The sequence below is a fragment of the Myiozetetes cayanensis genome, unplaced genomic scaffold (assembly GCF_022539395.1).
Source record: "Myiozetetes cayanensis isolate MyiCay16 unplaced genomic scaffold, myiCay2020 scf4, whole genome shotgun sequence".
In the NCBI taxonomy this organism is placed as follows: domain Eukaryota; kingdom Metazoa; phylum Chordata; class Aves; order Passeriformes; family Tyrannidae; genus Myiozetetes; species Myiozetetes cayanensis.
This window is the reverse complement of record NW_026087631.1, coordinates 6,102,270-6,350,782: the sequence shown is the minus strand read 5'-3', so window position 1 is coordinate 6,350,782 and position 248,513 is coordinate 6,102,270. Positions and strand designations below refer to the sequence as shown.

The 248,513-nt window shown below is 42.2% G+C and overlaps 9 protein-coding genes across 15 annotated transcripts in view; 5 read left to right on the top strand and 4 right to left on the bottom strand.

The window, feature by feature from the left end:
* Nucleotides 1-21,564: 21,564 nt before the first annotated feature.
* GAK (cyclin G associated kinase) lies at nt 21,565-89,604 on the bottom strand. Of its 2 annotated transcripts, none has more exons than XM_050328959.1 (28): nt 89,345-89,604; nt 79,098-79,159; nt 77,616-77,675; nt 75,717-75,831; nt 75,134-75,276; nt 72,650-72,775; nt 70,694-70,783; nt 66,402-66,537; nt 65,655-65,767; nt 64,982-65,093; nt 63,437-63,560; nt 58,651-58,700; nt 58,416-58,564; nt 54,885-55,007; nt 53,069-53,202; nt 51,668-51,862; nt 51,002-51,119; nt 48,613-48,692; nt 47,765-47,958; nt 46,055-46,213; nt 44,130-44,597; nt 41,945-42,115; nt 35,545-35,679; nt 35,093-35,212; nt 32,431-32,643; nt 30,857-31,005; nt 28,770-28,946; nt 21,565-27,117 (listed from the first exon to the last, which is right to left on the bottom strand). In XM_050328959.1, the coding sequence occupies exons 1-28, from the start codon at nt 89,484-89,486 to the stop codon at nt 27,016-27,018; spliced, it is 3,960 nt and encodes a 1,319-aa protein (XP_050184916.1). In that variant the 5' UTR covers nt 89,487-89,604; the 3' UTR covers nt 21,565-27,015. The 2 variants fall into 2 exon arrangements, with proteins under 2 accessions (XP_050184916.1, XP_050184917.1); XM_050328960.1 differs by having other exon boundaries at nt 51,668-51,757; nt 89,345-89,545.
* A 3,421-nt stretch (nt 89,605-93,025) lies between these two features.
* On the bottom strand, nt 93,026-109,921 carry LOC126647387 (S-adenosylmethionine synthase-like). The gene is made up of 9 exons (XM_050329588.1): nt 109,805-109,921; nt 106,966-107,043; nt 105,253-105,375; nt 104,614-104,726; nt 103,860-104,003; nt 102,557-102,775; nt 100,958-101,140; nt 99,315-99,448; nt 93,026-96,845 (listed from the first exon to the last, which is right to left on the bottom strand). Exons 1-9 carry the CDS (start codon nt 109,875-109,877, stop codon nt 96,743-96,745), a joined length of 1,170 nt encoding a protein of 389 aa, XP_050185545.1. The 5' UTR covers nt 109,878-109,921; the 3' UTR covers nt 93,026-96,742.
* Nucleotides 109,922-113,919: 3,998 nt separating this feature from the next.
* Nucleotides 113,920-125,934, top strand: TMEM175 (transmembrane protein 175). Its single transcript, XM_050329175.1, has 10 exons — nt 113,920-114,101; nt 114,460-114,498; nt 116,981-117,078; nt 118,213-118,264; nt 119,112-119,147; nt 120,513-120,596; nt 121,239-121,403; nt 122,296-122,374; nt 124,074-124,215; nt 124,761-125,934. Exons 1-10 carry the CDS (start codon nt 113,961-113,963, stop codon nt 125,422-125,424), a joined length of 1,500 nt encoding a protein of 499 aa, XP_050185132.1. The 5' UTR covers nt 113,920-113,960; the 3' UTR covers nt 125,425-125,934.
* Nucleotides 125,935-128,153: 2,219 nt separating this feature from the next.
* On the top strand, nt 128,154-130,480 carry ATP5ME (ATP synthase membrane subunit e). Its single transcript, XM_050329176.1, has 4 exons — nt 128,154-128,310; nt 128,466-128,520; nt 128,763-128,861; nt 130,341-130,480. Exons 1-4 carry the CDS (start codon nt 128,275-128,277, stop codon nt 130,364-130,366), a joined length of 216 nt encoding a protein of 71 aa, XP_050185133.1. The 5' UTR covers nt 128,154-128,274; the 3' UTR covers nt 130,367-130,480.
* A 3,871-nt stretch (nt 130,481-134,351) lies between these two features.
* Nucleotides 134,352-155,293, bottom strand: PDE6B (phosphodiesterase 6B). Its single transcript, XM_050328914.1, has 22 exons — nt 154,725-155,293; nt 152,243-152,395; nt 151,818-151,907; nt 149,348-149,488; nt 148,256-148,330; nt 148,102-148,166; nt 147,095-147,161; nt 146,902-146,949; nt 146,544-146,693; nt 145,404-145,547; nt 144,753-144,818; nt 144,039-144,185; nt 142,496-142,603; nt 141,413-141,522; nt 140,329-140,416; nt 139,634-139,734; nt 138,115-138,222; nt 137,327-137,390; nt 136,916-136,990; nt 135,923-136,006; nt 135,484-135,640; nt 134,352-134,410 (listed from the first exon to the last, which is right to left on the bottom strand). Exons 1-22 carry the CDS (start codon nt 155,133-155,135, stop codon nt 134,352-134,354), a joined length of 2,511 nt encoding a protein of 836 aa, XP_050184871.1. The 5' UTR covers nt 155,136-155,293.
* Nucleotides 155,294-166,774: 11,481 nt separating this feature from the next.
* Nucleotides 166,775-173,407, top strand: LOC126647060 (purpurin). Of its 2 annotated transcripts, XM_050328919.1 has the most exons (6): nt 166,775-166,824; nt 167,617-167,734; nt 169,111-169,247; nt 170,627-170,739; nt 171,854-172,066; nt 173,204-173,407. In XM_050328919.1, the coding sequence occupies exons 2-6, from the start codon at nt 167,618-167,620 to the stop codon at nt 173,212-173,214; spliced, it is 591 nt and encodes a 196-aa protein (XP_050184876.1). In that variant the 5' UTR covers nt 166,775-166,824; nt 167,617; the 3' UTR covers nt 173,215-173,407. The 2 variants fall into 2 exon arrangements, with proteins under 2 accessions (XP_050184876.1, XP_050184875.1); XM_050328918.1 differs by lacking the exon at nt 173,204-173,407 and having other exon boundaries at nt 171,854-172,080.
* Nucleotides 173,408-176,065: 2,658 nt separating this feature from the next.
* Nucleotides 176,066-219,180, bottom strand: IDUA (alpha-L-iduronidase). Its single transcript, XM_050328936.1, has 14 exons — nt 219,020-219,180; nt 216,224-216,364; nt 190,209-190,291; nt 189,477-189,584; nt 188,750-188,845; nt 188,074-188,276; nt 187,463-187,642; nt 185,597-185,813; nt 184,801-185,016; nt 184,082-184,203; nt 182,698-182,823; nt 182,025-182,101; nt 181,145-181,245; nt 176,066-179,048 (listed from the first exon to the last, which is right to left on the bottom strand). The coding sequence occupies exons 1-14, from the start codon at nt 219,142-219,144 to the stop codon at nt 178,948-178,950; spliced, it is 1,896 nt and encodes a 631-aa protein (XP_050184893.1). The 5' UTR covers nt 219,145-219,180; the 3' UTR covers nt 176,066-178,947.
* Nucleotides 178,994-213,930, top strand: SLC26A1 (solute carrier family 26 member 1). Of its 5 annotated transcripts, XM_050328931.1 has the most exons (7): nt 178,994-179,141; nt 179,427-179,530; nt 180,442-180,550; nt 198,642-198,724; nt 201,117-201,275; nt 206,998-207,646; nt 209,005-213,930. In XM_050328931.1, the coding sequence occupies exons 6-7, from the start codon at nt 207,026-207,028 to the stop codon at nt 210,523-210,525; spliced, it is 2,142 nt and encodes a 713-aa protein (XP_050184888.1). In that variant the 5' UTR covers nt 178,994-179,141; nt 179,427-179,530; nt 180,442-180,550; nt 198,642-198,724; nt 201,117-201,275; nt 206,998-207,025; the 3' UTR covers nt 210,526-213,930. The 5 variants fall into 5 exon arrangements, with proteins under 5 accessions (XP_050184888.1, XP_050184891.1, XP_050184889.1 ...); XM_050328934.1 differs by lacking the exon at nt 180,442-180,550; XM_050328932.1 differs by lacking the exon at nt 201,117-201,275.
* Nucleotides 219,181-238,735: 19,555 nt separating the features above from the next.
* The window catches only part of CHRNA6 (cholinergic receptor nicotinic alpha 6 subunit), a 13,036-nt gene continuing 3,258 nt past the window's right edge, over nt 238,736-248,513 (top strand). The window contains exons 1-5 of the mRNA XM_050328954.1: nt 238,736-238,969; nt 241,228-241,367; nt 243,158-243,202; nt 243,952-244,061; nt 244,190-245,168. Of these exons, the coding sequence (XP_050184911.1) occupies nt 238,891-238,969; nt 241,228-241,367; nt 243,158-243,202; nt 243,952-244,061; nt 244,190-245,168 (1,353 nt within the window). The 5' untranslated portion in view covers nt 238,736-238,890. The remainder of the gene's footprint in view (nt 238,970-241,227; nt 241,368-243,157; nt 243,203-243,951; nt 244,062-244,189; nt 245,169-248,513) is intronic.

The following is a 248,513-nucleotide window of genomic DNA, read 5'->3' as shown; positions in this document are numbered from 1 at the left end:
TTGCAGCCCTCGGCTGTGTGTGTGGATGTGGCACTGCAAGCGACTCCAGAGCGTTTTTCCTGCTGGGCCTTTCGCCTCAGCACAAAGTGTTACCTGCTTCGTGTGAAGGCAGGCCAAGTACATTGTACCATGCTTTTGAAAAGTGTTTTCTGACTTGAGTTTGTCGGTCTGGGGTTTCACTGCCAGCTTTTGCTGGCCAGCTCTCCACACTTTGCAACAGCTGTGGCAGGGCAAAATTGTCCTGATGGGAGAGGCATGTGTGAGTGGGTTTGGGATAAAAGCCTTCTGAAAGTTTGTATTCCTTTTGGCCTTTCCGAGGGCCTCCAAGCACAGAGAGAAAAATCAGGGATCCTCGTGCCCTGTGGGTTCATTCTCTTTAAATGGAAGATTGGTAATAGATCCCTGAGCACTGTGATACCTTCAGGCTTCCTAAGTGCTTTTTCTGGTCACTCTTTACGCATTATGCTCCTACTCAGACTGTTTCTAAAGTTTTAATTTCCTAAGAAGGTCCAAAGCCATTGTGTTAAGAAGAAAATGCATTTTTGCAGATGCCGTTCACTTGTTTCTTTCCAGAAGCGTGACTCTCAAGGCCCGTGAAAGTTACTATTCAGTATTTAACTGCAGCTCACTATGGGCAGTGCAGAGAAATTCAGAGAGAACATGCAAGGCTTTGGATCAGTGGGAAAGTAAAACAGCAGACTTTTGGCCATTGTGTTCAAGCTTAAAAAATGGCTTTAGGTAACGTTACATTATTTGTTCAGAAAAGCTGTATTTGTTGCTTTTCATGGGCATTTTCTGCTCTCCTTTAAACCTTGAACTAATGAGTGAGACTCTTCGAGCAGAAAATAAGAAAGATTCACTAACAAATATAAAGCACCCTATCTTAGGCAGTGTTTATAAATCACAAAACAGCATTTAAGAAACATCTGTCTTTTGCTTTCATGGACAAATATTAGCTTCCCTTTCAGGAATAAGGTGGATATTCCCCCAAGCACTGCATCTTTCTCCATCATTCACACCTTCAAATTCCCCCATAAGAGCATAATTTCTGTGTTCAGGCAAAAGGTTCTCCCCACAGACATAGATACACCAGCTGCCATGTGGTTCACACCCCCCAAGAGTGCACATCTGGGCATTTATTGACTACCAGCATCATTTGGCACGTTCCTGCAGCAACGTGCTTTCAAGTCCATTGCTATTGCACTTAGCTGCAGGGATCAAATATAGGGAAAATCCTGAGTGCTGCACAAGACTTTAAATCTGACTGAGTCTATGAGCTTGTCACAGCACAGTATACTCACAGTCACTGCCATGCAGTCCTGGGGCCATTTTACAAGTGTTTGGGTATAACCTCCTCTGTTGTGCATAACACATTTCTGCCCTGTGAGAGCTGGTGATTTCATGAGAATTCAGAGGAAGCCTTTGTGGGCTCCCCGGGTTGTAGGCTCACAAACGGTGTTGTGTGCATCAATTTATGTCAAGGGGCACTGACTGACTTAAATAGCCTTTAAAAGGTTAAAGGTCCATGCCAGAGTGTCAGGAAAGCGCAGTAAAGTGCAATTCATGTGATTCCAGAGACTGTAGTGTCATCGGAGCCAGCAAGCGTTTTAGAACAGAGTGCAACTCATCCATATGGGAGATGAATTTGCATCACTCCTTGCAGGAGCAGCATATTGCTACTGCTGCTGTTGTGAGGATCCACTCAGGCAAACTTACCTCTATGTGTCTTGAGGAAGAAGATGGAATTTAAGGTCCTGTGCAGAGCCCTCGCTAGAGACATTGCTCAAACTCTGGTGAGAAATCAGCTGACAGAAAGCCAACCAAGCCTTGTCTTCACCAGGTGTACCTAACACTGGTTCCACTAAAACACTAGGACACGTTTTGGGGAGTTTCTTTGCAACCCACATTTAAAGCAGCCAGGTGATATTGTTAATCTCTCTGGCATACTGCAGGGCTTTTCCTTACCAAGGCAACAAGTAAAAAGCAGATAAGGCAAAAATTTGATGTGTCCCCTGAGAGAGGAGCACACCACCTTCCAATAGTCAGTGTGACCTCGGCCAGCACTTAATGAAATACCACCCTTTAGTCAGCATTCAGCATGTCTGCTTCCCCAACTCCTTTTCTCCTGGTTCTTTGACTTCTTATGTTTCACAATTTATCTGGGATAAAAGGCCAAATCTTCATTTTCTCCTCTAGTTTCAAGCACAGCCAATATGCAGCCAGTTTCCTAGGTATCTATTTCTCCTTTCCCCTTCTCTTACTTAACCTTATTTTGACTGATTCCCTTGTAGTTTTGCTCTCAGGTCTCTCTACCTGCTGCTAATAACTTCTCGGGATCTGCAGCTTACCACCTTGGTCTTCGAACTGCCTCAGGTATTCTCCCTCTCGGGGCCTAATGAAACAGGATTTCACATCTGAGTGTGTGTGTTTATGTGAAACCTCCACATTTCTTCTGACCTTGCCAAGGTCAGATATGCGAGCATCTCATGCCAGTGGTTTAAAGAAGCATCCTTTTGTGTAATCAGAGTGATACCTCTTAACCTTGTTCCTAATACATTCAATAGGGTATTGGGGAACACATAGGGCAACAGGGACAGTGGCAAAATTGACATGCATAAGTAAAAGCCACCATTTTTACACATATCAGTTAAGTGAAACAGGAAAAAAAACAACAAAACCTACTTCACAAGGTGATCTTAAACAACAAAAGCACTACTACATAGTTTGAAATCTAGAAGGACACACAGAAATTTTTTTCCTGCTATCATTTAATTTCTCCATTCTTCAATACATGGCAATTTGAATGTATGTCAGGTCTCTGCTGTATTAAGCCACGGTAAAACATCAAAAAAGGTTAGCAAAGACTGCCTGCTGAAGTGTGACTCTCCATCCTGGTGCACTGCAAAGTCTCCAGAGGTTTGTAGTTGCTGAGCAAAAAACAATGCAGAAGCACTGTCATTGTAAACCTGCTTCTCAAATCTTAGGCTGAATAGGAACCTCTGCACATAGAGGAGAATTGAACAGAAAAAAAAAATCAATGGTTTTATCCACATTAAATAATTGATTGTCTGTCTTTACAGACACACATGTGCATGCACACGCACAGAGGATGCCTTCAGGTTTAGCTACTTTGGAAACTATGCTTGCAGAGCTTATGGGATTTGAGATTGAGGCGACCAGGGATCACTGAAGGAGATAGCCTCTGATAACCCCTGAGGTGGTGAGCTGTGGGGAAACCAAGGTCTGGTTTGTTTCTGTAGACTGCAGACTTGCTGCTTTCCTGCAGTGTGAAATTACTTGATTTTGAAGGGGAAGCAAAGCTGCAGAGCAAGAACTAATTGAAGTTAGAGGCTGCTTGTTAGTTTCCCCCAGAGCCCTGCACTCAGAGCTTACACAGCTTAGTAGCAATATCTGTATCCCCCTGTCTCTGCCCAGGGTTGCACAGAGATGTAAATGGTCATTCTTGCTTAAGAAAGCCCTGGCTTTAGAGCTGCATTTAGAGTGCTCACCCAGGCAGGCTCTCTCAGAGCTGCAACCATACACTGGGGTCACTGAGCATGAACCCCACGCGTGCTGCTGGTTAGAACAGATCACGGGATGCTGGGACCCACTGTTCATTTTTTGTTTGGTCTAAATGGGCTGGATAAAACATAAACAAAGAGGAGTAAAACCTCAAGGAAAGTTCCAAAACCACTTAAGTAAATGGACTGATTCTGGTAGAAGAAATGTCTGAAGCCCCTGTGAAATGCCAGCAGGCTCCACCAATCATCTAACCTTCAGGGCAGGCACTGCGAGAAGGAGCTAAATTGGGGCCCAGCTAAAGCAACTGCTTTTCATTACGTGTGAAAACTAACCATAATCTCTCCTCCCTAAAATTTTACCCCCTTATCTTGCTGTCTCCTCTTTTAATCCCATTTTCTTTCCTAATCTGCTTCTTTTTCCTAAGGCAAAATCTTTTGCAGCCGTGCTCTGTGTTTGACAGTCTCTCTCCTGCTCTTCCTGATAGACTTAGCTCACTTTTAGAGAGGCAGTGAGCAGGGGTCATGGTGATACGAGGTTCTTCCAGGTTTAATGAGAACCTGGAAAGAGCAAACAGACTCTGTCAGTGCCTCAAGAAAACTGACCTCTTATTAGGTGCCAAAGAATCCACAGGACAGCGGGAGAAAAGGAACATGACAAGGAACATCCTGTCCAGAATAACCACATAACATGGAATAACCACATTTGCATCTTGGTTACCAGGGAATCCAACAACTGCATCCTGCAACTGCAAGAAACAGGACTGCTCCTTTTCCTGCTTAGCTGCTGCTTCTCCATGGCATTAGTAAATTGTCCCCTGCATGCAGGTGGTGGCTTCAGCTCCCTCTGGCCCTCATTATTTGCCAGATCTGCCTCGTGCTATAGTGCTTTCTTTATTCACATGGTCTCTGTCCCACTGAGAATTTCTCATGGTACAGAAATCCTCTTTTCCTGGGTCCCTATGACCAATGGTGATAAACAATTATAATACTGAAGTAAGAAATGTAGTTACATTCTTCCATGGCATATGAGTTTGCCGAAATAACCTTCCTAAGAAATCCTAGTAAAGATTCTTTTTCTATCTTTATAGCCTTCTTGCTTCACATCTCTCCCTTCTCTGAGACTAAGTCTTCTTTTTTAAGTGAGCTAACTTCAAAATTCACCTGCAGGTGCCAGATGTTCAGTAACACTGCTTTAAACCTTTTTTTATTGACTTTAAACCCAGATATTTTTTTAAAAGCTAAACACCACGTTGCGTTACAAAAATACCGGGTGCGTAACAGAAGCACTTCTTGTTTGTAAACCAGCTTCTTCTCCCACGCTTCTTACTGCACTTGTTTACAGGAAAGAGGTCTTTATGGGTTGCTTTTCACTGCTGGGAATTGCTGTGCTCTACCAAGCTTAGCATCGTAAGCCTGCTCATCTTAGCGCTCAGGCACTATCCAATAGTCTGAGTTATGAAAGAAGAGAGTGAGAAGGGCTAGCAGGCATTAATGGTGCGGGTTGTTGGTGCATTTGTTAACAAAGTGTGCACTTTGTCAAATTTTCATGCTGAATAGCAAATCCATCGCCAAGGGAGAAGCTGAACCTCTACAAGGAGCCTTAATAAGAGGTGTCAGTGGCTGTAGGGAGGTCAGGGGAACAAGAACCGGTCCATGGTTAAGTTATCCAAAGCGAAAGTGTTTGTGAGGGAGGAAGAAACAGTAACCCATCTCTCTTTACTCACCTAAGGTAACTAATCAGCACCATTAAACTAAGGTATCAGTAGATTCTCGAAGAGGTTTTCAAGTGCTTATATTTTCAGGATAAATCTCTTCCACTGAGCTGTAGCTAGAACTTCTTGCTCTGACAGCTTTGTCACCAATTAACAGCCTGCCGGGAAGATGTGCCCACTTACTCCCCTGTGGGGAAAGGCTAGCTGCTCCTGTGAGGGCCATTGTCATCCTGCAGCATGCCTGGGCCCTCTCTCCTCCAAGCCCTGAGTCAGCTAGCTCTGCAAGACCATTGCCCTGGGGGTTTTTCTCAGCTTGCTTCTGCAATGGCGGAGTCCTCTGTTTTCCGTGAGGGGAATTTGTCAGCTGTTGCATGCCCTGTGAAGGAGCATAAAGTATCAGAGGGAACTAAGCCTACCTGGATGGTCTTGGCAGGGAGCCAAGCCTGGTGCAGTGTCACCCCTCAGAAGCTGGTCCCTGAAAACAGACTGTCTGCTTTACCAGCAGTGCCAAAAAAGTGGTGGTTTGCCAGGCAGAAAACCAAAAGCTTTTAGATTTCCTACAGTTTCATTTCTTAGGGTGGCTGGACCTCTTGCTTTCCTTGCCATTGAGGCAATTATGAAGTCCCCTGGATTGCTGAGGTCTACGAACAGAAGTTTTCTTTCCTGCTGCTGTTGTACCCAATAGGGTCTCGTTACCTGTTGTGCAACACCAGCTCACACACCCAGGCGAGGTGTTTCGGTTTTTTCGTTCTGATTTGCACAAAGCAGGGAGCTGGGTGGTAACCCACAAAAGGCTGGCTCCTTGATCATCGAACCCTTACACTATTTATACATTTTAACGAGTAAAGGCATCATCAGCAATCATTGCTTACAGACTACATGACTTTTTCATTCATTATTACTCAAACCCCAATTGGCTCATTGTATCTTTCACTTCTCGTGCCAATTAGTCAGCTTGCACCGTTCTTCCCTCCATTTGAGCCTGGGGTCTGTTGTGAGTAGGTGGTCATTGAGCTGGTGGTCACAATCTCCCACTGCCAGGTTTGCCTTTTCCCCAGTTACTGCTCAGCCCCGGTGACTTCACTCCTGGCAGGTCTCATCCAGACAGCCCATTGTCCATGCAGACAATCCAAAAGGATTGTCTACCCTTTTCCTTAAAACAGAAGATCAGCCAAGCATACAACCCTGGCAGTCCAATTGCTTAGTTATAATTGTCTAGCTCCATCTACCAATTAACAGCCAAAAAAATTGCAAAGTTTGATTCAGATCTTGAGGGGCTCAAATCTTGAAGGGCTCGATATCACTTGCAGCCTTTCATAGGTCCTCCCCACTTTACTCAGCCACCTGTTTCCTCAAGTCATGCAGCATTGCTGCTCTATGCCGTGTTTCTTTGTACTTAATAAGGGGAATAAAATGTTAAGATGGACTGCCACTGACATATAGAGACACTATAAGCTTGTAAGTCCTGTTTCTAGAGGCAGTCAGTCAAGAAGTCCTTCCATCTTATTGCAGTCTGCTAACCTTTGCTGCACTAGTAAACTGAAAAAAATTCCTTATCTGAGCTTTGTTTTCATTTCCAAAACAGTTTCTGGCATATCCATCAACTGAAGCAATCCTTACACAAAATTTCTCTCTTACTTAGGCTGTACTCAGTGCCTATTCTCTCAAAATGTAGATGGAGAGTGAGACTTGGATCACAGCAACACTGAAACTGGATGATCTTTTGGAAGATTTTCAGAGATCACCAGTGTTCCTGACAGCAGAACAAGGAAAAAAAAAAAAAACAACAACAAACAAACAAACAAACCAAAACAAACTATTTTGTGTCCATTTTAATGAATTTTGAAAGCTTTTAATGAGCACAACAATTACTGTAACTAAGAATCAAAAACTGTCAAGAAGATGAGATTTCTGTATAACCCTTAGTGAGAATGGTTTTCCATTCCTTGAATGTCTGTACTATTAGGACGGGCATCTGAGTACCCTCTTCTATTGAAGCAGAAATATTCCATTACCCACTAAATTATCAACATATGCAGAACACCAAAACAACACAGTATAACAGCTGTAAAGGGAGGTCAAGATTTTTTTAGTTTGTTTTTCCCTCTGTTTTGTTTTTTGGGGTTTGTTTCTGGTTTTCACTCAGTCACAAAAACTCTTCAAGGAAGAACAAACTGGCAAATCACATCTCTTTTTTTCAAGAAAAATGGCACAGAGAAGCAGGTGAAGAGGGCACCCCTCAGACACTGACACCATCCCTTTCCATCATCTTACATACTGTCTTCCTCAAACCTGTCACACTCCATCTTGCAGTTATTTGGGCTTCTTGGGTTGCTGTTCCAAGAAGATGAGCTGCAGTTGCTAGAAAGCTGCAAATTTCCACTCTCAGCATTTTGGTGATCTGTTGTTTATGTGCCAGATCTGCATGTCACTCAGCTTAGCTCCTCTCACTCCCAGCAGGTTTTTCATCCTGGGGACTTTGTAGAGGACCCTGTCATTGCACTTTGGCCCCTTTTGGCTGTGCTGCTCTTGCCAAGATTATAGTTTGTCACACTGGGCCTCATTTCAGTATTGCAGGTGACCAGTGCTGCACAGAGTGTTCTGAAGTCCTCAGTAGGTCCTGAGTGACCCTGAGAGTCTCTGTCCTCTCTGCTGGCAATGGCCATGACATATGGGAACAGAACTCCTCCACAGTGTCCCACCAGTACTCCCATCATTTTGTAATTTGCGTGCTGCCATGTGTTTTGTTTGTCCTGCACTGCCTCTCACGTATTTCCAGATGAGAACAAAGATTCTGGCTGCTGATTCTCAAGACCATAATCTTACTGTGTTAGGTTACTGAAACTCATGCTCCTGAAACTCTCATCTCCTTAAATAATTCAGTTCTACTTCTTTTGTCAAAAACTATTAGTAAAAACGTAAACAAGTTCCCCTCCATGGACATGGCAGATCAGTCCTGTCTCTATATGGGCTACTGCAGTCAGCACCTACCACCTTTGACCTTGCTTCTCGTAACCAGCTGTTCCTCAGCATCTCAAGCTGAGCAACAATATGTTTGCCTTCCTCACAGTGTTGTTTTAACATGACTTTACGGGACAGACATTTTCTTGCTTTCAAACCTCATCATTTCCCTTAGTAGATGAGAAACTACTAGGTTTCACTGCCACTGTACCCCTCTCCCTGAACCTCTCTCTCCATCGTGTTACCCTGTTTTTATCTGGTTCTCCGTCTGCTCCCTGAGTACTGAATGCAACAAAAATAAGTTATTTTTTGTCTTTTCCTTAAACTATAACAGTAACAATCTTAGTAGCTTAGAAGTCCCTTATTAGCTTGCGACTCTACCTGGACAAAAACATATCAACATCACATTTTCTTTTAAATAGTTAAGTGTGACTTAACAGTGGAATCAGTAACAAAAAAGACATTAAAAAACAAACAAATGAACAAACAAACAAAAAAACCACTCTTGACAGAATAAGTATGGAAATCTAGAGCTGCAAAGAAAGCAGGTTGTGAATATGATGCTTCAGGATATACCACCTAAACAGGCATAGCAGTGCCTTGCTATCATTTTCTTGCTGCCTGCAATACTTGAAGAATATTAAAGGTGACAGAGAAGAAGATCTGTCATAAGAGGAAGGGGCTTGGGGAGAGCAGAGAATTGAGAAACACTGACGTTCAGAAAGAATGAAGCTACTTCTGTGGGGGAGACTCTAAAAACACAAAGAAATAATCAGTCCTATCATCAAGCCATGGTTCCTAGGAAGTATCCCCTTCCTTCTATATGGAAGAAATGTATAGCATTTCTTGAAAGACTGTACATTGCCTCTGAACTTAAAATAAAAAAAAGGAAAAAAAAAGGGAAAAAAAAAAGGAAAAAAAAAATCACATAAAATGGCCAAACAGTGCCATCTGGGGACAGTTGTTGTAAGAATAGGATGAGAAAAAGCCAGTAAAGTTAATCAAGGACCTGCTTTTCCCACTGAGAATGAACAGAACTTTATTCTGTGGGGAAGTTTTGGTTGTTTGCATAGGGCCAGTCTCGGGGTCAGGCATGGACTGGTGCACTGCATGTCATTAACAGTCAGGAGTGTTCCAGGAAATGAACACCAACACACCTCTAAATTCAAGAGCTGGAGTCAAGCAGCAGCTTTGTTATATTTTCTTGATACAAAGAATTTCCTCATTTGAAGCTTGTAGAAAACAGGAGACTACAAAGCCTCCAGAGCACAGTGTTCACCCATTTAAACCAAGTATATTCAAGTGAGTGCCTGAGGCATTGTTCAAGGACTGCAGTGAAATCATAGAATGGTTTGGGCTGAAAGAGACCTTCAAGATCATCCAGCTCTAACCCTACTGCAGTCAGCTGGGAACTACCCACTAGACCAGGTTGCTCAAAGCCCTGTCCAACCCCTGACCTTGAACATGTCCAGGCATGAGGCATCCACAACTTCTCCGGGCAACCTGTGCCCTCACCACCCTCACAGTAAAGCATTTTTTCCTCATATACAATCTAAACCTACTTTCTTTCAGTTTGAAACCATTCTCCCTGGTCCTGTCACTAGATACTCTTCTGAATCGTCCCTCCCCTGTCTTCCTGTGAGCCCCTTTAAGCACTGGAAGGCTGCTATAAGCTCTCCCTGGAGCCTTCTCTGCTCCCACTGGCAGCAGCTGACAGGCACCTTTACTGGTGCAGTAAGACTCAGCTTGAAGTCCTGTCTGTGCTGGGAGTCACTGCAGTGAAGGTGGTTCACTTCTGAGACAAGGCACAGATGTTTGCACTGGTGTCACACACTACCCAGAGGTGTGACACAGTGAGCACCATGTAGCTGTTTATACAGGCAGTGGGAATATGCCTGTTTTCCCAGTTGGTGCAGCTGACAGGGATGGAAAAACAGCTGTGTTGTTTCAGAGCTGGCACGGGGCAAAGGAGGCTGCAGGGGCAAAGCACCTAGTTCTTCTTTCAGGTAGGCAGATTCAGTCTGAGCTCCTGCAGGAATGCAAGCTTGATGGCTGTCTGGAGAACACAGACAAGGTTTGCAGACTTTTCAGCAGCATATAGAAAACCCAGAGATGGACCAGACCTGCTGATTTGGGTGTTGTGCAAACAAAAACAAAGACTAGCTGCTTTTATCCCAAAGTTGCATGAACAACAAAGAAGTAGGAAAGTAACAAAGGCAATAAATTTTTGCATTTTTTTCAGCAGTCTTAGATTAATTTGAAGGATTATGAGTATTTTGTTAAGAACTTCAGTTTAAGCTGGATCAAAGAAGTAAGAGGAACCAGAGAACGTGGTCTTCAGTAAGAAGCTATGGAAGTAATACAGATGTTTCTGGTTTTTTCACTCTCAAACCATATACAAGCCAGGCTGGTTCTTGTAAAACCAAAGTAACAAAACTGGGTTACATCAGAAGTCTGTGCAATGTTTATCTACCCATCTGTGGTATTTTAACATGTTCAAGATTTCAGAATGTTTGGTACACAAGTGTTCCCTTCTGTTATATTTAAAGGATTTAGATCACATGCTATTCATTCTATTTAATATTTACAGCGCGTTGATTTCAATTCACCTGCTGCACTACACAGTTCTTTTTCAATACATTACTTCTAGTTTCAGTTCCTTTGCAAAGTCTGCCTTCTGCTGGGCTAACCCCTGGAACCCAGTTCTTATCTAGAGACCAGAGCACAGGAAATCTGCTAAAACAGCTGCACATGCTCTGCATCCTCATGAAACTGCCTGACATCTAGGGTCACTACTGAGCTGATGTTATACCTGCTGAGATTGGAGTGACAGTACTGGGTACCAACCTCTTTCCCTCTTACCTATGAAATAGCAGCAGAACAAGTCATCCCACCGTTATTGCTGGAGTGACATCCACTTTTCCACCTTCCTATTCAGTCTGGACAAACCTAAGCAATGTTTTGGCCACCTCTCAGTTGTGGCTACACTCGTCATGGTGCAGCCCTAAAGAGACCATGAACCTTCCTGAGGACAGATTTTTGTCAGAACAGGCACTAGACAACCTGCTGTTGAAGAAACTCATCATCAGATGAAGAGAAATAAAGGCATAGTAGGTGGATTCCCTCCAGCTCACAGCACTTTTGAGGCAGGGTAGGTAGTTTCTGACAGGCACAACGTGTCCTCCCAGCACTCAGTAAACTCGCTGCAGCTGCAGCCAGAAGTCCCAGAGGTCCTTGGAGAAGTTCCTCTCAGCTGTGGGTCTGTTCACAGGGGCTCTTTAGCCCATTCTTGAGCTCTCTTGCACTCTCCATTGCTCTTGCTTCTTGCACCCAGCTCCCTGGGCAGTTTGACATCCCTCCCCACCAGCATGTTTGGCTGTTGCAACATTGATGCTGCATCCTCTGTTCTCACAAAACAGTGTTCTCTAAAAGGTGCGTTGCCACAGACAAGACAGATGCTTGGCAAAAGATGGCTTTTACTGATAGACCTTCTTTTGCTTGCTTGGAGTTGCAAAGTAGCTGCAGTGCAGGTGTACCAGAGGAATTAGACTAACAAGAAAGTTTTGAGTTAGCCCCAACACAAAGTGCCAAAAAAAAAGTCACCATTTCTTTTATTCAGTTCTTTAGACACAAAAGAAATATGTATTCAGCTCCTTTAGGAATTAAACCATTGACCTTTCTGAATGCCAGAGCCTAGAAGTAGGACAGGAGGAGAATGATTATCATATCATTAAAACAGAAGAACTCCCAAATCTACTTAGTGTGAGACCTGACACTACCTGGGGAAAAAGGAGGAAGACAGGATGCTGTTGTTAGAGCAGGATCTGCTGGGGGGTGGTTGCACGGAGAATCCAGGCTGACACACAGGTTTCTCTGATGCTTTGGGAGACATCTGACTTACTTCTGCATGACACCAGCAACAAGTCACATCCTTGCTATGGTTGTTTGCAAAATACCAGAAGCAACATTGACCCAAGTCAGGGGGGGTTTCTCCTTGGGAGAACCCTTAGAAATGTGTTTCTGGGGGAAGTGCTCAGGCATATTTTCTCCTGGACACTGTAAGTCCCCCTGGTGGGGGGATGCCACATATGCTGCTGCCAGAGGGCTTGCTCTCAAGGACACACCTCAGCTCCAGGGCAGACAGTTTAGGTCTGGAGGTGCCTGGTTTCTGTGCAGCATGTAGCACTTGCACCTGGGGGAAGAGAAGCGGGTTTGATGTTCAAATATACAGGGGGCTCAAACTCTTCAGAAACTTTGTTCCCCTGGACAGCCAATGGATTACCACAAGGCAGCTGCTGCAGTGGAGGGAAATGTGGGAAATGTGGAGAAGGCAGCGCTATCGAGAGCCCATTGCTTAGGTAACTGCATGTTCATGCCAGTAACTCCATGCACTAGGCCCTGCATGGGAGGATTACGCTTGAAATACAAGCAGACACCTCTGAGCCACCTGTGGAGTCCAGGCTGTATCAGAAGGAACAGGTTCTTCCAGTCTGCAGCTGAGTCTGCCTGCCTGACTCACCAATGCATTGGGAGCAGCCAGGGCAAGGCAGGTGCCAGGAGCAGCAAACAGCTCCAGCTGTGGCATTCTGCAGAATGCAGTGGCAGACCAGGGTGTAGCCACTTGCGGAGATGAGGACCCCTACCATTTTCATTGTGAGAGTATCCCACAAGTGTCCTCCCAGGACTGAATCAGAGCCATTATGGGGAGCCATCTCAACTGCAGTGACAAGGCAGGCATTTCCTTTCACAGGACAAGAGCTCGTCACCATTTATTGTATTGATGGTAACAAGATAACATTTATAAAAGTGACCCAACCCTTGTGTTTTGTTTGGTTTGGTTTTTTTTAAAGTTTCATTCTGCCTTTACTGACACCTGGCCCATGTGAGAACGCATGTCCTGGACTGACTGTGAGGTAGCAAAGATCATCTATTTTCACAGGAAGATGTGACCATTGTACAACTCATAACAAACTAAAATGATTTTGGAAATTAAGGACTGCTAAAGACTTTTTGTTTATAAAAAACCAAAAACAACAACAACAACAACACAAAAACAAACAAACAAACAAAAACCCCAACCAATCACCAATCAACCAAAAAAACCAAACCAAACCAAAACAAAAAAACCCTGTGTTTATAACCAGTGTGGTAACCAGATTCCTTTACCAACAGTGGTGAGATATATATATCTATATATAGATATATCTATATAGATATATATAGATATATTTGGAAGGGACTAGAATGTAGAAGTGGTGACAGATATCTGCCAGATCCCTGCCAATTTCTGTGCTTCCAGGAAGCAGAGTGCAATTTCTCTAGCATAGGAAAAGCTGCTTCCCAGGGTTTCTGTGAACACAACTCCCAGTCCAAGCTGACATGGCAGCAGATGGGTGTTCACAATAGGGAGCTGTTGTGAACACCCCTCAAAGGGGCAGAGCTAAGGCTGAATAAATATTCAGACTCCCCTGCTTTAGCAACTGACTTTTGCTTTGAAAGAAGTTCTCTGAAATACAAGATCCCTCAGAGGAGTCTCTCCAGCTGAAAGCTGCTGAATGCAAGGGTTCAAAACGCCTGAATCCCCTGTGTCCACATTCATTGTCAAGCAGCTCCTCTTTTTTTGAAAGTTACTGTGATTCGAGTTTGGTGATTCTTGCAGCATCTCATACTGCTCAAATACCAACACAAACCAGAGATACATGAACAGCTTTTGCACTCCTACAACGGTTTCTGTGAATCTGCTGAGGAACTGCTGTGTCTCACAGCACTGCAGTTTATCTCATCTTCTCACTGCCCTGTATTTCTGAGGGGAAAAAAACCCCACAAAACAAAACAACAAACAGAAAAACTCACAAAAAGAGCTTGTGGTGCAGTCCCAAGGGAGAGGCTGTCCAGATCATCAGTAATGGTGCATTTGGATTGCCAAAGCTGAGGGAACAACCCAGTGTGCATGCAAAAAGCACTCTCCATCTGGGAGTTCGTGGTTCATGCACTTCTGTGCATTGTGACAGATGTACTTAAGGAAGGATTAGGAGGTCAGTTTCCTAAATGAGTGTCTGTCACTTCTGACTCCAGTGGTAGCGATAACTGCAGGTAACCAGCTACCAAGGTGTATTTCGAGGCAGGTTTATGTTTCTGCACAGCTATACTGCCTGAGGATGCACAGGGAGTCTTTGCATCCCCCTCCCTCCCAGCTGCTGTTTGCTTGCTGATGTGCTCTCCCTTGCAGCTGGATGCAGCATGGGAGAGTGTTGTGTAGGGTACTGCTTCCCACACCAAGGTCAGTCCAGGAACTCACATAATTTCTGTTTCTGCACAACTAAGTCCTACCCAGAAACCTACTGAAAAGGGGGAAAAAAACAAAGCCTCCTTTTTCCCATCATCAGAAATGAGATTTTGTAAGCTGCTAGGTAACAGGTGCAGGGGGGTGGTGAGGAGTTACTATGATAATAAGATTTTTTTTTTTTTTTTTAAAACAGCTGTGTGGCTTATAGTGTTGCTTGAAACAATTGAATGTGTATAAGCTCTGCCCCCTGGGGCTCTCAGTGACTAATCCACATACAGGGATCCAGAGCACACCTGAAGCTTTGACTAACAACTTTAAGCTTTTCTTGTGTGGTGAATATATAAGGCAGTTCACCTCAGGGACTACTGTGCTATCATGGAGCTCTAGACCATTTGAGACCTGCAAACAGGTCTCCACAGAAAGAATCAGAACACCATCTGGCCACAGTGCTGAACGGAAGCTCAGACAAAAGCTCCCAGGCTGAAGATGAGCAACCCTCTGCAGAAATGTGTGTTGGTCCTCACTGTCCAGCTCTCTACTGCTCTGCTTTGGTGAGTCCCTTCCCAGAAAGAACCTGGTTGTGTTTGATGGATGCAGCAGCTTCTCATGCCTCCAGGACCACCTCAAACACTGTGTTTGTGCTGATCCCCCGCCAATCTGCAACAGCATTTTGGGCATGCGCTGAGAAACGTGGTGCCCTGGGTTAGCCATGGGAAAGCAGGCTCCTTTTTGGCTGTAAAGCAAATCCAAATCCCTGGGAAAAACACCTTCAAGTAGGGAAGAGAAGGAAGCAATAGGTTTCACTGGAAGTTTTTGCTCCACCAGCCTGGGGATAAACTCTCTAGCAGGAACTAGTTTCCAACAGTGGAGAAGTTGGGTTATGTGCACCTGAGAGAGAAACACCTCTCTGCCATGTTAATATGAACCCTGGACAGGCAGATCAAGCATCCCCATGCTCAGACCCATTCCACACCTGATGGCCCCAGCATCTTCCTAACACCAACTAGGTACCAAATGCTATAGTCTTAAACCTCCATTTTCTCATGTGGGCACGTCTGCGTAGGATTGCAGATGTGCTTACCACCTCCTCACACACACATAATCCCTTGACAGCTTCAAATGCAAGTGCAGGGAAGAAGGGAAACCTTTACAGTGTGGGACACTCTTCCAAGATATCTGGTTAGGCTGATCATGTCAAATGTTGCAGTGATATAAAACCATTTCACTCAGGTGCCACTTCAAACTGGAACTCTAAAAACAGATCAGAAGAAAACCACTTTGCTGTTATCAAACTCATCCAGAAAGCCAAAACACAGAGAGAAGAGGTTTGCTTGCATTAGCCAGGAACAGAAAGAGCAGATGACCAAAAGGAAACCTGGAGCCAAAGCCAGGTGATGAGAGAGGAGACTGATTATAAAGTGTGTCTTGAATCAAAATGCAAACTAAAGTGTAAGAGCAGTAAGCACCTCTTTAAGTCAGCCATGAAATGTCCCTATTTCCATAGACAATTAGCCTCACTAGAGCACTAAGAGCTGCCTCAAGTCTCCTTGATGTAATCATTGCTTGTGGAAAATTTCCTCTTGCATCTTTGTTACAGTTTCTACCACAACATATCTCCCTGAATAGGTGATCATTTCAGTCAGAGAGTGTGAGGAGACATCTGGGCCCATCTGGCTCAATTACAGTGCCTTGTTCCAAAAGCATAACCCATCATTTTCTGTTCATTTTGTTGTATTTTCACTTTTGTCTGAAATTAGGACACGCTCGGAAACGCTAATTATTTTATGAATCATCTAACATCAGACTTGATACATCTTTTTCTGTTGTTGTTGTTATGTAAAATCCTTACTTTCGATTCTTTTGTCCACTGATACCAACATAACACTGTCTGGCTTATCTTATTTCACAGGCACTAAAAAAAAAAGCCTTTTCCAGCAGTAAAACTGGCCATGCATATGGCAACGTGCTCTGAATCCCCAACATGTCTGTTTGCTGGCAAATTAAGTCTCTGTGCCCTCTGGCACACAGAGGGAGAGAGAGGAGGAGACAGATCCAGATCGTGCTGTGCAGGCAGCAGAAAGGTGATGCTGTCAGCCCCTTCCAACCCAGGGCTCTGCATCATTTGCAGCCCAACAACCCTTTCACCCAGACACGCAGCAGGGCCCCGAAGAACAAATGTAAGACCTGTTCTAGGGACAAAGCACACTCAGTGCCTGGCCCAAACCCTGCAATATCCTCGGGTACAGGGTGGGAAGCTCTAAAAGGTGGTGTGCCCTGCAACTCAGTGCAATTGTCAGGTGCAGGGGAGCAGGAGGGAAGCCTATGGGAAGTGCCTGTCCCTTTGTGGTACCAAGGGAGAACCAGGCTGAAAAGCAGGGCCTCTTGCACTGCTGTATTCTGCAGAGATGTGTCTGTTGCACAAGGACACATAGAAGGCAACGAGTGCAACTTTGGACCATAAGGAGAAGTTTGAGTCCCATGCTTTTTAGCTGCTGTGACAGGAAGAGGAGCAGGGCCAGGCCTCTTCAAGACATTTCATACAGGATTTACAGGACACATAGCAATAGGCTGGTTCCTCTGCTCTCCTTTCCAAATACAAGGTATGTCAGGGGGAAACAGCAGGAGACCATGTCCCCAGAGAGCTGGTGGAAGGCACCCAATTCCTTTTATTCCTTTTGTTGTCCCATGGCACAAAAGGGTACGTTGCCATGACATGAGACACTGGAGAAGGGCACATCCCTTCTGAACTCTTAGACCTGCGTTTGCATGGTCAGCTGTTCCAGTGCTTCAGGCTCACAGCACCACAGACAGTGTATCAATCTTTCCAGAAACCCCAGGGTCTGATCAGCCCTGGAGTCACAAAAGCAAACTCACCGAGACTCTCTTCCAGGGGCCCAGATCACACAAGACAGGTGGGTCTAGGACAGGGTCCCAGGGGCAGCACCGTGCAGATTCCCAGCTATCACGTGCCATGTTTCCAAAAGGTTTGCTTTGAAATCAGAGGTCCAAGACCACAGCAGGTACCCAGAACCACGGAGCTGCTCTGCTTCCTGCAGCAGCCTCTGCAAGCCCTAGAGGAAGCTTCTACAAACAGTCCCTTCTGCAGCGATGCAGAGTCAGCCTCCTTGTCAGCTTTTGGTGTTGAGTCTGCAGCAGCAGCAGCAGGAGAATCAATTCTGCCTAGAGAGGTATTTCTGCCAGCCAGCACAAACCCAGTCACCAGGCTGTGCAGCTGCAGGCTGCTCATGCAAAGCCTCATGGTTCAGTTGGCCAGCAGCGGCTCCCACTGCACAGTGTGCTCCTGATCCTGGTGGCTGTGCAAACCACGCCATTGCAAGCAGGGAGGTGGGAAACAGCTTGTGCCACCTCATCCTCCACATCCCCAGGGCTGAAAGGTCTTTATTGAAAGCAGGAAAAATCCTAAGTAGGTGTGTTATTTGCTAGGGATCAGTTACAGATCAGTGTAAACAGCTGATCTCCCACTGAATTCACTTCTTTATTATACGATTTATTAGAGGATTATTCAGACAGCTCAGCTGGATCTGACTAGCACATCAATATTTATTCTGCCCTTTAGCAAGATGCAGAACTACAAAGCGTGATTTTCTTATTAAACTCTCCTGGCAAGGCAGCACCTTGCTAATGCCACAGAAACCCTCTCTCTCCTCCGTGAAAGCTTATGGCCCAGCCCAGGAGCTCATGAAACACAGGCACCACAGTGCCCATGTGTCACAAAGGAGGCTCATCTGCCCAAGCCAGGCTCGTCTCCACTGCAGAAACCTGATGTGTAGCTAAAAAGCTAAGGGGAGACATGACTGCAGTTACATTTAATGCCAAGAGAGCCACTTCAGATTTCCAGGAATGCCATAGAGAGAAAAATAGATAAATCAGATGATTTTCAGATGACTCCGGCACTGGAGTCACAGAGATCAATAAGCAGAAAATTCTGAGAAAGCCACATATCTGAAAACAAGGCTCTGCCTCAGCACACAGTTGCCTAGAGTGCCAGACTGCTTTCTTGTTCGTGCTCATTGCTCCAAAAATAAATTGCTTCAGCATCTATAACTGGATGTGTAAAACAAGGGCAAACATTATCTCAGACACAGACACATCAGAAAATAGGAAATACATGAGGCCTGTAGGGCCTGTACTAAAGGTACAAAACCTTAAATTTTTTAGAAGCTATCAAAGTTATTACAAGTATTGACCTCTCATTGCAGAGTCCTTGGTGCTGTAGGCTGTTTGAAGGACTTCATTTCTTGGAAATTCCTTGCAGAGGAAAGTGGGTGTTTGTTTGCCACAAACATTGGCACAATAGAATTTCTGAAACTTCAGCTCTTAAGAGGCCTTGGACTTGCCTTCTCTTACCTTGAAATTGTAACCTTGCAGCTCAGCCACACTGTCATAACAGACTTGAGCTTCCTAACATTGTTTTATTAGACCTCAGGTTGTGTCACGCCTTAAATCTACCTTGGCTTGATTTTAGCCATCTCTGCAAGATCTGTTAAGATGCATCACCTGCAATTTACCTTAGGATTAGACACATTCTGCCTAGCTTGTCTCAGCTACAACAGCAGATGTGTCTCATGGCCAGTGCCTGTTCTTGTCCTATGGTTTTGAGCTTTATTTTTTTGAGCTGTCACCTAAGTCTTTTAGTGTAAGTTTTGCTCAGCCTGTGCAATTGTGTAGTTCTTCCTGCCTAAGAAATCGTGTCTTATACAAAGAAACACCAAACCTGAATAATCGTGGTTTAATTAACCCTATGGACCTGCAGGAGGCAAGATAATATAACCTACTAGTACATGTGATGTTGAAATATACAAAGGTCACCCTAAATATACCCAAGAACGAGAGGAAAAATATTATCCTCTATCAACGGAGCATTTTACTGGAAACAGGGCATGGCATGCCAATGAGCAATGCACAGGGAGGGCTAAGGCAAGATATTGATGAAGTAACTAGTGCTAGAAGGATCAACTTTTTACTCTTTGCCTTTCCTTATGTTGGAGGAGCCAGCTCAGATGCAAAGCTGTGCCCACAGATGAAGCCAGGACGTGTCCAGGTCCTTGGGTTCCAAGAAAACTCTGGCTACTTGCCCTGTCATTACATGCCTTCGAAAAAGGTCCCTTTTCTCTCCTTTTTGTAAGCCCCCTTCAGGTTCTGCAAGGCCACAATGAGGTCACCTTGGAGCCTTCTCTTCTCCAGGCTGAACAAGCCTTGCTCCCTTGGCCTGTCTGCACGGGAGAGGTGCTCCAGCCCTCTGCTCATCTTCATGGCCTCCTTGGAAGGAGGTCTACAGCCTTATGCTGGGGGCTTCAGACGTGGACACAGTACCTCAGGGGGGCTCTCACAAGAGCAAAGTAGAGAGGGAAAACTGGTAAAACTCAAGCCATTTCTGAAAGGAGGGGATTTAAAAAAAACACTTGGTTTTCTTCACCTTGAAATCCAGTGACTTCCTGGGAGAAAATGCAGGGGTGGGTCTGGCAGGAGGACACAGGTAGGATGTGAGCCGTATCCTGTGCTTTGTCCAGGTGGGGATCATTGAAACTGATGCAGCCCCTGTCCTGTTAAGGGATACAAAGCTACTCCAGTTTCTGCAGAACTGGAGCTTCATTTCACAGTTCTGGATAAATGCATGGTTTTCTGACATCGCCTCCCTTGTTTGCTTCTGCAGAGCTGCAAATACTTGTGCTAGGAGAAGTGTCTTTGGGAAATGCACTTGCATTTCAGACTATCTGTGGAAAAGGATACAAAAGAATTAAATGTCACCATGGATCACAGCAATAGATCTTCCAGTCTATGCTAAAGATCTGCTGAAAGATTCAGCAGATTCTGATCTTCCAGAATTTGGAGTCATCTTCTAATACTATTTGCATAGTACTGAAATTAAAGAACTGTGTTTATAATTTCTCAGTTGAAGCAGACACATCACATTTGACAGCAACAGAATTAAAAGTTGAAGCTCATCTGATTTCATTTACCTTACACAAAATGCTTGATCATATTAAAGATGCAGTTTCCAACCATTCCTCCAGGTAGAATTCTAACTTTGCTTTTAAGGTCTTGCTGGTATCATCTCCTTGTGAATTGCTGTCATTTAGGCTGAATTTCATATCTTCCTGCATGGGGGTAAATAAATGCCCATCAATTTCTATTTGAAGCTGTTAGCATTTTTTTTTTTTTTCAGACCGGGAACTTGCCAGGACAGAACTTGATTCATCACCAGAGTTTAAGTATTTAACAAGCTGACCAGATGAATTTTGTGGCATTCATGGTGGGGCACAGGAACACTGGTGAGAGATCAGCCTTTTCTACGAGAGCACTTGTTAAGGATGAGACTTGTGCTGGACAGCACAGACAGGCACCCTTTGGAGCCACCCAGGAACCTCACACCCAGCCACCTCAGCAGCCTCAGCACGGGTGAAGCAGCCTGGGCTGAACAGTCGGTACAGCCTCAGTTCCTGGGAGCTGCTGCACAGCACAGTCCCCAGCAGAGCTTTGGGAGAGAAGTTGGGTCCCCCCGCTGCTCTTCCAGCTCCAGAGAGCTTTGAGCTCTGCCTCAGGCATTGTCAGCCTGTGAGTTCAGACACTGAAAGGCAGCCCTTTTCTGCATTCAAAATGGTTAGTGTGGCTCAGGCTTGGTTCAGTGAACCTGTGTGAAATGATGAACACGCCGTTCTGCCAGCAGATGGCAATCAAAACAAAGAAACAGGATTATTGATGACAAATAATTCCATGTGCAGTCAGGTGCCTTTTATTCAAGGGAGCAATGCAGCTGCCACCCACTGTGAGGGTGTACATGGCGGAAGGGTGGTGGGTCCAAGAATGGCACCACATCAGGTTCCGTGCAAGAACCCCAAAACCCAACACAGGCAGCCTAGAAAACTGAGCTGCCGAATCCCAGAGCACGCTGCAGGGACACCCCTCTAACAGAAGAGACACTTCTGAAGAGCCACTTGGTTCCTAACACGTTCAGCCAGCTTGAACATGCTGATGAGAACCATTTCTCTAATATATTTTTCTGAAAGGGGCAGTGGAAATGCCTTGGGTGTTCTCCCTTGCTGAAGAAGGAAACATACGCAAGTCATGTTTTGCTTGTTTTAATTGATCACTGGTTAGGTTGTAATACATTTCAAAGCAAAATATTCTGTTCAAGGACATTGTAACCAAACATTAAATCTACTTTTAAACAAGGCTTAATTTTACTATATTACCTTTATATACATACAGGTATAATTTTCATTTCACTAGTAGCAAAATTACACAATACATTGCATTTTCTGAAAGACAGCAAAAGAAAAAGGACTTGAGCGTCTGTTCTGTCCTTCCACACACCCCAAACCAGAAAAAACCACAAGTATAGAAAGTACAATCACAACTACAGATAAATACAATAAGGACCTCAGAGATGACAATCACTTCTAGAAGTCTACGTTGCAAATATACAGTACATTCCACTAAAGAGTTCTGGGAGTTCTCATGATGCCTCTTAATCCCCTTTTGGTAATAAAAGCTTCTATGACAACATGTTTCCTTCATAAAAATAACTGAATTTGTATTTTTGGAGCGTATGTTGGAAGCTTAATGCAGTCTAAACTGCAGACTACAGCAAGCTCACCCAAACAGAGAGCAAGCAGGCATTGCAAGACTGATCGAGGTGAGAACCACAGCTCAGCTCCCTGTCACTGGGCACCTGGTAGCTTGAGCTGCTCTGCACCAGGGACAGGCTCGGAGGGTGGGAAATGATACATTCCTTTTACAGCTTCGCAGGCCAATCACCTGGAAGTTCCTGACAGAAAATGTCAACTGACTCATACAAGGTTAATTTGAACTTCTTTACAAAGCAGTTGTTACATTGCAATTGTTAAGACAATTAAGGACACAGCTAAGGGGCAACAAAATTCCCACATTTATCCTCTCCCTGAAATAATCCTGTGAACAGCAGAGAATGCAGCGGCCAACAACTATGCAAACACACTGCCACTGCTGGGGAAACTGGCCTGGCCTGGGAGGTGGGATGGTGCACCTAACCCAGCAGTCCCAGAGGGGAGATGAGATCTCAGCAGCACTCAAACTCTGCCTTGGTTTGTGCAGAATACTCTTCTTGTGCAATGCAAGCTTTGAGACGTAGCCTGCATTCAGAGAGGAACTATTGCTCGGCAAGACATTGGAGGAACTCTCTAGAATTATCAAGAAAATGGAGGTAAACAAGGCATTTTTCATGAGCACTAGCTACCCTCACAAGTGCAACACCAAGGACTTTGCCATTGTTCCAAGGAAATGTACTTCCTCGGCACTGTTGTAGGGTTTCCATTCTCTATTTGCTGAAGGAGATCACCCTTGACTAGCAAAATATCTGAACTTGACCCAGCTAAGTGCAGAGGAACTTTTCCTTCCAGGCTTTATGTCTAACTAACCACTAACACTCTTCACTGCTCTTAAGGAACTCTGACAGCACTAGGAAACACCAAACAGGCATGCCAAGGTTGAAGACACGAAATGACGTCCTCCAACACCGTCAAAACACATCACTCATCTCCATTAGGAAGGTTCCAGTCACACACACACTCTAAACACCAATTCTTCTTCACAGATCTCTATTTTAAAAGTTATGCCTGACCCTCCAGATCTAACAGCAATGTAACAAACAATTTAATTTAAAAAAGAACTAACTGCCTAACTAGCTAACCTGCCCTATTATTTTATAAACGCTGCTTTATAGAATCCTCTGAGGAAACAGCAACAAAAAAAAAAAAAATAAAAAGGAAAGCCAGACTTGGTACTGCCACCTGCTACAGTCAGTCAGCAGCACTCTGAAAGGGCTGGAAAAGCAGGCTACAAACCAGGTTTTCTCTACTAGTCTAGCCCTGTCTTTAGCAGAGGTAGGTGGGAGCAGGTCAATGAAGAGAGAATTACAAAACGTTATTTCAGATGTAGTTTAGAGCCTGGGTGTTCTTCTCTACTCTTCCTTTAATCTGTGTTGCTTTGTTTCCTTTCTCTGTTGCCATAACCACGTCAACCTACTTATTTTTAAAAACTGGACCCTGGTAGGCCGCAAAAAGATGCACGGCATTAGTCAGTGGTTGCTACCAGAGAGAGGAATGACCAGCGTGGGTGAGAAGGCACCAAAATTTGCTGCAAGAGCCAAGGAGGTTTCTTCACCACAGAATTCCAAGTACGGCGTGCGAAGCCTGGCAGGCTCAGGTACCACCCTACCGGCAGAACCCAGTTACCTCAGTCTCAAACTCTGCTGTTGGCAGATGCAGATATAAAAAAGTCCAGCTTTCAGGGCACAGCTTCAACGCTTCAAAACTTAACTGTGCGATGAACAGTAAGCACGAATTGAAAATACACATTTTAAGCAAAGAGAGAATCCAGTCAAGTCTCTGACGAGTCTTTTTTTTGGTAGCCTGTTCTAAAAGCCTTTCAGCTTGAGGACACTAAGAATATGGCCCCAGTGAAATGTGTGTGTAATCGTTTGAGTACAGTCCTATTCCCTACAGCACAGACAATTAACAACAAAGTACAGAGTATGCAAAAGGTTGAAAAGCCCTTATTCCCATATTTTCTACGATTTTTTATTACTGTTTTAAGATTAATTCAAAGAGAACTGCTAGACTTTTCTTCCAAATGACCCTCTCCTTTAAAAGCAACATTAAGACTCAATATGTGTTTATATGAAATTTACTCTAATTTCCCTTTTCCAGGTTCTCATAACAAAAAAATTTAATATACAAGCCTAACACTCAGAAATACCTTTAGTGGTCCTCATGCTGCTTTGTGTTCCACAGAAAACAAAACTTCAGTTTATTGTGTTCATAGTCATCATTTGAATTTTTATTTTTTTTTAATTTTCAAATTATAGTTTGCTTACAGAGCCTTACTGAAATCCCCATTTTTTTTTGCATTCTTGTATGCAACACAGCTAAACGACACAGTCACCTAATAAAAGAAAAAAAAGAAAACCAACCCCTACCTGAAATAGTTTCAAGATTCAAAGGTTTACCAAACGGAGCCTCTGCCAGAATCTTAGCAGCAAAATTCAACTACATAGAAAGAAGTAGGACAGAGCAAATCAGCCAGGTCCCCCACTGAGAATCAGAGATGACTAAGCCATCTTAGTTGAGTTGAGCTCAGTAAGTTGAGCTGTTCTGTCAACCCAACCAAAATTTCAGTAATTATCAAACAGCTCCTGCAAGAACCCACAGCCAAACTTCACGATTTTCCATAATTTTAAAAAGAGAGGCTCAAACTCAAGGTATCTTCAATTACAGATAAAACACCTGCATTCCTGTTTCCCTGCTCACTTAAAATCACATCTAAGGTTCTTCTCTGATGAAACTTTTGCAAGCAAGGGCAGAGAAATAAAAGCAGATTTATGCAGACATCATCCAGAAAATGCTACCAAATACACAAAGCAGAGGAAGGAATTTTCCTCCCAATTCTCAGGTTTTAACTTTTTAAATACATATTTCAAGAAAAGAGCAATTAAAAATGTGTGCCACAAAATTAGGTCTCCTGTATGTGCAAACATGGGTTTTTGAAATAGTTCTTCTTACTCAAAGCTTTCTTTCTCAGCTGCATTTGGGACTGCAGTCAAAGTCAATTTGTATATGTCTTTTTAAACCCATTACTAGACAGCATTTGCCCTAGAACTGTGAAGAGCCGTGTAGGTCTCCCACAGACCTATCCTATCAGCAGAAGCCCTTAATTTCCACAGATGCAAAACACATACACAAAGAGTTAATGAATTGTCCCAAGGAAAAAAGATTAACTCTTACTTTTTAAATCAGACAGCAAGTTACATACTTCTATGAAGAAATCTACTGAGACTTAAAACTGCTTCAAAGCAGGAACTGAAATACAACTGCAGCTATGAATAATATATAAACTTTCTGATCCATAACTGATCCTAGCTTCATCTTTTAAAAAAAAATCAAAAAAAAAAATCACAGCAGCTGAATATATATGCAAATATACACAAAACCTTTGAACAGAGGTTAATAAGTAACTGTGTTGGATCAGAGCTTAGAGACTATAAATTGCAACCTGCGTTCACAGGTCTCTAACCCATCAGCTCTTGGGCTGGTGTGGCAGTGGAAAATCTCATCCAACACCCTGTTTAGGTGGCATTAGAATCTCGAGTTTTCTGTTCAGACGCTGCTACTCAGCAGAACAGTTACCTCTGATAATGATACAGCCTCCCTCTCTTATAAAAAGGCAAGATGATCAAAATATCCCCTTGAATGCCCAACTGTACTGAATCAAGAGACTGCTGCCACAGACTTAATGCTCCAACACTAATGTTCAGTATTTTCAAACTTGATATGAAAATTGCATTTTTTATTACACAGAGTATAACAGTCATTGGTCATTTGCATTCACCCACCCCAGCACTAGTGAAGAAGTGCCTTCCAAACAGGGATGAGAAAACATGGCAAGTTTTGTTATCGAGTTGTGTCTCCACTAATCTTGCACTGGGCAGTGCAGGGAAGGTAGGTGAGCAGAAATGCAACAAATACACCCCATGTTTTCACATACACGGATGCCATGCACAGCTCAAAAACACAGAACTTCAGACATGCAGCAAAATGTGTTAAAGCACTTTAAATGCTCTCCAGGTGATAACGGGTAATGTAATACTCACTCAGACAAATCAAAGCACAGTAAAACATTTGTGCTTACACTTCAAGTTTCAGAATAACATTATGTCTATCAGAGTATCTGAAGTGCAATGGAAGGAACGTTTCACTGAAATCAGAAGCAAGAGACACCATTTAAAGAAGCAGGAAAATACGCACAGGTCAGATTACTGCCTTATAATAAATAACAAAACAGTAGGAACATGCAGACCTTAAAGTTAAGATTTGTTTCTAGATTCATGATATGTAAAAAAAAAAAAAAAGTAAAGATCAAGAACAACCCTGTCTGATTTCCCCTCATCTGGGGCCTTTTTGGCTAGACAACTGTTACTTTATTGTAAGGAACACAGGTATTGCCAGAAAACATTATTTACAGAATGATTATCAGATTGATTACATAAAATAGAGATGAAAATATACACCCTCAGGTTTGAGATAAGCCAAGCAAATTCACTGCTGCTAACTACAGCACTTTGAAGAAGGCGACAGGCACCAAATATCAAAGTTGAATCACAAAACTACTTGAAGTAACAGACAAATTTGGGAAGGTAGAGGTACAGCAAAGATCAATGAAGTTGGAATGGTTTATAAGTCATACTACTATACCAGAAATTATTTAGCTTCATTAAAACTCTATTTCTCATATATAAAACTGAAGAGAAATCTTCACTCCAGACTGTGATTTCTACAGGTACTGAGCAGCTTTTTTTTCTTAATGGATCTATGTAATGCTTTGTACTCTACATCTTACAAAATACATCCCCACGTTTAAGTGCATGACCAGAAACTGCGCTGAAATCATGGAAAAAAGCGCTTCATAAATCACAGGTGCCGTAAAGTCACAACAATGCTCAGCTCCAGTTTCTGGAAGCAGTTCTGTGAGAGGTGAAGTTCTAGAAAAGGGACTTCGATCCCTGGTTTTCGAACTCTGACCACGCGTCGTTCAATTCCATGAAGATCATTTTGGCATATTGCTCATAAGGCTGTCCCGTGGCCTGAAAACAAACAGAACACATCATAGGCATAAAAATATCAGGAATTAGGTGACTTAGAAAAGATCTCACTCCTTTTATATTTGCCCTCTTATTCAACAACTTTAGACTGACTTGTGAATGTAATTTTGCAGACACAGAACTCTCTCCAGCCTTATCCAAAGCTTGCCACAAGTATTTTTTGCAAAGCCAAGCTCTTGGATTCCTTACATTATCTTCAAGATTGCAGTGAAATTCACGAATAACTGACACTTAACTAAAAACAGTTTTCAAAGCTGTTTCCATAAAGAAGTTTTAGTTATTATTACTTAAAGGATCAAATAAGTAACTTCTGCATTGGCTTCCTGAGACAGCTTGCAGTAGTGCACAAGGATAAAATTTGAGTACGTTTTAAGACAACTCCTTGAGGATGGGATTTTCTGGAGAAAAACCTGTTGCTGATTGTCACTGATGTTAAGATTCAACATGAATCACATAGCACTTCCTGTGCATTTGCTTCCACACTCAAGGACAGCATGCTCACAATTCCCTGCCTATTTCACAGCAGCCCCGACTCTGGGCCAAGCCAACCCAACCCTCGTGGTTGATAGAGACCCAGTCCCAGAAGAGGAATTTTTTTACCAGGTTCTTTCCAGCACAAAAAGGAAGCCTCAGAGCCCTTTCCAGTATCCTTCCCCTTCTCCTCCTGCTTAGCTCTTGCCAGCTGCAGTACTTTATCAGCTCTTTTAGAGGGTGCTTTAATGGATAAGAGGCAGAAAAAATAAACAAGAAAGAAGACTGTGTCTCAAAGAGAGCTGTGTTCTGACAGTGATGCACTGAGGGGCCTACAGAAAACACCAAAAAAAACACCACCAAGGTGAAAGAAGCCACATAGCCAAGAACACTGAAAGATGGGGGGAGAAAAAAAACCAAAGAATGTGTTGGTTTTTTTCTGTTACGGACACATGACGACTCAGGATTGAGACTACTGCTCACTGAACCACCAGTGATGGCAAGCCTGAAAATTCAAAACAGGTGTATTCAGTGCTTATCTTTGTATCTAAAATACAGCTCAGTGCAATAGCTTAGGACAAGAAGTTACCTTCATACACTGGAAGGCTAACAAACCATGGAATGCATTAAATATTTTAAAAAGACGACTGGAATATCACACCACACACTTTTCATCTGATCATTGGTTTACTCTATTAAAGTTTACTTTTTCTAGTAAAAAGTGTTTAGTAAACAAGGTTCAGCAGGTTTTTCCTAATGGTTTTGCTATGGCAGCCTCTGAGTCTCCATTTACAGGTGCACAGTCCTAGAAGACCTGAAATATCAGCTGACAGATACACAGCAGACTCCACTAAGCAGCACTAAACCTGCCTGCAGTCAGAATCCAGCACAGCCGACTTGGTGCTCAGTGCATCTTTCACAGGATGTTCCATTTATTCATGCTTACCCACCGAATCCTGTCCTGTGTCAGGACAACAAGAAAAATCCTGTACTGCCAGAATGCAGCAGGACACCACTGAAGACATTCAGAAGACAATGGAAGCAAAGTGAAGAGCACCTAGGGTGCTGATCAAGAAGCAAGGCATTTTCCAGTGACTAGTATGGTTTGGTAAAAGCAGTTTGTACTCCCTCTAAGGTGAAGAAGATCAGAGGGACACACTCACCTTATCTGGATGAACTACAAGGACTGCTTTCCTGTAGTACTTCTTTACTTGTTCAGGAGTTACTAAATCTGCCATGCTGACTGGTTTCCACTTAGTTTCACCTTCCCAAAGTACTGTATGAAGAGTGGATATTAATGCTCTGATATTTCTCTCCTTTCCTTCAATCCATTCAAGAATCTGGAAAAAAATCAGAATATACAGAGCTGAATGCTGTAAGGATTCTCAGCCTATCTACAGACATAATCCTCATTCTGTGCATGACTACAATTTTGAGACTCAAGTACAGTTCTCTTACTGCACTCACTCCCCAAGTTCAACTGCCTTAGCCACCTAAAAGTGAAATTTTGCATCTACCACTCAGGAGTAGTTAACTGTCTTTAGTTTATTGCAGAAATTCAGTCATTGCAAGGGAAACTACTGAGGTAGCTACATATTACAAACCTCTGTAAAAATAATGACAAGGGAATTGTCAGGAGTAATTAAAAACGTCTGTTAGAATTAGATACTACATTCAAATTATGTTAAGCTTGTCCTGGCAGGGCGCAAGATCATTTACTAAAATTTTTACTTGATTTGTAAAAATTCATAACTGCACAAGCATTGCACAGAAGATCATGTATATTAATAGTCAATGTTTACTTAAGCAACCTGCAGAGGAGCACAAACTAAAGTGTTCTTTGAGATATCCCCGTCAAAATTATTCTGGTAACTGGCCATTTCTGACTGTGACAGCAATATTCAAGCCACTGGTACAGCGACAGTGTTTTCATTGAATGCTTATGTAATATGACAATCTCTGCCATCTATCAACAAAGAGTAAGGTAAATAAAAATCTGTCCTAATTGCCACTTGCAGTGATTTGTGTTAAAAGGTAACCACACAAGCTGTGCTCCCCCCTCAAAGTTCTTTTACAAGCTTTTCTAAAACACCCTAAAGGCTACGAAACTGAAAGTATATTATTACGTAATGTCATCCATGTGTAATGCAGTAAAATAATCTGAACAGCTGATCAGGTAACACCTCTCAAATTGGTTATATAGCTTACTTCCAAAATTGCACCTCCAAGTGATTTCTTAGGGCAGCAGTAGCACTTGTTAACCAGTTAAATGCAAGTACGTGGTCACCCTGAAGACAGCTATTCTCACCTCCCTGCTTTTTAAAGCATAGTTTTGTATTATCAGCTAAACCCATCTTGTCCAAGGACGCCTATAGGAACACTAAAGAGCAGTTCTAGCTTGAAGAAATGGGAGTTTGACAAGAAAACTCCTTCCCTAATTCTCCAGATTTAGTTGAAGGAAGTAGAAATTTGCATTCCATCCATACATTTTGGTGCTATTATCACTGCTACTTCATTGCCAGCTGACGCTCGTTCATGCTAATTATTCTACAGCCATATGATTTAAATAAAGATAAAATTTCATTCTGTTTTATCAGAATGGGATAGAGCTAATTTTCTCCCTAGTAGCTGGTGCTGTGTTTTGGCTTGGTTTTGACAGCAGCAACTAAAACATTAGTGTTATGTGGTGCTTCCCCTGCGCCAACGGCTTTTCAGTTTTCCATGTTCTACGAGTGAGCAGATGCAGAAGAAGCTGGGAGGGAGCTCAGCCAGGAGAGCTGACCGGAACAGGCCAGAGAGATATTCCATATCATACCCAGCACATCATTCCCAGTACATGAACTGGGGGGATTTATCTGCAGGCTGCCCAATGCTGCTCAGGGACAGGCTCGGCACTGATCAGCAGGTGGTGAGGAATTGCACTGTGCATCTCTAGTGTCTCTTGGGCTTTATTCCTCTCTTTCTCTCTCCTTTAAATTATTGTTACTATTGTTATTATTCCAACCCAGTGCAGTCTATTATTCTATTCTACTTTTTTACTGTTTCTCAATTATCAAACCATTTTCATCTCAACACGTGAGTTTTACCATTTCCATCGATTCTCCTCCCTGCCCCACATCAGTGAGTGGAGGCCGAGTGTCTGCATTTAACCATCTGGGGTTAAGCCACGGCTGTTACTTTCTCTGCTAGTCATTGTATCCTTCTGCTAAAACCAGATTTGCACTTAAATCAAAACCACTGTTAAACAAACCTTGAGCTTCAAGGGGTCCATATCTTTAGACATTTCTTGTTTTCTCATCTCAGCAATGGTCTTTGGTCCCTTTTTATCAGATTTCGCTGAAAATCCTTGATTGGATAAGAGATCCTCAAAGTCATTTTCTGAAACTTTTGGCTTTTGACCTAAGAAAGGAGAAGAACATTAAATAAAAAGTTACATAGGAGAATACATTAATGGGAGAAACATATGGCACTCAGATACACACGCCTGGCATGTACCACTGCCATGACAAATACTCTTCATTGACTTGATAAACTCCACAAGACTAATAGAGGGAGAGGAATAAAAGACATCACTGACACGCTTTCAGTCCAACAGAACAGAAGCTCGTGTGCATCCATCTGACTGAACACTTGCATGTCCTCTTTTTTTTAAAAATGGGAGTAGACTTGGGGGAGCACACATCCATCTATTCATGATTTTGGAAATGGTTCCATTTTTCCCCCGTAAGTTAATTCCAATTGCTATGCAGCAGTTTTTGAAGTGACCATATACTCAACACTAGTTACAAGTACGTAGTCAACATCTAAAATGTTGAAACTTATACAGAACAATGAAGAGATACAATATCAACAGGAATATTCATTATAGAACCAACACATTTCAGACAACTACAGAATAACTAAATTCTGAAGAGGCCTCTGGATGTTATCCAGTCCAATTTCCCTCAAAACAGGGACAACTAGGTTCATTTCTCAGATCTCTGACCAGGTGAGATCCATCTCTTTTCAAGGGAGAGGGACTACAACATAACATTTCAACATTTCATCATACTAATTCATTTTTTTGCCTTGTTTTACAGACTTCCACATGCTGCAACTTGTGCCCTCTGCCTCTCCATCCTGTCTCTTCTTTCCAGACACAGACCAACAGAATCATTTCAAAGTAAAGTATCTGCTGTTCATTTGTATGCCAGTTAAAGGGAGGCATAATCCTAACACCAACACACCAGGAAAATAAAATTTTCCAAGAAAGTTGATGTAGAAGAGGCCATGCCCATCCCTATAACTCTAGGTTTGCCTATTCAGTTGGAGCATCTTAAAGGACTACTTCCAAGTATGATTCCATCTGGTCCTGCCTCCATATCTGTTTGAAACCCAAGAATTCCCAGTAAGTTTACCCTCAATCTTTCTCAACAGTAAGTACTATTTTTTGGCTCCAAATAATGTTGCCTCCCTTTCCCTGTGTATCACAAATGGACTAACACAAAACATTATCAACATTATCTCTCCCCAGATAGATCAAATTTACCTTTCTAAACCCAGTGGTACAAAACCACTGCTCATGTGGGTGAGTAAATGCAGAGTTGAGACTTTATGCCCAAACTTGCACATATTTGGGGCATCATCACCTTGTCTCTGTTATACACCAGGACAGCTTTGCAAAAGGAGGATACCAGATTTGCCAAGAACTCCTGTTTTTCTGTTTTCTACTAGATACAATCTAAATTTAGATAAAAATACAGAGGTACAAGAGCTTCTGCAGGTAACAGTGCACCCGACTAACTTCAAATGGGCCATTATAAGTAACAGATTCACAAAACTTACCGAAACTTGGGGTTCTGACTCCTCTTTCTTCTCGTCCTCCAATAACACTGAAGTTCACTGTGTAGTTGGGCTTAGCTGCTGTGCTGGCTTTAATCTGAGAGGGCCATGAAGTACTTGGTGGTTTGGGGGATTTCTGCCACTGATTTCCCAGCTTCTGAGATGGAGCAGTCTTCTGACTGAATCCACTACCCAAGAGTCCACCACTGGAGGAACCTAAAAATAAATACTAAGTTAGTTGTTCAGTTTGGTGTCTGTCACCTGTTTAATACAAGTAAAACAGTTTAGTCTTGACATATAACCACATAGTTCACAGTGATACCACGGTACATGAGAAAACGTAACAGAAATTGTGAGTAAAATGAAGTTAAAAGAGTCTCATTAACAAGTAACTTGGATAGCAGGAACTAGGGACTGAAAGTCTTCCAGCCTCTTACAACTCAAGGTCTCAACTGCCAGTTTCAGCAGAAGCATCCACTCTTGTCTGATGGGTCAGGCATGTGTCAGACCAGAAGAAAATTTGGCTGTGACAGTAGTTGTGCCTCCCAATGTTTGTTAATATGCAGAGGACAATGAGTAACTAATCACATGATCAAAGAAAGCAAGCATATTGAGAATATTTTCACATTAATGCTCTCAAAGTCTCCAGTATTTCTTGCTCTACTTTTTAAGAAAGATTCACAGGGAATATCACACAGGAGTCAAAAAATCACTGCAGGAGATGCTGCTGTAATCATCCCAGTGTGGTACAGGCCAAGCTCCTCTGGGTATTCACAGCAATGTAAACTCAGTTTGCTCTTTCAAAACTGTTTCCTTGAACTTCAGCTCCCTTGATAGCTCTCTTTTGTAGCTGCTGCTTATAGCTATAACTTGCACAAGGGAATGTCTTCCCCAGGGCCATGTATGAGATTCTTTACTATAGCTTTAAATACCACACCTGATAAAATCTAGTATTCAATACGACATCTGATATAATCTAGGAATTTACTGTTTGTTTTTTTTTTTCAGGAAAGCACGCAATTGCAGTCACTTATAACTTGTGAAATTCACCAAAAAAATCTTTATTATTCAGAGCACATGACACTGCACTCTGAAAAGTTCTCCTTCTACTACTCTTTCAAAGCATTCTACATTCATTATTCCAGTCTTCAAGGGTACCAAATTCTTCCTGCAGGGCAAGTCAGTGCCTCACTATTCACAGAAACCTTTCAACCACACTCCTGCTTCCTTATACAAGACTATTCCTAGAAAAGAAGAGCGTGATGAGAACTGCTATCCTGCCACTACCCTAATACACTGCTTTTAACTACCTTTAGCTATTGACTCTTTTGTTTTTATATAGCATTCACATTTAAGCAGCTTGCACTCTCATAAATTCTCTTCCAGAATAACGACTTGTATGTGGAGTCCAAAAAACTCCTATGAAAGAAATAAGTCTGGATTCCAGTTCTTATAATGCCTTGAAAATTAATTTCAAGCCTAAGAAGATTAACCAGGACAGTGACATTTGGTTACTTTTTAATGCAGTCCTTTTTCCTACTGAAAGTTAACTGAAAGACTAATTCTGGATTCAGTGTGTGCTACACCTGCATCCTCAAGTCAAAGAAAAATTGATTTTTTTTTTTTTATTGTCACACTATCTGTAGATTTAACAAGTTTGTATTAACCTGAATTATTAAACTTGAAAATTTTTGTAAATTCGTTACTGCCAACCAGCCTCTGCTTTAACACCAGACTTTTGCAAGTGATTATGCACAAGCAACATAAACAAGTCAAACACTGCCTGTTACCTTGTGCTTCTAGGGGATAATTTCACTGGCACTCAAGTCAATAACTTGCTAACTGCCAGGCCAGCAGAGTAAAACCTCCCATCAGCAACAAGCTAAGGGAAAAACATGTTTCTGAAATTCAGCAACTCTAGGCTGTTCTGAATCCTTCCTTGTACTCTTGGCAGCTGGTCACATTTATGGTAGTGTGGGTACTGAAACGAAAGGACCTCAGTTCCTTTCACTGCCCTTCATTTTCCCACTGTTTGAGAATGCTGCAGAGCTAATTCCTGAATTTCAGGTGAGTATAACATCCTGGAAAAAGTGTAACTCTGTGTTGTGTCTCATCCTCCATAACACCTTGTGCCCACCACTGCAACTGGCACCTGTGTACATGTATAGGTGTGATTTGTGCTCATCTTACAAACCTGACAGAGGTGAGCAGCAGAGCCTGAATTCAAAGAAAAGTACATCATTAACAGGAAAACAACTGTCACTTCGGAACTAACAAATTTAACTAGTTTAATCCAGCTTTCATTTCATATCCTTCAAGCACAGTGCTAATCAGTGCTAGACAAGAAACCTCAGGTTCAGTTACTGAATTAGCACCCTCTGTTTTCTCTTACCATCTCAACTAGATTCTGAAGCATTAAGTATTTTTACTGCTTCTAGATCACAGCTGCGGTTTCTTCTGAAATATTATTCTGGAAGTTGCACACAGTATCTGTAAAATTCAGTCTTTTCTGCTTACTTATCAGGTCTCAGCAGTTACCTCAAGCTGGTTGTTAACAATTAAAAGGAAACACTTTTCTTATAGGTTATCAGTAACATTTGTTAGTACAAGAAGCAAATAAAAAAGTAGGGTCGTTAAGTACAGTCCCTCAAAAGTAAGACCTTACCTGGAAGACCAGATCCAAGATTGGCAAGATCAGCGAAAGGATCTAAGTTCTGAGATTTCGCCTGGCTGAAAGACAGACCTGAAGACACACCGGACTGGCTCCCTGTGGTAAAAGCTTGTCCTGTATAATAAGAAGATGTATGATGTACGTGGTCTAATTGGAAATTCAGAGAATGAATAAAAGCCCTATTTCCAGAATACCTCGTGCAAACTTCCTCTACATTCTGCTTCATCACCATGACAAGAATCACCATTACTATATAGAATCGAAACTATTTGTTTCCTCTGTCTTGAACTTAAATTTGAAGAACTACTCAAGTGCCTTATTAAAGCATCATTTAAGCAACAAAGCAAAAATGCGTGAAGACGTGTTCAGCAGTGTCAAGTGACTAAAATGACCAAGTCTGGAGTATTCCTTATTCCCTCTAATGGAAAAATTTAATTCTACAGTACCTTCACTAACAGGCTTCAGCTGTGGTGACGCTACATTACTGGTTGTTGAGGAATCTGCCCAAGAATCCCATCCGCTCAGGAGATCTGGGTGGCTCGTAGAAGATGATATTTTAGGTGGCTCTGGTGCCAAACTCCCTACAGAAGAAAAATGAAATTTTTTTTTTTAAGAAAACCATAACAATCACGGATATTTTGCTAATACCAACAGAATGGGTACCACACTGTCTACTACAATGGTCAGTTACACAGCTTGCTCAAATGTCTTGTTAACACAGTTATGCAGTCAAACAGGACTCAGAAGGGTTTTATCATTGGAATTCCTTCATTTATATTTAAATCATCCCCCACATTTCATAGATAAGGTATTTTCATGCACAGGCAATGCCATGAATTTAACAGCTTAGGTCTCCTGTGCAAAAGGCTAAGGCCAGAAGGCAGCAGTGCTTCATGAATGGTGTTCTTTATCGCTCTGCACACCCTGGGTCCTACATAGGTGGAGCCAGGTCACTTTGAACTGCCCTCTCAGGTGCAATACATGAATGAACCCACACAATTAATAAGGGGAAGACAGATCTCTCCTGGGAGAAGATTGAGAACCTCCAGTTCCATGGTTAAAACCCACTTTTCTATATGCAAAACCACCATGCCATCTAAATACAGGCAACAAAAGTCCTACTCAAAAGGAGGCAAGGGTGCTTCCACTAACTCCTGGGAAGTGTGGCATCCAACAGGAGGTTAAAACTGCCATCTCTGGCATTTGCAAACGATTCCCCACTTGCTCGCTCACACACAGTATGTGGTGAACAATCCTCGGAGTGGGAGGCCCTGGGTGTGGAACACTCAAAGCTGCATTCCTCATCAGCTCTGAGCATTCAGCTCGTGCAGACTCACAATGAAGCAGGACAGCTCTCAAATGTAACCTCTGTTTCAATGCTACGACAACAGTCAGTGCTACAAGAACTGGCTGTATTTCAGTAAGACCAAAACATTCAGCAGTGTTGTAAGACACTTCAAAGACATAGCAAGTGGAAAGTTAGCCCAGCCATCCTTACAAAAACAGTGACGTTTTGAGGCTTTGAATGTTCTGGCGACTACATCACAGCCTTTCACTTCTCTTAGCTTCTCAACTTTGTATTCTGAACATTGATAATAAATCCTCCTAATTGAGGAAATAATTACAAGCAAATTAAATATCCCCTCTAGTACCTCAATCCACTGTATTACTATATATTACTAAATACTATTTATACTTCGATCTTACAGCTGTAAATACACCAAATACTCTGCAACAAATATCTACCAAGAGCCTGTATTTCATCAGTACTCTCTGATGCATGGGAAGGAAAACCTCAGAATAAAACACAAGAAGTACTTGCCCTGTCCAGCCCTTTCTCCAGGGCTTCAATTTCACCTCCCTGCCTCTGAAACTATGGGAGAAACAGTACCCAGGACCCCAGCTATCTGCTAAAACAGCAGTGTCACCAGCTATAAACCTCAGAGTATCCAGCACCATCTATTCATCTAGTTTAGAAATTTGTTCTATTATATGCCCCTCCCAGGGGCCATGTAAGCAGCCTTGAATTATTATAAGTATAAACGTTTAGGCTAGAAATTGTTTTGGCTTACAACCTCTGCTATCAGAAGTTTTCTTACAGGGGCATTAGAAAATTAACAACCACATACGAAATTAACTGTTACAAAACCAACTTGAGAGAAATAAGAATAAAAGTAAACTATGGTTGAAACTACTTTTGAAAGATTGAGAACACACCACGGGAATCAGCTGTTTTATAACTGCTGGCTTAAGAGCAGTCAAGTTGATCGCCTCCCCCACTCTGAACTAAGCAGGAAGTAGCCTACTGCTGTGTACAGCAGTAAATTCACTATTAATAGTAAGAGCTCACATACATCCACTACACTTTCATCAGAAAAACACTGAATAGTTAACATATTACTCCTGAAACTGTTCATTCTTGTGCTATGTTCTTTTTAGCTGTACGACTTGGGCATCACATCAGGTTTTTAACATCAAGGTCAGGGCAAAGAACTATTTCTTTATTAACGCTGCTCAAGCCAAGCTAAGATGTAAAAATAAGTTGGTGGTAATCAGATCACACTTTCCAGCTTTCCAAAATAAGAGACCTGCATTTTACTATATCCTGCACACAACTTCACACAAGGTTTTCTTTATTTAACTTGTCATCTCCACAGGAAATCCTTTAATCACAGAAGACAACGGGATTTTCTGTGAATCGAGAGGCTGGTTTAGTGTGATGCAGGGTTTTTTTAACCTTGTCTAAAGCCTGTCTGAGACCACAAGTTGTCACAGAAACGAACTTCTGCTTGGGAGAAGACTACACTGGTCACTTGGGTTTCTTTTGATCACCTTCCACATCTCCTGCTACCTTTTGATCAAATTAGTTCATTCCCACAGAGGGAAATACATTCCTGACTTGACCTGCATTGAAGATGACCTACTACTTGAGAACCCAAACAAAATGAAATTACCTTGTTTATATGTGGCTGTTTAGCAGCAACTGTGCAACAGGTTCCTATTACAGGTCAGAATGCCTTACCAGACCAGATATTCTCTAAGAATTGTCTTTCATTTTAAAAGTTCTACAATTTTAAATTTCAAGCCACGTTTGACAAATACAAGGCTAAAATTCTAATTCTTGAACTTGTGTTCACTGAAACACTATAGGTATCTATAGAGGTTTAGTAATAGTTTACTGCCAATGAAATACATCACTAAAATCTGATTCTAGACACTTATTACTGCTACAACAGTAGATTCAACAAATCTAATTACTGCAGCTTACTTTGAATGGTCACTGGCATTACTACTTATTTATTTTTAGTGAGTTTAAAATTGTTTCCCACTTTAATGACCTCATGTTTGCACTTTCTTTTACTCACTTAACACAGTTCTCTCATTTGTCCCTTCTTTTCAAGTTACTAGTGATCATGTCTTTTCACTCCCACATTCATTTTAAAAGCAATATAACTATTAATATTCCTAACTTCCTTGATAAAATTGATACCTGTAACTGGATGGAAAGCTAAAGGCTCAAATACATACTTCATTTCAGCTAAACACATAGAAAAGCTGCCATTTGAAAGATAAACGTAAAGCAGTATGAAGTGTTAAGCCAATTCCTCCACTTCCATAAAGATTGCATAGCCACAGAGAAATACTGGGAAATCACCGTGTAACAGACTGAAAAGAAAATCAGCACTTTTTCTTTTTCCCTATGTTGACAGAAATCTCCAAAAGTCACATTAAAACAGCAGGTAACCTAATGCATTTACCAGGGTGCAAGCTATCAACCAAAATCTGAAAGAGTAAGCATAAAAAGTAAGCACTAAAGTCAGATGTAAAAATATTCCTCCTTTTTCATCTGTACTTGCTCAAATGTTACTAACAGCTGAATAGTGATGGTGGTCTCCTTAAGGCTGAAGGTAAACATTTAGAGAGCAGAAATTCACTTTTTTTCTTTTTTTTTTTTTTTACTTTTCCAACTTCAATTTAATAGATATAAGGGTTCTCTGTCTCCTCTCTGATACGAGGACAAGCTGAGGGTACTGGTATTGTTTAACTTCAGGAAAAGAAGAACTACGGGCAACCTTATCAATGTGTGAAAGTATTTAATATGAAGAAACAAAAAAGACTGAGTCAGACTCTTCTCAGTGCTGCCCAATGGAAGGACAAGACCCAGTGGGCACATTTTTTTTCTGTAAGATCAGTCCCACACTGGTACAGGTTGCCCAGCTCTAGAGTCTTCATCCTTGGAAATACTAAAAATCAGCAAGGACATGGTGCTGAACAGCCTGCTCTACCTGACCCTGTTTTGAGCAGGTCAGGTACATAATTTCCAGAGGTCTATAGTGAGTTAGAGGCTGAGATCATAGAATCATAGAACATCCTGAGCTGGAAGGGAACCACAAGGATCATGCATTCCAACTCAGCCCTGCACAGGACACCCCAAGAGTCACACCCTGTGCCTGAGAGTGTTGTCCAAATGCTTCTTGAACACCATCAGGCCTGGTGCTGTGACCACTGCCCTGGGGAGTCTGTTCCAGTGCCCACCTCCTTTCTGGGTGATGAATTTTTTTTGTAATATCCAGCTTAAACCTCCCCTGACACAACTTCATGCAGTTCCCTTGGATCCTGCCACTGGTCACCAGAGAGGAGATTGGTACTTGCCCCTCTGCTTCCCCTCACAAGGAATTTGTAACTGCAATGAGGTCTCCCCTCAGTCTCCTCTTCACCAAGGTCCCTCAGCTACTCCTCACATGGTTTCCCCTCAAAGCCCTTCACCATCTTCATGGCCCTCCTTTGGACACTCTCTAACAGCTTCCTATCTTTCTTACATCGTGATGCCCCAAACTGCACACAATATTCCAGGTGAGGCCACCCCAGTGCAGAGCAGAGTGGGACAATCCCCTCCCTGGACCAGCTGGTGATGCTTTGCCTGATGCCCCCAGGACAGGGTTGGCCCTCCTGGCTGCCAGGGCACTGCTGACTCACATTCAACCTGCCATCCACCAGGACCCCCAGGGCCCTTTCCATGGCACTGCTTTCCAGCATCTCACTCCCCAGTCTGTGCAAACACTGGGGGTTGCCCCATCCAAGGTTCAGAACCTGGAAGAGATGTTGCTCCATGGGTCCATATTGATCAGATCTTCTACCGAGCAGAAAAACAATCTATCATCTGTTTGGTAGCCTCATGCAGTGACAATAACAGTGGCATAAAGCTGGCAACTGTACAAGTATACAACTGAAACACAGAGCTTTTAACTGTCCACGGGACAGACAAAAGCATTGCAAAGGTAGCAGCAAACAGGATCTTCTCAGCAGAGTCAGCTGGAATATAATGCTTAACCACATGGCAGGAGAGGGCAATCAGCTGGGTACCTTTTATTTCAAGGAGGAAGCCCTCACCTCAGTCAGACAAACCCTGCATTTTTTTCTGCCCAGTTTGTCTGTAGCTAATGCTCAGACTGCATCTCTCGGGGGCAGGGTCAACTGAACCAACTGCTAAACGAGGAGGGGCAAGTCAGAGCCACAGGCAATAAGCTCTGGGAAGAAAACACTCTGGATTCAGGATAAGGAATGTGATACCACCGTTCCTAACTACCTGCAGGTTTTAAGTGGCAGGCAGTGTGAGGAGAGGCCAGGGTTTCTCTGTGTTGGACACAGCCAGTTCCAAAAGAGCCACCACAGAACACAAATGAGCCCACAGATGATGGTGTCTTTGGGAAAAAGACTTTTTAGAAAGGATAAAAAATGCTGCACAGTAGCTGTGAGAGAAGCAAGAGAAGTGTGACAGAAACAGCCCTGCAAATAGCCAGGTCAGTGGTGAAGGAAAGGGAGGAGGAACTCCAGGAGCTGGAGAAGAGATTCCCCTGCAACATGCAAGGAAGACCACAGTAGGACAAATATCCACACTGCAGCCTGGACAGCACCTTACAGAGGTGGACCTGTCCCGGATGGAGCCGCAGCCCCTGGGAGACCTGTGTCCCTGTGACAGTCTCTTCCTAAAGGACTGTAGCCTACAGAGCCCCATGCTCTTCAAAGACTGCATCCTGTAGGAAGGATCTACAAAGGAGTATGGGAACAGTGTGGGGATGAGAGAGCAGCAGAGAAGAGCTCTAGACTGACCACAACTCCTACCCCTGTGGAGAGAACTCACACTTTTCTTTCATAGTCAGACTCTAAAAATCTGTAACACAAGTGGCTCTACCACTCCACCATTTTTGCTAGTGTTATATTTTTCTTCAAAGAATGACAGGAACACCAAACATATCACAAAGATTTTTGTTTAAAGATTAATAGATTTTAAAATAAATGCACAAGGAAAAGGCTTCGCCAAGAATACCTCAGAGAAATGAAACAAATAAGATTAAAGCATTACATAATGTGCTTTGTAAGTATATTACCAGAATGCATTCAGGTCAAGAAGGTGCAAGCTAGCCTCAGCTTGCATTTTAAGAACTAGTTATGCTATAACTTGATTCACTCATTTCTTTTCCAAGGTTTCCAGAAAATCTTTAAAATCCGAATACAATCAACATAGCATTCTGTCAGCTGTAAAGTAAGTTTTGAGGTGTTTGTGTACCCTCTGTTCTAAGATCATTGAGAGGAAACTCCAGCTCCTACCAGAAGGTTAGAAATGCTAGAAATCCTCTCACATCATAAACAATAGCATGACATTATACAGGACCCCCTTGCTTCTTGGTGCATTTGTATCTGCATTCCCAGAACAGAGAGCTAATTAAAAACAGCAATCACAACAAGTGGGTCTATTAAGACACTAATCCACCTTGACTAAGCTGAAAGACAAACACACAGAGCAGCAGAAACTGTTGAGAAACAGAACACCAGAAGCACACTTACCTAAATTTAAGAAATCTGAGCTGGAAGAAGGTGGAAGCGAACTTTGTGTGGAAGGAATTGTATTTGCTGTAGATGTTGAGGTTGGATTAAGGAAGTCCCCAAAGAGGTCTGGACCAGACAGGGTTTGATTCTCTGAACTTGATGACATTGTGAATGGATCAAAAGGATCAGCTAAAAGAGAAGCAGAAAACAAAAGTTATCTTATGACAAATTTTAGAATAAACGAAGTTGAAAAAGCCTTACTCCTGCGGGGGTACAGACAAAAAGCAAAGTTCACATTAGTAACCACAGCAGCCTTCTGCAAATTCTTCATGGCAGAGTCCCACCTCTCCCTTCCTCTAGCCAAATGTACTTTAATGTTGGTACAAAAAGTATCTCAATATGAAAAGCTATGTCTTCAAACATAAGTCCTCAGCAAGACTGCATAAAATTCAACAACACTGTTAATTTCATCCATTTAAGACATACCTTAAATTTGAGTGACCATCAGCATACAAACAGAAGAATTACATTTGTTAAATGCTCTACAATGTCAAACCACCAACAAATTTAAAGCAAATGGATTATTATTCTACTAAAAAGAGTATCAAGTAAAACATTCATACTACCATTTAGACTCGAAGGCATTGGCGATTCTGGGGCAGAAAGCACGTCAACCCAGGAACGAAAACCAACAGAAGTAAGACTTCAACAGGTCCCTAGTGCTCACAATGAAGAAAAACTAACTGGAAGAGTATTTATAGTCAACATGGAGTAACATGTGACAGTCAGCTGGAATCATGGCTTGAGATCTTCCTGTTTCTGCTGCCCTCTAGGGTCAAAACCCTCAGGAGCCCGGGGACTCAGAAGCTGAAGAGAAGGAATAATCCTGCCACAGCACCCCAGCACATCCTGAGGTAATGACCACATTGTACAGGACTCACACTTCAAACACAAATTCTGGATTGTCACCCAGCAAACCTACTATAGCACCACACATACACAAAACCTCAAGTATAACTTTGATGTGCAAACTGAAATATAACGTTGACCAAATATTCTCACTTCTGCAACTATCTTACACAGTTCAATGAAATACATTGAAAGAGAATGAATATAAGAATGAGATACACACATAACTACTGCTCAGGTGTTTCACATAGTAGATTATGGTGAGAGAAATCTCGTGGCTAGAGAAAGATAAAAGTAATAAAGCCTCTCTTTTATAGACCTCTACATGTGAAAATAGTAAATTAAAAGGATTCCTCACTGACAACAGTAATGAAATTCAACAGTTAATTGCCTCAAAATAAAGAAATATTTTAAGTCATCTAAGTGCTCTACAAGAAAAACACTTTGCATTTGTCTGTATATTAAAGCTTTTAGTCCCTGTGAATTATCTTTCCACAAACAAGCTAAGCCTTATAATAGTTCCCCAGATTATGTTCCCTGAAACCTTACTGTTAACTTCACACAGAAAATTGCTATCCCCAAAACTTTAGTAATGTGGCAAAGAGATGATTATCCACTAGTAAGAGGAACAGAACTCCTAAACTAAAACACCTTGTTCAAATACCAAATAGACAAGCAGCATGTAGCATTCTCTTTCTGGACATCGACCTGCCAGCAACATCAGTAAAACCAGCAAGAAAACATCTTTTAGCAGCGCCATTATCCTTCTGGTTTAAACAATAATCTACAGGATTTCCAGTTGCCTAGCAGTCTTATGTGATTAACATTTAAAAGTCCCACGCAGACATCTGACCTAAGCAGCACAGCTCTGTACAATTAATGACATGGCTTTACGTAAAGTTCAAGAAAGCAGCAAGTTATGACAATTCTGTGCCCTAGCAAGGGAAATTATTTACATGTGGATTTAGAAAAGGATCCAGCATGTAATGGTTTTATGGGAAAGCTTCAGATTCTCTAAGAATTTCCTTTAAATTCAAAATTTTATTACTTTTCTCTTTACATGTCTTAAAGCTAAGAGGATATCGGCAACATAACTAAATGCCTGGATAATGTATAGGAATTTCTCTCCTTCATGCAGAAATAACAAGTATTCTGTGCAGAGTCTTGCTATAGACCAACATGCCTTCACTGTCTGTGATGGTATGAGTACATGATTCTCATTTTCTGAGCACAATGCAAGCAGCAGTTTTCATTTGTTGCCTGGGTGAAGAGTACTGATGTTAAATTCACGTACCTGAAGACACAGCTGCTGCTGAAGATGTACCCTGAGTAGCAGTTGGACGCTGACTGCTGAAGAAGAAATCTGTTCCTTGTCCAAGGAGATCTCCAGTGCGCTCTTCTGAAACCTGTGATGCACTACTCACAAAGAGATTGTTCAACAAGTCTGCATTACTTGATGAAGAGTTTATTTCTGAGATAGGTTGTTTCTGTTCTGGTGATATATCAGACTCTAGTCCCAGCAAGTCCACACTCTCTTCAGCAGATTTTTGTAACGGTACAGATGGAGCTTGAAAACTGGCTTCAAAAAGCAACTCTCCTTCTGGAGTAGAGTCTTTTTCATCAACAATTACTGTGCTTTCTTCACCTGGAAATGTAGGGAACTCCTCATCTGAAGGATCACTCTCCTCCCTGTCATCAGATAGTTGAACACGATCATTTTTAGATGAACTGTCCTCTATTCCACTTTCTGGAGTTTTTCCTTCTGGAAGAGACAAAAAAACAACAACAGCTTTAGATAACCAGTATTATTCTGCTGACTAGGATGAGACAGACCTTCATGGCGAGATCATATGAAACCAATCCCTAACTAATCAGAGCTCACAAAAAAAACTGATGAAAAAGAAACTAAATGTTGCCTACCACCTCTTTGGACAGGGCAGGCGAAGCAGCAGCTCACTACCATATCTGCCACACTCTGTAATGCAGGTGTTAGGAATTTTTTCAAAAGGAGGTTGACTTGGACATTCACCTCGGATCACTGTGCTTTTTACAGCTCAGAAGGTCTCTCAGTACCTGCTGCTCCACTCAGTGAAAGCCTAAGCAGCTGCTGACATTTTTGCCAAGAATATCAGTGCCGCTGAAATCTGGGAAATAAACTCTCCAATCGGTATGCTAGATTAGAAAGCTGACATTACTTTATTAGCAGCGCTGGATCCATAGGGATTATTCCTCAAAGCATGCCTGAGCAGCAACCTAACAGACCAGGTTATACTCATGAAATTAATACACATCCACCACATTTCATGAATACATGCATACATGCTAATTATTTCCGTGAACTTATTTGTGTCTGAGTAGAGGTCTTTTCAGGGTCTTGGGTGGTTGTTTGGGAACATCTCATTTCCCAAAATTCCCTTTTATGGTCCCAGATCTTATGATGACTTGTCTTTCCTTGAAAATATCTCAAATATGTGGTCAGGTCACGAGGCGCTTCTCTTACCATTCTTTATTCTGACACTATCTATGTTCTCAAAACTAAGACATCTATTAGTACATATTAGTCACTAATATAAGTAAATAAGGAAGCATTAACTGGCACAAGACTTATTAGTCACAGATGCAGGGAGCTAACAAAAGGCCACACTGATCTCTGATATTTGCACTAAACAGTAGATAGTACAAAACTAAGCATTAACCAAGAATATAGGGACTATACACTATTATGCTAAAGTTAAAAGAATTTTCCAACATCTTCACCCACTGCTTCACAGACTCCTTCTTAAAGGAATCTAACTTGTTTGGTAACAGCAGCATCCAGTAAAAGGGGTTACACATGTACTACAAAGTTCCTTTTCCACCATCTATAAATACTAATCTGGACCCCACTGGCTAGTCTACCTTCTTTCCTCTGCTCCAGGCTCAGTAGGGCTGTGGGAATGCAGAGCTTCCTTGCAGACCTTCATGGCTAAAATTTTTACAAGGAAAAGAAAACTTCAGCTCAGCATTTAAGTTGTGCTCAACACCAAAAACTATTACTTGGTGTTTATCCAAATAAAGCAGAATGACCGCTGGTTAGTCTGCAGAGCTCACTCTTTAAATAGCTTTTCCTCATGGTCTGGTGAATTAGAGACTTTTGCTGCATAAGAAGGCTTAAGCACTTATTGGAAGGTATACAAGACAAATATAAACCCAGCAGTTGCCTCAGAGGGAAACCTGTACCTTTCCAGTCCAGAGAGTGAAAGAAGTTATTTGCATCAGTACTACTGCTGTGAGGGGATTCTGTATCAGTAGGTGCACTTTCTGATGACTGCTCCAGCTGGGATGCTTCTGCTTCGTATTGTGCAGTTGAACCTGGTTGTCTAGGCAGCTCTGGTTTCCCTATAAGACAGAGTTTAAGCCAGAACCCTTAGAGAGAAACTTCTCAATCCTCATCATAGCAGCTGATACTTGGCTTGCAGACTGACCGCTGTCTGCAAGTATCACTCTGCAAAGGCAAATTCCTGCCCACACTCTCGCCCTTGAAATTAGCATTATTAAATTTGTTTCACCTGAAAAAACTGGTAAAGGCCTTGTTTTCAACTAGGACATTAAATAAGACTCGTGGCAAAACACTCAAGCATTCTATTTACATTTGAAAGAAAACGTAACTAACACTTCACTTGTACCAACCATTCCCTAAGACATGCAGAAACTTGAATAGTATCTGCAATAAGAGACAAAACAACAGAAAATAAGCAAATGCAGCTGTAGAAAAAAACTCAGAGTATAAAGCCAGAGAATAAAATGGAGTTGTCAAGAAATAGCACAAAGGGGTTAAGTATTACATTTGTGTGCTGCTATTAAATGCTTCTTATATATCTTACGTTACTGAGATCAGATATTAAGTAACTCTTCTGTAGGATTGAGTCAGGCAGAGTTACTGCTAAATGATCTCTCAAAAATGAGGTTTTCTTAAGGCAAATTGAGAAGACTCCCTAAATAAATCAGTATTCATCCACTCTTTGAAAAGAATGGATGAATGCTTAGGAGAAAGCTTCTGGTCTAAATCTGAATACAAAACTAGTAGAGCACTTTTTCACCCTCCTTCCTCATTCTCAGTTGTAGTTTAGAGATGCTGAAAAAAAAGTTTGCCTCAAAAAACATAAATGAAAAACTAATGAAGTAAATTCAGTTTTAATAAGGCAAGTTTATAAAACCAGTTCACAGCACTTGCTTTTACGTTATTTCCTTCCCATCAACTTTAAGAAATTCTTTCAGTGTAACTTGAAATGCTTACATTCTATTTATCCATCCAGAAAATGGAAGTGAATTAAGAAAATAAGAGGAATTTTTACAGATCCTCATGATCAATGAAACACTCTAACTTCACTGGGAGTTGTGTTTACAGTAGGATTAAACTAAGTTAAATAGAAGTAATGCAGGCACCTGCAGATGAAGCACTGAATATGTAGTATTAAAATAAAAAGTCCACTGGAACATATTAGGAAAAGTTGAGGAACTGAATTACATTACTTGGCTATGCCAATGCTGATAAAAACATTTTTATAGTTAAGAACATTTGTGAGGAATGCACAGATAATTTTAAGTGAAATTATACTGGTGCCATTTTAGCCAAATAAAGCTCTTTCAAGAGATCTTGCCTAGAAATCCTGAGTACCACAATTTCATTGCTAAAATCCTGCAAATTGCATATTCATAGCTTTAAAGCAAGCAAATGTAGCCACAGTAGAAGGAAGAATAATTATAACCCATTACTAGAGGATAATTTAAGCTTCTTCACACAACGTGCACTTTCAATGATACTAACCAAAAAAAAACCCTTCTAAATTTATTTCACTTTATGGAACATCAGAAACTAAGCAAAACCCTCAAACACTGGAAACACTGGAAACTTCATCACGTTCTCTAGTTTTTCAAGGCATTCATTACCAAATTTTGATAAAATCTCTTGTTGTTCCTCTCGGGTGGAGAAGAGGATCTTGGGATTCAGTCCCTTTATATTCATATTCTCCCATGGTGGCTGTTCACAGCTAGGCCTGTCTCTGGGCTCCACCTCTACTTCCAGATTGACTTGAAATAAATCAGGATACTTTTCTTGTATGTCACAGGCATCCAGATCATACCTGTAAAGACACATAAAAGTAGATGCGTGATGCTGACGGCAAACTGGATTAGATCTACTGCAGTACAAAACAGAAGTTCAAAGCAATTAGTAATAATAATAATAATGGCCAGTCTTCGCGAGCGAAGATCCGGGGAAGGTCTTTACACCTTCCAGCCTGCGCATTGGATTTTTTAGGTGAGACACAGTGTGCGCGGAACTGAGCCCACCCTTTAATCCTAAGGTTCATCTGCCGGGGCCAAGCGAGCTTGGACGGTGACAGCGAGGTCCTTAGGACGTAGGTGGGTTGCCTTTAAGGGCTAACGAGCCCCACCTGCCCGGGAGTGGCCCTGACCGGGAATCGAACCCGGGTCTCGGCGGTGATAGCGCCGCGCCTTTACCACTAGACTTAGTATTAGACTTAAAACATGCTGTATTTGTTTACTTTTCCCATACATGTTAAACATGTGGTATTTTTGTACACGATTTTTGTTGTAACATGAACAAAACCTTTAGTTTTCTTGAGGTGAGAAGATAAAAGAATCTTATTGCAATCAAAGTCATCTACTTCCTACATTGACTGTATTTCTTCCCCCTCCTATATGTTGATTTTTAGCAGCTTAGACAGTTTCAAAGAAAACTTCCTTTAGTCTCCTACAAAAAGGTATCAACATACTTGGCAAATTTCACTGTAGTGGCATTTCGAGGCACAAAACCAGTGTGGAACTGAATCTGAAACATCTTCATTGAAGCCATCTGTTGAAAACAAGAAATATAGGAAAATGGTATAAACCCAAGTACAGTACAGTGTTCTGCCTTGAATATAATGCAAAGTATTTTCAGCATTAAAATATTTTAAAGTGTTTGCTTTGCTACAAATTCCATTTAATTCCATGTCTACTCATTGTTTGAGATGACCATAAGTAGATCTATTACTAACACTAACAAATCAAAACACCTTCAGTCAGATACACCCCATCACTAACCTCAAAACAGACTATCAATGTTTTGTGTATTTACAGATCCTGTACTGGAGGCTGAAACAGCATGACCTTTGGTACTTTTCTGAATAACATATACTCAGAAAAACCCACTTTGTGATACACTAATTAAGAAATACATGTCACATAAAAAGTCGTTGACTTAAAACAGTTTTAATGTAGCACATTTAAAAGAACACTTCATAAGGCATGCAAACATATCTTCTCTGCAAGATCTCAAGTCAGCCCTTATTCCAGACAGAGTTTTAGGCCTTTTCTGAGCTGACTTATTTTAACCACTTAACTTTCTCAACTCTTTCTTCTGTTGACAGAAAAACTACTTTCCCATCAGAATGTGAGCATCCAGAAAATGTTACTACAGAAGATTCATGCAGCTCCTGGTCTTGCACAAATCCGAATTACAGCTCACTGAAAAATCCAGAACATATTTGTTCCCTAGTTTTAGTTTCAACACACGTGAAATAGTCTTGCCAGTCCTTACAAAGAAGTCATAGAGTAATAGTCCAGAAAATGGAATTATGAAAGCTTTTATTGTAAATGAGCATTTACTGAACATCATAATCAGAAAGCAAGTAATAGGCAAAGCACTGAAAGAAGGCTGAAGGAGGTGATCTTTCCCCTCTATTCAGCACCAGTAATTTGTAGTCCTGTGTTCAGTGCTAAGGTCCTCAGTAAAGAGAGACATGGACATACTGGAGAGACCTTCTTTGATCCATCCATGCCTACCCTGAATGACATATGATGACCTGAACATCCTATTAAATACATTTTCTTAATCCCTTGCTGTGCAAGACATTTCCTACAAGACAAAATAAACCCTCTCCAAAATTGTCTGTGAGGAAGTAGAAGACATTCACAATGCCCAGCTCTAGACACTTAAAATGCAATCTTGAAATGCAGTGGTTGACCTCTGTAAGAGTTCCGCAGAGAGCTTCAGGTGGCAATTTAGAGCATGCAAAACTAAGGACACACTGCATATTGTTCCATCAAATCTCACAACACTGTTGATGTGCCACATGTTAAATCAGATGGAAGAGACAATTCTAGTCTTTTCCTATCAGTGAATAAATGCCAGAGAAACCCCATGAAACAAAGCCAGTCATCAATGAAAGTGAGTCTACCCAACCTTAGCCGAATTTTGTCAGTTATCAGCCTTTTTCCTGATGACCTTGAACCATACCATAGTTATGGTATGCATTAATGAATCATTTCACTTGGGTCTTCAGTTCTAACGTGTTCTGGAGGACCTGGTTTAACCTCTGCAACGTGACAAGACTTGATACTCACCTTCCTGTTCCCAAAGTAGAAAAAACATGGGGAAAACAATCTATTTCAGTAGTAGCAGATTATGTATGAATATGCATGTTTGTCCCATATGTATAGAAACTGTCTGAAGAATTGTCTGGCTAAATTTCCAAGCTTAATTTGGGCTACTTATCTGGAGAAAAAAGAACATGCCTCTTTTTTAAAAAAATTTGAAGACAGGCCTCATTAGCAAGTTTTTTGTGATCTTGCAATACATTTGCATCCATAGTTGAATTAAAGAAGGAAATATGCATTCTCTCTATTAGAACAAAGACAAGTAAGAAAATCAGATATAAAAACTGAACCTGGCTTTAGAAATAGGGCACAAAACCACACTGGTTTTTCTGGCCTATTTTTTACAGGCAGTCCCTGGAGCTCCAATTTCCTACTGAGTGATATTTTTCCTTTATTTGCACTTTGTGTGCACAGAGTTGAAAGGCTCTGGTTTGTTGTGCAACTTGGGAGATAACAGTCACAGCCTCAAAAAAAAAAAATGGCTAGAGGCTTTCCATGCAAATAGACTAATTATCACTACTGAAGTAACTTCCAGAAAGGCTCAAAGTATCTACATGTACAGCATTAAGAATGGACATACTCAGAAGACTTGAAAAGCTGAATTCACAAGTGTATGAAAGCCTCATGTGTTTCTCTGAACAAAGAAGAGCAAATAAAGTGAGGTACTTAGTAGATTATTAGCAGGATACAAAACTACAAAAAAAAGAAGAAAGTCGTCATGTAGGCTCTTAAATTTTTCATTACCTTGGCTTGTAGTCGCCCTCCTAGAGTTGACCTGGCATGATAGATCACAATGAGAACATCTCCTTGGACTGTTATACCTAGTGGAATTACTGCTTTCCCATCTTCAATTTTAAACTCCCTAAAGAAAAAAAACCACGTAACAGTTAATTTAGTTTAAAAAAACCTTAAAAAAGAATGTATTACCTTACGCTTAGTCTACTTTCTCAAAAGGCCTTCAGTAGCTAGAAAGTTAGAAGGACTTGGGTATTCTGTCTCTTTTCCTGTCTTTGATTACCTACACCTGGCATTGCCAGTACCATTTGCAATTCCCATCCAGACACCAGAGCTGTACAGGGGCTAAGAAGCAGTCACCTTACAGCTACCACGCCTGGGGAATCGTTACAGTATCCATGACCGAGACATGATTCTCTGTTCAGTGCATGTACCTGTACCTCAGGGATCAATGTTCCTAGTTTTACATCACATGGAGAAGAGAGCCTTGCTCTCTTCTGCCTTGCAGTGTCCACTGTGCCACTCCACCACCACCCCTGCTGTCCTGCAAGACCAGATCCAAGCTGCTACAACAACAACATTCTCTTCCCCACGATTTACCTTTCAAGATGAGCTAAAATGGAGTCTAGAAAAAAATAACATGCTGTTTCAGTGCAAGTTATAACCTATACTTACTTCATTTTGTCATACTCCTGGGAGGTAGTGGTTACTCTCTCATCTCCCACGTAAACTTCACAAAAAGGTCTGCAGCCATTACGCTGCTTACTGAAAAGAGGAACAGGAGTCATGACAATTGATCTGATGAGGATGGGCTTGCTGTGAGGAATAATGGGTTCTTCAGCCATCATGTCACACATGTATTCAATGTATCTAATAAAAGCAGAAGGTACTCGTTTAGTCAGAGAACAAAATTCTATAAAATGGGTGAACACATATTGAGGTGAGTTATTCCTGTTCTTATACAGCCACTAAGTAGTGATGAGTGTTAACAGTAAAATACTGGAAACACTTAACACCACTTCCAGGAAACACATTTTCAAATCTGTTACAGAGTGTCACAAAAGAAAAATTAAATAGAAACACAGAGAAATATTTATCAACCATGGCCAGCCTCTCACTTTAGGGACAGCAACACAGTTTCTGTACAGAAGCCTGATGGCTGCGTCACAAAAGAAAAATATACTGCCCAGCCTTGTACATGAACTCATCTGCACCTGTGTCCCACATTTCAGACAGCTCCAGTCACTGCTTTAGGTCTGTAGCTTTACATCTACTCACTTGTAAAACAAACTAGCCACTCTTTCCAAAGGTCTTAAACACTAAAGTGCAAGAACTACTTATTTCATATATTGCACATTATGGATCACTCAAATCTTCCTAAAGGCCTTAAATTTGTCCTCATTAATATAAATTAGCTTGTAGAGAGCCCTTTAAATACACTTAAAGTAAATCTGTACAACAGCACAATCTGTCATTTATACTGAATTAATACTTTACTTCTCACCCTTCAAAATCTAATGCTTCTGGTAGGAAATACCCTTACTACCAGTGTTATTTCCTACTGAGATTTTACTGTTATAAGGTCTATCAAATTAAATCAAACAATTAGTTGAAAACATTTGTCAAAGTATATCCAAGTCACCTCTGCAGGCATTCCTTTAAAAAGCACTAGGCATTCTTACCCAATTAACAGAAATAATTCTTGGTATTGCCACAGAACTTCAGTGCTCTGATGCAATAAAACCTGTTGTAATAAACTAGGCAACATGGAATAAGTCACACGTGGTAGAGGATTTATACTCAAGAAAGCATTCAAAACTCTGCATACCCTTGTTTTCATTCCTAACACTTCTTCACTACCAGTCACACTTGAACCACTTCTGATAAGAACATCATGAGTAACTTACAGGATCACAAAACTAGGATTCGGAATTTCTCCATTCATGATACAGCAAAATACTTGGAAAAACACATGTTCAAACAGAGACCTTATTGAAATAATTTATCTTTCTAAAAAGCATCCTGTACCACATTAAAAACTGAGTAACCTCTGGCTTCAACAGTACCTGACAGTACCTTTTATGAGAAGGCCAAATGCCAGGTGGACAGCGTTTCATACTGAACATATAAACTGCAGCTTCAGCAGTAGTGAAGAGACGACAGAAGCACAGAAAGGAACAAACTACAACAGCAGACGCTGCTCTTCCATCCTAAAAAAAAAAAAGAGTTACTTTGTTATTAAACCTAGTGGAAAAAGCATTATCCAAGTTACTGAAGAACATGCTGTCTCCTTATATAACATTATGGAGTCCAATGTCTAGGGCCATCACCAGATTTGAAGTTTGTATCTGGATGTGAAAGGTTTTCATTTAATTTCCACACAATGCTAAAGGTACTACATATTATCTGCTTGCTGAAATATGAAAAATTACTTTAGCATAACACTATCTTACTGTCAGTAACACCCTTTTTTACAGTTTGCTTCCTGGCTGCTGTCTGAAACCCCAGTTCAGTGCCACTTTTGGCTGACAACCATGGACTTCTACTATAAGAGAAGTACAAAAATGCAGAACTAAATTACACTAAACTCTGGTCTTCTGTCTAAAACAGACAGAGATTAATAGCTCGCCACGAAACTAAGAGAAGGAGGCTAAAACACTGAACCTCTTTCTGCTGGAATCACGTCTACGTACATATCCCAGATTCATCCCTGTATTAAAAGAGACAAAAGATTTGAAAGAGGTAAGGGCTGACAGAACAGGACTTCAAGGTTTTTTTTGCTGGCAGCATGGAACAGAACTTTTATCATTCGTTTCTGGTGTATGCTTTTCACATCACGTCTGTGTCATGCAGCCAACGAATATGCAAGTGTTTCCCTCAGAACTGAGGAAAAGGAATGAGTTAGGTACCTTAAACAAAACACCTGATCGGAAAGATGTTACAAAAACTGGTGTCAATTCATTACATCTGCTTCTTACCCACTAGACCACCAATCATGTGATTCTAAGCAACCAGAAGTATCACATTAAAACAGAATTAGAAGCCTAACCTCACTGAAAGTTACATCGGTTTTCAGTAGCTGACATTAACTGATTTTTTTCCTTGCAAAACACACAAGTATGGTTCATCAGATTAACAAATTCTCTTTTTGACTCCAATAGTGATATTCCCTATGGACTGCTGTATTGTATCAAAGGACAGGTTCTGAGGGCTTTCCAGCAGCATTGCAAGCATTGTCACAATGCTCATGTCTCTGTTTTTTACTGCAAAATTAAGAATGTCAAAATTTCGCGTGCAATTCCTTCACGCAAACATCAGAGTAACCTCGTATTCTCAAATTTTGAGCAGAGTAATTCTTCTTTAAATTTATTCCTCCCATCCCCATGTTTGACACAATATGGCTCTATAGAGGGTTTTATTGCTTTTTTGGGTTATACCAAGGTTAACAATACTTTAGAGACCAGTGCCTTATGGAGCAATCTGCTGCCAGCAGAAGCAAGTTAACCAAATATCTCACAGTCACCTCCTGAAATTCTGTGGTTACAGATTACATTCTAAATGGACAGTAGAGGGAAATGCAGTGTACATCCATCTGGCACTTGCAAGTCAAAAAAACCCACTGAAACAGTAGAGCAGGTTTTTTTTTTCCAAAAGTTTGCTTTGCCTTAATGCCTCCTGTACACTACATGCAAGTAAGTAAGGGCTACATTACCCTACTCATCTCCCTAAGGAGAAAATTGATGCAAGTAACTTTCCTAGAGACGTAGCAGGAAGGAATTGCCCCCAGTAGAGAAAGCCAGTAAGAGTCACAGACTAAACAGATACTAGCACTCTTAATCACAATTTAAAGCTCTATTGAACAAAACATCTCAGACTTAATCCAATTCCTTACAAGGCAGTGCACAATGCAAACATTTTTCTGGTCTTGTTTCAGCCACAAGTGCATGTTCTTGCATATGCTATAAAGATTCTGAAGATTTGGTGCTCGTCTTGCTGGCCAGCCACATTCAGAAACCTGCAATGAGAGAGAAGAGAGAGACAGTAGATGTGAGAAACGAGATCACAGTCTCTACATTTGCATAGCATAAGTTGTGTACATAAGAGGCAATTTTACACTTTAATGCCACCTTCACGTTGAAATGAAGCAAGGTGCTCAAGAAAAGTAGTCTCACACAGTGTAAACACCACTTTATAGGATGAAGTGCAATAAAACTCCAGTCCTGTCCACAAATCTGCTGCACTAGAAGTATCAACAATTCAAATTACTATCTGAAATATTCTTAGAGCAAGGAATCAAGCAAAACAGCTTTCAACTGTTGTACACATACACTTAGGCAAAACGTATTTTTGCACATAGGCAAAAAAAACCCCAAAAAAATTCCAACTATAAAAAGACAAGCCTTATTTTTATATTTGTCCTTTATTCAAAGATCTCCAGTGGTTAAGTAATATTCCTTCTGTAATTAGTGCTACAAAACATTATCAAATAATCAGCTTCACAACTAAGACCCTAAACCCTTAAAATCAACTGTCCACTAAGGATGCAGTATATGAAAGCTGGTCCTTGGTGCACTTGCAACACTTAACGAGCAGATACATTCAGGACCAAGGCAGCAACTTACAAAGCAAGATTTTCCTATTTGTTTTTAATCTCAACTGCAATTGCCTTGTGTCAAAGACCAAGTTTTCCTATCAGCAAGATGTTTTCCTACCCAGATAAAGAGTCCGAGGGTTACTCTGAGATGAATTACCTGACCTGATTATCACAAAATACTGGTTTCGTACCAAGCACAGGAAAAAAGGCTGACACACAAGTCTTCTACAACACTTCACTGTACTCTAGTATTTCAATTTCAAAAAAAAGGCAGTTTCAGAAAGCATCGCTTTGCAAGAGATTTAAATAGAACGTTCCTTTGTTAATGAAAGTTTATGCAAAGTTGCCAATGAACAAATAAAAGCTAAGACAAGAAGGCCTTTATATCCCTGCTCACCACAGGACTCAGTACATCTCAAATGTGGGCTTCACTACATCCCAAATATTACAATGGCAGTGTGCTGGTTTTTTTTTTTTGTAGTAACTAAATGAGGCTAAAACACTAATGTGTTTTAGCTTTGTGCTAGAAACAGTACTGGTAACACAGGGATGTTTTTGTTACTGCTGGGCCATGTTTATGCAGTCAAGGCCTTTTCTGCCCCTCACATCACCTCACCAGCGAGCAGCTGGGGGTGCACAAGAAGCTGGGAGGCAACACAGCCAGGACAGCTGGCCCCAACTGACCAAAGGAATATTCCATGCCATAGGACATCATGCTCAGCATATAAAGCCGGGGCAGAAAAAAGGAAAGGGGGAACATTCGGAGTGATAGAGTTTGTCTTCCCAAGTAACCAAGCCCTGCTTTCCTAGAGATGGCTGAGCACCTGCCTGCCCATGGGAAGTGGTGAATGAATTCCTTGTTTTGCTTTGCTTGCATCTGCAGTTTTTGCTTTATCTGTTAAACTGTATCTCAGCCCAGGGGTTTTGACTCTCATGCTTCTGATTCTCTCTCCCATCCTACCAGTGAGGAGTGAGCAAGCAGCCTCATGGGGCTTGTTTGCTGGCTGGGGTTTAACCATGACACAGTGAAAGAACCACACTGTGCACTGCACTTCAAACCAGAACACAGCCTAGAAAAGCATGTGTATTCAAAAAAGTAAAAAGTAATGTCTTTTCTAGGGGATTTACCATTTACTTTCTACTCAAAGACTAGTTTTATTACAAGATGTAAAAAGATGTAACAAAACTACATTACCTTCTGTTTCTTTGGCTGTATTTTAAGCTCAAAGTGTCCTGACAATTAGCAGAGTGACAGACAGTGCACAATCTCTGAGCAACCTATTCCTAGCAGGACTCAAAACTAGCTGAGGAAACTTCAAAACTACCATTGCTTTTAACCAAGATTAAAGAAATTTGTGCAGATAGCATACAGTAAGAAGCCAAGAATACGTAATTTCATCAATGCATTATAAGCAAAGTGTCAGAATTTAAAATGTCAAAAAGATAAACCTGGACAAGAACAGTTTCAGATCACTAGTAGATTTAACTGTGCTTATATTACCATTCATAGCACTGACACATCAGAAACATCAGTGTACAGACACCTCAGAACTTGCATAACCTAAAAACCATTTTCAGCATAAACTAATTCCCAGCCACAGAATTTATCGTTCCATAAACAGAGATTAACAGTATGAGGAATAAGTCAGTTCACTACATCAGCCTCAGAAGACTTTTCAGCAATTTAGTGCTGAAATGCATTGCTGAACATTTTGCTTTGAGGTACCTGCTACAAATAATCATGTAGGAGGTTTCCTGCATGATTAAGTTTTGCCTTCCATCTTAAACAGCCTCTGCCTGAACCTCATACTGAACCAGATGCAGATAAAGCAGCTGATGGCATCAATCCAAAGAGGCAGTAATGACTTCTTTCAGCTGTGACAATACTCTTGTAGACAAGTTTACAATGAAACAAAAGGAAAGAAGTGATAGGACAAATACACTAAGTGTACCTCAGCCAGACATGTTAAACCCACTGTGATAGCTGAAGCAATGCCAAGGATGGCCCTGCAGAACAAGGCCCAAAAGGAGGTTCCTGTAAAAAATGAAAGAGTTCTAGACTCTCTTCCAGGCAGATAGTATTGTGAGAAAGGGGTATGATCAGTACAGACTGTTTAGGTGCAGTCTAATGTGGCCAGTGACACAACCCACCACACAGTGAAAGTCTCCACTGTTGAGCCTCTTACAGGACAGTTGAGGTTTACTTGGGAACAGACAATGAAGTCCAGTATTTAAGCAGCTAATAAGCTGTGCTCGCTGCCTTGTTACTGAATTAGGCAAAGGTCTTCATTTTAGTATCAGAGAAATTTCCAGAAAGGCCAACGGAGTGTCAGCTAAGCTACCACAATACTAAAGACAGTACCAACATCAGTCATCTGAGCCACACGGGAGTCAAACGGTGTGTAGTGGGAGAAAGTCCAGTGAACAGGTTATGCAAATCAGTCACCATGGCCTTGACAAAGGAAAATATAGGATAAAGATAAAGAATATAGAAGAGGTTGAAATTTTAGTAAGACTTGAACTACATGAAGTATTCCCCATTTAAATTTGAAACATGTAAGGTATCTGGACATGTTTTCAAAGATATCACTAGCCTAGTAAAAGTGGACTTCAGTAAGAGAAAAAGATTAGTCTGTAAGCGGTTAAGTCTGGATTTAAAGCAAAGATAAGCAGAATATAAGTTAACTCTTTGACCTTGTGTTTACACTTATTCTTTCGTTGCGTTTTTGATTAGCCTCCTTGAACATATTTCACAATAAAAAGCTGAAGGCATAATCAAGACATTTTGTTGCAAGATCTTTTACAGAAATACACAAAAACTATACACACCCTATTATGGAATCTTGAAGCCCTGTATGTTCTTGGAGAGAGATTGTACACAGCGTAGTGGCCAGGATGTTTAGAGTCCAGACATAACCGCACATCTTCTATGTTATTTTTGATGGCAGATTCTACACCTTCAGCTGGAAAGGACATCACTAAAGGCAGAACAAACAGCAGGTGACATTTCTCATATTATAAGAACAATGAGAAGTTATGCTTAAGAAAGACATAGCTATCATACCAGCAATTCTGGAAGTGATGTATGATATATCCAAGTCTCCTTTTGCATAACTGAAACAGAACACATTGGAGTTAGTATTGGGAAATATAATAATTCAAGCCATAATTTTAAAAACCAGGTCTCTCAAGACACATTCATGACCACAGAGATGACATTTGTAGAGAAGCCTTTAATGTTTAACTAACTCCTCTAGCCCCTGCTCTTAGTGATAAAAATTCACTATAGGGTATCAATTTGAAAGCCTAATGAGGAAGCATTAACATTTAATGAAGAATATCACAATGCTTAAACAAAGACTACTAGTTGAAGCTTCGAAGTTTAAAACTACTTAACTCTGGCATGTTACTATCTGGCACAGATGGCCATGCTATCCAATATTTGGATTCCATATGAACAGTGTTAGGGAAACTTTCCTGTCTGACCATTCAGGAGCACTCTGACAGTCACAATCCCACCACCAAACTATCCCTGCCCCTTCACAGTGGGTGGCTCAGTGAGCCTATGGGTGCCCTGCTTGACTCCCCATACACCCCACACTCACACAGTCAGACAGGTTTCCTCACTGGATCAACCCCAGGTTTCCCACAGCAGAGTCTCAGACTTAAATTAAGTAATTTAATCATGGTGCAGCAACAGACTCACAGCTCGAGCTGGTGCCTTTGAGGATAGACCCTGAACAAAGGAACTCCTGGGCTTTAAGACCCTCACAGTCTATGCACGTGAAAGTCTGGGGGGTCAGCAGCTTCTGCTGTGTCTCAGTGACTGACAACTCCCTGTGCCCTTGTCATGCAAAGGTCAACAATTCCTGGTCTCTTGCCTTGAGCTCCTACCCAGAGCTCAGCCTGCAGCTTCCACTGCAGCTGCACACTGAGCCTCCTGCACCCTTTATGTGTTCCTCAACATTGAGGGTACCTGAATCTCTTTCCTCATTTGAATCATTTCTCAAAAAATTCACTTCTGAAACTCCCACAGTGAACCAGGCATTAGTCATTACTCACCTCTTTCACAGAATCACAGAATCAATAGGTTGGAAAAGACCTCTGAGATCATCAAGTCCTATCTTTGACCTAACACTATCTTGCCTACCAGACCACAGAACTAAGTGTCCCATCCAGTCTCTTCTTAAATACTTCCAGGGACAGTGAATCCAACTCCTCCCTGGGCAGCCCATTCCCATGTCTTTACACTCTCTGTAAAGAATTTCTTCCTAATGTCTAATCTAAACTTCCCCTGCCACAGCTTGGCACGGCTTAAGACTGTGCCCTCTTGTCCTATTGTTGGTTGTCTGGGAGAAGAGACTGACCCCCACCTTGCTCCAATTTCCTTTCAGGTAGTTGTAGAGAGCAATAAGGTCTCCCCTGAGCCTCCTCTTCTCCAGACTAAACAACCCCAGCTCCCTCAGCCTCTCCTCACAGGACTTGTGCTCAAGTCCCTTCACCAGCCTGGTTGCTCTTCTCTGGACCTGCTCCAGCCCCTCCATGTCCTTCCTGAACTGAGGGGCCCAGAGCTGAACACAGCACTCCAGGTGTGGCCTCACCAGTGCTGAGTACAGGGCAAGGATCACTGCCCTGCTCCTGCTGCCACACTGTTCCTGATCCAGGCCAGGATGCCATTGGCCTTCTTGGCCACCTGGGCACACTCTGGCTCAAGTTCAGCCTCCTGTCAATTAGAACCCCCAGATCCCTTTCCATCTGGCTGCTCTCCAGCCACTCTGTGCCCAGCCTGTAGTGCTGCAGGGGGTTGTTGTGGTCAAAGTGTAGGACCCAAAACTTGACCTTGTTGAACCTCATCCCGTTGGAATCAGCCCAAGTGCCCAGTCTGTCCAGGTCCCTCTGCGGAGCCCTCCTATACTCCAGCAGACTGACACTCCCCCACAACTTGGTATCATCTGTGAATTTCCTAAAGGTACACTCAATTTGCTTTAAACATTTAGCTATGTTTTTTTGGCAGGGCATTTGTAAACTGAGTGGATGCAGACCTCAATGAGCATCAAAGCTCGTTAAGGGCACAGAAGCTTCACAAGAAAGAAACACACAAGTGTAATAAAGTCTGTCTGCAGACAAAGGAAGTAACTCCACTATTCATAAAAGCAATCATCAGCAGGAAGGAGAGCCCCTACCTAACGAGACGGTAGACTCCGATACAAGGAGTGCCTAAGCCTGGTGGTAAAGATGCGTGACAAGGAAGAGACATTTTAATTGGTGCAGAATATCTGCTACTTGTGTTGGCTGAAGAGTTTTGGAAAGGCAGTCAAGCACTGCAACAGTAGAAGAGGTATTCTCACATCACTGATTGTATCAGCTGTAGCCACAAGACAAGCTTGTAAAACAGAGAATGACCATGACAGAAAGAGACACGCCCTGCAGTAGATGCAAACAAAGCATTAACAATTCTGCTTGATTGATACATAGTTTAAGAATGCACAAGCCCAATCCTGGAACTTTCAGCAGCAGAGTAAGTATTGAATGCTAAAGGGCTTGACTCTACCTTATATCCTACAGAACATTAAGCATTGGTCATGTTAATTCATGTTTTGCCATTTCAGTTAATGTTAATATGTTAATGTTAAATGCAGTTAGGATTAAAAACACATGACAGGCTTATCAAGGAATGAAAATTACAGAACTAGGGCCTGCTAAAGAATATTGGCAGATTACAAGTGGGGAGAGTTCCTTTTTTCAGTACTGATTAAATATTAGCTGGAAAGTAAGTATTGAAGTAATTGGTTCTCACTAGCATAACGACATACTTGGCATATTCCTTCCTTTTTTTCTCCATTCCTCAACCCAATCACTAACTTCACTTAGATAACGCAGCAAACCAGAAATGTAGTTGTATGAAGACAGAGGGTCCTACACAAAAAAGATAGTGGAGAACTTAAAAGACTCTGACAGTCCCACATGTTCTGTCAGATGTTCAAGAATCACTTCAGTATAAACCCTCCTACTCTTCCTAGTCAACCAACCTAGCCCAAAACACCTGTGAGGGACTGATCTCCTCATGATGAATCTTGGAACATAAAATCCTGTCTGACAATCCTCTGTCAATCCACCACAGCCCATGCCAAGTGCTCTATCCCCCATTAGCTGGAAAAGGTCTGTGGTCATTGATCTCATTTGGATATGACAGTACTCCCCGCCCATTAAGTGCCACCAACCAAAACAAGGTCAAACAGTTACATTTGCAATATACTCAATTCTAGAAAATACCCACACATGACTTTCTGCAATTAGAAAAAGCAAGGGATAAAAGTAGTGAGTTTTTCTTTGACTAATACTTAGTAATTTCCACCTGCCATGCACTAAGCTAGTCTGCTCACACACAGAACACTAATCAGCAACTGACAAGCAGCACTCTAACTTTAAAAGTAAGACAGTTAAAAGACTTATTTTGGGCAGTCACCATAACCTAAACAACTGTACAGAAGAGCACAAGAACTGAACAGAATCTTTCCAGACAGCAAGCACTCACTGTCCAATACTTCATAAGTTGCTAGATGAGCTCTGCAGATGTGGGTGGATACACAGCTACTGTTTTCTTCCTTGCACGCTACACTTACTATGGAAACAAAGCAAAAAACTCCACACATCTGCTAGGTAACATAAATAAAAATAAGGTGTAGGCACAGCATAAGCCATTCCATATTGAGAAGACAAGTTGACACAGTCCTAATCCACCATTAGAAAAGGGGAAATCGGCACAACACCAAGTTCAAAAAAATTATTAAATTTCCAGTAGCCTTTAAGGAAGAAATCACTTGCAAGAGCAGGAAGAGGAAACTTCTTCAAACATAACTAAGTGATGGAGGTCCAACAACCCAGAAAGTCATGTGGAGACAAGAGCACAAGGCACTGACTATTGCTTGCCGTGTGGGTTTTTTCAGTTTCTGTGTGGAACTTGTGTAAGCAAGCAATAGACTTCACAAGCAGTATCCCAGTTAGTAACCCAGTTAAAGGGGCACAAAGCCTACAGTGAGGAACAAGGTTCAGTATTTCTTATGAAGCTCTACTTCAGACCTAGTATTCAGTAGTGACTCACCTGTTCCTTCTGGAACTAAGAAAACCCTTTAACGCTGCATTAAGTTTTATCATGAGAAAAATGTATAAATCATACAGATTGATTAATATTGATCATAGATCTAGAAACATTTGAAGTGGGGCTGAAAATCTGATTAAAAAAAATAATCACACACTAGGAATCTGAAAACATACACATCTAAACAGGAGAGCATCCATCCAGGCACTGCAGGGCAAAGGAGACAAACAGTGCAGATTTCCTCACACCGCCCTGAAGGCACAGGATTCTACCTGAAAACTGAACTGCTTATTTACTATTCCCCTGCAGGTTTTCTTCCCCCTCAGATCCACTCCCTTGATTTGTAGCTTTCACCATTCCATCTTTCTCTCTTCCTCTCTTACTAACAAAAGGCACTAAGTCCATTCATTCATTCTGAATCATGATAGTCCTATTCCATACCTCTCTGCCATGCTCCAGCACCCACTTGCTTCTCTCTCACAAGCTTTCAGGATTTAAAAATAGGGCAAGTAGGGTAAGCAGTACTTACAGACAGGCTTTTACTGCAACATTCTCAATTCAAGTATATGACTGCTAAAGTAACTTTTGTTTAAATATCATTCATAAAATCTCAGGGGCTGGCTACCAGATATTCAAGCTCAAACTTGGAAAAGTATGCTGAATTTATCATTTCTGAAGTAAGCTCCTGAGCCTTCAGTTAGAACTCTTACCAGAACAGTTTTTAAATTTTTATTTATTTTTTTTTACTCACTTGGCCACAGACTGGATAACTTTAGAAGATGTATCCTTAATATTAGTGAAAAATCGCTCTGTTCCACCCCTCAGAATATCAAAGAACCCTCCATAAGTCTGGTCACATTCCGCAACGGTCAGGCCTAGAGTAGTCGAATAAAAATAATTGTACTTCATTATGGGGCCCATTCCAGGATAAGACTTAAAGTACGTTGCCCATAAAGCTGCAAGTGAATACACATATATAGGCTATATAGGCTAAACCTTCCTGTAAGGCTCACAGTTCTAAAGTTCTCCTTCACTATGACCTATGCAGACAGGAAGTGCTTAAGACATTGTTTAATCTGCTGTTTGTATTTATTAGAAAACAAAATAAAAAATTTCTGAAAGTAAGGCATCCGTTTCATATTGTCAATGCAGGAAAATATTGCCTTTTTTTTAGTATCAGTTTCTTAGAGTGCAGCTTATTATTAGCAGATCTACTCAATCATCTCCAGTAGATGCATTTTAATGCAGGGCTTCAAAAGCAGGTAGCATTTACATTACTTTTTAAGCACAGCATCCCAGATAGCACAGCACTGCAGCACAGTATCCCTTTTAATACAAATGTATGCAACAAACAGTAGCCATTCTTGCACAAAACAGATGACCAGACTGACTTTTGATTACAATTACATTTAGAAGCTAGATTCTTCCACAGAAATTAACATACACTACTACTACATCACATTACTACAATAAATATTATCCAATTTTAAAATTTCCCCTGTAAAATTAATAAATTTTGTCTCACTGACAGTTCAGCATAATTAATATCATGGAAGAAATATCAAACTAGAAGAAAATTTGAATACAGTATGAAATATTCCCTTGATACCGTCTACATTAATTGGAGTGTTCCCTATTTATATATGATAGTTAATATGGGTGCAGAAAGAACAATAAGAACTTAGATGTAAATAAGCCTGTCAAGCTTCTTGTTTCTTTACTATTTAAGCATTTTCAACTGCATGTACTCTGGAATACCCATTTTTACAGAATGGGTATGTAAGCTTTTAACTGTGTCATTTTGGAGATGTGTTTTGGTTGATTTAATTTAGCTTTGTTAGTCCAACCTATGTGCTATCTCAGATGGAACTACAACAACTCCTCCTCCACACACTGATGTCCTGTGGTGCAACTTCAGGTGTCCTGAAGTCCTTTCTGCACAGTGCTCCCACAATTAGCTGAGCTCGTGGCAGTACCAGCTATGGCTATTTCTGAAAATGCCGACTGGATAACCAACAAACTGGATTTAGGCTGCTGCTTTTTCCCTTTGAGGCAGTCAGACACGAATTTTTTGGAAGTGACAAAACTAAACATCTTTAGACTACGATCACTGTCAGATACACTTCAAAATACCACAGGGGGTCAAAAGTCTTTTCTGGGCATGAGAGAAAAGGAGATTGATGGCAGAGTACCAGGGCAAGGCATCTCAAACCCACAAATGATTTTTTTTTTTTTCTCCTATATGGAAGATATGCACCTGTCTTCACACTAAGATGACGCCTCCTTCTGCACATACCTGCATTGTACATGTTGTTGAGCTGTCCTGCGGGCTTGGAGCTCTGTGAAACAGAGGTCACAGATGTCCGAGGCTGAGCGTTGTTTCCATAGCCTCCGTTTTGTTCCAGCAGCTGAGGAGATTAATGCTCACTGTGAGTATTTTCTTGCTAATTTGGCCAGCTTGTAATGACTTGTAAATTACTTTTTACTTGGTGAGAACAAGCCAACTGAACCTCAGGAGAAAGCCAGGAGGTTAAGGCACGCTAACTGACTCACTTCCAGTGTTGTGCAAATTATGCACTGGGCAGGAGACATCTAAGTGGGTTTCAAGTTAGTATAGGCAGAGCCTTCACATACCAGATTTATCTGTGCAATTTAATTATGATTAAACACAGCAAGTCAAACAGCACTAGCATAACTAAAGAATAAACCAAGAGGATGAAAAGTTTTTCAATAATAAGAATGACAACTGGTTTCCTTTAATGTCTCTGTGCTTTAAAAGCCACACTTTCAAAGATCCTGCAAGTGGTACAGATCAATTCAACTGAATTTCAAATGAAATTAGTGTGAATTTTTCAAAAGACTAAGGAACAGGGGACCTGCTCTGAAATCTGTTAATAAATGCACATTCACTGGAGAAGAGAGGGCAGAAAGGAAACCTAATCAATAATATTCCTATGAGACATCTTTACCTCTGTGATGGGGGATTTAGGATTGACATTCCTAGCTGCTGCAATCTCCTGCAGCTGGTTCACAAGTTCAGTGATTGACAGCCTCTCCTCTGGGTTCACCTTCAAAGTGGAGCCTACAAAAGGAGATTCAGACAATGCAGTAAGTTCTTCAGGGCCTTTCTCCCAGTTGATATTAATTTCTTCAGTGCATAACAGTGCAAGAAGCAACCATGTGAACAGGATGGAGCAACTGCTAAATCCATGTCTAAATATCATTCTTATAACAGATATCCATGAGAAACCAACAACACTCCTTAGGATTAATAATATTTCAAAGAATACACTACAGCATCAGTTAATGAAGAACCACAAAAGTAACTTTGTGTCTAATACTATTGGATTTGGGCACATTTCTGGAACTGTAACTAAAGTTTCCAGTAAAGTATTTGAAATTTAAAGAAAAGAGAATTTTTTAAAGCAAGTTCAAAGAAACCAAACCAAAACACTAATTGTTCCTATGCATTAATTCAGATCCTAAGAAGAGAGGCAACAGAACTAAAAAAGCAAGTTTCACATCCTTATGTTTTTGATAATGGATTAAAATTATTACGACAACAAGAACTTGTTGCAGTTCACCTTTGTCACCATCACGTGAATAACATTCAACCATCAGTAATACAACACTGTCAGTAATAACATAAAGACACCAAATTAATATATCCATTAATATCCATAAAGACACCAAATTAAATAACATTGTGAACTTACGGATGAGATCATGAAACACAGAATAGCGGGTGTCATTTTGTGGGATCACATATTTCCCATTGACTATGCGAAGTTTAGCTCCATCTTCGAACGGGTGTTGCCTAAAGCACAGCAAGTACAGGACACAGCCCAGAGCCTACCGAGATAAACACAGAAATACCGCATGGAATGATGGAGTCATTTAAGCTGGAAAAGACCTTTATGGTCGTCGAGTTCAAACATTAACTCAGCACTGCCTGTCCACCACTAAACCATGTCCCTCAGTGCCACACATCTTACAAATACCTCCAGGGACGACGACTCAACCAGTTCCCTAGACAGCCTGTTCCAAAGCCTCAAAACTCTTCCAGTGAAGAAATTTTTCCTAACATCCAATCTAAAGGCCCCCCTCACACAACTTGAGGTCATCTCCTCTTGTCCTATCATTTGCTACTTGGGAAAAGTATTCCTGCCTTTTTTTTAAAAATCAGCTAAAAGTCATTACAAGAAATCCATTTTATGAATTTCACAGTATACAAATTAAGTAGTCTTGCAACAATGAACATGTTCAAGAACAAGACTTCTCTTACAAAAAAGTTCAGAAGTTTTATTTCATATCTTCATCTTGTGCTGAAAGCAGACACCTAATGAGGGTAGAATTTGGTCTTTTTTATTTTTAACTCAGATACATGCTGTTATGCAGTACAACAGCTAGGGGAGCATTTAAGTGTCAAGCAATTTGTTTAAATGACATTAGGGAGACAAAACAGCATCCCTAAAATGCATCTTTGGTAAAGGTTTGAAAAAAAGAAGCCCAAAATGACAGTTCCTTTATTCCATACAGTGAGATGACTATTCAACTCCTGTAACAAATAAAATTTAAAGATCATTTTTGGACAAGTTCATTCAAGACTCAAAAATAAAAAAACAACCAAACCCACAAAAACAAACAAACAAAACCACACACACACAAAGAAAACAAAGAAAATCAAATCAAATAACAAACACAAAAACCCCACACACACATAAAAAAAAAAAAAGAAAAAAAAAAGAAAAAAAAAAAAGGAAAAAAAAAGAAAAACCACCACAACAGGACTATCACATTCCGGGAACTCTGAAGTTCCTCCATGTATATCCAGTTTGAGACTTGTGCAACTCAGAAAGGGAACAACCTACACAGGTAGAATTCAGTTTTGAATTCTCATCTCTGAATAATGCAGGTGTTATGAATTAGCTGGGATAACTGCATTTGTTACTGAAGTAAATCAAAGCTGACATAAATTCTTTCAAATAAGTTATTAAATACACTTGCAGTTACACTATTGTAATAGAAACATGTTCCATTCTCACCTATAAAAGTTTGATAATTAAACATCCAATACCTCCAAGCAACTGTTTGCACAATAGTTTGGAAAACTCCTCTTCAGAGTTTCTTCTGAACGCTAGTTTGGTTGTTTAAGCACATGGGCCTTTACAGTAGCCCCCACAAATAAAACAAGCCAGTGAAGATGTTACCTAAGAGAACTGCTCACTCTCTCCTGTCCTCTGTGTGCACCATCTCCAACTGTCCTTGGCTGTCAATTTATCCCAAGAACAGCTTCAAACATCTGAAGTTACTGGAGTATCAAAGGTTTGAGATTTAGTTACTCCAAGACACACACTGAGTCTCTCAGTCCAGGGCCAGAAACAGAGTACATACGTTACTTATATATATTCTTGCACATTTTTGTCAGTGTGCTGAAAAAAAAAGCTCTCTAATGTATACACTGAGGCATCACAAAGTATACACTAATTAATCCAGAAAGGGAATACAGGAAGTACCATCTACTAACCCAAAGAAACACCTGTTTGCAAAGAAGGAAGGCAGATCATCATTCCGGAATGAAACTACTCCCTGTGTAGTCCAAGAATACCCTGCACATCAGAAGGCAGGAGGGGAGAAAAGGCCATCAGCTGGTGCTGGTTTCCTCTACACACAGGAAACGTAGAGGCCCCTAAGATTTGATCTTTGCTTTAACTGCTAGAGAATGTTTTTCATTTCCTCTCTGTTATCTGTAACTTAGGATTGTAACTGTGATAGATTTTGGATATTTTAACCACCAACTGCCATTCAATTTGGCTAAAAGGCAGCTTCAGTTGCAGCCACCATCCACACAGCATCAGCACTGGTGCACTTAACAGAAGGGCTCACTTCCCCACGATGCTGTCCCAAAGCTGCATAGTCCCTCCAGAAAAGTTGCCTGGGTCAGTCTGAGCACTCACATACCAAAAGGCAAAAAAGCAGCATCACAAAGTGACCAAAAATAACTGGCAATAACTTTTGACCTGATATTGGGCCTTTATCAGTAGCTTTTTTAAAGCTTTCCTTAAAAACAGTGGGGCTTTTAGATGGTTGATTTGTTTGGAACAAATGAAAATACTGTTATTTTTCCCCTCACCAGCTTCAGGCAACAAGTAGCACACTTTAAAAGTTCTACAGTACAGACGCAGGATGACACAGGTATGACACCAAAATACTTTCTGAGTTGAATTAACCTACATGAATTCTAAAGGGATTGTTCAGATCACATAGAATTAAAACGTGCAAGATGTCTTACACTGACTACAAGGCTTTTTTACTAGATATCAGTACAAGAACCCAACTTTGAAATTTTGCTTCTTAACAAACATTTCCAAAGCTATTTTGCTTTTTCAGAAATCTTCAAGAGTGAGTGGGTATGAAGAGCCTTCCAAGCCAAAGGACCGTTTCAATGGAGAAAAATCTTCATGACAATGTAAAACCTGTTACTTGAGTTGAATTTCAGTTCAGGAAATCACACTAGTTTTGAAAATATGTAACTAAAGGTATCTGGATTTAGTGTTTATTTTCTGAAGACCTCTAAACTTAGGTAGGAAATACAGAGAAAGCAGTTGGCCAAGTCTAAAGAAGCTCTGGTCTTATAATCAATAACTAATCACACTCCCATTGTGAAGTCAATGTGGTTGGTAACTATCTTTCATCTGTGTTGCTGTTCTAAGGAAGACATTACCTCCTTCAAGAGTTCGAGATCACACAGTGACAAGCACATAGACTTCAGTCATGAGCGTTATTCACTTGCTTTCTTTGGAAAACTGATTTGTTTATCCTAACCACAAACTACAAATCATTTATGCTTCCTGAGACAGGGCCATATTCTAATGCCAAATACTTTGCATACTTTCACTGAAACCAAAGCATAAAGAGAAAACACAGAACATGTTCCAACGAAGGCATGGTAAACGAAATACATCTTCCAAAAAAACCAAGAGAGACAATCACCATATTAATACTAACAGATACAGAATTATTCTAGTCAAAAAAAAACAAATTGCAATTGCCCTTTTCAGTGAGGCTGTTTTTTAGGTAAGTTTCTAGCTTTTTGTTTAACTGAACGTAATCCTGTCTCAGACTGCCAGTTTTTCATGCATGTGAAGTGACCAAATGGTCAGAAAAATGTATTTGGCTTGGTGTTTCTTCACATGCCACAAGAAAATCACCAACCGCTGTAGAAGCTGAATAAGAGTTTCCTCAATGTCTTGTAACTAATTCAAGAAACTGAATGAAGTTATGAAAGCACCAGTACTACATTTTCTCAGTTTGTCTTTTGACATACTGCAAACACAGGTAACAACTGAACAACTGAACATCTGCCTCCATAAAAAACATCCAATAAACTAAATCCCTAAGTACCATCTCACTGGGGAGCACCTTAGTGCTGCAGTATTATGCAACTGGAAAAGGTACAACTGAGGATTTAACAGTTACCTTTAATTCTGGCTACAAATTTTTCAGTGAATGTTAACAGTTTATCACATATCTTATGCAAAGCATGAATGATCTCTGCATAGTTCTCATCCTCGCTATCTGTCAGTATTTTACCTAGATGCAATACCTAGACACAACCATTTTGAACTTGCCAATAGGCTGTCCCAGGATTACATGCATGGCACAGCACAAAAGGCAGAATTTGAATCTGAGGACTCTTAAGTACTACGGGTTTCTGGTTGCAAGCTCCAACTAGGCAACAGTTCTAACGAATACTAAAGAAGCTCAGCATTGCCTCTCACAGTGGAAGTCAGGTTAGATCTGTGAGAAAACCTTGAATACTACATCTTGTTCTTTTAATGTTTAGATACAGAGTCCACACTATGTAAGTTTGTTTTGATATAACACACTTCTACAACATTTATTTTGGTCCTTTTATTTATTTAATCAAGAAACTAATGACAAGCCTGCAAAACCAGTTCCACTGTGACATAAGCAGCTATGACACAGCAAGAGAAAAAGTTCTTACCCAAATGTCCTGTTTTTCACCAATTGGAAAATTTGAATACAAGTCTATCATTTCTGGTGTCCTGTACATTGGCGTTGTATTCCTTGTGATCTGCAGAAGACAGAATTTATTGAAACAGAATCTTAAATAATAAGCTCCAACAGCATATAACCAAGGAAACAGCTCTCCGTGTAAAACGGATAGGATTCTCACTTTGAAAATTAATTTCAGAAAGACCTTGACAAATTAGAGGACTGGGCAATCACCAACCATATGAAACTCCACGAGGGGAAGTGCCAAATTCTGCACCTGGGATGGGGCAACCCCAGATGTTTGTACAGACTGGGGAATGAGATGCTGGAAAGCAGTGCCATGGAAAGGGTCCTGGGGGTCCTGGTGGATGGCAGGTTGAATGTGAGTCAGCAGTGCCCTGGCAGCCAGGAGGGCCAACCCTGTACTGGGGGGCATCAGGGAAAGCATCGCCAGCTGGTCCAGGGAGGGGACTGTCCTGCTCTGCTCTGACCTGGGGCAGCCTCACCTTGAATATTGTGTGCAGTTTGGGGCATCACAATGTAAGAAAGATATGAAGCTGTTACAGAGTGTCCAAAGGAGAGCCATGAAGATGGTGAAGGGCCTTGAGGGGAAGCCGTGTGAGGAGTGTCTGAGGGCACTTGGTCTGTTCAACTGGAGAAGAGGAGGCTGAGGGGAAACCTCATTGCAGTTACAACTTCCTTGTGAGGGGAAGAGGAGGTGATCTCTGCTCTGTGGTGATCAGGGACAGGATCTAAGAGAATGGCCTGAAGTTGTCAGGGAAGATTTAGGTTGGATTTTAGAGAAAGGTTCTTTCCCCAGAGAGTGGTTGGGCACTGAACAGGCTCCCCAGGGCAGTGGTCACAGCACCAAGCCTGACAGTGTTCAAGAAGAGTTTGAAAGATACTCTCAGGCACATGGTGTGACTCTTGGGGATGGTCCTGTGCAGGGCCAGGAGTTGGACTTGATCCTTGTGGATCCCTTTCATTTTGGCATATTCTGCAAAATACTTGTCAAGGCAAAAGACACCAACTGAATCCTGAAATAGTCACAACAGCTTGGATATAAGGTCAGATAAAGACAGTAGTAGTGAACTATTGTCACAACAGTCCTTTCAAACTGCAAAGCACATGAAGAGACTATTCTACTTGAGGCAAAAAGGGATAAGGACGCCAACTCCAAAAATCAACAATAAACAAAGAAGTGAATTCACACTGCTGTGTGTATATCTCATTGTTTCATCTCACAGACAGTGCAAACACATCCAACCAGTTAAGTTATGGATCCCTGAAGAGAATTTTTCTACATTCTTTTTGCATTGACTATAGCAGACAGTGGTACAACCTCATCATTTCTCCAGAAACCAGCAGATTGTTCTCCAGGGATGCCAGATTCCAAAACAGAGGAGTTCACAGGACTCACAATATCAGAAGTTGCATACATGAATTTGAAGTGTCACTGTATTTCTCCTGTTGATGTATTACATTAGATTTACCAGCATTACTCTCAACTCAGCACAAATGCAGCCCTCGAGGCACTGCAATACTCCCTATTCATATTATGCTGAGGAGACATGCCACTTCTTTACGTATCATTCAACTGAGAAAAACAGATGGAAAGGTGAGAGTCACTCAGGCACAACCAATTTCTGACTTCTGGTCAGGAATGTGATTGCAAGAAGCCTTGGTAATGACTTCTCTTCACACCACACTGCAGAATGGACACAGACCATGTTGAAGCAGTGCTTGTATATGCAGCTACAAAACACAAGCTGTGACTGCAACTGTAGAGAGTGTTTCAACTCCGGCAACAAACATACAAAACCAAAACTCTATAAATAATACCACAAGTGAAACAATCTTCAGAAGTCCTGTGAATCAATATCAGATTAATACTAACACTTAATACACTGCTGATATTAAGATTAATCCCATTAAAATATCTCACCTCTTCTTCAACCAGCGATCTCTTCTGTGCAGACCAGTTGTAGTCAGGATAGTAAGCTATAGTTGTAGCACTACCAAAGTCACAAAGTTTAATTGTCCCTTGGTTACTAATCAGCAAGTTTTCCACCTTCAAAAAGAGATAGGATAATAGATTAAAGATGTTTTCTTTCTGTACACTAACACATGTGCTTTTACACATCAGCTTACTTGTATAAATAAAAACTACTCACTTTAGGTCAAAAGTTGTTTACAGGAGCAGAGATTTCAGACAGTACTGTAGTTTTATAGCAATATAGCCAACTTTCAAAAGGAAGCAAACATACCATGAGCAGGAAACATTAAAGAGAACGAGAAATAAACCCCAGGAAAAAAAAAAAAAAAAAAAAAAACACAGATTTCCTTAGAGCCTAAGAAAAAGTCAGTTTTTCAGAGGAACACCTGTAGAAGCAATGTCTTGGAATCTAAATGTTTTCATTCCTAAAACTAAACACTTAGCTTGTCTGCAGTGGAGTGGAGGTTAGGACTAGACACAAAAAAGGAAGAGAGTAGAGAAGCAGTCTGTTAGGAAACACCCAGAAAGAGGCAGCCATGACCCTCTGCAGAGACAGAAACCAGCTATTTGTGGACCACGTGCTGCCTGAATAGTTCATCATCATCCCTGCCTTTTTCTACTTCATAAATTCCAACTTTCCCATATTGTTAAGTGAAATGGGGAAGAAACTTAAGGTAAGGTTAAAAGTAAGTAAGTACTGTGGAGTCAATCATAAAAGGGATGAAAAATAAAATGTGTATCTCTGGGCAAAGTTGGGAAAAGGTGTAAAAGTTAAGAGGCATATTGTAATATTAGAACTCCACACTTCACATAACTAAGTTTGTCTTCCCTTTCCCTTTGAAGCCAAATCATCTCCAGACTAACTTCAGTTTACAGAACATCCTATCAGCTCTCCTTACACATGTCCCTTCCAACTTCTTCCATCATAAAATGAATTTTGACTGCCCTGCAGGAAGACACAAGCAATGTTAATGACGTGGTTAGAGCATCAATCTCAATAAGCAAACTGAATTCCCTTCTCTGTTGGATTACCTTTGCTTACCTCTATGTACAACAAGAAGGGTTGGCATTCAACATCAAATTAAATTTATACAATAAAAATGGTCACATTATGACCAGAGATCAAGCCTCTATGCAGGTATGTTCTGGGTTTTGTGCTTTGATAAAGGCTGCTAATAACAAAGCATTCCAGCTGATTATTGAGAGTTTAACAGGTTCTATGACTTGTGTTTTGCAGACTAGTTGTGCACTACATGACAAATCCTGAACAGATGAAATTCAGACAATTAAAGTTTCAGAAGAGAATTGATATTTTACAAATCACTCTCTAACTAGCTTTGAATTTTTATAGCTCAGTAACGAGCTAGGTTCTTTCAGTGGTGAACACATGCATTTTAAGTGCAAGTCTTGTCCAAAGATCTCAGGAACAAAGAATGGACCGCACTGAAATGCGCGAGAAGGAAACCACAGGAAGACAGAAAAGGCCACCAGCAGAAAGGTAAACTTGTTTTTAAGCTGCACTATAGAAGTTCATGAAACCTCATATTTTTAGTCAAACTAATTGAGAGAAATCTGTTAGAACTCCACCCTACCCCACCCCTCCCCCAAAAGTACACATTTGAGGTCAGCTCAAAACTCTGACCTATGGTTTTCTACAGAGCTGGCCTTAATTCAGCCTTCTGGAAAGGGTGGCACAGTTAAAAGACCTCTGTTTGGCTCCTGACTGCAGTAAGGCCTCTCTGACTGCTGCCACACAATTATCATCTTGCTTTACAGCCCCTGTAAATGTGAAACCAACAATTCCAAATTCCTGCCTTTTTCCGTGTTTTATCTCTGCCTGGGGCTTACATTACTTAAGAAAAAACAGTTATTGAACTACAGTTACTTCTATGGTGTTGGCTATGAGAGAAATTGCATATTTATTTGTAAGCAGTTTTTTTACCTCTTCTTTTAAGAAAAGAAATGCCTCTTTTCTACAAGTAGGGACTGGTATGGAAATTTCAGTGACGAATACAAGATTTTATTCTAAAAAGTAACACCAAGAAAGTTCAATCCAGACTTGGTTAACATGTCTTTGAAACGACGTAGAACTCTCTTCAGTGGTACCAGAGAAAAAAAAAGGAAAAGAAAAAAAGCTTTATCATAAAAAAATCTATGTTCTTGTTAATGGGCTATACTAGTGTCTAACAAACCTTTCAACAATGTTAAAAGCACTTAACACACGTTTACTTTTAAAAAGTGGTTTCATTTTCCTTTCCCTAAAGTGATTGAGTACATGCTTACTTAAGGAGGAATAGATTTTCCTTTTCTTATGTTCAGCTGAAATCACATCGACACGTGTGAAATTCAGACACTGCTTCAGGAACATGAAGAGGTGAACCCCACCTCTTCAAAAATACAAAATTCAGCCTTTTTTTGAACATTGTAACACACCTTTAAATCTCTATGGATAATAGGAGGTTTCTGCTTATGCATGTGCTGCACTGCTCTGCAGGTCTGGTAGAAGATCTTCAAAACCGTGTCACAGGAGATAGGTCCTTTGGATTCTGCTTTCTTTAAGAATTCCACCAGCTGTCCTGCAGGAGATCAGAGAAATTCACATAAACACAGAGAGAACACTGCAAATTCTGAAAGCTTGGCACAAATACGACAAACGCTCCACTTGTCAAGAAAGATTTACAGTCTTGACTTCCACTAAATAGATATTCTGAAAATGGCAAATCCACACTGACTGCAGGGACAAAAGAAATAGTGCTCTAAGGAACTACTCCTCCTCTTTTTTTCTCTGACTAGTCTCAAACACAAAAAACTTAATAATTACCTCATATTTAAGACAAGGTTGAACTATAGTCTAAAAACACCATGATCTTTATCCTGAAAGAGCTAAGGTTTAACTCTAGCTTCACTGAACCATGCTACCTTCAAGAGGCTTTCACAGCTTCTAAGTTATGAAGCAACCTGTGCAAAACAGCTGCCAGAAGCAATGTGCATTGCTGGGAAAAGAAATAAAATTTACCTTTACACAGCTCTGTAAGCAGAAGAAACTCTCCCTGCCCTGTGTCTGATTCTTCTTTTCCTATAGATGCTGCAGAGCAGAACTGGACAATGTTGGGATGACCTGAAAGTTTTTTCTGGAGGTAACATGTTTAAGGAAAATGACTGACAAGTTTATTGATACTGCTGCATCCAGCAGTTCACTTGAAATGCTAGCTTAAAGCCACAGAAAGCATAACAGCTGCAATTAATGTACTAAGTAAAACAAGGAAATCCATGCCTCAGCCGTAAAAAAACTGAGAAAATCACCCAAGCTAATGTAACAAAAAGTCAAAATAAAATGTTTAAAAATCCTTGTGATTAAGGCTCTGAGGAAATTGGACTTCATAATAGGTCTAGCTACTTCTTTTTGTCTTTGACAATGACTGCAAAATATTATAGAAGTAGCAAAGAAACCTGCTAATTATCAGTTGCTTCTCTAGATGGTTGATCAAGAAGAAAGGGCTATTGTCTCCTCACCTATCTTTCCAAAGCAAGTATTAAGTATGCTGTGTTTCAGTTTTAAGTACCTAAAGCAAAGTTCAAAAGAAGCAGAGGTCTAAAAGAGCATGGAACTTATCCTCTCATCATCAGTAACAATTCTTCACGGTAAAACCGTTGTCACGCTTCACTTCCAGTTCAAAAATTCAAGGTATCATTTTTGAACTTTGTAAAGGCAAGTACCATGTAAGTGGTCCCAGTTCCTGACAGTGAAAGTCACGCTATGCTTGTCTGTGCATCACCCTGCTCATACACTGACTCACGCCTGTGAGACAAGCACACACTATTGACAAGATGCATTCACCGAGTCGGAAGAGAAAAGAGCAAAAATGTTGTAAGTGCAACAAAGCTACTAAAAATGGGCAAGCTGGATCCACCAAATTAGAGTTAAGTCCAACCTTATGCATCTCTTCACAACCTTCTATTCAGAGCTGCTGGAATTATTTCCATTTCACAGTTTTATCTTGGAAAGTTAGCAGCAATTAATCCTTGCTCATGTTGTGCATACACTTTAGTGACTCTGAGATGTGAAAAACATCCAAAAAACATGCAGTTCTTTGCTCTTGGCAAGACAAAGAGTAGTTAGAAAATATATGATGCTGTGGTAGTCCATTCTTGCAAGTGTATTTCTAGTAAATGGTGTTTAGGGTAAGATTCTGCCAAACACATCAGCAATTATAAAAAGAAATGTTTGAATAGCTTAAGATCAGTGGGCTTGCCTGGTAATTCAAAACGAAGCTGAATACTTAGAGGGGAACACATCAGCATACCACAGCTACTCAGTGACTCATGAAACAAACTGAGGGTCTAATAGGCGATGCTGGGGAGTAAACACTGAATTTACCAAAGTCGAGGATTGAAAACTCTCTGAGATTACATTATACTCCCTACTGTCTAACATCATTGAAGACAAAATGGACAGCAACAACACTGAAAAATGTCTGCTTCTTGTTTCTGATGCATGTAGTCTACTGAAATTCCTTCCTTAATACTCAGCATTAAAGCCAGATGCATTCAAATTAATAGACACTAAAAGCAAAGAGCAATAAATGCAGTGAACAAGAGGGAATTCCACTTAAGTATCATCCGAACAGTCAAAGAGTCTCTTGGCCTCATTCACTGGACTGCAAGAAAGCCCAAGTAGGAATTTCACTTCTTGCTAGAAGTACATGGCAAAGTCTACAACAACTACAAAAATTTTCTGCACGTGTTATATTGCAGTAATTTTGGAAGAACTTACCTTGTTTCAAAATAAACCATGAACCAAGCCTCCCTCAGAATGTCAGCCCACTTAGGGCATGGAACGAACAGAATCTGTACAGTCTTTACTTTTTTTTCCTCAGAAATGTCTAATATCAGGCAATGTTAGAGAAAAGGATACCATAAAACAAACTTCCTGAATGATGGCTTTGTTCTTTTCTTCTTCATTAGACAACAATCGCTGTCAAAAAACAGAATAATTGAGAAGATACAGTTACTAAAACGTACAGAATAACAGTGCCTAGATTTTTTTTTTTTCCACAGAATACAAAGGATAAGCTGTAATCAAAAGCCTAAGGCATTGTAATTGGGAAGTAAACAAAGCTGGCTTATTGTACATTTTGACATCCTGCCATAAATAACACCCAGTATTCCTGCACTATTCAGGTTTGGTGATGATTGAGCAGTTGTAACTTCTGACACTTTTAAAAGTAACTGCTCTGACAGTTCTCTGTTGTCAAAAAACACTAAAGTCTCCTGGCTACAGCATTGTGGACTAACGAGGAAAGATTCATCTTCTGCCTGAAATCTTCAGTAACAACCTTCAACCCACTCTACACAAAACTCCTTCCAATTATGCAGCCCAGCTTTTTCAATGGTTCTTGACTAATCAGCAGTAAAGTAAAGCATTATTCTTACTAAAATCATTTGGATTTGGAATCAACATTGGGCTATAATCAGCCTGAGCATTTGCTACAAAAGTGCAAGTTTCACAGAACAGAGGAAGTACAGTAATAGTTCACCTTTTATCTGTTATTTTTTAATGGGGCTACTTTTGGAAGACACTTTGAACATATATAGTACACAGGTTTGGTCACATGTTTTGTTATTGTAGGATGTGGTATGAAATGATAAAAATCAGGCAAGTAATTACTGATGGCATAATGCCATCTTACCTCTTCAACACCTCATACTGCCATCCTTTTCACTCTCTCCCCAGGAGAGGTCTGCATACTGATACATCCACAAAATACCCCAAAAGTGAAGCCTTTTTTGTGGTGAACATAACTGACATGATTTATTTTTCAGCAAAATACGACTAAGTAAATGACTTCACTTTATTCCCCTTTTCAAAATACCTCAATATTTCAGTTGTTTACAGCTGTTTATTATAAGCCTTTAGAAAACAAGTATCCAGAGAAGTGTCCCTTAAAAGTACTAGGCTGAGTGTTTAATCAATGACTCAAAGTGTGGAGTACTATTTTTAACACTCAGAAAACTGACTCTGAAAGTACAAAGGTAGGCTAAATCTGGTCCTGAGAAGCAAAAAGTATTCCTGTACTCCACTCCAGGTAACTAGGAAATATTCTTTTTGCCCATGCAACAAAATGCCTGGGACAAGGTCATGCATTTCTGGACCAAATGAAGACACAAGCAGCAGCAGCACCTAACAGATGAATTCCCATGTTTTGCCATCTAAGTATAAAGTGTAGGTTCCTAAGAGAAATTACCATTCTAAACAGCATGCTACAAACACCACAATTATTTCAGATTTCTCAAAATTAATTATTCCTTGATGTATGCCACTAAACAACTGTCACACTAAAGCATCAAGCTAAAAACAGAGACCTTATAAACCTGCAGTGAAGCAAGTTAATATTACCTTTAAAGCATAATCTTTGCCACTTCCAAGATCTTGAGCTTCATAGACAAAAGCAAAACCCCCTGCAAGAAGAAGGTACATTTAGTCAGTTTTAATTTCAGAATTCAGGTACATTACTCTTCATAGTCTAACAGAATTAATACATGAATTTATATATTTTTAGAAATGTAACAAGGACACATATTTTTCAGCGGCTTGCCAGGAGTGCTGGTTACCTACATCCAAGATTTAAAATATTTCATTCCTTTCTTTTACATACACCAACAGCACATTGTCTTTGTTAGCTTCCCACGTCTTTTTAAGTCTGCATATGCAGATTTCCTAGGAAGCAACTTTTTTTTTCAAAGGTCCTTGTAAAACCAAGACTCAGTACAGACAGTATTACCCAATGACTTCAATTAAACTTCTTGGTATTACACTCTTAGGCTTCCTATAAAAAAAAAAACAAAAACAAAAACAAAACAACAACAACAAAACAAAACAAAACACAAACAAACAAACAAAAAACACACACAAAAACAACAACAACAAAAACAAAAAACACCACAAACCAGTAATAACCAAGGGAGATAAAATGTTAATACACAACTCCTGCTTTTAAGGTAATTGTCATGTTTAAGGCTTTGTGTTAAAAACAGAAAGCGTTTTCAAGCACTGAAGCACAAATTTCCAGTGAGGATGATATTGTTACTAAATTGCAATTTGTTATTCCATACAACATTATTTTCCTTCCAACTCCTTTTGTCAAAGCATTTATTTTCTCAAACACTTCCACTTTGCTCAAGAACTCTGCCCAAACTTCTGCAGAGGGAAACACTGAGAAAGAGCTACAGGTCTGCAAAGTTTCCTCATTGGCCACCCATGTTAATCTAACTCTGTCAAAAGAACATCCTTATACAATTCTAATCCATTTTTAAAACTTGAGTGGATCACTTCCATTTCTTCTGGGAACATCATCCTTGTGGTTACGTCAACAGTATCCTGTCTACAACAGAGTATCTTTAGTAGAGTAAAAGCCAAAGTGACAAACTTCAATTATTTTCCTTTCTACTCCTCTAGTACAAAATCTGTTTTCACTGAACTATATAGCAATGTTCTCCCTCTAGGAACAATTTGGAGAACAAGCACAGGAGACGCCAGGAGAACTACAGAATTTTACCAGTCAAAAAGAGAGAGAATAGGACAACAATCAACCACCACAGAGAAGAAACGAGCTCAAAAGGCACTTTTTCAAAAAGACGCAGAAATCAGTACAGTCACATTAGCACCCCATACCTTCTCTGTAGATGAGAAATATTAACACGAAGCTGAAGTGAACACAGTATTTTCTTGTGCCATTTAATCAAACACAAGTCCTTCCAAGTAGTAATCACAAAAATTTTACATGGCCATTGACCATGGCCAGTGTTCTCCAGGACTCCTGATTGGTTCTGCCCATATATTTCCTTAACATCCCAGGAGCATCCACAGCGCGAAACAAATAAATGACAGGCTCCTGGATACTGTCTTTGCTTTTGGGGTTGCAGTTCAGTAGTGTCATACATTACCCACAAGTGCATTGTGCTTATCCATTTACCATGACTCATTCTGCAACATCAGGTTTGGCACCTCCCACATTAGGAAGTTCCCCTAACTTTTCCAAAGCCTCTAGTCCAAACTTTCTGACCAGCAATTCCAACCAGCATTTTGGGCATGGATGGGACAGGGGCTGGAAGCAGAATAAAGTTCACTGTTACCAGCATCTCAGAGCATTACCTGAAGAAACTTTGCTCCTTATTCCCACCCAGAGGCATTCCCCAGGTTTCAGTTTGCTGTCCCAGTGAGTTGCAAGCCCCTGCACGAGTGTACACGAGTCAGTTCACCACAGAGCTACTGTCTCTGTGTCTTCATCCCACACAGATCCCACAGACCTGCTACACAGTCAAAGTACTGCTGGCCCTGCAGAAGAGAAGCCTTTACATTCATGCTAATAAACATTTCAGTTATTTTATTCTAATAACTCTGCAAGCGGCATCTTGAAACTATATGCTTAAATATACAAAAATTAGAGCCTTCAGGTCAGCATGAATTTCTAACACAAAATTACTTCATAGTTAGCTTTCTGGAAGGCATTCAAGGGCTAAATGGCGGCAGAGGAACCCCAGAAAGGTTGTTCAGCAAGCTCAGCTCAGCTGTGTACACTGTCAAGGATTCCACAAAGGCTGGAACAGGGCAAGTCTACTCTGCATTTCAAGCACGCACCTTCCTAGTACGTCTATAAACACACAAGCATCCACAGACCTACATACATGCACCCCAAAACATAACCATGCTCCATACAAATGCACCAGATGTCCTCTTGGAAATAAGACAGGTGGAAAGCACCTAGGAATCAGAATTAACTCACAGCCAACTCAGTCCACCATTTTCAAGCATATCCGATGAACAACTAAAGTGATCCAAATTCTTAAGAAGGCCCCTAGAAACACTGCTACCTTTCCAACTACTTTACCTGGTGTGATAAGCTTTCCTAAAAGCTCTTCCTCCAGTGTAAGAAATGCACACAGCATAGACCAAGTTGCACAATATCACTAAGCTTAATCCTGTTGACAATAAGTATGAAGGAGTAAAAGGAGGAATTTGTTGACCTGACTAAAAACATTAATGTAGTCTTCAAAAAAGTTGTATTTCAAATTTTTGTATTTCAAATCATCACACAATCCTCCCAAAACTCTAGACACATTCACAGATGCCCCACATTTTTCTCCTTCAATCAGAAAATAATCTTGAAATTCATGCCTGAAATTCAATCACATTTATAAAAACAACTCAAGTTCACTTCTTGATGCAGAAGTCTATTTTTTTTTACCCCCAGAATCACAATGCTACAACCAATTTAGAAGTGCTTCTGAGGATTAAGTTATTCTTTTACATTTAAATTAATCTCATTTCCAACCAAAAACCTAATTTTAGTCCTCTTCATTGCTAGTTAGGAATCTAAAATTTTATATTCAGCTTCATGACTACTTCAAAACATACTGGTAGTTAAATTTCAATACTCACTGCAAAACATAAATGTTAATTCTGGCACAGCATTGCACTGAATCATTTTGTGCAAAAATGCAGGAAAAAAGGTGGGGGGAGGGGAAGCACTTTCAACACAGCTGTACAAACAAACACCTCTATAGTAGACAGGTGAGGCAAATCATAAAGTGAAAGTTAACAGCAGAACTGCTAGAGGTGTATAAAGAACGTAATTATACTTGGGGTGTTTTCACTCATTTTTTTTCCGTTGATGAAAAACATCTGTAGGTGTTTCTAATACAGTTTTCTGAAGTTTTCTATATCTTAGTATTTCCCCATACAGGTCACTAGTGTATACACGTACCCACCCATTCCAGCTCTTGCCCTAAGAGACAGGTTTTGCCCTGCTGAAGCATTTCTGAGCCCCATTCTCAGAACACAGCCCCAGCTCTCAAAAATGGTCTCAGATTATTATTTTCTGCCACAGAAATTGTGGCAAAGGAAAACTGGCGGGTTTTTTTCTTTTTCTGTAAACACAAGCTTACACAGAAAGGTTCGCTACAGAGCATCACACCACGCCATGGAAACAGTGTAGCCAGAGTACTACAGTCAGTCCTGGAAGCAGTCTTGCTCCCCAGCAAACCAGGAGTAACAAGGTAACACAAGAACACAAAACTTACCAAACTCGCCTTCCTGGCCCACACTGACAGTCCTTTGCATCAGGAACTAGCTCTATCTCATTTCCTTTCATAGTGAGCAATCTGTGCTCATCCTTACATCACCACAGCCCAGGGGCACTGTTCCTGTCAGCACTTCTTCACTGTCTTACAAAGATTAGAACACCCTTTCTTTTCCAACCAGGAGATTTGGCTTGTCCCTCAAGTTAGACCTAGGCATCACATAATATTGAATAATTTCACCGCACTATTAATCCAATTGGATTTTAAACTGTTCTTTTCTATCCTGTCCCTGTTTTTCACATCTCCATGGATATTTTTTTTTTCCCAGACCAGCCATTTCAGTGAAATAACAGTTACCTCCTTGGCAGGGACATGAACCTCAACACAAAACTGTTTGCTACTGTAACACACTGTTTCATTACACATTTTAGCAGCCACGAGCAAGGGAGGGTGCGAACAGCTTCCTGTTTGTAACTACATCACATGACTTGTCCCCGCCCCTCCCAAATGCTGACCAAATTTATTTCCATATCAATTTTGAGTAAGCTTATGTTTCAATTATAGCATGATCAAAACACCGTAATTCTAGCCTGGACTATAAAGTTACAGTGCATCTCACCTGAAAGCTTTTCTATCAGAATACAAGCGGGATCCTTAATCAAAACAGAAAAGATTCTGCTATTGTTGCAAACAACTGATTCAGAAGCATGTTTTCTGAAGCCCAGTAATGCGTTTGTGTCAATTGCAAAGTCCTAATCACAAGATGAAACTGCTCCAAAAATGAAGGATGGACCACATCTAACAACTGGGACATTTTACCACAACCTTGAGAAGCAGAAAGGTAGAATATCCTGAAACTTTCAGAGCTCCTCTGCAGGGAGGAACTGCTATAGCCAAGAAACACTGGCTTAAAAAAAATGGCACTGTTCTGCTGCATGTTGAAAACATCCTCTACATCTACAGTAAAGGGAATGTAACTGGAAAGCTGCTACGTCAGATGCTTCAGTTGTTCTTTAGAAGTCATCATCTTTTTTTCCCATCTGTCAGCAAATAAAACAATGTTCACAAAAACTTGACCATTAAGCATTCATTGTGTCTCTACTGCCAGAATTTACAAATTAAATACACCCAAAAATCAGTACTTAATTACATTACCACCAGTACTTGCAGAGACCATAAAATTGTTCCTATAAGCTTTGTCAACTGCAATACTGCCTGCTCACACTCAAAATACTGAGAAAGGTTTGAAATCTAAAGCAGTTTTGTTTTTGTTTTTTTTTTAATAGTTTAATGACAGACACAAGTTTCACCTTGCCAGAAAGCAGTTTATAGTAAGTCAGATACCTGGTTTCAATTCATGACATCTTTTTTTAAACTCAAAAAAAATACTCATAATAAAAATTCTGCAGCTCATTGCTACCTTTATGACTAAGGAATAATTCTTTCACTATGATGAAAAAGTTTTAGACTCAGATCAAACAGTTTGAATAATGCATTTTTTTGTCATCATGTTTCTCTTCTTGTGTGCTCTTTTGTCAACACTTGTTGCTCAAAGGAAGCACAAGAAATCATTACACATGAAGAATGGCTGTTAAATGTGTGCTACAGAACTTCCTTGTTCCCTGTTCTTCACACAGCCAAACACCTGATTTTTTTTCCTCAGTTGTTCAGCTTCACATGCAAAACAAGCAAGAAAAAGCACTGGAAAGTTGTGAAGTGTACACAGACAGTTCGAGAGGAACCAGAAGTATTATTTTAACCTAGATATATTTTAAAAAGTGAGATTTCATGCAATTTCCTTCCGTGTAACTGGATCCTGACTTTCACTGGCTTTTTTTCAGCATACAGAGGATCTACTCTAAGCACATGGAACTTCCTTGTAATGGCAGCACAACTGGACAAAGTGACACATCACAAAGAAGATCCACTTTGGCTTATTTGCAATATACTGTTGTACTGAGAGGAAAATGTTCTATTAAAAAAAGAATAAAGGACTAGTATCAATATTAACCCACATCAAAAAGCCTTGACAACTTGATGGTGCACATACTGAAAGTCACAGTCCTAAGCTCAACAGACAGGAGTAAGAAGAACACATGTCTATTCTTAAAGTTCTTTTCTAAACTAAGTAACAATGTAGTGAGAAGGAAATACCATTATGCCTAAACAAAAACAAGACAAAATGTATTCTGAGCATATTATGAACTTGTAATTTATTCAGAGTCTAAAGGAAAATGATGCTGAAACAAAATAGAACTTCCACTGCTTTGTCTGGTACCTTTGTACTCTCTGAAAAGCTGTTTTCCAGAACTTCTCCCAGTTATCCCATACATACATCAGCATGAAAATGTCAATGTGTTTCATGAGATAAAACTGGTATTTGAAGAGCTGGCAAGCATTCCACCAACATCCATGTAAACTCGCTCTTTCTTTTAGTGTTCACTTGAGACATTAACTCCTTGATTCCTCCGCAGGAGAACCTCACAGACACTGAAACACTAATTTCATCACCTAGTTTTTGCTGCACATTTGTCAGGTCAAAGAAGTAATACAAAATAATTTCAAACAAGTTGAAATTAGCATACATGACAGCAGGCAGTACATTTTGCTGTATGCTATAAAGGATAGTGTTGCTCATTCCATGCCATCACTGATCAAAAACTGAAGTTGTTTTATGTAATTATTTTTAAGTTGAACCAAGACACCACTGTCCCATTTCATATAAAATCAAAGAGTTTGTCAACAGGAGATATTAAATAATTTACAGCCTGCTATAACTACTTGCTTTTACAAAACAAAAGGGCTCAATGGAAACATTCAAGGAAGAATGAGATTGTAGTTAAAGACTGCATAATTTCTAAACACACGAACAGCTTTATGAATATCTTAGTTACCAAATCATTTCATTTGTGCTCTAAAGAAAGTAATATTTTTATTAGGCATTTGTTCAGCACACAGCAAACAGTTAGCTAACTACAAAGCTGCTACAATTTTGCAATTTCTAATTATCAAAAAAAAAAAATCAACTCTACTTGTAGTTTTGAAACTTGACAGGGTATATCACAGGACATGCCATTCTCTTATCTGTTCACACTCCCATTGGGGTAGCATTACTAGACAGAATTAGAGAATGAGTTTTTGTAATTTATTCACCACCTTTGGCATTGCCAGTCTCTCAGTGAATACTCTGACAGCCCAATGACAGTCCTATAATTTCTACAGTATAGGCAGAGATCAAGAAATTTCCCATGTTTACTTATCCATCATCTTTTAGTGTCTCCATTAGCATGTAAACAGGCATCTGGTCTATCAGAACAGACGTTTTGTCCAACACAGGCAAAACAAAAAGCACCTATGCTGTCTTGTATTTGGAAAAACAACTTTGCAAGGTTGGTTGTGCAAATACAGCAGCTTTTAGGAGCAAGAAACAGGAAACTTCTGAAAACTAATTCTCAACCTGCTGTGGTCAGTTGCTTTCCCTGCTCTCCCCCAAAGCCAAATGTACAGGCTACATCGATCACTGAGTCAGTAAGGACAACCTCAGTCCTTCAACCACTTGGTAAAGATTGATATGTGAATCCTGACATTCTTGAAAGGGCAAGAATGTTCACTGAAGATGCAAAAAGTCAGCATAAAATGCGCACACTGTTCACATGAATAGCAAGGCATCTGACGGGTGACAGTTTAAGCCACTCTCACCTAACCCCAAAGAACCCAAATATGTTAGTAAGCATTTGGAGAGCTCACATGTAGCTGGACTACGTGCACACAAACATCCAGAGCAGATACCCTTGCTGGGATTGAGACAAGTACAGACTACTTAGACTTGACCAGTGACTTATGGCCACATAAGAGAGTACTCTTTGTCACAAAATGTGATACAGCTACATTTACTAATATCTACTAATTAGATATGCAATCTGTGATTATTTTAATGGAGGAAAATTGTGGGGTTGGTCTGTGTGCTTAACTGGAGGACCCAAAAGAGCCACGACACCCCGAAGCCACCATCATACAAAGGTCAAGTAGGGATTACACATAAAGACCCCAATCCATTTCCTCTAAAATCTCTTATCTGCAGTGAGCTACTGAAATGCTCAAGCAGAAAAAAAAAAGACAGGATACCATATTTTAGGAGTGCTCAGTCCAGCCTGTGACACACTTAATCTGCCCTTGCATTCAGAGGTAGTATCAGTGCTAGAGATCACCACCAGCTCACCACCCTGGGTTGCTCTCAGCCTCCTGCAGCAGCACATCACGTCTGCAGGCAGCCCAGTCCTACTCCTAGCATGGCCTCTCTGCAAAATGAGCAGGGAAAAGCATCCACATGAACTGTGCAGCGAGTCAGCTCACGGCACAGCCCAACGTGTTCCTGCACCGATGCTGACGGCCAGCACACCATGGGGCTGGAGGGAGCTGTGGGGTGCGAGAACAACTGAAACCTGTGCCATGCTGAACCACAGGCCCTGCTCACACCAACTACAAACAAAGCAGAACCCGTGACCCGACAGAAGAGGCCACCTCTCTGTGCTGGCAGATGACACGCAGTCCACCGTGGATGCGAAATCTAAATTCAGAAAGCAGCATTTGACTTTCCAGTAGGGAATTCAGCATGAAAGGACTCGTCTAGAAGAAGAAGAGATTCTGTATTTGTAAGTGTGGAAGGGAATACTTATAAGACATAGTTATGGAAGCCATGGCCATGTATCAGAAAGTGTCACACAGAGGTTCACAGCTGAAAGATAAAATGCAATTTCAGTAACAAAATAAACCATATGTTACAGACAAATTCAAGTCTGAAGATAACAGGAGAGGTTGGGACTTCTATAATTTTTATCTATTTTATGTTATTACTCAATAAAACCTAGTGGTTCTCTTACACCAGCTATGTTGGCTAGTAAATCTTACATTCTAGCAAATGCAAGCAGTAAGCCTGACACAGAAAGAAAACAATTAAAAATAAAACCATAATACTGAGACAAAGATGGAACATGAAGCAATGGCTACAGACAAATCATCAAGAATACCAGAGTTAAAGCATGTCCCCATCTGCTTTAAGTCATCTAACCTGGTATCTTTCCCCTGACATTTTACAATGGCTGTGCCAGATCCTGGGAAACATTAGGCTGCTGTCAAAGTAAAGTATTCAAACACTTGCTTCAGAACCAAGAACTAAGCAGCAGATCTGCCCCAAAAGTATCTTCCTGTCCTATCTTTCCTTTGTCCTTTGGAAACTGCTGTGGTCACCGCCTGCAAGAATTGTCACAGCATCAGCAGCACACCCAGTTCTTTCAGTGTTCACACCATACTGAGTGCCTGCATCTCACTCACAACTCTGATCATAAAGAAGCCGTAAGTAAAGGCCGACGGCCAAACAGGACTTGACATTTAGTACTGTTTTAAATGCAACTTACTGCATAAGAAACCGCCAGGTTCTGTCTAAGCTCATATGTCAAAAGTGCTTAAGCATTCAAGTGACAAATTAAAGCAATGGTGAAGACCAATTTCCGGTTGGTTTACACCACTAAGTTTTTGTAAGTAGCTTGTAAGTACTTTGAAGTAGCTAATCCTAAAGAATCACATTTTTCTTCCATGCTGATCATCAAGATTTCAACAAAAAACTACTTAAATACCAGACAGTTACAAGAAGAAACTGCAGAAAGGAACTCCAGTAACGAAAAGGAGCTCTGAACAGAGCTTTGCAGTATTTAACCTAAATAACCCCAACTACCTGTACAAAGTTAATAAAATATTTCACTGCATTAGGATGGACAAGTTCACATTTTAGTCTTTTCCAGACTAGTTTTCGGTGGCTCTTCTGCTTGAGTAAATAAAGTAATTTCTCTGACCACAAGCCCAACAAGATCCAAATTTCTGCTAACACCTAAGCAATTTGCATGCATCAAACACGGAACCCATTCTAAAACAGACTTGTAAGTGTCGTGCCAAAAATTCACCAAAACTGAAAACTGCCCAGACATTTAATTCCTGTACTCTCGCAAAGTCTATGTGCACAGTGAGATCAGCCTCCTGACACGAGGGTTTAAAGCAAACATGTTTTCCTGCACTTCACAGCCTTCTGAACAACCCAAAGCAACGCGGGCAAACTTGCACCTTTGGCATAGTATTTACACGTTGTCATCCAAAAAAAAGGAAAAAAAAAAACTAAAAAAACCCCAAACATGTAACCCAGCATTCCGACGAGGTCCCTGGTAGATTATAAACTCCTCTGAGCTCTGTTACGCGGTGAGAGAGCATTTTAAGCCGCAAAGCAAGCGAGGAAGCGGCCACTCAACACACCGGTTCTCTGTTGGCTGCTCCTGCAGCGGGACAGCAACACCAAGCACGGCTCCACAGCACCGAGCCGAGCCTGGCGAAACACCCCGCTGCCCGGGACCCCCGCAGGGGACCGGCCCTTCCCCGGGGCCGGAACGCGCCGTCCCGCCCGGCCCCAGCAGGGCGCGGCCCGCCCGGGAGGAACCGCTCCCTGCCCAGGAAGGGGAGAGGGGGAAAGGGGAGCGCCCCGACCCCGCAGCGCCGGGGCCCGCCCCGCACGGCCCTCACCCTCCGCGATGACCCGCTTGATGCGCAGCTTCATCTCGCCCATCTCCACCGTCTGCCCCACGAAGTCGTTCTGGTCGCGGCTGGCGGCGCCCAGCGAGCCGGGGCCCGCCAGGAAGTCCAGGGCGGACTGGAAGAGCGACATGGCCCCCCGGCAGGCACTGCCCGGCGGCGGCCGGGCGCGCAGGGGCGGGAGGGGACGGGGCGGGACGGCACGGGCTGGGGCGGCGGTGGCGGCTCGCCGAGCTGCGGGCGGGGACGGCGGCGGACCCTGCGCGGGCCGGGCCGGGCCGGGCCGATCCGTGTCCGCCCTTCCCTCCGCCTCGCTCCGCTCCCGGCGCCTTCCGGGCCCGCTGCGTCACAGCGCTCAGGGCCCGCCCCCCGCCCTGCGCCGGGAACGCGCCCGAGCGCGCGCCCGGGCCCGTTCCCCTTCCCGAGTCCCTTCCCGATCCCTTCCCGATCCCTTCCCGATCCCTTTCCCGATCTCCTTCCTGTTCCCCTTCCCTTCCCCTTCCCGAGCCCGTCCCCCTTCCCGAGCCCCTTTCCCTTCCCCTTCCCGCTCCCGCTCCCGCTCCCTCTGGGAGAGCAGCTCCCCTTCTCGCCCTGCTGCCCGCGGCGTTTCGCCCCGGGAATCACACAGCACGCCGACTCCGAAGGGACCCATCAGGATCACCGAGCCCCGCACGGGACCCTCCCCAAGTGTCACACCCACACGAGCGCTGTCCAAGCTCGTGTCCAGTCCATGGATTTTTTTTTTTTTTAATTATTATTTATTTTTTAAAAGTTGTTTAAGGCGGAAAGATTTAATCCATTTGTACGCTGGCGTAATTCCCGTTGAAAAGCAGAGGAAAACAAGGTTGTGCCGAGTCCGCATTCCGGTTCCACTGTTACTAGTTTGCATTCCAGCTCTGACCGCCACACGGGACTGCAGCACGGTGGTGGAGCTGCTCTCCAGCCTGCCCAGTTTAACCCTCGTCTAGTGCTCGTCCTTCTACAGCTTCGCTCAGAATGAACCACAAGTCATTCTGGCCAAAAATCTCAGGTGGGGAAGGTGGTATAGAAGGAATTTCCTTCTGTGTCATAAGGTCAAGAACAGGGCAGAGCCATAAACTGGGGTGCCATAAATGAAAAGTTCCTTTTGTCTGTTAGTATACAGTAAAGATATGCCTTTTAATTTCCATTACAGTAATTGCTTTCAGCTTCTTAGGGATTATATTAAATAGCACTGAATTAGTATTCTATTTTGCATTTTATCCAAAATATAGCTAGAAAAATGGCACACATAATAATATCTCCATAGCTCTAGATAGGGTTCATTAGGTTCAGCACAGATGAAAATCTACTTTAGAAGCACATCTCTGAGAGAAGATTAAATACTTCTTCAATGTTTATATTTTTTACTGCAACTGCTCTTGTGATGTACTCTGAAAACATGAGTCATAAAGATAATCCTCACACAAAGCAAACAGAAATTTGACCTTTCTTAATTTAATATGTTCATTTTGTGTGCAGAGACCCTCCATTTCTTCTGAGATTAAAAATGCACAAAAGACACTTTTACAGCCAAGCTGGCACTTCTGTCCATTAATTTTCTTTCCTAATTGCCTGTTCTAGATTTGAGTGAAACCATGCCCTTCTGAAAGATTTAGGCTTAATTCTGCCTCTCACAATCCAGCAAGAATAACCATCTTTGGGAAGTGCCTCCTCAAACTCATTATTTGAGAAAGCTCTTTTTCAGAGCAGGCACTAATACGTCCACATGTTAAACCCAAGTAATTTTGTGCAGTACAATTTTCTCATTCATGTATCTCCTTTTATGAGCTGGATATCTCTACCACCTTCTACTTTGGATGAAGGTGCAAAACACAATGCATAAACTGTTGTGTTCTTCTTCTGATGTGCACTTAAATTCTTTTTTTCTTATGAAGATTATGATCTGCTATATACTGGGAGATTTTTACAACATATTGTAACCACATATTTCAAATAAGACCCTGTTCACTTGATATTAAAATAGCAAGTTTAATAAAGCAAAAGTTGTAACATTTGGAAATAAAGGTATTTCAACTGATCCCTGGATGGAAATTACAACTGAATTTATTTAATTTTTCAGCAATTTTCCATCTTAAAGCTTATGTCTGGTTTGGGAATCCATTTTTATAATTGAAGTTCTAGTTTAAGTCATTCTTTTCTAGAATGGTGATGAGAGAACATGCCAATAATTAAAAAAAAGATTATTTTACTGGTTCTGTGGAGTAATAGTTTTGTCTCTGGACTAGACACTACAAACTTATCAGAGGTATCTTTTCTCTATTTGCTAGTTTCAAACAAGGCATATGTCTTTTTTCTGTTTTTTGGGAAATTTTTAACACAAAACAAAGCTACCCTCTATAAATAAAATTAATTCACTAGTCATTAGAAAACTCGCTAAAATTTTTAGACAGGATCTCTAGAGACTGAATGTCCACTGTACCTGTTCCAATCCCTATTTAGGGATATCTTCTGCAGATGGTGCTCCTGGATACTTTGGAACACCAATCAATGACAAGGGGAAAGAAAGTTTAGTAGTCTATCCAATTCCTTGAAGAAAAGGTCTTTAACTTTGAAGCCAGAAAGCAAGGTGAAAGAAGTCTTGCAGGAACGTGTTCTTACTGTCTGAAGTACACTGTGGGGGTTTTGTGAGGGGGGGGTTCTTCTGTGAGAAAAAAAGCATCACAGCTTCTTAACAAAGCTGTGTTCAACTGTGGAAGGATGAAGTATTACGATAGTAAAATTTATACCAGCTGTAATTGAGACAGTTGTAAAATTGAGACTATATACCCATTTACTGAAATTGCTATCAGTTTAACGTATAGAGATCTCTGCAATCCCTTGCCATATAAACTTTGTACCACTATTTTATTAATGTATTTTAATATTTTATTAATTTGACATTTCAGAATTAGCAAACTGCATTACTATTTCCTAGAAAACACCCATTTGAACAAATTTTAATAAAGTTAAATGCTATGCTTAGCCTACCAGGCCATATGCATACTAAGCAGGATTAGTTTCAGGCAAAGATAGGGTCCAGGGTCCTGTGATAAAAATTTGTCATCAAATAAAAAAAATAATAATAAAAAAAATTTAAAAAAAAAGGCAAAAAATGCCCACAAGAGAATTGCATGTGGTTTTCTTATGGAAAAAAATAAGTAGCTCATCTGTAGGGCACAAGGACTGCAGCACTTACTGGGCTGGATTGGGTTAACTGTACCACGGCAGGTAAGACACAGCTGTACAGTGGCCTCACTTCATCTCCAGTCTATCCAAGGAGCAATGGATTGATCAATCTTTGCAGGAAAGGAAGCAGCCTTTTAAAACTTGCTTGAGACTAATGTTATGTTCAACTACTTGCATTTGATTAGACTTACCAGTGAAGTCTTTATTTTTGCCTTAACAGGGGCGAGGTAACCTTACTGCTTAGTTGTCTATCAAAATTCCCTGGTATTAAGAGCAGCTACAACATTCCAACATTCTGGATTAGTTACCAATTTAATGATAAATTTGCTTGTCAGAATTGCTAATTTCCATATACAAGCCTTTTCATTCTCTCTAGTCCTCGGAGAAAAGCTAAATGATTTTGCATTCTCTCTCCATTTATGCTTTCATCCACAGAATTAAAAGGAAAGTCATGTCCTCCAAGTGCTTTTTACAACTTTTATTTTTTTTACATTTCAGAACTTGTCAAATTAAACTTTATTGAAAATTTATACAGCCAATTCCAGTTAGTGCAGATGTGGGAAATTCAAGTTTGAGAAGGTGTAACTATAAATTAATAAAAGAATTACAACATACGAGTTTATCAGTTTTCACAGATGTGTAATGTTAAAAGCAAACAAACAACACTGCCTCATAGCTAGGTATTTTTGGGGTTACAGTGACCATTGATAAGAAATGGGTATTTTTGCCAATTTGCTTAAACTTCACTAAAGCACTTTAACTAAAGCTATTGTCAGGGAAGACCTGGCCCAAACAATTATGGCAGTTTGTGCTATTTCTGCTTTCCTCTCACAGGGAGCTCTTGAAGTTACCTCTCCAACTTCATCCCCTTCAGTACAAATTTAATTGGGTAAGTAACAGTGGGCTGCCCTGCCAGAAAAGGAATGGCATCAACTTCCACAACCATCTGTGCACTTTATATCTGATCACAGTCAAACGCTTACACTGTTCCCATGTTCCCAAAGACAAAGCTGAAGTCTATATTAGATAGATCTGCATGCATTAGAAGTGTCATCATGGCTGGGCTTTGCAAATGAAGATTTGAGAAGAGCTCTACCCACACTTGCTACAAGCGCGCTGATGGCTGAAAAGGCCAATGCGAGATAGACAAGTCCGGTTGCAGAAGGCACAGCAGAAAGACTCCCCAGGTGATATCGACGAGATGCGATTCTTTCTGCGTTGTCTTTTCTCCTCGAGAGTGATCCTGCGTGTGTTCTCAAAAGCAGCAGCAGCGTTATAGATGGTGTGTCTCCAGGCCTCCAGACTGGAAGCCAGGGTAGACCAATGGTGGTGATCAATATGGCCAAGGCTGAGGGATTGTTTCAGGCAGTCCTTGTATCTCCTCTTCGGGGCTCCTCTCTTGCGGCACCAGTGGCAAGTTCCCCATGGAGCACGATCTTAGGGAGGCGGCAGTCCTGCATCCTGGAGACGTGCCCTGCCCAGCGCAGCTGTGTTCTCAGCAGCATGGCCTCAATGCTCGTGACTGCTGCCTGTTCAAGGACAGACGTGTTGGTCACACAGTCAGTCCAGGGGATGTTTAGAATTGTACGGAGGCAGCGCTGATGGAAGCGTTCTAAGAGACGCAAGTGGTGGCGGTAAATGACCCATGATTCGGACCCATATAAAAGAGTAGACAATACAATGGCTCTGTAAATGCTGATCTTTGTACTTTTCTTCAGGTGTTTGTTTTGCCACACTCTTTTATGGAGTTTACCAAAAGCTCTGTATGCCTTTGCTAACCTGTTGTCTATTCCTGCATCAATCTTACCATCTGAGGAGATGATGCTTCCCAGGTAATTAAATTGCTGGACTGATTTGAGCTCTCTTTCAGTAATAGTGATATGGGGATGATGGGAGACTTCCTGAGGTGCAGGCTGATATAAAACTTCTGTCTTCTTCAAGCTGACTTCCAGTCCAAACAGCTCAGCAGCCTCTGCAAAGCAGGATGTTAGACGCTGCAGAGCTCCTTCTGTGTGGGCGACGAGGGCAGCATCATCAGCGTAAAGCAGCTCACGGATAAGATAATTTAAGGTCTTAGTGGGGGCCTTCAGTCACCTTAGGTTGAACAGGCTCCCATTGGTACGATATCGAATGTAGACACCGTTTTCATCATCGAGGTCTGCCCTGGCCCTTTGGAGCATCATGCTGAAGAAGACTGTGAATAAAGTTGGTGCAAGAACACAGCCTTGCTTCACACCATGGGCTATTGGAAACGGCTCAGAAAGTGCACCTCCATATCTGACTTGGCCACGCTGGTCCTCATGAAGCAAGATGATCATTTTGAGGAACTTGGGAGGACATCCTAAACGTTCCAGAATCTGCCACAGACCTTTCCTGCTCACAGTATCAAAAGCATTGGTGAGATCAACAAAGGTAACATAGAGTCCTTTGTTCTGTTCCCTGCACTTCTCTTGCAGTTGTCTGAGAACAAATACCATGTCTGTGGTACCTTTGTTGGCTCAGAAACCACACTGGCTTTTAGGTAGGAGATCTTCTGCTATGGCAGGCATTAATCTGTTCAAAAGGATTCTTGCAAGGATTTTACCAGCAATGGAGAGCAGAGTAATACCTCGGTAATTTGAGTAGTCTGATGTATCTCCTTTCCTCTTGTACAAGGTGACGACGACAGCGTCACGAAGGCCTGAAGGCAGTTCACCTCGTTCCCAGCAGCGCACCACAAATTAGTGACACTTAGCATGGAGTGCTTGGCCACCATGCTCCCAGATTTCAGGTGGGATTCTGTCAACCCCAGCTGCCTTGCCGATTTTCACCTGTTGTATTGCTTTAAGAGTTTCTCCCATGGTGGGGGCAGTGTCCAGTTCAGTTTTCACGGGTTGTTGTGAAATGTACTGCATTGCAGAGTCTTGAACTACACGGAGTACATTGGTCACCTGAGTCTCACCCTGGAGATGACAGTTTCATTTGGCAGCATCCTGAATGACCAAGCAGCCTTTTTCAAGGAGAGCACTGCTTGCTCCACACAGAGAGGGCCTAGAAAAGGTGGACTAACCAAAGCTCATCTCCATCCTTCACCCTGTTGGTTAACCACAGCCAACGGGCATCTTCTGATGCAGTCAAATAAAGATTAAGAGTAAAAGGCATACACCTGCCTCCAAAGGTGTGTCCAAATTGACACTTGCATGCTGGAACATCAGAACCATGCTCGGTACTGTGGACAGTGGATATCCTGAGTGTTGCTCTGCTCTAATTGCCCATGAACTGTCACGACTCAACATTGATATCACTGCTCTCAGTGAAGTTGGTCTCCATGAGGAAGGCAGCCTTAGAGAACATGATGCCGGTTATACACTCTACTGGTCAGGTAAACCCAGATCTGAAAGGCATCTCTCAGGAGTTGGCTTCATGATTAAAAACTCTATTGCCTCTAAACTCAAAAATCTGCTGACTGGTCATTCTAATTGCATTATCTCCCTACGCCTCCCACTACACAACAGGCAACATGCTGTTCTCTTTAGTATATTTGCCCCAACCCTCCAAGCTGACCCTGCTGAAAAAGATAAATTCTACAACGACCTACGCCGTCTTATCCAAAAGGTTCCTGCAGATGATAAGATCATTATCCTTGGTGATTTCAATGCCAGAGTAGGAAAGAACTCTGAAGCCTGGAAAGGAGTACTAGGCAAGCATGGTGTTGGAAACTTCAATGATAATGGTCACCTTCTGCTAGAGTTTTGTGCTGAGCAGCAGCTTACCATCACTAACACTATCTTTCAGCAGAAAGACAGTCTGAAGACAACCTGGATGCATCCTAGGTCCAAGCACTGGCACCTCATTGATTATATCTTGGTCTGACAGAGGGATATCCGCGATGTTCGTCACACCTGCGTGATGCCTAGTGCAGAATGCCAAACAGATCATTGCCTCGTGCGCTGTAAACTTAACCTCCCCTTAAATTCAAACCTAAAAAGGGCGGCATTCCTAGAAGGAGACTTCAAGTTAACAGTCTTCAAACAGCTATTAGAAGTGTAAGGCCACAATGAAAGTTAGAAATCAAATACAAATGATTTTGAGTATGACTATTAACTACAGTATGTCATTTAAGATACAATCTTTTCTTGAACTGATTAAAATTTTGCCTGGTTATTAAGCCATGTGTCAATAACATGAAACATTTTGAAAAGCTTAAAACACAAGTTTTTTGGGTATTTCCCATGTAAATCCTTCTCTTCCAAAGTGCCCATAGCATGCTGTTTTTTGATAGATTGGCTTCTTCAAATCCAGGTCCCTAAATGAAAATTAAAAACCAAAAATGAGTCTTACACTTAACTCTACTCTAATGTACATTATGATATGGAAACATCAGAAGCATAATCAGTATCATCCCCAGAAGAAAGACAGTAAAATCTAGGTGTCTTTTCTTCCCCCCACAGACTTACTGAAAGAAAGACAGTGAGCTGATGGTTTGAATTTTAAAGTGACTAGAAATAGGTGTCTTCCCGAGTCTCAGAGGTGCAGTCAGAATGCAGTTAGGCTTTATAAACATTGCAATGCAGAAGCATTTTAATTGGAACCAAGTTCAGCTATACCCAGGCAAGCATTAACGTGTTTTCTGTTATTTCAAGTGTAATATGGAACATTTTCTAATGCTACTGGGTAGAAAGACAATGATCTCAAAAGAAGCTGCCAAAGATAATGATCTAGTAGATTAGGTAACTGTGGAGGTTTAACTGCTTATGTAGATACATAAGTCACTATTTAGAGTAGAGCTTAAGATGACATAATTATGACTACATAAATAATGAAGGTGGAAGTGCTTTTTGGCCTACACAATATAGTGGATTGCAGCTGTGCTAAACGGCTAGCTACAGGTCTGTACACAGAAGTTTCTCTTCATTTCATGAAAGGCCTGAAACATTTTCATCTGCTTGGGCTTTCTTCTGTTGTATTATCCTGCTTTAATTATCTTTGAAAGCAAGGGAAAAAAAGAGACTTCCTATTCTCTAACATGTTGATATTTTTTCCCCTCGGAGTCAAACATGTTCAAGACTTCTCTGGAATATAGACACTTGAATTATTTTAAAAGGACATGAATCATTAAAAACATTTTCCTCAAATAATCAGATAGCTAACTTATATGTTTTAGCATTCTAGAACAGAACTTTTAAAACCTGCATTGCTCAAAATGACAAAGTCTGCATGGACTCAAGTTCTTGCTGGTATCTATCTCAGGCTTGAGCTTCTATGTCAATTTCACAGACTTAAAATAGAGGGAGAACTCACAATGTGGGGTGCTCCCTTAAAAGAGAAAAGATATAGTGTTTCCATTAGTTTCTCTCTATTAGTTGTGTGTTTCACAAAACTTTTAAGAGGACCAGCCTGTCAGGTTTGGTGACAATCAGCCAATAGATTAGGAAGCTCGTCAGGACTGAGAAGATGAACCTGGACCATTAGGTCTTAGGAAGCTGTACTACAAATAAGCAAGAAAACTGTGTTTCCTAAGATTTCACATAAAGAATCATATAAGTTAGTCACAAACGGGAGAAAAATCAATGAAAAGTGCTCGGGTCAAATTACAGCTCACTGGAATGCAGGTGGGTAACTGCTGATAAGGATAGGTGCTGATCTGCTTCTCTCCTCCAGCCCTTTCTTCTCTCAAAGAAAAGGGTAATTCCCATGCTTCTTTTAAGTGTAAGGATTATATTTGACTAAAAGGCATGCTTTTTCAGGCCCATTAATATTCCGGAAAAGGTGGGCCGAAAAAGGTAATAGTTAATAGGTTTGGGTTTGCATGCCCTCTCTGGCTGCATGGTAGCCTCAGTGACGCTTTTGATCACATCTGATTTTTCACTTCAGGACAGCTCATCTCGTGTCTATTCTTGTTCTGGTTTTAAATTCACACAATAGTTCAGTTACCAAATCCTAAGAGAACATGTAAGAAACCTGGATTCCTTTTTAGTTGGGTTTAGTTGACTTCAAACAGTCTGCACGAAACTGCATGACAGGCTCTCAGTGTTCAGTTTTTCTGATGCAAAGGTAAGTTACATTTACATATCATGAAGAAGCCAATCACTTTAGAGAGTTCTTTTTTCTTCTGGGCTACTGCCCAGTACCCCTAGAACAGCAGCAGCAAACACCACACTGCCACTACTGTGGTAGGGTGACGCAGAGCCCCTATGCATGTTCCAGGACAAATTACAGCACGTAATGTCCCACTCATTTCAATGGGATTGCTCCTGACGTGAGAGCACCAGAGCCTTTCCATTGTCTAGCAGCTGTCTCCTGAATATCAAGGGCACAGAGACCATACTTACCTCAGTGCTTCTTTCAGAAAGAGCGAGTATTTCTGTTGCCTTTCAGATAAGGCAGAGATTTGGAGCCTTACACACCCTGTAAACAAACTGGAAAGCCTAACTCCATTTAATGTTAAACTTTAATTCTACTTTACCAAGCAAACTGCCACCTGGCTAAGGAACTGCAACATAATTCACTGCCAGGGTTACCTGGAGTAACATGTATATATTGTGTAATTTAGGTAGGTCTTAGTTATTCAGTGCACTTTGTGACTAGATTTCCCAACTGGCCCTTTTATGTTGTGCTGGGAGCATGAATGAAGGAAGAGCAGAAATTACATCAATTAGAGATTTATCACAAAGGTAACTTTCTTGAGGTTACGAGCCAGAAAATTAAACATTAAACTGTTAAAGAGAGCACTAAAACCATGATTCCGTACAGTAAATACCAACATCACACAAACCTTATGATAGCTCCCAGGCGTAGATCAAAGTTTTTCTGGACAATCTCAAGCAGCTCTTCTTCAGACCTGTCTGATGTTCCATAATGAAACACTGAGATGGCAAGAGGAGCACTCAGACCGATAGCGTATGATAGCTGTAGAACACATGCAAACAAACCAAATATGGTTAACACAGTCCTTCCCACTTTTTTGCTTAAGAGAAAGGAAAGGCTTATCACATGTATCAGGGTAGAGTTTATGAGCATCTCGTCTCCATAAAGCAAACCAGGACATATATGCTTTTGCTGTTTGTCTTCTATGTTAGAAAATTATGTTTTCCTCAGAGAATGTTCAGCCTGGTCAAATACCAGACCCTGGTGACATTCCTAAAAAGCAAAAGAGGTACTTTTTTCATGCAGTTCCCTCTATTACCCGTCTTGCCCTTTCAGTATGAAAGTTGGTTAGCATGTATCCATAGGAAAAACAGTTGTCAACCTCAGTGGAGGCTGGGAAAGTCTCAGTGTAGCACACAGATATTAATGGGCTGAAAAAGCTTTTGCATTTCCCCTTCATACATTTTTTCCTTTTGTTAATCTTCAATCCAGCCCTCCATGACTTCGCAGGACATTGGCTTCTCTGCCCTCCCACCCTCCCATCTTATCTTCTTTGCTAATATCTGAGATCTCCATAATTTGCTCTTAAAAAAAATCAAACTTGACTTGTCTAGAGACAAGTTCATGTATTTAAGGAAGGTCTCTGAGAATTACTGGAATGACAACATTTCCACTTAACTCAAAAATAAAGACAGTGATGTAAGTGTTCAAAAATAACACTCAAAATGTGCATGCCAAGAAACCAGAAGTTTATCTTCAGTCCCCTCAGAAAAAAAAAAAAAAAATTATCAACAACTGGCTAGCCAGCATTTTTTTGCGCTTGGTTTATTCTCATCTCCCCTTTTCCTGACTAACTCCAAACCATCAGGTATCAAACTCATAAACAACATCTAAAGCAAGGAGCCTTGTCCCTAATTGAGATGTCTGGGTACTTATGTCATTGATCATAACTACATCCAGTGGGCTTCTCCTCTGGTCCATGGAGAAAGTAAAATGTTTTAAACACAGCTCTGCAGCAAAAAATCAGCCAGATTGCTGCTACATTTTACTTATTTAGTAAATGAGTTATGTAATGAGTTATTACATAGTAGCTATTCAGAACAAGTATAGCTTGTTCTGAAGGCAAAAGAAACCAAGGCAAACCTCACTTGTTTAACAGTCACATTGGGTTCATGTTCAATGGTGAAACAGTCTAGGTTTCAAAACACCTCCTTCTACTTCTTAGACATCGTAATAACAAAAATTCCTGCACAAGGAAGGAAGTGAATTTTCTTCTGATCATACAAGAACAATGAAGGTTGTTCTTGCTTTAAACTCCTAAAAACAAATGAATTTTGCTTTTAATCACAGCTCACACCACAGGAGTGTACCAGGAGTGTGAATATAATTTCAAATGCAGCTTAAAACAGATGAAGTTACAACCAGTATGACCATACAGTACAGCAAGTTGCACAACTGGACCTAGACAGTGCTACCATAACTGCAGTGTGCTGTGCAGCCCAGGTTGGAATGTCTCAGAATTTGGTGTATTACTTTTGTGGCTTGTCTTACCTGGATTAATACTCTTTTGCAGAGACCGGCTTTCACCAGAGATTTTGCAACCCAGCGAGCTGCATAGGCTGCGGAACGATCCACTTTGGAGGGATCTTTCCCGGAGAACGCCCCTCCACCATGGGCTCCCCAGCCTCCATATGTATCAACAATGATCTTCCGACCAGTCAGTCCAGCATCAGCCTGGAGGACAAACAATTGAATATATCCAGAGACACAAGAGTTCATCCAATCCCATATTAGGTTAGTGGGTATAGATTTGTTTGGTATTTGCCACAGACGTGACTCTGTTCACAGTGCTCACGTTCGCATGCAGCTGTTTAATGGAAGAGTTGTCTACATGAATGGAATACTTTATAGAATAAGCTCTACTAAGCCATCCTCTGAGCTACTGTCACTTTTGGAAACCCTTAAGAATGTGGTACAACTGTAAACACGGCAAAAAGAAAGCTCACTTCAAATGAGCAAGCATGAAATAGTGTTTCTGGGTTACTGGCCAAAGTCTTCACTCAGCAACACTTTGATGAAGGCCAAGAATTTAGAGAAACAAAACAGATCACATATGACCTAAAAGGTTAACAAGCTTCACTTAGCTAGCTATACTAAATGGGAGGCAGGGGCTTCATGTAACTGCAACTCAGTGCTGTCAGAACTCGAGTACTGAGAAACCCTAACTCAGTGCATATTAATGGTTCAGTAGTGACACACGATACTATTCTTCCTTCCTTCCTGTGCTCCTGATAATGGAGTCCCATGCTCTTGCATAGACTTTTTTCTGCCTCCTACAACTTGATGAACTGATCCAACTTGCTCAATCAGTGGAGAATTACTGCCTCTCTGTCCAATTGGCAAAGTTGGCAATGTCATGCTGATAAATGAACTCCAGAGTGCTGAGAAATTCCATTCTGAAAGAAGATAAACTGCACTAATTCACTATTTTTATATCCCCAAATAAGCAAAATGGGAGCAAAGCTGACATTTATTTCTCAGTGAAAGGAGTATGCCTACATCATGAGTGTACCAGTGTGATCATAAGCACACCTTGTAGTTTTAATCCTTATGAAGTCTTCATATAAAACTCTACAGTTTTGTGTAACATAATTTTTTACAATTTCATGGCAATAACCTTTTTATCTAGTAGAGCACATGGTAAGCAGAACATGCATCAAATTCCAGTGACTACTGAGATTTAATACATTAAGTCTCCCTCAAAATTCATTCCACTTTATGAATAATTTCAATGTAGATATTACATCTATTGTTATTTCTGGTTTTGATACTTATTGTAAAAGTGAAGAGATACTTCCAGCATGTAACTCAAGGGCTGGCAGTTGCTCATTTAAAATACTTTCTGAAAGTAAGACAAAGATCCAAGAATCTGTACATTTGGCTGTTGAAGCAGGTAGAGCTTCAGTTTAGATACCAGCTATCCAGTAGGAAAACTCCAGTAGAGATGACTGAAGCTTTCTTAAAAAGGTATAGACTTTGTTGGTTAAAGGTATACTCGTTCAGCGTACTATTTTTTAAGAGAACATTTACAAGCACGTGGCAAAGTGGAATCCAAGTCTGTATAGGCTGTCATTTTTCAAAGTACCATACCTTAGGACCACCTTCCACAAACTTTTCACTTGGAAGGAGATGATAAATGGTGTCTGCATCAAGATACTTCTCTGGAATGACTTTTTTAACAACTTTCTCCATTAGCTCCTTCCGTATTTGTTGCAGTGATATGTCTGGGGCATGATTTACTGAAATCACCAGTGTGTGCACACGGATGGGCTCGAGTGTGCCATTGCACTCCTTGTATTCCATTGTGACCTGGTGAGGAAGAAAAAGGACCAGGAACACTCAGGGCCAAAAGAACCAGTCTGAAAGCTGCAAATGAACCTCAGTTACTTTCTGCAGCCAAAAATACACAGATGAAGGGAAGGGATGAAAAATTATGGATTGTTGTCAATGTTTAAAGTCACTGTAAGTTAAAAAAAACCCAGAAAATTCTGAAGTACTACTGCGAGAAGAGTTAACTAAAGGACATTACACATATTGCCACAGAAAAGCAAAATAACAAGAAAGCTTCAAAATCCTATGATTTTAGCAGTTGATGCTAAAACCAATCCTGATTTGGTATGTTAACATAACTTCAGAAAGAAGATCACCAAAGTAAAGCCAAAATAAATTTCAGAGAACTCTGCTAAAACAAGCAACTGTAGATCAGATGACAGGCTGTATCCTTTGCTCCCTACCACATGGCTTTTATGGACATGCAAATATATACTGGCATTGCTTCATCCTAAGTATCTGTTTTCTTACAGACTAAAGTGGTCTCTCTACTTTCCCACTCTTCATGGTTGAATAGGTAATCATAAAGAAATCAGCTTATTCACATGTTCACATAGTCCTGTCAAGAGGTAAGGACACAATCTATGTTGTACTGCAACAACAGCAGCAGCATAACCCAATGCACTTCCACACTAAATACCAGAACTCCAGACTAAAACATCTTGCTGTCTTGGAAATGCCTTGTGTATGGCTTTCCTTTCCTTTCCTGTAGATTTTACAGCCTGGAAGACAGAACTTACTGTGTTTGAGACATCCAAAGTGCATCACACTTAGAGTAGGCTCAGTGACTCGGCCACTCAGCTCTGCAACACAGCTGTCAGTGGCTCATATTTTTTCCCGAAAAAAAAAATAAGGAAAATACAAGTATTGCTAAGACACTGACAGAACAGTTTAAACAAACCATATGTGCTACATACAAATGTACCTTATAAACACACACCTCCTTGGATCATAGTAATGACAGCACCATTTTTGACAAACATGAATTCTGATACAGTAGCAGATGAGGTACATGATTTCTGTTGTTTCTCACCTTTACAGTTTATGCATCTATGTTACAAACCTGTGTTTTCCCATCTGGTCTAACCCAAGGCCATGTTCCATTCCGTTCCAGAGCCCTTATGCTTGCATTTAGTTTGTGTGCCAGGAGGATTGTTAAGGGCATACATTCCTCAGTTTCATCAGTGGCATAGCCAAACATCAAACCCTACAATGAAAAACAGGGAACTGCATTGAAAAAATGGGAAAACAAGCCACTCATTTCCATGTTCTCTTTCCATTTCTGCACTTGTCTTCGCCACATAGCACTTTAAATTTACCCAAGCTCAGCAAGAGACAGCAGCAATATGCAGAGTTAATGCCTATAATCAGTCTGAAATAACATTTATGTTCAAGAATCAGAGCCACAGCAGGGGCTGGTTCCCAAGAATGGTTCTGCCTTAAAAATCCATAGGATACCTCATCAAAGTTTTCCTACAGCTTGTAAGACTGCTTAGTCTTCTCCCCACAGGTGACAACTGAAATCTCACAGCAGTTGTTGCCTAAGAAGTAAAACTAGGCTCACCAAGGACTTGAAAGACCAGAAACTAACCAACTGATAGAAACGAAATTGTAGCTCTGTCCCGTTAAGGCCACTGGATATTTGAAAAGCTACTGTCCTTGAAACTAGTGAAGGCTGTGATATATTTTTGCACTTCTGGAGATTAAAAGAGTTCTAACTCTCACAGTTTGCACAATAGTGTTTAAGGAAAGTCTCTGGTCCAATGTAATTGCAATTGCTCGCACACACCTAGATTTAAGAAAATGCCTGGAATTACCTGATCCCCTGCTCCAATGTCATCGTCGCTCTTGCCATGGGAGATCGCATGCTTTATCTCTTTACACTGCTGTTCCAAGGCTACTAAAACTGTGCAAGTCTTGTAGTCCAGCCCTAGTGAAGGGAGTTTTGTAAAGTTAGGTTATGCATTCCTGAGAGTTCACAAATTGCTAGAGAAATTTTTAAGGGTTATTTAGCTTTCTTGGCTAAAACTTTTAAAACTCTAAGCACGTAAACTTCATATACTACATTTTTATTGCTAACAGAAGCAGAATTCCCATTCATGTGAACTTCAAGTGTCTTATGCACTCCAAGGACAAGGAATATCAGCATGAAAGCTTTCATAGCACAAATCTACAGGTGTGCGCTCACCTTCTGATTTTTGTGCACAAACTAGCACTTCTGCATCAGAGAAGCAAGAGATACCTGGCTCTTTCAAGAATAAGTCTTTTGTAAGTATGCCACCTTAAAACAGTTCCTTCAATACTACACACTCAAAATTACATATCAACAATATCTGTGAGTTTTCTCCTAGGCCTGGATACATATTTCACTTTATTCTCTAGAAGACCATCAGAAACATGACTTTTGCTATATGCAGAACAGACTTAAGAACGAACACATGTAGGATCTCACTCACCTTTGGAAGAGTCATCATATCCTATATTCTTAAGGGTATCTCTTACAATTTGTTGGTAATCTACTATAGCCTGGGATGTGATCTCTCCACAGAGCAAAATCATTCCAGTTTTTGCCACACACTCTGGAAAAAAGTACGAAATATCACTATTTTACTGCTACTGTTTTACAGTTACACAGAGAGACCCTGAAGACGGTTCTACAAGCAATAGGATTAATCATAGGGGAAACTCAGTGTAAAGCCTTAGCCTTATATTTTACACCTAAAATTCTGTGTGCAACCACTCTTCTCATTAGCTGATATGAACATTTAAATGCCTGCATGTGGTGGGGGTCCCCTGTACTCAGTCATCCTATCTCCACACTGGCCAGCAGAAAATATCCATAAGAATAGATCAAGTATATAGGGCTGTGTCTCCAAATAATTCCCTGGTCTCCAACAATTTAAGGTCAGAATTTTCTTGAAGCTAAAGGGACATTATTTATTAAGAGATGGCATTACCAGTCTTTGATATATTTTTGTTACAGTAATTCATCCAGTTGCCCTTGGCAACCACAAAAACTTTTAGCTTCTACAAGATCCTGGAGCAACAAGCAATGGAACTTCATTACAAATTTTGTGAAGAATTGTTTCATATTTTATTTCTTTGTTTGTTTCAAGAGTCCACTTGGTTTCCAAACTTTTCCATTGTATGTAAAAATACATAGCAAACAATCATAAAAAAAATTAGCACAACAATATGGCCTACTATCTATGTAATTGTGTCACATCTCAGTCTTCTATCTTGGTAAGACAAACTGATGCTGTTTCCCACATCTCTTATTACACACTTCTTGTTGTTATTTTTGCAGCATTTGTATGTTACCCTCTTCAACTTTTCAGCAGTTTTGGAACCATAACTGCCTGCAATATTGAAATACACCCTTCATCAAGTCTAACACCCATGCAAACCCCTCCCTCCACATCTCACTGCTCACATCTGTGCATCAAGGTTCACATGAAATTTTTCAGATGAAGTGTCATATTAGATCACTGTGTTTATGGGATGCAGCTAGTCCTCTGCGTTGAAACTATGGCCTTGATGGCTTGTTCTCAAAACAAAATTAGGTTATTAGGAAAGCCCTTTAGACACATTCCCTTTCTGTGTCTATTCCTCTGTGGCAACCCATCTCCTTCCAGTTGCATAATATGTTCATAGTCTCTGTGGGTAATATTGCTAACATATGCAGAATACAACATAGTCCTAATGGAAAGTCCTACAAAAAAAAGCAAGCCACTTTGATCAGAATCACATTTAAATTAACTTATCCTTCTGTAAACAACAAGCATCACCCTATTCACTCTAAGAAGACATGCACCTTGACATCTATCTTTCCTCAGTTCTTTTTTTCCCTGATTGTCTTAGTTTCCTCTTTATTATCATCCTCAACAGCCATGGTTTTCCCTGACAACAATGGCTTCTCCTGCTCTATTTCTTACATTTCATAATTTTTAATTTGCGCTGTGCTATATGTACTTCTGTTCATTTTTTGCAGCTTTTTTTCTGCCCTCTCTTCTCCTCTGAATCAGTGAGCCACAGCTGACCTCTTGACTGATTGTGGAAGTCTTGAGTGACAGCCAGCTTTTGGAAGAATTTTGGATTAAAGGATATTATATCACACTGACTACTTGTTGTATTTCATTAATCTGTTTTTCTATCTGTATTGTACTCACCACAGGCAACCTTGGCATCTGGATCAATACTGAGATGAGCATCTACAACAGCATCACTTATCTGATCACATAATTTATCTAGAAGATAAAAATAAGATAGACATCACATTTCTTTTTGCAATTAAAAAAATTGATTTCTTAGTAAAATTTATTTCACAATGGGCAAGAGACTTCTGCTTATAGGGCATCTGCCAAGAAGCAATTTTACCAAACTATACTCTGAAATGAATTACTTGTTTTAATCTACATCTTATAGCTGTCAGAGATTTTCACTTCCAGCAGTGTTTATACTTTCTGTACCTGCACTGTGGACCTCTGAAATCTCACATGTGAACGTTTTCAGATGACAAGAGCCATTGCCCTCCCCACAAAGGGTACAGTGTATTGAAGTCCACTCCTGCAATTAGGCACTGCTATCTGGCTCATTAAAGTTTAGAAAAGCTTCTGCAAATTTTCTCTCGGGGACAAACACTGGCCCCTCACAAGTTTTCACAGTTATTTCTGAGCACTGGTCTTTCTGTTTTAGGGAAAAAATCACTGCAGAAAAAAGGTTTTACCTATTCTGTCTTTAGCACCTCTGACCTGTTGTCCAAGTAAGACCTCAGTAACACAAATACACTTGGTTTATTACAAGTTAATGACCAATTTTGTGGACAAATTGAGACCGTCTCATTAGCGTAACGGGACCAGGTAAAAGCAATCCATGGTAGTACTTCCAAAGTGTGTGTTTGAAAGGTTGCATGTCTGCAGAACTAGCATGAGGTATAGGAATTAATTTTCACCCACCATCATTACAGAAAAAATTTATCCAAAATAAGTTCAGCCACACAGATGCTCAGGTGGATCTACAGCACTGTCTGTATCAATAAGCCAGGTGCCTATAGAGTTTGTAATAGTCTGTGTAATTATACGTGGGATTGCCAACCAAAAATAACTTCTCTCAAGGGCCCACAATAAAAATTAATGTAGAATCATAATTGCATGTCCACCTTAAACTACTTATTTACTTTTACAGATAATCTAGTTTGGAAGCAAAGAAACATCTGAATGAAATTATAAGGCAAGAGTAGAGTTATTCTGCATCACAAAAGATCTGTAATTCAATGCAAAGTTTAAGTGCAAACTGAATTTTAGTAAAAGAACTGTAGGGTCATATCTTACAGTACAGTCTAAAAGCAAGGAAAAGTGAGATATGCTAGCTTCAAATAGATAAACTATTGTGCCATCAATATCACCACACTCAAATACAAACTAAAACCAAAAGCAAAGCATGAATGCTAAAAATACATGTGCCCCTTCTATTCACACAGGCTGCAGTGGCTGCAATGTCAGCATGAGATTTTTTTATGGAAGGGTAGAGGTTGCTTCTTTACCAGCATAATTATCACAACCTGAATCAGCAACTTCTGTATCTTTTATGTTCTGTTTCTAGCATTTTCCCCAAACAAGCTGAAACTACACATTTCACTGTGCACTTCTTGAGCATTTGCAAAGGAAGCCCAACAATTTAGAGGGTTGGGGAAAAAAGCAAAACAAAAAAAAGGAACAAAAACCCCACCAACTTGATAGCTGTAAAGCTTCATTATTTCCCAGCTTAAACATTATCTTCCTGAAATTGCTAGCACAACGACTCAAAGATTACAAATCCTGGTTCTACCTGGTGTGATACCCTGAGAAAAACTGAGCTCTGAAGATTGTGAAATTGATTCACATTGAAGAGTCCAATGCTCAAGCAGGAATGGCATAGCCTGCAACAACTGGTAAGTTTTATTGCCTTCAGCTTCGTGCACAATTACAACAATGAGTGCACTGTTTTAAAGCAAACAAGTGGTTATGGTGGTTCAAGATACGGTGCCATGTGCTGCAGTGGTTTTGTAGTTGGAGTGTGCAGTAGGAGTCAGGGAGATAGGCTGGTATAACTGGTTTCGTGCTGTACCATTCCCACCTGATGAGTAAGAGTCCTGAGAATACGGACACATACAAAAACTTGTCTGCAAATGTTCCATGTTGGACACCACAATTTTTTTCTCACTTTTTTTTTTCCTTTGGTCTTTCCTTCTACTATGAAAAAAGTAAGAGGTAATGGTTTTTTTAGTCCAAACATTAAAATGCTCCATATGAAAGTGCTGACACAGAAGGAACCATTACTACCCTTATTGTAAATTTGAGTCACTATTGTGCCTCTTGGAGGCCCAAACTTTCTCCAGTCCCTCAGTTAACATAGTTTCTAGATACATATTTGTTTAAACAAAGCTGTATGAAAACACAGCAGATTTTGGTGAACAGCAATTAGAGCAGAAGCATTGTCTGCAGTTCTAGATCCAGGAATACAATGGCTTTGTACATCCTACATCGTATGTAAACTTGTGTTAGGGAGAGGAGTGTGACAAATAGACATGTACAGGATTACAGCAGTAGCTGGAATACAGGTCTGATGAAAATTAATGCTTATTATTCCAAACACTTCAGAGATTCGGAGTTCAATGACCACTTATAATATACATGTGCATAAAGTATTATTTTTTTCATTACAGAATAAAAAGTAAAAATGTAATGCCAGTACACGTGGCAGCCACAAGTCCACCTGTACAAGACCAATCCATGCTTTTCTCAAGCAAATTTTTTAAGTCATCTATACCAGATATATTGCGTACTAAACAAACAGGACAAATTCTAGTTGAGTAAACAAAGACACTAATCTGAAATCTATTAAAAAGAATCATTTGGGGTTTTCCATTAATTTCTCTGTTGCAAGAGATATGACTGAACTTTCATCAGATAGCATTCTTCACTGAGAACCATTTATAAAAACCAAGATAAAATCAGAATTTTTACTTACCAGAATGTCCTTCAGCAACAGATTCTGAGGTAAAAAGAAACCGTTTTTCTTTTTTTGTGGTTTGAATTGACATGTCTTCATATGTTTCACAAGCTTGCAAATGAGAAAGACCCAAAGCAACTGGGCTACAGAACAAGCACAGGCAAAAGACGAAGTGAAAACGTTAATACGCCTGTGCAAACAGCTGACGTAAGTGCTCCTGCCTCTGTTTGCTCCTCGGAAGTTCAATAGGTTAAGACTGATGTGTGTGGCTTTTACTGCCTTTTATGCACTGCTACAGGAACTTCTTTCACAAGACTCTTACGTGTGGTTAACCTCCTGCTTTTGCACACTTGCCCGAGCCTCCATTCTTAATTGCTCACTAAAAAGCACTTCAAGAGGAGATGCTATCTCAGCACCGAGATGTTATCTGAATTGGCAGGGACAAATGATGTTTTCAGCTAGGCACAGTATCCACAGTTCATACTCATCTGCAGTGGTGAACCACGCAGAAATGTGTCTCTCTTTAGGTGAGAACAAATGTTCATAACCGTTCCAGGTGGTAAGCACTGTGCTCTTCTCCCACAATACTGTTCATATCAGGGGTTAAGTCAGGAGCTGTAGAGCTACAAAACAGCATGCTCTGTAGAAACAGGGATGAAGACAGGGGGTTCACTATAAGCTACCTTGAATTCTAAGACCAAAAGCTATGCCCCAGCTCAATGAATTTTAAACTTGTTAATGGTCAGGCTCTCACAATTCATATTACACACCCCTTTTCTCCTACTGTTTGACTTGATGGAGAGACACGTAGGGAACAGCTAGATTCAAGTATCCAAACTAAGCGAGGAAGTGCTGCCCATTTGGAAGCACTATTTCCCTTTGGCTTATTTCATACATAGACATATGCAATATAGTGCAACAACACACCAGAGCACCTGAGTGCAGCACAGTATGAAAAGGCTACCTAGAAACAACATGTGTGTGGTCTTAAAAACCCTTGTGCTGCTGAGCAGCTCTACACTGCTGCAATACATTTTGTTAAGCTCAGCTTCTCTAAATCATGCCATTTCTGAAAATGTTGCTCCATAACCTAGGCTTGTTAAACAGCAGCAAGAGTGGCACTGAGGCACAGGTAAAGCTTCAGTGACAACAGAAGGCTTTACAACTGCCCGTCACAAGCAAACCACATTCCTTACTGGACCACCAGCAAACGTCTCACAAGAGATGTCTGTTCATTCTGCAAAGAAGTCTTCAATGCTGGGAAGCAGCATGCCTTCATTTCAAGACAGACACTTACCAGTAGTGAGGTATATGACGTAATAAAAGCAGTAAAGAAGGTAAGGCACTTAAACAAATGAGACAAAGCCAACCATCAAAGAAAAAAAAAATAAAGCAAAGCTGTTTCTCAGCTGCAATGACTGGAGAAGGCACAGCCTAACTATGGTAACTCAGGTGATAGCTAGTACGCTGCAAGAAGCTTGTCACTCTCAGTGAAAATCACCTCTCTGGAAAGTGACACATGAAGACCTGACTTAGTTGAAGGAAAGAGGCCATCTGCCTCCCTTTTGGTTTTGTCTTTTTTTTTTTTTTAAATTCTAGGAACGAAGTTTTCCATACATAAAACCAAAAAAAAACACCAGTTAACCAGAGGACATTGATTGCTTAAGTGTTTGTGGATAAGGGCAATAAAGAGAAGACTTTAAACCACAGTTAAGGATTATCAGAAATGCCCTATGAAATCCATTAAATTGAGTAATGAAATCCATTAACTCATGTATTTAATTGGCTTTCTTTCATATCGGAATGTACTGATATTATTTACTGATATTTTTACGATATATTTACTGATATTATTTCTCACAGTTGCTACTATGAGTCTGGGCATTTGGTAGGGAGCCAGGTCCGAACCATCACACTATGATACAATGAAAAATTAAACTAGTCATACAGAGATTTGCGTGCCTGGAAGTATTTCAATTCTGTGTAATAAATGCACTTCAAACTCAAGCTACATGTTCCATAAAACACTTCATACAAAGCAGTGAAAAACATTCATATGAATAATTTCAGTCTACTGCATCATTAATCCCTACTGCACTACATTCTAAAATGTTTGTGTTTTACACTGTTGCACCTGGAAAGGTGTTGGAACAGCTCATTCTGAAGGCCATTTCTATCCACATGGATAAAAAATAGGAGTAGTCAGCAGGGATTCACTAAAGGGAAATCATGCTAACCAATCTGATCGCCCTCTACAATAGGACAACTACCTGAAGGGATGAAGGGACAGCAGTGGATATTGTCTACCTTGACTTCAGCAAGGCTTTCAACACTTTCTCTAACAATGTCCTCATAAGTAAGCTCAGCAACTGCAAGATGGACAAGCGGACAGTGAGGTGATTTGAGAAGTGGATGAATGGCAGATCTCAGAGGGCCATGATCAGTGGCACAGGGTGTAGTTGGAGGCCTGTCACTAGCGGTGTCCCCCAAGGTTCAATATTGGGCCCAGTATTGTTTAACTTGTTCATCAATTACTTGGATGAAGGGGTAGAGGCCTCCTCAGCAAATTCACTGATGATACAAAGCTGGGAGGAGTTGCCAGTACCAGAGGTATCATGCAGCCTTTCCAAAGTACCTTGACAGGGTGGAGGGAGCAGCAGAGCAGAAATGTCTGAAGTTCAACAAAGGCAAGTGCAGGGTCCTGCACCTGGGGAGAAATTACCCCAGGCATGAGTAAAGGCTGGGGTCTGACCTTCTGTGGAGAAGGACCTGGGGGTCCTGGTGGACAACAAGCTGTCCATGGGCCAGCAGTGTGTCTGTGTGGCCAAGAAGAGCAATGGGATCCTGGAGTGACTTAGGAAGAGCCAGCACATTGAGGGGGCTGATTTTCCCTCTCTGCTGTGCCCTGGTGAGGCCACATCTGGAGTGCTGTGTCCAGCTCCTGGAACTGGTCTAGCAGAGGGCAAGAAAGATGATGAGAGGACTGGAGCATCTCTTTTATGAGGAAAGGCTGGGGGAACCAGGCCTGTTCAGCCTGGAGAGGAGAAGACTAAAAGGGAACCTTATCAACGTATATAGGTATCTAAAGGGGGCAGGTGCCAAGAGGTTGGATCCAGACTCTTCTCAGTGGTGCTGAGCAATATAATGACAGGCAATGAGCAGAAACTTATGTACAGGAAGTCCCACCTGAATATGAGGAAGATGTCATTTAACTGTGCAGGTTACTGAGCACTGAAACAGGTTGTCCAGAGAGATAATGGAGTCTCCTGCTCTGGAGATAAGCCCTATGGACACAATCCTGAGTAATGAGCTGTAGGGCACCCTGCTTGAGCAGAGAGTTGGACCAGATGACTTCAAGTGGTCCCTTCCAACCTTACCTATTCTGTGATTGTGTCTTATACAATATTCTCACTCAACATATACTCCTCAGTAGGGTATACATATACTCCAAGCCCAACCTTGAAAGTAAAAGGGGAAAAAAAATTACAAGAACAGTCAATATTTTCTGAGTCCTGCATTAAAAGTATAGCAATATGGCAGAAAATAAACCCTCTGGTCTTGGGAGATCAGAGGGGCTGGGTGCCACTAGGCTTCATTTCTGATTATAACCAGCTATAGGTCTGGTTATGTTCAGTGAGATCCCAGGTGCACAAATAGTGTGGAATTTTCCTGTGTTCCAGCAAAATTCTGGGAATTTTCTCCACTGAGAAGAGCCTGTATCCATCCTCTCGGCACGCCACCCCTCTCCCACCCTTTAGATGCCCCAAAACTGGACACGGCACTCCAGATGTGCCTCACCAGGGCTGAGCGGAGGGGCAGGACCCCCTCCCTCGACCTGCTGGCAACGCTCTCCCCTTTCTAAAAAAAAAAAACGAAACTTGTTTGGGGAATATCAATTGGTTCTCCGAGAGTCATGTGTTCCCTTTGCCTCTTCCGTGGGTGCTTCCTTGGCCAGCGTCGCCGGACTCGGGATGCTGCAATGGAAAAACGGAGAGACCAGCTGGAAGGCTTTTTAAAAGACGGGGGTCTCGCTTCTTCGGCCGCCGAGCTCCCAGCACCGCCGGCCTCCCCTCGGCCGTGTGCGGTGACCAGCGGCGGCAGCGCCGGCCCCTCGGCGGGGCCGTGAGGGGAAGCGCCGCCCCCGCCGCGGCCGCGGGCGGGGCGCAGCGGGGCCATGTCGGCTCCGCGGGCCGCGGGCGCCGAGCGCGGCCGGGGGCTGGAGCCCGAGCCCGAGCCGGGCAGCTGCAGCACCCAGACGTCGCACCGGCTGCTGGCCTACAGCGATGCGCTGCTCTCCATCATCGCCACCGTGATGGTGAGCGCAGGGCGGCGGGAGCGGGGCAGGGAGGGAGGGAGGGAGGGAGGGAGGGGCAGTGCCGGAGCGGCCGGGGCCGGTCCCGCCTTTCCGGGTCGCGGCCGCGCCCGCCCGGCCCGCTCGGCGCTCCCGCGGGGCCCGGCCCGACCGGCGGCGCTGTCGCGACATGGGGCGGCGGTCCGCGAGCCCCGCGGTGTCGGCGGTGCCGGCCGTGGCCCAAAAGCGGATGTGGCTTCCGAGCTGCCCGTGGCCGCCCCGTCCGACGACACTGGCGGCCACCTGAAGTTTGTTACGTTTTTGGTGAAGCCCATGAAAAGAAACAGAATGCCATGTGCTAATAAGGTTTTTGTTATTTCAGATTTTGCCGGTGGCTCACACGAAAATACATCCTGATCAGGTAACACGTGTCTTTTGTTGTTCCTCGTGTCCTCCCAAGCAGATGTAGCATCCTCATATAGCAGTCCTGCTTCATTGCAAGTTTCAGATTTTAAAAAGCTGAAACCGATAAGTAACATTAAGCCCAGCAGAAATTTTGCATAGGGGATGACCTGGTGAACTTTGGCTGAAAAATTAAATAGCACACATTGTGACGTAAAGCCTGAATGAGCTGAATATTGTAGGCCACAGATTTTATAGTTACTTTTCTGTGAACAATGAATTGCCCGTCTGACCGAAACATCTTTCAGAAAGCATCTGCTCTTCTTGGTAATAAATCATCACTTAGAGAAGCAACTTATGTAGTGATGTCTGAGTGCTGGTGGGATAACACCATAGAGTCATAGAATTAACTGGGTTAGAAGAGACCTCCGAGATCATCAAGTCCAACCCTTGATCCAACCCCACTGTGGTTACCAGATCATGGCACTCAGTGCCACATCCAGCCTCGTCTTAAAAACCTCCAGGGACAGTGAATCCACCACCTCTCTGGGCAGGCCGTTCCAATGCCTGATCACTCTCTCTGTAAAGAACTTCTTTCTAATATCCAACCTAAACCTTCCCTGGCACAGCTTAAGCCCGTGCCCTCTTGTCCTATCGCTGATTGCCTGGGAGAAGAGACCGACCCCCACCTGGCTACAACCTCCTCTCAGGGAGTTGTAGAGAGTGATGAGGTCACCCCTGAGCCTCTTCTAAAGCCTCCTCTTCTCCAGACTAAACAACCCCAGCTTCCTCAGCCTCTCCTCATAGGACTTGTGCTCAAGTCCCTTCACCAGCCTGGTTGCTCTTCTCTGGACCTGCTCCAGCACCTCAATGTCCTTCCTGAACTGAGGGGCCCAGAGCTGGACACAGCACTCCAGGGGTGGCCTCACCAGTGCTGAGTACAGGGGAAGGATCACTGCCCTGCTCCTGCTGGCCACACTGTTCCCTGATCCAGGCCAGGATCCATTGGCCTTCTTGGCCCCCTGGGCACACTCTGGCTCATGTTCAGCTTCCCGTCAATCCAGACTCCCAGGTCCCTTTCCACCTGGCTGCTCTCCAGCCACTCTGTCCCCAGCCTGTAGCTCTCAGGGGGTTGTTGTGGCCAAAGTGCAGGACCCGGCACTTGGCCTTGTTGAACCTCATCCCATGGGAATCAGCCCAACTCTCCAGCTTGTCCAGGTCCCTCTGCAGAGCCCTCCTACCTTCTAGCAGGTCAACACTCCCTCCCAACTTGGTGTTGTCTGCACATTTGCTAATGATGGACTCAACCCCCTCATCAGCCAGCAGGCTGAGGGAGGGGATTGTCCTGCTCTGCTCTGCCCTGGGGCAGCCACACCTTGAATATTGTGTGCAATTTGGGGCACCACAATGTAAGAAAGATATTAAGCCATTAGGGAGCATCCAAAGGAGGGCAGCAAAGATGGTGAAGGGTCTGGAGGAGAAGCCATGTGAGGAGTGGCTGAGGACACTTGGTCTGTTCAACCTGGAGAAGAGGAGACTGAGAGGAGACCTCACTGGGTCTTCAACATTCTCACAAGGGGAAGTGGAGGGTCATATACAGATCTCTTCCCTCTTGTGACCAAGGACAGGACCTGAGGAAATGGCCTGAAGTTGTGTCAGGGGAGGTTTAGGTTAGATATCAACAAAAGGTCTTTACCCAGAGGGTGGTTGGGCACTGGAACAGGCTCCCTATGGAAGTGGTCACAGAACCAAGCCTAAGAGGTTCAAGAAGCATTTGGACAACCTCTCAGGCACATGGTGGAATTCTTGGCACGTCCTGTGCAGGGCCAGTAGTTGGACTGGATAATCCCAGTGGGTCCCTTCCAACTCAGCATCTTCTGTGTTTCTATAAAATCAGTACAATAAGTAAATGTAAACTGAATAAGCAAAGGTGGGAAAAGAAGATTACAGAAAATAAATTAATTCTGAAAAAACAGTTACGTTAGGAAACAAAATAATTTGAGAACGTTTACAGATTTTTTTTTTCTTTTATCACAATATATTTTTCTGCTCTTAAAAAACAGGCCTTTTGTCTCAGTCTAGGAAGCTCAAGTATGATCTGTATGCTGCATGGGTCTGTTTAAGCCACTGTAGTGGTAAGTGCCAAATTTTCAGGCACACACACCCTCTCCTTCCACCTTGCTGACAATCATCCCATGAAAACTTGTATGATGCTTCCAGTCCAGAAGTCAGTGCTGTGAAAATAAAAGAGGCATGTTGTGAAATGCGTTATCACAGTAACAGTGATGAGAGAGCACATAAGTGAATCTCAAGGTGAACAGAGTATTGGGAAGCCCTTTTACAAATCAAAGAGGTGTGTTGATACATCGTATGCCATATTTTGGCCTTAATGAACTTCTAATAAACCAATTCCTCTGCAAGGTACTGAAAAGGTTGTTGGAAGAGTACTGCATTCTTGGGAGTCCATACTGTAACATTTAACTTTTGTTTCTCTGTTACAGAAACTAGGTGAAAGTGTTCAGCAACTTCTTCTAGCAAAAATTGCGGTCTACTTGATGACCTTCTTAATAGTTACAGTGGCATGGGCAGCTCATGTAAGGTAAGAAGAATGTGTTTAACTCCAAAGTTGAGGACAAAGTAATTTTTAATAGTACAGGAGATAACCAGGTGTCTGATACATTTCTGTCTTGCTGACATACTTCTGAATTGTCTGTTGTTAAAAAATGTGGAAAAATCATTGTAAAGAAATGCTGCCCTTAGCATTGAATAACTACTCTTACATCACTGACATAGCGAGACAGAGAAAAACAAGCATATATCTTTTTACTTTTAATTTTACTTCATATTTTAGATGCAATTAAACTTCTAATTATGCTGAAACAGTGTGACTTTGTAACTTGCATGCTCCAGAAGATAGGAACTGATACAATACAGCTGCACAAAAACTTGTCTCTCTGTCCTCAGCCCTGCTTCTCACAAATCAATTGTAATGTTGCAGATTCTGCATTTTATAGAGCTGTGGACACACTCCCACCTTCTCTGTCTTGGTAGTTAAAAAGGAATTGACATGCAGGTATCATAGTGGAACCACGGCAGTTTTTGTTGGGATTTTTAAGTTTACAAATGTTACTGTGCAAGTGGATTGACTGCTTTGCAGTCAAGGTGTGCAACCTGCAATTCAATATTTGGAGCCGATACCTCACATTGATGCTTTTATCACATTGCTTTTGTTTGCTTGCATGAGTAAATGCTGAGGCATAGTCTTCGTTTAGTTTGTTTAGTTTAGGGTTTTGTGGAAGGTGATTGATTCTGTTGATTCTAAGTGACATGGATGAGGAATTTATTTAACAAGGTGTGGGGAAGTTTGCAAGCAAAGCTTTACTTTGTGTGATAATAACTGTGCTTTGTCTCAAGATAAATAATTTTAAGCCTTACCATTCTGAAAATACTCTGTCATTCAAATGGAAACTGGGTTCTTAATAACTGCTCCATGACTGACCTTGACTGTATCTCACTCTTCAGATTTTTCTAACAAATTACTCACATGTTTGAGGTAAATGAATTTTGGTAGCTTGTATTAATACTTCTATTAATACCCAAAATACTTGTATTAACTCTGGAGCAAAGGAACTGAGGTTCCCCTATACTATCATAAATGTACAATTTATATGTAGTATTGTAAAATAGATTTGGGGAGTTGGCTTGCTCATGATACCTTGCCTTGCCTTGACAGGTTGTTCCAGGTCATAGAGCTTATAGATGATGTCCTGGCTCTTCTGAATCTGGTAAGTCTTGTCAGACACGGTGGATGTTTAACTGGCAAGTACAGGTCACTTTTTCTTAAGTGTGACTGTGAATATACAAAAGTTTTTAGTTTAAATAGCATCACTCTGCCAAATTCCCAAGTCAGGAAGATACAAAGGTCTCTAATTCCTCCTTTCCAAGGTAACTGATTGATAAGTCACTTGCTTTTAACTTCCAAATGTTTTACTCTAAGCCAAAAGAACCTCTGCACCAGGTTAGTCTGAGTATTTTTCTATACTGTTTAAAAATGTGCTCTCTGACACACAGTTAATTTGATTTTGTTAATAAAAGCTCTGGTTAAGCTCCATGAGATAACACTACAGGAAGTTCTTTTAGAGGACTAGCTCAAGGCCTGTAATTCTTACCTAATGTAGCTTTCAAAGCCAAGCATTTCTTTGTGCTTGAGGTGCTGTTTTTAGTTTCTTTGTTTGTTTTAAATTTTGGTTTTTTACTTATGAAATATTTGCAATCAGAGATTAATGTTCTTGACAAATCAGAAACACCTATTTAGAAGGTATGATACATTTACCACTGCTAAGAAGTCTGTTAAAAACCATAGCAAAACTTTTACCTTTGGTATAGGTAAAAAAACTGTAGTGTTTTCTAAAATCAGCCTGTACGGTTTGGATAGCAAACATGAAAGGTGGGTACAAAACTATCCATTTGTTGTAGTCAAAGCTCAGCAACTTCAGAAATGCGGGTATTTTTCATGATGCAGCACAAGCTGATCTGTTTGATCCGTTTGTATTTTCTGGACACATCTTCAATGAGGGCATTGCTTGCTTTGTATTTTTCCCTAGTGTTTCAGTTTGCTTTTTTCTGTTTTAGGCTTGTATGATGATCATAACCTTCTTGCCATATACAGTAAGTACTTTTCTAAAATGTGATATTTGTTTAAATTACAGTTTGTTTTTTTTTTCTTTACTTGTTTGGAGAAACTTTACCAAAGTATTCAGAAACTCAGGAAAGTGTTACTGTAATATTAACCCTGAATCCATTATAATAGTAAGACTCACTTCTTTAAAATTCCTGAGGATATGTTATAACCTTCAATTATTGTATGTTTTAGACCTGGCAGAAAATGAGTATTCTAGAAGAAAATGATTGTCATAGAAAGTCATAGTATCATAGAACCATAGAATAGTATGGGTTGGAAAGGACCATTAAAGGCCACTTAATCCAAGCCCCTGCAATGATCAGGGGCATCTTAAACTAAACAAGGTTGCTCAAAGCCCCTTCCGACCTGACCCTGTGTGTTTCCAGGGACTGGGCAACCTGTGCCAGTGCTTCAACAACCTCATGGTAAAAAATTTTCTTTTAAAAGAGCAAGTGTATTGAAAAAGGTCAAAGTTGTCTGATGAGAATTTTGCCTTTAGTAAGATAAATAAAACTGTTATTTCAGACTCCTCTTTGGATGATAGAACATTTTCCTTTCATGATCTAGACAGAGTTTGTGGTATTGCTTTTGACTTAAACAGCAAGGTTGATTCTGGCAGCTGATGTTCATTTTTTAAATCTGAACAGTTTTTGGTCAGATGACCTAAAATAAATATTTGCAACTGAACACTATATTAACAGAATAAAATAGTTGCTTAAAATGCATCTTGACTGTTATATGTGTAAGATGGGCACCTGTTTCTCTGTGGATATATCTATGTTAAATATTAGTCTGCAAAAAATAAGGCTGTGGTCAATAAAGCAGTCTTTATCTGCAAGAGCACATAATTTTAACTTTGCCTTGAAGCTGAAATAATTTTCAGAAAGCTGTCAATGTTACTTTAATACTACACCCTGCTTTCCCTCCCCCCCACAAGAAAGGTGCTGAAATTGATACAAGGGAGAGCCACAGAGAGAGGATACTTTTTTGAATCTTTTAATTTGTTTAGTATCAACAAGTTTCACAGCTATGAAGGTCATGTCCACCAAAAACAGTTAAACTTTATGCTCAGCTACAGGCCAGTCTGTGGTTATTATGGAGACATAGTGTCAGAGTGGTTAAGGTTGAGCAGTATCAATACCAGAGCAAAGCCATCTCTCCAGATGCCTTTGGCTGGGATGCCTGCATTTATTTGTGGCTAGAAATTGCATTTAGTGGAATTATGTTGAAATGCAAATTATTGTTTAGGTTTTTGAGTTTCAGTTTTGAATGAAGAGTGCTTCCATTTCTCTGCTGTTATTCCTACATTATTTCTTAATTAAATATTTGATCTAGTTGCATTTATTTTCCAGTTTTCCTTAATGGCCTCCTTTCCAGATGTACCTTTTGGCATCTTCCTGTTCAGTGTCTGTGCTGTTGTCATTGGCCTTATACAGGTATTGGAGCCATCCATTTACATTTTTGCTTTTAAATAGACTTCCATGGGTAGAAGTAAAACAAAGTTTCTTGTCTAGGGGTATAAATTGCTAAATGTGTTGTTTGTACAGCATTCTTTTTCAAAGTTGTGCCTGTTGTGATAATACAGTGTCTGTATGTAAGATGAAAGTTTGCATTTCCACTGTCTTGTGAAGCTGTTTTATCCAACAAAATCAGCTGATCTCCACGGAGTTCCTTTCCTACTCTTTCTAAAAATGCCCGGGAGAAATTGCAGTTTACTTTTCTTGCTGAGGTTCTTTCTGAACTGTGCAGTGGTGGATGAGGGAACTCACTCTTTCAGCCTCAGTCCAGTGGCACTGTTTTTCTCCTGGTCTTTGTCACATTCTGTTCCTTATTACAGAGGTCCTCATTCCTCTTCGTGTTAAGACCCACGGTCATGATAGGCTCTGCAGGGGAGACTAAAATCTTGATGTACAGTGCATTGTGAAATCTCAGAGTTTCTAAGACCAACCTTCCATATGGGAGTGAAGAACAAGTTTGATGTTGTTTTGGCATTTGTTGACTTATAACTTTACGTTTTGTATTTGAAATGCTGCATATGCTTATACGTAATAAGTTCGGTAATTCTCTTCTCCTTGCAGGCTGTGATAGTAGCGTATGGATTCTATCACCCACACTTACTGAATCAACAGATACAGGACTCTGAAAATCAGAATTTCTATAAACGTCATATCTTAAAGATCATCCTAAGAGGACCAATTTTATGCTTTTTAGCAGCCATCTTTTCTTTTTTCTTTATTCCTTTGGTAAGTTCTCCCAGTTAGCCAAAAACTTTGATGCAGCAGTTTATATTAGTTGCCTTTAGGACTGTGTATGAAGATAATGATGCCCATGTTAAATATGCAGACTTTCTCAGTTGCCTGTTCTGTGATACTGTGGCTGCTATTTTGCATTGTGTGTGTTCAGTCCAGACCTGTCGACCTGTAACTTGATCCATTAATTCATATAGTTTAAAAAGATTATTCTGCTACAAAATTAACCTTGCTTGCTGCACCTGATTTTTTTCTTTTAAACAGACCAGTTAGCCAACCTGCATCTCAAAACAAATAATTTTGGCTAAGGCCTGCGCTTTCCCAGCCTTTTTGTCTTCCATCTTTATTTATTGGCAGTGAGTTGCTCCTACTTAGTAATAGCTTTTATTATTTTTTCAGAATCCCTACTTGGAACTGAAATCTAGTTTTTGAATGTCTCCTGAGCCTCTGTTCCTCTTGTTCTTTAGGAAAAGGTGGATTTAACTGAATTTTGAGAAAGATTCCACAGAATTGGCATTGTTTAAATAATACTCACATTTGGGAGGAATCAGGTTGCAGCTGGTGAAAGGGGCAGTTATGAGTCCAAAGGTGAAAAGGCATAATTTTATCTGAAAATGTTCAAAGTAGTCATCCCTACATTTTTTGTCAGCAGAATTATTTCCCTGCTTTTAGTTTGCTTCATTACTGGTACTAAATTAGCTATCAAAATGCAGTATTCAAGATGTGCATTTTCATTTCAGCTGAGCTTTTTTCAGGTTTTAAAGTCAATATTTGTTTTTCTCTATGTGATTGTATCTAAGATTGAGAGTAATAGTTTCATATGAAACTTGCAAGGTAATTTATATTTTTGTAACTATATTTAAACTGTTGATTTTCTTTTCCACAGTCTTATGTACTTCTTGGACTTGTAATCATTTTTCCACATCTCACTCGATTCATTAAATGGTGTAAAACCAAAATTGTTGGTAAGTAATTAACAAAATTCGAAGGAGTATATTCAAATTAGGTTGTCAACATGTTATCCAAACAACCTGTAATGAAGTTATTTTAGTTCTGCTTCCATTTTCAGTCTTGTAATGTAGTAATTTCGGGGCCTATTGATGTGCTTCCAAAGAGTTTCTCCCCTGCTCCCTGGTTTTCCATATTTGTGATGAGATTTATGTAAGGCACAACACATTTAAAGATGAAAAAGGTGAAAAACCTCTCTGGTTTGTCTGAGTCTGCACATGCATGCAGACACAAGTACATGAATGATGTCTGCAGGCTGTCCATCCCTTTTCCCTCCTAAAAAAGGAACATGGGGATGGAAGAATATAAGGAAGTAAGCGCTCTGCTGTCATCACTTTCTTCCCTACAATGCTGAATAGTCACACATTTTCAAACTGGCAAAAGCTGCACTTGTAAATCATACTTTTTCAGGATAACTAACTGTTCAGGATGTTACATCTCATTAAGTGCTATGGTCTAGAGGGGTGCCTTCATGCATGGCTTGAGTCAGCCTAAATCCATGCTTCTTTCCCTCATGCTCCTTGCTTATGTTCCTTCTGCCCTCCTTGTGTCAGGACTAACAATAGCACAGCCGTGCCAATAGCCTGAGCTGCTCCTAAACCCTGCTGAGAAAGAGGTTGCCAGTGCCAAAATAAAGGAGAATGGGGTATCATGCAACCTCTCAGCTGAAAGGTGCAGTGGCAGAGCAGTATAAACTGACCACAGAAACACTGAGCAGACCATGACTTTGGAATCGACACTCACATGGTGGGGCAGAAGAGTAACAACCTTTGTGCTTCTACTGAGTGCAAGTCCATCTGTTTGCAGTGCAAAGGGGAGCATGCTTTTGACTCCCCCATGTGGCAGCAGTAACAGGGAGGTAGAAATGCTCTGAAAGGATGAAGCCAGACTCTCAGGGCCCGAGAATAGACACATAAAAATATTGTCCATGTTTATTGCAACGGGGATGCTGCTGCAGTTTGCAGTCAGGTCATGTCTGTGAACGCCTCACCCCGTCAGATGGCCGGCATAAATTACTACTTTACTGAATTTCTTGTGATTACGCTTGCTTTGTATTCAGTTCCTCTTCCTGCTTCCTCTGGAAGGTCAAGCTTTCTCTTTGTCCAACCTAGAGTCCTGCAGCAGTGCATTTTGGCTAGCTAGTTGGTCCAGAGTCTGGTCTTTAGAGATGGGTTTGACTTTTCCTGTAAAAGCTCCACCTTTTGACCACAGACTTGATTTATTTTAAATTTTATATCCCAGTTTATATCCCAGTTCAGCCACCAGGGAGTATCTTCAGCCATAAGTTCTTCACACTGTCATAGAGGACCTACAGCTGTTAGGGCTTCCCGAGGCACAGCATCTGATTTGTTTTGTTCAGTGACAGCTTTGAGTCATTATTTGCTTGGAGGACATTGTTTGCCATACAGTTTAAAGGACAGGGCTTTTTTTATGCCTGAAGTGCTTGTCTTGAAAGAAACATGAACTTCAGGGAGAGGCACAGATGCAGAAAAAAGGTGGAGTGACTGACCTCTGTGAATGACTGGCACCCTTCTTCCTACAGAAAAATTTTGGCAGGTGGGGAGAAAGAGGAAGGGAGGTCACCACAGGTTGTTGAACTATCTTGTTTTATACTTCCTTCTTCTTTCATTATTAAGCATGTGAATTTGTTTCCAGGTCAGAGAGATGAAGAGGAGGAACACCACAGCTTAGAAACCTTCACTTTTTACCTCAGTGAGCCTCTGAGTAAGGAACGGGTAGAAGCATTCAGTGACGGAGTCTATGCTATTGTAGCAACCCTGCTCATTTTGGATATATGGTAAGGCTTTGTGCTGCTTCCTTCACTTCGTATTGTTAAATGTATTAACTTTCGTCTGTATGTAATATTTGAGGAAATAAAGTCCATCAGACATTGTCTGTGACTTCTAAAATCTGCAGTGGTTACTTCAGGTATGATTTTCTGGAAAGATACAGAATACAAACCAAAGATACTTCTGACGTCCATGTTGTAGCAGTAGTGATCATCAGTTTATGTAATACGTGTTGGGATGTGGAGTTTCGAAGAAAAAAGCTTTCTCATTTGCTCATTTATATTTTCAGATGAAAGGGTTTTATCAACAAAACCTGTTTAGTCACTTTGGCAGCTTTATTACATTAACACAAAGGAATGCCAACTTACATTTGGATTTCCTTTTAGATCTAATTTCTTTGCAGAGCTGTTATTTGAAACGCTTTTAAGTTAGAAATTATAATGGATGCCTGTTGTTCCCTACTCACTCAGAGTAAAGCAACTCAGTTCAGTGGTGCTCCAGGTGTGGTTTTATAACAGTAATATGTAAAGTAAAGTAAGTTTTCTCTCCGCAGTGAAGACAATGTCCCTGATCCCAGAGAAGTTGAAGAGAAGTTCCATGGCAGTCTTCTTGAAGCTTTAAGTGAATATGGGCCAAACTACCTTGCTTACTTCGGCTCATTTGTTACAATCGGTCTCCTGTGGTTTGTCCATCACTCCCTTTTCCTTTATGTAACAAAAGCTACCCGATTAATGGGACTGCTTAACATACTTTCATTATCTTTCATTGGTGGGCTTCCACTAGCTTACCAGCTGACCAGTGAATTTGCAGAGAAGTCTCATAATGAAATAGAAGCCATTCAGGTCAGCTGTGTTATCACCTTCTTTGCCAGCATATTTCAGTTTGCAATATGGACTACAGCCCTCCTCAATGAAAGGGAAACCTTGCATCCGTTTGCTAGATACGGTGGCAGGGAGCATGCCTTTATGTTTGCCAAGCTGGCTCTCTATCCTTGTGTAAGCCTTGGGGCCTTCTTTCTAACGTGCTTGTTAAGTGAATTTTCCACAGCAATTTTCCATCTTATGCAGATTGTAATCCCATTTGCTTTTCTTGCCTTGCGCATTTTTGTCAGAATTTCTTTAACTGTTGTAAAGGCCATGATGTCTCTCTCTAGACGGAAGGTTGTGTTGTTAGAAGAAGAAGAGGCATGTTTGTCTCCTACTGAAACGCTGTCCTAAATTTCCACGCAGTGCATGTGAAGTTATGAGATTAACTTTAGTTCTTCTAACTCACATTATCTTCATGTGTGGATTATATTGATCTAAACCAAAGCCTGCGTTGACCATAACCAGGGCATATTTAAGTTTTAGCTGGCCGTGCTCGAGACCCCTTTTCCAAAATCTGCTTTTGAAAATATTGGGCAAATAAATAGGGGATACAAAGACAAGCATGTTCTGTTTCCTTTAGAGTTACTCTACAGGAAAAAATGCTACTTGACATGTAACTGCAGTGATGGTCGATTAAGAAATGCACAAATGGGTACCCAGCAAAATGGTAACCAAACACCAGAGTAGAAGCTGGTTGTGCTACTGTAAGATAAGAAGTGAGGTATGAAAGACAATGGAGACCTCTGGATTTCTGGAAAGTGCATCATGGTGGAACAATTGTGCATATGGGTTGCTGGTCTTCTCTTTTCTTTTTTTCTTTTTTTTTTTTTTCTTTTTCTTTTTTTTTTTTTTTTTTTTTTTCCCCTCCCAAATGGTTACAATGTCTGTTCTGCATAGTTACAAACTGGGGATAGCATTTGGAAACCTACCTGTGTTTGAGTGGCTCTGTGTGTGAGTTCAGATGGCAGTTGCAATTGTGATAGCAGTCTTCCAGGCTACCTGAACACAAGTTCCTTGGGTATATTTGCTCTTTTTAAAAAAGGATATATGTAACAAATGAGGATTCATGTGGCTTTGCCACAGTCCAAGGTTTCAACTAATTTTGATAACCTCCCAGGGAAAAGGGCTATGAGACTAAAGGTAAATTTGTTTGCTGTCCTGCAGCAGCAGCTCATCTGAAAAGTTTTGCATTTCTCAGGCCTTTTGTGTCTGTTTTCCTATCACTTGAATGGAACATCCTTCTGTTATTCTGAAGGCATGATGTCATATTCAAAGAGAGTATTAGACTGCCACATATGAGAGTATCCCATCAGGTAAGGGAGTTGAGCTTTTTCCTGAGTAGTGGCTAACTAAAGGATCTGAGCCTCAGGAAGACAGCAGAAGAAACTAACCAAAACTAACCCTCTAGAAATTCCAGTCTCTGGTTTGGTGGATCTTCTTTTTACCCTTATGTGCAGTTTGATAAGCTTTACGTTTATCAAGTCATCTAGCCTCTGGCTGCCCTGGAAGCTGTTACATTTCGTTTTGGGAGAGCCATTGTTTTGTATCTTGAACTGTCTTAGTGCCTGACAGCTTTAATGCCATATTTAAAGGCATTTGGGGAATTTTGTTGTTCATACAAAAAAAAAAAAGAAAAAATACTGTGGCGAAGTATGCCTGAAGAAATTATAGGTGAAAACAAATTCGGATGTCTCATTTCAGTTGAGATCAGTCTTGAAAGCACTTGTGCTTTTGGTTTGAAGCACCTTGATACCTGTATGTAATTGTAAATATTACAAACTTCATGTGAAGAGAGTATGTTCAGCTATTCAAGGGGATTTATACCTAGTTGAGGTTAAACAACTTCCATTGTGTTGTGTGTAGCAGGATTTTTCTGATACTTAATGAAAGCACTTTTGGTTCTGTATGGTTTTGTCTCTAATGTGCAGCAGGCACATAATAAGTAGTGAATATGTGTATTTGTAATAAATGTCAATCAGTGAAATCAGTGAAAAAACAAAGCTTGTAGCTCTTTATTTCTGCTCTACAGGTGAAACATATCCAGTGTTTACAGTTATGTTAGATGGTGGGAGGTTTTTCCTTCAAAATCATCAAAAACCTCAGTTTTATGATTTTGTATAAAAACACACAAATGCTTTTAATATGATGTGAAGAAGTGTTGATTCTATTTCTGTTGGTCCTTGAAGAAAATGAGAACACAAACTGAATCTGACCAGGAAGTTTCACTACAGTGTTTACAAGGATGAAGTGAATTGTAATGTATAAATACTACAAGGAACTGTATTTGCTAACTAATGCATTTCTTCTTTTCATACCACTTGCAAATAAGTATTTTGTTCTGCAGAAAGAACAATTTTATTTTTTCTTGTAGTCAAGACACCATTATTCAAACCAAATTTGGTAGTATCTAAAAACTTAAACTTGAGGGCAAACTTGATGTGAGACTTTGTGTAAAGACAGCTGATTTAGGATCATTGTGATAGCTTTGGTATGTTCTTGAGAAACAAACTGCACTTACTTGAATTGTGTCGTTCTCAAGCAGAACATTCCCAAATCTAGCAGTAACTAGCTGTTCTTTAGAGATTTACTAAATATCACAGTCTCTAGGAGAATTAAAGTGAAATACAACGATTATTACAATCCCAGAATCACAGAATGGATGACACTAAAAGAGACCATCTAGTCCAACCCTCCAGTTTAAAGTAGGGCGGGCTAGACCTGGTTTCAAAGGTCTGTGTCGGGTCATACTGAGCATCTGCACAGAGACACACCAACCACTCAACAGCAGGTAGGGTCCAGCCATCTACCTAGGACTGCCACTGTAACCCCTAAACCACTAAACCCCATCACCCAGTGCCAGATCCAGACACCTCTTTGAACACCAGGGATGGTGGCTCCACCGCCTCCCTGGGCAGCCCATTCCGACACCTCACCACCCAGAGTGGTGATAGATATTTTTCTATTTTCAAACGGGTCGACCCGTTTGAATGTCCAATTGCTCTCGGGACTTTAAAAAAAAAAAAAAAAAAAAAAGTGTGGTTTTGTTTTGTTTGTTTTCATCCCCTGCGCCCCGGGACCTCCTCGAGTGCCGGGATCGCAAACCCCCGAGGGCGCAGCACACGCAGTTCCCGGCCGCCCGCTCACGGCTTCTCTCCTCCCCTTCCGCCCGCCGCCGTCATTCCGGCCTCCGCCGCCGCCAGGATGGTCCCACCGGTGCAGGTCTCGCCGCTCATCAAGGTGAGGCCGGCGGGCTGCGGGCCCCGGGGTCCCAGGTGTGCGGGGCCGCGGGCCGTGCCGGGGGGCTCGGCGGGCCGGGCCGGGGGGGCTCGGCGGGGGCCGGCGGTGCGTGTGGGGCTGAGCGAAGGGCGCGTCCTTGTCTCTCGTCCCCGCAGTTCACCCGCTACTCGGCGCTGCTCGTGGGGATGATCTACGGCAAGAAGCGATACGGTGAGTGCGGCCTCCCCGCGGCCGCCGCCAGCGCCGGGCCCCGCAAGGGCACCTTGAGGCGGCCCGGCCGCCATTTCCCCCCGCCCCTGCCGCGGCCCTGCCGGGCCGGCCCCGCCGGGCTGAGCCCGCAGATCCCTGCGGGTTTGTGCCTTCGTGCCGGCAAAAAATCGGGCTGCTCCTCCTTCCCGAGCGAGCCCGCGGGTGCGGGAAGGTGGGTTTTAAAGCGAGCGTGTCGCTGGCAGACTACCTGAAGCCGATTGCTGAGGAAGAGAGAAGAATAGAGGCGGAGGAGAAGAAGAAGCGTGAGGAGCTGGAGCGGATTGCAAAAGAGATCGCAGAAGGTAGTCCCTCGGTTTGGTTTGTGCATCCCACGTTCGGCTGCTGGACTGCTGTGCTAGCGCAGTGCTTTTAGGAGAAGTTGAGGCTTTCAGCTAATCCGTGGAGGCAGTGCTGAGGGTGATGTGAGGGGAAAACAGTGCTGCTGTTTAGTGATGCCTGCATTTAGAACAGCTCATCAGAGGTAGCGTTAAAAATGCTTCTGAAACTAGTCAGGACCTGTTAAATGGCTGTCTGAATTTCCAGTGCTGCTTATCCTGTGAGGAATAACTGGATCTGTATAATGACCGTAGTGGGATGCCCCTTATTCAGCCGTAGGCAAGAAACTTACAGTCCCTCTTCTCCGTGCAGTGCAGGAACCTCATAAGTATGAATGATCATCCAAACTAGAAGCCATAGGCAACTGCATGTAATTGCAACGCCAGAATTTTAAGCAGTGTCACAGGCGTAGTGTTAGAGGTCAGCTTTATTTGTGGCATTTCTCGTGAGAAGTGAGTGTGCTGGAAGGGATCAGTTCATATTAGTACTGCTGCTTTTTTCTCATTCCCTTCCACCCTGTAATATTCCTGCTGCGGCATTGTTGCCCTGGCCCTTAGGATTATTTCTTTGGTCCTAACAGGATTCCTTCCCTGCTGCCTTACAGTGGAGTGTGCTCTCTAGCTTGGATTCAGCAAGTTTTTGTTGGGTGGAATTAAGTGTTTAAGAAGAGACAGAAAACTGATTAATAGCTCAAGCTGTTCTTGATGCAGCTCCATGCTCAGTAACTCTTTCCATAGAAACCAGTGTCATTTGCCTTGTCCTGAACAAAACACTGTAAAATTAAATGAACTACACGTACAGAAAATCAAATATGCGTTTGGGTGATTGTATCACCTGCTAGAGATAAAGCCATTTTGCATGGCTGTTTTGCCATCTCAAATACATAGTCCCCATTGGTCATGGACTAAATAAATGGGTCTTTTAGATGTTCTCTAGCTAGGTTAAACTTTCGTAATTTTGGAGGTAGAGGCCGTGCTGTGGTGCTATCAGTCTACTTAAAAATGAAATTTTCTGATTATTTCTATAGAACCTTTAATCTCTTTAAAAGTGGCATAAAGGTGACAGGTCTGTGTTCCCAGCAATGGTTTTGGTGTGTTTTTTTTCAGAAAAGCAATTGTTAAACTTTCATTGAATGCAATGTAGTTGCTGAAGATTTTTTCCTTACAGATGGATAACTGGACATATCTGTAAGGATACCTTTTTCTGGGCTTATTTGACTTGTCAGTTCAGAAAGTTGTCTTTTACCAACGCGTAAACTTAAAAGGGCCTTTACCCCAAAGTATGAATTGCAGTTCTGTCTAATAAGCAGAAGCGGGAATCAAAAACTGACTAGAAAGAACTTACATAAAAGTAGCCTTTGATTCCACTAATGTTTTTCATATTTTAGTACTAATGCATGGGATTGGCCAGTGTCCTAACGATGTTTGTTTTTTCTTCTCTTACAGCAAGTGAAGATTCCATATTGAAATGAAGAAAAGATCTGGTTTGAATTTCACACATGGAAATACATGGCTAGGCTGTGAACTGTCCAATGGTTTCTGAACTGTGCATGATATTCTATCAATAAAGTACTTACTACACTTCAGTTGGTATTTTTTGAGTGAGTTGCCCAGAACAGCACTAGATATACTTAAATATAGACATACAGTTAGGCTTGATTGGGGAGTTCTGTAGAAATCACAGAATGTTAAGGGGTTGGGATGGATCTTAATGATCTAGTCCCAACTCGCCCTGCCATGGGCAGGGACATCTACCACTAGACCAGGTTGCTCAAGGCCTTGTCCAGCCTGGCCTTGAACACTTACTGGGTTGAGACATCCACAGCCTCCCTGGGTTCCAGTAACTCACCAGCCTCAAAGGTGTTAAATCAGTTAAGGAATTGCTGACCTGAAAGGACAGTGATCCCAGTCTTCTGGCTAGCTGACTATATGGTTAGATGGTACTGTTTTGGGAAAAAGAATAAAATTACTTTTGTCACCTGGCTGGTGTAGTATCAATCAGAAAGTCAGTGTTCTCCTCAGACTCTCACCCTGTGTTAGGCAGTGGGAGTGATCACCACAGCAAGAGGAAGGAGGGCAGAGCAGGCTGCCCAGAGCTCAGGGCTGGACATGCTGTGGCTGGACAGATCAGAGGACGGTGGGAGCAACTGATGAAGCATCTCATCAAAGCCTCTGAGGAGCAAAGAGTTTCCTACCACCAGCCACTCCTTTCTGGAGCATTGTGTTTTGCCATCAGTGGTTCCCCTGGATGAGCCAGCCCGGGAATCAAGGCATCAGGGACTGTCCAAGGATACCAGAGGTGAATGATGAGTGCTGCCCTGCACTTTATTCTTGGATAATCTGAGGCTGTAGCTTGCTGTTGTCTGACTGGTCCTTTCATCACACCCTGCCCCTCCTCTCAGCTGCAGTAGTGTAGATGTGCTGCTTCCTAGGGGTCTGCAAGGACTATTTCTGCCTCCTGTCACAGCTCCTTCCCCTGGAAGGGCAAGTAACCGATGGCTGACCAGCAGGGATGCAACTTCTGCACGGAAGACCGGCAAGAACTCTGCAGCCCCTGAGAATCAGCTGCAGGGAAAAAAATTTACCTACAGATTGTATCCTATCAGAAACTGATACGGTTTATCGTGGGGAAAAAAAGGAGAATTAAAGGTCTTGCCTTGCTGTTTCCCTTATTGCCATCAGGTTGCTGCGTGTGGCTTGCCACAGCAACATGAGGGGCAGTCAGCTACAGAGCAGCAAGGACGTGAGACCACTGACCTACAGAAATACTCCAACAAAATGTGTGGCAGGGCTGTGTCCTCTCCTGGGGGTGCTGAAGGTCTGCAAGCAGGTAGAGGAGCAGGAGGAAGGGAACAGAGAATCTTGTGGAGACAGCAGGGAGGCTTGCCCTGTCCACACCAGTGCAGCTTCCTGCTACGACATCTCCACTGCTGTGTGACTGCAGGGCTGCCCTTTTCCTAAGGGAGCGTCAGAGACCCCACTGCTCCCATGGAAATGGTCCATCCTTGGGAAACAGCCTACTCCACTGGCACTGCACCCTGCATGTCCATGGACACCCCTCTGCAAGTGTGCATGGTCCCCTTTGGAAATACACAGCAGCATGCCCACCCCAACGCTGTGTGGGACAACTTGTGCTCCCACATGCACGTGGGCACGAGGGGCACTGCCACCCACATCCCTGTGTCCTGCCAGCGCTGCTGGGTGTGCTGTGCAGGCACCCCGTGCTCCTTGTGTGAGAAGCCCTTCTGGGGCAGCCTGCAGTGCTCTGAGCACTTCACACGGGGCACAGAGGGCAGGAATATTAGTCTCCAGGCTTCATTTCCCAGAAAACATTTGAGAACATAAGGAGCTTTTCTCAGTGTTTAAGTGTACAGGGTCTTATGGTGATCTTCAAAATCTCACTGCTTCCCACTCTCCGACACAATGACCTTGTGGCATTTTCTCACCAAAAAAAAGGGAAGAAAATTACTTGTTTGGCTTCATCTGTTCTATGATAAAAGCTTCCTGCAGGGTTCTCTTCTCTTGTGAGACCCGTCTTGGAGTACTGCATCCAGATCTGATGCCCTCAACATAAGAAGGACATGGAACTGTTTCCAGAGGAGGGCCATGAAGTTGGTAAGAGGACGGGAGCACCTTCCCTATGAAGACAGGCTGTGAAAGCTGAGGCTGTTCAGCCTGGAGAAGGGAAGGTTGTGTGGAGACTCACAGCAACCTTGCAGTATCTGAAGGGGCCCCCACCAGGCAAAAGCCAGAGAGAGACTCTTCATCAGGAGCTGTAGTGTTAGGACAAGGAGTAAGGGGTACAAGCTGAAAGAGGGGAAATTTAGGTTCGATATCAGGAAGCAATATTTTACTGTGAGGGTGGTGAGACATTGGAGCAAGTTGCCCAGGGAGGTTGTGGATGACACAACTCTGAGGGTTTTCAAGGCCAGGTTGGATAATGCCTTGAGCATCCTGGTCTAGTGGGAGATGTCTCTTCCTGTGGCAGAGAGGATTGGGACTGGATCATTTTGAAAGTCCATTCCGACTCCTCACATTCTACAGTTGTATTATTCTTAATGAAGCTGAGACATACAGCATGGAGTCATTACTGGAGGCGTATTTAGCTTTCATGCAAGTGGACAAGTTTCTGTATTTTCCTGAAAGACAAATTGCCTCTCACGGAATTGCTGCATAGTGATAGAGGATTACATCTTGCTTACTACACTGGGACACAGATAAATGATGACCAGGTGCCATAGCTCTAGTTTTCCTTTTACTTGCAGTATTTTTGTAATGCAAAACAAGATACTGAAGGGTAAAGCCCTGAAAGGTAGCAGGAGCAACAGAAGAAGAAGAAAATCCCCAGCAAAACAGATCTCCAAACAATTTAAAAAAAAGAAAGATGGAGAGAGAAAGAGAAAGGAATAGAGAAGGTTGTCTCTACCGTTACAGGAGTGTAAGTAAATGCTGTAATATGTTTACATGAATAAACATGAAAATTAACTTTTATCTAAGGTAAAAGGGTACAAGTCATCAGTCACAAGTGTGGAGTGGAATCTAGAAGACAGACACCTCAGGACAGGAGGAGGAAAAGAAGGAGGGGTTGGTTCTGATCAAGTGTATTAAATAACTGGCATTATGAGGCAAAACAGGACAAATTTAGGAGATGCCACAATTCAGGTTGCTTGGTTAACTATAACTGGAACTGTAACAGGTAATGATAACACTGTCTTCTTAAAATCATGTGTGAAAGAATGAAGCCTCAGCATGCTGTGGAACCTGCTCCTGAAGAAGGCAGCTACTGGGTGTTATGGCTCCATGCTTCGTGATAGCAACACGTCCCAATTCTTGAAGTGAGTGCAGAATTATTATCTGTCCAAGTGTTTCTCAGATTTACATGGAATCATAGTATTTTAGAGCAGTTCAGAGTTTTACTATGGTCAGTTTTCATGCTTTATCTTTAGCCTCAGATTTCTTTCTGATATCATGAGATCCAGATATAGGATATATTCTGATATCCAGATATAGGCTTAGATATGACAAATTTATCTTTTCTTCAGTTTTCCTAGTCTGCAGGCTATGGTTGTATGCATTGTCAGTCATATGGGCTTGTATGGAGTAGGACTATCCCCGTCAGTTTTGGAGTAGGAAGTGTTTCAGCGCAGGAGAAATGCTGTTCCATAGTCTTGCAACCTGATTTATGGGGCCACATGTTGTTCTGATTTCCCAAATAACCACCTGACATCAGGTGCATTACATGGAGCAAGAGACAGGACTGAACTGGCTCCTTACCATCAGGAAGAGATGCAATTAAGGCAAACAAGATCTAGCCCTTCCCTGGTTGGTCATAAGCCTAATAAAGTATCAGAACAGTCCAATCAGGAATGTATTTGTATGTCACAATTTTTTTTTTTTTTTTTTTTTTAAGCATGGGCATTCTCATTTTAGGTGGCATATCTTGCATTGATAATACATCTAAAGTATGCTACAGGTTTTGGAAGCTGGAGCTGTTCCTCCGTTACAGGTTATTCCATCTGCCATGTAAAAAGAAACGCAGAATTAGAGACACAGTCATAAATTTTCTTCTTAATCAGTGTTTTAAGACTTTTATGTTATCCAGTGATCAGTGTAGGTCACACGTATAGTACCCTGTCTAGAGCTGCCTGCTGTGCAAAGTAATTGTATATATGTAAGGCTGCTTGGAAAGAGTATTTTAGAGTTAGTAAAAATCTTCCTCACTTGATTATCAATTACTTCTTCATGAAGTAATTCTTTAGAAATTTTCCATATAATAGTTTAAACACTTACTTTTGATATTTTGAGTTAACTTCTATAAATTAAACTGAGATAAGACACCTAGACAGCTCTAATAAATTCTGAACTGTGTCACTTGAGGGCTGTTGGAATTTTTTTGGAACAAAAGCAGAGTTCAGATACAGACTCTGTGGAGTGGAGGCAGCAAGTTCTGCCAGATATTTGATCAGACATTTGGGACAGGCCAGGAGAACCTTCTACTTCCACATTTCTGAGAGTCAAGCAAATCCTCAGGCTATCAAACAAGCTTTCACTCAGTGTCCACTGCAGCCAATGGATTTCAGTACTACACAGGCTGGGCCCACAGAAAAAGAAAAACAGGTTTGACAAAAATAGATTGCTGCTACATTCTACCACTGCTGCTGGCTTCTAGGTAGTACTTAGTCTGGACTAGAAATGGGACGAACCCTTGTTCCCCAAGTGTTCCCCTAGGACTGTGTTAACTTTTCTTAGCTTCTGCTTTATGTCCTGTGGGACAGCACACAGGCCACAGTCCCTGTGTGTGAGGTGATGTTTCCCTGCTCTTTTCCAGGGACAGCAAACAACTTTCTGCTGTCCACAGATACGTGGGAACTCATGCTGAATATATTCTCACTAGTTCCTCAGACACTAGTTCTTAGGAATTTAAGTGGGTGGCCTTTTTGACAGCCAGTCATACTGCCTTCAGCAAATTTAGGAGACTTTTTGTGGACGTCTTACTCTGCCATCTCAGCAAAGCTTGCTGCGAATCTGTGAGAGTATTGCATAAATAAGTTTTTGAGTTCAGAATGTAAACCTAATTACTGTTTCTGACCTTTCTTTGCAGCCATTCTCTCTTCCTCTTTTTTCTTCTCTTCCTCCAGAGCTTTCATTTTTGCGTCATACTCGTCAGCACGGGTCTTCCACTCATTTCGGTTGTTCAGCAGTCCATCAAGCATAGGCTGAATTTCCTCATGAAAACGTGAAAATTCCTAACCAAAACACACCTGTCAGCACAATACAGTGTAGGGGCAGTGCTTGTCCATCGTACCCCAAGGGCAGACCCTGACACCTCACCTCCAAAGCTGGCTTATGCAGAGAAAGCATTAATGGCACAGACAAGCACTGTGCTGCAATGCCCTGCAGAGGGGCAGACGGTGCCTCCTCTACTTGTCCCTCTCCCCTTGAGTGGTGTTGCTGCACTGGGCCTCACTCACCTGGTGTTTGAGCCCCTGATGAGAAGGATGGGGTATGCAAGGGCACCCTTTGCTTACCTTATAGACAAACGTACACACAAAGTCAATGAAACCCACTTGAAGCTTTGGAAGCTCAGCAGCTTTCCTTCGGTCCATCATGGGCTGTGGGAGGACACAAGTTGACCATGATTTATGAGAGCACTTAAACGAAAAACACACCTCTATTTTCTCCCCCAAAATTGCCTTGTTGTGTCAGCCTGGCAGTTCTGTCATGCTGTACATAAAGACCGTCCATCACAGCTCTCTTTCTCCACTGTGTGGGAGTGAAGCGGGCTGATTTCCTTTGCCATTTTAGTAGAAATTTTAGACAGATCTTTGAGTGCTTGTGAATGGGGAGGAGAACAGAGAATCTTTCCCATGTGCCTCTCAGATATCCGAGGGAAGGTTCATTACAGGGCTGAAGAGGTTTTAAATTCTCTAAAGCATAACTGAGCATGAAATTATATTCTTATAAGACCTTGTTGATTATGGTATTATTGTAATGCCACTGTGGGTAGACAGGGTGCATGAAAGTCTACCTAAATAAAACCCAAACCACACAGGTGGAGACTGCATCAAGGAATGACTCCTGGCTCTTTCAGTGCCAAATTTAACTAAATGTTTAAAAAAAATGCTAGAAACACCCTTCCATTTACCAGAAATAATTTCTTGACTCTACAGAGTTTGTGTTTGAAGTTTTTCTCTTTGTCAGAAACTCTACTTTCTTCTGTGACTTATCTATTTAATTTTCCATTTTTTCTGTCAGGGACCAGCACAAAGTCTCCAGGGGGACTCCACTCCTTGATGGTTCACAGCCACTGAACCCATCTAACTATATGGAGAGCTGGACAAGAGTCACTGGGCACTCTTCAGAGAGTACGCACTTTTCCAAAGGATTTTGGCAGGCATGATGATTTTAGGCAGAGTCACAGAACTATGACAGCAGCACCATGACAGCAGCACCACTCATACTAAGTATCTACTGAGACTTGCTGTCTGAACTGAGCTGCCTGACCCTCACACAGTACTTACAATAGGCTGCTGCTGAAGGACGCTTATTTCTAAGTCTCCTTGCTCCCAGAACTCAGCTGCTACCAGTAGAGCTACCTACATTGACAAGGAAGGGAAAAGAACAGTTAGCACCAACTTCAGACTCATAACTTGATGCGCTTCAGGTCTCCACCATGAAGAAAATCTGACTTTTAACTCTTCTCTGTAGTGACAGCTCAATAGTCTTATTGCACTGGATCTCATTACTCCACTGTTCACCTATTAAGAAACATTTCCAGCACAACTACAATCTGAAAGAATGGTTAAACCATCAAGACTATAGCTATTCCTTTTGGTAATTCTGGTAGGAGAATGATTGATCTTCCAGGCAGCTTAGGAAATTGCATTACTTTGAAGTATAAACTATATCTAATGATATATCAAGCACCTGACCTTACTCTGGACTTCCCAAGGCTTTGTGATTGCTGACAAGTCACAGGCAGTCATCATCATGGCCCTAAAGATAGAAAAGAAATAAATTTATTGTCTCTAGCCTGCACCCTACTTCTTGCAGGCTCAGGAACTTCATGGCCCAGTACTATGTCAGGTATCCCCTGGTTTCTGCAGAAAAGGTAAGGAAAAACATGTTGTTGTAGCAGCCTTGATTCTGAGTGGGACATTCATCAAGAGTTGCTCTCTTGGCTAAAATGGAATTGTGATGGGAAACTGATTCTTTCTGGCATTGGCATGTTTACTGCTTTAGTCAGTGCTGGGCTGAACTTCTTGGCTTTGGAATAACATCTCTGGCTCCCTCATGGACCTGTAGCAGTGCAGTCTGCAGTGGGGTTGTGAGTGCACTTCACTGCCAGCGCAGAGCATCCTGCAAACCATCTGCCCAGTCGCACCAGCAGCACTGTGACTCAGACTGGTTGCCACTGGGAAGAACAGCTAATGGGTTGGATGTCCCTGCTTCTGGGCCACAGGCCACAGGGTGGCCTGGTAGGAGTATACAGCCAGAAGGGACTCTGCATCTCCCTACGAGTATATGCCCAGACTTATTTGGATGAAGACCCACTTAAAGCTTTGTCTTCCCTTTTTCTCCCCTGCTTCTCCAGAAGATCAAATTTGAGTGGGCAGTAATGTATCATGCGCTGATTTTTCACTAAGTGCAAGCACAGAGTGTGTCCTGGAGCTCTCACCAGGCGTAGACATCACCAACTTTTGCAGAGCCGATTACTCACATGACAACCTCTTTCTTTGTCGTCTCCAGAGACAGGTATTCAGTCCAGGCAGTTGCACTGTCGTATGTCTTAGACTCGTCAACAATCTTTTGAAACATTGTTCTCTTTCTTTGAGAGGGGAAAAAAAAAAAAAAAAAAAAAAAAAAAAAAAAGGGACAAAACGAAAAATCCATGAAACAAGGAAACAAAATATGTTAAAAACAGAAATGGCTGTTCCCGGTATTGGTAACCCTCCCAGAAGGGTTCCCAGCAGTTGCTCGCCTGGCACTTAGGTCCTCAAGGAAGCCCCCAACAAACCCAAGCACCACTATCTGCTGCTCTTAAGTAGTGGAAACTATTGTAAATGCCTTAAAATAAGTGTAGTGATGAGACATGTGCAGGACCTTGAAAGTATGTACAACTGCGAGTTATGTCAGCTGAGAAATGCTTCCACCTTTGCTGGCAACACAACAAGGCCTTTTTCCCTGAATTTTAAGCAAACTGCAGAAATCTAGAGCTGGCTGGAGTATTTTTGAAGCTACTTGGCTTTATATACTTAGTCAAGCACTGTTAACTTTATTTATATACCTAAATACATTCAGGGAATTCTGAGGAACAGTTTATACACAATACATCCATGTTTTGAGTGGCATAAAATCTGGAGAAACCGGGTGTTTCAATGCTAGCAGAGAAAACAGGCCACATCACAAAACTACTTCATAGGTTCTCTGTCTACATCAATATATCTGGGTCTTAACTCAACTAAGACTTTGCTTGCAGTTCATGGACCAAGGAGGTCAAGGACCAGTCTGTTCCCAGCTGGTGAGGAAGTGGTGGTATTTGGTCCCATACAGACATTGTATCTCCAGACTAAGACTTCTGAATATCGTAATCTCCCTCAAATTCCTCTTCTGTGGACTGTTTGTATTTTGCATAGTTGTACTGCAGTACAAAACACAGCAATCTGGGCTCGACACAGTATTTTGAAAGCACATTTTGAAAACTCCTTGCTAATTAGGAAGTAATATGTCATTGAATTTCAGCCTTATGTCCCAGAGAGTTAGTGCACACCGCTCCAAGATTTTTGGCAATTTTGGCTTTTGGGTGTGAAATAGACTATGGGCTGGATATTCACCTACAATAAACTACTTGGTTTTTTTATCAAGCTGCCCTCACAGAGAAGTTAATGTAGCCAGACCATTTACCATTTATGAGTATTTTCAGTGTTGAAGTGCTAGGTTAAAAAAAACCCCAAAACCTGACATCTCTTTCCATTAGGGGATAACATAGCCCTGCCTTGTTGGAGGTAGAGGGTTGAAAAGTCACGTATGTGATTTAATGGAAGTTCAACATTCTTTTGAGTGATTTGAGTTCTCCCACCATCCCTGCAGTCAGTATTGAAGGCAGCCTCCCAGAGCCAGTGCCTGTCAAGAGGACTGCTGCACGGGTGGGGGGCTTTCGGAGCAAAGCACCACATCTGGCCCTTGTAAAGTGCCAGCTTCTCTCTGCCCTCCACACGTGGTGTACGTGGCTGACTTACTTGAAGTAGAGTGCCAGGTCTGTCGCTATGATGGCAATTTCCATCAGGTGAATCACGTGCTCGTGCTGTCTGCGGTTGAGGTTCTGACATATATTCAGGGACTGAAAAGCAAAGGGAAAGGAGTTGCAAAATCCAAGCACCGTGTTTTTATGAGTTCCTGGCCAGCTCCCCTCCCCAAATGTGTTCACTTTCATTTTCTTTTAATGGCTTCAGCTTGCTCCCCCGAGGTGCAAAGGTTGTGAGCCCTGTTCGCGTGTGGATGGCTGTTTTCCCCTCTTGCTCACTGGGAACGGGGTCAGCATCCTGAAGCTTGTTTCACAGCGTGTACCCAAACCCCATCCCCTGACCCCAGTGCAAATTTGCCTGAAATCAAAAGTCAGCTGTGGGAATGTGTCAGCCTTGGCCCTGTCAGAGGGGCTACTGGAGAGCAATCCTTTATTTAATTTAATTTAATTTAATTTAATCCCCATATTCCTATGGGAATAACAATGTGTCTTCTGAAGGAACCAAGTAGTGCATTAAGGAAGCCTCTGTGTTTTGGTCCTGAGTGAGCATAGAGTACTTGAGGACTGAGGCAACCACAGTTTCTCAGTATCCAATCCAGAGAAAGGCCTTGTGCTGACAGCTCTGTTTTTAATGAAAAACTTCCCTAAAAGTAAATTATTCATGCCCTTATATTACAGTATGTTACCAACCTCCTCAGAGAGCAAGAATTTTCCAAATTCCAAGTGATGTCTTTCTAAAATTGAGGATCCATGGAGTTTAGCTAAGGGATGTTGAGATCTGGTTGTGTAAAGGAAAGATTAAAAATGTAAGTGCAGCATTTAAAAATAAAAAAAAGTATCTCATTTTTTATTTAATTTTTGTCACACACATAAGTTCAACTCCTTTTGAAAGGTTTAAGAGTAGTACTGTTCAATAGCTAATGAGAGTCTAATGAAAGACTTTTGTGGCACTGCTTATAACTTTGGACACTGTATAAGGCAGTCTTTCAACTACTAATTTCACCCCAAATGTTGTATCTGACTGCACTGTAATTACTCAGCTTAGTAAACTTGTTTAATTCCTTAATTAAATACATGTTGATATCTAGTAATAGGAACAGAAAAACCTGCAATCCCTGGACACTTCCTAGCTGAAAAGCAAGGCCCTCCTGTATCAAAAACATGAGGCAGCTTTACTCAGCATTTTCCCAAAGCTCCAGAAAACAGTAAGACTGTGTTGCCAGCAAGCATTGCGGAAGAGCTGTGATCTGACACTACTTTAAGTGAGCAACAGAGTCTTGGCTGGTCAATTTTTTCCCCTTAGCTAATAACTACCTACTGAGAGCATCACTCTCATAGGTGCTCTGTTTCTGTGGGTGGTGAGGGCAGTGCCATGCATGGTGCTTTCTCTACAGATACTTTCTAGCAGAAACTAGTCATCTTATGCCCAGGATGCTCCTGGTGGCACCATGGATCTCCTGAGACACTGGGGTTACCAAGTGCCTTTGCTACACTTGTTTGACACTGTAATGGTAATGTAAGTTTTGCTTTAACCAAAGGAGGTTTGCTAGGAGGTAGAGAAAGCCCCGGAGAGCACTGCAATTTTTCAGTGTCACCACTGGCCTAAGCATAAGCCCAAGTGCTGTAGTAAGCTGAAAAGCAAGGTAATTTGCAAAAGAAGTTTGTTCCCTCGTGTATTAAACAGAGTTGTACTGGAGTTTGGTGGGGTCAACAGCCTGATTCTACTCCACCTGAGAGCAGCAGAACTGGTCTGAAGTTGTAACAAAGAGCTTACTTCATTTGGTAAAGGTTGTTGGTTCCCCTGTGGTCAATATCGTGGCACAGGGCAGCAGTTACCATTGCAAGGGCTTCGAGGTCCGTGTAGTAACGCTTCAGTTTGCCAGTCTGGGGGGAGAGAATTTACATGTCACGTGTTAGCATCTCTTACAGGAACAGGTGCTGAGCTGTGACTGCTCTGTGCCAGGGATCTCCTTACAGAAACAGTCTGGGAGAACTGAAAATACCTGTGAACCTCAATGCAATGCATGCTAGGCTTAGGTTAAAATGGGGAAATAAGCCAAAACCAGAACATTTCAGATCCAAGCAGGCATATGTGTAGTGTGTATGTGCTTGATGCACATCTCTAGCATTGGCTGCATCCTGCTCTAGAAGCCTCGTGCCCTAGGGTTCACCCACATTGCCATAAGCACCCCTCCAGTCAACAAAGTACTTTGGACACAAAGTACTACATGAAGAGGTTCTGCATCTTTCTGGGCAATATGATGTCCAAGCTGAATCACCCAAGGGACTGTGGTAGGCATAAGCCTGCTGCCAGGTGTGAAGGCAGATGTGTGAAATTGTCCTCACTGGTTCCTGTCTGTCAACCCTTGGTGTGGAGCAGTAGCCAGACACTTGTTCTTCTTGTAGAGGTATTCGTTGCCCTGAGAGCCTGTGAGAAATGGCACTTGCCATGTTCACACTAGTGGTATACTTACACCTGTGTCTGTCCTGCCTGGAAATGGAAAGCATGGGGTTGCCTCCATCCCAGCCAGCTAACTTCACTCTGGCTCTTACTGTCAGAATCTGTTGGAAGAATGGAATTCCTGTAGTATCTCTCCCCTACTCTGCAGAAGGATTTAATCTGGAGTCTACTCAACACCACACACATCTGTACCTGTGAGATTTAAAGCATTCCATTCATTGACCACCACTGACCAAAGATTTAAGTGTAATGACTGTTACCTAAGGCAAATGGAGACCCCATCTGTCAGGACCTGTGCTAGGAGTGACAAACCCTTTTTCAGAGGGAGACCTGCATGTTTCTTAGGTGCTGTAAATAAACTGTGCCACAGAATTAACCAGGGTGGTGTTACCTTACCATCAGGAGCGTGAACATGGTCTGTGCAACGTTGAAGCCGTGACGCCAGTTGTGGTAAGTTATCTTGCGGTAGCCTTTGCTGACGGAGTACACAAACCTCACCAGAACCTGCAAATGGGGAAGAGGATATTAGTTCGGGTGATGAAGCCACTGCCTCTTGCTCTTGCAATAAGAATCATGTACAGAAGTCATAGGTGAGGTTCCAGTTCTGCAGAGGTGGTGCCAGAAAGGGATCAGAAGCTGTAATATCATCAGGCTTCCCTGACAGTGTTATGAGAGTAAAGCCCAAAGCCTTGTGGAGAGCAAAAAGGGGAACTAAAATATAACTCTCTGTTTTTTTTTTTTTGTTTGTTTTTTTGTTTGTTTTTGTTTTTTTGTTGTTTGTTTTTGTTTTGTTTTGTTTTGTTTTGTTTTGTTTTGTTTTGGTAAGAAAACTGAAATCACAGAGATGCTTGTGGGGTAAACACTGTCTAAAGGAAAAGATATTTCATCCTACTGTTTGTGAATTTATTTTGGTTTCATCTTACTGATCGTGAATTTCTTGAATTTTTTTTGTTTCTCTGAGTTGTCACTCATAAAATTTGTCTGCCCTGTGTCTTGTGATTTACTAATACTGATGTCTCTCTTCAAGAGATGGGGATTCATAGATGTAGATATGGGTGGCACTCATATCACCTAAGCAATTACAGTATAGGGTGCTAATTACAAACTGGCTTTTTCCCTCGGCATGCTACTTCTCCACGTGTACTACATCATGTAGCTGTGCAGGTTTTCCCATTAGAGAGTGAATTAATTGCAGATGAGTATTCATTTTTTAAAATTTCAGTTATTCAGAGTTGCAGCAAAGAATGACTTTTCTTCACATGTGTATTAGGAGTTAGTTGTGGCAGATATTTTGAATACTTTTTGACACTGACGTGCTACAAGTAAGAAGCACAGAGATAATTCCCGTTCGCTTCCCTTCGAATTCCCAGCCTGCCTTTCCAGGGTGAAAACTCTTCCTGCAGTTACCTCCAGATCCCACTAGATGGGAACAAACCTCACATGATGGACTGAGAAATCCCTCGGGGAGCGCCAGAGCTGCTGAAATGTCAGTTTCACGATTCCTACAGGGGAACGGTGGCAAAAACCGTGAAGGGGGCTATGGGGCCCTTGTTCCCACAGGGTGGCACCATTCCTGTCGGCAGCAGTTGTGCCTGGAAACTGTTTTTGCCCTGTGGCTGCGAGGGGCGTTGGATACAGCAAGCGCAAGCAACTTTTTGCGTGTTACGCTACCCACCTGTGTAGACCTCACAGCAAACCCCACCTGTGGCAGGCAGCGCAGATCGGAGGGACTGCAAACCCTCACGTAGTGACCAGCGGCAGCGAGAGGCGACCCCCTGCCCTCAGAGGTGTGTGAGGGGGCTTAGGACACACGCCCTCCTCTCTGCAAGCCCCATGAACCCCGTTCTTGGGCTGCTCTGTGAGCTGCATGGGGACCTCAGCCACAAACAAGGTGGGCTACACAAGGCAGAGCATCTTGGGTTTTGACAGCCCCTACTACCTCCTGTGGGATCTGGAACTTCTTCACCACGCCGAGCTCGTAGTACATCTGAATGCCACACTTCACCAGCTCCAGCTCGGTGCAGTCAAAATCAGAGAACCTGAACTCGTAGATTTCAAACTTAGTGGGCCCCGGGAGCTCTTCCTTCTGTAAGAGAGGTGGGATGGTTTATTGCTGTGCTACCCATATAAATCCTAGGCTTTGCTTACTTATCAGTCTGACACCGCTGAGAACTTTTTCTTTTAGAATATAACACATAAACAGACTGAAATGCAGCTTTTCATAATAACCCCGTTAGTAGAGGAAAAGGGTGGGAGTTTTTGGTCAAGTGCAGGAAATATTGTTTGTTTTCCGTTAAGCACTTGATTTGATGCCATTTGAAGACTCAAAACAGGGGAAGACTTACAGCCCTCCTTAATTACTCTGGAGAACAAATATGCGTGACAAGCCAAGGTGACTGATGTGCTTCCAGACGGACTTTGAATCCCTTGAGATAAAGTGGCAGGGAGCAATGACTCCCCAGGAGCTGGGGAAGTCACTTACTGTGCAATTATAATGGTAACCCCAAACTCAGGCAGTGGAGGAAGGCAGGGTATGCTTTGCCTTCACCCCTCATCAGGTAGCAGCATACCAATGCTGAGAACTCTTCCCTGAATCCACGCAGGCAATGTTTGTTTGCCAAGGCTGTTTATTCCAGCAGTGCATTGTTCTTACCAGAATGCTTGCCAGCTCCTCTTCCTCACACTCACTTGGCTCCTTCCCCAGCTTTTCTCGTGTTGGCTGCAAAGAGGATGAGTGTGTTAAGTTGACAACCAAACCCCAATGGACTTTGCACTTGGCAGCTTTGGGGCAATCTAGGGCAGCTGTCACACGCAAATTGTGTTTCCTTCCTAGACCTTATTTCAATTTCTCATCTTTCAACACATGCTTCCTGGTAGTGTTCTCCCTCTCCTTGAATTTGTTTTGTGTTTCCCCTACTTGTAAATGTCCCCCTAGAGCCAGTGTCCCAGCTGGGTCCTCTAACTTCACATCCACTGCACTAAGGAGGTTTTGGGGAATAAAGCAGTTTCTCTTCCACCCCTACAGCCCTGCCCTGAGTAGCACCTGTGTGAGCCCACCTCCAAGTCAGGCTTTGCTGAGGAAATTAGAAGCAACGTAGTGTGGCAGTGTGCCGAGATGAAGGGCAGACCACAGAGTCAAAAGAAAGACTTCTTTTGCCACTGTGCAGTGACTGGGGCCCCAGGTGCTGCCTCCATGTTGTGGTGGCTGGAAGCGTTTCTGTGAGATGGGAGACGCGTGCCTGTGCCGTGAGCCATGGGCCAGGCCAGCAGACATGGGTGTGTGCTGCACACTGTGAGGCATTACCAGAATTTCCTGGATTTCATCCTTGTCACATTTCACGTGGTAGAGCACCATGTCCTGGGCAATATCCTTTCGGTTCTCCAGCTTGTTCATCTTATCATATGTGTCTGTGTTGAGTACAGACCAACCCAGGAACTGTGTCAAGGACTTGTTGAGGGGAAAAGAAGGAGAGGGTGAAATAACCAAAACATTCTGTTCCTCAAAAGCACAGAAAGATAACACTGGGTAATATATTTTTAGAGAAACACAATCTCCACTTTGTCCACAAGTCTAGCAATGAGCAACTACGTGTTTGCTCCCAGCTGTGACTTACTCCTCAGCAGAGCATCTCCCCAGCTGTTGAATCTACCCAGGCCTTCAGAGCGTCCATGCTGTGGAGGCTCAAGGACCTTCTATCCAGCTCAGTGTACAGAAAACTATTTCTGTGTTGCTGCAAGTGCCTCCAGGCCTGTGGAAAGGCTGCTCTTACAATGGTGACAGCAGGTCAGGAATGCTGGTGTCAAGGGAGAGCAAGGTTTTCTCATCATCCCTTACGTGTATTTACGCACACACTGCGTTTGCTTTCAGCTTGTTTGCTGTCCAGTGGCCAATTCAAACTGTTTGTTTGTTTGTTTCTTTTTTTTTTTCCACAGTCTTTTAGTCTGATAAGAGAGGTCTATTTCAGGAAATGCCCTGATTGATAGCAGATGTCAAGAGCTGAATGCTCATGTTTCGTTGAAACCAACATGGGAGCATTTTTAAGCAGCAAGGTCCTTGCTCACAGCTGCTGCTGGTAGATTCAACAGCTGGCCTCCCTTTGTATCTTGGCTATGTAGATAATTTTTATATAATTTCAGGGGAGGAGCTGGCCGAGGCAGTGAGAGCCAGCTGTCAGGTATGTGAACGCAGGTCAGAGTGGTGGTGTTGGCACACAGTAGCTGCTCATGGCTAGGTGTCCAGTCCAAGAATGCTGAAACAAAATGATGCTAACACAGCAGGGTTTCCAAGAACAAACTACCCCAGTATGTCAGATAGCTGCTTTCAAAACTTCCAAGGTGATGTGTAACACCTCTCTGAGCAATAAAGATGTCTAGTTAGCAACAATAAGCAGCAGTAAGCTCTTCAACCATATGAATTTCTTCCAGCCACAGAAAGGAACTGTACCTCCATGAGGGTTTCATCCTGTTCATCAAACGGTTTCCCATCTTTTCTGTTATAGAATGTGACGACGCCAACAATTTCTTCCCTTTTGTTCACTATTGGCATGGAGAGAACGTTTTTGATAGTCCACCCTGATTCATCTAGAGGACCTTCCTTGAAGCAACAGCGAGCAGAAAGACACCTTGTACTTAATGTGTTTTTGAAATACATCAGCACTGCCTTTTGACATTAAGACTTTGGGCAAAAAAAGAATTTATATATATAATACTGACTCTATATTACATTTCCAGAAAAAAGAAAAAAAAATTAAAATAAGTGGGGGAAGTAGAATCCTTCACAGAACTGAAAGTTTTCACAATACCTGAAAGTTAAACATCTCGTCTGCAGCAGCATTCATAATGTTGCAAATCTAGGGGATCACACAAAAGAAAAAGTTTTACAATATGGACAATGGGAGGTTTAGCTACTAAAACAAAGAGCTGAATTGATGAGAAAGCGGCATGAGTCTAACTTTTTCTCAGGAAGATTGGATGAATCCTAGGTTAAGTACTTACAAATCCACTTTCAGCCACATAGGTTGGCAGTCCAGTAACTAGTGCCCAGTGATCCGGGGTAGGATTTCTGAATGAAAGAAAAATGTATAAAGGAAATTAAGGATATATGTTTACTGAAGGATGATCATGGAGCTGAAGTGTACCCAGCTGACTGCATAATCCAGGTTTACATATTTCACTATCAATTCCCAAACAGTCCTGTTACTTTCAAAGGATCCATGTGCACAAGCAAAAAGTTTTTCACGTAAGTAAGTACTTTTTCTTCAAGGATTCAATACAAAACAACACACAAAAGATCACAGTCTGCAGAGGCTTAATAAAAAGTAATTCCTGGAAGTAGGGGTCATGTTTCAGACCTTTAACAGAGAGAAAGATAAAAGGAAGTTCCTGGCCAAGGATGTCTGCCAGCCTGAACTTTGAACACTGCTGTAATTGGGACCAGAACTGAGTAAAACTCCTGCTATGTCAGATTTGTCTAAGGTGCCCAAGGCTCCCCTGAAACATTCAGTGGCAAGAAGGGAGGGCAGTTCTCAGAAAGAGGATTTCTCCTGCTATCAGGAGGGGAGGAAAGGCCAGAGGTATCCTTAAGGTGGGGTCAGCAACCAAAGGATTAGAGAGAAGCAAGGAAGCAATTCCTCAACATAAGGGCACCCTGGGTGGGCTCACCCACTGCCACAGGGAAGGCACAGAGGAGGAGTGATGCCTCAGCCTGGCAAGGAGAGTGGCAAAACTGCAAGCAGTCAAGACAGCTCACTTCTACATCTGAAGAGAATCACTGGTTGCAGTGAATTTAGGAGCTTGGCTTGCAAGTCAGGATCCCAATGCCCTTGAGGAAATCTTTATCCTCTAGAGATGTGAGCTGAAGAACCAACTTACATTCTGTCTCTCTTACTCAGTCTTCTACTAGTCCTTTGCATTTCTCCTCATGGATACCTTTAAATCATGGGGAACCTTGGTTTCACCTACACTCTGTGTCAGTACCTGACTTACAGGGACTGGGCACTTACGGGATGACTTTAATGTCTTCTTTTCCATGTAATATATAATCAATGACCTTGTAAAAGACTATTTCCTACAAACAAAGAGAAGAGTGGTGTTAAAATTAGTGGTGAGGCAATCCAGGAGACAGGAAAGAGGTAAAGAAGCCCTGTTCTCACGTACCCTGCCATCTGGAGTGCGAGGTCCTGAGTAGGGGGGTACTTCTCCCAACAGGACTGGCCACAGGTCAAAAAATTCCTGGTTTTAAAATTAAAGAAGTTAGTTTTAGAGTAGAAAAGTGCATTCTTCCTCTAGTCTCAAAGCAACCATTGCTCTACCGTGCTGGCTTTCGCAGTGTGCAAAACAAGGAGTCAAATAATAAGACTAGTTCAATACTAGGCAGCAAAACGACACCCAAATACCTAAATCGGGAAGTGTGGGGTGCATTATATAATCATACACTGCCTGTACACAGGATGCTGCTTCATCAGTGAACAGTGCTGGCTGTACTCAGCACAGACAGCTATGCCAGTACTTCTGGTGCTCTTCATTTTCCAGAGTGTGACTACGGGGCTGATCTGCTACTTGCCAGATGGCTGAAATATTTGCTTTGCTTGTTTTCCTTAGGCTTTGTTATGGTGCTGATCAAAGTGTCTTTAGCACACTGATGATGTTTTAATACGCCTCTTCACAAGACAGTATGCTGTAAAAGCTCTGGCAGCACAATGGTCAGCCTGACCATGGAATAAAGCAGGGCTCTATGGACAAGGATGCTGCGTGACCCCCACATAGAGCTTGACAAAGTCGCAAACAGTCAGACCAAATCAGATGTAACTTAGCTTCTGTCAGCTTGTTTTCATGGAGACAAATTTCATCTAAAAGCCTAAAAGGATATTGTGCACATGGATGAGTCCTTCAGGGAAGTGGCGTTTCCACAAGTATCTCACTATACTTCTGATATCCACAGGCTTTCTGAGGTTGTGCTTGTGTTGCAGGCTTTGACCAGGATTGCCACGGCCTGACATGTTTTCCCCTCCTTCGTTTTCCCCTCCAGCCTTTGACAGCCCCATTCTAGTGACAAGCTCTCCCCTTTTCCTCTCTTTTCTTTAACCCCGTCGCTTCATTTGCACAACAAAAAGATGCCAACCAAAGCAGGAATTACGACTCAAAGTTAGCTTGCACTTTGACTGCCTCGGGAGAACTTATCTCCGCATTATCTCCCCTCGGGGGACAGTAGCAATCAGAAAGATGCACAACACGGATGTGAACGCTCACCTTCTGCTTCGTCATGTCCAGGAGACCTACTGAGTACCGGTCGCAGTTCAGATACGCCCTCACCGTGTAGAAAGCCTTGTGGAACTGCCTCTCGATGTCCGTCAGTTCCTCAAAAACCTTGTTTGCGGACCACAACAGCACCTGCAGCGAAGGATCAAAACGTAAGCGCAGCCTTTCCTTGGGAGGTGGGCTTTCCAAACGTGTTTGGAGTAACAAGGAGATGGTTGGGGTTTTATGCTACAGTTCCTGAAAAGTGCAGGAAACCTATACAGCAAAAGGCAAAAGCATTGCTTGTTCACACTGGGAATTACTAGGGAGGAAGTGTCAGGTCATCTCAGAGTATTACATGGAAGTGCAGTCTTGAAAATACAGCACAAAAAAAGCAGTACTGTCCATTAAAGAGCTATTCCCACTTATGTTTTAAAGCCATTAGTAAAATCTTGCATCCAAAACCAGTTGACACCAAAAGTGTTGCAAATTACAGAGGCCAGTGTTCAAAATACGCGAATCAACACTTTCCTCAAAGCCTTTGCACAGCTGCCTTGTGTGCACACCAGTGTCTGATCCTTTCCCCTGCTCTGTGCCTCACAGATGTGCCCTTAAGAAAGATGTTGCTGTTAGGCTCCTTCCCTTTGTAAAAATGGAGGTTACACAAGTATTGCTGGTGGCACAAGGGGAGTCTTCCTGGGCCTAAAGGGGAAATATTCTCTGAAATGGTAAGAAAGCAGCTACACACAACTGCTTAGCTTAGCTGATGCATGTGTGCTTGTAGGCAAATGTGAGTGCTTTGCTTTCTGAGCCCAGGAGATGTGAGGAGTGGTGCAACCTGGAGTGGACTGGACATGTGCTTTAAACAAGAAGTACTGTTACATGGCCGCTGTCAGAAAAAGCATGCCTCACCTCTTCACTGGACACTGGTGGATATTTTTGACAATTGTGAGCTGCATCTCTCCCTGTTTCTAATCCATAAACTGGGACAACTCTATGAAATCTGAGATGTTCATTGTCAGCATCCCTCAGATAGGATAGTGGAGGAAAATGAGCAACAGTTTAGTTTTTGGCACTTTACAGCGTGCAATAAGTAACGCTAAAAGCCACAAGCTCCGTGAGGAGGACAGAAAGAAACATCTGAAAAATGTCTAATTCATGGGATGATGTAAAGAAGTTGGTCAAAATGTAGTATATGGTCTTCTAATAAGACTCTTAGGCAGCATCTGAGCACAAACAGAATGAACTGTCTTTGCACAAAGCATTTTACCCACAGTATTGCACAGTCTTTGCAGATGGGATTTACAGTGTTATAATCCTAGACCACCTTTGAGAATGTGATTTGTTCATTCTGTGGTTCTGGTTACAACACAATGAACTATATTAACTCTCACACAGACTGTTACACCTAGATAGCCAGAGGTCTGATAACTGAACTACTGGAAGAACTACAGCAGTGTGTCCTTCATCCTCCCTTTCTGTGGGACCTGCTGATGCAGCAGTGGCGTGTGAACACAGGATTAATGGGTTCAGAACCAGACCAGAGCACCCTGTGGGAGACATTAGGCCTTTCACCTTTTGAGTCTCCACTTTGCCTTCTATCCCATTTCTTACCAGCCCTACTGCTAAGCCCCCAGCCTTTGCCAGTTCTACTTTAGTTGAACTACTCATCACTGCTGAAGGTTGTATGATCTGGCCATCACTCATGGTTTTGATGAATAAAATGAGGTAAAACATACAAAACAATGAATTAGAGAATATAAGTGCTGTCCCAAAGTTTCAAAATAAACTTGCATCCTGCATTCCTTTTGTTGAGACAGGCATTTATTCCCCATGGGAACCCCCATGGGTTGGGGAGTGTGGCTGCCAAGAAACGCAGGCACAACTGCATGTCCTCTTCAATGACTGCCTTACACAGAAAGTGACTGCAAGGATTCACATCCACCCAATAAATCTGAGAATTCTGTTGTAACCCAAGTCATTGAAAAGAATGTTGGCTAATTATTTCGGTTCAGAATACCCTAAAACCCTAATCTGTACTCATTTCTACTGATGGAGGCCAATACAAAAGGCATACGACAAACATTTCACCGGTTGTAAGAGGAAATTCAATGTTGCTTTTTAATGAGTAGATGAGGGAAAACTACCACACTCTTAAATGTTTCAGGACATCTTTTAGCCCTGCTGGCCGAAGTGGTTAAATGACCCAAGAGTGTTTAACAGCCCCAAGTCCACAAAACATTTGGAAGTCAGTCGTGCTGAAACTGGTGCCACTGTGTCAGGTCCCACACTTTTGCCAATAGCAGCAGAAAGACTAATAAAGGACTCTGGGGAAGGAGCAGTATCTGAAAGCACCTGGGGCTATCTTTTTTTCCTACTCTTAGGGCACAAATCTCTGAAGCAGATCAGGTACACCTTTGAAATCAGAAGAATGCTCTCACTTGGTTTTGAGATATAACCCGTTTTGCATTTTCACTCTTACCTGGCCTCTTCGAGTCTCACAATTGTGAAGATAACTCAAGTGATAAATTTTCAAGTTCAAGGACGCAAAGTTCAGGTACTTCAGAAAAAGCTGCAAAGGCAAATGATGAGATTGAGTTGCATGTAGTAGCAGCCTCGTGTACACTGTATTTCGTAACACTGCTTTACAAGCATCATGGTCATTTCCCTGGAAAAATGCTTTGCTGTGCATTGGCATGAGATGAGGCTTATCCCACTGTGTCTTCCACGAAAGATTTATGAGATAAGCAACCTCATTTTAAGCCTCTTATATTAGCAGGTGAGTCCCCTTCAGGAAAACTCTCACCACTGGAGCTTCACGAAAGCAACATCCCCAGTATAAAAGAGTCTATGTTACATGACACAGGTAACACCTTTCTGGTAGAGACTCAGCTACTGACCACTTACTGTTTCATCAGAGCTGGTGAAGTGTGGGCCGTTCAGTTTATTAATAGCCACAATGACAGCAACCAAATCTTTGCCATTCAAGATGGGTGTCGCGAGGATGTTTTTCGTAGTGTAGTTGGTGAGCTCATCAACGAATGGACTGAACTGGGCGCACTGTTTAAGAGAGAATTTACAAATTAGGCATTTCCCACAATATCCATAGTCTTGAAACCAAGATAAGGCACAGCCTCTCAAAGTAAGCTGCCTAAAGAAAGTTTTACTAAAAAGTTACGGAGGAAGAGAAATGAATTAGCAGAAATTTGGACAGTCTGTGGGTGATAAAGCTAGTATTAAGAGGAGAAGCTGTGGCTTCAGACTGGTGCTTTTAACTTCCTGTGGAGGTCCTGCAAGTCATAAGATTTAACATGTCACACTCTGTCAGAACAAGGAGGCTCTGCACCCATCATTCTCGGACCAATGACACTCTTCATAGTGCCTCCTTCATCCTTTCCTCTGACTTCTTGTTAGCACTGTGGAGTGAATACAGCCAGATACCTTGCAGCACTGTGTAGCCACGGTGCGTGAACCAGTGCAGCCACTGGGAAGTTCGCCCACCCTCATTTTACTTCTGCTTTTACCTGGGCCCTGAAGCCTCTTGTCAGCTTGCAGCATCCGTGAAGCCCATCTACTCCTTGCTGAAAATGTTCTCCCAGACACTCCCTCACATGTTGCTGGGCCTCTGTGCATGGGATGGTAGATGGTGGGGCACATATTCCAAGGGAGGATGCAGCTGGCACCGCTAATGTGTATTTCCTGGCCATCTTCCCCTGCACCTGGCAGCAACCCACCCCCTTCTGCCCCAGGAGCATTTTGGCAGCAGTTGCCATGTGCAGACAGCTCTGCAAAGGACTGGGCTGCCCAGGAGGTCACCCAGCAAGAACCTGCCATTCAAACCACTGGGGGCATGCTAGGTCATGCTGTAGGGGAAGCCCAAAAAGAACTTGCCTGATTTTTCCTTGTCTCAATATCACATTTCCCCCCATGACAGAAGAAAACAAAGTAGAGAAAGCATAGTACAGGGAAGGCAGATGGCCCATCACTTCACCTGCACGTAGTCCTATTGACACCTTCATCACCTGCCAATAGGGAGTGCAGGGACGGTCCTGCTGACCCAAGGTCTTCTCTCTGTTCAGCTGAATAACTTGCCAGTTAAAAGTCCTTCCATTTGGGTTAGAAAGAGCCACACAGCTCTGATCATATTCAGAAGGTTGAACCAGAAAGAATAATCTCTCCCTAATGCACTTCTCCCCATACCTTCCCCACTGCTGGGCCTTCTGCCAAACAGGATAGGCCAAGCATTGAGTCTCTGGGTGTCCTTCAAAGGAATGTGCTATGGTGATGTCTGAAAGCACTAGAGTTGGAGTACTTAGCTCTTAGCTCACAGCTCACAGCACTGAAATCCTCCCCTATTTCTGAGGAAATATCAGAAAGCAAACAGCTTTAGAAAGTTTACCACATTCTGATGCTTCCCCCAACACCAGAAACCTCCCCTGTCAAAAGAAAAGTTTCAGAACCAAATCACTGTCTATGTTCCGTGGAAGGCAAGGGAGGTTTTGCTGAAGGGTTTGGATATGCTTGTACCGAGCAACAAATGAATGGATCAACAGATGGTCTCTGTGTAACTAGCAAACAATAGATGGAGTAATCCCAAATGCCATATTTGGGTCACATGGATTTTAGTTTTATACCTATGATTAGAACAAGCGGATTGTTACTGCTGCCATTCTGGTTTACATGATTCAACCCAGAAATATAGGGAGTAAATGTTGTCATGAAGGCATAAAAATAAAACACTAAAATTCCTCAGATTCCTCCTGATATTGCAGTTTACAATGTTTTCTGAAAGAGTTTTTTTGGTCAAAGCTTGTCTCTTTCTGCTTCTGATGAAGATCCACCAGACACAGGTTGCACTTAACGCACTTGCTCTGAGATTCACTCACTCTATTTGACAAAAATGTCTCTAAATGCTGAAGTTTCACCAGACAGCAAGCATTTTCAAATGTTTTCTGTAGAGTGAAAACTCGCTCTGGACTCCTGTAAAGGATTTCTCTCTCTTTGCAACTTACTAATGGAACATAAAATTCTGTGGAAAATTCCACGTGCATTCTGTTCAGATCTGGCTTCCTCACTCTCCTCTGCTGGACTAGATGTGACTTTTTTTTTTTTTTTTTTTTTTAATTAGACAGGCCAAGTGTGGCAGTGCACTTGTCTCCAGGCATCAAGACCTAGTGTAATTAATGTGCCTAGCTTCACCTCATTCCATAAATGAAATCGGAAGCAGCTTGAAGACATGCTACTGGTGCTTTTGTTTCCAGTATGCAGCTATTAACACCACAAGACCTTTGGCCAAGCACTGAGATGGGCTGCTGCCTCTTGACCCCTTTGTGTTAGCAAGCATGTGAGCCTCTCTTCTACCCAGTAAATGAACAAATGGCAAACATACCTCGTGGACATCCTTGATGTTCATGGTTTTCTTGGTCTGCGCAACATAACCCACAATGCCTATGTCCAGTGGATAGACAATCTCGCAGTCTGGGGACACCAGACATTCCTCCAGAGTGCTTCCCTCTTGGATGTTGAAAAGCCTTGTTGCCAGCTCAGGCGTGCCATTTCTCTGCCTGTACATGAAGAGACTACAGCGGTCGGCATGAATAAGGGACCTGATCCTTCTCAAGGTCTTGAAAACAACTTTCTCCATGTTGATGCTTTCTTGCATGTCTTGGATCAACTCAAAAAGTATTTCACTCTCGTTGTTATCCCAGGACTCCGTTTTCAGCTTCTTCTCAAAGTACTGCTTGGCAAAAGCAGGGTTGCCATCAAGAAACTTCTCCACGTCGTCTTGACTAATGCTCATTGTGAATGCCCTGGATCTTGTGGAAGGTAGTAGTCCAAAGATGTGGTCGTTGCAAGCAGCACTCTAACTTCTCATGTAGTTCCTAAGCTTTTGTGGTAGAAGATGCTGCTTCTAGAATGACCAAGGGTGAGGTATCACTGCAGAGAGAGCTTGTCATCAGGAAGATGTATTCCTTTATAGTGCCGAAGGTGAGTCTGTGGGAGGACAGATCTTCTCAACCAAAGAGATTAGATGACCTCTACGAGAGCTTTGGGTCAACTTTCCTCTTCTTAATCTAACTGCAAACAAACACTGAATACTCACAATATCTGAAAACGCTCTCCTTTCTCTTGATAAGCAGAACACTTACTGAAACAATTATATTGAGGCAGCAGCAACAGGGAAGAACTGCATCTCCTAACATTGAAATAAGCTCTTTAAAGTCTAATTAAATATATACTGCTTGGGCCTAATCCTTGGCTAACAAGGTGAGCATCTTATTATTTCTGCTCTCCCAGCTCCTAGTAGGAGTAGGAAGTGCATCCTTCACAAAAGAACACAGTGGCCAGAACAAAAATACTGAGGTAACACTGCTCTTTCAGGACTCTCTCTACAATTTCATGGGTCTTGGGTGGCTCCTCTAATGTCTGTTCTCTAAAAAAAGCACCAATCCTGAGTGCTTTAGTCTGGGATTTGGACTGAATTTGAAAGGGCTATGGCCTTTTCTTCTTCCTAATAAGGACAGAAAAATATGCCTCTTAGTGGATCCTTTTAGGAAGGAATCTGGAGAAGTTTTATTTGGTTATGCTGGATTGAAACACTCCAAGGAAACATGGTAAGCCCTGAAGGCAACACAAACAAACAAAAACCAAACAAAACCCAAGCAAACCAGGAAAGTAGAAAATTTTGCCTCATCACTATCAGTGGAGAGAAAGACTGAGAATTATAGCTGCGGGGAACATAAGTTGTTTCACATCAATGAAGCCACCATGCTGTGCAAACAGCAAGTAAGGATAAATGTGATGCTCGGAGGCAAAATGCCTCAGAGGCCATTACCTTTCAGAGGAATTAAACAATGCACAGGAGTTTTCATTACTGGTAAACAAGAGTAAGTCCCATCCACCACATTGCTGGAAAATAAGCAAGGCTAACCTGCTGAAGGAGTAAGGGTCCAGGCTGGTCTCTCTGTGAGTATTGTCACTCCTGCCAGCAGTGGTGCAATCCAGCCCAAATGGGAATGTGGATGCCCGGGAGGAAGGTGGCTTGTTCTGGTAATTCTCGTTGCCAGGATACTAAAATAGAATTACTGCTCAAGAAGACTCTTGAAGGAGGTGATGTGAATGCCAGGGCATTCTCTGCCTCCAAAAACCATGTTCTAAAAGAGGGACAAGGACGTGCTCAGAGCTAGCATGGTGGGTGACTGCCCCAGATCTCCGGAATGGGGATGGGTGAAACCTTTTTCTAAGCAACAAGCAGGACTGTCCCAGGCACAGAACTTGGTGGCAGTGGTGAATTTTAGTTTTGAAACCTGCTTTTCAAAACGTGTTTCAGGTTGCAGGTTGTTAAGCGAGGTTTCACATGTCGCAGCAGTTTTCTGGGTACAAAGGGTGGCAGAAAGAGCAACAGGGAGTTTTCTTTGATTTTGACTGGAAGCAAGGGAAAGAACTGGCTGAAAAATGAAGGTGAGAGACAGTTCAGGGGAGCAAGACCACGAAATGAAAGTTTCAAACTTGGAAAAAACAGGCCATTTTGTAAATTATGTGCTCATGTTAATCTTAAGGAAGAGAGAACCAGACAGAAAGTGCATAAGCGTGGTGAAATTATTGAATATATGTATAAAAATACTGTGAAGAAGTAAAAATGGAAAGTAAGAAAAGTTAAATCAAATATGAGATTACATTATGAACATGAAGGGCAACAAATACCTTCTGTTTATCATATAGGGAAGAGCAGGAATATTAGGGAAAGTATTGAAGAGCTGGAGTTTTTAGAGGGTTGTGTGAAGCAACCTCTGAACTGTTAATGACTTTTTCTGACAATTAATGGAGGTTTTGAAATGCTGGGAAAAGGTAAATATAATCATGCTTACTGCAAAATAAGAAAAAGAAAGAACTGGAGAATTTCACAACAGATCATTTTAAATTTGGCTTCTAAGAAAATGCAGTAACAAAAGTGTCTGAACATAAATAGAGGAGGCAAGTAAGAGTCAGTGTGATTTTGTCAAGAGCAAACTGTGTCATACATCATAATTTCCTCTGTGCTGGAGTAAAAAAGTCTTTGGACACAAAGAAAGGATTGACCGACACAACTCTTGACTGATGAGCAAATGACACACAAGATGCTCTGTCTCTTCAGGTAAAGGTTTAGATGAAATAGTTAAAAGGTGGCAGCAAATGTATTTGAGAGATGAAGAGTTGTTGTTAGTAGCTCACTAATGAAATGTAGAACTTCTTGAGTAGGATTCTCTGTGGAGGCTGTCACAGATGTAGGGCATCTCATTGTTTCCATTGATGGGCGGAAAAACATTAAGCCAGTGAGCAAGCCAAGGTCAGGTGTCTGTAAATGTGCTTTAGCACCATCTTAAAACTAAGTGGCAGACAGGTGTGTTCAGGACCAGAGCACCAGACCTCACCAGGGGTGTATGGAAAGTTCCATCTAGGTGGAGAACAGTCACCTGGTGAATTCATGGGGATGAGTCACTACCTGGGCTTAACAGGGACCGCACATGTGCCGGGACTACCAGGCAGAAGGAGATGTACATCCACTAGGATGAACCTTCTATTGCATAACAGATGTCTCACGTGGAATACAATGGGAAAATGTGACCTCTGAGGAAAGACTGAGGTTTCTCATGTCTCTTTTTGAGTTACCTCTTTTCTAAACAAAACAGTCTCGAACTGTATTAAATGCTATCACTAAGGAAAAGGGATCAGTCTGTTCTCCATAATCACGTTAGCACAGTAGATTTAAGACCTGCACAGGAAAGGCTTCCGAAACAGTGGGAAGAGGTTGCTCTTACCCAGTCTTAGGTACCCCTAGAAACAGAGATGCCATCCTTTTTCTCATTGAACACTTCTAGTCAGAAGAGATACACATGCAGTGACACAGCCAGCTGGAGCTTATACAGACAAAGAACTTCTTAAAACTGGAGAAAAACTAATTTTTCTGTCACTGAAGACACTTTCTTTCTTTGAAGAAAGTCTGAAGTGAAGCGTAGCTCCTCTTACAGTCCAGCATCACCACGGCTTGGCACTTTTTAGGATCTACCGGAACCTCCTTGCGCCGGGTCAGATTTGAGTAAGGAAAGGTCTCCTGGGAGCTCATAGCCACTTCTCAGAAATGTTTCAACGTCCCAGAATCAGACCATGTATGAGATGGCTGTCACAGGACTCAGCTATACAGTTAGAGGGTATGCTCAGGATGCCCTATGTCTGAACAGAAGGTTCTCTGGGCTTGGCAACATGTGATGTTTCCTTGTGGATGCATTAAGGGGTATTCAAACTGTTTTGTATGCTTTTTGGTTGTGATTTGGGAGCTGAAAAATTGCAAACGGGTGAACTATTCATATTGAATCAAAATTGACACCCTTTTGGATCCAAACCTTCCAGATATTCACACTTTGTTCGGTATTAAAGGTTATGTTTCGCTCAGGATAAATGTTTTTGTCTCAAAACATTTGTAAGAAAAACAAGCAGTGTCCAACAGTAATACTCCAGGCCCAAAATACTAAAGATCCGAGCTCAGTTCCTGCTTCTGCACTCAGGGTTTGAAACTTAACAAGAAGTTTTCCTCTTGACAAAGGGAAGGAATGAAGGTCCTAAAGTGCTGAAGTTTCCAGCTGCAGAGGTGGAGAAACTGACGCAGTATTTGTTAAGTCAAGCCAGGGCTGTGTAAGTGCAGCCCAGTTGAAACCACGTAGGAATGGCAGGTGGAAATCTAAATCTCCTTTGCAAATGGAGCCAGCAGTGCCACAGAAACCCCCTTGGAGAAGGGTGGTGGGCTGATGTACCCAGAATTCAAAGCATGGTGCCAAGGCTTCAGGTATTCCTCCCCTGGGCCTTCAGGGATGCTCAAGTGGCACCACGAAAGCCGCTGCAGGCATAACACTGGTAACCGAGGTGGATACAATCTAAGCTTGCAATAGGATAATGTTCTTTGAATGGACTTAGGCAGACAATGGAGGATGAGGATGCTATTTTAGGAAACTTGCACTAGACTGTCACGCAGCACAATAATATCGGGACACGTGTGGTTGCACAAATTTGTTTTTAACAGCTTTAAACCTGAATTGCAAAGTTGGCAAAGGACCTCTACTTTGTGGGGTGTTGGTGGACGTCGTTTAAACAGCGTTTCTCAAACGAAACCCTCAAATGTTCAAGCTGCCCTGAAGGTTTGGCTGGCAGCTGGGAAAATGAGCTCGAGTTCCTGGGAATAAGATTCCTCTCCTCCCAACAGCTCACAGGACAGCCTCTCCCCAGTCCTAGGAGGGACACTACCGAAAACTCCAGCTGTGGAGTAAAATCACCTGGCTGATGTGGTGCAAAACATACCTCCCAGGAGAAGCAGTACTGTTAGGACCACTTATGGGACTGTGTCCAAAGCAGTGGGTGCAGACATGAGCTGCAAAGCAGAAGGAGGGATGGCAAGTACTGAGGGTGTCAGGGTTGAAGGCGCTTTATTCCTCTCCTTCCTGGGAACATTGTTTTTCTCCTAACCAAGAGGCTATGGGGAGGGGAGCTGCAAGTGGTTAATTTGATTAGACACTATCCTTACAGGACGCTGTATTGACAGCTATACACAAACCTTTCTGACCCCCTCATCCGTTGCTGCATAACGAGATTGCAGCTTATCTGATTTACCGTGTAATATTCTCATGCCACCTGCTTGTACACAAGAATAAGCTTTCCTGCCTGGAGCCATGGGAGCCCAGCGAGGATCAGAGTCATGCCCCTTGCCTCTCCTGGGCCAGGGTCTTCTCCCCACCAAAGTCTGGCCTGCTCCCCCAGCTGCACATGGATTGTCTCTTGCTCTGTGGAGGGCTAGCGTGCAAAACCTCACGGTTCTTGCTCAGCATCCTCCCCCTTTCCTTCCCCTCTGTGGCTGTCCAGGGACCTTTAGATGGCACTACAGCATGACCCTGCCACCTGGGAACTTGCCCCTCGTCCCAGACACTGCTGGGCCACACTCCTGCCTGCAGTGCCAGGTGGTGCAGCCACCAGTGTGTGGGACACTGCCACCCACTGCCTGCCAACACACATGGTCAGGCTGGCTGGGGCTGGACTGGGGCAGAGGGCGCTTTAGCTAAAGCCTGGGGATGGCACCAAACTGAGGGAGCAGGGGGCAGTGCTACCCTTCATCAGTGCCCAGTCCTGCTCCAGGACCTGGCAGAAGCCATCAGAGGTACAGGATGGCAGCAGTGGGTTCATGTGTCAGCAAGGGTGTGTGCACGAGCACAGCTGGAAACACAACTTGTGTACTGCAATCTGGCTGTCACACGGAAATGCAGCAGCAGAGCACAGAAGCATGGATTACTGACAACTCTAGGTCTGCAGAAAATGCAGCTTGAGTAGCAGCTGGTTATGCTAGAGCTGTGTTTCCTTGCTGGAGGGACAGCTGATATCTGAACTGTAGCAGGATCGATAAATATTTGTATAAAGTATAAATCCCATGCATACTGTGTAGAGGGGAAAGTGTGCTGCTGCCAGCTCAGTTGCAAGGAGAGAGCAATTGCTTGCATTTTGACCAGAATGTTGACTCCGTTTTGTCATGACAAGGGATCACCAGCCCTCACCTTATTAATTCCTTTGGAGAATTACCTCACAATTAGCGTATTAATTTAGGTATTGCATTGGTGAATTGCAGGAATCAGTCAGAGATTTCCGTTCGGAATGGTCCTCACAGAAAGGAGGTGGATTTCTGGAAGTGGCAGCCCTTCCCTTGCACTCCAGCTCACTGGTCAGTTTGGGATTTGGCAAGTCTGATTGGTACTTTTTTGAGAGACGTTTATAGGGAAATGTACCTTTGCCTTGCCAGAAGACTGGAAACATACCTAAGCCTTCAGTAAGACACCACAGGCCTGATGTGCCTTTTTGACTTTATCCTCCTTGTATACATGGTAAATATGCACAGATTCCCTTAATGTTATGGTGAGATGGCTCTGTTAAAAAATATTACAATACAGTAGCAGTGGCAATTTCTGCAATAAGTCTATTGAGTTTATTATGTTTCAATTGACAGACTGTATTCAAAGCTCTTAGCACAAATCACTGAACCTTGAATAAGAAGATTACCTCGTTCATCAAATGTCTTGTGAAGCTCAAGAACAAAAAAGATCATTAAACCCTTCCCAGGCTAAACTGTGTGCACTCCTTGTGCAACCATCTTCCCAAAATACTTTGGGCATGAAATAAAGGAAAACACAATTGCAGGACACAAGAAACTTTTAGAAAGAATACTAATGACAAAATAGAGGTGCTCAGACGTACGCAAAAGTGGGTTTGCTCACGTTGTCTCAGGAAAACGCAGTGAGGAGGAGAGAAGAGGCTCTAAGGAAAGATTTCCAGAGGACAGCATGCCAGATGATTGAAGTGATTTTTTGAAAATATGGTCACAAAGAGAGGGGGGAAGTAATACAGAGAGCAGGAATGTTTACTAGAAAAGAAGGGGAGCAGAGAAACAGATTCTAACCTAAAGAGCAGGGAGATGATAAAGTAATAGGGAAGAAAAAAAGGGCTACTGAGCCCTTTTTGGGGCTCCTGGTGTTTTACAGGAGTGGGCACAGCTCCCCGTGCTGGGACTGCAGGCACCGAACCGCAGGGAGTCCTGCAGAAGTTTTGATTATGTCTGGGCACACTGTGGCCTGCCTCCTCTTCCTTCTCTCCCTGTGGGCAGAGGGGTGCTTGGTGTTCATTTCCCACAGCAGAATTTGCTGCAGGTGGTACTTTTAATGGGGATTAGTAAGTATCTCGTTAAGGCAACACTGCAATTTTCAGTGTTTCCACCTTGTTGCTCAGCCTGAAGCAGATGTAAACTTGGTCTTCAGGTCAAGTGTTCTCCAGCACTGTGGGGCTCTGAGAGCTGACTGAGACCTCTGGGATCTTCAGTAAAACAAATAATTTTGCTGTGTGTGAGAAGTATGAAGAAAACAGCGAAGTTTCTATTTAAGGCCTTGCAGCCTCAAAGATCAGCTGTTCAAAGCATAAAACAAACAAAAAAAAATCCTCCATTAATAAAAAATAATTTTAACATCTTTGACAGCTCAGAAAACCCCCCACAGTTCTTTTCTCTTTTCTGAAGCTACATAATTCCATCCATTTCTCCCGCAGAAGGTGCAGAGGTTGAAAGCTGAAATGCAGTTGTATGTGAAAGCCTCTGTGTATTATCTTGCTTTATCACTCACTGATCAGCCTGGTGTTCACACCTTCCCTCCTCGGAATTCAGAGAGGTGTTCTGACCTAACCCTTCCCTCCTTGCACCTTCAGCTGCAGATGAAAACTGTGTCCTCTAATGCCTACTAGGGCCATGTGCCCAGCTAATGGCTTTTGACTGCGTGCACATACAGATTTCCTTGGCTTTTGTAATTTGTGCTTCTGGTTTTAGCTTTTAAATCCATCATCGGGGCTGGCATGGACATCCTGGCTTATCCATAGCCACTCACGCTCTGTGCCAGCAGAATCACTTTTGTAAAGCACCTTGAGATGCACGCTATGTAAGAAGCTGTGTATATCCCATTGGAGTAATCTGGTGCAATAATCTGGAGGCAGCATTTACTGTTCTGCAGCATCCTGACATATGGTCTCTTGTTACATCACGCTTTGCAACAGGTTAGAGCCTACGGATTTATTCCTGAATTTTGGGTGTTAAGCTGCTTCTCTTGCAGGAACAGAAAAGGAAATAGAATACTACATGCATGATTTGTACCTCCAGGGATATTCACATAGCCTCTGTGCCTCTTGTTTCTGGAAGGCATCCTGGGAATAACACCAGGTATTCAATTAACTCTGGTCTGTTACCTCGGTGCTGTCTGAAGGGAACAATCTCCTTCCTCCTGCCTTACCCCAGGAAAAGAATAGGATCAGGCCATAGAGATACCCCACAGTGTACCTTCAGGTGTAAACACCTTACCTCCTGAGAGGAGAATTCCTTTCATGTTTGCACATTTCAACCCCCCCTGACCACTTTGAAATGACAGAATCTCCAGCCTTCTTGCACTGAAAGGGCTGATCTCTGCCCTCCAGAAAGTGGTAGCTAGGCATGAAAAAGGCAAATATTGTATCTTTAAACAAATGTTGCATCTAAAGTGAATAAACCTGCCAATGTCTGCAAATGGATCAGTTCAGTAGTCGTGAATACTAGATATGTATAGAGACATGTCAACAGCATGCCTTATAGTAAATACTAGAAAACAACAATCATAATGTTCACCTTCTTATTTGATAGCCAAAAAAAGGTCTGTTTTTGATGAGACTACCTCAGACCTGAATGGTCTTTTGCTAGAGATTAGCACAGGCCATTTGGGGAAAATGTCATGCACTGGAGAGTGAAATCCAGTAGCTCACTGATCAGCTGCAACCATCATCTATGCAGTCGTGCAGAAACCGGTAGATGGCACAAAACCTGATATGCCTCTTTGGTCAGCGGATCACTGTGTGTTAAAATCCCGCTGCAGGAGAGATTTTAGCCACCTCTGCCTTTACCCTGCTCTACCAAGGCAGCAAGGTGCTGAAGGGTTTGGGAGAGCGGCTGCTACTTAATTTTCCTGGCAAGACCTTGCCCTGAGAAAGCCATTCACTCCAGCCTGGCTATCCACCATGGCAGAGGAGCTGAGGCTCTTTGATTCCTCTGTGCCTTGAGCAGCCCCTTGTTTTTGCTTGAGAGCAGGGGGACGTGTGTGTGTCTTTGTCTGAGATGTGTCATATGCAAGGGGAGTACCACGGGCCCCTGCTCTGCCAGCTGTCAGTCAACACACCTACTGGAAATTACACTATCATACCTCAGGAGAGAAAGGTGCCTTTCCATTCCTGGCATTTAAAACTGTGGGGTATTTGATTGATGCCTTGAAAGTCATACAGCAGTGATCTACGGTTCCTTTTTAATCTAATGCCGTAACACACCCAACAACCTTGTCCTCGAATGACAAAGGAACAAACCTCAAACAATTTCCTCTTCATCTGTGTTGCATTACCCTCTTAATTAGAAAAGATCAGCACTTTTGAGCAGCAGTCACAGAAACCAAAAACCTCTACACCTGCAGCCTTACCTCAACCTTCCCCACAACGGGGAAGCCTCATTTCTTCTGCCTCCCGCCCCGATGAAGGAGTGGAGCAGACTATCATTGTCCTCCCAGTCCTTGGCAGATCTGGGACTGGGATGTGTGTCATCCAGCAATGCACACACAGGCCTGTGACACTGCAATAAAGCAGCACAATTTAGATCTAAGGCCAGAGCATGAAATCCTCACGACTTACGGCATGATAACCACCGCAGTGGCTGCCAAGGGGGACTCAGAATGCATGTACATGTATTTGTTCTCCAGTACCGTGGCAAAGAAGCACACAACTTGATTGCCTGCTGGGCAGCAGGGAACTTCATGCCTGGTGCAGGAGGCTATTTAGAGATCTCATACTGTGCCATTGGCTGCTGAGCTGGCAGCATATGTTGCTAAATCTGAGATGGCAGTGCAACTGCAGTAATTCCCAGAGCAGTTTACCCAGTGCTTTTTCCAATAATAAGGCAAAAAGAGGGGGACCCTGTTAGGAGTAGGAAATCCAAAAGTGCTGCTGCTGTATTTCACGGTATAGGGAAGAAGCTAAGATAGTCTGCATGCCTGTTTTACTACAGGTCATTAAAACTACCAGTTACCAGTGTGCTGAGCTCAGTGCACTGGATGGTCAGGCCACTTCTTCCGTCAAAGAACAGTCAGTCTTGAGGAGCAGGTCTGGAACAGGCTCTTGGATGTGTTCTTTCACAGCAAAAGCCTGTAGGGCACCTCTGTTTTTATAAAATCCGTTTCATGTTAATCAAGTTCAGCAAGCCCAGGAATATGTTTCAATGCTTTGATTCTTCCCTTTGCGTTGTTTTTTTTCTGTGCCTGGTACATACGACCATAATGTTGCAAAAATGAAGGTTACTTTGATTTTGTTTTCTTCTTGCTCCAAACAGCAAATAATGCAGTGACAGATGTTATGCTCACCAACCAAAATCTTGTGCTGTGATTAGCTATTATTAGCATGTGTCTAATCCCCAGGGGATTAAATGGTCATCTAAGCATGGCTTCGGGCGTCACCTATGTCTCACATGGACATAAACTAATCTGTTTTGTTGGAAACAGATGAGGTGATAAGTGTTTGGAAGCCTCCTAATTTACAGAAAATGTGCCTGTTTGTTCTTTGTCATATTCTCAGGGTGGAAAAGCACACTTCTGCATCTAGCCTTGAAATGCATTTTAAAAAGTTACTTTTCATGTGACTCTTTAAGCAGCCAAGAAGCCCCACTTACCAGCAGTTCATTCCCCTGTGAACTTGCCCAGGTTGCCTTTGAAGACACGCAGATGGCACGAACAGGGAATGTTCAGTCACAATACTGCACACAACGTACCATGGCCTCCCTCTAAAGTGTGCGTGGAAGCTGCGCAGAGGCCAAATAAAAATTTCCTCTGGCATCTAGCAAGGACTGCCTTTCCCAGGACTTGCAGGAACTTACTTGGGAACTATAGAGTTTTCCCTAGAGGCTGTGCCCAAGGCCCCCCAGCACCCAGCAGCCTGGTGGGAAAAATAGCTGGTAGTGACTGGCAACTCCCAGCTGAGTGCTCTGAAGTCTTAGATCTCCCGGGTGAGCCGGGTAGAAGGAGCACAGGAGAAGCCTTTGCAGCTGGGGAAATTCCTTGGGCACTTGAGAATGGCCATGAGGCGTGGTTTGCTGCCAAAAGCGTTTTTCTAGTAATTCCTGCCTTTTCATCCTTTTGTGTTTTACTGTATCCCCATGAAAGAAAGGCTTCTAGGAAGAATCTTTAGGGAAGGAGAGAGCTATGGTATCTATGTAACTGAAAATGTTGACAAAATTAGCTGGGAAGAATGTGCTTGGAAGTGTTGCAGTGCACAGGAGAACTGGGGACTCTGAGATTTTGATGTGAATGCGTGAAGGCAATGTAGTATTTTGTATTCTGGCCCTTTTTTGTCCCCTCGCCCCTGTAGGTAATGCCAACATCTTTCTACTTTTGCAAGGATCACCCCAATCTGATGATGCAGGTATCAGAGGAAGCTAATTAAATATCTGCTCCACGAATGTTGTCAAACTCAAGCACATGCTTCTGCAGATGAGTATGTGTAGCCCAAGCGTTCCTCTGATTAATGCTCTGAGCTTATTCTCCTAACATGTGTTTGAAGCAGAAAGACTTCAACGAGACAAAGGTACAATCAAATCAGCAGATTTATTAGCTTTCTGGGCAGCTTTTCCATTATGTAAAAGCTGTGTTTGTATTACTGTAGCAGTCAGACCCACCAGTGTGAGGATTAAAGTTGGTTTTTACATAATGGATTATCCAAGATTAAGTGTTTTATTCAGGCACAAGAGCAAAAATAACCAATTAGTGACTTTGCAGATTCCTTATTTAAAGGCAGCTGGCGGGCAATTGACACAAAACTCTCCTGCTACCTGCAGCCCAAAGACTGAAGCAGAGTAGTCTCAAGGATCTCCATCATCTCTATCCCAGGTAGGTCTCTCTTCAGCAGAGGTGGACCAGATTATCATCTCTTGCAGCAGGGAAGCGCAGCTTGCGTGGCAGCAGCCAGGAACAGAGTAGCTGCATGGCTCTTTGGGTGATGGGTTGGTAGCTCAGCCTGGGTGCTGCTGAGAAGTTTCAGGCAACAGTTTTGTCTTGGCATCAGGACAGGTATTCAGAGTCAAATACTTCGCAAGAATGTATCATGAAGATGCTCTCTTCCCAAAGACTGAGAATTATGCTGGGATATGGATGAACTGGGATACCCAAGGAGACAAATAAAGCCATGGGCACACAGTGGTTGTTCTGCAATGACAGATCAAGCCTCTAGCAAGTTAATATTAATATTATTCATCATGTTTGTCAAGGAATGGTCAGAGGGCAGGCAATACCAAGGTGTATTTTACAACCTTCAGTGCTTTACTAGAGCTCAGCAGAATATTTTCCTTCCCATGAAAACAAAATTCAAAACATCTGAATTTTTTACCAGGCCTTACCAACCTTATCCATAGTCTGGCTTGATTTATAGTATAAGAATACCATGAACTGCAATACCACTACTAGCAAGTGAAATACTCTTGCAAAGCAATTGCCACTGATGTTCAATTTTGGCTGAATTTAGGCACCACAACGACTCAGTAGTTTCTCAGTGGAGGAGTTGGTAGTGCACTCAGTTTGGAAAGAAACTAGTTTTAAAATGAGGGAGGTGCATCTCTAGGCATGGCACTTGCAACCCCCATCTACTGCACAAAATAAAACTCTGTGTTTGCTTTTGTCTTGCAGAATGAAATACGCTCAGTACGTTTTCCTGGCCTCGGTCTGCTCCAGTGTTGGATATAGCCTAGCTCAGACCTGCGCAGTGGAGTCTTTCTCTGTGAAAGACAACTTTGATCCCAAAAGGGTAACTATGCTTCTTACTTCAACAGTACCTGTGAAGAAGCTTTATATACAAACTTTTTTTTTGTTTTTAAGATTATGAGTTGTGTTAATCTAAAGGGGCTCTTCACCAAAAAGTTAATCTCTTTTGTACGCTGTCTCACAGGCGCTGTTCCTGTAGTTTGCTTTTCTCAGAAGTGTTTAACCTTCTGAACATTATGGTAAAATGGGCCTTGAAGGACAGGAATGTTACTCTATTAGATGTCATCTTCTGTTAGCTTGGCACTCAATATGGATTTCAGCTTTGAGCAGTCCCATGAATGAAACTATCTAGATCCACATCAGAGCGAAAGCTCAAATACATGACCTGGGGTACTTGCATCCACCATCAACTAGTTTTGGAAGGCACAGCAAACTGAAATCTTAACTAGTTTGGTGTTCTGAACAATGACTCTTGTTCAAACACATCATTTGTGCCTCCAAGGAGGAAATGAGGGCTAACTTGCTGTTGGAAAGGTCCAGACCAGTGTGCCACTACCTATTTTAACTGATGCTCAGCAAACATCACATTCTCATATACAGCTGGGATATGGCAAGCACTTCCTCTATACAAGATCAGCTTTGCTGGTGGACCCATGTCTGGGGAGAGCTTTGGGAACATCTCAGTTTTAAAAGGTCAAAGTTTTTGCTCGGGATCTTGTATTTGGGAATGACAGACTTGTTTCAGGTTTAAACACATAACTTGACAGACAGATCCCATTAGGTTCACTGGAGAATCGAATTTAACACAGCCAGCTTATGCTTTTGTTTCAGTATATCTACTAATAATGTTAACTTCTAAGAGTCTTCCTGTCTGTCAGTCATCTGTTCAGATCTTGTTTTCATTTCACTAGATGCTGCTTGTACATTTCCAGGGAACCACTTTTTTTTTCATAGACATTTTCTTCCCCTTAATCTCATTCCTTTTCTCACTGTTGCTACTCGCCCCAACACAACCCTCTCCTTTTCACTGAGCACTCAGTCATTGCTTTCTGCTTTGCTGGGTGGGCCCTTCTCACTGTCAGAGGTCAACTGTGGCCCCTGGCAGCCCCCAAGTATGTCTCCAGCTAGCTTGCTAAGGTCTTTGTGGCTGCATTATGGCAGGAATGTCTCACTTGACAACAAGTACATGCACACAGCAGTGCAGATCTGCTAGACCTGCTCCTCCTGGCATGGAGGCAAGGGCTCACCAGGAAGCACTGCAGGACCTGTGTGCTGCATACCCACCCAAACCCAGACTTTATCCGTAGGCCAGGCAATGGGGAGTTAGAAAGGCACCACGATCACAAAATCGTGGGGTTTGTGCTCATCTGCCCATGATTCATGGTGATTAATTCAGATATCAACACACTTTCATCTTAGTATGCAGGGAAATGGTATGCCCTGGCCAAGAAGGATCCAGAGGGCCTTTTCCTTCAGGACAACATCTCTGCTGAATACACCGTGGAGGAAGATGGCACAATGACAGCGTCTTCCAAAGGCCGAGTGAAGCTTTTTGGGTGAGCTCTTTTGACTTTCAGCTGTGGCTGCTGCCAAGAGGTACTGGGTGAGGGGAGAATGGACTGCGATAGATTCTGAGCACAGAACATGACTGGGTTTTCTTCATCAAAAAGGGAAGCCCAGCATGATATTAGAAGCTAGAGTTTAGACACTCTTGAGTCCTGGGTTACTTTTCATCCTGGCTCAGGTTTGGGTCCATCACAAAACTACTGCATAAAATCAGGTATTAAGACAAGTCTTGAATGATGGGAGTGGTTAAGTAAAAGAACTGCGACAAGTGGAGGAGCTCGGGAAGGCTCAGGTGCTGTGAGGGCAGGATAGATCTCATTTCACTGAGAGGTTCAGGGGTGTAAGTGAGTGCTACTTTCACAGACTTCTCAACACAGTGTTGGACAGATTTCTGAGGAAAATATGTGGTTAACTCTGAGATGCCACTGCAATGCCTGAATAGACAGATGGCGAGAAGCTTAGAGTTTTGCCTGTTGGTCATGACTACTACAAGGAATTAAGGCATGTAAAGGGATTAAATAGCTTTCTGAGTGCAGGAAAGAAAATCCTGTGCTCCCGGTAGGCTAGCACTAGCAGGTGGCTATGAACCTTGTGAGTCTTAACAGCACAGCACTCCAGGAGATTTTGAGAAGGGGAAATGAAGGCAAATGAAGCTTTGCAGACAGGCCACACAGTGCAAGTGGGAAGATTCCTGAAAGGACTCTTCAGAAATCAAGCAGGGTCTCAGGGCTGCTGGGAATTTTATTTCCGCAAAGGTAGGATAAAGGGGAAGCGCAGCCTGAGCAAGGAAGGGAATGAAGAACTTTCCCCTGTCCCACAAGTCCAGGCAATGCTTGACAAACTGTGCTAAAACGTGGGTGCTATTCAAAGCAAACAGATCCCAACCAGAAAAGGGCATTGGAAGAAATGGGCACCTACAAGGGCCTCAGAGGCTGTGTGACGGCTTTCCACCAACTTGGAAGGGGGGCTGTAATTATTACAGTGCTTGTGACAGACATCCCTGTGCCAATAGCGCTAGGAAGGGTTAGAGAGAGGGGAGTCAACTCCCTGCCTCTGCCTGGGGACACAGTGAATGACCCCAGAGGAGCCCAAATGCAGCTCACCTCACTCTGCGGGCTGCTGGCTGGGAGCCAAGAAACAACATTCATCATTTTGCTTGGTGGCTGTCTGCTTGGACAGATATGGGGGGCAAAAAGCCATAGGGTCATGAGGCACTGCCCAAACCACAGCATAATCATACAGCAGAGTTGGGAACCAGACAGGCCATGCCCATGCCTAGGTAGTTGTTCCCAAGTCCTGGGTGAGGGATACCCATTTAGAGCTCACATACTGCCAGGTTTTACCTTGACTCTCATGGATCTCGTTGCAGTTTCTGGGTGATCTGTGCTGACATGGCTGCTCAGTACACAGTACCTGACCCAACCACTCCAGCAAAGATGTACATGACCTACCAGGGACTGGCCAGCTACCTCTCCAGTGGTGGTAAGTGAAATTCTCCAGCCCCCTGATGCTGGTCAATTGCTTAAGGCTCCCCGGGTGTGTATTTCAACACATGAGCAGGAAAAACAGATTGCTCTAAGAGCAGCTCAGATTGCTCTAAGTGGAGAAAAATTATCCTTTTTCTGGGGGGAATGCTTTATCCAAGCAGTGCATTTTATCTCCACAGAAGGGGCAGGATCCAGAGAGTCCACAGAGACCCCTCTCATACACCATACACACTAACAGGGAGGATGCAGCTTAGAGGCACGGGGCCACACCACACACACATAGGTTTTGTACAGCCAGGTGAGGTGTTGAACCTAGGGAAGCATAGTTCCTGGGCCCCACTGTGGGCATTATAAAAGTGCTGAGGTCAGTCATCCTTGTACTCTTCAAAGCTAAATGGAGGAGATGTGTGGACCCACGTCTGCACTCCAGCAGCCGGGCACAGTTCTCCTCAGCCAGACACAGCTGGACTAAAAGAAATGGAGCTGTTAACTGCAGTTCCCGCTGCAGCAACTGCTCGTGCTGAACCTCAGTTATGCACCCTGCAAACCCCATTCTTTGTGCCTGAGTGTCCCACAGCTGTGGGAATTCAGCTGTGGAAGTTGTGCAGGACTTGGCCACTAATGAGTAAGAAAGAAATACACTCACTCAGTACTGGAAGATAAGCCACATCAAAATGAACTCAGTTGAGCAAGGCTGGAAAGTAGGAGGCATATTTTGCTGAGGCTTATAGGAAGTGTAATCTGTATGGCCAAAATTTATTCTGTATGCCCTTCCTCCCACCATGCTTGAATGAGCAACAGAAAAACTTCTTTTTTTTGTCATTGCAAACCTAGAAAGTCCTAGTCCTCCTAATACTTCTAGCCTAAGAAACGAAGAGTGAAAATGCACCGAGCACCATGGGGAACAACACGGGTCTCAAGATTCCCTGTGCTTGTCCCAGTTGTTCACAGTGTGGAAATAATCTGGACAAGGGAGGCGAGACTAGATCTTTTGGGAAGCTATCCCTGCCATGAAGTGAGGTGTCCCCCTGTGGAAGCAACCCCCCCACCCCCCCACCCCCGGCTCTGCTTTGCCCACGGTGACCAACACGCGCGTTCTGATGTTTTAGGGGACAACTACTGGGTGATCGACACCGACTACGACAACTATGCCATCACCTACGCCTGCCGCAGCCTGAAGGAGGACGGCTCCTGCGATGACGGCTACTCCCTGATCTTCTCCCGCAACCCCCGCGGCCTCCCCCCGGCCATCCAGCGCATCGTGCGCCAGAAGCAGGAGGAAATCTGCATGTCTGGCCAGTTCCAGCCCGTGCTTCAGTCAGGTACTGTGGGCTAATTTAGCAAACGCACTGAGTTGAAGAGCAGGCGACTGCACTTGCCGCTAATGGGGCAGAATCGTAGCAAGCCAAGGTGTACTCGCTAAGTAACTCTTTTTTAATGTTAGATCTCGTAAGAGATAGCTACAAAGGGAAGTCCATGTAAGGGTGAGAGCCTGCTGCAGGCTGGTTCTGCAGCATTAGGATTGCCCTCAGAGGAACCCTGTGTGCTGAAACTGGAACACTAACAAAAGATGAGCTTTGTTACTCTATTAGATAGCACAGGGATGGATGTAACAACCCCATGTTTCAGCACTTGGAAAGGCAGGTCTTGACCACCTGGGGAACAGCGTCCTCCAGGAAAGGAGAAGGTGCCTTCAAGAAGGACCACCCTCACTCTTCTTAGCTCCATCACGATTTGTGTCTTGAGTGGTCCCAGCAGCAGTGATGAGGGGCTCTGGGTGTTTCTGACTGTGCCTGCTGGCAGTGGGAATCAGCAGCTGTGCCACAGACATGCAAACAGTCCCTGCCTAAAGCTCATTTTGAGAACATTTTTCTGAAGGTGTGGGAGCTGATCTAGCTCAAACACTGCCCGTGAGACAGGCAGATAATTTTTTAGGGCTGTGCTAAAGCAGAAACTCCTCTTTGTCGGCAGTTGAGTGCCCACCCTTCACATACTCACTGCCTTGCCTGGAGGTTGGCCAGGCCCAATGTGGGGGAACACATGTGTGAGACAAGGAACACACTGTGGGACAAGGAAGAGCAGCTAAAACCTTCTGAACGGCACATCCTTGTCCGGCTAGTCCTCCACTGCAGCTCAGGTGCTGGCATTCCCCAAGGCTGTGGGCGTGGGATGGGCATCCCTGCCCCATACCCCTCCACAGTGCTCTCTGTAGCAGAGGGAAGGTAGCTGGTTTGCAGGGCTAGATGCTCAGGAAAGCTGAAAACCCACGCCTAGCTGGGAAAGGCTGCCCGAGTGCTTTGCCAATACACAGAGCAGTGCAAACAGCAACTTTTGCACTAATCTTGTACTGTGATTCAGAAGTACTCTAGGAAGGCTGTAGCTATAGCTTCACTGGAGACTTAAAGACTGTTAAGCAAACTTACTTTAAAGGACTAAAGTTTACTTTTCTTTCTTTCCAGGGGCCTGCTAAAAGTACACTTCTGATCCAATCCTTAAGCCCAGAAACCAGACCTCTTGGTCTTGAAGTTGCCACTCAGCTAATAAAAAAACATAAAATCATAGGACTAGTGTGTTTTGCCTGAAAAACACATGAAAACATTGGGGGATCTGTAAACTGTGTGCAATACAATATTACCTAATGTGGCATTAATCAATAAATGTTTTTAAAAAAAAAAACCAACACACTTCTGAGACTGTTTTTTATCACCTGCTGTGCTGTTTGGGCCAGAAGGAGGGAGGATGCTCATGGAGGAGAGGCAACACAGCAGCCAGGGGTGTTCCCAGCACAGGCGGGGCAGTGTTGCTCCCCAGCACCAAGCTGGGGTGTGCCCAGCTCCCTGCAGCAAGGGTCACAAGGGAACAGGGGTCTGGGCTGAGGTGAAGAAGGTTTGTGAACTATGGGCAAAGGGTATGTGGGGGGAGGTCCCAGGTGAGGCTGCACAAAGCAGCAAAAGCCCGTGGGTGCCTGCAGGGCCCTGGCACATACAACGTGCCTCTTCCACCACCACTTCCATTCCAATTCTGAAGCTAAGAAACCCTATGGAACAACAACTCTGAGGTGAGGCTGACAGTGTGATCCTTGCTGCCTGGTAATACCTTACAGTTACTTCTGGTAATCTGGTACATCTGAATACTCAAAAATCTGCACAGAACATTTTGAACTAGACCCTGGACCACAAATGCAATAAAGCAGATGTTCCTTTCAACAACACTATTCCTTACTTTAAATGAGGAGTTACTTGCATTTCCAATGGCATAAACAGTAATTTACTCCCCCTCTGCCTTCATCATCCAGCTTTCAGTATCTCAGAGGTATAGAGCTGAAAGATACAGAACAGACAGGTTTTATGGCCGAGAATTTAACAGACAGAGAAACCCAAAAAAAAAGTGTCTAGAAAACTCCATGTAGGAAAAGGGTAACCTGAGTCACTATAATTAACATGTACTTCCCACTGCTTTCAGGAAAATCACATTCACTTCTAATATTTCCCATTAATAAAGCTACCAGTCTAGAGTGTCCCCGGCAACCTGGTGATCTCTGCAGTTTGTCAACAACAGAAATTTTTGTAAGTTATGTTTGCCAAGCATAGAGGTAAGAACAAGCTGAACAGCCCCTACCCCTGAAGGCTTCAAAAGGTGTGTGGCACAAGGCTGATGTTGAGTGAAGACCTTCAGAGCACTACACTACCAAACAGTTTCTGCAAGATGCTTGAACAATCTTTTCTACAGTAACTGATGATTATCTTCAGCATCTGTTGGAAGGATCCTTCTCCAAAACCAGAGACATCATCCCAGGAATGCAGGCAAGTCTCTCAAGCTTGCCTCTCCCAGGATTTTCAGGCAGTACTCATATGGTTCTTAACCAGCTTCAAAAAAAGGTGTTCGTTGCTCTTCAGGTCCCAGGAAAGCTACCTTGACAGGGAACAAGATGGTGAACTACTATCAAAAGCTAAGGACAGAAACAGAGGAGCAGTAGCAGGCAATGCTAAAACCCCACATACAAAGAGATTATGAGTGTTGAAAAAATATTGGCCTTTTCTGCTGGACGAAATGCAAGGTCAGTGCATTGACTGAATCTGCACTCCTCTCCCACGAGGAAGTATTGGGGTGGAATACCTGAACTTAGGACTTGTATCACAACTGATTAGACAACGCTAACCCTCAGCTGAAGGAGCCTGGCCTTTGGACAGAACATTCAAACCGATACTACCAGTCCTAGAGAAGAGGGATTTTTAGTATCTGTGGTTATAGCAATTGCATGGCAGGTAGGAGTTACAGCATGAAGAGATGACCTACATGCAGGACCAAGTGCATCCTTACTGTGCTTAGTGCAGTCTGTCCAGATGAGTCAGGCAGTGAAATCCCCCCTCAGCCACATAAGGTTCTCTCTCCAGGCTCCTAGGAACATAGTGGTGGTTCTGGATGAATACACGACAGTTATACACACCCCAGAAATGTGACCTGTACTTGGGGAAACATGTTCCCATCAGGACCACAAGCAGGCCCCCATCGTGTGATCTGGTGAGTTAATAACAGATGGGGCATTAGCTCATATCCATCTCTCTCCAACGACTGCAAGAAATGTGAAAGACAAGGTAGGGTAGGGCAGGCAGCCAAAAGTGTATTCTGATAAGATTTACACTCCTCTTGAAATTCCATTGGGTTCAACACAAAACATCTAGGGTATATCTAGATGCAGGCAGTCTTCTGTCTGCTGTTTGAGCTGGCTGATGAAAAGCAGCCTGTTATTTCTGGTTTTTAAGTGTGTGCATAGGTCCCAAGTCATAATCTTTGTCCTGCACGAACTTTCCACTAACAAGACAAGAGAAAAAAATTGTTAACGAATTAAAAGGACTGTTGTTTTGTCCTCAGAAGGTCTTTTGGCTCTGCAGAAAGCCTATGACTGTGCAACAGCAGGAGGGACCCTGCAAGGATATTGTCCTTCACACACCAGTGAACCTCCTCCCAGCAAGGACACTGAGATCTGACACTATGATACCATGTCGAGTTTGACCAGCTTCCCCTGGGCTGTGGCACATGAGGCAGTCTATGCACTCAGGTTTCTACTTAAGCCTTGAAATTTTTTATGGTAAGGTTCTTTTCATGCTTCATTTTTATGTCATGTTGAAACATGCACCAATCAAGGTATGTTTTACACCTTGTGCTGGTAGAGGCAGCGAGCGGCTGCGTGGTATTTGGTTGCTGGCTGGGGTTAAACCGTGGCAATCCTTGAGAAGAGTCTTTAATTCCCAAGATTCAGTTGTTGACACAAGAGTTTTAAGCAGTTTCTACAACACAATGATGTTTTTACAGGGTTCATGTGAGAGATTAAAAACTGGTTTTATTGGGTAGCATAAAACATGGTAACAAAAGCAGCATATACACAATTAGACAAAATAAAACAGCTGAAAGATTCTTTCAGTTGCAAAAATTCATATATAGTTGCAAACTTGTTATATCCCCTTAGAAGGTTTTGTTTGAAGTACAAGCAAACAATCCCATCTTGCAAATGCAGTCAGATATTCTTACTTGGATTTATGGCCAGCAAGAGACACACCTGACTGCTCTGAAGTCCTGCTTTGGTTCTGATACTGCAGAACTACTAAGCACCTGCTACTCACACTTACTGCTATGAACATCTGGCACTTCTGAAAACTCAGACTCTGATGGGAGGCTGATCACTGCCTGGCAACAGCGGAGATTAATTAAACATGCAATGCTGAAAGCAATATCAGGCAGAGTCAGCAACAGAAGGTTACAGAAATCTCAAGTTTCAAGTATTAAATAATGTTTTTCTGTAGACACTAAATTACAGAAGAGACAAAGGCATTCCAAAACTTCTATACTTTGTTTGAAATACATTCAAGCCTGGAAATATCAAATTATCTTCTCTCTGTAATTGTTTGTACATACTTATTCCTTAAAGGAATAAGTTTATACCATAGCAGCAAAGAAGATTTTTAGAAGAAATCTTCTATTTTTCATGGTTTGCACTTCCATATATTTTCTTTTACATCCCTGAATAATAAAATCAATACTCTTCACAACACCTATGATTCTTTTTTTTTTCAAACACCTGTAGCTGGTGCACAGTCCTTAGTTTGATAAAGACTGTTCTATTCTGATCACCAGTGTGGGCAAATTTTAAAGCAGAAGGCTACTCAGGTAGGACATTCTAACAGGGTAAGCTGTCCTCTCAAGCTCCTCTATCTTCCCCTGCTTCAGACACACTAAAATCTCTCAAAACCCTATACTTAATACTTCTCTAAATAGTTTTTTTTTGTTGTTCCACCTCATACTAGCAACACAGTATGTCTGAACTGCTAAATTTTATTTAAATGTATATTCTGATTCTTCACTTAGGGGCAGCTATAACAACTTGAAAATGCATTTTTACTATCCCCATCCAAGTAGAATTTATCAGTAGCTTTTCCAAAACTGAGAAGGTTATCACTTCAGTAGGCTCCATGGCCCTTTTCTGTTTTGTCTTATGGACAAGGAATTGCAAGATTAGAAAGCGACATGTGACCCTTATTCAAACTTCAGTCAGGTAAGATATATTTCATCTGAATTCTGTGACAAAATGAATCTTTTAAGGCTAATTTTCAGTACAAGCATATGAACAAGTTATCAGAAGTAAAGGAGACACAAGGCCACACCTCAGTGTATACTGGCTTTTTTGTACACGTTTCTTTTCCGTGCTGTAAAAGTGAGGGCATTTGAGGTAATTCAGCTCTCTCCTATGGTGCAAACTTGTTGGTTTTGGTGTTTTGTTTGTTTTTTTTTTTCTCTGAGACTTGAATGTTTCATCAAATACACAGTCTTTGTTGTTGTGTTGGTGAGGTGGCTGATGTCAGCAAAGAAAGCAGTAGGGGATTTGTTTGTGTGACAAAGTCAGTCCTCTTATGGAAAACACTCCAGCTGTTTTCACTGGCATCATCCCTCTCGCTACAAGTGTTTTAAAGGCGTAGCTCACACTGTGCCAATTGTGAAAAGGGGGGAGTAAAACAGCACCCCTGCAATTTCAGGGAACTTTGGTGTTTACATAGTGTTTGGCAGCGGCAAGCACAGCCAGCAGTGCTCTGTAGCCCATGATCTAGGGATATCTCACACTTGTGCACATGCCCTGCAACTGTTCTTGGTTAATTTCCTAAGTGCTGTGAGTAGCAGCCCTGCTACATTCAAGGGTGTGCTCTCCTGTAACGTGAAAACACAAAGGGCTCTAACTGCTGTTTCAGCTTTCTCCTGACTATCCAAAACTGAGTTGTGACTTACAGTCTGAGAGGCAAGGCATGCTGGGGGGAGAGGAGCTCACCTGTCAGGGCTGTAGGACGCCAGGCTAGGTGACAGCAGTGGTGACAGCAATGGAGAGGAAGAGGGACTTTCAGGGTTAAAGCCTCCACCACAAACAGGCAGTGGCTGATGGCCATTGTTCTAACAGGTGACTTGAGCAAAAACAGAAAACAGAAAAGGCAGGGAAGTTCAGAGCCTAGGGTTTTCCGTACCTTCTTCCCCTCTGAGGATGAGCTGCTACCCTTTCCTCTGCCTATGGGAAATAGCTCTGGCATGCCAGGAACAGTCACAAATGCTGAGAGAACGGTGTGGAAACCCCTCTGTGAGAGAGTGAAAAACCTCATACACCTGAAGACATGGCAACGGATCTGAAACAACCTGCTGTGACTAACCAGCAGGGAAGAAGGGATCCTTCACTTCATGCTTTGGATATGTTTGGTTGTTGGGCACTTTTCCATCAAACCATTAGGTCGAGACAGCCTGGCAGCTAAGGCAGGCAGTTTACTCTCAGACAGGTCTCTGCTGCCATCCTCACTCACGCAGTGAAGCAATGGTCCTATTCCTGCTGTAGTTTGTGACCTCTATAAATCTTTGCTTGTCCTGGCCATTAGCTCACTGTAAAATAGGGAATAATAAATATTTATTCCCATAATTCCTAGTTAAGCTGAATCCCACTACTATGGCAGCCTCTGACCAGTTGGGTTGTCAGTTGTGGCTGATGGATAATGCTGCCTTTAGTGCTATGAAGAGTTAATAGGGGCAGTTGCTTCTAACTTGCATTCCTAACTCCCTTCATCAGGTCCTTTCCATACTCCCTCCTCGGCCTGGGAGGAGTTTATTTTCCTGGGGGGTTGTCATTTGCAGGGAACATACACCAGTCTGACACCAAGCCAGGCACCACTCTTCAGGGTCACTTGAAAGCTTCAACATACTCCACAGGAGGAGAGGACGGTCCTGCCTTCCCCCAATAGTCAATGGCACGCACTCTGTAAAAGCCGGAGACTGAGCTTCCTGCAAACGAAAAGGTTAGAAATGTCACTGTGAAACGCTGACACCTGAGGTACCTGGAGGATGTGGAGCAGGCACTACTCCTATAAAATGCAGGTTTGTGGAAGGGGCTGGGGAAATCAGTTCTGCACCCTATGTCAATGTGTCTGTGCACGTCTAAAAACGATTATAAACTCCTGACGGCCAAATATTAGCATTTTTGCCTCCTTGAGCTGAGGACCTCCTCTCTCCTCATTAGGAGGACTTGCAAGTACAGCTACAGGACTGCTTTACCAGCAGTTCCTTTGAAAAAAAACTATGACATCATCTGCAACACACAACTAGTCATTTCCTTCTTTTTTCTGACTTAACTTTTCTGCCTGAATTGTGCCTTTCAAACAGTTATGTGGGGACAGGATCAACAACGAAGCGGAACAAGAAGCAAGCACACAGGTTGACTGAAAACCCTGTGCTCAACTCAGGAAGCAGCACCACTTACTTTAAAGGTGGGTAAGTTGATGTTCTGCGGTTCTGCTGATTTTCATCCTTGACCCAGTTCAAAGAACACAGCTTTACGTAGCAGACTCTTTGACCCCACAAGCAGTGTAAATTTGGTGGTTTTTCATCTATTTGCTTGATTTTTATGTGTGGTTTAGTATTTTTTTGTTAAAAGAAACAGGATGCTAGAAATAGTGGTTGAGGAAGAAGTACTTAGCAATAAAGGCTGCTGAGACATGAGATTTTTTTTAGTCTTTTCTTTTTGTTGTTGTTGTTTTTGAAACAAACAAAACTGGTATTTAATATTGTCATGTAATAATGAATACTAATTTCAGAGGTTTGCCTTAGCCCTGATTTAGTTTTTGTTTACCTGTGTAGCCTTTACATTGCAATAATAGCGCTGAACTTTATTACGCACCCACTGCTCATGTTAAGGTTTTCTCAGACTAAGAGATGAGCTAGTGTTTCTGGCAAAACCATCTCTGAATTGCTCTTTATTAGTATCACTGCGAGGCAAGGTCTGTTTGTGTTTCACACAGCTCTCACCAGTGTTTAGTATCACTACCTGTTAGACAGTCATGCTGCAGACTAGATCACATCTGCTTAAAAAAAATAAAATAAGAAAAAAAAATATCCAAATAAAACAATACTATCTTCTTTCACTTGGGTGTTTCATCTGCATAGGCTTCTATTGCATTCTGGCTGTACTTGAGGAGAAATGACCACATGTTCTGGGAGAAGCTTTGCATTGTTGACAAAGATGAAACATTTACAACTTAAGCAGTTAGGACTAAGTTAGGACTAATTAGGACTAAGAAGAAAGCTCTAGGAAACAGCAAAGAGAGGTGTCACTCCACGTCTTGAGGTTCAGATAGCCAGGACAAACTTTCTTATGACATTACCTCCTCTGTCCTTACAGTGGAGCATCTCACCAGCTTAAGATTGCCAAGCCATAAAAGGAACGTGTGACCCTCCTGGGGCGGATCAGATCATGGTAAATGTGAGACAACCGACCCCTCCATGGAAAGGTGGGAAAAACCTCTCACATATTTGTGTGCTGACGCTATACCCTTAGGCAGTTTAACACCTCCAGACTCAGCAGTGCACAACAAGTGTTGTCAAGGCAGTTTGCTCTACTGCCCTACCCCAAGAGCACTGCACAGATTTCGGCAAAGGCATGGTCAGTACCTGTAGGACTGAACCTCAGACTTGCCTTGCTGTAACTCTTACTCTCAAAAGCACAACACCAGGCTCTGGTCATGTGAGCCACTTGGGATTTTTTGTCCTTTTTGCATGTTTTTAAACCAGCTACAAAAGGGCTGCTTAGCTTCTCAGGGACCTTCCCAGGCCTGCAGCTGGGTGTCTTTCGCTTCTGTGACAGGAATTTATCCATGGCAATACTACTAATAATGTCCTCATGACTATTTGTCAATCAGTGTTTATCCTTGGGAACACAGCTCTCACTGAGAATGTGGTCCTAAACGAAGGCATGTGCTCTTATTTGTGTTGGGAGCGCATGTTACCAGAAAGTTATGGATCTTCAGTAGTTACTAAACAATGTTTCACACACGAGTGGCAATATCAGCATGACAGTTTACCTAGTATGCTTACTCTTGCCATACCTGGACTGTAGACCCAGAGAGTGAATATTGTGTCTTTGGCATTAATCCGCTGGTACGCTTTTCCATCTGACGAGAACTCCACTTCAAATGTCTTTATACACCTAAAAAAAGAAAAAACAGACAGCTCAGTAAATACAACTGATAATGTGTTGAGCAATCCAATACTAGTCTTTGGGGCCATTTCAACAGGAGGGCCAAACCCAGGAAATAGTCGGTTGACTCAATCCTACCAAATGCAGGATGGCATCAATTGTCAGTGTTATGAATAACCAGGGCCCCACAACAGCCCACAGAACACCCAGGCTGACTCGCCACATTGGGCATATGCAGCATCACAAAATATTAGGCATCTTTTACTCCCAAACTTGGGTTATCAAGAGTCATGGGAGACTGGCTTGAAAAGGAGCTAAGTCAGTGCTTCCTGAGGTGTAGTCGTACACTGGATCACCTCTGACAGTTCACCCACAGAAAGTTTCCAGTTCAGTACAGCTGAAGGCAAGGAACTACAGGTTTTGTCTTCTGGTTCACATCCCTTACAGAGATGTGCAAGATACCACCAAGGCATCTGCTGATAATACTACTTTCACCATGGATCTTCCTGTCTGCTATGCTGAAGGCAAGTCCCTCAGAAATGCCATTGAATGCTAGTGAGAAACAAGCAGATTCCTTTGGTCAGGCAGCAAATCAGTCAGGGTTGCTCTCCATAGTTGCTGCATGCAGGTCCTACAGTCCATTTTGTCAGACAAATGCACTGTAAAATCTCTCAAGGAGCAATTATTCATTAATTTTTGAACCCGTTTCACTCTGTAAACTGGTGACAACTTAGGCAGTGATGCATTGGTAACTCAGTTGTAACCATTTTATTTTAAAAGCTACTTACTTTGAATTTACATGATCATCATCCCACAGCACAGTGACCTGCCCCTTCGTGAGAGGGATCAAACGAACACCAGTCACCTGTCAAAACACAGATGCTTGTGTAAGAGAACTGTACAAACCAATCAGCCATGTCAGATTTCCGTGTTCACCCTTCCTTGCTAACTATTTGCTTTGATTTTTTTCCACTGAGATCAGGTGAAAAAACAAAATCCCTGGCTCTGTGGTTTTGTAGTCTATGTCTCCCACCCATCAACCTTGCAGAGGACCTTCAGAGGCTCTGGGCACTGCTATGAACACGTGTGGGAATGAATGAGCAGATATAGATGTCTAATATGTGACAGCCACAATTCCATTTTATCTTTAGTTATCAATTATTAACTGGAGAGCTGTTGTCAAGCCTGGTGGCATAGCATGAGACTTTTAAAAAGATACTGCACTTTTTAGTACTGCATTATTGTTTTCCAACAATGGATAAACTTCCATTTATCTCAGTGATGGCTCCTGCCACTTGCTGTGTAATGCTTTGTTTTGAATTATATCTTGGAGAACCTTCTCATCAAAGGAAAGAATCATCTTTTAATTAATTCAAATGTTAGTCCAGCTCTCCTTAGTAAGATTTAAAGCAGGAAGCAGTTTCTCTTTGGGTGAGTCTGACAGTAGAATACAACACATACCTGACCTGGAGCAGATCTGGGTCTTGCACAGATGTGGACAAGAAAGACTGAGGGAATGGGAAAGTCTTGCTTCAGTGTCAGGATGCCACCTTCAGGAAGTGGGAATGGGCCTGCAGCCAATGGGTCCTGTGGAGCCGAAAAGCAGTGTTTTGAACACTCTTTCATTACAGCACCCTAAGGCCAACTGTAAAATCAGTGTAAAGTGCCTGTGTATTTACTCTGGGATTTTAAATTTCCAATAGAGTTGGTGTTGCTAAGTGGCTTAGAGCCATCAAAGTTCTTCAAGTTGGGAGACTTTTCTATCACACCTGTTTTCCAGCTCTTCAGTAAACACGAGGGTTTGTCCACCTCACAAGCTGGGTTGATTGAAAAATGCCCTTTAGGCCCACTCTGCCGCTTCTAGCAGCCTTTTAGGCTACAGGTCTTTATAAACCATGCCCCTGTCTCTTCACTGGGTGCAGAGAAAGCTGTTGCTAGCTACAACAGCCACGTAGCTGGTCTCTGAGGATGAGGCTTCACCAGATGGACAAGGGCATCTAAAACCTCGCTGCTGCCCTTTTAAAGGAAGAGCTGATGGCTCCTACAGTATCCAGCAGGCCTTAGTGCTAGTCATTTATGGTGACAGGGAGGAGAAGACATAGTACTGTACACCAAAGCCAGAAGGCAACCACTGTCCGTGTGTCCTGAAGGGCATGAAGGTGTCCTCCTTTACTGTAACCTGTGTGTTCGAATGCACAGGGAAACTCCCAGAGAGGTGGCTGAAGCAGCATATTCTCGCACACAGTACGTAATTTCCATGTGGCTTTTATCCCTAGGGAGGAGAGGAGTTCTCAGAGAGGACTTACTCCCTAATTACCTCTACAGTGCATTCAGCACTAGTGAGGATGAGGGGAAACTGCAGCCTTCCCCGTGAGCCCCTGGAGTCTTCTGGACTTGCACAGGGTAGTTTCTACCTCATGGAACTGTTTCTTTTCTGTTATTGAGGGGGTTCATTTCAACCCTCCAATGCAGCAGTTTGGCCCTTCTGTAGTATACACAGGGCCATGTTACTCATTTGGGGAGGCAGAACAGAAAGGGTCTCAAAGTTCACTGAAGCAGAGAGAAAGTGGAACGTCCCCAGGAGCAACTGTGCCTCTTCAGTTTATGGGTAGGCCAGTAGGAAGGAAGTTGGTTATCTACATCTAATCTCTTGTATAACATAAACACAACGGTATCAGTTGTGTATCAGCTACATTTCTCTGCATGACTGCCAGTGCATTTTTGTATGTATGTGAGAGGTAAATGACTGTGGGCTAATGAAATTTTGACAACCTGGCCTTATTTCTTGTCTTTTTCACAAGCACTTTACCTGTACAACAGTTCAGGCAAACGCATACAGTCATACCTCAGCATCCCTTATTTGCTGGAACTGTTCTGGAGAAGGAAAGTCAGGGCTTCCTAGGTTTTTCCACTTCAGGTAGGGATTGGTTTGGTTGTTATCCAGGTAATACGTCACATACACCAGCTCTTTAGGAACACAAATGAAAGAAAGCAAAGTCTTTACTTGGATTTAAAGATTAACAAGAATAAATTTAGCAGAAGAAGTATAAGTCTACCTTCTTAAAAGTGATTTCAGCATATTGGAGCTTGGCTTTCACTGGGAAGTCCCATGGCTAGCACCCTTACAAGGCTGTACAGTTTACGTTTGCCAAGTTTACATTTCAAGCTATTACTTCCACAGCCTGAATTTAAATCCTCTTTTGGCACAGGTGAGGCACATATTCCTTGGGCAACTTCATTAGTTGTGTAATCATGTGGTCATGTTGGCTGTCCTGGACTCATCTCATTAAGGAAATCGATGCCTGGCATTATCCAGACAAGGGCAAGGATTAATAGCTTTCCGAAAAGATAGCACTTGGCAGCTGCCACTGAAGGCAGGGTCATAGTGTAGGCATTAGGAAAGAACCTTTCCTAGAAGAAAACCATCACACCTCACAAAATCTAGGAGTGCCCAGAAGATGAGAAAGTTAGCAAATAAAACTCACTCTTGCAACAAAGGGCAACTAAGCAGATATTATATCCTAAAGAACAATTATGTGAGCTGCCTACATGATATTTGTTTACCTCCAAGACTGGGGAAGTGGGTGACATTCACTGTGACGGTGCTGATGTTGGTTGAAGTCTTGTTATCTTCACTTGAATACATCAGTAGAGTAGCTTGCCAGCTGTCTGAGGGTTGCATCTCACTTGGTGTGTGCACAGACATCAGCACACCAATTGTGCTGTTCTGAGTGCTTTCAACTCCACTGCTCTTCACTTCCGTGAAAATCTGCTTTTCTCCTTTAAAAGATGTGACAACTCTAAGAATCGCTGTTAGTCAGCCCTGTACAGCTCCAGATATAGGAAGGGTCAAAGCACACAGATCTGTAAGCTGAGCTAAATTCTACCTTATTTTACCAGTTACAGGATTCAGTCAGGTTTATTTTTCAACAGCAGAGCATGCACATACTACAGCAGTTCTTATGCTTAGCAGTTCAGCTAGCAACCTGCAGAGGTTGTGACAGGGAATAGGCTCTTCCTTTAGTATGCTGAATAAGTCTTCCAGCTGTGGGGATTTCTTAATCTCTTAATTTCTTTCTGATGGGTACAAGAGGGAAGTACCAGTCAACAGAAAAGGAGTGGCTGGCACACAGAGGGTATAAACAAAGCAGTAAGTTAAACCAAATGGATAACAGACTGTCAGGAATATTTTCTGAGCTATTAACTTCTCTGAGGAGATGGAGTTTCATATTTTTAACACAGCTGGTAAACGATGGGTGGGAGAAATCCTGCTCTTGTGAACAGTGAGACAGCTGGAACAATCTCTCTTAGGCAGGAAGCTTCTAGGTGGGATGTGCTCTTTAATCAGTGGTTACTATACCTAGCAGTGCCAGCAGGCCCATGACAGTCAGCACCGGTTTCCGCACCATCTGGACATGAGGTGGCTTTGTGTTGTTCATCTGAAAACGTGCTGTCAGAGTCCGCTGTGTGAAGTAATGGGGGTGGTAGCTCAAGAAGGCATTGTCATTACTCAGCAGCGTGTAGTTGATGGTGTTGTTGGCTTTAGATATGAGCAGGTTCTGGTGCTGGACGATGACCTGCAAAGTCAGAGAGAAAACGGACCTTCACCCCGGAGAAAATCCAACACACAGTGCCTGTATTATTTTTTTTTTAAGTCTTTAAAGAGTACTGAAAAGAACTGCCTTTTAGAAAAGTTTGAAGAACTGCTCATTACAACTCTTGGAGAAACTATACTTTGGGTGATACATTAATTACTGTAAAATCTGAAGTATCTACATAGTTTTGCCTGTAATAAGTCTATGAAATAATTATTACTAGTATTCTTCATAAATAACTAATACATTTCCTTGTGTACTGCAGTACAAATGATGCTCCTCTGTCTTGAATACTTAATTAGGAATCTGGATTTGCCATCTGAATTAAATCTAAATGGTCTTCCAAAGCTGGAGTTACTTTGTACACACTGTACCAGTGGCTGGGAGCTGGTTCTGGATTCTGTTTCTCAAAGAGTCATTTTTCCCACTTGGTGCTAACTTGGAATTAGTTCTTACTGGTTTTTCTTACTTACTAATTAACCTTACTGGTTAGTTAGTTTCACTGGCTGCTGTGCTGCTTTCCTGCAAAATGTCAGAATTCCCAAGCTCCGTTTACCAGACTGTGCCCAAGTGCCAGAATCAAATCAAACTTCAGAAGGCTGACAACTGAACAGTCTCACAATTGTGTCCCTGAAGCAACACAGGGCTTCAGCTTCTACACACCCAAGTGTTAACTTTCCGCTGGATGTGCCTTTTTTCCTCCCTTCAAATCACCATGTCATTATAAACACAGTTGTTCTTGCAAACTCTCTGCAATGCAGTCAATAACTTGTTGCCTTACAGAAGTCTGCTAAGTGTGTATGCAGCCTAAAGGAACTGGGAGCCTTTACCTCCACAGGAGCTGCTGATAAGATGTCCCTTTTTTCTGGGTGACATCCATGCTCCTGTGTTTGGGAATTACTGCTTTGCACAGGAGCACTTGGACTCTATGTGCTGTATAAGGAGCACCAGGCCTGCAGTGGAAATTATTGCTATGGAAGAGCTGAGCTTGTTCTGGGGCCAAGGTACAATTACTGCAGAAGGAGAAATGTTGAGAATTCTCTTCTTCTGCTGCTTTTTTGAGCATTACCACTATTACAATCAGTAATTATTAAGACCCACATGTACAGTCATTATCGAAAACCAAAGAATGGGCTTATGCTGAGAGCTCAGGGGACTCCTTAATTATACCTGATGTCTCTTGATGAGATAAACTTATGAGGGAGCTGGAAAATAATGTCTCACATGTGAGGTGACAGCTAGAGTAGTGAGAACAGTGCAGCAGTCTTGTATCATGGAGATGGCATGTGTGGGTATAGTCTTATCAGGTGGATCTAACTGGGTGGCTGTATACAGTATCTCACACATTCTCCAGCTCAGGTCTCTAGCACTTCTCTGACTGCTTCTCAGTTTGGTTTTGTGTTGTGTTTTTGTTGTGTTTTTTTTTTTAAGGAAAGATGAAGAAAACTAATACAAATTAAATCAAGCTACTAAAACAAGACTAAAACAAAACTGAATAGGGAAACCCCAAGCATATCAGTATGAAGCTCTCCTTTTTTAGGATCTAATAGTTTGAGTAGCTGCTTAAAAATTAACTGTAAATCTTCTTTTGCAACTGCATTACTGTGACAACACCGCCAATGAACTGTTACCTTTACAACCATAGCTGCATACGTCACATCAGCTCGCCAGAGCTGTGGAGTGGACCATCCAACCATTGGATCTGCTTCATCATTGTATATGGCAACAGAAGAAAAATTTGGAAACAGCTTCTGAATTTGTTGAACTGCTTCTACTTCTTGTTGCAAGATGTTGAGAGAACTCCCACCTCCCTGCAAAAATATTTCATATCCGTTTAGTGACAGTGAGCAAACAGTAGTAGTAAATGAACAGACATAACCTACAGACATAAACATATTCTGAAAACATGTTCCCCAGTTCAAGAGGAGCTGTGGACCAGACAATATTAGTATTTTTACCTCAACCACTAAAGCATATGCTGTTTGTATGAGGTCCTCCTAGAATATAAAATGGAAAAGAAGTAGAGGAGTTATTTCCCCCTGGGAACTGGGCAAAGGCAAATTTGTTTTGATTGAAGTCTTGCAACTGAACATCTAGAAAATTTTGTATGAACAGGTAGCCATGGTTCCTACTACGGGCTGGACGCTCATGTTCATCATCATCAACTTCATAAATCAGAATAAAATATAACTTTGATTTAACTGATTGAAAAATTGGCTTTAAACTGAAATCTTGGACTAACCTTCTTATGGAGAGAGATGTAGTCCAGCCTTACACCAGTCTCCCCTGTGAAGAAGTTGGTCCCATTGTAGCAATGACACAGAAGACTCCAGCATATGGGTGACTTGGGTAAGGGGTGGAATGAATCCCCAGGCCCTCCAAATTTCAGAAAAGGACTGGCTGCTCTTAATCCTTCTGAACAAGCATCGTAATAGTTGAGAAACCCTGAGGTCCAAGCAGATGCATATATCAGAATATGATAAAACAGAAACTGGATCTAAAACTACAAAAAGATGTTACAACTCTATTTGATTTATTGGTAAGACCTTAAAAACTGGGGTTACCCTTTCCTATGCACTGACAATACGAGAAGACATAAAAACCCCAGCTACATTCAAAAGGTTATTCCAAGAGTCTTGCATGGACAGGGTCCTAAACCATGCAGCTGTCAATGGAGAGCTTTCCTCCACTCCACCCTTCAACCTTTACTCCCAGTGTGCATATTGATGTGCAAGCAGGGAATAAAGTGTAGTCAGTAACATGACCTTAGCAGTGCAGGGGTACCTGTTACATTCCTTATCACTCCTGCCCACCTTACTTCTTTGCCAGCATATCTCCTATCTCACTGCTCGCCCTCCACTCACCCCACATACCTGTCCAACTTTACCACAGCAGTAAATGCTCCAAACCGTGCTTACCTTTCACTGTCATAGACACATTGTCAAAGTCATGGTGGTCTGGTTCATTCCATGTTTCAAAATTCCACTTAGCAACATGCTCCAATCCATACTTATCTGCAGGAGAGGCCTCACGTATCAGTGAATGGCATATTCAGACAGTATGATCCAGACATTGATCCAGACAATCTTATCAACTAGGGCTGCAGGTGAGGTTCAGCACCCACAACCTCAACTACATAGTTTCCCTCATTATTCTTTATAATGAGGGAAATGTGATTTGGTAGTTTCAAAATGACCTAACTTTTTTGATGAAATGCAGCAATATTCAGTAAGGATGAAAGGTGAGAGGGAGGCGAATTCCAGCCTTGTGGCTAGGCCACTCACCTACCCTTAATTCAGGTTGAGGCTTCTGTCTCATCAGAAGTATTTGAAGTTGGCATGCAAGAAGCATTCAGGTTATTCTGTCCTAGAGCTAGCTGGTGGTTTACAACCACAGAAACATAACTAAGTGACAAGTCAGTCTTTAGAGGCAGGCCAAATATACCACCCAGCACACTATTCATTCTGAATGGATTGGCAAAAAAAGGGGCTACTATCCCATGATCTGATCTGGCTTCTTTTTTTTTTCCAGTTCTGTGCTGAAATCCAGGGTCTTGAAATTGAACACAACACACAGAGAACTTTCTGAAGTAGCTACAAAGGATTACAACAGAATAAATACATGAGCTTTTTTTTTTTAACTTACCTATGTATCTGCTGGCCAGAACTGCAATTAAGTTTCTCCATCTTACTACCTGTTCTTTATCTTCAAAATCTAAAAAATATCTTGTTGGATTCCCCATCAATTCAAATCCTAAAAAAGACGTAAGGAATTGGTCTCCTTTTTCTGTGAATGCTATTTCATTTTGGTTAATGAAGGGGTTATCACATCATCTGAAACAAACTTGTTAATGAAGAAGTATCATTAAATGGGCTTTCTTTTTCACGGTTTTCACGTTCCAACCAGAAACATTTTTAGATTTGAGGTTGTTCACATTTGTTACTTGTTAACAACTACAATAACCACTACTAATAATTGCCAACATAAATGCAGGCCTCAGAGAAAACTTCAAACAGTGGATGCTTGCAGAAATCCATGGGAGGTTATACCTTGAGCACCTGATTCTCTGGCCCTTTTAGGTACATGTCAATGGGTGCAAAGTTTTCTCCTCTTCAGGAGCTCTCACTTCCTAATTCATACACCTGAAACTGCCTTTGGAAGTAAGGTAAAACCATTTGTATTGTTTTAATTGCTGTGGTATTGCTTTGCTCACACTGCTTCCATTTGCATGGACATGAGGTAAAGGCAAGTAGGTGAATAGTGAATATTTATCAAAATCAGCTTTGGAAAAACTCTCTAAGCATTTTCTAATGTTTGTACAATGTGGGCAAAGACATACAGATAGACCAAGCTATGAAGGCAGGGAGCTGCCCTTACCTGGAATCAGCTTGTTTTCCCACAGGAGATCCATAAAGTTGTCCAAGGCGGTAAAATTGTAGTGAAGTCTGCCATTCATCACTCTGAGGAATACAGGTAATAAAAATTACAACTGCAAATTACAGTAAAGATAGCAGTTGATAGTAGATAATGGGTCAGATGGCGTCCTTCTCAAAACTGATACGTAACCAGGGTTCTTGGAATAGTACACAAACCTCCTTCCTCTACAGCGTGTTCACCATAAGCAAGTCATGTTACTTGACCAATCCATGCTCTTTTCCTATACCAGCAGCAGCAACAGAAGCAATATAATGATCCTGATTGCTGAATTTTGATTTTTTAACAAAATATTAAGATTTCTCTTTGCTGAAATTAAATTTACCTAGATTTTTTTTTGCTAAGCTGTTTTTTCAGTTTTCACTACACTACCAACTGCTAGGCCTTGATCACCTTCTGTCCCATACGCAGTCTTTCTTAATGTTCTCTTAATTTGCAAAATATACTATAGCTTTCTTAGTGGCACTTCTTATGGATTTAGGTCCAGCTGAAAAATAACTTTTTATCTTTCAAAGAATGTTGAATTTATGCACACAATGTTTGTAATTTTTATTTCATTGTAAATATTTTGTTAATTATTCTCAGGCTGCATTTTATCCAGCTTTGAATAAATGCATTCAAAGACTTGGGAGCAGCCCCATGATGAAACCTTTTGTATCAGTGAATCTTGCAGAGGCACAGGTAGTAAAATCTGGAGATGCATCTGCATGAGAACACTGGAATTCTTTTACCCAGGAGACGAAAACTGGAATTTGCAATTTATTTCTGATACATTTGAAGATTTGCTTTAAATTCCTGAAAGGCTTTTCTTGCCTGGTGTCCAGTAATACAAATATAAGGTACTATGTGGGTCTGTTTCTCATAACTTCTGAACTGAAATCTGAAAGAGCTGGAGAATTTTTGCCAGTATGAAGTGCCAAAGAGGAATTAACTGTGAACTTCTGTTGACAATACTCTGTTAGTGTGACTTACTGCCACTTGGCCCAAGCCACAGCCTTGGCCTGATGCCCGAATTCTGAGCTCAGTATGCCCTGAGTAAAAGGTTCTGTAAGCGCCCTTGACATAAGTCCTGCCCTGGTCACACAGCAGCACTGAGCAGGGTCTTGGCAACACCTCTCAAAGCTGATTTCTCCAGCCATGCCAAAGCACTACCCCTAATTTTTCTGGTACAGTGCAGCCTGACCATTTGCCCTGCAGTCTTGCCTGCCCCTTCCCAGGCACCTTGTCTCTGTTTGGGAGGAAAGCTGTACAACTGAACTGCAGAATAAATGCTTTAGGTGTGATGGAATGGGGAGGGACAATCACCTACAGCTCTTGTAACTGATCAGGATGAGACATGAAAATGGGGCCATCAACAGAGTTCTTAAATCAGTGCGGGCTCTGTGCTGAGATTCATAAATTGTTTCTTTCTGTGCCTTCCCGTGCATTTCTAAGCCTCTTTGATTGAGGCTCTTCCTCTGCACTTTCTTGCCAGGGAAGGGTTTCAGTAAAGAAACTGTAACAGCAACCACAAATGCCCAGAGAATTAAGAAGGGCTGACAGAACTGCATAGTTAATAAATAAAGTATCTGTGCAATATGGAGAGGAAAAAATCTCTGGCCATGATCTAGAAGAGGAAAACAGGACAGGAAAAATAAATGTAACATAAGCCATACCCACTGTACCAGCTCCACATATCTTGTATCAAAGCACACAGTCTTAGCCCCAGCAGGTCACACTCTCTTACCAAAGACCTAAAGCAGGCTTTTCTCTTTTAAGGTATAACAGAAATGGTCATGACAGAAATGGTTATGTATGCAGCCACTGGTGGGCTTACAGTACCTGCCCAAATGGTGCCGCTGTAAAAGAAGGAAATAGCAGAAAGATATTTGCTTTAGTATCCATACAAGTATTTTAGAAACCACTGTTGAACTACAGAATGACCATCTGAAACTAGGTTTTTTTTGGCTTAGACAGATATTTAAAAAAAAAATCTTGACAGTCCTATTCCAAAGTTCAAAGACAAATATTTTCTTGCAAAAGCTAGCTATGCTCCCTCAGATCCATTAACTATTTCCAGTTGTACCCTGTGTTCTATTGAAATATTTGCTTACATGCACAGTTACAGTCAGTGTGCGTAACAATGATTAACTCCACGGTCCTGTAAAAACTTAATAACGCCATTTAGATAATGGCAAAGGAAAAAGGGTCTTCCTGACTCCAGTCTAAGGTCTACAAAGTACTGTGTGAAAATATATGGATAAATAAAACCTTCTATCTGATATACGTACACTAAAGATCCCTGCACATCTGCATTTTTTCTACTCTATCAATTAAGTAAAACATTTAAATCGGAATGCCACTGCCAACCATGACTGAAGTGATGGTACATGAGATCTTAGCTTTTGTGTGTAGGCGTGGAGGCACTTCTTATGTCCTTTGGCTGATCTGTCATTTTGTATGCATATTTTCTGCCTTGCAAATGGACTAGACAGCATTAATAAAATCAATAAAACTTGACTCATAGGATTGACACTTCCTCAGATTTTGCTCTTATCCTTACCCATACAACATTTCTGATGTGAGATCGACAGGTTTTTTATAACATATACAGTATTGCTAGAATTTCCTTGCCACACAGTGGCTGGAAGCCATGCTGACTGTTCCACTTGGGGCACAGACTGGCTCAACTGTCAGGCTGTTACCGGGAGCGATCTAAAGATAAATTTTAGAACACCGAAGACCAGATCAAAACTGTTAGAGGCATGTGACAAGGTAAATCCCTGACCCAGGATAAATTCACTTGACATTGCCAAAGTCATTTAAATGGTGTGACTGTCGGGGATGTCCTGTGCAGGGCTAAGAGTTGGACTCAATGATCCTTGTGGGTCCCTTCCATCTCAGCATATCCTGTAACCTGCTGGTGCATCATCGCAGACCAATGATAGGGCCTTTGGTTGGAAGCTCACAGATTTTTACAGTCTTTTTTTTGCCTGCTCCTCTTCCAGCCTCTCTGTCCTCATGTCATGGTTGCTAGACACCATTGTCTTCATTTGCAAACACAGAGAAGGTTATGTACTTGTAATTTCATTTGAGTGCTTGTCAGACTGGGATTGTTCATTGTTTGCTGTTGGGTTTTTTGGATGTGAAGCAGCAAACACTGTCCTGTGCCTGGCTTTCAACTGTTCCTCATCCGGGATTTTTCTGGGAGACTTGCCAGAGGGACCTTCTTCATCATTAGTCATTACAAACAAGAACACTGAAGTACATTTATTGTCATCCTGGCACCAATGCCCTCACAAGCACCAGGCCTGGGGCTGCTAAACTCCAGATACTTCTGTCTGCTGCTGAGGTGTCTTCCAAGTCCTTGTCATGGTCTCAGTTCCAGACCCATTTGTATGTGCTGCCTCTTGGAAGCAACAATGATGCTGTGAATACGAGGAGCAGTGATGAGTACAGAGGGCTGACCACTGGTTGTCATAAAATCTTGTTCTCTCTTCCTTGGAAAGGCTTGCTTTGTGGGCAATCCTTGCTGAATCAAAGGCTACAGGCCCATGTTAACAGCTTTTCACTGCCTCCTATTACTGCAGTAAGGTTTTTCCAGTAGTTCCTTTTCAGGGGCATAGTTGCTGTAAGATAATCATGTTGTGCTTCTTATGCATGCCACTTTCAGCCTACTCCCATTCACAAACTTAATTTCTTGGGAGGGCAGGGGTAAGCTAGCTGTAGCTGTCAACACCTTCCATGACAGCCTGACCTGCTCCAGTTAGCACACTGTGGATATTACTCCTTAGACCACAGCTATAGCTCCCCTCCTGTGCCCAGCATCTGCTGCTTCTCTTCCACCCCAGGTTCATCCTGTCCAGGGGTACAGCTGCATGCCCTGGAAGACATGTGCACACAAAGCCATTGAACCAAATATCTCATCTACAGAGAAGTGAGCAAGAAAAACACAGGCAGGAAGTGTTTCCATTCTAGGTGATCCTCAGTCAAGTACTGAATCTCTGATAACATGTCAGGATAACTTTATATTATACCTTTGTTATAATGTACCGAAGAAAATTTCCTGGGATTGAAGCCTGTCGTTTACCCCTGTCAGTAGATCACAGCCTGTTTAGGAACTCAAAGGTAACATGTAGCGTTACCACCAACAGAGCTGTTCTGTTGAAGACAGCCCAGGATTGAAATGACCAGGAAGGATCTGTATACTGGAGTAGTACCTTTCTCATCCTGACAATCTAACTCAGCTGGTGTGTCTCCTTTTTGAATTTCTGGTGAACACAAGTTACCACACACATCAAAAGCTAACATAATCTAGCCTGCTTGCACCAGTGTTTGAGAACAGCCTCTCTTCTGGTAGACAGGCCATAGTGGCTGGCTAACACCACTCCCATGGGAACCAAGACTGCTTACATCCTCTTTTGGGAGCTTCTGCTTGGAAAGATTGTTCGCTTAGTTGCAAATGTAGCCAAGAACTAGAGACAGAAAACTGGCAGAAAGTGTTGGCAGGGGAGAGGTGCAACTGACACCTGCAGGGTAAGTAAAATTTTTCAGCAGGCTATTGGCAAAACCTCAGACTTGGAAGGTGGACTCCATGAGGGAGACACTTAAAAAAGTGGCTTAAAAAAGACCCTGCTCCACAGAGGGTTTTCTGTGTTACAATCTTAGAGTAGTGGAAGTGCAGCCCAAGATACTACCCTGCTATGGCATCTGAGATAGTGATATTCTTACATACCACTGTTCATTCAACAGAGATGCTTAGACCACCTTTGTCTGCCCTTGTAAGGGGGTTCCTGCAAACATACACTCTCTTGTCCATGGTGTTCAACTCCAGGATGTGGGCCAATGGTAACACAGTCACTGTTGCTCTGTTGAGTGTAAATATGCATGATAACTTAATTCCACCTCTCAAGACTAAATGAAGTGAAAACAGTTCTTGCAGTAAGTGACCACTATGAGGAGCATCCCTGGATACAGTGTCCCAAGGATTTGCTTACCACCTTTCCAGAATCTATGATGTCAAACTCCAGAACAGGCACAAGTGCTCACCTAAGCTGGAGAGGAGCTCCAAAGCCAAGATGCTCACTGGAAACAAACAGTAATAAACTTCCCAAATGTTCCCACAATAATAATAATCTACATCAGTTCAAATTCTTGCTTCTCCTATGTTCTCCAGAGGGAACTGTCTTCAGAAGTACCCATCTCATTTTTCAGCCAGGAGAATAGGTTGTTGAATGGACAGAGAAGCACATAAGCATCTACAAGATGAAGGTCAAAACCTTTGGACAGAAAATGTCAGCAAGTTTATTTTTTCCAAGACAGCAACTTGTTGCCCTCCGAGTACCTCTTACAATACAAAAGGATCCTGCCTCCTTGGGTTTTTTTTTGCAACTAAGAGTAATGAATGAAGCCAGTTTAAAGTCCATGCTGTTACAAATACCCTGTTTGCTCCAAACCCACTAATTGTCTACGTAAGCTTCTTGTTCTGCTGAGTACTTAAAAAACCTCTGGACCTTAAAAGCAGATCCTAAGGGACAGTGAGCACTGTGGAAATGACACATTAGAGCATATGGAGGGCAGAATAGCCCTTACTAGCATTCACCTTTCAAGAGGCTGAATTCTCAGTAGTTCTCGACAGGTTTCCTCAATGTCAACCAAAAATCCTACTTATCTGGTATTTCAGGTTTAAGTACAAGATCATTAATAAATAACTAAGTAACCAGTAAGCTCCTGGGTTATTAATAAACAACACTTCTCCCTTTTGAATTGACAGGAAACTAACAATATACTACACATTCACACGAGCTGCTTATACCATGTTCTTGCCCCACTTGCTCTTGCTTCCTATGATCAGGTAAAGTAAATCAGCTCGTCTCCATGAAACCCCCTTTTCCCAAAATAACCACGATCACTTGATCTTTTGCTGGCCAATGAAGACTGACTCTTCCTCCCTGGTGGTCCCCAGGCAAAACACATCCCGTGCTTTTTACACACGCTTTGCTGACCAAAAACCTAATTCAGAGGCTTTTTCAAAGGCCAAAGACTACCTACTGCACTCACAACTAAAGAACTTCTGTGTTCATTTATTAGCTTTAATGTTTTTCTGCGCTTGCTCCTCAGCTATAACATCTATGTAAGCGGGGACTGAAAACCTGCCTGCTTTACAACTATGGCACAGCTTCTGCACGGAAGTGCAACGCCGAAGACTTCGGTCTGTGCTGGCTCGCACCATGCGTAATTCACTCACCCTACAACGTGAATGAGTCAGCCCGGCAGCAATGGGAGGATGCATTGCAAAACCACACGGCCAGGCAGCATCCAGCCCTTGCTGATGTCACAGCTTGTCACACTTAATCCATCCACACAACCAGTCAGCGCGGTACATGCGCAAAAAGGACGGGTGCGAATCTTTGTGGCTTAGGAACGAGCTGGCTTCGAAAATGGAGAATGCATCATCTGTTATTTGCTGGAAATCACTGCCTCTTCCACAGGCCAGCCAGGAGGCTGCGCATTCAGCCGAATCTTCCTATTTTTTTAAAAACACAAAAATAGAATTGACTTTGATTTATGCAGCATCTTAATAAGCTTCTTTCCTCTTTGAAATCAGCATTATTCGAGCTTCACCCTGCAAAGCAACTCACAAAATCCTTGCTGTGATCTGGCTAAAATTCACAGGCACAGAAGTGCGAGCAAACAATGGATGTTTTCAAGCCGATGCTAATCACGGCCTGTCATTTTCCATTTCTTACCCAGCCTGCTTTTGTGAGCATAGTCCTTCTTTCAGCAATGAGCGTGCTGTGTGTGGGGGGAAGAGAGAGAAAGAGAGAGGCAGACAAAGCACCAACAGCTTCCTGTGCCGAGGTGAGTTGGCCTCGGAAAATATGGTTAGACTGTTGCATCTCTTCTCCCCCCACACCCTCCTCCTCCTCCTTTAAAACCAAGTCAAGATGTAAAATGGGAAACAGTGTATAGAAGCAATTTATGCAAAAGCATAAGCTATTTTATTTAGTATCTGGCCTCTCTAGACATGTGAGCATGGTCAATCAGATCAGCTAGGCATGTACAATTCAGAGTGTTGTGAGACCCTGTGATCCCTTGTTGAAATGTGATGTTTGCATTCTTTTGCAAAGAGAACTAATAAATAATGGTAAGACGAATTCAGAAGCAGAAAATGCTTTTTGGTTGCTTCTTCACTATAAATTTAAAGGCTCTGCAAGTGACTGAAATAAAGGTTCGGTCATGGTATGTGAGATGGGCTGCTAGAGGACACCTTTCTGATGAAATTTGATGTATGAAAATGATCCTGCAGCATAAACTTTGCTACAAGTAAAATATTCATTGTGGTTTTATGCTGTCTTTGATGACAGAACTCCAAATAATAATAATCTATACGCAAAAGTTTTGAATAGAAGGGACAGGACAACGAAATCCATAATTAAGACTGAAGGGTGACCTTTCAGATGCACAAGGAAGCTAAATTATGACCAAATACTAACACTAGCTTGCTTCAAGCACATAACTCCTTTTGGCACTGCCTGGGAAAGCAGGCAGTGGACTTCTCTTTCCAAGCAGCAGCTGAACTGTTCTCTGTACACAAGCAGCATTCTAATTCAAGCACACAGATTACTACTGCACCTTCAGTAGTGAGCCTCCATAGTACATACTTGACTTACTGTTTTCATTTCAACAGTTCTGTTATAATCACTCCTTCATGTTTACATCTTTGTTAAGAGAGACTATCCTTGCTACACTAAATTTGCCTCTAAGATTTACAAATACCAGTAGCAATGTTCATACTCTTCATTATGCAGGCTTCGGTTCCACAGTTCTGGCTGTTCAGGGATGAAACAACTAGCAGTTTTGTTTATGAGGCTGAAAAGCTCAGACATTTTACACTCAGTGTCAGTTGATGGCATGTAAAGTCTTCCTAAATGTAAGATTTATTAGCTAACCCTCTTTCACAATTTATTTTAATACAAATCCTTTTTCAAAGGACTTAATTAACAATCATGGACAACTGAGTGTAAGGGCAGTTCCATACACCGCCTGCTCTAATCTCATCTAACACAATGGAGCAATTTTTCAGCTACCTGAAGTAAGTATTCAAAATCCATGAAACTGTTGAAAGATAAGCCACTCCTCTTTGAGGTCCACATAGTACAACAAGTTTTATTAAAGCCAAACAGTAGGGATGAGTAAGAAGTCAGAGACTACCAGTAGCTCCTGTAATCTGATAATTTAAAGTTTATGTTTTACCTGTGATTACCCACGACAGGACAAAGATTTCTCCAGTACTACTATTTATTTATGTTATCTCACTGTAAACACCATTGGACTGATAATCAATTGGAAAGACCTAAACTGTATCATGACACAACTTCTAATCTGCTCTTCCAGAAAGCTGTGCTCCTGAGGTACTGTGCTACTGAGTGCTGAGAGAAAAACTGTTGTGGAACTACTGCAGCTACTCTGTGCCTTCGGTAAGTGCTAATCCATTGGTTCTGTGTTTGTAGTGGGAAACTACAGAGACAGAGGGATGCATAGTGAAGGAGATTTTATTTACTCAGTCTCGAATACATAAATGTACACTGAACTTTGCAGATCTCAGAGTTTTGCCTGCAGCACAGACTACTTAGGATTTTTTAATTAAAAAAAAAGCCAAAACAAAACATGACTTTCCCTATATATACGTCATTTCAAGCTGCACTGGACACTTGCCACAGTTAGAGAAGGAATGCTGGGTGGAGCACATACGGGATTTGAAAAGAGTGGATGATTACTTTCAGTGTGCCCATCTTTCCTATTAAATAGTGACCAAATGAATGCTTTTTAAGCAAACACCTGGTCACTATGGTATCAAGGTACATTACAGACAAATTGAGGCTTGAGGGCATTTTAAATAATGCAGGCACTAGGCTTAAGATTTTGAATTCACTGAATTTATGAACTTCAGACACTTGCACGGAAGGACGAACAAGGTTATTATATTTGGACTATGCACTTTTGAAGATTTGATGTTACTGGTTGTGGCCCATAAACAAACAATTTTAACTACAATTTTATGGTTCTAAGATTAACCTTCCCTGTGTGACTAATTTAGCATTATTTTTTAAAGTACATACTTAGGTTACTAGATATGAATTGTATGTAGTAATGTCATGAATTTTTCTGAAATAATCTAAAATCCTCAATTTTGTCAACAAGGTCAAATACATTTTATCTCTTTCTAACATTTCTTTCATAAATACCTCTGTTTGATTTTGCTTTTAACCTTTTGCTGTTCTTAACCCAGTTAAGATTGTGTGTCTGTTCATAAGGATAGACAGTAAGCCACACAAAGGAAAATCAGCTGTAAACTCAAAATTACCAATCAATGGTTATAACTTTTCTAATATAGTTCCTATTCTTAGAGATAGGTGTTTCACTGTAACATCTTTTGGTTATTTTGGCCAATTACCACTGTTGCACAGTTGAGCATTTGACACAGAAAGGCAGTACTTTTAGAACTTATAAGCTAAGGTAACTGAGAGGAGACTTTGTCATTTATATACCTCAGAAGAATGAACAGGAAGTCAGTCTTTGTCCTGTGATTTGCCTACATTTCACAGTCTTTGGTTTACACAGAAGCAACAGATCTTGTGATCTGAATGTGCTGACATGTAGGAATGGAACTCTGACCTCCAGCAGTCCCATCCTATGCTCTGAGCAGGACAGTACTTATTCCAGCCTGCAAAGGGCATAAATCCCAAGCAAGACTGAAGTTCTCTTCATGCACCTTGAATATGTAAAACCAAAAGCTAATGACACATGAGGATGCATAAACCAGATCAAATCTCAGACGACAAATAGCTTCAAAGGTCAGAGATGTGTCAGCCTGAACTCAGCATAATTTTTGGATCAGTGTTAGTTAATAAATAATCTTAAGTATTATTTAAACTCAAATCCTCAGCTAGTGCTACATATATATACAAGTTTACAGAGCAATACAAGTGACAACACACTACCAAGCAGCAAGATCAAAATTCCATAACCACCCATTCTTACCTTGAGGAGTATTTAGCTAATGATTATCCTTTATGCAAATAGAGCAAGGCCTGACTGAAGACTTTCATTCATTCCAATGAGCAAAAACAGAGCTGATACATTCCTGTCAAAAAGCCATCCAGGTAAGAGATTTGTCTCCCTTCCCACACCTCTGAACTCAGGTTTATTTGTCCTTTGCCTGTTTTCAAAGGTGTGAAACTGCCTCTCTTCACTTATTTTGCACACTGGTGGTGTTTTTTTGGTCATTACATTCTTGTTCATAAATATTGCTCATAAGGCAGATACTGGGAAAAGTTTGTAAAACACGCAGTCAGCTGAAAATAGTATGGCAGTTATTTTTCCTTCAACCTTTGGTCTAAGAGTTCAAGATCAGTCATTTGTCTAGTTTTTATTTATATTTAAGAAAATGTAATGCATGAGGCTTACTTGTTTCTCAAAAGATTAAAAGTGGGAATCTTCTTAGTGATTAAGTATGAAAGAGTGTTTCCAAAATATTGTCCTTATTGCATGTAGTAAACCTAAGATGCCAGTGAAGGCAACAGGAATAAACATGAGAATAGTATATCCATTTGGTGTTCTCTACAACACATTAATATGGCTAAACAATGTCCAGCAAAACCACAGGGCACAAAACAGAGCTTAGTGTTTAACTTTGCAAACAATGACCAAGGTCTTGAAAAGCTGTCTTGAAAAGCTGTCTTGAAAAGCTGTCTTGAAAGATTTATTTAAAAAAAAAAAAAAAAAACAAAAACCAGACTTTCTCTTTGAACAGCTGTCTTTCCAAAAGCAAGAAGTCTGATTTTTAGGAATGTTTTTTTGATTCCACAGAAAGTGCCCTTTTAGTGTCATGTCCTAGGACTCTCCAGAAGAATAATGCTGTCTTGCCCTCAAGTGCATGTCAATATTTTGACCAGCATGTTTTGGAATCCTTGAACAAAACAAGTCTCTGGAGAACCAATGAAACTACTCGATCATTTATTTGGCAAGGTATGATCATTCCCAAAGATTATCTGATGGGCCAGCCTTAACAACAGGTGCTGGCTGACTGTGTGAGTTCCATTGTAGCCTGATTGTCAGCTGAGGGATTATTACATGTCGGTGGCTGCTATCTCACTCACTGGTACACTGAACTGAGAATCCTTGGGAAAGGAAGAATTGAATCTCAGTTGCTGGTGAATGTAAGCATTTTAAAAAAAGCCTAATTTGCCTGGCAAATCCCAGACCAATTTCTAATTGGAAATAAAAGTTGGAAACTGGAGGTTTTTAATTGGAAACACACAAATGTGAAAGATCGTTTGACTCTCAGAATAAATCTCCCCTTAGTACAGCAATTTTAATTTGTAAAGTTGTTCTGGTTTTCCTAACTTGTCAAGACCACTAAGCTGTAATGCTTTTTCCTCTTTCACTTTTGGATTACTCTAACAGTGTTTTGTTAGACTTGATCACTTACAAAACTTAAAGGTTATGCTGACATTTCTAAGCAGTCCTGCAGAACAAAAACAGATTAATAAATCAAAGCAGTAGGTGCTCAAGAAGTATTGTATTATACTATATGCAACTCAGAGGATTTTTTTTCAGACTAGTTAGGTCCCACAAGCTAAATGTCCTCCCTACATCTGTTCAAATATGTCCAGGGTACCAACTGCTGGCTCAGGTTTTTATGCCACCATAAAGGGTCAGAGTGCACTGGGGCAGAGTTTCCAGGTACCTTCCTCTCAAAAAAATCTGGTTTGCAAGCACAACACAGCTCTGTATATTCAATCTATGCACCACAAGTGCAGCTAACCAGGGATTTTCTTCAAAGTTTTGTCAATGCTCAAAACCAGAAAAGTAAGGCAATAAAAGCCATTAAGAGACCAAGAAAGGTTTCTTACAGATAGAAAATGTTTCTGATGAGTGACAAGAACAGTTTAACTCAACAGCTACAGGTGTTTTCAAGCAAACATTTAACTAAAGTGATGTCTCTTATGTTTTTTTCTGTAATTTATGCCACAAAAATACAAATAAACTTCCGTTTATAAATACAAAACGTGCTCTAACCACATTAGTTTGGGACTAATTTTTCATAGTTCAAACATGAAGGAAACTGTAAGCATCACTTGCCTTAAACTCTTTAAAGGACTTTATCCTAACTTACACTTGAAATCACTGTTTTAGAGAGAGTGAGCAATTCTAGTATAGAGTTGTGATACTGTGTGACCACTGTCTCAAATACAGTATTTAAGAGATGTCCTTAGCATGAAGAGTCAGGTTGATCCTGGCTTAGTTTATTCCCCCTTGGGCTTTCTAGAGGTACAGCTTCGGATTTTCTGGTGGACAAACAGGCTGGGGAGACAAAAGGATGCAAAAGAATAAAGTTTTTTTGGGTTGTGCTATTTCACAAAGAACAACTCTTCCAGTTAGAACAGTTATATATATATCAGCAGAATCTGCTGGCCAAGGAATCTGCAAAGAGAAATCCCACAGAACATATTGTAATGAATGCTTCTTCCCCTGCAGAGAGATTTGGTCAGGTCACTGGCACAGTGAAAAGACAGGCAGAAAGGTGGGACTAAGGCCAGCTGGAAAGCTGGGAGTTTGTTTGGCTAGAATTGTTCTTTGCTTAGTTTCTCTTTTTCACAAGATGAACTGAGCCACTGCATTTAACCCGAAAGAATGAGTGGTTAAGACAGTGGTTCTGCTCAATTGTTTTTGCTCATATGGTCAAGGGAAACTTGAAAAAAATTTAACTGTGAAGATTCCAAACATCAAAATACAATTAAAAATAACCAATACTATTTTTGTTGTAGCTGTATGGATGTTATACATGTACATGAATGTGCACACAAGTAAACTTTCACTTGCTTTGAGCAGTCCGGGATGTTCCGATACCAAATTCACAGGCAATGAGCTGACATGTTCTATGCTTACGCTGCTTCATCTGCACATCCCTGCTAAGAACAGCTCTTTCAGCAAGCAAGGGAAAGACTTCTCTTGAATAAAATGCAAACATCACATTCTGTGAAGCTCTGGAGGGGGACAGGGAGACTGAAATAGAGGCTGCCCCTTTCTTATCAACCACTTAGTACAGTCTAAGCTGAAAATGGGTCAGTTTGGTGAACCAGTCCCTAGGGCTCCTGCATATTGCTCAGGTATTACCACTTTGGAAGGCTGGTGTTGTATCTCAGTGCTAAAATCAGAAAGCCAGAGTTTACTCAAGTGCACAGGAGCAGACAGGTATCTCCATAATTCTGTCTTTGGAGATGGCAGAAATACTGGAAGCTCCAAGGTCTGCTAATTTGCACAAATGCACAGGGGATAGCACCCAGCTAAGGTGGAGTCTCCTTTCCTTTACGTGAAGCAATCAAGTTATTACTGAGCTACAGGCATCACAGCCCTGGGTTACACAGCAGGAGAATGTGTTGCTGATAACAGTGTCCCTTCCATAATTTGATGTGACTTTAGTATGCTCTAAAAGCAACGAGGAAACTCTAAACATTAACTGTTTCTGGAAGACAATCTGGTTTTAGAGATGAGTGTTTTACAGCTATGGTGTTCATTTGGCACAGAATCGTAAAGTATATATAGCAGAATAAACAGTTATTTACAGGAAGGAAAGCCTTATTTTCAGGAGGAAAAAGAATTGAAGAAAATGGCCTCCTGTCAGCCTGAAGGCAGAAGATACACGTTTTATTGCAGTAGGTTTCGGGTTTGGGTTTTTTCTTTTGGTTAGTGGCGTTTTGCCAAAAGCTACTACAAGTAGCAGTATAAGTAAGGCAGTATAGCTAAGATATATTCCTAAATTAATCATTCATAAACAACATCTCTTAATAGGTTTCCAAAGATATTATATTCTGATAATTTTATGTATTAAAAAAATCACTATCTTCCCTCGGGAAGCTGCAGAAACAATGCACATGTGTGAATTTCAATGGGATTTTTTTGTAAATACCAAATTACCCCCAGGTAAATTGAATGAGTTTAGAGAGGCAGACAGAAACTGTACAATTAAATATGCGAGCCTAGTGAAAAGAAGCTGATGCAATCTTTTTTATGTAGCCTATAAAAAGCACTCATTGGATATTGAACTGCCCACTAGCTTTTAAGTTTGTAGAGCAAGGAAGGGCACAGTACTTATTTCTTGGCTCTCTGACTTCACTTGGCTGTAAGAAGTGAATGGCATTTGAATAAGGACTTGCTGTCCTCACACACAAGCCTCTCATTCTCCAAACTAATTTAGGTAAGACAGGAAGTACGGGGGGTTTTGCATCTTAAAAATTAGTGTCTTTATCACGCTTGCTAGCATTCTGTATTTGGTAAGTTTTATTCATATGCTCCTAAGTTCTTCTTTTGCTGTTGTAACTTCTTTTATCTTTTCTCTCACATTTGCATTCTAACGAAGACTAGATCCAATCTATTTCCTGTCCAGGCAGGACAGGAATATGCTAGGATATGTCCTAGCATAACCATGCAGTACATTAGGTAGACCCCAATGTAATTCCAAGTAAACTTGGAATTGATAAAATATAGATTTTGATCTTTCTAAATAATTACACTAAATTGCAATTAATGTTCCCTCATGATGGAAATAAACCTTACTTACAAAGAAATGTATACAACAGCAGCTAAAAATGGTTTCATGTAATTGGGATGGACAGAAATCTACTGTTTTTTCAAAACATATCTAAACTACTTTTCAACTTGGACACTCAGTCCATGGGTCTCTAACAAGAGAGTTTTACTGAATTCTAAATTTTCTGCCTTTTACTGAATTATAAATCACCTATCTCTAACACCTAAACACCCTGCTTCAAGTTGTGATTAAATTTTGCATGGCCTCATAAATCATGCTGTATCATTTACAATAACACCTGGGAACTTGTTTAAGATTTCTGCACTAGTTATAGATAATTATCTTCCTGTTATTTTTAATTTATAAGTAGGATAGACAAAAGGCTTTCTAATACCCCACTCTCTTTTTGGACTGCTCAAGATCAAAAGCTTACAGGCTGTTGGCAGTCTATTCTTTTGCTTATGAATTACCCTTCCAGTTGGACTCATAAACCCCTTTGCTTTTTCTCACCTTTGAATTCTACACTTTAACTGGGTGATACCAAACATTAACAAATCAAAATACTCTTCTTAACAACAACAAAAACATATGAAATTTACACAGAGAATGATGCCTTCTGTCACTAGAGTCTAAACTTACTATTAACTGTAAAAGTCATTAGACTATACCAACAGAGTACCGTGCCACTGAGTGTACTTCAAGTTTTAGGAAACTGATGGATATGGCTTCTGTCTCTAGACACTGAAAGAGGAAAGAAACATCTTTCCCTTGTAAGTGAAGACAAGCTTTGACATTATTGCAATGTCACTCTTGGCACCAAAAAAGCTCTGCTGCAGAGATCCTGTCTGTTTAAGACATTGGGAGAGGTTGGGCTTGGAGAAGGTCTGCTTTAATAGAGATTCTGCATACTGTTGTACTAGCACATACAATCTGCATCTAGGTCAATGAGCCACTCCTTATCTCACTACTCATATATGGTCATCCACTCTTGGAAGATGCTTCTTTCTTTCCACTGCAAACCAGAGGATAAGATTTAACACCTGGCATAGTCTGTTTGACATATTCCTCTGCTCCTATTTTTACTTGTTTAGCTGTGCAAGTTAGAGCACTTGCATCTTCTGCCTCTCAGTCATGTCCCCAACCTAGCCCCAAAATTATTTATGATGCACTAAGCTAATTTCAACCTAATTTGACAATTGAATAAACATGCAGAGGTTGAGTTTAGAGAAAAGAGTTCTGTCCATTGAGGCAAGAGACACCAAAAGTACCTCCATCTGGGAAATGCAGATATTTCCCGTCACTGTGTATTACAAAACTAACATGCAGGAGAACTACAGGAAACACTGCCCTTCTTGTTCTGCTGTACACAGAATTATTTGTTACAACTTATTTCCAGAGAGCAAAGCCAGGGTAACTGTGTGTTTAAACCTGAAAACACTAACATGCAGCACTTGGTAACAAAAAGGTAACAGATTCCATCATGATGCATGGTCCATATGTTGCCAAAGTGATATTTGTGAGGAGATGATGAGTAATAGAAACTGCACTTGGAACCAATCTACAGTTCAACAAGCTGGTGTTAAGTAGCAACTACAAAGAGTCCATCAATGACTTGTGTACAAATTTTTGCACAAGACTAAACTGTTGCTCTCCCAAAAACTCTGCTTTACAGGTTCTACTGGCAACATTTTTCTCCTGTGTGCTGACAACAGCTGCAGTAACAGATCAATAATACCACATGCGAGTTACAAATCAGTGACTACAAGGTGCACTCACTATTAGAAAGACTATAACCTACCTCACTAGCACGTTTATTTCACACCATAAAGTGCTACCTCTGTTCACCGAGATCTTTATGACGGAACATTTGAAAGAGATAATGGAAATCTTTGTTAAACTAAGAAATTACTAATTTAAACCCATTTTTCCTCAGTAAAACAAACTGGATTAAATTGAATGTACTCTTTAATATCTCCAAGAAAGGGCTCAATCTACAGATTAGTCTTACATGCCACTGTAGCCCTATGATAGTGTGCTTCTTGGGATGATGCTTCCTTAGAAGCAAAGTCAGGTGACAAACTTTTAGCATTAAAGCATTTGTGCTAAAAAAAAAACTTCATGAATTCCAACCTAACAAATGTTTTCTTCACATGGCAGGAACACATAATTGAAGTAAACTGAGACAATGGAAAGACAACCTGAGGCTACCAGCATGGAAAACAGCACCTCTTCCTTCTTTATCATGGAAAGAAAGACACATGTGAAGATTAACAGGAAAGAAGTCATGCTAGCTAAGCTGAGAAAGAACTGCTCCTGTACCCCACAGAAACTGAAGAACTTTGTTATGGATTTCTTTCCTGTTTTACGATGGCTTCCCAAGTACCGGTGCAAAGAGTACATTTGGGGGGATATTATGTCTGGGTTAGTGATTGGGATCATTTTGGTGCCTCAAGCAATTGCATACTCACTGCTGGCTGGTCTGAAGCCCATTTACAGTCTTTACACATCGTTCTTCGCCAACATCATCTATTTCTTAATGGGCACATCCTGTCACGTATCCGTTGGCATTTTCAGCTTGATAAGCTTAATGGTAGGACAAGTTGTGGACCGGGAACTTCTCTTGGCTGGGTTTGACTTGAATGATGATGCCCCACCAGCCTTGGGTGATGGCTCTCTGCAGAATGACAGTCTGTCCAACAAAACTGCCTTCAACCTTACAATTGCGGGGATAAATGCTGAGTGCGGGAAAGAATGCTACGCTATTGGCATCGCTACAGCCTTGACATTTGTAGCTGGAGTGTATCAGGTAAGTGGCTGCTGCCATCCAGAGGCAAGGTACGAGGTTCCTAAAGCTTCTTTGTATGACCTAAGCTTTGGCTTGACCCTCTTTCAGTGAGAGATAAGAGTATCAGTTCACTTGAATGTAGGTGTACCTTGGACTGTTTTCTCCAGGAAGCCTATGTGTAGGCAACTCAGAGGAAGCATGAGACAGGTGTTTTTTCTTAGCTGCTAGCAAGCACAAATAAAACAAGAGTCTTCTGCAAGACCACTAACACTGTTTTGATATTCTACTGCTTCTCAGCCTCGTTGCTTTCATGGGACCAGGACTCCCACTACAGATCTTACCATGAGGGAAATTCCCAGGTAACTGTGTACTTCAACAATGAGGAAGTAATTCTGTTTCTTTTTTAATAAAGGTGCAGACATACTCATTCTACAGGTTCAGAATGTGCGACTCAGTGTTTTGCTAGGGGGTGCTACATTCTACCAAACTGCTGTCCAAAGATAATTCAAAAGCAGAAAGGACAAGAGGAGAAATAGATTGACTAGCCTGCTTTTCAGACAGTGGCTATGCTGGACTCCTTGAGACTTGCGAACATGCTGCCCCTCACAGGGATATTAAGAGAACACAGAAGGAATCATCAGGAACACACTTAACCTATTAATTGTTTATATACATATATATATGAATTAAGAAAGAACTAGCTATTATCCTGTTTACTAAGAAATTTCAGATCATATTTATGAGCAAAAAAAATGCCGTTGTGAAGCTGTATTTTCAAAGGCTTCTAAGGAAGGAGAAGGAATTAGTTAGGGACAGTATCCTGAGATATGGGAAAGTCTGTGAGCGCTTCTGTCACTTCCGACCTTATGCATGCCACAAAGGCTCTCTGTGCTCCACCTTCCCTTCTGTTCACCAGCCTAAAATTAAAAGCTATTTAATACAACACCTAAAGTAGAGATCTTACCTCTTGTCATTCAAATTCTGTTCACATCGCAAAGGCTGTACATTTTAACTTTATTCACTTTGAGACAGAAAAAGAGAAAATTTGCTTTGGTATAACAGAAGCATTTTGGATCCACTACTCTTTTGCATGAGAAATAAAATTTAGACAAGCCACTTCAGTGGAGTCACCTCAGATCAGTGTTTGATTGACCCTGTCTCAAACTCCTCATTCACCTCCTGGGTTTGTAGGGTCCCACAATAGTAAAGGGAATCACGTTTCAAAAGCAGACTGGAAACAACAAAGGATAATTCCTGTTTTAAGACTGAAATAGCCAAATGCTATCAGCCTCCAGCTAGTTCTCTTCCATCTGTGCTTAATTATTTGCAGCAAAAGTTATAGCTCACCTATTTTTTTTTCTTTTTCTGTGTTTCCTCAGGTTCTAATGGGGATCTTTCGTCTGGGTTTTGTATCTATGTACCTATCTGAGTCAGTACTAGACGGCTTTGCAACCGGTGCTTCCTTAACCATTTTAACAGCTCAAGTGAAATATCTGATTGGAATAAAAATTCCACGCAGCCAAGGGCACGGGATGCTTGTTATTACCTGGATTAACATTTTCCGGAACATTTCTCAGGCCAACCTTTGTGATGTCATCACAAGTGCCATTTGTATCGTGGTGCTGGTCACTGCGAAGGAACTGGGAGATCGGTATAAGCATAAACTGAAATTTCCTCTTCCCACAGAGCTGGTAGTTATTGTTGTGGCAACACTGGTGTCACACTACGGGAAGTTAAATGAAGTCTATGCATCCAGTGTTTCTGGAGCTATTCCAACAGGATTTATTCCTCCAGAGGTGCCACAGTTCAACTTAATGCTCCGAGTCGCTGTAGATGCTTTGCCTCTTGCCCTGGTCAGTTTTGTCTTCACTGTATCCCTTTCCGAAATGTTTGCAAAGAAATATGCTTACACCATCCGAGCCAACCAGGAGATGTTTGCTGTGGGGTTCTGCAACATCATTCCTTCTTTCTTCCACTCTTTCGCAACCAGCGCAGCTCTGGCAAAAACCCTCGTCAAAACGTCTACAGGCTGCCAGACTCAAGTCTCTGGAGTAATTAGTGCAATGGTGGTTCTGCTGGTGCTGCTCTTCCTGGCACCTCTCTTCTACTCCTTGCAGAAGTGTGTCCTGGCCTGTATCATTATTGTCAGCCTCCGAGGAGCCCTGAGGAAGTTCAGAGATGTGCCAGCACGGTACCGCGTGAATAAAGTGGACACACTTGTTTGGGTCATTACCATGTCTGCCTCTGCCTTGGTCAGCACAGAAATAGGGTTGTTGGTTGGCATTGTTTTCTCCATGTTATGCATTGTTGTTCGGACACAGCGGCCACGGACAGCCCTGCTTGGTCAGATCCAAGACACAGGCTTTTATGAGGATGACTTCGAATATGAAAATCTCTCTGCTGTTCCAAAGGTCAAAATATTTCGTTTTGAGGCTCCACTTTACTATGCAAATAAAAACTACTTCCTAAAGTCTCTGTACAGACTGACCAACTTAGATCCTAACCTAGAAGCTGCTAGAAGGAAGAAATGTGAGAAGAAGGAAAAGCAGCATCTGCAAAAGGGAGATCACAGAACTGCTAACGGACTGGGCATTGGAGAAACCACTCTGCAACTAGTTCCTAAGCAAATTGATTTCCAAACCCTTGTTGTAGATTGCTCATCCATCTCATTTTTGGACAGCACTGGAGTTAATACTCTAAAGGAAATCCTGAAAGACTATAAGAACTTAAACATTTCCGTTCTCCTGGCTTGCTGCAATCCCTCAGTGATAGACTCTCTGAAAAGAGGAGGTTACTTTGGAAGAGATTTTGGAAGCATGCAGGAAATGCTGTTCTACAGTATACATAATGCTGTGCTGTTTGCAAAAGACCAAAAGCTTCCAGCAGACTGCTCAGTTTAACCCTGTGTCTTCCTTGACAATTCACCACAAAAGCAACAGATGCAGTGGGGCAATTTGCAACAGGTAAATTATCAGACACACTATTGGCTACGTACAAGCCATTCTCCCCTGAAGAGCTCCACTATTTGTCAGATGCCACGTAGAACAGCCACCGAGGATGCAGTCCAGGACAAGCATGGAACAGGTCAGATTATCACCTGCACCTTCACTTCAAAATGCAGGTGATGTGCAGTAAGGCAGTTTGGGATTGGCTTGTCCCTCGTACCATGATCATTTTTGACCCAACATGCATGTCATGGAACTGTTGTGCTCATGGTCAGCCCAGTGTCACCTGGATCTCCCAGGGTTAATGACTGGTTTGTGTTAATAAGAGGGCTAAGCCATTCCCATGAAAATGCATCAATCCAGCATCCTGGACACATAATGGTTTAAATTCTGGCTTGCAAGGCCCTGCCCCTTCCATCATTCCAGGTGTGCTCCTAAACAACTCCCACTCTTTGCACACAAATAAAATGTATAAAATACTGTGGAATGTAGCATGCCTCTCCTCCTCAATTACACAGGTTCGATAACATAACCTGCCACAGGAGAAGAAATCATGATTCATCACAGGTTCCTCTCAAAATTTCCAAAAATTGCTGCTGGAGTCACATGTTTTATTGGCTTAAATCTGTCATAATTAGTTACTGAAGGCAGTGATATCCCTAATGATGTCAGAAGAAACATGACCGATGCAAGATTTTGTAACTAGTAAGAGAAGATAAACTGGATTAGGAAAAGCAAATGGCATTACCTGCCAGTCACACAACTACCCACGTAGCTGTACCACCATCCTGTAAAAATAAGTTGCTTCCGGTAGGCAGATGCAACTCCAATTCAGGGATACATAAGGACCACCCAACACAAAAACCTCAGAACCGTAATGCAGTACATCACCTTCTTCCTACAAATGCCTGCCTGGGTTCAAAGAAAAACAGGAGCAAATAGAGTAGGGTGGGAAGGTAAATCTGTGAGTTGCCTACAAGGGGATTGATAGGTCAGTCAGAACTACCTGACTGGTCTTCTCTGATGCAATGCTAACTAAGTATTACAAGTAACATACTTGGCCCAAGTAAAGGGAGCAATGCTTTGTAACTTGTGGTCCTCGTATGTTGGAAAAATTCCACCACTGTTTGTACATACTACAGATGTGGTGGGGTTTTGTTTGCTTTGGTTTTCTTTCTCCTATCGTATTAATCTTGGATTTGAGGTCCACTAGACCATGTTTTCCAGGTCTAGTCAGTTTCTGTAATAATCTACATTAACTGCTGTTCATTGTGCTTTATATGTCATATGATACTCCCAGTGTCACTTGTGTTGTTATATATGCATATTCTTTTTTTTTTTACAAATAAGCATAGTTTTGGATTTTGATTTTAACAAAGTTAGTACTCAGTGTTCTGGCTCATGGCATAGGCAGAATATCCTCTGCTCAAGTTTATAATTAATTACCTGCACAAAAGGTAGCAAAGCTGCTCTGTCTCTCGCATTTATCGTGGCTGGTTCATACAGCACCAAGCACAGAAGGAAATTGTATCAGAGCTGTGCCTTGAACAGTTAGCAGACTCTAGAAACAGAGTCCACATAGAAGCTCTAGAAACAGAGCTCCCATGTAGGCAGAAGCCATTTCTTTGCTGTGACATTAAAAAAAACAACAAACAGAAGTCAGGTCAACACAACATGTGACTTGCTTGTTTCAACTTTTTAGGTCTCCGAAAGAAAGAACACTCAAACTGAGGCTCTCCAGGTGCCCCAGGCCCTGTCTGGCTCTCAAGAACAAATATTTTGTTAAAGGAAAAGTAGTGCATTACCAAAAGATAAAACATAAACTCCCCCTCCCCCAAAAAAATGTCTTCACAAGGATTAAGAATAGCACAGTATTAGTTGATTCAATACTGACACTTTCATGAACTCGTTACAAAAGCGTATCAGCTGCACACTGTTAATAAGGCCAGAGTGGTAAAACCTGTCAGAAATGTCTCGAGATTAAAGGATCGAAAATTGGCAGTATTTTCCTGTCACAAACCAATTCCCTGACATTATTATTTGAATAGCTGACTTGGTATGCCTAGCTTTTCTGTTCTAAAAGGAAATGAGCAGAGCCCAAGGAGAAAATATTGCTTTTTGTCTGTGTAACCATTCTTTGATCAGGAAATACCTCTTTTAAGGTCCTTAACTCCTCATGCAGCAAGCATGAGGAGTTAATACCACACAGACACTCTTAGGCTGCTATGCCAAAACAAGCTGCCCTTGGAAGTCAAATAAAACATCCTAGCAATCCAGACATTTTTTAGCTTTATGGATCAATCTACCAATCCAGAACATAAAGAAAAAAATGCAAAAAATACCCTTAACTCTAGATTAATCTCATTTTAAAAGAGAAAAAAAGAGATTCTAATGGAGGATGCATCCTTGCAACAGTCTTCAGAGAAAAATGAAGAGAGGCTGAGAAAATTGAGTCAGAATTCTCTTTTTCATCATATTTATTGTAGGAATGATACCAAAGGATACCTAAGTTAAGAAACTTGGCTACACATAAGAGACAGTAAGCTTTAGGACTTTTACTACAAAGAAAGAAACTACTGATCAGAAGAAACCATAAGAACAATTTTCTGGTTTGGTTTTACTGGCAGAACTGGCTCACAATCCAGCTGTGTTGGACAATGTCAAACACAGCAGGGAAACAATTTCAGTGCTGTGCTGTAGGCATGCTGGGAGACTGTGAATTATTTCTAAGGAGTATGTAAAAGTTAACTAAAAAAGTAAACCTTTTTCTAGTACATTTATGTTTGCTATACTGTGTTATACCAAGGTTAAGGACATGAAGATTGAAAATTAACAAAAACTGCTGATTCTCTTCTCTCCTCATCTACCAGAGATTAAGTATGGTGACTTGGAGAGGGGTTGGGGATGGTCTTGTAATTCCAACTATGTTAATACTAATACTGTTGAAATAAAGATTGTTATATGCCTTTTAGGAAATGTTATATGCTTCATATAGAATGACTGTATTTTTGTTCACTGTGATGCCTTGTGATTTATCATGTACCATGTATCAAACAGATTTTAGTACTGCTGCGTAAGAATGGAAAAGGTTTCCTAACTCGTGGACTCTGTGTGTCCCTTGGAGCTGGGCAAAGAGTTGGGAATCTTCAGCTCAAACTGTCCTGTTGACTAGTGCAGTATGGCAAGAAAGTGTGGTTTAGGTGTCAAAATAGCTCTGTTTATTGGCACTGGTAACTAACAACCTGGGAACTGTCCAGTCCACCTTGGGTTCCCCAATAATCATCAATAATTCTATGTCACAAGACCAAGAGACAAACATGTGCTTTTGGCTGGAAAATAAAACTAGCAGTTCTTTGAAAATAGTTTGCCTTGTATCCTTTCACAGGCGGTGAAACGACGAGCTAACTCAGAATAAGGAAAAAGTTAAGGAGGTGGGTTTCTTGTACTAGAAAATGGTTAAAATAAAGGGATGCACTTGGCATTCGGGGATTAGAAGACATAATGAGAAAGACCACTAGAGAAGCAAGAAGGGGAAGGTGACAGTCTTTTATTTGAGCACATCTGCTTCCTGGGAGAAACATTTATGAAACCTTTTTGATGATGGCACAACTGTGAGGAAAAGCAAAGCCTCTATCTGCTAGGATTCCACAGAAGTGGTACCTCCTGGTCCTCTGTTTTCTCTAAGTGTTCCTCTTGAGTCAAGTGCCCATTTTCACATTCCATGAAGTCTTCTCTGCTCACTGACCCCATGACATAAGACAGTTCTGCTTGTTGGAGGTTTCTCACCCAAAACTTCTTTACATCCTTCTGGAAACCACCGGTCCAAGAAGAAAACTGCACATGCGCAGAATTCGGCGTCAGGACTGAATTTCTCCTTCTCAGACTTGCATTCCTGCCTGTTGCTTTTTTCCATTCCAAGGTTTGTCTGCATGCTCCATGCTCTCACCCTTTCCAAATCACTGCTGACGCTCAGACCACTGGTTGTACTTCCACAACTCAAATGTCTCCTTGTCTTTGACAAATGCACATTTTTTTTTGCAAAATGAAGAGTTTTAAGCCTGGTTCTTAAAACAGTAGCAAAGTTTCTAATTACCACATATCAAGGCTGGGCTAAATATCGAGGATAGTGGGTTAGAATCCTACCCTTGAGGCACTACAGCTTTGTTGGGGACTTCCTGATTGACTGCTAAGTTTCCATGCTCCTAGGATATTAACTGTGTCAAGGATTTGAAAGACTCAGTGCCTCAATCCCTAAAAAGGCTGAGCAGAGTCCATGACAGATGCATTCCTTTCCCGCATTTGGAAAGCCCAATTCAACACACGGCACAGCTAAGACAGGCCGTCAGGAGCAATTTTGAGCTCCGACTGTAAATGTGGCCACTTTCTTTTCACAGGTACTCACAGATTTTTCCTAAGTCAGATGGTTACAGAAACCTGAAAGATCCAAGCCATCTCTCAGGAGAAACTTCTGAGATCTAAGACAAGGACCCCAGCAGCAGTGAGCAGTGGTATTTGTCCTTGCCACTGGATCACTGCAAGAGTACAAATCCCACAGTCCAATAAGAGAGGGAAACACAGCAGGGGAAAGGGTGTTCCCTGGAAACTTCCACAGGGAAAGATGAGAGCGAGGAGCTCTGTTACCTGCTGTATTCACAGATGGACTAACATACAGAGGCCATTCTAGGCTACAGATACAATACTTATCTGTGTGCAGGGCTTCTCATCACCTTCCCAAAAATCTATATAAGCAAGCACACCTTAATACCAAGGAAGAAAACTTCTGTTCCTAATGCACACATGCTGCTCTTTTGCTCACGTGCCATTTCCACAGACGGAGCTCTCCTTCCCCTTGTTTCTTCCCAATAATGATAACTTCCCATCGTCCTGCATCTGGGATAGCACACGCAACAGTAATGTGGATTTTAAACATGCTCAGCTCAGTAACAGTCTGAGCCAGGCAAAAAACTTTAAGAGCTATTAAAATTTTTGATGGGGTTTTATGTTTTGTCTTCCCTCACAGACCAATCACTCCTACTCTAGGCATCTGTATTTGGTTATTTCCATGGGTATATTGGCATGAGTGCATTTAAACTGAGCTAAAATGGGACTTGAAAGGCAACGAATTCCAACACTGTCCTCCCAAATCTGACACGTATTTCCTTAGAACTAGATATGCTATTTTTATGTGAGTCCTTTTGGAAGAGGGTATTAACTGGTATTACACCAATTCACCACCTTAGTTGTCACTACCTGTGAGTGCACAGGTGGGTTCAGGATGCAAAAAGTAACTTCCAAGTTAGGTAGAAGGAAGACAGAAATAACAGTAAAACAGTGGTAGTTTTCATTTGGACCCCTCAGTAAATCAGGCTTGTATCAATCTTCATGGGACTTTTTTTGCTGTATCATGTCTCCTAAATTAAAGGACCAAAAAGTAAGCCACCTTTCTAGTCCCTCAGCTTCTCAACAGAAGCTCCCTCTTTCTCAGTCTCATAAAACCTCAAAATAATTCCCATCCATTGGAACATAACTGAATTCCAAGGAAGCACAGATATGCCCAGCTTGCAATTAGACAAAACAAATATCAAAGTGAGCATCTGCTGGGCCTTTAAATGTGTCACGTTTTCCCAGACTTTGACTTGAGGTGTTTGCTTACCTAAGAGCAACTAATTCCAGTAACCAGTGAATTCGAACTTGTTCAATGCCACCATGCGGAACAGAGGAAATGTAGGCAAGGTTCAGCTCTTGGTCTTTGCTCAGGTCAAACAGGTCAGCACGGCTGTGAGGTAAAGGAGGGCTTCAGGAGAAGAGGGACAGAAAAGAAACAACACATTGCAACATTAAATAACAGCGCCACTGGGTATGCAAAGATGCCTACGCTAAGTCCCTGCACCAACTGCGAGATCCCACTCAGCATGAGGAGCACCGTTTAACATGAGGTGAAAGCAAAACGGAGTTGCAGGTTATTTGGGGCTAACTGACTACACATGTGGTTTGCCAAAGTGGAACACAGCTTGGGTGTATTTCATTGTCACCCTCACAGGAAAGCGTTGCAGGCAGTCATTACTGCACAGACAGCAATCTCAGGCAGCAGTGGCCCTAGGAAACCATACAGGGGCATTCACCCTGTTTCTGAGTAACTAATGGTAAAGGGAGCTCAGCGGCTCTTAGGTTTGGAATGGAAGTCAGATTTGCTGACATCTGTAGTATGGAAAATATGGGCTTGACCTTCCTGCTGAAGTTCATGCAATGACATCAATTTGTGCTCTGCTGTGGAAGCTATACTTGTTAGAAGCAAAATTAGACGCTCAGAGCCTTCACATTCTTCAGCCATGTTCAGCTCAGCCCTAAGCATAAGGAAGCACAGGGATATGCGGCTTGAGGTTCCCATGCTTCGCACTGCAAGCAATTTAACAGGCTCACAGCTATATGGCCACAATCGTGCCAACGTGACTTTGGTGTCTACTTACTCCATTGAAATCAACGCCACACTGCAGCAAATTTCTGTTTTCCCTATCTCCACCAATACCCAGCTGCAAGATGGAGTTCTCAACCCTGCCCTCCACAAGTCAGAAACTCAGAATGCTCTGGGTTTGGGCATCCTCGGGGACTTTCATTAAGCCTCTTGGTAATGTGTACATTCTGAGTGGTAAAGCATTTGTATTACAGGAAGGATAAAACAGCACTGCCCCTAAGGCTTGGTAAAATACTTCCAAATGTTTTCACACTGCAGCAAGAGATCACTTGTGCTCTAATTGCACTGTTCCAGTGGATGAGGACAATGTTACTGTCTGTTCAGATTCTGAAGAAGTGCTTTACAACTACTCTGAAATTCAAACCAGCTTCAGTTCAACAGTGGCAAAATCGGAAAGCTGAGACATAGAGCATCCACATATTTTTTCTTAGTCCATGCTGAATAAACACTCTGAAATTCACACTCTGCTAGAGAGAAATCTAGCAGAATCCACGATGAGACACAAAAGAGCTGACAGAATAGTGGATTTTGTTAGTGGTGATATCTGTCCTTTCCTGTTCTGAGTGCAAAGTGTCCATCCAAGAGAACCTCAAGCCTTGCTCCCAGGCTTTATCAGCTGCTGATCCACAGCTGTGCCCTTGCCCAACTGTTTGAAACCGTGATACAGAAAAGAAGCTTTAACAGCTGGAACGCAGTTGTGCCACTGTGTGAGCTTTCAAGGGAGCTTGAGAAATACCACTGTTGGCCAAGTGTTATAACTGCATAGCTCCTGACCCATGGAGAGTCTCTGCTGCTGCTCCTCTGCCTTTCCCTCACATGCCTTTCATGTTTGCAGCATTCCAAAAGTTTCACACAATTAAGACCATAGGTGTTTCATAGGCTGCAGTTCGAATGGGCTAAACATACTATTTTTAAGGTAGATTTTCATTAAAGTTTCCTAACATTTCAAGCAAAAATTAAAACAAAAAAAATGAAACAACAAAAGAAAAAAAGGAAAAACCAGAAAGCTCAAACATTTTTTCTTAATCAGAATGTATTTTAGGTTCTGTTCTCTTTTCCCAACAACGTGGAAAATTAAAAAAAAAATGTTGCAAGTTTTGACTTAGGGTATCTTTACACTTCATACAAGGAAAAAAAAAAAAAAAAGGACGCAAATTCTTTTTTCCAAAGCACATGCTGCTGATTCCACCCCTACTGCAACTCTTTTCCATACAAGTGTTATTTAATCCACTGTCTGCCTAAACGGAGGAGGTCATAATCCGTTTAGAGTCAGACAGAAGCACGGCACCAGAATGCACCATCTCTTGCTTTCAAGCCTGCTAAAAGCCTCACAAAACTTGAAGGTTCAACCCCAGTTAGTTTAGCAAGATTGGGCTTTCTCCAAGAATCAGAGCACCAGCAGGATACAGCAGATCAGATTTTTTTCACGGTCCCAGCCATCCCCGTCTTAGACCAACCGGACTCACCGGCCGCATCAGGAAGATGGTGCGTGTGGAAAGTGTTTGTCAAGAGGAACAAACTCCTAGCACTGTCGGTCTTTTGTATGATACTCCCAGAACTATCAGAAACTTTGCCTGGGCCTTTTCCATTGCCGTGGCAATGGAAACACTGAAAAGTAAAGGGAATGAGTTCAGAGCACCAACATCTGTGCTGTGCTGGGGGAAGAGGGGGGGCTTCGCGTGCTCGAGGGGGCAACGAAGCACCTCGGCGAGGGAATGTCGCCTGGGCCTACTTTTTGGCCAGCTCACGTTAGTTTGGCCACATCCCCCATCCCGCTCTACACCAGTGGGCAAGGGGCAGCAAGGCCCCCCTGCTCCCACAGCAGCAGGCTCGGGAGAGCCTCGGTTCCTCCTGGAAGGCAGAGCCTGCACGTCCTGGGGGACCGAGAGGGCGGGAGGCAGCCGAGGCGAGAGCCCCGGCTCGGGGCGGGAAGGGGGGTAGGGAAAGGGCGGCCGGGGCCAGGCCGTGCGCGCTTACCAGAAGCCAGTGCTCCTCCAAAAGTGCCGCAGGGGCCGCTCGGCCCGCCGGGCATCCACGTACACCTCGTACGCCGGGGAGCCCGCGCCCAGCGGCACCAGCAGCAGCCACAGCAGCGGCCCCATGGCGGCGGGGCCCGCCTCGGGGGCGAGCGGCGCCCGGAGCCCCGCGGCCCGGCGGCCTCGCTGCTCGCCGCCCAGCACGGCCGCGGCCGCTGCGCCGGCGCCGCCGCCCGCCGGGGCCCTCCCGCCCGGAGGACGCCGCGGGGCGGGCGGGCTTTGGGGGCTGCGGTTCCCCCGCGCCCCACGCGAGGGCGGCTGACACCGCCGGCACAGCCCCCGCCAAGGGCGGCGTGGCGGCGGCGGAATGGCCTTCCCTCCCTCCCGCCCCCGAACAGCCCGTGGGCGGGATGCGGAGTCCGTCAGCTGCTCCCGCCCGAGCGCGTTTGTTGGTCTCGGTACGGCGGGGAGCACTGCGCGGCCCCGGCGCTGAGAGCCAGACCGAGTCCCCTGGGCTGCATCCAAAGCAGCGCGGCCGGCGGGGCGAGGAAGGGGATCCGCCCCTCGGCTCTGCTGTGGTGAGGCCCCGCCTGGAACCCTGCATCCAGCTCTGGGGCCCTCAGCACGGGAAAGGACATGGAGCTGCTGGAGCGAGTCCAAAGGAGGGCCACGAAGTTGAAAAAAAAGAGAGAACTGGAGCACCTCCCCCAGGAAGACAGGCTGAGAAAGTCGGGGCTGTTCAGCCTAGAAAAGGGAAGGTTGCGTGGAGACCCGTGGCAGCCTTCCAGTGTCTGAAGGGGCCTCCACCAGGGGAGAAGCCAGAGAGGGACTCTTCATCAGGAACTGTGGTGATAGGACAAGGAGCGAGGCGTACAAACTGAAAGAGGGGAACTTTTGGTTAGGTATCAGGAGGAAATTCTTTACTGTGAGGGTGGTGTGGCGCTGGAACACATCATCCAGGGAGGTTGTGGATGAAAACGCCCTCGACCCTGGGGGTTTTCAAGGCCAGGTTGGATAAGGCCTTGAGCAGCCTGGTATAGTGAGAAGTGTCCCTGCTCTTGCCAGGGGAACTGGGGCTGGGTGATCTTTGAAAGATTCCTTCCAACCCTTAACATTCTGATTCCATGAAGAGCTTTAAAAGCTCATACACAGTGTCTAGCTTGATTTTCTAAACATTTGTTTGTTACCACTTGTACCTGAGGACTGGGTTTTCCGTGGGAAAACCTGTTTCTTGGGATCCCTCTCTTTAACCTATTCCTCCTTCGGGAATCTCATCAAGCCTTGCCAACTCAAAGTAAAATTTGGAACTGATCCACTCTTCCACATCCCCGAATACCACAGCAACATCCCATTTTGTGTTCATTAGTTCTGATTAATTGGGTGGGTGGAGTACTCCATTCTGATTTCTGACAGAGGTTTTGGATTTAGCAGGGGAAATTGTGGGCCTCTGTAACAATGTCCACACCAGGGAAACTGCAGAGAGCAGCCAGGAAAAGAACCCACATCAGACACAAAGCTGGGAGATAGAAGATAAGACAAAACCCCTGCCACAGGGCAGACACAACAGGGTGCATCTCTGCATCACCCCTGGGTTTCTCTTCCACGTCTGAGAAAGCATCTAATAAGATATTTCAGGGTACTTCCAAAGAAGTGCAATTCCTAGCAGAATTCATAGCAGCAAACCTTTTTTTCCTCACCACAGCTGCTCTGGTACCTCCTGCCAGTGAAAGAAAATGCAGGAGAAAGAGTTACCTGCTCCCTGTGAAGGAGCCCGATAATGCCTCTGTTCCCAAAATACCTCAGGGCTGCTATGGGGTGAGCAGCTTGGACCATATGATTTGCTTTTTCCCAAGCAAGGTAGTCAGCAGGACCAGCGTGTTCCTGGCAGCTTTTGCAGGTCAAACGCCAGGCTACACTGATGAAATCCAGTGATCTACTTCACAAGACTCCCAAGCCTCTTCTCCCAGGGTCAGGGCAAATGCCAGGGTTACTGCAGATGACCTCCAGCAAACAGTCTGCCAGGTGTAAAAGTTTGATTCAGAGCTGGACACCTACATCCAGCTTGCTTTGAGCATGGTTTTAGAGACGGGCAAGCAGAGCCATGACAAAGACCCTAGTTAAAGAAAAGTTCCCCTACTGCCTTTGACTTTGTGCTCATCCAAGGGCTGGGAAGTGTCCAGCGGGAGTTTTTCTGTGGAACATTTTGCCAGGGAAGTTTCCCAGAGCTGACATTCCCCCCCAGAGCACACTGGGGATTTTAGGCCAGCCTCCTCCTGTCTCCCTGCAAAGACTGAGAGCTCTTTCTGCCCTAAGGCATTCCGGAGAAGGCACAAAGGCACAGGGAATGGAGAGCAGGAGTGTGCACTGGCCCTTTCCAGTAAATTGAGGCCGACCTTCCCAGCTGTCTGACCAGTGTAAAATCCTCCAGTGTCTCAAGCTAGACAGATGAGAGTAAAACTTGAGTAAACCCTGTTACTCTTGAGCTTGAAACACTCCTCTGAGAAAGACTGTGTAAGGCAGCTGAACCCAGCTGCTCTCCCTGCAGCATCCCTGCAGAAGTTTTGGGAACACAGATATTCCAGGCTTCTCCAGGCATGTCAGGGAGCAGGTAAATCTTCCTGCTCATTTTGTTTCTCTGTTGGGAGGTATCTGCACAATGCACAGGAAATCTCTGTGTGAGTGTGTGTTTGTGTGTGTGTGAGTGTGTGTGTGTGCACATGCTTTTCCATCCGGATGCCTCCATCTCCTTCAGCACTTAATTGAATTATAAACTTGGCTTCAAAGAACATTACTGGAAATGGCAAGATGGCTTTGTCACATAGCCATCTAATCATACCACATGGCAGGAACAAGAATTTTGCTGTAACATATGGAAACTGAAGCCTAGAAAATCATCTAGAGCTATCTGGGTAGTTTTTATAATAACTATTATTAATGGTAAGGCCTTCCAGGACCTATAACAGTCTTTACTTCTTGGATAACTCCACATTTCCACATAGAAGCAGCTGGTCTTTGGACTCAGCAGCAGATGGACTCAGCTGAATAGTCTCAAGTTTCACGTTACATCTAATCCCATCTAACCAGGACTTCTGCCAAAAGGACTGGTCCTGCTCTTCTTCCCTGCCCCTCCTTGCCTGTTGCTGATGTTTCCCATATGTAGTGTCCAACAGCCAGGCAACTGGAGTGAGGATAATTCCTCTGGCTGACTGGGTGGGAAGCACCTCCTTTGTGGGTCAGTTTGTTTTGTTGTGGACAGGTAAACTGCAGAGACATGACACTGTGTGGCTCTGGTTCCTGTTAGTCTGCAACTGAAGAAGCACAGGAACAGAGGTAGGAGAGAATTAGACCAGCCTTGACTCAACTGACTGCTGATAGGCTAGAGATGCCATAGTATGAAATTGTGATCTGACTCAGTGTCTCCATAGCTTCCATAGCATGGGCAGCCTTGTAAAATCTGACTCTGAAATGATCCTGTTCCTCACAGAAGTCCAGCAGCTCTATACACCCATCCCCCTAGTTGCTGCTGCTCATAATTTTCTGCCACACACTGAAGGTTTCAAACATACATATTTCGCATAGGAACTCGTGTCAGCAACGCAGCATGGATCTTGGTGCTGCTTTTCTTATGGAGGTCTTGTTTTTAAAGCTCATCTCTTTGGGATTAGCAAAGGGTGATCAGTTCTATAGGAGAGAACAGAGTACTTTACTCCATTGTGTAGGGTGGGATGCGCTGTTTCCTCCCAAGGGTTTCAGAATTTTTAGTGTCTGCTTCTTTCCTGGTGTGACACCATAATTTTTTTTCCAGCTCTCACTTTTGGTCTAGAGTTACAATTCTGACAAGTTTAGAAGTGCTTTATGGCTTTTGCAGTGGACTTTCTAGACTTCACAGCAAAGGTGCAGGTCTGCTGCACGATAGGGAAATCAACTGCTGGTGTACAACATAGTCTGGGTACATGCAAAAAGGCTTTGATTAAAATAGTTCTCATCCCTTCACAAGGGCTTTCCTCCTCATTACTTAGTTTAACCAAGATGTGATTAAGAGGTCTTGTCATCCCCTTTTCTGATTACAATAAATTTAACAAATATGATGTGAATGCTTGAAATTCTAGACACCATCCATGTGCATATCCCTGATGTCCCAAAGCTGGATACATTCAAGGCCAGGATTTGACATCTCCCTGCATTTGTGATACCTGTCATTTTACCGTGGCTTTCACCCAGTCTATATAGCTTGGAGTTGCTTTCTCATTTTAACAGGGACATGGACCTTGTCACCCAGATGTCACCTCCTAATCCACCTTGATTCAACAGGACTCAGGGAGATTTCTGTGCTGCAATAAATAAATCTGAAAGATTTTACTGCCAGTTTTGCAGCTCTGGGTTTACTCCACTGTCCCTGAGCAAAGAGATACCCTGTGTCCAAGTGTCAAAGTTTAGCTGAGAACTAATGAAAGCCAACCAGATTTTTAAAGAAAACATCAAAAACAGCCAAAAAAAGGGCTCAGGCAGCCACCCTACAGTGACCAAGAGCATGGATTTGATGAAGAAATTGGTATGCCAAGGACTCAGTGTGATGTCCTTTTTCTGTTTTGGGAGAGCTTATGTCCTCCCTGAGTCTTAGTTCACAGAAGGACAAGGGTGGGCTAAATTTAAGGACAGAAAAAGAATGGATAGTAGGATTTTAGTGTCTGTCAGTCTTACTCTTATTTTCAGTATGTTGATTCTGCTGTAACTGAACTAAAGATAGTAATCTCCTGTATTTTAGTTAGACTGCAGAGACCTTAATTAGACTGATGATAAATTCTGAGCTCCACATATTACCTGTAGTCCCTTTTTCCCACAGCAATATTTATTTTATAAGGTAGGGAGAGTGTTGCAGAGGTACCAGGAAGAATGGTATTGGTGTTACATGGCAGTCACATTCCAGTTTTGACTGGGATCGTGCAGAGGAGGGGCAGCACTATGTTGGTTAGCTGAGGACAATACAGTGTCTCGCATCCTTCTCAGAAAACACCTTATCTCCTCAATTTCCTCTTTGGCTGCATCATCTCCCGGGGGCAAAAATTGCCCTTTACTTGTGTTGCAGCCCACATAGCCACTTCTTTCTCAGTTCTTTTAGGTCTTTTGGTGGAAGGAGGATTTTCATATACTTACCTATGGTCAGAGCACGTTACACCTCTTGCTTTGAGGAAGGGAGGCTGAGTGTGGAGGAAAGAACAGATTTATCCCTCAAACCTCAACAGTCTTGGGTACTATCTTTGCTCCTAGAACTGGCATCAGTACACTGGGTGGACAGGGCAGTTGATTTCCACAGCTTGCTCTGCCAAAAGTTTTGAAAAGAAGTCAAGATAGACAGTATCCATGGCTCTACCCTCATCCTTCTAAGTTGTTGTTTCATCATTGAAGGCAATCAGGTTGGTCAAGCACAATTTACCTTTAGTGAATCTATGCTGACTACTCCTGGATCACCTTCTTGTCCTCCATGTGGACAGAGATGATCTCCAGAATGGGGTGCTTCATCACTTTTCTGGGTACTGAGGTGAGGCTGGCTGGCTGGTAGTTCCCTGGGTCCTTCTTGCCCTTCTTGAACACTAGGGTGACATTTGCTTCCTTTCACTCCTCAGTCACCTCTCCTGACTGCCAAGACCTCTCAAAGATCTAGCGTATAGTTGGAGGAGAAGATCACACTGTCTGCAACTCTCTGATTCCTTATATGTGCTGGACCTAAACAGGAAGGGGAGTGAATCTATTTTGTCCTCTATCAGCACCTTTCTCCTATGTGAGTCGAAATAATTGAAGACCAGAGGGGAAGTTTTCAAGCTCTGTGGTTCAGCAGGGGTAGTGCTGTGTACTACCATGCAAAAAACATTATCCAGTGGATAATTTTACAGCACTAAATTGCAATTCATGTTACTAAACAAGAGGAAGTTGAGATCAGTCACTGGTATCTGGGCAAGAGCAAATTCTTAAACTGTGGTTACAGTTTCCAGGTGCTAAAAGATGCTACAAGATTTGTGCCAGCTTGTGTTCTGCAGCTGAACCAGATGGGAATATTTATTATTTATATATCTGTTCTTAATGGATCAGTTAACTTATCATTTGTCATGATGCTTGGTAAACAGAATCCAAGAGACACTTTTTTTTTTTTTTTTGTGAATTACAATTGAATTCTCTGTATTTGGTCTGAAAGGGAGTTTTGGAAATCTGTGATGCTGGTTGTGTTAATATGAAAGATGACTCACGAATGAGGTTCAGATTAGATGGTACTCAACAATTAATAAATACAGATTTGGAAGCCTGCCCCCAAAATGGAAAGGCACAGAATTTGTGCATCCACACTTGTTTATTCCACAGGACACGGACTGTAGCTGATGTTTTGTGTGGGCTGTGAAGAGGCAGAGGCAATAATAATAATAAATCAAAGAGTCCTCTAGAAAAATCAGAATAGCTGCTCTGTAAGTCCTTTGGAAAGCTTACATTGGCTCATTTTGTCTAAACAAGTCAACCCAGCTGTACTATTTCTCCCTTACAAAGCATTTTGTCACTTTGACACCGAGTATAACTTTAATGTCCATATTAGACCTCCTGTGGCTATCACATGAGCTTGTGAGTCATCAGAAACTCTTCCAGTTAGGAACCATGTCAGTAACCAACAAGATAAGTACTCTCACAGCACTGTGCTTGTGAAACAAATAAACAAAACTAAGGGCTTTGTGCCACTACCCATTTCAAACCAAGGAATAAAGATGTGTTCCTCTTTGATATGATCTTCTCAACCTTATTGCTCATAACCAGTCAAGAAACCAAAGTTTAAAAATAACTGCTCTATCTTTCACTCTACCACTGCTGTAGCAAACCTGCGGTTTGTCTCTAATCCCTTTTATATCTATCTCATACAAACCCTAATTAATGTTTAATTCCTTACTAAAATCTTCCATTAAGGATTCACTTTATTTCTGGGAGGCACAGGGCCATCACAACTAACATGTATCATTTGTTTGACAGTTTTATGGTTCAGTTGGAACAATTTGCAGAGCTGTCCATCAGTATCTTCCCTGTAGCTTTGTAGCCTTTCTATTTTAGTCATGAACTGCAGAAGAGAGTGGAGTAACAGGCCATTAAGTGATACTTAGAAACTGAAAGAATAAAGTTCAGAAAAGCCACTGGAAATGCTTTGCCTAATGATTTATTAAGTTGTTTTACTTGGTTTGCAAAGATTTAATACTAGTGCATTAGAAGAGGAGTTTTGCTTCAGAGAAATCTCCTCAGCAGGGCAGAACTTGCAATATTTTTGTTTTATGGATTTACACAGTTCTCCCCATCAAGAAGTAGCGCTGTCACTTCTCTGAAGATGTGTAGGGGATGACAAACACCTCTGCTGTCTTAGCATGTCCCTAACAGTGCACTGTGGATGGCTGATAAAAGCCTTTCTGCACTCTCTGAGTATTTGGGCATCATCTGGTTAAGGCACCACCAGGGAGAAAGGAAGCGATGTCAACAACTTCAGCTGTTGGGCCGCTTTGCAGGCACATTGCCTTGCAAGACCAGAACAAGTCTGTGGCCTTGACAGCCTGCCAGAGTTGGACAGTCTCAAACTGTCCGTGAAACGGCTATGTGTCTCCTCTCTGCTTCCCCAAGGTACTTGCATATCACTCTTTGCCATATATCCTCCCCACACCACCTGTCTTAGACTCATAACAGACCTCGTATCTTGACAGGTTTACCTGTGGTCACAGTTGTACAAAAGCCATGTAAAAATGGTGATGGTTTGTGGTAACCTTCGCATTTCGTTGCCATTTCAAATGATAATGCAGAACATTCTTGCCAGCATTTCACACAGCTTCTCCAGGAAGCCCATCCTTCTACAAGGGCAATGACAAGTACCAAGGCAACAGCCTCTTGCCAGCTGCTTCATCATTTTATAAAGTGCTCTCTAGAGGCTTTTTGTAATGGCAGGAGGAGTCTGCTAAAACACACACGGCATTCCTGTTAAAAGCTTGGGGTTCGCACCTGAGCCTTACAGTCATGCTTAGCCTGATACAGAAGGAGACAAACAAGTAATCTTGGAAATTGTGCACAGTGGTGCCCGCTATAGAGTGAGGTGGACTTGTTGCATGGCTTGAAAGATTACTGCTCTGCTTGCCCAAAGATTTCCATCCAAGAAGGTGTGGGTTATAATTGTGGGTAGATAATTCATGGGAAAACTTCTCAGGCAAGGTTTTCTCATTTGCAAGTGGAGAAGTGGGGTAAGTTAACTGAGTACTCTTTTTCAAGGAACAGAACTCTTAAAATAACGCATGTTAAAACGGGCAATTTTTGAAGTTCAGACAACAAACTAAAACAGAGCACAAGGTCATTCAAGATTTGCAGCTGCTTCCTACATAGACCATGGGAATTCTTTTGCCCAGTTAGAATTCTCAGTTTTACCTCCTTCTGAAAATGAACTGGTGAACTCATTGAACTGTGGTATAACTGCCTTCTTCCAGAGTCCAAAGCAGATTTAGCAGCTCAACAGATATGAGCGTTGCACAGTCATTTGGGATTTTATGGGTGTATGCTTCTGTACCATTACATGCTGTGATGCAGCCTAATCTGGACAGGACAGGATCATCAGGGAGGTTAGGTTAACACAGTTCATCAATTTCAAGTATGCTCTGTACTTGTTCTGTCAGGACCTTCCCTACCTCAATGGTTAGTAAAAATGAGTATGCAAGCACAGACACAAACACACGGATACATATTCCCATTTTCAGGGAAATCTGCTCTCAATGTCTTGCTGTCTGCAGAGAGGTCTCCTTAGAGTGAGGACATCCTGTATCATCCTTTCTCTACATGGTAGCTTCATTTTTCTTCATGGGGCATATTCTACTGCTCCCAGATTTCCATCTTACTGCTTACAGTTTCTCTCTGGCCAAAGGGGTGAGAAAGGAGGATTTTTTGGGGGGAAAAGGATATATAAAGGAACAGCACTAAAATCTATGTTTTCCAAACCCTATCTTGTATTTTGCAAACTTCAACCATACTGATAAGAATTTCTTCACAGTGGAATTTTTGGGTTGAAGGTGGAAGGATGAAACAAACTACAGAAACAAGGGAAAAAAATACGACTTGGAAATCTCTTTGATAGCTTTTTATGTAAGAAGCAACAATGTATTCAGTAGGTACAGGTTATCACATCAGTAAAATCTAGAGAAGTTCATCAGACTGGCTTTAAATTTTAATGGTTTACCTTCTCAGAATTAGACATTTTCTGTTTGAGAGATCACATCTGAAAAAACACAAGTTAGTAAACTTAAACACAAATTGGTTAACCTGAAAAATTTCTACTGGCCATAGAGGTGGCTAAGGAAAATGAGGTGTCTTTGCAAAAACTGTGTCTCTTGTTTCCTTTTTTACCTTCTTACAAACTTTGACTATTTCTGAATTGCAAGGCTTCTAGCCATCTCTAAACAGGGAGCCCTTTTTGGCTGAGCCAGCAACACTTTACTTCCAGAAGATGTTAACTGTCATTGCTGCTCACTCCCCATGGGTCTACTCAGGGAATTTCACCCTTTGCTCTTCCTTGTCAAGCTGCAGCTTGTTGACAGCATAAATATGTCAGAGAAGCACTGACATGCTCTTGCCTGTCTTGGTGCTGATGTTTGACATGGCAGCAATTTACTGTGAGGCCCAGTTGCCGCTTCATCATGTTTTCCTGAAATGTTTTCATTTGTGGCTCTGGAACATTTTAGCTGCATTTGCACCCTGAAGTCAAGGGGTGTCCTGCCACTTTTGATTCAAAACTGTTGCATCTTTTGTAGTATGAATGAATGAATGACAGCTGAAATTTTCCTGGCCTTTTATACACATTCCAGATCAACACATGCTTTGGTTTCAATTATGTCTCCATATTTACATTTCTCCTTAAGCAGGTAATGTAGGATGATTTAAGGTGCTCTTAATAATGTATTACTGGATGGTCTGACAAAAAGCAAATCACAATAGTTAGTTACAGCACTCAGCTGCCCAACTGTACTGGTGATTGCCATCATATGTTTTGCACCAATTTTTTCTTCATTACGTACTCATGTGAATGAGTCATGAGCTCAAATACCATAGATGTACAATATTATAGTAACAATGCCATAAGGCACGTGTCACGTAAAATTAACATAGGACCTACTGCATAGCCTCTGGAGGCCTGCAAAGGAATTGTCATTTTTTAACTCACTTCTGTCACCCAGTTTTTTCCATAAAGACAAGCAAATAATTCTCATTATCCATGTAAATTGTCCCTGATTATTGTCCACCTGAACATCTTCTTTGTTACTGCCTACTTTTCAAATTTTAGAGGGTGTTGGATGGTATAAACATCAAATGGAGATGGTATAAACAGCAAATGGAGAATCTGTGCCAGTCTCAGAGTGTAGAGGCATTGCTATCCTGTTGTGCCAGATGAAACAAGGGGAGGGAAAAGGATGGGATCTAGCTAGCCTAACCTAAACCACCCAGAATGCAGAGTTAACTAGTCCCTGAAGAACAGGCTGAGATATCTCCGAAATCAAGCTCTGCAGCAGCAAGTCTTCTTCCACTGATAACAGAGAAAGACTTCAAGTGGACACCTCTTTTGTGGAGAGCTGGAGTTAGATGGAACTAATCCCCTGTTAATCAGATTATCTACGTCTGCCTGAAGCAAAGATAGGAATATCTCAGCTCTGCCTAAACCTAAAACCCCATCACAAAGAATGTAGCATTGGCAACAGGTCACCAAACACTCATGTGTAATTCTATGCCTATGTACAAAACCTGAAGCCTTTCCCCTTCAGATACTGCCTTACTCATAGATAATAGCCAGTGGCAATACTTGTGTAACTAAAGCAGATGATGTGTTTAATTAATTTTTCCACTTCCTCCCTCTCTCAGTCACAATGCTCATTATGAGGTTGCTGATATTACTTCCAAAAGCTTTTTCAGATAGAGCACAAAAGAAAAGATGTTTTCTGACCATAATGACATCAGGCTTTCTCCTTACACTTTTGGCCGGAGGCACAAGAGGTATTGATGGCTCAGCCTGTCCTAGAAACGTCAGAACTCATGAGGTTCACAAAGCCATGCATTAAATGAAGTGTACAGAACTCTGTAGCTGTCAGATTGTAATTTAACAAAAATAAAGTTTTGCTATATAAAGAAGAGTCAGTCAACTTTGCTGATGGCCTCCATGCCTCCCTCACTAGTATGAAGGTATCCATAGGAGAGATGGACAAGTCCACCAACCCACCATAACCAAGATCTTGCCACTTCGCTCTTGTTGACCTGAATGCTCCCAGTCGTGCCTTCAGTTACAGAGTTACTGTTTTCTTAGCAGAATTGCTCTTCACATAGCAGAGGATAAGGCGGTGTTTGTTTTGTTCTTTTTGAATTAACAGAAGATTTGGATCTTAATTTATTATCCATTGAAATAGGAATGGGAAGCTAGTCTCCTTTGGCAACCTTGAGGGGTTCTCTTTTCAGATGCAAGATTAGACCAGCCTTAAAAGGTTAAAAAATTAAGTTTCAGGACCTCTGGAGCTTTGGTCACTTACACTGCAGTATCTTTGTTCTTTATGCTCTGCAGGTGGTGATGGATTTAAGTTGTGTTGGTCCCAGAGCTATCTTTCTCAGCATACTTTTTTCAAGAGCCAGCAATTAAGTAATGAATAAAGTGGATTAAAAATATTTTTAGCTGAAGTCTGGATTTTTGTCTGGGTGGTTCTGTTTGTAGAGGGATGCACCATTTTCTAGGGATAAAAGAATCCTCTCCCTGACCTTCATATAGATCAACTGTCCATAGGAATGTTTCACATAGGAGATGTGTCATGATGAGATTTCATGGGAGATGTCACTTGGCTGCTTGCTCTTTGGAGGCTACTGTACATCACAACAGTCACAGCATGCTCGCCCTCACCAGGAGCTCTGTCAGGCAGTTTGGCCAAATACTCCTTTTGTTCGTTTTTCATTGTTGACCTAAAGGGAAATTAAAATGTCATGTGAAAATCTGCATGGTTTTCTAATAAACTGTGGAAATGGCTGAGGTAAATAGCTCTGGGCTATTAAAAACAGCACTGCTAAAACACATTGGCACAACATGAGTACAAGTTCTGTGGCACAGTGCAGACTGATTTTTAGCACTGAGATAATGATTTTCTCTTTCAAAGAGGACAGAATTCTCCAGAGACTTGCACCAGTTCCTTCCAGAGGAGAAAATTGTCCCCTGAGGAGAATTCTGACAAAGGTCTCAGCTGATGGGAAATCCAAGCACATTTAATGTGCTTTATTGCATGTCAAGGGTCTGACATCAGTGCTGCTCTAAATCTGCATGCTTTGATCAGTTTTCATGGAATCTAAAGAAAAACATTTACACAATTTCTCAGTTCCACATGGAATCTTAATAGGACTATTGAGGTCTGCCTGACTAAATTCCTGCCTGTTTCTGTTACTGGTTTTGCTCTAAAATTTCTCAATATTTTGTGTCTTTAATTTTTGCCAGAAGGGCTCCTGCTGACCAATTTCCAGTGAAATTTGATGAAGAGCAGAAATAGGGCTTAGTTTCAGATGAAATTATAATTGTGAATATGCCTGATTTTCCAGGAAGTATCTCTTAGTGGTTAGTGCACTGAAGACCACATTTTCATGTTCAATTTTTGTTGGCTCTCATGATTGCTCAGTGCTTTGGCTGTTCCATATATTCATGTGACCACTGAGGTGTTTTTTTTCCTTCATGCCCTGGCTTTTGTGCCATTTTAGATATTGACTTCTTTGAAGATTGCCTCTGTGTCAGTGTGTTTGTGCAGAGCTCTTGCACAGTAGTTGGTTTTGACACTGAATTTTTTTGACACTGAATTTTGGCTGCCCGTGCATTATGGGACTGCATCTTCACTGCCCACTGGTTTAAGGAACTCCAGAAAGCTTTAGTGATGAGTTGGGAAAACAGATGGAGAGGGAAATATTGGATTCTCCTAGACAGAAACACTTTTCTTACTACTTTTTTTCCCCCCCTTTTTTTTTTGTTTGTTTGTTTTGTTTTGTTTTGTTTGGGGTTTTTTGGTTGGTTGGTTGGTTGGTTGGTTGGTTGGTTTTTGTCCCCCAAAATATTAAAGGGTTTTTTCTGCACTAATTAGTTTGAGGACTTTTTGTTTGTTTGTTTGCTTGTTTGTTGTTTTCTTTTGTTTTCTTTTTTTTTTTTCTCCCCCAACTACAAAGTTCCCCGTGGATTTTATTATTTCTTTGGAACACACTCATGAATTTGCTAAAATACTTTTAAGGTTGAAATCTCAGCCCACTAGAGTACAGCCTCAGAGAAGTTATTCAGTCAGTGCTGAGTGTAATTTTGAATTATTGGATCAACAAGAGCACTGTTTGTTGTGCATTTTCTGTGTGGCTCTGTTCACATGGTGCTTAAGTTACTTCCTCCTTCCAGTGGTCTACAATTTAATGAACTTTTAAGGGATAAAAATGGGCATTTGCACCTTCATTCCTTCATCCCTTTTAGGCTAGGCAATTTCATACCTTCAGGCTGGAACTCTTTGCTGCAGTCATATCGCATCACTCTCTTGTTCAGTCTGGCTCTGTATCTTTGTACCTCCCCTTTCCACTCATCACACTCACTACTATTGTATATTCTTTAACAATATTGCTACTAAAACCATTATCATCACTACAGGAAAAGGGCATTAGGAGACCCTCCTACAGTCACTGAATCCAATGATTTCAGGATATTATGTCATAGCATCCCTTTAAGCATTCCCATTTACACTTCTGCTTGATTCATTTTTTTCCCTACTTATGAAATGCTAAATCTCTTAGAAATAAAATGTTGGCTATACTAGCATCCCCAGAGGCACTGCAGATGTCTGTGTAGAAGTAGGTGGCTTCCAAGAGATTCTACTCTAGCTTGTGTGGTCTTCATGTTATTTATGCACAACTATGTGTGAAAAGAAAGAGATTTCTGCAAATCTATCTCCATTTATATCTCTTCGGAGCTATTTCAAAATTTGTTGTGATTTTCACTTTGGGTTGAGGAGATCAAAGAGTGTACACAAATAGCCAATTCATCCTCCCTACAATGTCAAAATAATTTTCAGCAAAGAAAGGTATCTACACCAGGGAAGTGTGGAAACATATATTTTACACTTTGAAAACCTACTTCCAGGACTTGTTCGTTTAGTAAGAGTTCTATAAAAGCTGAACAGAGGTGATTGGTTTGGAGTTTAGTTCCTTGAAACGGATCAAGTTTTATCAGCCTGTATAATCTCCACCAGGTTACAATTGTAGCCAGTCCGAACTGGAGGTCATTGAAGCAAAAAAAAAAAAAAAAGTGATAATGTTCAACCCCATGTGTACAATGGGAGGTGCTTTGGAGATGGTACCATCAGTGATGCTTTAACTTATAGAAGATGGATTTCTGTGCTGTACTCTGGTTATTGCAACTGCTTAACAGGCAGGATCAGGAGAACAGGCATCCCCGTTATTACCTGGGTACTTATTTATTTATTTATTTATTCACAGCTAAGGCAGCAGAGGCAGTACCACAGTGATACTGAGGTTCAATCTCTTTAAAATGAAAGAGAAAGTAAAAAAGGACTTCATTACAGAGCAAGGCAATGAACTGAAGAAATGCCATGCTCTATTTGTGGAAGCGCCCTAATCAATGTTAGTTTTAAGACCTCTTTCCACCCATCATTTAAAACGTGGCTAACAAAAAAAACCAAAAAAAAGCTTTAATACAAAATATCCTGAAACATGAACACATTACTGTGCACACAGTCGCCATTGAATTTCCATCCTCTCTCATGCTCCATATCTGCTGCACACTAGAAGCTGCTGGTCAGTGTCCAGTGGATCAGAGAGCAAACACTGTTGGCACATGAGATCCCAGAGGAGGAGAAAGGCCAAAGACCAGGGCTTACACATGGGTGAGAGCCAGGCTTTGCTGCAGGGAGTGTGAATGTACTGCTCAGGGTGTGACACTTGGCAAGCTAGACTGTACTGACACTTCAGCAATGGGTAGTGACCTGAAAGTGCTTCTGTGGCAGCTGAATAACTTCCAACGAGGCAGTGAAAGCTGGATTCCTAATATTCTTCTGATAAATGCTTTATTAGCCTGGTTTATTGTCGTAGTATCAAGGAATCAAACAAAACAGGGGATCCAAACAGCACTCAGGGCTGACATAGATTAGCAGCAACCTCCTACCCTGATGAGACTGTAATTGTCACAGATAGGGCAGGTACAGCACTGAAAGGTCAGAGGAAAGAGTGATACAATACTTAGTTTTTTAGTGCCCTGGGAGGAGCTGTGCATCTTCACTTCCTTATGGCACTAACTCCATAGAAGAAGAATGAAAAAAAGGGGTGGAGAAGTCCTGCTGTCAGTATTGGTTCTGTGCAGCTGCAGGAAATTACACTGGGTAGGGAAGGTGAGATGTGGACATAGACCTAGAGCCCACCAGACAAGAATTTGTTTACTGAACTGGGAGAGAGGGAATGGGGCTGGGTAAATGCAGTTCAGAAATAGGGCAGGAGTAGGTAAAAAAAAAAAGGTGAGAAAACATCGGGATGATGTCAGAGGGGAGAACACACGAAGAAATTACTTGCTCTGCCTTGGCAATAGGTGAACATTTGTTAGTGAAGGATAACTCTAACAACACAATTGATTGGTTTTGGTTTTGCCTCCAGGAGATATAAATCTTTGTGACCGTTTTGCCTGACTACTTCTGTGAAAGATGTTTCTTGGTGGTTCCTCCTTTGAGCCCAGTGCTTGCTGAGATAGAACACTTCTCCCAGCGAGCTGTCACAAAGGTGGCCTCTGCCACCTGATGGCTCCAAAACCCTGAATGGTTGAAAAACATGCCTTATTTCTGCAGTCAACCTTCTTGAAAGACCTGATAGTGTTCAAACATGGCAGTGTTCAAATGCCATGAATCAGAACATATTTAAGGTATTATGATATTGGGATATTAAGATAGTTAAGGTAAAATATCAGTGTTCACAAGCTGATGAATTGTCCGTGCAGCACAGGCGCAGAAAAAGCGCTATTCAAAACAAACTTTGCAAGCAAAATTATTCCTTCATCACTCAGAACCTGCAAAGCAGCTTCATATCCCAGCATTTAGAGTTTATCCTTTAACTGCCTGCTAACTTAAAGCATCTCCAATTCTCAGAAGTGTTCCCTCTATGAGCTTTACCAAGTTCCCTCCTTACCTTAACTTGGCTGATGCACAACCTGTCCGAGGCTGACCACAGAACTGTCAGTAAGGCAGTGGGATTTGACTGAGCTTTCACAGTTCCATTACAGTGGATTTCCATCCACTGGCATAATTTTTATTAGCAGTGGTTGTCCCGTGCCCGTGGAAGCACTGTGTGTGTAAATATATGGATAGGAGCGAGCTCTGGTTGCTTCCCTAGTAACTATCTGCTTGCAAAAGCAGCAAGTAGCAGAGTAGACATAAAATTCAATGCTGCTGAGGTCCCAGCCATCTGTTTCAGGGCAGGCACAGTGAACAAAAGTATGGGTAGCCCTGAGCAGGAGACAGTAAGAAGTGGCTCATGCCTCTACAGTGCTTCTAGACCAGCAAAGGAAAGGATAACTGGTGTCTCTAAGTGCAAACTCACTTGCCTAGTGGTAGTTAGCAAGGAGTTGGCAGGTTGTGAAGTGAACTCCTGCACTGGAGGCAGGGGCTTCTCAGCAAATGGTCATGAGTATCTCTCAAAGGGAAAGGTGTTTGTCACAGTCCCACTGCAAGTGGACACACTGCATTGTCAAAGCCTACAGACAATCCAGATATGGCTCTCAGCAGGGAAATCCATGACTCTAGAGGGAAAAATCAGTCATTCAGACCTAAGCCTGGCTCCAAAATCAGGATCTGTCATTAGGCTTGCAAATAACACTGGGATAGATGCCTTCAGCCAGAGTTTTAGGGCACACAGGCAACCCTCCAAATGGGCCCTCATCTTGTAGTTTTTTTCACAGCCATTACCATGCAGTTTTTACCACAACAAGCTCCAGAGGTGAGGTGCATCTGTGTGCTAGAAACCTTTGTAGTGGGCAGATTTTGTGGATCCCTGAAAGCTACTTACCCTCTTTTTCCTAAGCCACCTCACCTGAAGAAAAGAGACCAGATATTTATTTTTCTGAGTCTATACGTTCTTGAAGAGTAAAAGCACATGTGAAGGGACTAAATCAGCCTCTTCTTCCACACTTGGAGGTCAAGGGAAGAGTGAAAGCCTGTCAATATGTACCTTATGTTTGAGACTGGCATTTTGACACCTCTTTTGACCAGTGCATGTTGGATTAAATTAGGTACCTCCCCAGTCAGCAAAGATTCACAAACTTTTTGCTCCGCTCCCAGCTGGCATTTTTGTGCTGAGCCAGTACCTCTACTGGTCTCTCTGTGTTCTCCATCTGGATGCCTCATCAGCCACTTGCCATGCCTCAGCTTGAAGTTTGCCTTTCTCTTCAGCCTTTCCCAAAGGCAGCACCTACTCCAGCAGGATCCTACCAGCATAGTCCCTCCCTCCACCTGCTTACTGAAGAACTGGGATTGCCTCCTGATTGAGCTTGCTTCCCCTGGTCCCTTCCTCCCCATGGCAAAAAAAGCTCTTCACCTCGAGTGTGGCAGTAAGGATCACCCTACCAGCTGGCCTGCCACTGCTCTCATGAGAAAAAACACACTCATTACCCTCACCTCTGAAGACCTTTCTGTTTAACCCAGATAGACATGTGCATGGTATGTTAACTTCTCACACCCAGCTCCCTGGGTTCTTCCTTTTCTGGTAGAAAAAAAAAAAAAAAAGCTTTGAAATGTCAAAGCATTTTGAGTTGGGATCCATTTGTTTTCAAATCGTATCTGACTAGGTTACCATGTGTCACCTCTCTAGAAGCACTGGACTTTAACAAGGGTGCATGTGCCATGACTGCAGCAAGCCACAGGCATCCTGTGGTGCTGCATGGCTGCATAATTCTGTCATCCACAGCTCACCATGGGCACATCAATTCAGGGAGGAAGTACAAACCCTGCTAGGTGAGGTGAGGAAACTGCAGGCTTATGGACCTGGGCTGTCAGCACCGTTCCAATAAACATTGCAACTTTGGGAAGCAGGGCACAAAGCAAAATGTTTTTTGTAGGTTTTATTTCCCCCCCTGCCACCCCTGGAAAAAAATGGCAAAATGGAAATTTACAAGAAAAATCACTGTACTGAAACCCACATTTTCATCTAAAAAGCATTTGTAAGGAGAATTTATATCTAATTTCAGCTCAAAGATGCTTCACAAACATGCCTTATGGTCTCTTCTTACAACTATAGTTCGCTGCTGCTTTTGAGGGCAGAATGACTCCCAGCATCCCAAACACTCATATGGTCCAATTCTTTTGTTTTCTTATCTCTCTGCTCAAGGCTCTCTGACTACAGAGGAATAAGGCTTCTGCTGGTAATACTTCACGATACTCTTTTCATCCCTCCGAACTTGCCATGGGCAGCTTTGTCTACTTCAGGTATCTTCTCTATGCAGTCAACTGATTCTTAAGTCTCTTTCTTCCAGAAAGGCCTTATACTCATATTTCGACAACTTGTATAAACGATAAATTACTTTCTTATTCTGAGCTGCAGCATTGCTTCTCTGTTATGTAGTGTGAAGGGTATCTTTTTTTTTTCCACTTTTTAGCTTTTTTTTCTTCTCTCTCTGCTTACACAACAACGTAACTGCCGGGAAATCAGCAGCATTTCTGTTTTGATCAAATCATTCATCCAGTCACTCAGACTTGTTCATGCTGGATTGAACATGCATAAAGGAGATTCCCTGTACGAGCTGCCTTCTGGGAGGCTGGGTATCACCAAATAACCTGTGGTGCCTTCCACCCCGCTGCAGTTAAACTGGACCTTGAGTTTCTCAGACCCTTTGCCTGCAGATTCTTTTCGGGCATTCCTGCTGCAAGGACATGTGCACTGAAAGCCTGAGGAGTGAGCATGCATTAAACTCTATGGTTTCTTTTTAAATTTTGTGATTTAGAGTAACACTCTGTTGCAGAGAACTTGGCCTGTAACAGCACCTGATGGTGGTTTTTTTTCTATTTTACTCCTCCATGTCCACACCACCAGGATACTGGCACAGGAATGACTGTACACACACATACACACAAAAAAAAAACAAGGTAGAAAAATTGATTCTGAGAGCCGACTTGTCTGTAAGGAAAGCATTCTCAGTTGTTCCTGTCAGATGGCAATAATGAATCTACTTGCCTTAGGTTTATTCACTCCTAATACTGTCGAGCAATTCTGTCACTTGATACTGTGTTTATTTCAAGGCTCAGATGGTTTCTGGTGTTAAAACCATACAGCATCCATTTCCATCATGTACAGGATTAGTCCTCAGCAAAGAAACTGAAGCTGTTTCATTTCTGCAAACCCTGGCGGGCTCACTCAGGTGAGCACCAGGCAATAGCTAAAGCGGCTGCTTTAGTACCATGAGAGTTCTTTAATGAGTGGGTGAAGGGCTGAGTGAATTGCTTCCCCTACTCCACGACAGCCGTCCTGTGTCTTGCCTTCCCCCTCTCTTCTGCACTCTTAAACATTCCCCCAGAGGCGAGGGTGCGGGTGACTGAAAACGTGAAGTCACCTGACAGGACGCTGCCCGACTCCCTTCTCTCTGCACAGCACAAGCTCTCCTTGCCGAGTGGCAGTGAAAGCAACTCTGCGGGGCTTTGCTCTGCTCAGCAGGCTGCAGAGTTTGCTGCAGACGCAAACCTGAAATCCATCTTTCTGCCACCTACGTACCGTCCAGGGGGGTTGCATGTCTTCTTGCCTTCTGTGTCTTTCCCCAGACCTCTGTTCTCGAAAGGAAGCTCTGTTCTGCTGCTAGGAATGCATCCTGAGAGGTGGCTGTGTTGGTGCTACCCCACTTTCTGTGTGTGGGCATTCGTGTTCACATCCTTGATTAAAGGTAGGCTCTCTTTGGTACTAGTCTCTAAAATACCTGCTAGTCACTGTATTTGCTTCTGTTTTCCTGAATGAATTCAATGTAAAGCCTCTACTAGATATTTCTAACCTGAAATCTTTTAACATTTCAACAGCATTTTAAGAGAGCTATAGCAATACTTGTTTTCTCACATAAAAGTCTTCATTTTTGTTTGATAACTAACTGAAGAACTGTTTCTAGCAAACAATGAAAATGGAATAGCATTCTAGTAATTTCATTTGATGCTTGAATTTGCAAGTGCTTAAATAATGCAGGCTAAAGATGTTCACATTCAGTACTCACACCTTCAAAAGTGAGAACTTGATCTATTGTTGTTCACCATTGTTTGTAATCTATGTTTAAATATGCTGGAGTCATTTTCATGCACCAGTCTCACTGAGATTTAGCAGGATTTTTGCTTCTAAGGCACTACATCTTTTTTGAAAGTGTCACTTCTGCTGATGACCAAGATGTGCATGACATACACTGCTTGTGTTAACAAGGTATAAAGTGTTGTCTTAAAGCAGCACCAGTGGGATGAGAATCTGTAACTGAAGTTTGAAAATGGAAGTCCTAAATACTTGTCTGGTTTTTTATTTTAAAGCATGCTTCTGTTAAGAAGCCAGTAGGAAAATTTCAGATGAAACATAATTTTAAACTCATTGGCTTTAGTCGTGAAACTTTTCTAAGAAACTCATGTTCCCACAGTAGTGTTCATCTAGTCACAGTGCAGTGAGTGGTGATGATGAAATCTGAAAAGGAAATTTTGACTTACTCTATGAACGGCACAACACGTGATGTGCAAACATCCAAACTTTACAGACATTCATGATGCTAAAAGGATGAAATGAAACATTAAGTTATGGAATTTTTACTAGATTTTTTTTCCATACATGTAGGTCACCAGTAACCAGCATTTCAGCTTGTAATTATGATAATGTGAGGATGCTTTGTATTACTTTAGATGCAAAATGACTTTTTTTTTTAAAAAAAAAAAAAAAGGTGAAAGGCAGCCTAAGCATGACAGCAGTGCAGTATGCTGAGACTAAGTGTCTCCCTGTAGGATCCTGTAGGACATCTGTGCATCCACAGGCCTTTGGGTTTAATGAAAGATACGTAAATTGCAAATTTATGTTCTGTGGTGTGCCAGAGACCATGCTGCCTGACACAAATCCATTCCATGTTTAATATTTGCAATCATGATTGCCTTATCATGATTACTTTCCTAATGCATTCTGGAACTTGCAGCCTGGAACTTGCAGCCTGGAACTAATCAAAAAAATTTATGAACATGATTCTGAAAAACTAATTTTTCCTCAGTTGTATCAGTAACACCTGTGGGATCATCAAAGAGCTTTGATAACAAAGCTGTGCACAGTATAATAGGGAAGTTCTAAATCTTGACTTCATAAAGCACTTTGAGTGTAAGTGCTGAATTATAGTAGTGCGTTGCAATAGCAAAGTTATTCAAGAAAATTATTCTCCTGAAGTGATGTTGGCAGAGCTAACATGATTGAATATTTTCCTTTTTAAAACAAAGACTGCAGCCTTTAGAACTGTGAAAATAAGTATTTCAGGTCTGAACTGCATGTAACAGGTTAAGAGCATTCTTTTTAACTCTGAAGTAAGTCAGCTTAGTGCCTGACACATATCTTGTTCCTGCTAAGCCACCTGGTCTCTTCTTTATTGACTGGGGATTACAGCTATGATCTGCTTGGTCCCAAAGAACAGCTCTGTATTACAAAGATGCATCCTATTCTATAGGAAATTTTACTATTTCCACTTTTTTTTTTTGGTTTTGTTTATAGAACTTAATAAATGAACTTCCTTCAGAACAAAAATTGGGCTATCTAGAGAGTTGAAAGAGGAAACATGAAGGTGAAATGTAGTCATAGTGTTTAAGATTAGGAGGCATCATTATAATCACCTAACCAGAATCCCTCACATTTGATAGAGTAGTTGAGGCATCAAGCTTTTTATTTCTGAGTAAGTAGCTATGTTTTTCATGAACTCCCAAAGGTTAAATCAACCCCATTCCTCCTTTTTCTACTTCACACTTCATTCTACTTTTTTCTGATACCAGGGTGAGCCAAGTGGAGGCCCATGGGCTGGTGGCTTGATACAAGGTCACAAGCACATGATCCAGAAATACAGCCCAGATTTAGATAATAGTATATTATCCAGCACCTTCTTTCCCTTTTTCTTACCTCTGGCATAGCTATTCTTTATGTTTGCTAACACAGGTACCACAACCTGCGAGTCAGAGGAGCGGTTATTTCACCACCTCTTCTCCCAGTACAACCAGTTCATCAGGCCGGTGGAAAATGTGTCCGATCCCGTCACTGTGTATTTTGAGCTGGCCATTACCCAGCTTACAAACGTGGTAAGACTCACTACGGAATACTTGCTGAGATTTGGGGATGGTTGTAAAACGCACGCGAATCGCTGAAGCAGGAGATGCAATTGCGATGGCTGCACACAACCCTAACTGGCATTTCATGTGGGCCGAGGTCTTTGATGTTCTCTCAGTTAGCTGAGTCGCTCCTGTTGCTCAGACAAGTGGTTTGAATGAAGCAAATTAATTTGCTTGCTCTGTGGCATCAAACCCCTTCGCCCCAGGCAGCAGCTTCCAGAGCCCAGAGCAGCAGTGCTGAATGTTCAAACCCACTCTCCAACAGGGATAGACCACTTCAGGGACACCAGGTTGTGTGTAGCACGTGTGCAGTTCTCCTGTGGGTCTCCTGTCATTTCTCAGTGGTCCTGAGGGGTTAGATCTTTTCTGCATTCCTTTTCTTCAGTCTGTTTGTTTCAACATGACGTAAGAGAAGTGCAGCCCGCAGAGTGGTGGGGAGAGGAGCGTTGTGTGTTTTGGGATGCACCGTAGTGTGTTTTGGGATGCACCGTACACAAGGGTGAGTGTGTCTGGGGTGGCAAAGCCTCTGGGCAGGACAGGGAGTCTGTGGAAGGAGCAAAGCCTGGCCTCAACCCTTGCTGAAGTCTCTCTGTGAGGCAAATTATCTGCAGAACAAAGGGAGAGTTTTGACTCTGAAGCACCTGGTTGAGTCCATAATGAAATGACAGGCAAGCAGCAACATTCAACAAGAGCAGGGGAGAGAGCTTATCTGAGAGGATGAATGCAGGCATTCTAAGTCCTCGTGGTCAAGGCTGTTGCCTCTTGGAGTTCCTCTGTGGAAGTATTTTGTTTCATTGTTACAGGTAGCTTGGCAGGTTTCCACAATTCTGTCTCACATTGCAGGTCCTGGCTCCTGGTGCTGTCTTTGAAGAAAGAAATGGACATTATAAATAAATCAGTTGGATTTTTTTCAGGAGAGAGTCATGATTTTTATGAGAATTTAGATAGTTTAACCCACTAACAGGAGCCCTACTGGTCTTTCAAAATTATTTTTGTTGTGGTTAAACTTTATGTAGAACTATGTTAGTATTTATATTAGTATGAAATGTTGAATCTACAAAATTTTCCATTTTTGTATGGTAAATACCTTAATTTTTTTGAGTTAACGTGCTTAAAAACTAAAAACTACCCAAACCAACATTCTTGCAGATATTTTCTTTGTGAATGTCAGCCTGCATTCATGCACATATGTCATATCTGTATTTCTCAATACTTTTAGGCTGAAGGCTCATTAGAACAGCATCCAAAACTTTATATTTGTGTTTCTTGCAGCACTTTCCTGATTCTTCACGGATTGGCAATAGCAATAATTGACTGTAAAAAGAAAATCTCTGTACAGAGTGACCTAGTTTTGTGCCTTTTGAGTACATCTGCTCTAGAGGTTTGTATAGAAATTCAAGAACTGTGATACAGTTGCCATTTTCTTGAATCTTCATGAGTTCTGTACAGTGTTATCAAAGCTTTTTAAACACTGAAACCTCTAAAATGCACAGCCACCAACATAGTTCTTCTGGCGCTGTTTTCAGAGGAATTGTAGGTTTTGTGCCCTTCAGGTTCTCAGCCACTGGCAAAAAAGTGCAACTCTTTGTATACTTGATATTTATGGAGTATGATTTTTCAATAGAGCTTTAAAAATTTTACAGTAGAGCTGCACATGACTGTGCACAATATGTGAGCCCCTGAAAGGTATCCAGAAAAAAAATCTGGTTTCAGTAAATGTGGAATTCTATTTTCCATTTTTGGACTGTGTTTCTTTCTAGGATGAAGTCAATCAGATTATGGAAACAAATTTGTGGCTTAGACATGTAAGTGACTTATTGCATTTCTCGTATATTTTGCATTGATATGATCAAATTGGTGTTACCTTGTGAGTTACAACTACAGATTAAGTTCTTGTTTTGTAACAAGGATTTTAAAGGATGAGTAAGGAGAAGCTCCATTAACCAAAGCCATAACTCAAAATGTAATTTCTTCGTTCTCGTCTCCTTTCCTGTGTAGTATATTCTCCTCCAGCTTTGTGATCATTGCATGGTTTTTGTGTGGGATTTTTTGGGTTTTTTTGGGTTTTGTTTTTGTTTTGGTTTTTTTGTGTGTGTGTGTGTTTGTGGTTTTTTGTTGGTTTTGGTTTTTTGGTTGGTTGGTTGGTTGTTTTGTTTGTTTGTTTGTTTGTTTTCCTAGTAAATCGAGCTGGATGTAGCTCTTTAGAGTAGCTCTTTAATGGGTAGAGTAGCTCTGCAGCTCTACATTCCTAGGTAATCTCCACCAAAACATCTATTAGCAAAAGGAACATACCTCCACTTTTCCTGACAGTTTTTTCATATTTACATAGATAAAAATCCTTAAAGGACCTAAACTATTGAGAAAACACAGACAACTTGCATCAGTTTTCTCCAGGTACTGATTGTCATCCACACAAAGTTTTCTGTGAAAGCTTCTGTACTTATGGTAGGCTGAGACACAATGGAGCATGGCCCTATCATAGTGCACTAGGCAACAGTGCAAAATATTTGTTGATAATTCAAGGGTTTAAAATCTTTGTCCACTCTTATTTCAGATTTGGAATGACTACAAATTGCGATGGGATCCCAAACAATATGATGGCATTGAATTTGTTCGTGTAGCAGCAGATAAAATTTGGAAACCAGATATCGTCTTGTATAACAAGTATGAAGATTCATTTTACCCATTTTGTTGATTCATTTTACCCTTTCCCTCAAAAGTATCCTCTTGCAGCCTCCATGAAAGATATTTTACTTCTGTGTTAATTTTCTTTACCTCATTTGTCTTTCTAGTGCCGTGGGAGATTTTCAAGTTGAAGGGAAGACCAAAGCCCTCCTTCGATATGATGGAATGATCACCTGGACCCCACCAGCTATTTTTAAAAGCTCCTGTCCTATGGATATTACTTTTTTCCCGTTTGATCATCAGAACTGTTCGCTCAAATTTGGCTCATGGACCTATGACAAAGCCGAAATCGATCTTCTGATCATTGGATCCAAAGTAGATATGAATGACTTTTGGGAAAATAGTGAATGGGAAATAGTTGATGCTTCTGGCTACAAACATGATATCAAATACAACTGCTGTGAAGAGATCTACACAGACATAACATATTCCTTTTATATTCGAAGGTTGCCAATGTTTTACACCATAAATCTTATCATCCCTTGTCTCTTCATCTCATTCCTGACTGTGCTAGTTTTTTATCTGCCATCTGACTGTGGTGAGAAAGTGAACCTTTGCATCTCTGTGCTCCTTTCTTTGACTGTATTTTTACTGGTAATCACAGAAACAATCCCATCCACCTCTTTAGTAATTCCCCTAGTAGGTGAATATTTACTGTTCACTATGATATTTGTGACTCTGTCAATTGTCATCACAGTGTTTGTCCTAAATATACATTACAGGACTCCAACCACACACACAATGCCCAAATGGGTAAAAACCGTCTTTCTTAAGCTGCTCCCCAAGGTCCTGTTGATGCAGAGGCCACTGGAACAGCAGAAAAAAAATTACTCCAAAAAACCCAAGAAAGCATCAGAGAGTAAGTCAGGCAAGCCAAAGCACAGCAAACACAAAGATACCAAACTGCAGAAGGAGCAGCGATGCAGTCACTGTGACAAGGCCGCTGAACTCGCTACCACCAAGAGAGGGCTGAGCCATCAGAAATGGATGGCAGAGCAGGTGGAGTACTCCCCAGAGGTGAAGGATTTCCTCAGCAATGTCCAGTTCATCGCAGAGAACGTGAGGTCTCAAAATGAAACCAAAGAGGTAAGGGAACTAACCCTCCCGCTGGGGATTGTTTGGAGTGTTGTGAAATCAACGGTGATGACGAGGCTGAGTGCCTGGGGATAAAGAGCAGGGGGGAAGGTCAGCAGGGCAGATGTCCTGGTACAAGTCTGTTGCAGACCACCTAGCCAGGATGAACAGGCAGATGATGCATTTTGCAGGAGGCTGGAAGAAGTATCACAACCACTAATCCTTGTGCTCGTGGGGGACTCTAAGTTGCCAGATGTCTGCTGGAAGTACAACACAGTAGAGAAGAATCAATCCAGGAGGCTCCTGTAGTGCGTGGAAGATAACTTCCTGACACAGCCAACTAGGGGAGGTGCCCCACTGGACTCAGTGTTTGCAAACAGAGGACTGGTGGGGGATGTGGTGGTCAGAGACCCTCTTGGGCACAGTGACTGTGGAATGATAGTTTTCAATTTTGGATGAAGTTAGGAGGAGTGCAAGCAGAACTGCCACCAGGGATTCCTGGTGGGCACACTTTGACTTGTTTAGGAGATTGATTGGCAGAACCCCTTGGGAGTCAAACCTGAAGGTCTAAGGAGTCCAAGAAAGCTGGACATGCTTTAAGAAGGAAATCTGAAAGGTGCAGGAACAGTAAGACAAGATACTGGGGGAAAAGGCTATCCTGGCTAAATAGAGAACTTAGGCTGGAACTCAGGGGAAAAAAAGAGAACGTTTCACCTCTGGAAGGAGGGGCAGGTAACTTGGAGTGATTACAAGGATGTTGTGAGGTTATGTAGTTAGAAAATTAGAAGGGCTGAAGCTGAACTGAAACTTAATTTGGCCACTATGGTTAAAGATAACAAAAAAGTTTCTATAAATACACTGGCAGCAAAAGGAGGGCTAAGGAGAATCTCTGTCATTTGCTGGATGCAGAGGGTAGCACAGTGTCAGGAAATGAGGAAAACACTCAGGTACTTAATGCCTTCTTTGCCTCAGTCTTTAAAACCTAAATCAATTGTCCTCAGGATACCAAGCTCCCAGATCTGGGAGTTAGTGATGGGGAGCTGAGTGAAGCCCCCATAATCCAGGAGGAAATTGTTGGTGACCTGCTATGCCAGTTAGACACCTGCAAGTCTGTGGGTGAGCCCAGATGGGAAGCACCTGAATGTAATGAGGGAGCTGGCAAAAGAGCTTGCCAAGCCACTTTCCATTATTTACCAGCAGTTCTGGTCAACCAGAGAATTCCCAGTTGAATGGAAATCAGTAAGTGTGATGCCCGTCTACAGGAAGGTTCAGAAGGACAATCTGGGAAACTACAGGCCTGTCAGTCTGACATCAGTGCTGGGGAAGGTCCTGGAGCAGACCATCCTCAGTGCCATCACACTGCACATGCAGCACAGCCAGGGTATAAGACCAGCCAGCGTGGATTTACAAAGGCAGAAGATCCTCCTTTACCAACCTGATCTCTTTCTGGTGACCCACTTAGCGGATGAGGAAAAGGCTGTGCATGTTGTCTACCTAGACTTCAGCAAAGCATTCAGCACTGTCTCCCACAACATCCTCCTGGATAAACTGGCTGTTTGTGCTTGGATGGATGGACTCTTTGCTGGCTGGACAGCTCTGTCCAGAGAGTGGTGGTGAATGGAATTATATCCGACTGGGTCCCTGGTGCTGTTCCCCAGGGCTCAGTACTGTTTAATATCTTTACCAGTGACCTGGAGGAGGGGATCAAGTGCACCCTCAGTCAGTTTGCAGGTAACAGCAAGTTGGGTGGGAGTGTAGATCTGCTGGAGGGTTGGAATGTCCTACAGAGGGATCTGGACAGGCTGGATCAATGGGTCGAGGACAACTGCATGAGGTTCAATAGGTCAAAGTGCCGGGTCCTGCACTTGGGTCACAACCACCTCACACAGCCCTGCAGGCTTGGGGAAGAGTGGCTGGAAAGCAGCCCAGCAGAAAAGGGGATGCTGGTTCTACAGCCAACTAAATGTGAGCCAACTGTGTTCCCAAGTGCCCAAGAAGGCCACTGTATCAAGAATGGTGGGGCCAGCAGAACTAAGGTAGTGATTGTCCCACTGTACTTGATGCCCAAAAAGGCTCACTGAAAATTGCTCAGAGACAGTTTTGAGTCTTTAAGCAGTAAAAGGTATTTATTTTAAGCAATGCTGGGGGCTAACCAACTCATGCTGGACAAAACTAGCCCAAAGTTATCGGTGTAAAGTCAGGTATTTATACAGTTTTTGTGAGAGATTACATCATTTCTACATGCATATTCATATTATTACAACATTTCATTATAATATTCATAGCAGGTGGAGCCTGGGTGGAGTCTGGGCAGAGTTGTCCTTTTGGGGTGCTGTTCTGGGGGTCGTTCCTGTTTCTTCATCCTCAGGGGGTCTCATTCCAGAAGTCTTCCTTGCTTTGAACTTTTCAACTTTCTTAGTTGACTGTCTTCCTGATGGTGAATTTTGCAAGATTTTGGATTGAAACCCCTACTTTGCCCCTTATTCCATAAGGAACCCTTCCTTATGTCTATTTAGGTATGTGTGTTAGCGTTTTTGGTCTTCTGTATTTCCCTGTGTTCTTACTTTGTGTTCTTACTTTATGTTCTTTGTGTTAGTGTGTTAGCATTCTTTGGCCAGGTGTTATTTTTCACTAGCCTTGAATTCTGGTTCCTTTAGTTCTTTACCCAGAGCTTGCATTCTGAGTTAACTCCTTCAGGGCCCTGCTCTGTTTCATACTCGGCACTGGTGAGGCTACACCTTTTGTACTGTGTTCAGTTTTGGGTCCCACACTTCTCAGAAGACATTGAGGTGCTGGAGTGTAGCCAAAGAAGGGCAAGGAAGCTACTGAAGGGTCTGGAGCATAAATCCTATGACATACAGCTGAGGGAACTGTGGTTGTTTAATCTGGAGAAGAGGAGGTTTGAGGGGATCCTCACTGTTCTCTACCTGAAAGGAGGTTGTATGAAAGTGAGGGTCAAGCTCTTCTACCATGTCTCAAGTGAAAGGATGAGATGAAATGGCCCTAAATGGTGCCAGGAGAGGTTCAGATTAGACATTAGAAAAAGAACTCAATTGGAATTGAAATAAGTTGCCTGGTGGAGTGATGAAGTCATTGTCTCTGGAAGTGTTCAAAAGCATCTGGACGTGGCTTGGGAATATGGCTTGGGGCAATTATGGTGGTGCTGGTTTGACAGTTGGACTAAGATGATCTTGAAGGTTTCTTGCAACCTTGATGATTCTGGGTTTCTGTGATCCAGAGAGGCATGGCACCGCAACTCTGGCAAATGAAAATGTGATCTAGAAGGGCAGCCCAGAGGAACTTGTGTTGTTGGGTCTAGAAATGAAAATTCTTGTATCTGTTAATGAGCTCAAGTTT

What these genes read in the sequence shown, in the direction of transcription:
- GAK (XM_050328959.1), bottom strand. Translation starts at nt 89,486, where the DNA reads ATGTCGCTCTTCCAGTCCGCCCTGGACTTCCTGGCGGGCCCCGGCTCG. An exon ending in GTTATCCAGTCTGTGGCCAA is followed by an intron (nt 58,701 to 63,436) that starts GTGAGTAAAAAA and finishes GTTCTGTTTCAG; the next exon opens with TTATGCAAAAGGAGACTTGG. An exon ending in AGCAGCAGCTGTGTCTTCAG is followed by an intron (nt 42,116 to 44,129) that starts GTACGTGAATTT and finishes CTTCTCTTTTAG; the next exon opens with CTGATCCTTTTGATCCATTC.
- LOC126647387 (XM_050329588.1), bottom strand. Translation starts at nt 109,877, where the DNA reads ATGTCAATTCAAACCACAAAAAAAGAAAAACGGTTTCTTTTTACCTCA. An exon ending in ACATTGGAGCAGGGGATCAG is followed by an intron (nt 104,004 to 104,613) that starts GTAATTCCAGGC and finishes TTTTCATTGTAG; the next exon opens with GGTTTGATGTTTGGCTATGC. An exon ending in CGCCTGGGAGCTATCATAAG is followed by an intron (nt 96,846 to 99,314) that starts GTTTGTGTGATG and finishes ATTTTCATTTAG; the next exon opens with GGACCTGGATTTGAAGAAGC.
- TMEM175 (XM_050329175.1), top strand. Translation starts at nt 113,961, where the DNA reads ATGTCGGCTCCGCGGGCCGCGGGCGCCGAGCGCGGCCGGGGGCTGGAG. An exon ending in GCATGGGCAGCTCATGTAAG is followed by an intron (nt 117,079 to 118,212) that starts GTAAGAAGAATG and finishes TTGCCTTGACAG; the next exon opens with GTTGTTCCAGGTCATAGAGC. An exon ending in GTGTAAAACCAAAATTGTTG is followed by an intron (nt 122,375 to 124,073) that starts GTAAGTAATTAA and finishes ATTTGTTTCCAG; the next exon opens with GTCAGAGAGATGAAGAGGAG.
- ATP5ME (XM_050329176.1), top strand. Translation starts at nt 128,275, where the DNA reads ATGGTCCCACCGGTGCAGGTCTCGCCGCTCATCAAG. An exon ending in AGGTCTCGCCGCTCATCAAG is followed by an intron (nt 128,311 to 128,465) that starts GTGAGGCCGGCG and finishes TCGTCCCCGCAG; the next exon opens with TTCACCCGCTACTCGGCGCT. An exon ending in CTACGGCAAGAAGCGATACG is followed by an intron (nt 128,521 to 128,762) that starts GTGAGTGCGGCC and finishes TGTCGCTGGCAG; the next exon opens with ACTACCTGAAGCCGATTGCT.
- PDE6B (XM_050328914.1), bottom strand. Translation starts at nt 155,135, where the DNA reads ATGAGCATTAGTCAAGACGACGTGGAGAAGTTTCTTGATGGCAACCCT. An exon ending in ACATCAAGGATGTCCACGAG is followed by an intron (nt 152,396 to 154,724) that starts GTATGTTTGCCA and finishes TCTCTTAAACAG; the next exon opens with TGCGCCCAGTTCAGTCCATT. An exon ending in GAGAATGGCTGCAAAGAAAG is followed by an intron (nt 134,411 to 135,483) that starts GTCAGAAACAGT and finishes TTTACATGGCAG; the next exon opens with ATGGAATAACCTGTAACGGA.
- LOC126647060 (XM_050328918.1), top strand. Translation starts at nt 167,618, where the DNA reads ATGAAATACGCTCAGTACGTTTTCCTGGCCTCGGTCTGCTCCAGTGTT. An exon ending in ACAACTTTGATCCCAAAAGG is followed by an intron (nt 167,735 to 169,110) that starts GTAACTATGCTT and finishes CTTTCATCTTAG; the next exon opens with TATGCAGGGAAATGGTATGC. An exon ending in GGCCGAGTGAAGCTTTTTGG is followed by an intron (nt 169,248 to 170,626) that starts GTGAGCTCTTTT and finishes ATCTCGTTGCAG; the next exon opens with TTTCTGGGTGATCTGTGCTG.
- SLC26A1 (XM_050328933.1), top strand. Translation starts at nt 207,026, where the DNA reads ATGGAAAGACAACCTGAGGCTACCAGCATGGAAAACAGCACCTCTTCC. An exon ending in TTGTAGCTGGAGTGTATCAG is followed by an intron (nt 207,647 to 209,004) that starts GTAAGTGGCTGC and finishes GTGTTTCCTCAG; the next exon opens with GTTCTAATGGGGATCTTTCG.
- IDUA (XM_050328936.1), bottom strand. Translation starts at nt 219,144, where the DNA reads ATGGGGCCGCTGCTGTGGCTGCTGCTGGTGCCGCTGGGCGCGGGCTCC. An exon ending in TGGAGGAGCACTGGCTTCTG is followed by an intron (nt 216,365 to 219,019) that starts GTAAGCGCGCAC and finishes CTTCTCCTGAAG; the next exon opens with CCCTCCTTTACCTCACAGCC. An exon ending in GATGATCATGTAAATTCAAA is followed by an intron (nt 181,246 to 182,024) that starts GTAAGTAGCTTT and finishes TTCTTTTTTTAG; the next exon opens with GTGTATAAAGACATTTGAAG.